At 34.2% G+C, this 283,793-nt stretch overlaps 30 protein-coding genes, 4 long non-coding RNA genes, 3 other non-coding genes and 1 pseudogene across 54 annotated transcripts; 21 read left to right on the forward strand and 17 right to left on the reverse strand.

Moving 5' to 3' along the window:
• Positions 1–5,722: 5,722 nt before the first annotated feature.
• Positions 5,723–8,826, forward strand: LOC102608728 (laccase-7-like). Its single transcript, XM_006481332.4, has 6 exons — positions 5,723–5,929; positions 6,064–6,215; positions 6,766–7,010; positions 7,124–7,252; positions 7,383–8,333; positions 8,464–8,826. The coding sequence occupies exons 1-6, from the start codon at positions 5,837–5,839 to the stop codon at positions 8,592–8,594; spliced, it is 1,701 nt and encodes a 566-aa protein (XP_006481395.1). The 5' UTR covers positions 5,723–5,836; the 3' UTR covers positions 8,595–8,826.
• Positions 8,827–28,178: 19,352 nt separating this feature from the next.
• LOC102627854 (pre-mRNA-processing factor 19-like) lies at positions 28,179–32,556 on the forward strand. 6 transcript variants are annotated; one of them, XM_052443070.1, is made up of 5 exons: positions 28,179–28,487; positions 28,951–28,996; positions 30,414–30,500; positions 31,382–31,468; positions 32,259–32,556. In XM_052443070.1, the coding sequence occupies exons 1-5, from the start codon at positions 28,396–28,398 to the stop codon at positions 32,355–32,357; spliced, it is 411 nt and encodes a 136-aa protein (XP_052299030.1). In that variant the 5' UTR covers positions 28,179–28,395; the 3' UTR covers positions 32,358–32,556. The 6 variants fall into 6 exon arrangements, 5 of the variants coding, with proteins under 5 accessions (XP_052299030.1, XP_052299034.1, XP_052299033.1 ...); XM_052443074.1 differs by having other exon boundaries at positions 31,863–32,555; XM_052443073.1 differs by having other exon boundaries at positions 32,060–32,554.
• A 1,490-nt stretch (positions 32,557–34,046) lies between these two features.
• Positions 34,047–36,077, reverse strand: LOC102628059 (hypothetical protein). The gene is made up of 3 exons (XM_006480868.3): positions 35,846–36,077; positions 35,388–35,714; positions 34,047–34,498 (listed from the first exon to the last, which is right to left on the reverse strand). Exons 1-3 carry the CDS (start codon positions 35,910–35,912, stop codon positions 34,317–34,319), a joined length of 576 nt encoding a protein of 191 aa, XP_006480931.1. The 5' UTR covers positions 35,913–36,077; the 3' UTR covers positions 34,047–34,316.
• Positions 36,078–39,383: 3,306 nt separating this feature from the next.
• On the forward strand, positions 39,384–41,507 carry LOC102628345 (fructose-1,6-bisphosphatase, chloroplastic). The gene is made up of 4 exons (XM_006480869.4): positions 39,384–40,017; positions 40,395–40,619; positions 40,719–41,225; positions 41,311–41,507. Exons 1-4 carry the CDS (start codon positions 39,580–39,582, stop codon positions 41,380–41,382), a joined length of 1,242 nt encoding a protein of 413 aa, XP_006480932.1. The 5' UTR covers positions 39,384–39,579; the 3' UTR covers positions 41,383–41,507.
• A 135-nt stretch (positions 41,508–41,642) lies between these two features.
• Positions 41,643–44,707, reverse strand: LOC102609016 (uncharacterized). 2 transcript variants are annotated; one of them, XM_015531299.3, is made up of 7 exons: positions 44,377–44,707; positions 44,008–44,272; positions 43,272–43,460; positions 42,481–43,150; positions 42,266–42,372; positions 42,126–42,188; positions 41,643–42,013 (listed from the first exon to the last, which is right to left on the reverse strand). In XM_015531299.3, the coding sequence occupies exons 1-7, from the start codon at positions 44,551–44,553 to the stop codon at positions 41,973–41,975; spliced, it is 1,512 nt and encodes a 503-aa protein (XP_015386785.1). In that variant the 5' UTR covers positions 44,554–44,707; the 3' UTR covers positions 41,643–41,972. The 2 variants fall into 2 exon arrangements, with proteins under 2 accessions (XP_015386785.1, XP_024956028.1); XM_025100260.2 differs by lacking the exon at positions 42,126–42,188.
• A 3,159-nt stretch (positions 44,708–47,866) lies between these two features.
• Positions 47,867–50,564, reverse strand: LOC102628641 (laccase-7-like). Its single transcript, XM_006480870.4, has 6 exons — positions 50,277–50,564; positions 49,944–50,095; positions 49,602–49,846; positions 49,367–49,501; positions 48,326–49,279; positions 47,867–48,171 (listed from the first exon to the last, which is right to left on the reverse strand). The coding sequence occupies exons 1-6, from the start codon at positions 50,367–50,369 to the stop codon at positions 48,041–48,043; spliced, it is 1,710 nt and encodes a 569-aa protein (XP_006480933.1). The 5' UTR covers positions 50,370–50,564; the 3' UTR covers positions 47,867–48,040.
• Positions 50,565–58,898: 8,334 nt separating this feature from the next.
• On the forward strand, positions 58,899–61,138 carry LOC102628920 (uncharacterized). The gene is made up of 4 exons (XM_006480871.3): positions 58,899–59,385; positions 59,912–60,090; positions 60,469–60,805; positions 61,010–61,138. Exons 1-4 carry the CDS (start codon positions 58,966–58,968, stop codon positions 61,088–61,090), a joined length of 1,017 nt encoding a protein of 338 aa, XP_006480934.1. The 5' UTR covers positions 58,899–58,965; the 3' UTR covers positions 61,091–61,138.
• A 7,467-nt stretch (positions 61,139–68,605) lies between these two features.
• Positions 68,606–70,142, forward strand: LOC102629186 (L-type lectin-domain containing receptor kinase VIII.2-like). Its single transcript, XM_006480872.4, has one exon. It carries the CDS (start codon positions 68,864–68,866, stop codon positions 69,944–69,946), a length of 1,083 nt encoding a protein of 360 aa, XP_006480935.1. The 5' UTR covers positions 68,606–68,863; the 3' UTR covers positions 69,947–70,142.
• A 1,739-nt stretch (positions 70,143–71,881) lies between these two features.
• On the reverse strand, positions 71,882–73,846 carry LOC102577942 (tubulin beta chain). The gene is made up of 3 exons (XM_006481335.3): positions 73,352–73,846; positions 72,869–73,138; positions 71,882–72,769 (listed from the first exon to the last, which is right to left on the reverse strand). Exons 1-3 carry the CDS (start codon positions 73,743–73,745, stop codon positions 72,096–72,098), a joined length of 1,338 nt encoding a protein of 445 aa, XP_006481398.2. The 5' UTR covers positions 73,746–73,846; the 3' UTR covers positions 71,882–72,095.
• Positions 73,847–74,238: 392 nt separating this feature from the next.
• On the forward strand, positions 74,239–79,737 carry LOC112498573 (uncharacterized). 2 transcript variants are annotated; one of them, XR_008055828.1, is made up of 3 exons: positions 74,239–74,533; positions 75,160–75,197; positions 75,461–76,405. It is a non-coding gene; the product is annotated as an uncharacterized LOC112498573 (long non-coding RNA). The 2 variants fall into 2 exon arrangements; XR_003065878.2 differs by lacking the exon at positions 75,461–76,405 and adding an exon at positions 79,493–79,737 and having other exon boundaries at positions 74,249–74,533.
• LOC112498698 (small nucleolar RNA snoR26) lies at positions 74,442–74,539 on the forward strand. Its single transcript, XR_003066117.1, has one exon. It is a non-coding gene; the product is annotated as a small nucleolar RNA snoR26 (small nucleolar RNA).
• LOC112498699 (small nucleolar RNA snoR27) lies at positions 74,622–74,712 on the forward strand. The gene has a single exon (XR_003066118.1). It is a non-coding gene; the product is annotated as a small nucleolar RNA snoR27 (small nucleolar RNA).
• LOC112498705 (small nucleolar RNA SNORD14) lies at positions 74,818–74,941 on the forward strand. Its single transcript, XR_003066123.1, has one exon. It is a non-coding gene; the product is annotated as a small nucleolar RNA SNORD14 (small nucleolar RNA).
• On the reverse strand, positions 77,801–78,090 carry LOC127903063 (uncharacterized). The gene is made up of 2 exons (XR_008055829.1): positions 77,994–78,090; positions 77,801–77,854 (listed from the first exon to the last, which is right to left on the reverse strand). It is a non-coding gene; the product is annotated as an uncharacterized LOC127903063 (long non-coding RNA).
• Positions 79,738–89,158: 9,421 nt separating the features above from the next.
• Positions 89,159–90,096, forward strand: LOC112498572 (uncharacterized). Its single transcript, XM_025099669.2, has one exon. It carries the CDS (start codon positions 89,356–89,358, stop codon positions 89,956–89,958), a length of 603 nt encoding a protein of 200 aa, XP_024955437.1. The 5' UTR covers positions 89,159–89,355; the 3' UTR covers positions 89,959–90,096.
• A 144-nt stretch (positions 90,097–90,240) lies between these two features.
• On the reverse strand, positions 90,241–91,477 carry LOC102629955 (protein transport protein yos1). The gene is made up of 2 exons (XM_015531271.3): positions 91,309–91,477; positions 90,241–90,761 (listed from the first exon to the last, which is right to left on the reverse strand). Exon 2 carries the CDS (start codon positions 90,755–90,757, stop codon positions 90,524–90,526), a length of 234 nt encoding a protein of 77 aa, XP_015386757.1. The 5' UTR covers positions 90,758–90,761; positions 91,309–91,477; the 3' UTR covers positions 90,241–90,523.
• Positions 91,478–91,639: 162 nt separating this feature from the next.
• Positions 91,640–93,970, forward strand: LOC102630252 (fructokinase-like 1, chloroplastic). Its single transcript, XM_025099668.2, has 2 exons — positions 91,640–92,482; positions 92,894–93,970. Exons 1-2 carry the CDS (start codon positions 91,685–91,687, stop codon positions 93,584–93,586), a joined length of 1,491 nt encoding a protein of 496 aa, XP_024955436.1. The 5' UTR covers positions 91,640–91,684; the 3' UTR covers positions 93,587–93,970.
• Positions 93,971–95,123: 1,153 nt separating this feature from the next.
• LOC102630553 (O-fucosyltransferase 19) lies at positions 95,124–98,946 on the reverse strand. The gene is made up of 8 exons (XM_006480876.4): positions 98,096–98,946; positions 97,338–97,410; positions 97,168–97,238; positions 96,996–97,084; positions 96,766–96,898; positions 96,437–96,669; positions 95,883–96,359; positions 95,124–95,791 (listed from the first exon to the last, which is right to left on the reverse strand). The coding sequence occupies exons 1-8, from the start codon at positions 98,663–98,665 to the stop codon at positions 95,536–95,538; spliced, it is 1,902 nt and encodes a 633-aa protein (XP_006480939.1). The 5' UTR covers positions 98,666–98,946; the 3' UTR covers positions 95,124–95,535.
• Positions 98,947–105,635: 6,689 nt separating this feature from the next.
• LOC102630858 (uncharacterized) lies at positions 105,636–109,026 on the reverse strand. The gene is made up of 7 exons (XM_006480877.4): positions 108,798–109,026; positions 108,494–108,700; positions 108,314–108,389; positions 107,240–107,571; positions 106,882–107,023; positions 106,443–106,568; positions 105,636–106,314 (listed from the first exon to the last, which is right to left on the reverse strand). The coding sequence occupies exons 1-7, from the start codon at positions 108,817–108,819 to the stop codon at positions 105,933–105,935; spliced, it is 1,287 nt and encodes a 428-aa protein (XP_006480940.1). The 5' UTR covers positions 108,820–109,026; the 3' UTR covers positions 105,636–105,932.
• A 2,880-nt stretch (positions 109,027–111,906) lies between these two features.
• LOC102631168 (60S ribosomal protein L35a-1) lies at positions 111,907–113,631 on the forward strand. 2 transcript variants are annotated; one of them, XM_006480878.4, is made up of 4 exons: positions 111,907–112,071; positions 112,155–112,419; positions 112,515–112,557; positions 113,397–113,631. In XM_006480878.4, exons 1-3 carry the CDS (start codon positions 112,040–112,042, stop codon positions 112,554–112,556), a joined length of 339 nt encoding a protein of 112 aa, XP_006480941.1. In that variant the 5' UTR covers positions 111,907–112,039; the 3' UTR covers position 112,557; positions 113,397–113,631. The 2 variants fall into 2 exon arrangements, with proteins under 2 accessions (XP_006480941.1, XP_006480942.1); XM_006480879.4 differs by having other exon boundaries at positions 113,400–113,631.
• Positions 113,632–115,338: 1,707 nt separating this feature from the next.
• On the forward strand, positions 115,339–120,526 carry LOC102606781 (neutral ceramidase 2). The gene is made up of 10 exons (XM_006480881.4): positions 115,339–115,794; positions 116,048–116,411; positions 116,690–116,898; positions 117,159–117,515; positions 117,938–118,202; positions 118,276–118,546; positions 118,625–118,750; positions 119,210–119,273; positions 119,560–119,729; positions 119,910–120,526. The coding sequence occupies exons 2-10, from the start codon at positions 116,098–116,100 to the stop codon at positions 120,459–120,461; spliced, it is 2,328 nt and encodes a 775-aa protein (XP_006480944.1). The 5' UTR covers positions 115,339–115,794; positions 116,048–116,097; the 3' UTR covers positions 120,462–120,526.
• Positions 120,527–120,920: 394 nt separating this feature from the next.
• LOC127903117 (probable sugar phosphate/phosphate translocator At3g11320) lies at positions 120,921–121,636 on the forward strand (annotated as a pseudogene).
• A 1,953-nt stretch (positions 121,637–123,589) lies between these two features.
• Positions 123,590–125,117, forward strand: LOC127902979 (uncharacterized). The gene is made up of 3 exons (XR_008055692.1): positions 123,590–123,723; positions 124,160–124,296; positions 124,378–125,117. It is a non-coding gene; the product is annotated as an uncharacterized LOC127902979 (long non-coding RNA).
• A 5,565-nt stretch (positions 125,118–130,682) lies between these two features.
• Positions 130,683–134,289, forward strand: LOC102607255 (mitochondrial uncoupling protein 1). 2 transcript variants are annotated; one of them, XR_003066025.2, is made up of 10 exons: positions 130,683–131,082; positions 131,519–131,737; positions 131,821–131,899; positions 132,117–132,250; positions 132,339–132,437; positions 132,534–132,638; positions 133,016–133,090; positions 133,295–133,381; positions 133,799–134,001; positions 134,102–134,289. XR_003066025.2 is itself a non-coding variant. In XM_006480882.3 (9 exons), exons 1-9 carry the CDS (start codon positions 130,999–131,001, stop codon positions 133,835–133,837), a joined length of 921 nt encoding a protein of 306 aa, XP_006480945.1. In that variant the 5' UTR covers positions 130,683–130,998; the 3' UTR covers positions 133,838–134,100. The 2 variants fall into 2 exon arrangements, 1 of the variants encoding a protein (XP_006480945.1); XM_006480882.3 differs by lacking the exon at positions 134,102–134,289 and having other exon boundaries at positions 133,799–134,100.
• Positions 134,290–135,128: 839 nt separating this feature from the next.
• Positions 135,129–139,020, forward strand: LOC102607549 (E3 ubiquitin-protein ligase HAKAI homolog). Its single transcript, XM_006480883.3, has 4 exons — positions 135,129–135,338; positions 135,801–136,119; positions 136,673–136,731; positions 137,587–139,020. Exons 2-4 carry the CDS (start codon positions 135,865–135,867, stop codon positions 138,749–138,751), a joined length of 1,479 nt encoding a protein of 492 aa, XP_006480946.1. The 5' UTR covers positions 135,129–135,338; positions 135,801–135,864; the 3' UTR covers positions 138,752–139,020.
• Positions 139,021–139,301: 281 nt separating this feature from the next.
• On the reverse strand, positions 139,302–141,108 carry LOC102607847 (reticulon-like protein B12). The gene is made up of 4 exons (XM_006480884.4): positions 140,909–141,108; positions 140,471–140,651; positions 139,836–140,047; positions 139,302–139,718 (listed from the first exon to the last, which is right to left on the reverse strand). Exons 1-4 carry the CDS (start codon positions 140,976–140,978, stop codon positions 139,549–139,551), a joined length of 633 nt encoding a protein of 210 aa, XP_006480947.1. The 5' UTR covers positions 140,979–141,108; the 3' UTR covers positions 139,302–139,548.
• A 4,488-nt stretch (positions 141,109–145,596) lies between these two features.
• LOC102608142 (ataxin-3 homolog) lies at positions 145,597–149,372 on the reverse strand. The gene is made up of 2 exons (XM_006480885.4): positions 148,786–149,372; positions 145,597–146,392 (listed from the first exon to the last, which is right to left on the reverse strand). Exons 1-2 carry the CDS (start codon positions 149,035–149,037, stop codon positions 145,787–145,789), a joined length of 858 nt encoding a protein of 285 aa, XP_006480948.1. The 5' UTR covers positions 149,038–149,372; the 3' UTR covers positions 145,597–145,786.
• A 3,691-nt stretch (positions 149,373–153,063) lies between these two features.
• LOC127903118 (uncharacterized) lies at positions 153,064–154,459 on the reverse strand. Its single transcript, XM_052443782.1, has 2 exons — positions 153,883–154,459; positions 153,064–153,509 (listed from the first exon to the last, which is right to left on the reverse strand). The coding sequence occupies exons 1-2, from the start codon at positions 154,457–154,459 to the stop codon at positions 153,064–153,066; spliced, it is 1,023 nt and encodes a 340-aa protein (XP_052299742.1).
• Positions 154,460–156,158: 1,699 nt separating this feature from the next.
• Positions 156,159–159,516, reverse strand: LOC102608537 (OVARIAN TUMOR DOMAIN-containing deubiquitinating enzyme 3). Of its 2 annotated transcripts, none has more exons than XM_006480886.4 (8): positions 159,386–159,516; positions 159,156–159,309; positions 158,805–158,892; positions 158,531–158,594; positions 157,926–158,031; positions 157,750–157,804; positions 157,029–157,082; positions 156,159–156,464 (listed from the first exon to the last, which is right to left on the reverse strand). In XM_006480886.4, exons 1-8 carry the CDS (start codon positions 159,402–159,404, stop codon positions 156,321–156,323), a joined length of 684 nt encoding a protein of 227 aa, XP_006480949.1. In that variant the 5' UTR covers positions 159,405–159,516; the 3' UTR covers positions 156,159–156,320. The 2 variants fall into 2 exon arrangements, with proteins under 2 accessions (XP_006480949.1, XP_015386657.1); XM_015531171.3 differs by having other exon boundaries at positions 157,926–158,058.
• Positions 159,517–170,491: 10,975 nt separating this feature from the next.
• Positions 170,492–176,706, forward strand: LOC102608822 (acetyl-coenzyme A carboxylase carboxyl transferase subunit alpha, chloroplastic). The gene is made up of 12 exons (XM_006480887.4): positions 170,492–170,757; positions 170,987–171,392; positions 171,481–171,555; positions 173,084–173,191; positions 173,324–173,484; positions 173,605–173,719; positions 173,803–173,957; positions 174,265–174,316; positions 174,398–174,466; positions 174,768–174,845; positions 174,927–176,100; positions 176,310–176,706. The coding sequence occupies exons 2-11, from the start codon at positions 171,057–171,059 to the stop codon at positions 176,097–176,099; spliced, it is 2,322 nt and encodes a 773-aa protein (XP_006480950.1). The 5' UTR covers positions 170,492–170,757; positions 170,987–171,056; the 3' UTR covers position 176,100; positions 176,310–176,706.
• On the reverse strand, positions 174,273–174,910 carry LOC127902968 (uncharacterized). Its single transcript, XR_008055656.1, has 2 exons — positions 174,766–174,910; positions 174,273–174,464 (listed from the first exon to the last, which is right to left on the reverse strand). It is a non-coding gene; the product is annotated as an uncharacterized LOC127902968 (long non-coding RNA).
• A 611-nt stretch (positions 176,707–177,317) lies between the features above and the next one.
• Positions 177,318–178,464, reverse strand: LOC102609492 (steroid 5-alpha-reductase DET2). The gene has a single exon (XM_006480890.4). The coding sequence runs from the start codon at positions 178,208–178,210 to the stop codon at positions 177,413–177,415; it is 798 nt and encodes a 265-aa protein (XP_006480953.1). The 5' UTR covers positions 178,211–178,464; the 3' UTR covers positions 177,318–177,412.
• Positions 178,465–182,218: 3,754 nt separating this feature from the next.
• On the forward strand, positions 182,219–194,447 carry LOC112498552 (cell division control protein 2 homolog 2-like). 5 transcript variants are annotated; one of them, XM_025099585.2, is made up of 10 exons: positions 190,924–191,021; positions 191,373–191,434; positions 191,591–191,804; positions 191,898–192,015; positions 192,218–192,391; positions 192,716–192,876; positions 192,960–193,047; positions 193,142–193,201; positions 193,565–193,744; positions 194,189–194,447. In XM_025099585.2, exons 2-9 carry the CDS (start codon positions 191,380–191,382, stop codon positions 193,730–193,732), a joined length of 1,038 nt encoding a protein of 345 aa, XP_024955353.1. In that variant the 5' UTR covers positions 190,924–191,021; positions 191,373–191,379; the 3' UTR covers positions 193,733–193,744; positions 194,189–194,447. The 5 variants fall into 5 exon arrangements, with proteins under 5 accessions (XP_024955352.1, XP_052298979.1, XP_024955353.1 ...); XM_025099584.2 differs by lacking the exons at positions 190,924–191,021; positions 191,373–191,434; positions 191,591–191,804; ... (5 more) ...; positions 193,565–193,744; positions 194,189–194,447 and adding exons at positions 182,219–182,496; positions 182,762–182,975; positions 183,107–183,224; ... (4 more) ...; positions 185,467–185,553; positions 185,680–186,529; XM_052443019.1 differs by lacking the exons at positions 190,924–191,021; positions 191,373–191,434 and adding an exon at positions 182,719–182,832 and having other exon boundaries at positions 191,662–191,804.
• A 17,724-nt stretch (positions 194,448–212,171) lies between these two features.
• On the forward strand, positions 212,172–222,202 carry LOC102609768 (uncharacterized). 4 transcript variants are annotated; one of them, XM_006480892.4, is made up of 18 exons: positions 212,172–212,531; positions 212,858–213,103; positions 213,553–213,691; positions 214,324–214,499; positions 214,641–214,724; positions 214,797–214,859; positions 214,965–215,096; positions 215,190–215,390; positions 216,246–216,359; positions 216,625–216,674; positions 217,789–217,951; positions 218,059–218,196; positions 219,399–219,521; positions 219,603–219,701; positions 219,999–220,088; positions 220,166–220,250; positions 221,348–221,475; positions 221,578–222,202. In XM_006480892.4, exons 2-18 carry the CDS (start codon positions 212,978–212,980, stop codon positions 221,719–221,721), a joined length of 2,055 nt encoding a protein of 684 aa, XP_006480955.1. In that variant the 5' UTR covers positions 212,172–212,531; positions 212,858–212,977; the 3' UTR covers positions 221,722–222,202. The 4 variants fall into 4 exon arrangements, with proteins under 4 accessions (XP_006480955.1, XP_006480954.1, XP_006480956.1 ...); XM_006480891.4 differs by having other exon boundaries at positions 212,883–213,103; XM_006480893.4 differs by having other exon boundaries at positions 212,883–213,103; positions 214,324–214,478.
• A 560-nt stretch (positions 222,203–222,762) lies between these two features.
• LOC102610496 (protein DEFECTIVE IN EXINE FORMATION 1) lies at positions 222,763–229,385 on the forward strand. The gene is made up of 13 exons (XM_006480894.4): positions 222,763–223,279; positions 223,373–223,483; positions 223,586–223,668; positions 223,774–223,891; positions 224,006–224,172; positions 224,614–225,152; positions 225,263–225,333; positions 225,584–225,840; positions 226,583–226,764; positions 227,616–227,899; positions 228,009–228,126; positions 228,215–228,397; positions 228,514–229,385. The coding sequence occupies exons 1-13, from the start codon at positions 223,137–223,139 to the stop codon at positions 228,829–228,831; spliced, it is 2,574 nt and encodes an 857-aa protein (XP_006480957.1). The 5' UTR covers positions 222,763–223,136; the 3' UTR covers positions 228,832–229,385.
• Positions 229,386–230,805: 1,420 nt separating this feature from the next.
• On the reverse strand, positions 230,806–231,771 carry LOC102610794 (hypothetical protein). The gene has a single exon (XM_006480895.4). The coding sequence runs from the start codon at positions 231,338–231,340 to the stop codon at positions 231,002–231,004; it is 339 nt and encodes a 112-aa protein (XP_006480958.1). The 5' UTR covers positions 231,341–231,771; the 3' UTR covers positions 230,806–231,001.
• Positions 231,772–232,906: 1,135 nt separating this feature from the next.
• Positions 232,907–237,589, reverse strand: LOC102611096 (probable anion transporter 3, chloroplastic). Its single transcript, XM_006480896.3, has 7 exons — positions 236,866–237,589; positions 235,059–235,285; positions 234,477–234,825; positions 234,344–234,388; positions 234,032–234,178; positions 233,578–233,715; positions 232,907–233,475 (listed from the first exon to the last, which is right to left on the reverse strand). The coding sequence occupies exons 1-7, from the start codon at positions 237,292–237,294 to the stop codon at positions 233,272–233,274; spliced, it is 1,539 nt and encodes a 512-aa protein (XP_006480959.1). The 5' UTR covers positions 237,295–237,589; the 3' UTR covers positions 232,907–233,271.
• An 8,460-nt stretch (positions 237,590–246,049) lies between these two features.
• Positions 246,050–247,399, reverse strand: LOC102611395 (uncharacterized). The gene is made up of 2 exons (XM_006480897.4): positions 247,140–247,399; positions 246,050–246,934 (listed from the first exon to the last, which is right to left on the reverse strand). The coding sequence occupies exons 1-2, from the start codon at positions 247,177–247,179 to the stop codon at positions 246,426–246,428; spliced, it is 549 nt and encodes a 182-aa protein (XP_006480960.1). The 5' UTR covers positions 247,180–247,399; the 3' UTR covers positions 246,050–246,425.
• Positions 247,400–283,793: the final 36,394 nt, after the last annotated feature.

Consider the following 283,793-nt stretch of genomic DNA (forward strand, 5'->3'; position numbering starts at 1 on the left):
CACGATTTATTCTTAAATAAATATGTCTGCTTATGATATATAATTGTTTTGTTTTTGGATTATTGCTAACTGTTGTGTTTTAAGGGCCATATATTTGTTTGTTTTTTCAATTACTAATTAATATCATGATTAATGCAACTTATTTTACATGTGTTATATTTTTGTTTTAAGATTCAAAATTTAACGACGGCTTTATGTTGGAGAGTGGAGCCTCTTAGCAAAAGAAGCCTTGTTAAACTTACAAATTCATCCAACTATTGCAGTTCTCCTTACTTTTGTAGCCAAAATATTGCTGGCAATTTAGCGCACACACTAAAATATTGCATTTGTCCCTAAAAATATCAATAATTGTTTTTAGGTTCTTGTACTATATATTATACTCATGCCATTAGTTTAATTAATGTGATATGTCCATCAAAGCATGATTTTGTATATTAATAAGTCACATGTACCCTTCAATGGTAAACTTGGAACGTTTAAATTATAACATCAAGAATATAATAGAGCATTAGGAGAAAAAAAAAAACATAGAATGCAAGTGATAAAAATGTGAAATATTAGAAACCTAATCGTTCTCCCTATAATTAAATGCATAATATTTTTGCACATTTCTTGAGGAGATGATGAACAAGATTTCTGATACTTTAGAGATTATTCACCAAAAGAGAAGATAATTTTTCATTCAAAAATGATATTTTTAGCTGCTATTTCTTTTGCTTATCTTGAAATCCTATTCGCTCGCAATTAAGAAAGAACATATGAATTTCTATATATTTATATTTTTAATGATAAGATATTTTAACATTTTAATTTTGAATATGGCCATCTGTCAATGAAAGAAGGGTTCTCTTAGGATTTGATAGTTGATAAACGGGAACATAATTAGAAAATAAAATCCTTTTCTACAAAGATGTCATATACAATACAATTAAAGTCCAATACAACTAAAATTCAGTAAAATGTACAATCAATCTAAAATATCAAAATCTAATACAATTAAAGCCCAATGTAATTAATAATAAATTCTCACAATTATTAGGGAGACTCAATCCCTCCACTTAAATTTAAAAGAAGGGGTACCAACTAATCCAACCAAATAACTATTAACTATTTAAAAAATAAGCCTTAACTATATAGGATCCGCTAACTTACGTTGAATGTAAGTTACGGTCAGTCTGTAAAATTTCATCTAGCCCCCTATGCTCTATATTATTTATATTTTATTTATGAATATTATAAATTTTTTGAAATGTAAAATTTCATTTAACCCCTTATACTCAATTTTATTTTATTGAAACCATAGAGTATGAATTCGCCCCCATAATTTTAAATTCTCAAAATAATCTCCATTTAATTAAAAAATATAATTATTTTTAAATAAATTATAATTATAATTATAATTTTATTATAATCATAAATATTTTTTTAAATAGATTATTGTTATTATTAATAACAAGAATAAAAAGCATTATAAATTGTTAATAATAATAATAATAATAATAATAATAATAATAATAATAATAATAATTAATGATTATCTAACTAATAGTAAATGTATTGCTAATGCTACCTTCGACTTTAAATACTCATTATCGGGTTTCAAGAGACCAATGAATGACAATTTCTGTCAAAATTTTAAGCTTGACCCAATAAAAATAATTTTGCATTTAAAAAATAGAAGCAAGAAAAATGTGTTTACATCCTCGAAGGTGTAACAACTTAGCAAAAAGCACTTAAAAATGACCGTTTAATAATGAGATGCCTACGAAACCATTATTTATCAAAGTAACAAAAAATCCTGAAAGTACTTGAAATTAAAAAGTATAGAAATATAAAAGAGTCTCCTACATAAATATAGACTCAGTGTTTATTCCATTTTATTATAATCATAAATATGTTAATTATCATTAATTATTATTATTATTATTACTAACAATTTAATAAAAAAATATTATTAATTATTGTTAGTAGATTAATTAATTATAATATTTTTTATTATCATTATTAATAATAACAATAATCTATTAAAAAAATATTTATGATTATAATAAAATTATAATTATAAATATAATTCATTTAACAATAATTATATTTTTTTAATTAAATGGAGGTTATCTTGAGAATTTAAAATTATGGGGGCGAATTCATACTCCATGGTTTTAATAAAATAAAATTGAGTAGAGGGGATTAAACGAAATTTTATATTTCAAAAAGTTTATAATATTCATGAATAAAGTATAAATAATATAGAGTATAAGGGGCTAGATGAAATTTCACAGGCGGACCGTAACTTACATTCAACGTAAGTTAGGCGGACCCTAACTATATAAGTGTATTAAAAAAATGATTGTGTGTGTGTATATATATATATATATATATATTATCCAAAAATATGATATGCTCAGATTATTGGAAGATCTTCATCCCACCAATGAGCTCTATCATTCATTCTATATTCATTTTTTCTGTTTTGTGAATTACTTAATTTGGTTCTGTAATTCAAGGTGGCGTCAACTCAAGATTAAAGTATTTCGAAACAAGAAGAAAATATTAGATTGTGTGATTATAAATAAATAAAGTCGTTTGTTTCTTAGAAAGCTGAACTTTGTTGCTCACCTAGCTTACGGAATGGGACTTTATTTTAATTGGTTTATGGCCCAGTTTTCAAATAAACTCGTGTAAACTACTTAACATTTCAACATCGGATGTGATAAATAAATCGTTTGTTAATATCCCGTTACGTGCCGCACATTAATTAAATGGTTTACCAATTCTCTGTGACTGAGTGACTTCATAGCTAGCAGATTTTATTCATATGATATGAATATGAACATTTGAAAAGCAAGTGATCTCCATTAGCCCACGCGGCCACGCCCCACAGTAACCAGCCGACCGTTGACCAATTTGTATAGTTTCCGTGCACGTGATCTTATACGATCCTAAAAGGCCTCCTGAACAACTCATTATGAGCTAAAATCAAATCAGAAAATCATCCATATATTGTAAAAATTATTTCTAGTTTAACATGTGAATAATGAAAGTATCATGACCATTATAGTAAGCAATAATGAAAATACGGAAGAAATCCGAAATTATGTGATTGATATTGTTCCTTTTGGTCATACATTTTTCATATACAATTTGAACTTTCTGGCCACCTTGAATATAGAAGAGTGGACGTTTATTTCTTAGCATTTAATTGTATTAGGTTAGGAAGTTTAAATATTGAGGCCAAGAGTCTATTGGATGGGGAGACTTATCCTACAAATATATTTAAGTGATTTTATTTACAAGCCAATATGAAAAACAACTCAACAATCAACTTAGGGGCCAAACCTTATTCTATTTATATGCTTAAGTGACTTTAATTTACAAGTTAATGCGGAAAAAAAATTAGCAATCACACTAGGGATGAAACTCTATCCTACTTATATGCTTAAGCGACTCGTATTTACAAGTCTAACATAGAAAACAACTCAACAATCTCCTAGGAGAAATTACATGTATATATATTTGGCCACTACAACTAAATTAATAAGAACTTTTAGTTATCTTCGTAGCCAAATCAAATCTGCATATATTTCGTTACTGCCCGATTCTCATTAGATCTTACACATGAGGAGTATGTATTAAATTTGATTAACATACTTATCTTCTATCATTGCCTAATACTTTAATTAAGCTTTTGCATCCAACAATTTTCCTAATATAACGAATCAATAACTCATAATAAACTAAAAAATCTATGAAATGAAAACTATGTTTTAATCTAGTGGTTGAGCAGGTGATCAGCGACGGACCACGTGGCTTTAGTTGGGAGAGCTGTGCGATCCACGCGATCCACCTTCACCATATCGCTTCTCATTTTAATATAATTGGATATATGCCAGTTGGGTCATTGGAGTAAGAAATCAGAGTTCCCAGTTCCCACTGGACATACACATTCCATTACTAAGTAAATAATCTTGGACGCTAACGCAAGCGACCGACTTTCATCAATCTGGATAATATATCTGTAGTCGTCAGTATTCACCTAACGAACAATACAAGTTCAAAACGTTTTCTCTTAACCTAATAAAATCATTATTCCTATAATAATAAAAACGATGATAGGTTGAGCTGTGTGGAAAAAAGAACAACAATAATGACCTTGAATAAGACTTTGTTAGCAAATTAAAATAACATAATCATGAAGATATCAAATCACCGAAAGCTTTCATCATAGAAGCAATGGTTTAATTTGCTTGTGAACAGTATTCTTGATTTCTCATGATAATTTTAATTGGTCAAAAGCTGAATGATTAGGTTTGTGATTGGTTCATTTTGCGGGGCCCCGCTCGTAAACTAATGCGGTTGTATACATATCATGCCAGCCCCAAGTTATTTTTTTTTTCTAACGTTTCTTCTAAGAACGTGAGGTAAAGTTAATGATATTAAATTTCAAATGACTTTTCTTTTGGAATAGTAGTGAAGGAACCTTTTGATATTGGACTTGAGTAAAAATTTGGGTGATTGGCTTCTTTAATACATCTGTATAAGATTAAAGATTAATTCATTAACAGGTGATTATCATGGATTTTCAAAAATTTTCTAATTAATTTGACTATAGGTGATTGTAACTAGCTATGTCCTCATCTGATTTTTGGTCAAGAAAAATTGGTCATATACAAATGTTATCCGCGGATTGAGGGGTTTATTATAGGGAGTGGGAGATTAGCATACTTGAACTAATTAAGGTATGATTACAGGATCAATTCAATTTTGACAATGTGGGTCATTATGATAAGTTAAGCTGATCAGAAATGACTTCTATTATAGATTTTCGTTTGCTTAATGTAGACTTTCTAATAGAATTCTGGCACTGCATGCCAACTTGCCACCAAAAAGTAACATCTGCGACTATAAATATAACTATTATTGTGCTAGATGAATTTAGCTATAAATATAACTATTATTGTGATAGATGAATTTAGCTGATACAATTAATTATGGTGCACATTCTTTTACAAAAAGTATATGGACCTATCTCATACTTAAAAGTTGGTTAAAAAATTAAAGAATTATTTCAATCTTATATTCTTAGCCTAAAATCTATTATTAGCCGGCTTGAGATTTGAAAATTTTTTGCCGAAGGATCAACATATATGTGGGTGCGCGACTATGACAAATTAATTATGCAATTTTTTGTAGTTATTTTCTAAGTTGTAGTGAATGAAACTATGGAAATAAGTGAGAAGTAAATTCCAATTCCGCTGTTGTGTTTCCAGGGAAAATTAAAGTAAACGCTTGTAGGAAAACCCCAAAAAAAGAAGTAATTCTGGCATTTGCATCATTTTCGTAATTAAACACTTCAAAAAAAGAGCTTGCTTGCTTTAAGAACCAAATTTTATGACTTTTGTATTATTGATGAAGACTTTGATGGCCAAACCTAAACCGTTAGATAAAGAAACTTCTGCCACCACATTAAATGGGTGCCCTCGAATATTAATCCTTATTAAAAAACCCATATTGTCGCCTTCAATTAACTAAGTTATCACGCAATAACTGAGTCAAATATATACAAGTTTGCCAAGAAGCTAGCCTGTCTATAATTTATTCAATATAGATATAGCAGTTGAAATTTCACATTAGAAAGAAATATTTTATTTAATAAAAATAAATTAAGGGCGCGTCCCTGGAAGAACCATGAGTTGATTCCTTATTTAAAGAGAGCTCGCAAATCTCATTGCATAGGATCACAGAGCCTTCTAATTTCTTCATTTGCATAGCCATAGGCTCCTATATACTTCTCTTCATTCCTTTTGAGCTCTATAGCTAGCATTAATTAATTCAACATATGGCGCATTCTACGCTTTTGCTAGCATGCGCTTTAGTTGTCTTAGCTTCTTCTACATTGGCTTCTGCCGCAATCGTCGAGCACACATTCCATGTATTATTTTCACTTAATTTTTTGTACAGTGAGTGCATGCATGCATGCAACATAAAACAAACACTTATTTTCTATAATACGTGACCAATTTACTCTTGTAGGTTAATAATAACGGTCGTTATTTTTGTCAATAGGTGAAAAACTTGACGATTGGGCGGCTGTGCAGACAGCAAACGATAACGGCAGTTAACGGAAGCCTCCCCGGTCCAACGATACGCGTTCACGAGGGTGACACTCTGATTGTTCATGTTTTCAACAAGTCACCTTATAACCTCACTATCCACTGGTAAATTTAATGAATCTAATCCCTCATTAGATATTAAGCATTAGCAATATTTACATATATTACTCGGTTTTCCAAAGTAGTTTTTGACTTTGAGAATAAATTAATTTAGTAAATTTTTTCATTGCAAATACATTATTAGTTCCAGTTGTTTTCTCATGATCAAGCAACAAAATTGATTATTATTTTTGACTAATTCCGAGCTGATCACGTCTTATGTTTTCCAAATAAAAATTAAATTTCTACTGCAGTTAGTTTTTACTTCAATTTTAATCCAGTAGAGCTCCAACCAAGACTTCAATAATAATCTTGCACATATTTTCTATGAATAAAAGACTAAAAGATGTAATCAATAATAAGCTTTTTTTTTTTCATCCAATACAGAATTAATTAATCAAACATATGTACAATTCATAGAGCCCAACCAAATATTGAACAATTTATACTTATGTTATTATTAGTACCAGTAATTATCGTTATCATATTCATCATCTTCGAATCTTAATTGTTTTATGATGCTTTCATCCGAGCATTAATGAAAATTTCCATGTAGGCATGGAATATTTCAGTTACTAAGCGCCTGGGCAGATGGACCAAGCATGATAACTCAATGTCCAATAACACCTGGAAATAGCTACACTTACAAATTTAGAATCGTCAATCAAGAAGGAACCCTTTGGTGGCATGCTCACTTCTCAATGCTACGTGCCACTGTCCATGGAGCTCTTATCATCCGCCCTAGATCTGGTCACAAGTATCCATTTCCTAAACCCGATAAAGAAGTTCCCATTATACTCGGTATATGCATATATATATAATAATAATTAAATTTTTTTCACTACTATAGGCTTGTACGAGAGCATTGAAATTTAATTTGATGATAACTAATAGACACCTAAACCTAATTGCAGGAGAGTGGTGGAATGCTGATATTATTGATGTTGCAAACCAAGCGCAAGCTACCGGTGGAGGTCCTAATACTTCCGATGCTTACACCATCAATGGAAGGCCTGGAGACCTCTATCCCTGCTCTCAAAATCGTATGTGTGTGTGTGTGTATTACAAACGTTAATTAATTGAAAAGTATCATAAGTTTACGTATTCAAGTTAATTATTAGTAATGTTCCATTCTGTGTTATTAAATAATAACATTAAGTATTTGTTTGTCAGAAACCTACACGCTCGAAGTGGAGAAAGGGAAGACCTATCTCCTACGTATCATCAACGCTGCACTCAATAACCAGCTCTTCTTCAAGATTGCCAATCACAACTTTACAGTTGTCGCCGTTGACGCTTGCTACACCGAGCCCTACGTCACCGACGTGGTCGTGATCGCCCCCGGCCAGACTACGGACGTTTTGCTGAAAGCCGACCAGCCAGTGGGCTCTTATTATATGGCTGCAAGAGCATACGCTAGTGCACCACAAATACCGTTCGATAACACCACCACGAGAGGCATCGTCGTCTATGATGGTGCCACGACGGCTAATCCCCTAATGCCGGTCCTGCCAGCTTTTAACGACAACCCTACGGCTCACAGGTTTTACAGTAATTTGACTGGATTAAAGGATGGACCTCAATGGGTCCCAGTGCCACTTCAGGTGGATGAACCTATGTTCGTTACCGTAGGATTAGGGCTTGATCGTTGTCCAGCAAATGCCACGTGTCAAGGCCTAAACGGGCAAAGAAACTCCGCTAGCATGAACAATCATTCATTCCAGGCGCCGACAAGCTTGTCTTTGCTACAAGCATTCTTCTTCAACGTGGGTGGAATCTTCACTCCCGATTTCCCCGACAACCCTCCGTTAATATTTGACTTCACAAACACTGCCCTCAGCAACGACTCGTCGCTGCTGTTCGCTCCGAAGAGAACGAGCGTCAAGACGTTGAAGTTCAATTCGACGGTGGAGATGATCCTGCAAAACACGGCGCTGGTCGTGCTGGAGAATCACCCCATGCACGTTCATGGCTTTGACTTTCACGTGCTGGCTCAAGGCTTTGGAAATTTTGACGCTGCAAGGGACAGGCAAAAGTTCAATCTTGTCAATCCACAAAGGCGTAACACCATTGCCGTTCCCGTCGGTGGATGGGCCGTTATCCGATTCCGAGCAAACAATCCTGGTAATTTGTTAGGAACTTTTTTGGAAATTTTTATTAAGCACGCATGCGTGAAAATGATGCATCAACTAATGTTTGAATAAGTTTCAAAGTCAACTTATTTGTTTATTTTCTTTGATTTTTTAATTTTCAGGTGTATGGTTCATGCACTGCCATCTGGACGTGCACTTGCCGTGGGGGCTGGCCACGGCTTTTGTTGTTGAAAATGGACCGACTCCGTCGACTAGGTTGCCGCCGCCACCGGCTGATCTTCCCCAGTGTTAGAACTTAATTAATTGTTGCCGGCTTGTTTTCTCAAATCATTGCTTGCGTTCATTGTTAATTTTTTTTAATTATATTTCCGGTTTCATGCGAATTGATTTGTTGTGAATTTGTGATGTAATAAATTAATAATGATGGTAACTAGTGTGTTATTGCTGTCAAGTCGCCTTGACAAGTGTAAAATAATATTGATCGAAACAAAAAATCAATGGTTAGATTGTTATCATCTTAATTATTGATGATGAATAAAAATTGATTGACTCAATTTTTGTTAATCAATTATTATTTTTAAATTATGTTAATTGTATTATTTTTTTTATATTTTAAATACCTGTATAAATTGAGACTCTGTGCTCATGAATTAGTAAAAATAAATTTATTTTCTTTACATTATTTCTGAAGAGTTCTAAAAAATAATGTAACTCAACATGCCTATTCTTCAATCGCGTACTTTTTAACATTGACGAAAGTGGCAACCTCGTTATATTGAAACTGAAAAGGAATTACCTGCCGGCTGGTAGTCTAATCTGAAAATCAGTATATTATAAATTAAGCTAAAATAATAGGTATTAACTAAATCTTTGAATACACGAAATATACAAGAGATCGAAAACATTAAGGACTTGCGATGACTCGTTCAAATTACGCATCATGCAAATAAATGGGAATTGGTCACCGATCTTTTTTAAGTCAAAATAAAATTTAGAAAATTTTAAATATAAAAAAAATAAGATATGTATGTATCAGCTTCATTTGAATCAATTGGAGTCGGCTTAAACTGATTTGATCCAGTTTGGTGACATATAACTTACAAACAAATTCAAATGACATTGGTTACGATGACTGTGCTAGATGTCCCGATGATGAAAATAGAATTTGATGTTTTAATTTGTTAAATAATTAATACGTTTGTTTGATTGTTACCGTCAATTATTACAGTTCGATACCTTCAAATACCATTCCAATATATAGCGATTTGCTCTCATTCTATATTCAAATAATCATACACTATTTCTATTTTATGTGCGAACTAATTGTTAAGATTACTTCTTAATCATTGGATGTGAAATTTGCAGATAGGTTTTTGGCATGCAGAAGAATCGAGGCAGTAATTCCCCCTAACTGGGTGTTTTTGGCGTGCAAAATTAGGGTTGGCAATATGATGTGATGAGATGGATTTACCAATCTCAGTCTTATTCCGCATATGAAAGATAAGAAAAAAAATGTCATTCCCGTCTTTTTAATCTTTTTAGGACAAAAATTTGTCTAAATGTCATCCCGTTAAATATCTCATCTCATTTCATTATCTTAAACAGTCTTAAATGTAGATAAATAAATTTTGACATTTTTTTTTCTGATCATCATAATTCAATATAGCAAAAGTCTTGAATAAATACAAAATAGAATAACCAAATAATAGTTTTATTTTGGATATATGTATATTCGAATACAATTTTATACTAACATTTTTTAATTGTCTGTTTGCTTCGATTGCATATTAATATTAAGACTTACGCTTATGCTTCAAAATCTATACATTTGGACAGTAACCAATTTATATTTTGACCATAAAAAAAAAGAAAAAATTAATTTTAATTGTGGGTTTTGGCTAACACTTCACTTTCTAATTATATTACTTTTATTATTTAATCTTAGCCTTTTGTTTTCAACTTTGAACATCACTTAAGTTAAAATTATAAAATAATTAAAAAATTAGAGTAGTTTTAAAATTATTTTATTAATGGGATATACAAAATATGACGAGATTTTATAATTAATCCACCTCCCGTCCCATAAATAAAAGTAGGACTTATTTTTTATTCTTATTCCATCCCACTTTAATTTAGGATGTAAAAACATGTCCATATCTCATCTCAAACGAAACAAAATCTCGTAGGATCCCATCGCAACAGAAAAAATTGTGACCCAAGAAGGCTACATTGCCTTGCACTGTACTAATTAATGCTGCGTTTACTTTTTGGATTGGAGTGAGAATCCTGAGGAGTGGGAATCCTTGGATTAGGAGTGTGGAATGAGAGTGAGAGTAGGTTGTTTACTTACACTAGAATGGAAGCATGGAATAGAGATCAGAATCCAATTTATGTATTTACTTTGTCTTGGATTGGGAGTAAATAGTTTCAAATTACAATTTTATCCTTATTTAAAGAATTATAGTTTTTAATTACAAAACTAATAAAAAATATATTTAATGAATAATATTTATTTTATTATATTTATAAATTTATTATAATTATTAATATTCTTAATTATGAACAATAAATTATTAATTTTAATATAAAATGAAACCTTATTTTATTTTATTTAATATAATTATATTAAATTTATTATTATATAAAATAATAATATAATATTATTTAGTACAAAATTAATATTTTCGTAGAATAAACTATTTATTATTATTAATATTAAATAAATATAGTACTATTATTTTTAAAATAAATATAATAATATTATATTTATTAATTCTCTATTAATGTAATAGTATTATTTTAAAATAATTTTAACTTAGAATCAATGTAAATTATTATTTAGTTAAATATAATATTATTATTCAAATAAATATTATTTATTTTATTTTATTAATTATAAAATATTAAATTAAATTAAATTAAATTAAAGGGTAAAAAGGGGAGAGGTGGGAGTGGATTCCCACTCCCACCTCCCCCAATGGGAGTCCCACTCCCACTCCCCACTCCAAAAATGAGTGGGGCCCACGGAATGGGATTCCCAATCCGTGGCCATTTTAAGCAAGTAAACGCTGGAGTGGGAGGAATCCATACTCCTCACTCCCACTCCAGCAAGTAAACACAACCTAAGTGTAACCTAGGACATCATTGGTCTTGCTAGGTCTGAATAACTTTTTTTTTTTTTTGAGGAATAATTGGGCCTTGCAATTTTATTGGAAAAAAAGAAATAGAAAAGCAGAGAAAGAAATAGGCCTAGTTGTTGGGGTTGAATAAAATAATTAATATATAAATAAAAATTGAACATTTAATTTTACACAAAATTTTTACTAATAATTTTAACAGAGCATACGATGCAATTGTAGTTATATCGAAATAAAATAAAATAAGAAAATTGACATTTAATTACGTCAATTCTTCTGAAGATTGTGAGTCCACGGTCTCTACCCTCGGCGGGCCATTGGGCTATTATTGCTAAAGTGAACTTGGCTGCTTTTGGTCTAATTAAAGTGGAATTTAACTAGCGACATTCCATCAATTAATTCACTCTGGGAAATTGAATTGGATATATTTGAATAATGTGTGAATGTGCAATAATGGTTAATAGGGCTGCGTGTATTCAGGACAGAAATATAGAAAAACCCAAAAGAGGCCCGAAACAACTTGGGCTTACATCAAGCCCGCCCACTAATCACTTACGCGGACCTGATTTGAAAATTTCTCGAACTCTTTTCGACGCGTACCTTGTTTTTTTCTTATTATTTTTGGAAGGAATACGAAAATTTTTGCAAATCAATCTTTTAAAAGATAAAAGGGGAGGGAAGTTGCAAATCAATCTTTTAACTCTTCATATAATTTATTAAGTAAGAATTTAAATTATAATACGACGTTTCAATAATCTTGTATACATCTTTGTTTTGAACAGAAATTAGGATCATTTTAGATCTCCTATTGATTAGATCTGATTTGAAACTATGACTAAATTTCAATAACTTATTTTTTTAATTAAATACAAATCACAATACTGTATCTTACTTTAAATTATAATATTGCTCATACTTTAGGAAAATTCTTAATGGAGCGGGGTAGCATAAGTAGAATTGATGGGCTAGGAACTAGATATCATTCTAGTATTAAACCAAACTAATGCGATTAGTTTACGTTCCAATCGAAGTATGATTAGATCTCGTTCAAATCCAAACGAATTAATAAGATGTTTCTAATAATGCGTTAAGTGAGATTAGATGACGCTCTAATTCAAACAACTCTAAAAATGAGATTTTGATAAATAATTCCAATGAGAATTAAAGAGGAGTTTTTGAATAATTGAAGCTGAAGTTATGAAAAAAATAACAAAACCTCTCCATTTATAATAGAGTAAACATATTTCCCTAAGTTAACTTTGAAAGGAAAAGTAAATCACAATTAAAATTGAAATAAAGACTAAAATATAAACCACAATAGACTCTAATTAAAATAGAAAATCTTAAAATAATATAAATTCTAGAATTTAAAGTAACGTCCTATATTAATTCTAGAATATATTAGAATTATCACATCAACTCTATAACAAACAAATAATGTTATTTCATGTGTTCATTTATTTTTAAAAAATCAACATGCAAGTGGTAAGTATATTAAATTCAATTATGAAATTCTAAGTGTGCAACCCAAGAGGGGGGGTGGGGGGTGAATTGAGTTTCTAAAACTTAAAGCAAATATACCACACAATAATATAAACTAATGCCTTAATGAAACCAATAACAATAAATTTAACAATGCACAAAATTAAAAGGATAAGGGAAGAGAAATCAAACACAAAATTTGTTACGTGGTTCGGCCAACCATGCCTACGTCCACACCTCCAAGCTCACCGAACTTGAGAATTTCACTATCCCAGCCTCCAAGGTTCAAAAACTTTTACAATTGACATCACATGTGTCACAATCAACCTTTACAACAAGATATTATCCCCAAGATATTATCCCAAATCTCTTAACTCATGTATTTCCCACACGCACACTTTCTCAAATATAAGATTTTCCTCGCACACAATCTATGTGTTTATAGATATATGCCTAAGATCTGATTTAAAGAATGAACGAACAAATTAAAGCTCAAGAAATATTGTATTCTCAATAATATGCTCTTTGATATTTGTTAGATTCACTTTGATTTGGATCTAATGCAGCCTTTTTATAGTTGGAGCTGAAAGCTAGCCGTTATTGACTTTCTGCACAAAGTCGGATCGTCGTTAAGCCTTATCGAATCGTTGTTTTGACTTGAGCAAGTTACCGTTGTGCTATAATTTCAAATTGTCGGATCACCATGTTCTAGATTTCGGATCGCCGTTAGTTTCCAGAAAGTAAATTCCAATTATGTTCGATGTCGATTAGTCGTTATCTCCTAAACAGTTAGCCGTTTGCTACAATGACATTATTTTCTAAAATTATTATTTTGTCCTAAAACTTTCTATAATTATATTATGTCCCAAATCTTCATAAAACTTTACAAATAAGTCAATTTCTAGAGTTTCGAAATAATATTTGTTGATTTCAAAGTTCTCAAAACTTTTTCAATTTAAACCATTAACTTGAAAATAACCAATTTCATAAAATCATTTTTCCATTAAGTATAAAACCTTTATATTATGAAAATAATGATTCATTTAAAATGTATGAAAAATAATTTGAGTTTTTAAAAACTTAATCATTCTTAAATTTGTTTGCTTTCATTAAAATCAACATTATAGATACATAAATATTAACAAACTATACATGTCACGTATAGAATAATTGATTGTATTAACTTTTATGTACCATAGACTTTCTCTTATTATTGTTAGATGGGAAAATATCCACCGTCCACCTATTTTTTACACCCTTTTTCAAAAATACACAATTCCTTCATTTTTTAGCTGGAATCCACCTAAAGTTACATTTTTTTTCACTTTTCCACTTCCGTTTGGAATCCGTTAAGAAAACTAACGGAAACTTAATAAAATGACCATTTTACCCCCAAAACGAAAATTACAATTTCACCTTAAAAAATACCAAAAATAATAAGATTTAATGATGAATATCATTATTGGTACTTTAATGAAGTACAAAAAAATCTTAACTACTAGAGATTATAACTCAATTAATAATAAAATTCTACTTATCTTAAATTCAATTGATGATTTGTGAGATTGGGCTATTTTTAATACTACTGTTATAATTTAGCATTCTAATTACAGATATATTTAAAAAAAAACATGCATTTGATGGTTATGGAATTAATTTATTTATTGACCGATGGGGAAAATAATTAGATTAATCTAATTATTTTTTGTAATTTTTAAGGTGAAATTGTAATTTTCGTTTTGGGGGTAAAATGGTCATTTTTTAAAGTTTCCGTTAGTTTTCTTAACGGATTCCAAACGGAAGTGGAAAAGTGAAAAAAAATGTAACTGTTGGTGGATTCCAGCCAAAAAATGAAGGAATTGTGTATTTTTGAAAAAGGTGTAAAAAATAGGTGGACGGTGGATATTTTCCCTTGTTAGATCAACATGAAGTGCTATATAACTTTGAAAACTCAATAATTTAGTTTTGCTTGACATTTGACAATTATATAAAGAGTGCGGGAACTTGTCATGACTAGCAATAATATTAAGGAAAAAGATAAAGAAACATAATGAAGACAAAAGGAAGAAATAAGAAATTTTTGTTCAGCCCTTACAAAATAACAATTTAGAATTAGAATCAATTTTTAGAAGTTAATTGGACAGACCCCCGATGAATTAGTATCAGAGCATGCTTTATATAGTTAATTCTAATTAGAAGGTCCAATAGTTTATAAAGAGAATGATTTAGAACTTAGCACCTACCATAGTAAAAAGACAACTTTAAATAGATATTATATAGATTGTAATATTGAAGGCAATTTAAACATGACCTATATACAGAAAACTCTCAGTTAAATAGTTTAGTAAATTCAATAGTTAATTTAGGTAGAAATTTGAAATCATAATTAGATAAAATTAATAAAAAATTTATTAAAATTAATAAAAAAATTTAAAATAGTCTTAGATAGTTTAAGAGAAAATAGAGTAGTCTTCAAGAATTTAGAAGAAAAATTAGATTTCATAAAAGATTAAAATATAGTAGAATTAGATAAAATCTCAAGAGTAGAAGAAGGAATAAGAGAAGGAAGATTAAAATTAAAGCAATTAGAAAATACCAAGAATCCAGAAGTAATATTGGCTTCAGAATTAGGAGATTTAATAAGAAGATTTGAAAAAAATTAAAACCAATACATATATAAGAAGCCTTCAACCTAAGAAAACTAAGAGCTATAGAATATTACCAATTGATAAAGGTAAGCAAATAGTCAAAGTAGTAAATTAGAATAAAATTATTTAAAAAGAATAATCAGTAGAAAAAAGGAAGATGACGATGTTAAAATAGAAAGTCTTAAAGAATTAGACGAACAAATAGAAAGGATTGGACAAAATAAATTAGATCTAATCAATCCAAATATAATATATAAAAAGAAAAATTTACTTAGCAAATCTTTATTATATATAAATTATAGTGAAAGATATGTCATATACACATGAAAATGAAATGATAAAGGTAGACTTAATAAATAAGCATTACTACAATCAAATTAAAGATAAAGACCTCAAATAGGCCCATTTAGAATTAGTTGTAATAGAAGTAAAATGATTACATAGAGAAAATTTGGGTGCAAAAGTTTTGATTTGCCTTTATGACAATTGATTTATTAATAAAGAATAAGGACTCTTAGGAAGTATAGAACTAGACATGAATAATAAAGGAGAAATAATATATTTTACCTTAGACTATTTAGTAAAAGCTAATACTTTTTATAAGGATTTAAAACTATGAATAAAAACTAGAGGTTACCAAATGAAGAGAAATGAAGATAATTTATTTATTTGCATAGGATTTATAGGAAGACTTAGTGAAAATAACACAACTAAACAGATAATAAGCATTCGAGGAACTAAATAAATTAAGGATATCCTTGGAAAAATTTTCTTATAAGAGACTAATGCGTGGCTAGACTGGAAATTAGAGAATTTTATAATAAAAACCAATTTTAGTACCCACATATAATATAATTTACCGTGATAGTGATGGTTCAATAGATTTGAGATTTGGGAATTATAATTACCAAGTAAGCACAACCAATAGTCAAGACGATGATCCATAATATAATTTAATAGTTATAGAAGAAAAAATTACATGGAAAGAAATGAATAAAATTCTTGATCCTAAATATGATGAATTAATGTTAAAAATGAGCTATGATCATGCAATATGATATTCAAAAACAAGAATTCATGAAAACGAATGATGTCATCGAAGAAGCCAATAGCAGCATTACCAATCCACCAAAAGGTAATAGAATAAAATTTTGCTAGTCAGCACCAAGAGATACAACATATAACTTAGAAGGAAGATATCTTATTGATAGAGGAAATTATAATGGATAGGATAAAGATTATAAAACTTATGGTAAAACAAAACCTATAAATGGACTAGAACATTGCTAATAGCAAGTCAATCTGGTAGCATACTGAATTTAACAGTTTGGGATCCACAACTATGGCCAGAAGTCATAGATAGATAGGAAACAGATGTAGTCAAAGCTAGGCAAAGCTGAACTCATAGTGATGATATGTGGAAATTTTAAGAAACATTATTAGAAGAAATAGTAGGAAATTAGTACAATACTTATAAAAAAGATTTTGTTGAAAGGGTTTTAGAAAACTAAAGCTTAGGAAGTAATCCATATAATTTTACAAGTCTTATGAGAGAACAGCTAGAGGCAATACTTCTATACAAAATATAGTCTTAACAGACCTTTATTGGCTTCAATTTTCAACTTGGAAATATCTTAGAGAATTTAACAATGATTATGCGTCATTGCTAGTAAAATTGGTAAGTCATTTGATGAAGAATTATGAGATAAATATTTTAGACAATTACTAAGAATTTAAGAAAGGTTTATGAATAGGACCAAGAATAATATTTATCTATAATATAGTTATAGAAAAATGTGTACAAGCTAATATTCAAAGAAGTTCAAAAAGTAGACTTATTTATTTCTGTAAAAAAGTTATTATACTGCACAACAATATAGAGACTAGAAATATAGAAAGAAAAAGCATAAAAAATATTTTAAGCCCCATAAATAGAGTAACAAGAGGAAAATCCTAAGGAAAAGCCAAACATATAAGAAAAGCAAAGAGGATAATAAGTATGTTAAAAAGTCTAACAAGAAGAAATATATTTGTTTCATTTAATACAAAAACTCGCAAATGCTTGTCCAAACAAAAAAAAAAAGGATTGTTTCAAAGACCGTGTCAATCTTTTATATAATTTAGAAGAAGATGTAGTAAGTATAAGTAATTATGACAGTGAAGCCTATAGTATAATTAACAATTATGAAATTTTAAATTAGAAGATTTAAATTTAGACTCTGACTGAAGAATCTATCGATTCTGACGATAAAGATTATATTTTTATAAATATACATCTAGAAGGATTAGAGCTTGTAACAACTAGATGAAAAAGTAGAATGTCAACATGAACTTGTACATAGACAAGGAGTAGCAAGCAATGATAGAGACATAGAGTAGCAAGTCTCATATAAATATTAAATTAGTTCCAACAGATTCTTTGCAAACATTGTAACATTGTCTCAACTAATATTTGCAAAACAAATGGATGGAACTAGATTAAGGTATCATAAATGTATTAGAGATGCATAAATAAGTTTCTACCCAATAAAAATTGCATTTGATGAATATTGGCCCTTACCACAAGTATGGATAAGTCCAATAAATCATAAATTTAAATTCATTTTAGGCTTAAATTTTATGTGTAGTAGTAAAGGAAGCATGTTAATAAATAGTAATTATGTTACATTCTTTAAAAGAATAGTTGTCACCCCAACTAATTTTCGTCTTTCTCATTTTTCACAACATTAGCATGTTCAATCAAAGTTGCATGCAAAGTGTGGTGGAACCAAATCAAAGTTGCATGCAAAGTGTGGTGGAACCAATAGTAGTTATTTTGATTTTGATTTTTCACATGATTTAAAAATAGGAACCAATAGTAATTTCAACTTTTAGCATGACCTAATGATAGAAATTACTAGAGAATTTATAGATAGTTTCTTAAAAGATGTAAAAAGATTGTATATTAATAGAGATGTAGATTTTTATGATTTAGAACTAGAAAATTTTTGCGATCTTAATTTTATATTAAAAAATATAGATGTACAAACTAAAAGGCCTAAATTTAAAAGATCTAAAAATAATATTTAGAAGAAATAATTAGATTAGCAGAAATTATAAAACTTTTAGGAGAAGACCCAATTAAATATTAGGATAGAAACAAATTTAATCCCTATTTAGATATGAAAAATGTAGATTTTACCATTAAAAACGACTAAAAGAGATATAGTCACAAGAATTGAAAGAGTTTAGCATTCAAAAAGTAGAGTTATTAAAGTTAGGAGTAATTAGGCATAGTAATAGCATGTATAGAACTATAGTATTTATGGTTAGAAATCATGTAGAAATTAAAAGAGGAAAATTGTGAATAGTCATAAACTTTAAGTGTTTGAATGATAATACATATAAAGATCAACATAAAATCCTTGATAAAGATCAATTAATTAATTGCATCCAAAATGCAAATATATTTAGTAAGTTTCACTATAAATCAAGAATTTGGCAAATTAAAATGGATGATGATTCTATTCCATAGATTGCTTTCAGCTGCCCTGAAAGACATTTCGAATGGATAATCGTGCCATTTGGATTTAAAAAATACCCCTTCCATTTTTCAACATAAAATGGATCAAATATTTTGAAAGTATAATAAGTTTGTTTTAATGTATATTGATGATAAATTGCTTTTTAGCCATAATTTAGAATATCATTATAATCATTTACTTATAGTTTTTCGCGAGTTTATCAATAACGGACTTATAATTAGTAAGAAGAGAAAGAATTTCTATAAAGAGTACATAGAATTTTTAAGAATGAAAATAGGTAAAGGAAAGATAAAATTACAAAAATATATAGTTAAAAAAATAGATTTTTTAGATAAAATAAAAGATACTAAGAAGTTACAAGTTTTTTAAGGAATATTAAATTATAGTAGAATGTACATAAAAGACCTTAGTAAGATAGTAGGACCTTTGTATGGTAAAACTAAACTAGGAGATAAAAAATTATTTAATTCGTCAGATATATAACTAGTTAAAAAAATAATTTGTAAAGAATTACCAAAATTAACTTCATCATTAGAAATTGAATACAAAGTTATAGAAACAAATGTTAGTGAGAATAGATGGGGAGCAGTATACTCTCTAAACCAAGCAAGTATTATAGTAAAAGTACCGAGAAAGGATTTGAAGATATTCATCAGGACTTTACAAAAAAAACCTAAAATAGTTTGACCAGCTTAGATTACGAGATCTTAGGAGTCACTAATACTTTAAATAGTTTTAAATTATTTCTCAATCGACCTTTCACAGTAAGGACATATTGTGAAGCAATAGTTAGATTTTATAATAAGACTAATTAGAAAAAGCTAAGTAGTAAAATATGGTTAAATTTTGTTAATACCATTGCAGGAAATGGTTATAGGTTAAAATTTGGACACATAAAATGAGTAAATAATAGATTAATTGATAACTTAAGCAGAGAAATTTATTCTAACGTACTTTGTTGTTTTGCATATGGGCGACAAGAGAATGACCTTTGGACTAATTAGTCTACCAAAATTCCCAAAAGGAACTAATTTGCCTTTCAAGCCTTTACTTAGTATTCAGATAGATAAATCATAACAATGCCTTATAGACAACATTTAGAATGAAAAGGATGATAATAGAAAGATCTTAATAGCTTTAAATACATTAACGTCTTATTTTTCAGAAATCCAAAGTAAGCCTTTGGGTAAAAATCTTAGTTTTTACGTGGTTTCTAAAGTATTTACACTAGGAATTTACCATACTTGACCTAAAGTTCTTCAACAACTCACAAATTTTCACAACCTTATTACCAAGGATTTTATGATTTCAAATTAGCCCTTGATACTGTAAAATAGCAAATTGGTTTGAGCTTTTTCATAAACCCATTAGCAAAAAACACAGCTAGCAATATACTATATATCTTTATCTCAACACATATCACCATGTAAAATACACAAAGTAGTAGAGTCATTTCATTTTCCACTAACAATTTGACTTTTTATGATCATTATGAAAAATGATAAAAAAATTTTAAAAATTAAATGGCAGGTGTCGAGATTTGTTAGGACTCACATAAGCAGCTGCAAGTTAAGCAGAACCAAAACTCTTTCCTTCTTTGTGTGATCAAAATATAATGTGTACTATAAATAAATAGGCAGAAAAATAAACCAATAAAATTTAAAGCAAAAATCAATCACAAGAGACACATATGTTTATGTGGAAAACCCAAATTGGGAAAACTATGGGACCATAGTCCAATATAATCTTCCACTATATTAATGGGATTGTAGCATAAACTCTTCTCTAGATAACACTAGAGGCTAATAACATCAAGAATCTAAATATTCTTGGCTTACAGTAACAACCTAATAAATCTCTCTTTATCAAGAGGGTATTTCAAATAACAGCCAACGAGAGTATAAAATAAAAATCAATACAAGTATGATTGTAAAGGGCGATGCTAGAAACTTAGCCTCAAAATTTGGGAGAAAACGAAGTTAATTTCGTCTTTTGATCGTCCAATAAAAGATTGAATCACTATTTCCAAAACGAAAACCTCCACGACCTTTCTCTCTCACCACTTCTTCTGCAATTCGTCTTTTTGCAATAGTGAAACTAGGGCTGCCGCTTTTTTTTAAAGCCAAATTTCATTCACTCCTTTAAGTTTCCTTTAATTGCTTAACTACCCAAACTTATAAAACTTTGGGCTTGAGCCACCTAAATGAGATGGACCCAACATATCTCCCCATCTAGATCATATGAGGGGCACCACTAAGCCCGCTTTTGTATGCAGCTTTTCAACTTTTCCTTGGGCAATGAATTTGTCATCACATCTGATCCTTTCTCCGTTGTGTGTATTTTCTCAAGCTGCAACTATTTCTTCTCAAGCTGCAACTATTTCTTCTCAAGCACGTCTCGTATCCAATGATACCTCACATCAATATATTTGGATTTCGAATGGTATATCGAATTCTTTACCAAGTGAATGGCACTCTGACTGTTGCAGTATACAACGTAGCTCTGCCTACAAAAATGAGCAAATATCCTGATAGAGATTTTTTAAAATTGATATCCTCTGTTATATTTACATCTGTGTATACTTGTAACACATGTTTGTTACCATCAAAACACAAACATGCCTTGAAAGTGCATTTGAGATATATGAAAATCCATTTTACTATTGTTCAGTGCTCTTTGCTTGGATTGGAGAGAAATCAGCTGACTACACCAATAGCATGAGCAATATATGGTCTTGTACAAACCATGGCGTACATCAGACTACCAACTGCTGAAGCATAAGGAACTCCTCTCATCTCTTGCTTTTCTTTTTCATTTGTAAGACAATGCTTCGAACTAAGCTTGAAATGACTCGTAAACGGAGAACAAACAGATTTTGCCTTGCTCATGTTAAATCTTTCAAGAACCCTTTCAACATAAGCTTTTCAAGGTAACCATAACTTCTTAGATTTCCTATTGCGGGAAATCTTCATGCCAAAAATCTGTTTCGCCAGTCCCAAGTCTTTAATTGCAAAAGACTTGCTAGGCTCTCTCTTCAGATTGTCAATCTTACTAATCAATATGTCATCCACATAAAGCAAAAGAATGATAAAATCATTATCACCAAACTTCTTCACAAAAATACAATGGTCGCACATAATCTTGCCGAAACCATGATTTTTCATAAAATAATCAAACTTATTGTAACGCTGCCTTGGTGCATGTTTCATCAAATACAAACTTTTTTTCAACTTGCACACAAGTTTCTCTTTGCCTTTGACATTGAATCATTCAGGTTGCTCCATGTATATTTTCTTCTTCAAGTCACCGCACAAGAAAGTTGTATTTACATTAAGCTGTTCAATCTCTAAATTCAAACTAGCTGCCAATCCCAGAACAACTCGGATAGAAGATATATTCACAATAAGAGAAAATATTTCTTCAAAATCAACGTATTTCTTCTAACCGAAACCCTTCACAACTAATCTAGCTTGTACAGCTGTAATGAGTTATTTTCAATTTTCAGCCTATAAACCCACTTGCTCTTCAGTGTCCTCTTTCCTTAGGAAGCTTTACTAAGTTATAAGTATGATTTTCATTCAAAGATTTCATCTTCTCTTGCATGGCTTTAATCTACTTATTTTTATACTGGTGAAACATGACTTCTTCAAAACATTTTGGCTCTCCTTCATCTGTAAGCATCACATATTCATGTGGAGCATATCTAGTAGAAGGTCATTGTTCTCTAGTGGATCTTCTCAATTCTGACTCAACTGGTGGTGCTGGTAGTTCTGGAGGTGCTTGGTCAACTAGTTGTTAGACCATCATTATTATCCTCTCCAGCTCCTCTATGATTATCATGAACTATAGGTGGAGAAACTGAAGTTGGAATAATAGGAATCTCTAGAGATAACTGAGACTCATCACTCTTCTCTGCATCACCAACTATCTGATCTTCAAAGAACACAATATCTCTACTCTGATCAATTTCCTTGCCATTGGATCTCATTATCTGTACCTAAATTCCTTATATCCATAGCTTAAGAAAATGCATTCGTTAACTTTGTTATCAAGCTTTGATATTTCATCCTTAGAAATGTGAACATATGATCTGCAACCAAACACTCTCAAATATTTATAAGAAACATATTTTCTAATCCAAACTCTCTCAAGTACATCGCCATCTAATAGAGCTGAAAGAGAAATATTAAAAAAGTCAATTGCAGTACACATAGCCTCTACCCAAGAAGATTTAAGAAGCTTGGCATCAGAAAGCATACACTTGATCATTTCTTCAATTGTTTTGTTCATATTTTCTGCAACACGATTTTTCTGCGGGGTTTTTGGTAAACCTTTCTCAAGTCTGATTTCATGGGATCTGCAATGCTGCTTAAATAGTCCTTTGTACTCACCACCATTATCTGTCATGACACATTTTAATTTTTTTCATGTCCCTCTCTCAACACAAGCACTTAATCTTTAGATTTCAAAGCAAAAGTCTATACTTTTCTAGAACAGTCATCAATAAAAATTACAAAATAAAGTGCACTTCTTATTGATTTACTTTGAATCATGCAAACATTAGTGTGAGTCAAATCAAGGATTTGCGATTTTCTATATGGATAAAAGCTTTTAAAATCCACTTTATGTGTCTTTCCAGCTAAGCATGAACGCAAGTCTTGAGGGACATTCCTGCGAAGTTGGGTAAAAATCCTTTTCTGGCAAGAGTTTCTAACATTTTCTCACCAATGTGATCAACTCTTTTGTGCCACGTCTTAATGTCAGAACTTTTTACAATCACATTTACATCTTCTTTCTGGATCTTGGCTTCTATTACATAGAAAATGTTTACTTTCCTCCTCTTAGCTAACACTAGGGAGCCTTTGGTGAGCTTCTATTTTTTTTTACCAAATTGGTTAATATAACCATCGTCATTAAGCTTGCCTATAAAGATCAAATTAAGGTGAATATTTGGTACATGTCTGACATCTTTAAGCAATAACTTGCAGCCAATGTTAGTTTCCAAGCAAATATCTCACATGCTCACAATCTTGGATGCCTCTTCATTTCCCATCCGAATACGACCATAATCACCATTAAATTAGGATATGAAGTAATCATGATGTGCAGTAATATGAAACGAATCACATAAATCAATCACCCAATCACTGTTATGGCAAGTGAAATTTACTGAGCTCTCATTATAAACAATACCTAAATCACCGTCAACTATGGCTGCAGTGTTCTCTTTGTCATTTTTCTAAGCATCACCATTTTCTTTCACCTGTTCTCTTTTCCATAATCTACATTCCCTTTTAATGTGACCCATTTTCTGAAAATGAAAACACGTCATATTTCTCCTCTGGGATTATCATTATTTTGCTAGCGGGAATTTCTAGTTTGGTTTCTCCCCCGCCTTTCTTACTTTTTTGAAACACGTGCATCTGACTCAGAGGGAAATGTTTCAACACTCTTTCTTTTAGATTCGTCATTCTGCAGTCTATCTGTAACCATATCTGAGGTTAATTTCCCATTCAGTACTGAATTATTCACTAACACCACTAATGTCTCTCAATTGTCAGGTAAAGAATTAAGCAACAACAATGTTTCTAACTCGTCATCTAAAATAATTTTCATAGTAGTCAATTGATCAACTAAGCCCTGAAACTCACAAGTGTGTTCAGTTATACTGAACCCCTTCTTGTATTTCAAGATAACAAGCTTTTCATTAAATTGGCTTTATTTTATGATGTCGACTACTTATAAATTGTTACTAATTTCCTCCAAAGTCCTTCGATACACGGTGGTACACACTTTGATCAATTCATGCCCTAATAGTACCCACGATCTTCTGGTTTAATTGAGCTCATTTCTTATCATATAAATCGGTAGGTCTAGCTTCTTTGCCTTCAATGGGCTCATGCAAGTCTTTCATGTACATCAAATCTTCCATCCTAGACTTTCAAATGCCATATTTTTATAATTTTAATTTAATCATGCATGCCGAGGACTCCTCAATCTCAACCACACAAGTAATAAAAAAAATTAAAAAAAAAACATGACGCTCTGATATCACTCTGTTGGGAAAGGGACTCACACAAGCAGCTACAAATTAAGCAAAACCAAAACTCTTTCCCTCTTTGTGTGATCAAAATAGGATGTGTATCACAAATAAATTGGTAGGAAAATAAACAAACAAAATCTAAAGCAAAAATCAACCACAAGAGACACAAATTTTTACTTGAAAAAATCAAAGTAGAGAAAACCACAGGATTGTAGTCCAATATAATCTTCTACTATATTAATGTGATTACAACACAAATTCTTCTTAGATAATACTAGAGGATAACAATATCAAGAATCTAAATATTTTTAACTTACAGTAACAACCTAATAACTATCTCCTTATCAAGAGAGTATCTTAAATAACAGCCAACAAGAGTATAAAATAAAAATCAATGCAAGTAGGATTGTAAAGAGCAATGCTAGGAACTTAGCCTCAAAATTTGGGAGAAAACGAAGTTAATTTCATCTTTTGATCGTCCAATCAAATATTGAAATCATTTAGTCCCAAAACGAAAACCTCTACTGCCTTTCTCTCTCGCCACTTCTTATGCAATTCTTCTTTTTACAATAGTGTAACTAGGGCTGCCACTTGCTTTTTAAAGCCAAATTTTATGGCAATTTTCATTCACCCCCTTCAAGTTTCCTTTAATTTCTTAATTACCCAAACTTATAAACTTTGGGCTTAGGTTGCCCAAATAAGATAATCATATTCATTCTGTCAGAAAATTCTATTGGAACATGCAGGCTATAAATGCCATCTCACCTATAGTATTTCAAGTGTCAGCATTGATATGGAATTATACAAACTAATAGAACTAAAATTTAGAGATAAACCGCTAATATCAACTCTACTAAAATTTAGAGATAAACCGCTAATATAAACTCTATAGTTATTTTTAGATTTTGGTTTTTAATCAAATTTATTTTTCGAGAGCTAAATCAAAAAAATGCATTTGGGAAGAGGTTAAAGTCAACCACGCTTAACCTAATGGCAATGGAAAAATAGTTTGTGGTAGCTTATGTCCAATCAAAAGCACCAAAATGACAATTCAATGAAGAAGTAGACTATGAATTTTAAGCACAACATTTCATTTTCTTCAAGAAATCTAATGTCATTAGGGAACTTGATGACTTGGAAGGCTCAAGCATTCCTTAGACTTGCACTAATAATTCTTTAACTAAGCAGATTAGATATTAGAGAAGCAAAGTAATAGCAAGGGAATTTAAGATTATAGAATTCACTGACCATACAAAACTAATCGTTGAAGACTTTAATCAAAATATATTTTCTCCCCAGAATATACTTGAAGTTCTTTTTTTGTCCAAGACCACAATTAATTAGCTTGTAAATTTTTACCGTGAACAATAAGAAGAAGATATTAAGGCTTACAGAGCTTTTATGGAAGATCTATCAAGCAAAGAAAAAAAAAATGATGGTATAGATTTCTACAACAACTTAGATGATGTTGAGGCCCACAACCTCGATAACATGCTAGAAGCATAACTCTGCAGTGGTCCACTTTTCAATTGTCAACCTCCAATCACTGCTTTTTTCAAAGGACAATTTTAAAAAGGGAAAGCTGCGATGATAATTCTCTCGACACTCTCTTTACTCACATAGAAAGTATAAGATAAGAAAGCAACAAAAGATAAGGATAAATAGCTAGAAATAACTTTATATATAGAAAGAATCACCTCTTTTTTTATCATTGAGAAAGCAATCAAAAATCCGCTCATCAAAAAATCATCTTGTAGCAAACTTCAATCTCGATCTATAAAAGCTCTTAGGCTTTTGTTCAATTTTCTGTTGTATTTTTAGAAGATATTTAATTAAGTAATTTATTCAGCATGTATTGTAGCCAAGTTACTTAATTCTTCTCTAATAGAGAAACCCAATCCTTTATAAGCTTCCATGTGTTTATAAATGAACAAGTTTTGCGTTACAAATAGTTTATTATGAATTAAGTTTCTTTTTATTTGCTCATAATAAATGTTTTCTATTCTTAAAGAATAAAATCAAACTCTAAAGAAAAATCTAGGTTTTAGGAAAACCCAAAACCTTGAAGAAGGACCTCTGAGTGCCCAGTTTTACTCCTAAAGTATCGTTTTAACTGAAGGATAGGCGTCTCAAGGAAGAATGAAGGTTTTATGTTATAATTTCCATGCCCCTAAGAGAAAGAAGTTTTTTTTTCTTTTTTTGAAAAAACTTCAGTTTTAATTGAAAAGTTTGATTTTATACTCTGAACTTCTAGGAAAAAAAAATCTTTAGAAATTGTCAAAAAGAATACTGATTTTCGTTAGTATTTGGGACAAAATAATTTGTTATCTAATTTATTTGATAGAGGTTTATAAAAGAATTGGAGAGTATCTAGAGGGGAAGAACAATTATTATAAGAATTTTAAATTTAGCTTGCATGTCATTAGATAACTATATTTGTTCTACTTTACGAAATTATTTTATTGAAGCATTTAGTGAGTACATCAAAAAATTAATAATTTAGGAAGATTAGCTATAATAGGAAGTTATATAGACTGTAATATTAAACTTAGAATTATTGTCAACAGGAGAATAGAAGTAGCATTGAATCAAGGATATAATATAGGATTAGGAAATACCGATCCAGAATGATTAATGCAGAAGAAACTATTATCAAAAGTATTATAAGCACTCCATCTCTAGCATTATTTACATTCCGCTATTCTCAACTTAATAGATCACTACAAGAAAACTGGCAATAGATGACAACTTATGATAGATTTTGTATATATCATAAAAGCATGGCAGACTCATGATAGAATATGGTTCTATCATGTATTAGTGATGGTTTTGTGATAGAATTATTGTTTATCAAGAATTAATGATATAATCGTGATAGAAATTTGCTCCGTCAAAAAATTATGATAGAATTATGATTTTGATTATATTTGACCAAATTTTAATATATTATTTTATTTTAAAAATCAAACAGTACCATTTTAAAAATTGAAAAAATAAAAACAAAAAGATAAAACGTTACGATTTACTATGAGATAGCTTAAAACACACAACTAATTTTGTCGAAGTCTCGGACATTCTCCTAGTCACTCTCCATTTTGCCTCTCTCTTTCATCATTTGAAACCCTAGAATTAAAATTTCATTCTTAATAGATCATAAAAACTCCACTATTTTGCCATTCAAAATGCCACCATTCTTCCTCCGTTCAAGCCATCACGCTTGCTTGCTCTCTCATTTCACGTTGTTACTCAGTCTTTTCATATGTTCGTCATCTCCACAAGCAGATCTACCACCACCATGAGAATCAATTGGTTTTTTAATTTTTTTTCCTCGACGAATCAATCCATTTCCAGGTAAGGTTGCTGAATTTTTTTTAAATAAAATAAAAATTGACATCGGGTATGTATTAAAACTTGTGAGTTTAGTTTTCTAAATAGCAAAATTTGTTGGGATTTTGGTGTAGAAATTGATTGGGATTGATTTGCATGGTATTGGATTTGTTGTGGAGGGGTAAGGTAATGGTGGCTCGTGGCTGTCATGATGGTTATGGTTTGGCTTTATCTTGAAATTTTCATGTTCAATTATCTTGTGCATTTTACCCGTTCTTGTCTAAGAAATCATGATTTGGAAAATTTTGAATGCCAATTGAAGATTTAACATTTATAATTAGTTTACAATTTCGAAATATTTTTGCACATGTAAGGTGCTTGATCAACAGAGAGTTAGTTGGCAGAGAAAATGGCAGTGGTCTTATGCCTTATGCGGATTCTCTAATTCCCTATGTGTATTTGACTTTATTCACTTGTTTGTTGGCAGAGAAAATGGCAGTTGTCTACCTAATACAAGTAATGTAGAGAAAATAGTATGTTTCTTTCTTTAAAAGCCCGCTACAACAGTGGATCATTGATGGGTTCTGACTCATGAGGCTAGATTTTTGCTTCCTTGTTGAATTGCTGTGATTTAAGTTCTTGATTTGTATTCTCACTCTGTTAGATATCCTCTAATAGATTTGATTTAGATTTTTACTTAACCTGGCTTGGAATTTCATGTCTGATTATGGCTTCTTAGTTTTCCATGTTAACATATATGTTTCCATAATGTTGATTTTGATGATAACAAACAAGATTAAGAATGATTAATCTTTTAAGCTCAAATTATTTTTTATACATTTTAAATAAATCATTATTTTCACATTATAAAGGTTTTATATTTAATGAAAAAATGATTTTATGAAATTAGTTTTTTTCAAGTTTATGGTTTCATTGAAAGAGTTTTGAAAACTTTGAAATCAACAAGTATTGCTTGAAATTTTGAAGGACTTATTTGAAAAGTTTCATAGCATTGTGGGCCATATCATAATTTTAGACAGTTTTGAGATTAACAAAGCATTACTTAGAAATTCTAAAATTTGGACATATTTGTAAAGTTTCATAATGTTTTGGGCCATAGTACAGTTATGGAAAGTTTTGGGGCCAAACAATAATTTTAAAAAATAATTCACTGTAGCAGTTACTGTAGCAAGTGGCTATCCGGATCCTGACAAACGGTAGACCGAATTCGGGTAGAATGTTTCTGGAACTTAAACGGCTAATCGGATTTCACAAGCGACATACCAGATGTTCAGAAATTCAAAATTATGGCTGTAACGGTAACATTAAGCGGCTAACTGAATGTCCATAAACGGTAAGCCGGTTATGACCAAAATGTACATAACGACTAGTTTTTGAGTTCAAGCTATATAAACTCAAAACCAATTCATTTTTTGTAATCTTGGCAAGCAAAAACAAGTGCACACAACATATATTGAGCTTCAATTTCGTAAATCATCATTTATTAAATCATCTTTGTTCTTCAATTTGTATATCCACTCTTAAAGAGAGTTTCATTGTTGTAGTTTTCATTTCTCATCAAATTGTGAGTGTACAAGTGTGAGAAACACTTGGGGTGAAGAGATTAGAGAGATAATCTCTTGTTGTAAAGGTTCATTGACACCTTGAAGTCAATTGTAACGTTTAAAGTCTTGGAAAGACTCGGATAGTGAAATCCTCAAGCCCAGTGTGCTTGGAGGCGTGGACGTAGGCGGGGATTGCCGAACCACGTAAAAATCCTTGAGTTTGCTTTCTCTTCCCTTGCTCATTTATTATTGTGCTTTCAATGAATTTACTGTTTTCGAATTTATTAAGGCATTAGATTGGATTGTTGTGTGGTTTGCTTAGCTTAATTTTTAAAATCCCAATTCACCCCCCCTCTTGGGTTGCCTAGTTAGTATTTCATTCCAGGGTGTCGAAACTATAGATTCTAATTATTTAATTACTCCAGAAAATATTGAAAGGCTGAAGCAGGCAAAAGAAGCCAAAAGGGTCCAGGTATGCTCTTTATCTCTGCTTCTTTGGATAATGGATGAGATAAGTAAATTCTTATTTGTTTATTTGAGTTTTACCTATCTAGTAGATTTTAGGATTTTAGTTGTGACAGAAATCTAGTTTGAGATGTTGTACGGCATACTGCTGCGGACTTAATATTTGATATATAAAGATCATATTTCTGGATTATAAAAGATCTTAACAGCTTGAAAAGATGGAATGTTTCTATTAGTAAGATTTGTTTTGCCAGGCTTTCTTTGGAGGTTAATTATCACCCAGATTTTCATGTGCGCAAGCATAGAACCTGGTTTGAACTTTTAGGGGGTGTTTGGCCCCCCTCGTTAGCACTCGTTGCATTAGCAAGCTTAGGTTATATTCCAATTTAATCAGTATGTAATAAGCTCTAATTTTTATGGTGATCTTTTTCTTTCCATGAAACATATAGTTTTCCATATTTTAGCCCATGTTTTTCATTCATAATATCATATTGTTTTTGTGTTCATTAGGTCTCTTCATTCCATAATAATTTAGAATGTATAACACATATATTTTGTCTTAGAGTTTTGCGCCAATTATTCTTATGCAAGATTTATCTAGTATACTTTACAAGATAGAGCTATTATAAGATTTTTTTTTTTTTTGAGATCCCTTGTTCTGTGCTCTTTTAATTTTTTTCATTTGAAAAGTGAATACTTTTTTTTTATAAACAATGATAATCGTGTAAGCATAATTTAATGTCTTTTATCATTTTTTTAACTGTAATATTGCTAATTTCTTAGCGACACTTCTTCAAATTCATAATTTTAATTGATACTGAATTTTACATTTTAATATGTGATTCTTTATTATATTTCTTGGCAGTTACATTGTTTGTCTAATTGTAGGAATGGGATGGTCTAATGCAATCTAATTTTGCTTTGGAACAACAACAGCATACATCAAGGCAAGAACTAAGTCATGCATTGTACCAGGTAATAGCACTTGAGGCTATGCCTGCTATATTGGACATTTAGTTTATATGATACATATCATCTGTTTGGTTGTATTGATGTACATATTGTATTGTGCTAGCTGAAGTTAATGGAAATATGAGGTTGCTGCTAAATAATTTGATTTTATAGATAATTAGTTTATAGGCTTGTTGTTATCTCTATAAAATGTATTTATCCAGAAAATACGCATTGAGCCTTAGCAAATTTCGTTTTTTCTTCCTCTAATGAAATACACATTTACATTTTATGTCTTCTTCTCTTTGACCATAGTACAAATTGTAATTAAATCATTACTTGAGTAGCTCACTGACCTTAGCATATTGATTTGTCCTCAACATGATGTTTCTTGTCGTGTAATTACTGGACTAAAAAGGAAAAGGATGAAGCATGATCATCACATGTGCAATCTAAAAGACAAATAATGCCTGCAGCATCAATTGCAGTTACATCTTATACTACTCTTAGTAGTGGGAAAATAGGTTCTTTCTCCCTGTAGTTTTAGGTTTACTTTTGTTTTAGCATCCCTCGGATTTACCTTTTACTTATTTATTATCTCATTCGATATCTTAGCCCTTAAGGATGAGGATGTGGCCCTGCTGGATAAAAAATACATGCTGGAATTACTTCTGCCATTATTGCTAAGTTGACAAACCATAATGCAACTCTTTTACAACAGCAGAAAGAGCAGCAGCTACTCTTTATTAATGTGGACGATTTTGGTCATACAAGTTTCATCTGTGACTTTAACCTTGTTTGATGCTGGAATTAGAGTGCTATTGGAAGATGGTATTGGTGCTGGAAGTTTTGCTGGAGTCTTGCTAGAAGTCTTGTTGTTGGAAAATTTTCATTTAGAAGTTTTGTTGGGTAATTTGGCTTGGTGGCTGGAATTTGAATTGCTTTTCTTGGAGTTTAATTGGGATTTAAGTATTGTTTTATATTTTAGTTCTTTTTTATTTGGGATGTCTTATTATGTATTGGTGGTGATGACATTGAATGCTAGATGTATTTGTTCTTAAATTAATTTGTTGGATTGAATGGAGGTTAATTAATATTAATTGCTTTTAGTTTTTTTGACGATATTCATTTTTTATAATTAATTAAATTTGTAATCAAGAATTCACAAATAAATTATAATCATAATATATTTTTTAAAAAAATTAACTTTATGACGGGAAATACCCATCATAACATTTGTCATAAAAAATTTCTACCAAAATTTAATAATAAATTTACAAATGACAATTTAATTTTCCGCCAAAAATAAAAAAAAATGGCGGTAAAATTTCTACCAATAATAAATTTAATTTCCCGCTAATAATAAATTCAAATTTAATTATTTTTTATATTAAAATATTGTGTGACAGATATATGACGGTAAAATACTATTATGAATTTATGACGGAAAATATTCTGTCATAAATTAATGACAGTGACATAGATGACGGATGAACTATCTGTCATGCACCCTTTTTTATGACAATTATTTCCCGTCATCTATTACTTGTTTTCTTGTAGTGGATGTGAGTTAGTAAAAGTATTGGATTATTTTAAAAACAAATATAGAGTAATATGTAAAGGAATCCTAATTACTAGAATCCAAATTCAAGTAGTTAAGAGGTTAATAGAAGAAGTCTAAAATTTATAAGATAAATAAAGAGAACTAAAGAAATAGAAGGTGTTAAAAGAAATAAATAGTTGTCTTTATTCTTTCTTCCGTTTGTTTAGCAGCACTCTAATATTAATGACATCACGGTGATTAAATAATAATGTAATTTAAAAAATATCAATAAGTAACAAGTATCAAAAATAAAAATTCATTAATATATTCAATACATTAATAATTGATCTCGACGTGTTTTCATATGTTAAAAAATTTAAAAAATAAACTTATCATCAAGAATACAAAATAATCTTTTTCTATATGTGCAATAATAATATTACTCAATTATTAATCTCTAATCTAATTTCACAGACGATTTTTCTCAAAATTCATAGTTGAAAATGTATTTTACTATTGTAGTTGTGACAATTAGTAAAATTAATGCTAATGTTATCAATAAATAAATTAATTAATACAATTTATCTTTTTTAGTATTAACTATTTTTCTTGTTAGCCTATCAATCTCTTTCAATTTTAAAAATTTGTTATTAGAACCCACATGTGTAATGTAAACATCAAATTGAATTTTAAGTGTCAGAAGATTCATTGAAGAAAAATCATTTTGATAAACTCAATAAGATAAAATAATTTTTTTTTTATGTGAGGAGAGTTAGCGTGCAACGAATTTCAAAATAATAATTTTTTTGTAGGTTGGAAGTTAAAGATAAATACTTAATATTTCAGTTATTTTTAAATTTTAATAGGTATTTTTATGATAATTGAGATAAATATTAAATTAAATTTATAAATTTTAAAAAGTTAGAGGGGGCTTGAACCCCCACTCCTAACGTGGCACCGCCTATGCCATCACCTATATATGTATATATTAAAGACGTTTATAAACATCCCAAATCCCGCATTTGTGCACATATGCATATTCATGTATGATAATTGATATGTGCGTAAGAAATGAAACTCTTTATTACAAAAAAGATAACCAACAAAATCACTCTGGAAAAGGATAAAATGAATAAAAAGAAAACAATTAAACTCAAATTCACTCTAACTCTCTCAAATTGTTCTGCCAAATAAATAAATATGATTCCTCAATGATATACCACACACCCTTTTAACGAGAATGATTTTGTTGAAACGATGTACACAACGTGACAGCATGCCTATATATATATATATATATATATATGCATTACAGCAGTGGTGCTAAATTTATGCTGGAGACGGAGCTGGAGCACCGATGAAGATTTTTCTTGATTTGGAAAAGCCAACGGGGGAAGAAGCAGGAGCGGTGGCAAGGCTGACGGTGCCGTCACCGCCGGAGCTCAAAAGCTGAAGCATTGAACGGTGAGGGTTGCTGCGGGTAGCCTGGCAAATGTCAGGCAAGTATGCTCCTGCGTGAACCAACACCACGTTCATATTAAGTTACATGCAGCGATCCCATGATCATGTATACAAACAGCGTTATTGCACGTTGACTTTATTAAATTAGAAAAAGAAACTCGTATAAAAGGAATATATATTATAAGCCATGCGACGTGTCATGCAACTTTGTGACAGGAGAAATAATTCTTTGACTGATGGAGAAGAAAAAATGTCTCAAGCAAAGGGTTTATAAGAGAACTCTTTAATTAATGTGTAAACTTAAAGAGAAAACAAAAAGCAAAAGCTAGATGTGGTGTTTGAAGGATATGTTTTATGCTCACAAAAGCTAAATTCTTTCTTTTTTAATATTTAATAAGTCTAAATTCTAGATTTTCCCAAAAGCCGTCTCCCCAAATATCTTTAATTAGTCGGTAAATATAAACAAACCATTTAAAAATCTCTTTCTAGAAGGTGTTTGATTTGTATTTTGACCATACAAATTGTAAGATTCGACGTTATCAAACTCGTCAAATTTCGCTAGAAATTAGAAAATTACATTTTCAATTTCTTTCTTCTTTTTTTTTCCTTCTAAGTCGGTAGTTGAAAAGGTCTTAGAAGAAATTTGATGTATATTGACCATGTAAATTCAAAGATTTGACATTAACTATTTGATATGTCAAATATTTCTAGAACAATTTTGTTTTTTGTTTTTCGGAATGGTAAACTTAAGACATAATTAAACCCAACTACTAATTGTAACCCATGTCACAATTAACATAGTTCATTGATCTTATTATTGCCATCGACCATGAATAGACTTGGCAACCAATAATTTTTTTTCCTCCGTATTTGTAAAATTTGTCCGATTTTAATTGATCATAATGAAAAATGAAGAGTTGATAAAATGAATGTTCATACCTTCACCGGCGGCCAAGTTAAAGTAGAGGTCAACAATGTTAGGGCACTTCTGGTAACAAGCCGGCGAGCAAAGCTTGGAAGCGAATTCAGGCTCAAGGAGAGCGTCCGATGAAATCCCAACGGCGTTCCTATCAACACCACAAGCTTTCACGCATCGATCTGTCTCAATGTAATCCGCCATTTTTTCAACAACAACGTCCGATGTCTTGCACAAAAATTCTAGGCTTCCGTCTTTGGTCGTGTAAGTCTCCAGCAAACACCTCTTCCCAGAAGACGCAATTGAAAATGCACAAACATTCTTTGGCAAAGACTCGCACTCAATCTCAGCTGCAGAACAACGAACCGAAAATTAAAAAGAGAAAAAAGAAAATGTAAATACCCATTTGCCCTCACGCCCTGCACAGGACGTACAACCAAACAATAAAATCATAACATGCATAGATAAATGTAAACATTACCTAGAGCTGCATGGAGAAAGAGGGAGGAGAGGAATAGAACAAATGACAATCTAAGTGAAGAGGCCATGAATGCAATTATTTTTTCTTTTTCTGATTTTAGGGTTTTTGAACAATGAAGATGAAGAAACAATTAAGAAAGTAAATGGGATCTGTGAGAGAGAGTGTTTTGAGGAGTTTGCGGATATATAGAGGAGAGATATGTACCAAGAAAAGGTTCGTGGTTTCTATATATAATGACATGTGGGAACGGCTTAAGGTTTCCTTTTATAAGCTTGCGTATTTGTGTGATTTGTGTGCGTAGAGATGTTAGATGGAATTAAATTAATTAGTAAATGAAGGACGCGTTTGGTGGGTTCATTTACGAATCTCTTGGACTTTTCTGTGGAGCCCATGTTCGATGTTTTTGTTACTTACTATTTTTAAAAACCTTTTTTTTCTTTTTTCTTCTTTTGATTTAGTTTACTATATACTAGTCAAATCTGGGTTGATATATTATATTGTGTTTTCTCATTGACGACTGCTAAAGACGTGTTTGAATGGCTCGCACGTTACTGTATCGAGAAGGTTCTCAACATTTGAATCATATTCTCTTATAATTAACCCGTGTGACAATTATAATTTGAATTATTCAAATTTCAGCATGTAGTACATAACCAAAATAAAGAAAGGAAAAAAAAAACTTAATTTAATGTTGTAAGTACCACATTTCCGCATTGTATTGCTAATATTATTAAACAAGAAGTCAAGAATATCGGTTAATTAATTGGATTATTAAAGTAAGAATTTCAATAAACATCTCTATTTTAGTAATAACTCCTCAATTTGAAGCTGAATTAATTTAATGATCAAATGGACAGAAAAAAAAAAGATTAATCGAAAATTCTTCCAAAATAAAAGAGTTGTTAGGTCGATTATTATTTATTCAATACAAAAATATCATAAAAATTTGGAGAGGTGGTTAAGTTTTTGCGTGGCCTAAGGGAAAGGTGCGCCCCAACGCATGTCGGATGGAATATAGAAAATTAAGCAGAAGCCAACTCATTGACAAAGTGAATCAATTGACCGAAGATTAAGTCACCGCGTCTTTAAAACTGTAAGGTGCCCGTAGGTTTCCTTGTTTGCATCAGAAGTAAATTAAGCTTCGGTCGCAGTTCCACATGTCGAATTGCGTATGTGGTGACAAATCAAAATGCAACAGGAAAGTCCCAACAGTTCGTCCGCAATTTTGGTGGCGGCATTGATTGAAAGAAAAGAAGCTTCTCCGAGTCCTCTCTAGCTTAACTATGCATGTTCTTGCAGTTTCTGTCACGCAACATGACCAAGTCTTCGGTCTCCACCGTGCTAATGTCATCCTTGGTAGTTATTAATTATATATATATATTAATTTTTCGTTCTGACAATCTTAAAGTGCGAAAAAAATTTTAAAAAAAAATTAAAATCGTGAGATTTTAAAGACTTAAAATTTAAAGCGCTTAAACTGCACAGTTTATGTATTTTTCTGAATTTTTTTACACTTAAAAATTTCTGATTGAAACATCTATATATATATATATATATGATTCAATTCAAGATCCTGAATTTATTAAAGTCCGAGAAGGTTATTAAACTCTATAATTTAATAATGTAATGACATTATATTGTTAAACCGTAAAGTTTAATAATTTTTTCAAACTTTAATAAAGTCCAAAATCCTCAACCAGGTCAGCACTCTATGTTACATTAATCTTCTTAGTTAACCATTTGTATTATTAAACTAATTCCTTCAATTAGAGGATTTTTTGGCCATGCCGAGTTCAGGTAACCATAATTTTAAATTGAAACAAAGTTAATAACAATTGTAGAGAAATAATTGACCGCTATACATTTTACAATAGTCTTTTTGCTTACGTAATTGCAATTCATCTGCTTTTACCAGCTGTCTTTGTTCAATTGATATGCCTGAACAAGTACGAAAATTTATGTCCGAGTCAACGACAGATGTTCTAATTAATATTACACACATACGTAAAACATTAATTGGTTTTTTTTTTTTTTAACACGGATAATAACAATCAAAGTTTACTGAGACAACTCTAAAAATCTAAGGGATCAATCTAGATCATCAATGTCTAAAGAATCAACCTAGATCACTTAGAACATTTTTATTACGATACAACCTAGAAATATTCTATTCTTATTGTAAAAACCGTGGACCTCACCAATATTCAAAGTCAAAAAATATATCAACTTCCACAGTCTACCATCACACGATCACATATTTTTTCATATATATAAATATATATGTGAAATAATAAGATATTTCGTACGAAATTATATAGAAAAAGTCACGTCACTTAAGGGTGGGTAAATTCAGAGGGTAATTTTTAAAAACCTCCCTTGAGGTTTGGACTTGTTGCAAGTAGATGGCGAGAATTGATTTATTTGTAAAAAACCCCCTACCGTCAGTTAATTTTAACATTGACCGTTAGTTGACCGTGCAAAGACAATATTACCCTTAACAATAGTTTATAAACGAAAATAACTATAAAAAAAACCAAAATTATTAGCTATTTCACCATCTTTAAATTATTGATATTTTCTTAAAGTTCCTATAAAAAAGATAAAATTAAAAAATCCTCTTTAAATTATTGATATTTTCTTAAAATTCCTACAAGAAAGATAAAATTAAAAATTTAAAAATGAAATTGTCATAATCTTTACCTATGATATTGTAAATTTTTAGAATTGACAAGGATAAAATTGTTAAAAAATAGGGTTTGTGCTTTTCGCGCCAATAATTTTGGTTTTTTTTATAGTTATTTTCGTTTATAAACTATTGTTAAGGGTAATATTGTCTTTGCACGGTCAACTAACGGTCAATGTTAAAATTAACTGACGGTAAGAGGTTTTTTACAAATAAACTAATTCTCGTCATCTACTTGCAACAAACCCAAACCTCAGGGGAAGTTTTTAAAAATTACCCTAAATTCATATTCAGATAAATTTGATCAAATTTTGGATTAATTAGGTTGGAAAAAACATAACTTAAATTCAATCTGAACATATAATCCGATCCGAGATAATTCAAATTGGCTCGGGTCGGATCAAAATTTTGTATTTATATATACTTTGATTTCTTTGAATTTTCCGATCGAATTTGACCCAATCTGATCATAATCTAACCAGCTCAGGTTGGCCAAAATCCAACCAATCGGATTAGACTCTTCATTCGAATCCAATCCGAATCCAAATTTTCTAGATCGAATTGGTCTGGATCAGTTCGGGTCAAGTCATTTGCACACCCCTACCATCACCTTCAACAAAATAAATCTTTTTTATGGGAAACGGAAATTAGGCCGACTCTTGTCAAACTATGGGCTTGGACCATGATGTATTCCTGTAATGGCCCAAAGACATAGTGATCTTTTTGGACTCGATAACAACAAAGCGGGCATATAATTTTTACCAACTCAGGCCACAACTTCATGTGGCGCCACGCATCTTTCCACTTGCAGTTTGTAAATACTCGAGTATCGTTTCTGTTGAACACTCCGCATTACAGAATGAACCATGGTCACAAAATCAAAATCAACTGTGAAAGAGAGATAAGTGGGGCCATCATTAACAGAAATAGGTTGCCAGCCTCACAATCCCATGCTCGGCTTACACAACTCAATCCAATCAGCAACATATTGCTTGTAACAGAGCATAACAATATCATCAGCTAGCAAGAAAGCAGAAAGCAGAGGGCCAAAATGGTTGCAGCAGCAGCGACAGCATCATCACAGCTTCTCTTTTCAAGCTCTCACTCTTTCTCTCGGCTCTCTCCTTACCAAATATGTGTCTTCGACTCCAAAGCACTCGTGTCGTCATGTCCCAGCAACGTTTTGAAGAGAAGACATGTTGGTGTTGCTGCTGGGGTTCGGTGCATGGCTGTTGGGACAACATCGGAGGTTGCAACCAAGAAGAGAAGTTCGTATGAGATTGAAACGCTGACAAACTGGCTGTTGAAGCAAGAACAGTCTGGCGTTATTGATGCTGAGCTCACTATTGTGCTTTCCAGCATTTCAACGGCGTGCAAGCAGATTGCTTCTTTGGTGCAAAGAGCTGGCATTTCCAACTTGACTGGAATTCAGGGTGCTGTCAATGTTCAAGGCGAGGACCAGAAGAAGCTCGACGTCGTTTCAAATGAGGTCAGTAACCACTCGGTCCAAATACTTTTGCAGAATTTTAATCTGCGGCTAAATTACTAACTGTGAACTGTCAAGTTTTGCAGTTTTACTTGATGGGTATTCTTAGAATACATAGTTTTGCAGTTTTCTTTGATGGGCATTCTTAGAATACTTGTGACATGATCAAAATGATTTCATTTAAGTTACTTCAGCTGCTGTACTTCGAAAATGAAGTTGAATCAAAATTTATACAACTGAGTAGTTTGTCTTAATTCATATTGAGTAGTGATCCTGTAATTAGCTTCTTAGGTTCATAGTACGGCGTGATTTGTTAAGCATTACTACTTCAAATGAGCAGAATGCTATCAGATGGAAAGTTGACTGTTTTGCACTTGCAGGTGTTCTCAAACTGTTTGAGATCAAGTGGGCGAACCGGGATTATAGCGTCAGAGGAAGAGGATGTACCAGTGGCGGTAGAAGAGAGCTACTCTGGAAACTATATTGTAGTTTTTGATCCACTTGATGGATCATCCAACATTGATGCTGCAGTGTCTACTGGATCCATCTTTGGCATATACAGCCCAAATGATGAGTGTCTTGCCGATATTGGTGATGATCCTACTGTGAGTTTCATGCTTCTGTCATTTCATTGTAATACTAAACAGAAAAATGAAGTCTGATAGTAAATTACTTCCATTTTTTTCAATTTTGATACATTGCAGCTGGGCAACACTGAACTAAGGTGTGTAGTGAACGTGTGCCAGCCAGGAAGCAACCTTCTTGCTGCAGGCTATTGCATGTATTCAAGCTCTGTAATCTTTGTGATAACTTTAGGCAACGGTGTCTTTGCATTCACCCTGGATCCCATGTATGGAGAATTTGTTTTGACACAAGAGAACATTCAGATACCCAAAACCGGAAAGATCTATGCTTTTAATGAAGGGAACTACCAGCTTTGGGATGACAAGTTGAAGAAGTACATTGACGATCTTAAGGATCCAGGACCCAGCGGCAAGCCCTATTCTGCTAGGTACATTGGTAGCTTGGTTGGTGATTTCCATCGAACTCTGCTCTACGGCGGCATTTATGGCTATCCAAGAGACAAGAAGAGCAAGAATGGAAAGCTGAGGCTCTTGTATGAATGTGCACCAATGAGCTTCATAGTGGAACAAGCAGGAGGCAAAGGATCTGATGGCCATCAAAGAGTACTTGACATTCAACCTACTGAGGTGAAAACAATCTCATAACCATGAGCTTGTGCAATTTTATTAGGTAACTGGTTACTAAGATGCTTTAGTTGCTTTCTTTTGACAGATTCACCAGCGTATTCCACTGTACATTGGAAGCCAGGAGGAAGTGGAGAAATTGGAGAAGTATTTGGCTTAAATCTAATGTAATAGCAAAGAGAATTATTTCATGTTAGTGTCCCAAGAATTACACTAAATTGGAAATATTTCGTGGAAGTTTTGTGTATATTATCCAATTATCAATGTGATACAAATTGAACTTAACTCTTCAACCATCATCAATGTCGCTAAATGAAGAACATTATGAGGATGTATTGTTGGAAAGTGTAATCTAAAGTAAAGGGGAAGCAAATTAATTGTATCAACCTCTTCCCATAACTATGTAAGCTTTTTTCCCTTGTATTTTCAGTCCAAAATTTACTCTACTTCATCCAAGCACAGTGATATAAGAAATTAGCATTTAGAATAATTCTCCACCAATGATACAAGTGGACAAATACAATTTCAGGCACGACTGTACTATGTTCCACCCAAATTTTTCAAAGCAAACCTCCATGGGCATCCTAAAGATGTTAAGCATTGATTAGAAACTTACATGTAACCTAAGAGAAAAATGTATGAGAATGACAGCGGAAACAATGTCAGCCTAGGAGTCATCTCTGCAGTAAGTTCTGTACTGATACCATGTCAGACTATGAGTCGCCTTTATCTTCAAGATTGCTTTCATGCTCAACAATTTTGCTGATCGAAAGAATTCTTGCAGCCTTTTGCTGAAATTACAAATCAGAGGAAGCATAATCAAAGCAATGAAGTGATAAGTTTAGCCCCAGTGACAAAAAGACAAGAAAAGAAAAATTGAAAAGAAAAGGTTGACAAATTTACCAGGACTTAAAATCCTTATACATTTAGTTATGGACTTTACTGAAGTCAGGGTATTATCAGGGCCTGTAAAATAAACCGTTCAATATGATGACAAAATAATGCAATAAATAAAATCATATCCAATAAGTGAGTATAATTACCTTCAGCATTTATATCTTTTCCTGCAACTACTTCTGTTACTGTCGATGAATACTCGGACACAATTTGATCAACCCCCATATTGGCATTCCCCGATTCATGAGATGTTCTACACATATGCAATACAGAATAAATTGTCAGATGTAACTTAGTATGTTGTGAATATAGTAGGGATATATAGAATTTTTCACTATGCAATAGGAGAAAGAAAACACACCCTGAATCATTGTTCATGGAAGCACTCAAAGAAGGCTGGCTAGGACGGCCAATTCCTTCACAATCAAGATCTAAATCAACTAACAGCTCAGAGAAGGAAAAGTTAGGTCCGAGAGCATCTAAATTAGGAAAATCCATGTCAAAAATGTCAGCTTCCTTGTCAGAATCAGATGTTGAAATCTCATTAACAATAGGTGTATCCGAGTTCACGGCCTCATCAGAACCATCAAAATCTAGCCTCCCTTTTACATGATCCCTCTTACTCAGCCTTGTCAAGTTTGTCTTCAATGGCGAGGAAGAGGAAATGCAATGGTTCCTCTCCATTGTGTAGACTGTCATTTGTTTGTATGGGCTCACTGTAACTCTCTCCGATGAAATGACAGTGCAGTTAGTAGGAGTTATCTCTTGAGGAGTACTATTGGCACTTGAATTAGCAACGAAAGAATTTCCCAATGGAGATTTATCTGCTTGAGAGGAAACTGGCTGTGGTGGGGTCTTGGGGCCAGAGGAATTGGTAGGAGTGGGAATTGAACCCTGATTGAACAAACTCTTTGCAACACTGGATCCTTGAATGAGTGATCCATTGGGCGAACGGTTGTGAGGTGATAACTCGACCACAGAGGAAGACTGGGCAGTATCCTGATTAGAGACTTTACTCTTTGATTGTGTTGCTGGATTGAAAAAAAAAATGCAATAACAAACAAGTGTGTTACCATTCCAAAATAGAGATATTTTTAAGTAACAAACGCTACAAGGACATAAATTGAATGCTTGATTTTGGAATAAACTTACCTTTGTTTGACAAATTCTTGGAGGCTATCTTACTGCAAGATTTCTTTGAAGCTGGTGGGGCGGCGTCCAACAGAACCTTTGAACCTGCTCTCTTCCTTGTTAATGGGCAATTTGGAACTGCTGGGCAATTTGACAAATTGGATGGCACGGACATTGGCACAACAGTTGGTGTGTTGTGCACAACATAACCTGTTAAGCAATCACCAATGGATCAGTTTCAAACACATGAATTGTTTTTCACTTATGAACACTACAAAGCGGAAAGAACGTGAATCCATGCATTCCTCTTAATGATCCAACAAGAAACAAGAAAAATCATCATGATGACTCAAAATAGGCCATGAAATTGAAACTTTATCAAGATTAATGCTGCTCACAGCTAAAAAATGCCACAAGCATAACTAACAAAGATATCATCAACACTCACAATAAACTCAAGAATGTCAATCAATACTTGTTTTATAATAAAACCTTAAACACAAGTCAAAGTAATATCCCATAAAACCATTGTTCTGTTGTTGGTTATTTACGGTTTAGATTTTCATTCTTGAGTTTGCCTTCCAAATCAAATGCAAAATTAAGCAATTAGTCATGAAACCAATTAAACAAAGTCAAACCATAATTTCAAATCACGCATAGATATGGAAAAACAACTAGATCTGCACAAATGAAACAAAACCCTCAGAGATTCTAAATAAGTAAAGTTCAATCAAATGTAAAATTGAAAGTTAAGTACCAGGCGAGGATCCACTAGATGGGACAGAATGAGGAACAACAACCGTCGGTTGTGCTGGCCTTGCAACTGGGGCCTGAATCATCGGCGGCGTAGAAGAACTCGCGTTGTAAGCGTTCATAACATCTTGCATACCGTATAACAGCGTCTGGACCCTCAATTTTTCTTGATCCAATCGAGCCCTCTCCTGTTCTAACATCACCTTCTGCTCCTTCAAACATACATACTCATTCAGCATCGCCGCCAGACTCAGCAAACTCTTCGGAGCCTTCGCAGAAAAATAAATAAATAATTAGCCACAAGCCCAATTACACATGCCTTAATCCCCAAATTAAACTATTAATAATAATAATAATAATCCTTCATGGGTACCTCGTGAACAGGAGATTTTGAGATGAGAGAAGAGGCTTCAGTTCTGAAGACGGAGCGAGTCTCCGGGAAGTTGTTATCGGAGAGATAGCGGTCAACGATGAATGCGACTTGCATCGGAGTGACCTTGCCTTTCCCGAAGATATTGTCCGGTTTTTTAGATCTGTTCTGTTTTCCCATTATTGGAAGATGTGATTTTTGTGAAGACAAATGAAACGGAAAATGCAGAATGGATGAGAATTCAAGAAGGAGACGGAGGAGGAGATTGTGAAGAAATAGAAATCGAGATTCAGAATTTGGAGGATGCGCGAAGGGAAAGCGCGGGAGCTTTTGAATATTTTGGAGGAAAAAAACTGATCAAGGGAAGAGGGACTTTATTTATTAATTGCGAGTTTTAGCGGTTGGCTTGGATTTGTTTTTAGCTGCGCGGGAAAATTGATCAAACGTTTTTTAGGCGGTGAAGATTAAGCGGTAAATCTTTATTGATTTTTCTCTTTTTTTTTCATTTATTAATCAAATTTCCTTTACGATATTTACAGTATATTATTATATATGGAATAAATTAAGTTTTAAATACAAGATAATCCGTTGTTTCATTTTATGATCCTAATCTTTAAAGGCTTTTCATAGGGAAATTTTAAATGATGAATTCAAATTAAAATTTATTATCTTCGTAAATTATGTTAACTTTCGAGATTATCACTCTTAGGATATTATCGAATGTGATAATAATTCATTTACGACCAATTTAGTCATATATATATATATATGTATGTATGTATGTATGCACACACACATATATAGGAAAATATAACTTTAATTTATTCAACAGAATTAAATGAATGCAGTCAAAATTTCTGTTGGGAAATAATCCAACCAAACAACAGTTTCGTATCCTTCTAAAATTGACTTAGTTAAAGAGTGAATATTTACATTACAAGATCCAAGAACATGTTGGACGTAAACAGTCTGAGAATCCTTAATCTTGTCATGGATTTATGATATAACTTAAAAAATCTATGTCTTACTACCTTTCATGTTGTTAGTCAAATCAACAACCATTTGGGAATTAGTTTCAATACATATTGAAGCTAAACTGTACTTTTAGCCACTTGTAAGCCCAATTTTCAATTTTTAATTTACGTATGAGTAAAGGTGGCCAATGGGCCAAACGGCACGGGCACGACACGTGTCTGTACAGCACGGTACAGTACGCACGTGACTTGTGCCGAGCTTAGATTTTAGGCACGCGAGCCTTAAAAACACGGCACGATTAGAGATGGGCCAAAACACGACACGCGAAAAAGCACGCAATAAGCACGTTTCATTTTTTAATGAAAGTAAACTTAAAATTTTATAATTTTATAAATAACTTGAAATTGAATCTTTTAATATTTTTTATTGGCTCAAGTTTTTTAAATTTATTTAATTCTTAGTTTCAAAAAATTATAATTGATTTATGTTTATAATTTATTAAATAAATAATTGATATCATGATTTTAATAAATAAAATTATAAATATAATGATTTTATAAATATGTATTAATATTATTATAAACTATAATATATGACTCTACGTAATTCCAAGTTAACAAATAAGTTAACCCTTTAAAAAAATTATTATTATTGCTATTGTTAAGTGCTAAAAAAGAATTCTAATACCATAGAGTCAAACTTAACAACTAATATTACATTCTCTTATTATTATTAATTTATTATTATTGAATATGGATTTGAATTTTGAATTTTTTATTCTATTAAATTAAAATAAAGGCATATGGATAAAAAAAAAATACATAAACTTGAAAAAAATAAAACAACAACTTGGCATACGCTCTTAAAAAAATAAAAACGCTTAGTGGGCTATTTTTCCTAGGCACGGCACGGCACGTGTGCCGGGTTGGCATGGTATGGCACAGCACGAAATGAATAGTGAGCACGGTACGGCACGAGCATGAGCACGCGTGGGCTTTCTTTGATGGGCCTGGGCCGGCACGGCACGGCCCGTTGGCCATCTCTACGTATGAGTAAACATTTATGACCATTTTTGTCTCTCAATTAGGAAAATATAATTTTCATTCATTCAACAGCGTGAATATATTCATGATTTATGTTGAGAAAGAATTCAACTAAACTATAGTTTCCCATCTTTATAAATTTAATTTAGCTATAAACTGGATAATTGCATGACAAGATCTAAGGGCATGTTCAATTTTAACAATATGGAAATCCTAAATCTTGTCCTATGTTTATAATATAATCCAAAAAATTTATGCATTTTTATCCATCTAGTTGTTAATTAATTCGATTAGCCACTATATTTGTGAATTAATTTCAATAATGATTGAAGCTAAGCCTGCAATTTCGGCATCCTGTAAACATTGGTTCATACCTTTTCAACTGCTGCATAAGAGATAAATATTTATGATTGTTTTGGTCTTTCAAATTGTCAATCTTTAACCCAGTGAGATAAAAAATTATTCAAGGAAAATCTCAAATAAAGCCTCGTTGCTAAATAATGAGAAAAATTTACCTATCTAACCACTTTCATAATTTTTTTTTTATGAAAACCAAGCATAAACAAAATTTCTTACCATAATAGTCGCTCATTTTGGACCAAATTACCCTTAACAATCCTGCTGAAAGTTGGTGATCAATTTTGTTGGCAAACAAAACAAATCCGCACATAGGCCTTGATGTCAAAACTCGCCATCACCCAAATCGCTTAATCAGCATCACCAAATCACCTAAATCACCCATCATAGCCCTCAACATCACCATCACAGTCCCCATTGACAACAACGCAAGGACCAACTTCGAATCAAATGTATGGCTCCCTCACACTATCACAATAAGTTTCAATTGATCATGATTGTTGGATTATTATTGATAGACGAGCAACATTGGAATAATTTATTGGCACGAACAATTTAAAATTTTCTTAAAATTAATATTTGTAAAATATGACACATTGAGTTTTTGTTAAAATGCCTCTAAGAATTTTTTTTTCAATTATCCCAATAAATTTGCTGAGTTATGCCCTCAATTCTTGAATACCAAAAGAACTTATTATGGTGAATTTTATACCTATGAAAAATTTTTAACTCTTTTTGAAATCGTATGTTGAACAACTCTCATGGCTGATAGCAAGAGTTGAACATGAACAACTCTTCCCAACTCTCATAAGCGATGGTGGGTGATGATAGCCATCGCAACTTCGCGGGCAATAAAAGCAATCGCCTGGGATAGCGACCATTCTTCGAGAGAGGTGTTTCAAGGATAATTTGCTCCAAAATGAGTTATGTGGCTATTATTGGTAAGAAATTTTATTACATATTTAGTTTCGATAATAATTTTATGAAAGTGACTAGACAGGCAAGTTTGCCACAAATAAGTGGAATTTCAACGAAGATACTTAAAAGAAATACAAAGGAATGATGTACATTAAAAACAAATAACCAAACAATATTATTTCAAAAAAAAAAAAATGAACTTAGCACAACGGAGCTGATACAACAAATTGAGTATTACAACAATTTTTAATTAAAAACTTCAGAAATTTCCAAAACTGCAACAAAACTAATGAAAGTGACCTTAACAATTGCAAAATATTGATGAGATCAAATCAATCACCCGCCACAATGTTTTACTTGATTAATTCTTACTTCTAACACTGGGGAAGATCGGCCGGTGGAGGAGGCAACCTAGTCGCCGGCGTCGGTCCATTTTCAACAACGAAAGCGGTGGCTAGACCCCACGGTAGGTGCACGTCCAGATGGCAATGCACGAGCCAAACACCTGTACAATATATTCACATTATTCGACTCTTCAAAGATCAGTTTGATTGTCACTTTCATACTCATTATATTTATGCATGCTAAAAGCTACAGCTAATATTTAATCAATTAATCTCATAATTTCAAAAAAAAAATGTAACGCAAAATTTAGGAACCTGGGTTGTTGGCTTGGAATCTGATAACAGCCCATCCACCTACTGGCACAGCAATGGTGTTACGCCTTTGTGGGTTCACGAGATTGAACTTTTTGCTGTCTCTTGCAGCGTTATAATTTCCAAATCCTTGAGCCAATACATGAAAGTCAAAGCCATGAATGTGTATGGGATGATTCTCCACGGCGATCAACGCTGTGTTCTGCAGGACGATCTCCACCGTCGAATTGAACTTCAATGTCTTGACACTCGTTAATTTTGGAGCAAACAGCAGTGACGTGTTGTTGCTGACGTTAGGGTTTGTGTAGTCAAATTTGAGTGGGGGGTTGTTGGGGAAATTGGGGGTGTAGATTCCGCCCACGTTGAAGAAAAATGCTTGTAACAAAGACAAACTTGTGGGGAACTGGAATGAGTGATTGTTCATGCTAGCAGAGAATCGCTGCCCGTTTGGACCCTGACACGTGGCGTTTGCTGCACAACGATCAAGTGCTAATCCAACGGTTACAAACATATGTTCATCCACCTGACGAGGCACTGGGACCCATTGAGGTCCATCTGTCAATCCAGTCAAATTACTGTAAAACTTGTGAGCCGTTGGGGTGTCATTGAAAGCTGGCAGGGCCGGCATTAGGGGGTTAGCTGATGACGCGGCACCATCATAGACCACAATCCCTCTGGTGGTAGTGTTATCGAACGGTATCTGGGGCGCGCTAGCATAAGCTCTAGCAGCCATATAATAAGAACCCACTGGCTGGTCGGCTTTTAGCAAAACATCCGTCGTCTGGCCAGGGGCAATGACGACAACGTCAGTGACGTAGGGATCAGTGTAGGAAGCGTCGACGGAGACAACTGTAAACTTGTGATTGGCTATCTTGAAGAAGAGCTGGTTATTGAGTGCAGCATTGATGATACGTAGCAGATATGTCTTCCCTTCCACCACCTTAAGCTTGTATATTTCTGCCAAGATTAAGAACATTTAATGTATTTAACATATGGACACAATAAATGAAATCTTGACGCGTGTATTTTTGTGTGTATACTTACGATTTGGATTTTGAGAGCAGGGATAGAGGTCTCCAGGCTTGCCATTAATAGTGTAAGCATCAGAAATATTAGGAGCTCCACCAGTAATTTGTGCTTGGTTTTCAACATCCACAACATTAGCATTCCACCACTCTCCTGCAATTAGGTTAATTTACGTGTCAAATTATCAATTATCATCAACTTAAATATAAATTATTAATGATTAGTATTACTTTATATGGATATATATACCCACCGAGCAAAATGGGAACTTCTTTGTCGGGTTTAGGGTATGGATACTCGTGACCAGATTTAGGGCGGATGATAAGGGCACCATAGACGGTGGCACGAAGCAATGACACGTGACCATGCCACCAAAGGGTTCCTTCCTGATTGATGACATTAAATTTGTAAGTGTAGCTACGTCCAGGTGTTATTGGACATTGAGTTATCATGTTTGGTCCATCTGCCCAGGGGCTGAGTAACTGAAATATTCCATGCCTACATAAACGATTTTCATTCGAATTAGGCAGGTTAAACAAACAAAATTATATTGCCTAGCACGTAATTAGGATTAAATCAATATATATATAATTACCAGTGAATGGTGATGTTATAAGGTGACTCGTTGAAGACATGAACAACCAGAGTGTCGCCCTCATGAACGCGTATCGTTGGACCAGGGAGGCGTCCGTTAACTGCCGTTATCACCCGCTGCCTGCACAGCCGCCCAATCGTCAAGTTTTTCACCTGATGACAAAATTAACAACCGTTATGATTAGCCTACGAGGGTAACTCACGTGTCATTTGCTTCTACTTATGTATAATAATAACAGATCAAACGTTTGCTGTTTTGTGTTGCATGCATGCACTCACTGCAAAAGTGCATTGTAAATATAAAAGATTCTGAAAAGAGTATAAAGGAGTTTACATGGAACGAGTGCTCCACGATTGCAGCAGAAGCCAATGTGGAAGAAACTATAAGGACTGAAGCAAATGCTAGCAAAAGCATCGAGCGCTCCATATTTGAAAGCAAATATGGTTAGCTACAAAATTAAGCTCAAAAGAATATGAAGAATGTAGAGAAGCTTATACAGATGATTAATAAAGGAATGAGGAAGCTAAGCAGGGATGATACAGGCAAGGAGAATGCGAGCTCTATTTATATAGAAACCACTTGTTCTTCTTCCACGAACATGACCCTAAATTTTTCACATAAAATATATTTCATTCTTCCTATGAATCTCAACTGTTGTATCTACACTTGGATAATATAAAATTGAGCTCCTGGCATAATTGTTTGACTTTGTTGCGTGATATCCTAGTTAACCAATCGATGAGGATTCACTCATTCACATTCACATTCACATTATGGGCACTTAATGAGTTAATTAGAAGATGCTTCGTTATCCAACTGTTTAGATAGGTTTGACCATCAAAGTATACATAAATTATACATTAAGTCTCAATAGATTAAATTTTTAAAATAAAGTAAAGGATAAATTAAAAGATAAAAATTACATATTTCAGTACAATATATTTTATAATCTAATATATTAAAATATGTATTTTTTTTATTTTTCAACTTGTCCCTTAATTAATTTATTAAAATAAGAGATTTTTTTTATTGTAAAATTACTCCTTTTAGATTTTTTAGATTGTGTCTCAACATATGTGTTTTTGTACAATAGAGGTCAATTAATTATTATTGTATATTTATAACACATTTCTTATATCGATTCATCTAATCATTACGCTTACACTCTCTATTCGAGAATTATAAACGATCTATTTTTCTTGGCCACAATAAATGATATTTTTTTTTTCTTCATTTAATTCCTTCTGCCAAATTAATGAATTTTCGTTTGCAATCCATGGTAATTACTAGTTACTTGTTGATAAATCTCGAATCTATGAAGGTTCGTTTAGGGGAACGAATATATTTTAGTGACTAAAAATGTCTTATTCAAGATCGTTATTTTTGTCCAAACAGCTCTCAACCTACCATAAACGTTTTAGTTATATTTTCTATTCTGTAGACAATAATGATTTGATTAGGTTGAGAAAACGTTTTGGAGTTGTACTCTTCGTTATCTGTTAGGTAGATTCTGACTAAATATTAATTTTTTTTTCGCATATAGATGAAAGTTGGTCGCTTGCCTTTGGCTTCCACGATTAGTCATGGAATCTATGCACTCCAATCTTTCTTCAGTGTGTATTGGGCACGTAACATGTTGAGTTTAATGCTATCCAATTAAAACGATCATTTTTTAGTTAATAAAAAATCATTTGGCTCAAAAACTTAAATTGTTACATAATAATTGAGAAAAACTCACGATGCTATAAAACTATTGCTCTTTTTTTCTTGGGTTAAATATCTCACACGATTGAGTATTTAACTTGGGTTAAATATATAAGACTTGGATAACCTTCAACTTTTGAACTAAATTTTAGGTTGGGTTAGGCCTAAAGGCTTTTATATGTGGTATCAGAGCTAAACTTATGTATGAGTGGGCCTACACTATCTTATCACGTGACAATGACCTATATATGGTATCAGAGTTAAACTCATATATGAGTGGGCCCACACTATATTATCACATGATAAGGACTAGTCAAAAGGACCGAGGAGAGTGTTAGGAAAAAATTTCCCACATTAATTGAATATTAAATTTTAAGTATACTTGAACAACCCTCAACTCTTGAACTAACTTTTGAGTTAAGTTAGCCCATAGACTTCACATTAATATTTGGGTCAGACTTCTACATTTATAAGCAAAAAGTTCCACATTAGTATATAGAATAAAATCTAATACATTAGTATTTAGAATAAAATCTAATACGCACCATTATTAGAGGATGAAATTAAAACAGGGAAAAAAATTGGTCGTTGATCAGCTCTGTACTTGAGGGTGGATGAGTTATTTAAACAATCAAACATTAGTCACATAGAATTGGTAAACCACTTAACGGTATATTTATTTTCAGTACCAAACAATTCAGTCATCACATTTGATGTTGATTGATGCACTAGCTTTACATGAGTTCACGAGAGAACCGAGCTACAAAAACAATTATTTATAAAATAAAATAAAATAAAATAGGATGCCCCTTTTGGTCATCTAGCTAGTTGAGAACAAAGTTCAGCTTTATAAGAAACCAACAACGACAATATTTTATAATGCCCCATAATCTATTTTGCTTTTGAGCAGCTCATTGGTGATTGGGTATTGTTTTTCTTCAATGATACTCTTATTAATTCTTCCATTGATCTACCTGTGAACCAAACGAACCAACTTCAAATAATATTGGTAAAAGAAAGATGGAAGTAGTGCGAACGATCTATTAATGGAGCCTATCATTTTCTGTAAAGAAATTTTTTAATTTATTGTGCTTCATATCTATAACGAGTTTTTTTTATTGTTGTTCTGAATGAGCAGTCGGCTTTATTTCTCGACTCAGAACGAATGTGTTTCCTCTTGATCGAGGATTTTCTATTAATTGATGCATTCGACTTCACCTTCCTTGGGAGATAATTGAGCGCGTGCGTTTTAACAGTTCTGGTAGCTAAAATAACGAGAGTCGTATGCCAAATTTATGAATAAATTGAATTGATGCAGGGTGTCAGTAGCGAAATTGATGCAAGTGAATCAATTACGGTACGAGACATAATTAAGGTGCGGTTGTTTTAATTTAAACTTTTGACTTAAAATTTTGACAAAATCTTGGGTCAGTAATTTCGAATAATTCAATGATAGATATTAAATATTTAAAGTAGAATTTAATTATGGTTATTCTTTCACCATTAAATTTTTTAAATCAATGACTCAAGAATTAAGTCAAAATTTTAAGTCAAATTTAAGCTAGAATTACTTAAACCGTTTCAGTTTTGAAAATACCTAAAATAAAACTAAACTCTCTTTGCTTTTATCGCCATAAATATAGCGCGTCAGATTTTATTGATTTTATTGCCAAGTGGTTCGACACTGCCCTCATGATTCTAGTCCCCATAAGAGGACTCAATATTCTCCTTCCCAAATTATGTAATTGGGCGGAAGTAGACATTTCTTCCAATGATTTTGGTGGCGCTAGAAAATAAATCTTTTTTTATATTAGTGAGGGTATAAGTTTAGGCTGTATTGTAATATATTTGATTTAGAGTCGTCACAGCGAATTTTTAATTATAAATATTAGTAGAATTTTGAGGGTGCATTTACTTCTTGAATTGATGAATCATAATTAGAGATGGTAAAATTCGGGTTCGGGTCTGGGTCCCGGTTTAACCATTTCGGTTCTGGACTCGGATGGTAACTTGAAATACCGGACCCGGATATAAACCCAAATATTTTTACTCCGGGTCCGGTCCGAGCTCAACCAAGAAAAATCTGGGTTTCCAGATTCCGAGTTTAGAACCCGGATGCTTGCTAAACAGATACGATTTTCTCTCTCTCTCTGCTGTGAATTCCTCCTTACATCTTTAACCTATTACCAACAACAATGGAAAATAATGCAAAATCAAATAACTAGAAATAAATTCAAAGGCAATAGAGCATACAAAATTCAATTTTCAAACATAATGATGACAAATTAGGCTTTGTGGGGTTAAGCCAAGAAAAGCCGAAAAGGGGAGGAATGGGTTTTGGTCTTCAAAATCATGTATGTTGTTCAAGCCATTGTTCTCATCTCCACTTTTGCTTTCTTCTTACTTTGCCGCGGCTGCACTTCTAATCTCCTTTTCTTCTTCCTTTGCTGTTTGGTTTTTATTTTGTATTCTTTAATTAATTTTTCAATTCTTTCTTCATCGATCTTCTTCACCTCTGATGATGATGAACATAAACACAGCAAAGTAGCGAAGCAATGTTGAGTGGTGACGATGATTTGATGAAGAGAAGGGTTGAACGGAGAGAAAATGGTTTGGCTTGATGATGATTTGATGAAGAGAATGGAGAGAGTGAAAATGTTTGGTAGTGGCGGTGAATTAGGGCAAGGCTAATTTTTTTTATTTTTCAATTTATATTAAATAAAGATGTTCGGGTCTGGGTTCTGAATTTACGGGTTTACCCAAACCTGGAACCGGACCCGGATACATCCGGGTTGATAAAATTCAATCTGAATTTAATTTGTTTCAGTACGGGTTGAACCTAGACCGAATTTTTTGGGTTCGTCCGGGTCCGAGTTAAATTGTCATCCCTAATCATAATGGGTAATCCAAATGATTAATTGTGTTTACTCACTAAAAACAATAAGAAGTGTGAATGAGAATCTCATCCCCATGGGGATGATGGAAATGAAAGTGAAGGAATGGAAGTAGGGATTAAATTGACACCTTTACCCTTAGAGAAAATTAAATATTGTTTTACCTATTATTATTATTATTATTATTAATTGTGGTAATAGCAATAATAACAGCTAGTTTATTTTGAAGATTATAGTATTATACTTAAAATTATAATAAACAAGTATATTTTGTTAACTTATATGTATAATGATTTTAATGATAACAAACAAGTTTTAAATTGATAAGTCTGAAAAATTGTTAATTGGATCATTAAGAAAATCTAAGAAAATGGTGAACCGTTTATTAGAAAATGGAAAACCGATAGCATTCAAGAGAGCAATATTTCGATAACGGTAAATCATTTACGAATAACGGTAATCTGATTGCATTCCAGAGAGCACGTTTCAGATAATGGCAAACTGTTTATTGATAATGGTAAACCGATTGCATTCCAGAGAGCAAATTTCAATTAATGGCAAACTATTTTTTGAGAACAATAAACCGATAATAGTCCAGAGAGCAATCATCTTGCAAACAGTAAACCGTTTATGTAAAACGGATAACCGATATGTTTGGACAGGATTCTGAATCCATAACGGTAATCCGACATCTTGATAACGGCGATTCGTCAATTTGAATTTTGGCACAACGGTCACTTGGTCCATCTATAAAATTGTTCAATCAAATTCAAATAAAAAGACATCCAACCGTTATCATTGAGCCTGCTATTGAGTACACATCTATTATTGAGCTTCAACCCTGATTTTATTTCATTTTATTCTCACATTGAGCTATCATTTGTAATCAAACATATTGTGTGAGAGAAAATTTACTTATAATCTTTATTTTTGAGTGATTATAAATGTTGCGATACACTTGGGTTAAGAGATTGAAAATAATCTCTTGTTGTAAAGGTTTATTGACATCTTGGAAGTCAATTGTAAGAGTAGTTAAAGCCTTGGAGGTTTGCTTAATAAAATCCTCAAGTCCAGTGAGCTTGGAGGCATGGGCGTAGGCACGGTTGGCCGAACCATGTAAAAATCTCGTGTTTTCTGTCTCTCTCTTACCTTACCTTTTTTATTTTTGATTGCACATTTATTTGTTTATTTCGAAATTGATTGCTTTGTTTAAAATTTCATTTAGTTTCTTAATTGATTAAATTTTTAGAAACTCAATTCACCCCCTCTTGGGTTGCCTAGTTAATATTTCATATTTTTCCCTTAAAATGTCTATATATTTTTTATTTACTGTAAAATATATAATTTTAACTAAGGACATTTTGGTAACTTATAACAATCTATTCCGATTACAAGATAAAGTAAACATATTAATGAAAATACAATTCATTCCAATTCCTATAATTAATGTAAACAACTTATTCTGATTTTCATTCCTCATTTCGATTTCAGTCCATTTTAATTGTAACTCATTTTAATTCTGACCTGTTCTTCATGGGAAGCAAATGCACAATTATTGTAATGTTTAAATATTAGTGCTTCGAAAAAAAATTATTGAGAAATAATAAAAATAAAACCCAAACATAGATTTCATCAAATACCAGTAATAAATTCTTAAACATCAAAACATTAAAATGACTTTTGTCTATACCATTATTAGATCTTAATTTGATTTGACTATCAAGAGCTAGGTTATGTTTATGATACTATGTTAGTAAAAGTACTTCACCTAATTAATTTATTAAATAAAAGTTTAAACATCAGCATTTAGAGCTCTTAGGAACGTCGGCGAATCACCAAAGTGACTTTAATTTCAACCCCATTGTTAGGTAATTGAAATTATGGAGAAGTAGATGGTTAAAAATATGAATTAGGATCCTCTATTCAAATCAACTATATTTATCTTTTAAATAGTTCTCTATCATGTGTCTTTTAGTGGTAGTGTAATAATAATAATAATTTTTTAGTCTTCTTGATCTGCTTTTGTAATTCCTGCACTTGGACTGCCAGTTGTTGTTGCTGAGCAATAATTTCTTCCAATGCTTTATTTTGTTCTAAAGTATTGATATTGCTCCAATTGATAGCCTCTTCTATGGGTCCGAATTCTGTTGGATCTGTCTTCTAAATTATTCATTTGATTGCAGCATAATCATCAAATACTCTTCTCAGAGGTTTCTCTCCAGTTTCTAGGACATTGATTACACTAATAAATATGGTTGAACAAGATCTTCGTGGCATGTGTGAGCAAGACATCAGATGCCTTCCTTCAATGACATCTTTCACATGGATGAACTGGCTTGGTTGAACATTGATTACACTAATAAATATGGTTGAACAAGATATTCGTGGCATGTGTGAGCAAGATATCAGATGCCTTCCTTCAATGACATCTTTCACATGGATGAACTGTCCTGGGTTTTTTAAGAAAAGAAATTGATATTATGCCATTTTTTAGCCTGTCAACTTTTAGAACTTCATGGACTTGCAAGGGTTTGTTGTTCTACTCATATTCATTTATCCATTGTGGTGGAAAACCCAGCTGGTTTTGATTGAAAATCTTAGGTTGGATGATTCTTCCTTCACCAACAGTAAATCTGGTGATAGGAAGGTTACTATGGCTCATGGAAAACATGTGGGTTTGAACTTTATAGGTCATTGTATGGTAAACTACAAGGGCTAATTCATTTGGCTTCATGGTAAGTCCATTTTTTTTGGACTAGGACTTTTATGGTTTTTAAGAGAATTGGTTTATGTAAGTTTAGGGTGAAGTTTAGTTCCTCCTGGACAACTACATGCCCCTAATTGAGTCCCACCTCAACTATTGAGATCAAAGCTTTTTCAAAGGTTTGTCATCTTGTATCAAGAATGACGAGAAAACAAGTAACATTTTTCCCTGCAAGAAATAAAAGTTAGATCCCAACTCTGATTGCACGAAGATGCAATCCATTATATCCTTCAACCTTATATTTCTTAATATCTTGTGAAAAGAGAATATGAAGATAAGTTTCTTTGGAGCTGGAGGAAATAAACTGTACAACAACAACTTCAAAACACTTATATACAGACTTGAGTTTTGGCTTACAGAAAGGAACAATAGACTTTATGGAGGAAATAAGGGTATTTACATCATAAAACATGTAGGGATTTAGAGAGGTTTGATGGCTTTTAGGTAGTTTCTTCTTGGGTTTCGAAATGGAAATTTACAATAAGAGAATTGTTAGTTAGAGAAGAAGAAGTAAAAAAAGAGGAGGCTTCCGTACTAGAGGTCTGAAAATAATCTATTCTGGTTGTCCATAGTCCTCAACCGCTCTAACACTGGGTCTTAATATTCAGGATGATACACAGTAGACTTCTCTTACTAGTGATGAGCCCAAACACACACATGGCTCTTCTTGGCCTAATAACATGGTTTCACACCTCTTAAAGAAATCTTTTCTATGTATCTCTTGACCAAATAACCTAGTTTTGAGAACACATGTTTTCTAGTCTTTTATAATGTTTCTAATGTGGAAGATCCGTTTTAACAACAACCACATAGCATACTTTATTATAAAAAGGGTTTTGAAAATTTCTTTTAGGAGTAGTGGCTCTGATACCAAATTAAAATTAAGAAAATATAGAGAATGATTTGATTACAAGAAAAGAGAATACAAGATTTTACCCAATGACTCTTACTATAAATTAAGACTCTAAGACTCGATGATCTAATACACTACTAGGTAGTCCTTTTTATAGGCACCAAGAGAATCTCCTTTTGTTATTTGTATCATTACATCTTATTTTAAAAGAATATATTTTATGACTCATCACTCTTTTATGTTACATCACACAATACATCCTTATCTATAATGAATCTATTTTATAACTCAACACATGTGACTCCACACACTTGTCATTTATTATTATCAACTATTATTATTATTATTATTATTACTACTACTCCTCCTCCTAGTTCCACATATATTCTCACATATTATATTACATAAATGCAAAATTGTTTTTCACTCTATACAACTCAAAGGTATTTCTGATCTTGAGAAACAATCAACTTAAAATGTATTAAAAAATTATTAAAATGTACACAATCAGGCCGTTTTAAACTTTAATTAAGCTAAATGAAAATGTATACAGATTTCAAGGGAAAAAAAAAAAGGAAACAACAGTACAACACCATATCTGTAAAGAAAATAATCCAAAGAAGGTTCTCGCATCAGTAACAAAACGGGCCGGGCCTAACTTGAGCGGGCCCAACAGATATGGGCTCTTGGCATTGTTGTAATTATCCAAAAACCAAAAACGTACGCCGCACCAACGTTACGACGTGTCCTCTTCATCGATGGCACCAACTTGTAACTCTCGGAAAAACTAAAACCATTGGAACGAAAATGAAGCAGGGGCTTCTTCAATGGAGGAGTCCTTGCCACTGCACACATTTTCTTTCTCCCCTCTCTATTCCTTCAGTTTCCATTCATATCTCGAGAACCAAACACGGCCCAATACAACCCATTACCGCCACCGTAGATTCCCAGCAACAGCAGCAGCTGTCGGCCAGAGAAAGAAGGCAGCTAAGAAACGAGCGGAGAGAGCAGAAAGCTGGTTACAGCTGGAGAGAAGAAGTTGAAGAGAGGCTTATAAAGAAGCCCAAAAAGAGATACACTTCTAAGACTGAAGAGATGAATCTTGATACCTTGGCTGACTTGGGTCCCCGATGGTGGATCGTTCGGGTTACCCGGATTCGGTATGAAGAGACTGCCGAACGTCTTGCGCGATCACTGGCTAGGAATTTCCCCGATATTGACTTTAAGGTAACCTTTTTTTTAAAAATGAATTTACAGCAGTTAAAAATGCCTTTTTATTTGTTTATTTTTTAAAAACTTGTTAGCTAGTTTTGGGCATTCACATATATTTTTAGAACTAATGAAGGGCGCCGGCGTTTTTAATAATGTTGAGAGTAGTTGTTGGAGTCCCTATGGACTCAATATTAATCCTCCAATACATTTGGTTTCGGAATTCAATTATTATTGGCGGTATTCGTTAAACCTGTTGGCATGCTATAAAATGTATGGATGAACTATTATGGGTAGAGCTGTGTTGTCATGTAGAATTTCAATTTAATGTGGAGAACTCAAGTCTGAACTTATTTGGAATTTGTTTCGGATGCTTTGTACCTTTTCCATTACCTTGGATATGCTTTTGTGAAAGTTAGAACTTAGAAGAGCTGATGTTCTATGCTAAATAATTAGCGGTCAAGAAAAATGAAATAATTTTTCTTCATCCCCTTTTTTTTCAGGGGTTAAGTCTACTTAATTCCTTTAATTGTTGGGTTTGCAGATGTATGCTCCATCTGTTCAGGTCAAAAAGAAACTAAAAAATGGTTCCTACTCAGATAAACCGAAGCCCATTTTTCCTGGGTGTGTTTTCTTAAGATGTGTGTTGAACAAAGAGAGGCACGACTTCATAAGAGAGTGTGATGGAGTTGGAGGTTTTGTTGGTTCGAAAGTTGGAAATAGGTGAGTATCTATATATATGTATTTTTTCTTGGTCTACTTAGTTTATTTTACTGGAATCATTTGTAGAATTTTATGCCTGGCCATATTGGACTTGTAAGAAGTATGGATGACCACTAAAGGAATTTTAGAAAGGCATTTCAACTGTACAATTGCTGCAATAAAACTTGTTATGGTCGGATTAAGTTCCCTGCAGTGTGTTCTGGTTAATATGCATACAAGTGTAAAATCCTGCATTATGTTCTCTGTTTGCCGGCATTATGGTTTCTTATACTGCCTTGTGTTTGTTGATATTGATTTTTTCCTTTTTTTTTTAGCTTATACCACCGCCAATCATCCTTTTAGCCATTCTAACAGGAACTGTTTTGTTAATGTTTGCAGAATAAAACAGATAAACAAACCTAGACCAGTGTCCGTTGATGATATGGAAGCCATTTTTAAGGAGGCAAAAGAAGCACAGGAACAAGCTGATCAAGCTTTTGTGGAAGAGCAGCAAAGAGAAGGAACCATCAAATCCGAGAATCTCAATGTAGAATCAAATACAGTTACCACTGTTGTTACAGAATCTTTTAGGGATTCCAAGCCAAAAAGTCAATCTGGGAAAGCTTCTGCAAAAGGAAATAAGCTCCCAGCCCCCGGTTCAACTGTTCGAGTTGTATCTGGGACTTTTGCTGAATTTTTAGGGACCCTTAAGAAAGTGAATCGCAAAACTAGAAAGGTGAGCTGTTTCTTTCACATAAATTATTTGATTTACAGAGGATAATTTGATAAATTGTGCCTGGATAGTATTTCAAAAGAGATCTCAAAATTCAACTTGTTGGTTCAAGTGATAAAAAAAATGTCCTTTGATTACACTGGTGTGTTTTGTGCATTTATACTACTCAAACAGCTAGAGATAAACTTTAGAATATGTTTCTTGCAGGCAACTGTTGGATTTACACTGTTTGGAAAGGAGAGCTTAGTAGACATAGATCTCAGTGAAATTGTTCCAGAGACAAACTGATGTAGATAAGTTTTTTCCTCATAGTCAATGTAATGGTGTGTTTATCAATATTGATGTTTACCCTCCAGCTATTAATTCCCCCCCCCCCCCCCCTCCTCTTTTTTTTGAGAATTTTTTTTTTTCCCTTTCACATCCAGAATTAAGCACCATTATATATTTTGTACCCTTCACCATTAGCTGCATGAACAGAAGTAGAATTATGGGATATCTTTGTGAAGGTCATTTCCCAATGCCATTAAAAGAAACCTTTTTAATGCACTTACCGTCCTATAAGTCAAATGTACAAATATAACTGCCTTACCACTCCAATTTGAGTTTATTTATCATTAAAAAGGAATGCAAGTTGCTAACTACACTGAAGGACTATCAACATGTAGCTAAACAGAAAATGATGACGGCTTCGACTTAAAGTTCACAGCACGGTGAATTGAAAGGGGAAACAGTTAAGAGAGATGCATTAAAAAAAATGCCTATTTTGCACGTCAAACATTAACTACTTCAGAAAGAAAGGGAAAGGGATGAGCAAGAAAAGGTTATGGTGAAAGAAAGGAAGGGAAGGAAGCCTGACTAGAACAAGAACGTTTATGCTTACATTCCTTCAGAGTTATGGGTTGAGTTGTCCATTTTTCTTCGCACCAAAAAGTTCTGTCTGAATTGATGATCTCCATATATGTCGATGTGCCAAAAGTTTGTATATCTGTTGGTCTTTGATAGTCATAATCATCTCTAAAAACTAAATTATAGCGCGCATTCACCTTCTTTTACTTTTCCACCGGGGTTCTAGTTGATTCACCCATGTAAATGCTCAAAGATGGTAACTTTGCTCCCATCTGTCATGGATCCTTGTAATGGCATATAGAAATCATCGACAACTCATTTATCAGAATCCCTTTCACTTACCGGTATACTCTCTGTCATCATACATCTCTATTGATACATAATTTAAATTTCCATATTCCATGCACAACAGATTACTGACGTTAGCAAATCATTTAGTCTTGTCTAGCACCAAAGGAAAATATCTAAGGGAAAAAGCTTGTATAAGATAGTGTAGGATTAAGGGTATCGCTGGTTTGAATGGACAAGTATTATTTTATTTTGTTTACCAGGTTTCGACAAACAAGTTTTCAATCAGTGCCTTACTGGCAACCGTTGCAGGTAATGTGATTGATAGTATCCCATCAGTACATTCATTCATGAAATATATGCTTTTGTAGATTGATTAATCACACACCCTCGCACATATGCAAAAGAGAGAGGTACTGTTTTCTTATCACTTCGTCTAAAATTCTACCTCTGCAACAGTGAAGTTGGCAGATTATTATACATCTGCGCCTTGCTATCTGACTGCTAATTGACACTATCCTTAAAAGTTAAAACCAACAATGACGATTTGAGTTGATTTTATGTCTGCTGAGTTCTGCCAAGTAAATTTGCTTTCTAGTTTGTGAACATGCCGTGAACTGGGTTGAGACTTATTCTGAATTTTGTAATTACCAGCTAGTTTCTAACATTTTGTTAGTAAGCACCAACGACTGGAATGAGTGGAAACTTATGAAGCCATCTAATCATTCTTTCAAGAAATAAATCTAAACCTTAATGATTCTTCCAAAAAGTTGAGATGGTCCACAATGCAGCGACCTTTATCTACTAACCTTTCCTATAATATAAGCTAGCTACCTGCCCTTTTCTTCTTCTGCCTTTTGTTGTAGCATAGCCTGGCATTTCCTCTCTCTGCCTAGTAGTGGTCCTTCCATGCTATAAAGCGAAGGTTTTATTAAGCCCTAAGCAATTCAGTGTGCCAGCTCACTATGCAGAAAAGCCTTATTGCCTTCTGCTCTTTTGCTTTCAAATAATTGATGGCTACCTTTCATATATTTTTCTGATGATGAGTAGCTGTCCTTTCTCCAATGCTGTTTGGTCATCGCTGCAAGAAAATCAATCAACACCCGAAATGGACAGAATTCTTTTAACTTTTATCCATTTTTGGTGCAAGATAATCCATCTTCTTCTTCTTCTTCTTTTTTTAAAAAAAATTAAGTCAGATATCTTGCTCATTTACACATCAAAGCCGCATTGGCCGAGCTTTAATCCATTTTAATAGTAATTTAATCCCACGCCAAGAATCATAATTTCAGTTAAAATTCCCATGTGCGAGAACCAAAGCTGAAATGGGTTGAGTGAATCAATGCCACTTTATCACATGAGGCTCTGAGGAAAAGCAAGACTTTCACACAAACCAAAAGGTGAGTGAGTGTTTCAAGCTTCCAATTTTCATGCGAATACATCTGTCATTCTTCGTGCTTTTTTGTTCTAAATTTTGAACGCTTTTTGCATGGAAACAAAGTTTCAAAAAAAAAAAAAAAAGGCACTGTGACTACAATCCATTTTCTCGTCTACAAATAATTTTCGATTTTCGAATTCTTGTGCATTTTAAAAAAAATCATTTTTCCTTTATCTCACTTAGCTTTTGAAGCCTATCGTGAAATTGAATCATATCTTGAATAAAGAAGCCATCCATGATAGCGACCATCTATACACCATAATTCGGCTAATAAGCGTCCCCGCAGTTGCCTACCGAAATTAAACTTCCTCGAGATCTTATCACAACCTATAAAAACTATAGGTATTAATTTATTTAATCGATAAGATAATTAAAAGAAATTCAATAATTATTGGGGCTTCTTAATAAGTAATTGCTCTTAATGTGTTGCTCCAATTCATCCCCACTCAAAGATTCAAATCGGGTTGGACATTTCTGAATTTGGCTAAATTTTTCAAATGATCTTTTACCGGCAAATCGAGTTCAGCCAAATCTGGTTCATTAATTATTATTAATAGATTCGAATCGAACTAGAGTCAAAACAGAATCGATCACGATCCGGTTCGGACAAAATAGCCAACCGTATTTCGAGCCCAAGGCAAGAGGTCATCTTAATTTGAGTCGTCGCTTTAGAACCGGCAAAATTTTGTTTTATAAAATAAATAAATAAATGAATAAATCTGCAAATTTTCAGCCACCAAAGATCTTTAGAGACCCTACCAAAGGTCACGAGTAAGTAAGGGAACATTTAATTCTCGTCATTGATTATGTCCTTAAATTCAAATGCTACATTAACATCACAAGAGGGGTAGGCCAAGGTTGCTCCATCAACCCATAAACTCTGATCGCATTAATTGTAAAAAATAAAAAATAAAAAAGAGGAATCTGCACAAAATCAGTCATCAACGACAATTAATAGAGCGAACCTGCCCGCGAGTACAAACCCAAACAGATCTCCGCACCAGACACCAGTGTCACGGCGAGACAATGGCTTATCGAAGGTTCGTTAAACGGACCACTTGTTTTTTGTTGTTTTTTAAATTAATGCGAAGAGAAGAAGCGAAGACCTATCCGGTAAAAAGACAAAAGCACGCGCACCTTAGTGTTTTCTGACAAGTGCTTTGCTCAAGTAAACGCGCATCAAGAGAGCATCGCACAACCAAACAGAACGCTGACCAATAACATCGGAATCCTTAATGTTCTACGTTTTCTCAAATAAACATATAAATTATTTATTTAATCAAATAGGTCCCGTACTATTACATTTCCACTTTCAATAAGTCAAATATTTTTGGAGCTAATAGTAATTCACCATATCCCGTGAATTTTAAGGGTGCATTTGGCAACGTTTTCTTGACGGATGTTTTTTATTTTCCAGAAATTAAAAATACAAAACATGTTTGGTTAAGCTATTTTTTGATAAACAGTAAAAAAAAATTGAAGAACAAAATATTTCTGTTTTCTAACTTTTGTAAAGGAAACTCAAAAACGTCAAATTGGTGTTCTTAAGTTGCTGGAGAACAACATAAAAAAAGGATGATAAAAAGTTATTCTAAGCCCACCATTCTCATTTATTAAATTATTATTTTATTAATTCTTTATTCAACTTTACTTTCACATTTTCACCTCACCTTTTTTTTTTTTTAGAAAAACAGTTATTTTTATAATTTCACTACCTTATCTTCTTCTTCTTCATTATACCGCTGAATTGGGCATTTTTCTTCTTCCTCATTGTATCAAGTAACAAGATCTAGATGCATTTTTTTTTTGAATTTTGTGGTTTTGTTTATTTTGCATTAAAAATTTGTATAATTGATTGCAAGAGCATTGTGACATGACTCTACACGACTTAATGTGTATGTTAATTTTTATTTGTTATATATTTGAGTTTATGATGTTATTATCATTATTAAACATCCTATAGCTATTTTTTTATTTATTTGTAGGCGACGCCCTTTATGTTGAAAGGAATATATGTAGATATTTAGGCATGTTTTTTATGCAAATATTTTGTGCTCTTTTGTTCTTTATATTTTTTGTTGTAAAATATAATTAGCACAAATGAAATACTTAAATGTCTATAATAAATATAATTGTAGTATGATTTTTTTATTTTGTTATGCTAATTAATTCTACATTTATTATTTTATTTTTCATTTTATTTTAATTTCTTAAACTTAATAAAATATAAGAGGGTTTTCTTAAAATTATTATTGATGTATGAAATTTGATTTCATTTTGATTAAAATTATAATAATAAAAGATAAAATGTATAAATAAATTGAAGAAAATTATTTTATAAAATATTCCATAAATAATTCTATATTTTCAACCAAACGTATTTTTACTGTTTTTTCACATTTTCAGACAAACAACCAAACATATTTTTATTATTTTTATTTTCATATATTGTTTTGAAAACATGCTACCAAACAAATTTTCATTTTAAAAAATATCACATCAAAAACATCATTCTCTTTCTCTAAAATAAGAGCCGAAATCACTAGTTAAAAAAATTACCAAACGCACCCTTATTTTTCTGTCAGGGTAATTTTTAGGGACCTCCCCTGAGGTTTAGTATATTGACAGTTTGATAGAAAATATTCATGTAATTACAGGAACCTCCCCTGACGTTAGTATTCCGTTAAGTAGACCGTCAATTACTGTTGAAATTCCAAAACTGCCCTTGTCTTCTCCCTCACCACGCAGCAAGTCTACCCTTTGTTCTCCCTCACGCAGCAAGTCTACCCTTTGTTCTCCCTCACGCAACAAATCTCGGTTCGTTTCAAGCACTTTGCTCCCTCACTCTCCCTCTCTCTTTCTTTGAAACAAATAAACATAGAGGCAGGAATTACAGGATAAACTTTCCTCAACATCACGAAGGCTGCAATTACAGGACAATGAGCTTCAACTCCCTAACAGTCAACTCATAAACAGTACAATGTCCTACACGAATTTCCTTAACAAGAAGATTACAATAGCTGTCGGAGACAAGGCTATTGCTGCGTGAGGGAGATCAGAGCCGACACTACGTGAGGAGTGCTGAGACTTGCTGGCTGCTGCGTGGTGAGGGAGATCGGAGCCGACACAAGGCGATGAGGAAACTTGGGAAAATTTGAGCAATGCTGGCTGTTGAACAAAGCGAGACGCGTGAGAGAGTTTATTCCATTCATGTGTGTGGCAGTTTTTTAGACCTGCACTCGAGGATCATTCTTGTGATTTCTGGCATTATCTCTTTCTGCCATGGTACTACTGCTTTCCTTTCTAATGCATCGGATAGAATCTTCAAGTTCTCATCTGTAAACTTGTTGAAACTGTTGAGGCAATCGGAGTCTTCTTCTTCTGCCTCGCTCGAAGAAGCTGAATTTGGGCTGGAGTTAGGGTTTGATAAAAGGTCTGGTTTAGGGTGATGGTTGCTTCTGAAGCTGCTTTCATAGCCTTCACATACCCAAAATTGGTGTTCTTTTTGGCAACAGCTGTTTGCACTCCTGTGAAGACACTGAAATGGAGGATGGTGATGATGAAGTACTTATGATAATCTCCCTTTCATCTTCAAATAAAACACCTTGGAATCAGCAGCGGCAGCGGCGGGAACCAATTTCTGGTCCAATAATTTCAAGATCCCGCCACAAATCTCCGTCAACTCGGCCTCGATCTTCGATCTGTACTCCTTAATCACGGAGACATAGTCCTGGTTGCCGCGCGACTCCTCCTCCTGCTTGATGGAGGACACGATGCGCCAGGAGGCGCGGCCTGCATCGATGACGTTTTTGTCAGCCTCGTGGAGAAGGGGCTGCCATTGTTCCGTTCGGATGTGTTTGTTTGAATTTTATTTTTGTTTAAATTTTAAATTTATTTTTACGTATTTACCCTTTATAATAACGTTATACGTATTTTTGTATGAATGTCAAGGGAGGTCCTTGTAATTACATAAATACTTTCTATCTGACTGTCAATACACTAAAGCTCATGGGAGGTCCCTAAAAATTACCCTTTTCTGTCACTTGTTAGTTAGGGACCCATTGGTTACAAATGGACAGAGTGTGTTGTTATTTGAAAAAACGTAAAACGATAAGGATCTAGATGTCAGTTTTTATTGTCTTGGTCTGTATTGAGTGGTGTTTATCGATGCCGAGTTGCCGACCGCGCAAGTTAACACACATCGGTCCCGGAAGAATAAGGGAATCCTCTTGCTTCTTTTTATAACGTGCTGAGATAAAAATAAAATTTTTTAGAGTGAGACAAAGTTGTTGCGCGTGGTGTGCAGTTGCGGCATTAGAGACTAGATAGAGAGCTGTTTTTATGGTAATGTTTAAGAGCGTGCCGACACTTGAGCGTACGATTGTTAACTGTTTGTCAATTGTTTTTGTTTTCGTTTCGGAAGCAAAGCTCACATTTACTTTGACGCGTGATGCCCTTTTGACAACTGTTACTATGGCTAGAGTTCAATGATTTTGCAGTTTCGCCCTCGAGGTTAGGATATTTTTAAATTTATCAATATTATGTATATTTTACCGTTTTAACCTACTTAATGTTTGTCCTAAGAAATATCACCAACTTGAATATGAAATAGTCATATTCACACACAAGCAGGATGAATCACATTAAAAATATATTCCTTTTTATACTTTATATTTTTTTAGTGAGTTTATATAAGAATAATTAGTTGAAGTTTTTCTACTAATTTTTTTAACATATCTACTATAAAAATAATCGAAGAAACCAATAAATATAATAGATGCCAAATACTAAATTAAAGAAATACTTATTTACCATTTTTCATTACTCTTTAAATTACCTAGAATTAACAAAGCATTAAGCTATAGAACTCTAGATGTATTAGGTATTGTAATTTTGATGGGAGATCCCAAAGATTGAATTATATAATCAGAGTATTAGGTATATAAATATAGATCTTAATATTAATATGAACTTTGAACAGCTTTCTCTCACAAAATTAATTTTAACCAAATATTCATATTAATTGATGTCGATGTAATCAATATGCGAGTATGAGTATATGATTGATATGTGTGAATAAGGTAATTTTTATGTGTCACAATTTAGAAATCACAAAACTGCATGGAAAGAAATGTGAATTCACAAAGCATAGAGTGTGCGTGAAAAATTAAACTGAAAAATAGGTGTAAAAGGGCAAAATATGCTTTAAAGTTTAAAATATTCCATACAGTCAGCGACCACTGAGAGAAAGCGAATCAGAAAGTGGCAATAACGAGTAAACGTATTTAATTTTCACAACCTCCAAGCCAAGCCACACCCAACTCCCTCCGATTCTTTACTTTCGTCCTCTGGTTTCTACATTTCTAACCCTGGGAAAAAAAAAGAAAAAAAGATTGACCTACCTACTTTGTATATGGAATCAATTCACAAGACCTAAAATCCCTCACAAAAATACTTAACCCCAGATTCAGCTCATACCCGGTTCAGCAATGGCCACATTCTTCATGTCCAGGTACTTTGCAACACTCACTTTACTCATTTTCCACTTTCAAGTCCTCAACGCAGACCCAAGTTCGTCTTTTTCCTTCAAAAGTTTTGGTAAAGGTTCACACTTGGAGTCCAGCATTGCTTTATATGGGGATGCAAAGGTTGTTAATGGTGGGTCTGTGGTTCAACTCACTGACTCTGTTAGTTCTAGCGCTGGGAGAGTCATGTATAAGAAACCCATCAAGCTTGTTGAAGGTAATACTGGGAATTTGGCTTCTTTTTCGACAAACTTCTCATTTTCAATGTCTAAGGAAAATGGTGATGGTTTAGCTTTTATTATGGTTCCAAGTGGTTTTAATCTTAGTGTGTCTGCTAACACCTCATTTGGGCTCTCTCCGGAAATGGATAAAAGTAAATTTAGAGTTGTTGCTGTTGAGTTTGATACCTTAAGAGATGTTAAGTACGGTGATGTGAATGGGAATCATGTCGGAATTGATGTGGGTAGTCTTGTTTCTGTGAAAGTGAGCAATGTTTCATCTCACAACATTGTGTTGAATAGTGATAAGAAATTGAACTCTTGGATTGATTACGAAGCTAGTTCAAAGAGACTAGAGGTCAGATTGAGTTATCTTGATTCAGCAAAGCCGGTTGATCCACTGCTCTCATACCCAATTGACTTATCCAAATTGTGGAATAATGAGGAAGTGTTTGTGGGCTTAAGCTCTTCGAATAGGAATTCTTCACAGATTTGTAATCTGTATTCATGGAGCTTTAAGCTAAGGCATGTTCCACATTGGATGCATTCACAGCCACTGGATCCAAAGACTTTTGTTAAGAACTTGAAAACACCTCCCCAGCCACCTCCCAAGCGGAGTGACTGCCTGTTGAAAGTGCTTGGTGCGCTGATTTTTGGTACAGCTTGTGGAGCTTTGGGAGCATCAATTGTGTTGTATTTGTGGACCATCTTTGCAAATAAGCGCCCGGTGGTGCCAGTGACTGAGGAGTGTGCTGTGCACCTTGCAGATTTCGAGTATGAGAAGTTCAAAGTATTGGTAGATAAAGCCGTCGAAGATGGCAAAAAGTAGATGAATAGTTGGAACCCAGTTGCTTGTTTTGTGTTGTAAATTCATGTTGTTTTTTGTGCCAGTAGTTCAGGCTTTGTTATGTGGGTTGTAACTGATGATCAAATGTGAAAATGTAATTCTCTATTACATATTGTCTGATGACTATTACATGTTGTCTGATGACGGGATTAATGAAGCATTAACTTTTAATTGAGAATGTGCAACTCTTTATAATACTTGAGGAAGTGCATTTCCTTGAAACTATAATTGCTAGGTCGTGTCAAAAGTTTGATTTTAGCCTCCAATTCATAGGTAATAATCAAATGCATACCGAGCTCTGTTCTGCCTATTTTGACCTGAACTTGCTGCTGATCCTCTGATTCTAGTAACTTAGCTTTGCTGGCATATAGATTGTTTAATCATGGTAATTGGTAAAGAGTGGCCCAAGAAGAGAATGGCTTCATGAATTTTGTCACATTCTTGAGATTAAATGATCACTAGCACGCGTTTGAGCTGCCAATCCTTTTTACTTGGCTGCTGTGTTTTGATGCTTAATGGTGAAGGCAGAATAAAAGTATACAAGCCTTGTGGTATATGAATATGCTGTCCCAGACCTGAAAGTGTTTGAGATTTCTAGAAATTCCAGTTCCTTGACCCTACTCTGATTTTGGATCCATATCCTGTACTGAGTTGAGTGTTTCGCAACTTTTACAACCTGTCATCCTCTACAATCAAGGGATACGTGCAATGTATCCTTTTAACGGAGTTTCTATCTTTGCTTAATGTTACAATCACAGTACGAGAGCCTACGCTGTATTAACCATTCCACACCGTTTCCTGCCACCATCGATTCATATTTTAGAACTTCTCTAAAAAACTCTATTAATTTTACTATTTAAATATATATTTACTTACCTATGTGCTAAAAAATAGAGTGAAAAAATATATTTTTCTTCTGTAAAAGGCTCTTCAAATATAAACAAGTTAATATTATTTTAATCAAATAAATATTTTTTCAAAGGAAAAATAAATGGTAATTAAAACACTTATCTCTCTCTTTAATAAAAAAAAATAAAATATAAATTGAAGAGTGAGAAAACAGCTATACAAAATTGAAGAAAGAAAATTATTTTTTATTTGAAAAATCTTAATTAAAGTGTATTTTGAAGTCTTAAATGCTAATATGATTTTTCAAATAAGATTTTAGTACTTATTTGAAAAACCACACAGATTCTTCAAATAAGTAATTATTTGAAAAACCACATAGATTCTTCAAATAAGTACTTATTTGAAAAAATAAGTATTAAAATCTTATTTGAAGAGCCTTTTAGAGATATTCTTAGTAATGATATCATAGACTCCATCTTTTTTTCTCCTTCTACTGAGTGTGGGTGTTACTAATCAAGGTTCAATTACTTATCAAGGTTCAATCTCATATATTTCATGTATGTACTAATGGGATGGCATATTATGCATGGATCGAAACCTTGTAAGTGGAAACCTAGTACAAGATGACCAATGTGTATTGATGTGTTCCTTTGGTTATCATCCTTTGAAATTTGAATTGTTTCCCATGATTTGATTCTTCACTAATTTTTCACTTAATTGACCTCAGCTTGAATTGAACGAAACAAAATGCCGAACTCATATTTAATCTTCAAACACAAGAATACCAAGATCATCAGGGTTTGGACGGCATTAATTTCAATTCTGATTTTAGGTTAGTTACATTTTCCGTAGTTGTCTTTTTGTAATCTAGTTTTATCCCTTGATAATTAACCATGAAAGTGCTGCAAATTAGCTGGCCAAATAAAGGCGAAATGGAAGCTTGCCCAACATTATTTGGCAAATGTGGCAAAACTCCTAGCAAATCATTTTCTTGGTATCTCAATCATATCCAAGAAACCAAGTAATGCGATTTACCGTAACTAACTCTCTATTGAGAAACAAGTCATATAAACATAATAAGCATTTCATAGAAATTGATTATATGAACTTTTTCTTGCTCAGTTCTCTGCGATGACAAAATGGAAAATGAAAGAACAAAACCAAAAGCTTTTAGATAACATAATTGGCATACCCCTTCTGGATCTATAATTGCCAAAGACTGGCAACCAGAAATTAAAACTTCTAACCAACCATTACCAAATCAGACACAACATGATCAGGTCTACATGTCATGAACTTCCTCTTCTTCATCCTCATAATAATCCTCTTCAGCTGTAGCATCTTGGTACTGCTGATACTCAGAAACCAAATCATTCATATTGCTCTCTGCCTCAGTGAACTCCATCTCATCCATACCTTCGCCGGTGTACCAATGAAGGAAAGCCTTCCTCCTAAACATAGCTGTGAACTGCTCGCTCACACGCCTGAACATCTCCTGAATTGAGGTCGAGTTTCCAATAAATGTTGATGCCATTTTCAGGCCAGTTGGAGGGATATCACAAACAGTTGATTTCACATTATTGGGAATCCATTCCACAAAGTAAGAAGAGTTCTTGTTCTGCACATTGATCATCTGCTCATCAACTTCTTTAGTGCTCATTTTGCCCCTAAACATGGCTGAGGCAGTCAAGTAACGACCATGGCGAGGATCAGCTGCACACATCATATTCTTAGCATCCCACATTTGCTGGGTGAGCTCCGGGACAGTCAAAGATCTATATTGCTGAGAGCCACGGGATGTCAAGGGAGCAAATCCCACCATGAAAAAGTGAAGCCTAGGAAAAGGAATGAGATTAACAGCAAGCTTTCTAAGGTCAGAGTTTAATTGACCAGGGAATCTCAAACAACAGGTAACTCCAGACATTGTAGCAGATATCAAATGATTCAGATCACCAACTGCGCCAACAAAAGAGTTTTAAAATTTAGTTACCACTGAAAACCAACTACAAAAATTAAGCAAAAAGACAAATGATGACAATGAAAGATCCAGCTTACAGCTTGGAGTGCTGAGTTTGAGAGTGCGGAAACAGATGTCGTAAAGGGCTTCATTATCAAGAACCATACACTCATCTGCATTTTCAACTAGCTGATGTACAGAGAGAGTAGCGTTGTAAGGCTCAACAACAGTATCAGAGACCTTAGGAGATGGGAAAACTGAGAAAGTAAGCATCATTCTATCCGGGTATTCCTCTCTTATCTTTGATATCAACAAAGTTCCCATCCCGGAACCTGTCCCTCCTCCCAGAGAATGGCACACCTGAAATCCTGCATTTCATAACCCAATTCAATAATCCCCACGTTTCTCGTACCACGCCCAATAGATTTTACGAATTTAACCAACTAAATCACGCAACATAATATAAAACAATAATAACTATTAATAAACTTTCAGTACTATGTCCTAAATTTAGATTTTAGACATATCGTAACAAATACTTGAAATTCTTGAAATAAATTTTAAAGGTATAAAGAACAAACCCTGCAAGCAATCGCAGTTCTCGGCTTCTTTACGAACAACATCAAGCACAGAGTCAATCAGCTCAGCTCCTTCAGTATAATGCCCCTTCGCCCAGTTGTTTCCGGCGCCGGACTGGCCAAAGACAAAATTGTCGGGCCTAAAAACCTGACCGTACGGACCAGACCTGACGCTATCCATGGTCCCAGGTTCAAGATCCATGAGCACGGCCCTAGGCACGTATCTCCCGCAACTTGCCTCGTTGTAATACACATTAATCCTCTCAAGCTGCAAATCGGTATCCCCTTGATACTTTCCGGTCGGGTCTATACCGTGCTCGGCGCAAACCACTTCCCAGAACTTGGATCCGATTTGGTTCCCGCATTGGCCCCCTTGAATGTGAAGGATTTCACGCATTTTCTTCTTTTGGGGTTTCTTGATTAGCGAGATTTGCAGAGGATATTTTCAGGGGATTCTTCCTTTTTCTTTTTCTTTTTTTAAAGAAGAAAGGGAAATGGGAGAGGCGGGTTATTTATAGAGAGGATTTTAATCTAACGGTTGGATTATTGTGTGGTGATTTCAACGGTGGAGCGGGGATGTGTTCGGGTGGTTTTATTTTGAATCAGTTATTAACTATGGTTGGTTTCAAATTTCAAATTTAGAGTCCAGCTGGATATAACAAAAAACCAAACCGAAAATTATGGAAATTAATTTAAAGTTGTATTGTGTTGGCAGATCCTAATGAAGCCACGTACTTAAAGCCACGTTATGTTGTAATGTATTATTGATTTTTTGATTTAATTAGTTGTTCTATCATGACTCCGTGACTATGATTGTGAAATTGTCATAACTACGTGGGCTTTTTTTTGGGCTGGGCTATGTAATCCAATGGCTTTAAACCCTTTTGTCAAACGGAAGCCCAACCCAAAGACCGAACTCCCCGGCCAAGCGGATCCTTCCAGAGTTGGGGTTAGGGTTTAGTTTCTCTCTCTTATAAATACAAATAACAAGTCTCCAACGGCACGGCCGATTAATCGTAGCTCAGCTGTATTTTCTTTTTCGTCCATCTTTAAGACGTGAGCCTTTTTTTTTTTTTTTTAATTTTGTAAAATGGGGGCATCGGTGATGAGGATGATAAAAATTGTTATCCTTGCACTTTGATTGCTACTGGCGGTGAAGAAAGTAATGGGGAATTTTTCTCTGAGGTGCTCTCCTATTTACTTATCTGCTGCAAGTTCAAATTTTTATATTTTAATCATCAAATTGATTGATTTTGTTTCGTTTTGTTTTGTTTTTGGATCAATGATGTTATTATTATACTGCGTTATCTATCTGCAACTCCCTAAAAGGAATTGAAGATACTCGTTGTTGGCTGAGATCCAAATTTATCAAACTTTTTATGATTTTGTAAATTGGATATAGTTGTGATTTTTGGTTGAAAATGAAGAATTCTTTTTGGGGCAAGAAATTTGTTATTTGTAGTTTATGCGGTCAATGATGACAACTCTAAAGGCTTGTTTCTCAAAACATTCGCAGTGGCCGCCTAAGAGCTTTCGCCTTCGCCGGGCTTGAGAGCTTATGCTGCCTTAATCCTTCCTTGGATGTCTGAGACCTTAATTTGGCACTATTAATCTATTGCTTTTATGTTTTGGGCACTAGAATTTATTAGTTTTATTGACATCGCAGGAATCAGATCTGTAGTTAGAGCTGATTGTACTGGGGATTTTATGTGTTAGAAGTTGTTTGTTTTATTGGTTTACTTTCACTTCCCATGTGTTATTTATTTTCCTTTAACATACCCTGTAAAGCTATTCATTTATGTTTTGTGCAGTGATATTTCCCCACATCTCTGCATTGGGATGCTTCTGGGTAAGTGGCTTTTAGTTGATTATGAATTAATTATGCTTGATCCCATTTGCTAATTGTCTAGTAATATTTTGTTATGATTATTTCTTTTATATGTTAGTAGTTACTTTATTTCTTGTGTTGTAAGTTTTACTAGATTTTGTGGGTATTACAGGCTTATAATAGAAAAGTTCAATTGAGACATAAGATGGATAAGTAAAATAAAATAGTGTTAAAAAGAACACATTTAACAAAATGAAATGTAAATGGTGTTTTCTTTGTGTTAGGTAATATTCATCTATGTTGTATTTGTGGCACCATATTGGAACATGGTCACGGATGGCAATTGGGTCGCTCCATATTGGATATCCATCCAATTGAATTGGATAATATCCTTTCAAAATTTTTCGAACCTGGATATTTTAAAATTATATCCAGAATAATTATTTTTACCCGATATCCATTTAACCCAACACAAGTTTAAAAAATTTTAATTTTATAAAATGATAAATAAAAAATGTGATAAGCAAACAATTGTAAAAATACTAAAAGTAAGAAAACACAAAATTGTCCTCAATTAAAATATTTATTGTCAAATATACCCTCACAACAAAATTATAGAAAAATATTTAAAGTTTTGAAAATTTAGAAAAATTCACCGTTGACATTGTTTCATCACCAGAATCATTACTATTCCAATCTGGCAAGCAAAACTTCATCCAATGTTGATATAGCTTACATAAATCTATTGGAAGCGATTAGCAGCAATCACAAAAAGAATAAAGATACACACGTCGCAAACGTGCGACGGTTGGCCATGTGGTGGCCGTCGCTCTTCTTGATGCGCATCTGCCTCCATCATTTGTTAGTTTCTAAATCAAACACCACTTTTAGATAGATCATTGAATTTTTGATTTGTTGGTTTTGGATGTGTCGACTATGAGTGATTCTCTGGCAGCGGCGTTGGAAGAGATGGTGGCACCTGCGGCGGAATTATGCGGCAGAATTATGCTGTAATTTTTTTTTAAAATTTTTAAAAAATTCGTTAATTAATTTTTTTATTACAATATTTTTATAAAAATAATTTTAATTAGCTTTTAAAATTAATGATTTTAAGAAATAAAAAATAATTATTTTTAATATAAGGCATCATTAATTAACTTTTATTTTATTTATTAACATGTGATATTATTTTTTTAAATTTAGAAATACAAATTTAATGTCTTTGGACATTAATGAATATCTATATTTGTGTGGATAAAATCTATATACATATCTAATTTTTGATATTGGATATGGATATGGACATATCTATGAAATATTGGATATGGACATGGATAAATCCATCATGGATAATAATGGATTTATACGCGGTTGAGCAATATCCATGGATATTTGTTATTCCTAAACATGGATGCAAGGGAAAACAATCTATGTACATGAAACGAGATTGACAAAATATATGGAAATCAAATTCTTACTATTGCGCTCTATTATCACTTGAAGCACGGGTTGGGCAATTTTCAAAATTATGGTAATTGCGACTCTGTAGAATCATAAATGTGGTGGTAAACTAACACAAAAAAGAGAACATTATAATGTACGTGGCTTTATTTAAAGCTTACATTCACGAACAAAGATTGAAAGATAATTTTATTAACAAATGAGAGTTATAAATAAAATTAGGAACTACTCTTAAAATATAATAATTCAATACACCTAAATGTATTTTCTTTATATTCAAGGGAATGCTTTCTCTATAATCTTGAAGAGTTCACTTACAAATGATCTTAACTCATATAATTTGGGATGCTATTGGAATGAAAAATAAGACTTCTATTTATAGAGAAAATTGTTTACATTATTACACTAATTTTAAACAATTTTAACAATTAAATTTGGCAAACCTTAGCAATTTATCTTCAAGTTCAGTGCCTAATTTTGAATGCATGCATGTTTTTTTTTTCATTGCATACACCGATCAATTGACTTTTCAACAATTTTCTATTTCGGTTAGGATTGTCCAAATATGAGTTGAGTATTAATGAATCATTATTTTTAAAGTAATTTTTCATTAAGGATCCAAAAAGTTCTCCATCTTGACTTGGATACTATTAAACTCCTCATAAAATCATCTTCCAAACTTTATTTTCCTTTCTGTTTGAAACTTGTAGGATATTGATTAAATTTAGATAATGTTTAAACTTGATTGCTGTCATCACCTTAGTCAATATATATGTGATATTCTCTACGGTCTTGATTTTGTTGAAGAAGAATCTTCATTTCATCAACAATTTTCCTCACAAAGTGAAATCATACGTTTATATGCTTTGTACGTGTATGATAATCTTAGTTCTATACTAAGTAAATAACACATTGAATGTTGCAATACATGCTAACATATTCTTGGACTAATTTCAAGTTTTTAAGCAAGTTTTGTAATCAAATAGCCTCTTTAATAACTTTTGTAATTGCCATGTGCGCGACCTTTGTGGTCGACAATGCAACTATATACTGTAATGACTTCTAATTGATTGGCGCCCTAGTAAAAGTAAATTCATATTGGATGGTTAAATGTTGTTTGTTTAAATCACTAGCTTAATCAAGATTAACGTTCCCAATATTGCTTCAACGACAAAAGGAAAGAGAAAATGCTTGGTAGTAGGACAGTAGGAGTTCACCTTGATCAAGCATATCATCTTGCTTGAGTAGATTTACGGTATTTTGAATGTATTGCAGAGTCCATTTCATAGTTTGCTAATTTTTTTCAACGACAAAAGGAAAGAGAAAATGCTTGGTAGTAGGACAGTAGGAGTTCACCTTGATCAAGCATATCATCTTGCTTGAGTAGTAAACTAATATTTACAGTATTTTGAATGTATTGCAGAGTCCATTTCATAGTTTGCTATTTTTTTTTAAGTGCGTATACTTGTTTGCTATACTATTGCATGTGAAATGTCAAACCTTGTAGACATCATTGTATACATCAAGCTATTAATTGCATTTGAATATGGAACTTGCAACATGTATTTTAAGATTGTACGTATACCTGCCTTTTATACTAGCTGCATGTAGAAAACATGAAATGAGAAGTGAACAGGTACTTACAGGTTTTGTCGACTTAATCATGCCAAATTATTGTAGTAACTTCCTCAAATATTACTTTTGACTCAAGTTGGCTTTGTTATAACCTTGATCCCTGCATATCTCCATGTTAAGAAATTTTCTTAGTTTTTCCCTAAATATTTCATCTTAAACTCTTGATTGAGTTGTAACTTAAACTTTTCAATCTCATCTTTGCTCTTCAATGTTATTAGAATGTCATTGACATACAAAAGTAAAAATATGAAGAATCTCACTTGTAGCTTGAGAAAATGTATATAATGATCAAATTCATTTCTTGTGTACTTTTCAATTGGTTGGTGTATGCAATGAAAAAATATATATTCAAATTGAAAAATATGTATGCATTCAAAATTAGGCATTGAATTTAAAGACAAATTGCTAAGGTTAGACGTCGAATTTAATTGAAAAAATTGCTCGAAGTTGGTGTAATAGTGCAATCAATTTTTTTTCTATAAATAGAAGTCTTATTTTTCATTTCAATATCATCGCTAATTGTGAGAGTTTAGAGCATTTATAAGTGAGTTCTTCAAGAGTATAAAAAGAGCATTCCCTTGAGTGCTATGATGATCCATTTGGGTGTACTGAGTTATTGAATCTTGAGAGTAATTTGCATTTTTATAACTCGCATTTGTTAGTAAAATTAATTTTTAATCTTTGTCCGTGGATGTAGGCTTTAAGCCGAACCACATAAATTATTGAGTTATCTTTTCTTTACATATGTTTACTATCACATTTATTTTTCTTCAGAAGTCGCAATCATCATAACATTGATAATTGTTCAATTCGTTCATCCATAACAAATGATATTAGAGTGCAGCAATTGGTTTAGAATCGATGGTTTGTATCTGGGATATACGGTACTATTCACGTATATGGTATTATTCACGAATACGATAGAGTTAATAGTTTGTACTCGGGAGTATTAGGAGCCTGCAGTGTGGTTTTATGAATTAGTGCGCGTTAGAATTACCTAAGGAGTTTGGATTTTAAGTTGGACTGTTTTGACTCCTTCAATCTTTTATGAAAACTTTTATGGTGTATTATTTATACAAAGACACATAGGCATTGTTTGTTTGGGTTAAATAATTAAAAAAGGATTATAAAGGTGTCTTCGTCGTCTTCGTAAACAAGTACTACTATGAAGAATGCAAAATGTGAAGTGGGGAAATTGATGATACCAGTAATTTTGGCAGGTAGTAGTGTGAGGTGTTGGATGTTTATGTTTGCAAAAATTAGAGATCGCCCCTAAAGAAAAGTCTAACAAGAGGGATGACAATGAGTGGATAAACACTAATAGATAGGCTTGTGGTACTATTTGCCTATATCTGACTAAATATTAGAAGTATTATCATGAGGGAGACATCAGTGAAAAAATTATAGAAGACATTGGAAGAAAAGTTTTGAAAATAAACTTTATATGGAAAAAAAAATCTATCGATTAATGTATGCATTTGGTATGCTGATGAATGACAATTTGAACTCATTCATCAAGATATTGCGGATTTTCTAAAGTTAGATGAGAAATTTGTAGACGAGTATAAAATATTATTGCTATTGAATTCCATTCCTGATGAATATGACCACCTTACCATCATTTTGCTTTAACAGAAAGATAATGTCACATCCGATGTTGCATGCATTGTGTTGTATAACTTTGAGATTAGAAAAAAAAGGATCACATGGATACAATTGTAGAGGTATTGACAACAAAAGGTATTTCATAAAGCTGCAACCTAGAAAAATGAGCAAGTATAAAAGGACGTCTGCCAAAGATAAATGTGTTTTTGTTGTGAGAAAGGGTATTGAAAAAAGAATAGTCCTAAGTTACAAAAGGACAATGTTATTTTTTTTTTCATGTGTAGCGGAGCATGATAAAGGATTAGATTTTAGTTTGATTGTCATGACATGACGTTGACATGTTACTCATATGAGTGTATTCTAAATTTAGATTGTGCTTATCATATGTATTCTAACATGGGCTGATTTTCTAATTTCAAAGAGTTAGACGGTGGAGTTGATTTTATAAGCAATAATAATGTTTGTATTCAATGCAATTGAAAAATCATGACGACTCAATTTAAATCTTAATGGACATTCATTATGTACAAAGCTTTAAGAAAAATCTCATCTCATTTGGAGTTTTAGAATCCAAAAATCATTGTAAGTGATGGATTCTTAAAGGTAGTAGCTTGTACACTGACGATGTGAAAAACACAAAAATAAATAACTTGTACTATTTTCAAAGGAGTACAGTTATTGGATCAGCATCAATAGGTTTTGGAAAAAGATGTAGATGCAGAAATAATTTTGTTGTCGCATATGTATTTGGAACATGCTAGTGAAAAAAATTTTTGCTGACTTTGGTGAAGCAAAGCTAATTGAAAAATACAAATTCTTGCAAATTGAAATTTTGTGTGAATATTGTGTTCTGGGAAAGCAAGCAAAGAAAAGGTTTGATTTTTGTAATTCACGACATGAAATTTTGGAGTATGTTCATAGTAATAGGTGGGGACCTATCAGAGTGGTTTCTTTGGAAGGCATGCACTATTTTGTTATTTTTATTAATGATTATTTAAGAAAAATGTGGGTGTATTTGATAAAGAGTAAGAATAAATTTTTAGGCACATTTCTAAAATGAAAGAAGATGTCGATATTCAAACTGGTCGAAAAGTTAAAAGTTTAAATAATGGTGGGAAATTATTGAAAGGTCAATTAGCAGGTGCATGCAATGTAAAAAATATATAAAAGAATTATGCATTTAAATTGAAAAATATGCATGCATTCGGAATTTGGCACCGAGCCTTAGCAATTTGGATGTAAATTCAACGCTTAATTTTGATCGCATGCATGTTTTTCAATTTGAATGCATGTTTTTTTTTTCATTGCATGCACTGACCAATTAACTTTTAAACACTTACCATACATGGATTACAAGAGTGATATACATCAATCTTTCAAACATATCTTTATTTATATTATTTATAGTATCATATTGAAAAGGAAATAATTAAGTAGATAAAAGGAAGCTTTATTACTATAGAAGAGAATATAAGATTTCACCCAAAACTCTTATTACAAGGTTGGATACTGGATTTAAGACTATTACTCGATGATCCAGCACACTATTAGGGAGTCCCTTATATAGGCACCAAAGGAATCTCTTTTTACTGTTTACATCATTGCATCTTATCTTAATGAAATCTACTTTATGACTCATCACTTCTTTATGTTACATTACACAATACATTTTTATCACTAAGGAATCTACTTTATAACTCAACACATGTAACTCCACACACTTGTCACTTATTTACAACTCAACACATGTGACTCCACACACTTGTCACTTATTTATTAGTAATTATTCATCATTGCTTTCGCTGGCGCGGTTCACTACTTCTTCTGCCTACTTTGAACTGTTATGTGGATCACTCCATGTAGGGTTTTGCTCATATATGTAATATTATTCCTATTCACCAAATTTCTTGTCGAATAGTTCTTCATCGTCCATTAGTTCAGGTAGGGAAATATTTGGCGGTGGCTGCACTATTTGTTCTGGTTGTGGCCACTCGATGTAGTTTAGTTAGTTATCTGTTCTGGTTATTAAGATTTCATTTTTTAAAGATGGATAGCGATGGTGGGCTTCACTGAATTGTCCCGATTAATAGCCACTCTCTTGTTTTTATTGGATTCTTTAATCAATATTGCACCCTAATAATGATCATTAACATCTATTTGAAGAATGAAGTGTCAATTGTTAGGTATCTTTAATAGTAGAAATGATTGACACTTTAGCTTTAACTTATTTATTGCCTTTGTTACTTTTGCCGACCACAGTGAAAATCCTTGTTTTTAGATGCTTTGAGATCTGACTTGTCAGCTTTGAGAGACCCTGGATGCTGGATATGCTTTGAGATCTTACTCCTTTATTGGATCTACTTTTTAAAGGATAGACATATTATTCTACAGCCATATAATGCAGAAAAAATATATGAATTCTTGACAAATTGTCAAACAAAAAGCAGATCCAGCAATTTTTTAGTATTATCAATTATGTAGCTGATCATATCTAAGATATTTCAAAGCTAACAAGCCAGATCTCAAAGCATCTAAAAAATGGATATTTACTGTGGTCGGCAGAAGAAACAAAGGCAGTAAATAAGTAAAAACTAAAGTGTCAGTCACTTCCACCATTAAAGATACTTGACAATAAACATCTTATTCTTTAAACATATGCTAGTGATCATTATTAGGGTGTAATATTGATTGAAAAATCCAATAGAAACAGGAGTCTCTGGCTATAAAACGAGACAATTTAGTGAAGGCAAACACCATTATCCATCATTAAAGAAAGACGTCTTAACAGTAATCAAAGGCATCAAAAAGTTCGAATTATTTCTTTCTCTCACACAATTTGTAATTGAAATATATTACAAATATCTCCAAGGACTACTCAAGAGAAAAAAAGGAGAAATTTTGGATCCTCTAGCATGGTGGTCCAAATCCCTCCCACGATTCAAGTTTGAGCTGAAGCATATTAAAGAGAATCTAATCTATGGCAGATTAACTTTCCATACCAATAATAGCTTTCTCAATGGCATCAACTAGTAGAAAACTATCAAAAGGGTGACATATGAAGATAATCTCTTTCATATGCAACCTCTCAACCTTTATCTCTTGCTTACCACAGAAAATCAAAGATATAATCTTTGAGAAGGTCATTGATCATTGGAACAACCCTAACAATCTAAATAGCAATGCTTTTCATTAGAGAGCGTGGATGTTAATGAAGATGTAAGAGTTCAGGTATACCATCAGAGGATAAGGATGTCATTGACCATTCGAGTCATTTCCTAAACAAGACTAGATGCACGAAACAGTGTTCAAGATTTGCCCAATGTTCCATTACATAATAGATGAGAATACCAATTGGGGGCATGCTACATATTTTGGCTTTGGCTAAATATGTATTTTGTTGCCATATTGTTTAAGTCTAATCTCATCCGCACCAGTCGGTGATACAACAAAGGCAAATGGTTTGATAGAATGTTTGCCCCAATCTTTGAAGATATTTTTACCCTCAAATTACTCAATGGGTATCATTTGACTTATAGTACTATTGTTATGGTACAATTGAAGGATATTTGGGGAAGAACCAAGCCGTCATTCATCCAAGTTATGGAACATGACCACAAAAATTATGAGACTGACTGTATGTGGCATGGTTGTTTTAGAGTTAGGAAAACTTTGGCAGAAGTTTACGGTACGGAGCCAATGTACAATACTCACAGTCTCATTTCTCCACAGGTCTAATCAACCCCAGATCTATTATCGCTAGGAGATTAAAAATGCTCATATGCATGGAGATAAGGAAACTGAGATTGAAATACGAGAAAGACATCTTGACTGGCTCAACCGACATGGTAGACCACAAGATATTAATCTATGGGAATCTACTCGGATAAAATGCTTAAAAGATCATTTTGCGGAACTAGATAATTGGTTAAACTATGACTAGTGGCCACAATTAAACCATATAGTATAGTGACCACGAAATATTCCCCTACTTGAAGCAATGAGTGATGAAGAACTATTTGACATGAAATTTAGTGAATGGAAAAAAGATTATATCCAAGGGCGAAACCCTCCATGAATTTATCCAAATAACAGTTCAGAATAGGTGGAACCAACAATAGGCCGCACCAGCGAAAGTGATGGTGAATAGTTACCAATAAATAAGCAACTAGTGTGTGGAGTCACATGTGTTGAGTTACATGTGTTGAGTTGTAAAGTAGATTTCTTAGTAATAAGAATGTATTGTGTGATGTAACATAAAAAAATGATGGGTCATAAAGTAGATTCATTTAAGATAAGATGTAATAATGTAAACAATAAAAAGAGATTCCCTTGGTGCTTATAAAAGGGATTCCCTAATAGTATGTTGGATCGTCGAGTAATAGAGTTTTAAGTCCAATATCCAGTCTTGTAATAAGAATCTTGAATGAAATCTTGTATTATCTCTTTATAATAATAAAGCTTTTTTTAGCTCGTTAGTTATCCTAAATTGTGCTTTACGAATTAGGGATTGCCTACATTAGTTGAATGATAACTTTAGAAGTTATTTAAAATTGCTATCCACTAACCCCATGGCATATGATTTAAAGAACACATTTTTGTAGTAAGTTTTGTCATGGTTAGCATTATTGTTACAATTCTCCTTGTATAGTTTAGGATATTGGTCAACTTTTCAAAATTGCAATATGTCTTAACTATTCTCTTAAAGATTATCAATAAATGACAACTAGATCAACTGAGCGAATTACCAACCTTTTTTTTCTTTGTGTGTTTGTATTTATCGTGCTCCAAAACTTTATAAATAGAGGTTGATTGTTATTGACGTGTAATTGTTTAAAGAATTTTATTATTATTAATTAGTTTTCATTAGTATGGTTAAGATGACATCCTATTAATGAAATAAAGGAGTGGATCTATTGGTGAAAATTGGAATTTATTTCATCTTACTGAAAAAACGTTGGAACATAACTTATCTTTTATACTTTTTCCCTTCTTCCTTCATTTCAAATGAATTAAATAACCCTTATTTAAAGAGCTCAAATTAAAACGGTACAAAAATTTAAAGAGGTATTGCAATTTGGCTAAGTTGTCTTTAATTGTCATTTGAAGAATTTGATAGTCTTTATTTAGCACCTTGAAGAAATTAGTGGAGGTTAGCTGGGACAAAACAAAAAAGAATGGTTGCGGAAAGAAGAGGAAAAGGAGAAGCTGAATGAGGAAAAAGAAGGGCAAACGTTTATTTTTTTCAAATTAGAAGCTAGGGCACACATAGGAATGGAAAAGAAGAAAGACAAATTTTGAATTTTAGAGAAACGTGCCTCTAGGGGCGCGCGGCTGGGGAGCCTCTGTGCTCCCACTAAGAACGAGCGAGGGAAATTTTCCAAGTAAGCCCCTTGAAAGAAAATCTAAGATAAGTCCTTAAAAATAAAAATAATATATATAGATATATATATATATATATATATGTAAAAATAAAAATATTAGTAGTCGAGAATAAGGAGATTTTGCCAAAGAATTGGGGGCGGTTGTTGTGCAAATTTTAATGTACTCACAAGCGCACGAATCTATTGTAGTATAGACTAATGGTGACGAGTGTCGATCCCACGAGGAGGTGGATTTTAATTATATATAGAATTAATTTTGTAAATTGGTGGTTGGATTTGTGGTGGAAATGATTTGGAAATATGCTAAAACTTAAATTAAAATGGCGAGAATAAATTCTAAAATTGGTATTGAAATGGCGAGAATAAATTGAAGAGAATTATATTGAAATAACGTACTTGGGTATCTGGATCCGTATCAACATGCATCATGGGCTAAATATTCCTTATTAATGCCAATTAAATCATGAGGGGGGAATCCACACCTCATGAACCACGCTCTAATCAATATGGTGCTAAGGGTTTATCGTGCCAAATAATAATAACCTTGTACTAGAGGGCCGGTGAAACCAAGGCGGTACTAGACAAGATTAGTATTATTTGTCGACGAGAAGTCAAAACATCCACAAAAACTAGAGGGGAAGAGAAAATAAATTTACCAAATTAAGCCCATGACACATGTTAAGACTTCACCTTCAACCCAAGCTTGAAAGAAAATTAGCCACTCATAATTGAACTAGGGGCAAAATGAGAATTTATTAAAATACGAAGAAAATACAAGATGGAGAAGGAATTACAGAAAATAGAGTCCAAAAATGGATTCAGCGATATCAAATTAGGGGGGGGAGGCCCCATTTTTATAGATACATGGAGTAAATTACGGCCATATCGGATTAAAAACAGTTTGGACGCTCAGGATTGCGCCACATCATCAGTCAATAGTCCACGGTTTGACCACGCGGATGAACAGTAACACGGTTTGACTCGGATGAACAGTAACGCGGTTTGGTTGAAAATAATCCTGTGTGATGCATGTACCGTACGCGAGATTTTTCATCCACTAATATGCTGCCACGTCACCATCAACAGTACATAAGAATTTTAGCCCAACAGGATCGTGACACCTCATCAGTCAATGCCACATCATCGGTCAATGCCACGTCATCGATCCGTCTATGTGAACAGTAACGTAGTTAGTACCGTACACGTGAATAGTACCGTACATATGAATAATGTCATTTTTCCTTTTATGCTCCTCCTAAGGTTTTCGACCGTCCTGAGTTCAAAAGTGATGTCCGTTTTGCCGTCTGATCTCTCCTTTATTGTGAAATGACTATAATGCCCCTAAAATACATAAAATACTTAATTAAAATAAAACACATGTAATTAAATCACAAGAAGGTTAAATATATAAAAGTAAGGGTTGTTAGTAAGACTTGAAATGTAAAATGACGGTTTTCTCCTTTATAAATATGCATTTTCTAACACTCAACAGCGGTCCCCATGAGACTGACCCTACTTGGAAGAACTCCCTATATGTTATGCTACCTCAAGCTAAAATTCAAAAGATAACTCATGACTTCAAGAAGTGACAATGGAAGAGAGGATGATATAATGGAAAGGTCTCGAAGAGCTAGTATCAGTTGCCCAAATCAGCTGAGAGTTATAGAAAATGCATCCATGTCTAGACAAGAGGTATTAACGGCATGACACGTGAAGAATATGACTCATGACTTTAAAAACCCTCTAAATGATGAAAATGAAGAAGGAAAGCTAAAGAGGGGAGGAGAAAATAGAAAGATCTCGAATAATCAGTATCAACTATTCAAATCATCTGAGAATAACAGAAAATGTCTCCTACAATATATCTAAGTGGCCATGTGTCGGCATCGGATCATAAAATAGTGATAGGCTCACAAACAACACAAAGTCACATCATTACAACGCAATCCCCACCTACACTGAGTGTACTAGACCACAAAATAGTGACGGTCTTGCCAACATCACCAGGACACGTCATCATAGCACTATTCCTTCCTCTGGGTGACAATCTTCACTAGCAGCGTATCCTCAATTCTAATATGCCCATTTCAAATGAGCCAAGGGAGTTGAGGAGCACCTGATTTTACTAGAAATTATCCAAGTAGTTCGGTTTGTGGTCTCCTTTTCTCAAATCTGAGAAGTGGCCAAATTACCCTTAAAATCGTGCTTGAGGAGGGAACAACCAATAACGGATTGCCAAGTGTTCAAAAGAGTACAAAGATGCCCTCAGTGGCACTCTATCTTAAAAGATTAAGTTAGTCTCGCAAAGAAAGCAAATTTACTCATTTTACAATAATACTCAATTTTTCTTCTATTTTAGGGTTTCTTGGAAGTCTCTCACCACCTTCAACCTTTCACTAACTTGACCGTCGAAGTGTCATCACGGGCCACCTCCAGCATCGCCTCTAATGGCTATTTCTTCTAATTTTATGCTCATCTCAGTTGTCGTTGTCCCTGAAAAATTGTTTCCAAATAACTTAATTTCCATCTTCACTAAAAAACCACTTGTTGCAAAGAAGCTTTGATAGTGTTTTGGGCCAAACCAAAATCGAACCAAAACATTGGCTATTAGTAGTCTTAGTGCTTTTATGTTTTGGTACTGGAATTTATTATTATTATTTTAAATGTTCCATTAATCAAATGTGTAAAATTATGAATTGGTTTAGTTTACTTTTTATTCGACCTAATATGTATTAACCTATGCTTCGGTGTGAGGAAGCTTTTGGCGAAGACTTGAATCGTTCTTTATTTCGTTTAAAATGCTGCACTTGTAATGCCCTATTCGTTTGAGAGATGATAATATTGAATCAATGATCACTAACTGTGTTGTCTACTTGCTACTTCGCAGATAGTTACCAAATCACCATTTGGATCCATTTGCTACTTTATTGATTGTGTGTCAAAATCACCATTTGGATCAATTTGGGAAACTTTATTGTTTATAGGGGTCGTTTTATTCGCTATTTCATGCATTATTTTAAAAAGTTAATGCAATGCAATCCTTCAATTTTTTTTTTTTTCCGTTCCAAACACGTGATAGCATTGTGTTAGTGTTGAATAGTCCTTTAACATAGTACAATCCTTGGGTGGTGCAGTGTTCCAAAACATGCTTAAATTCCATTTAATCATATTCTTATTTGTTTATGTTAATTATTTAATTTAATTGGCTAAAAGCAGCCACCATCCACCAATTCAATTTGTTGCGCTCACCAAAGCGGAAGCATCAGTTCACCCGTCGGCCAAAGGCATGAGCGGCGATAACTAATGATTTTGCTTGTATTTTCTTCATTCTGAAGTTGAGCTGATGGACGAAACTGTAGCCAATGTAGAAGATCTTCCTGTGGTAGATACTTCCAGCAGCCTCCTTCACTCATTTGTATCAGAATTCATATTATGATTGATTATCGCCTGAATCAAATGTGTGAAGCAGATTGGAATGCCATACGCCATGCATTTTCTGATTCCCATCTTTGCCTTGACATTGATTGGACAAAGGGTGTGAAGGTAAAGCTGATATGAGTGTGTGTCCTTAAACTTACCATTTCGTGAAGGACGTGAAGATAATATTTGGTAATTATAATTTTCAAAATTCGTAATATAGTAATTTTGGTAAAATAGTAAAAGTAATTAAGGTTTTCATCAACTTAATATCTTTCTCAGCTTCCAATACACACGCTCACCTAATAATTTACATCAGTAGCTTCTAGGAAACAAATGCAAATGGAGTCGAAGGATCATGGGATCATTGCTTGGTAAATTGGAAACTTTTGACCGTGGGGTGCATGTTTAGCAAGCGAAAATATGGCGGCACCGTTGAGAACGTGGCTTAATAAAATCCACACACGCCAAACCAAGTGGCAAAGCACGACTCCAACAAGTAACATGTCCTAATTTCTTTTCTGTCAAGAGAATAGCCTCGAGACAGAGAGATTGAGCAACAATCCGCATTCAAGAGAAATTTCTTTACGTATAAACACACCTCTTTTAGATAATTTGGTCACCATTATTATCAGGACTTCGCAGCTTCAGCCTTTAGGAACCCAACTCGTTTCATCAACATGGGTATGGTTTTTGGGAAAATCAGCGTTGAAACTCCAAAATATGAAGTGATTCAATCAACCTTCGACTATGAAATCCGCAAATATGCGCCCTCAGTTGTAGCAGAAGTCACATATGACCCGTCAACATTCAAGGGTAACAAGGATGGAGGCTTTTCGGTGTTGGCAAATTACATCGGTGCATTAGGCAATCCGCAGAACACCAAGCCTGAAAAGATTGCCATGACAGCTCCGGTGATAACAAAGTCCTCACCTGAAGGGGAGAAGATTGCCATGACGGCTCCAGTGGTGACAAAGAGTGATGAGAAGAAGATGGTGACAATGCAGTTTGTGTTGCCGGAGAAGTATCAGAAGGCGGAGGAGGCACCGAAGCCAGTGGATGAGAGGGTGGTGATAAGAGAAGAGGGGCAGAGGAAATATGGGGTGGTGAAATTTGGAGGAGTTGCATCAGATGAAGTGGTGGGTGAGAAAGTTGATAAGCTGAAGAAAAGCTTGGAGAAAGATGGGTATAAAGTTATTGGGCAGTTTTTACTGGCTAGGTATAACCCACCTTGGACTTTGCCGCCTTTCAGGACTAATGAGGTTATGATTCCAGTTGAGTGACTGGTTTCTCTGTTTGTAGTTTGATTTTTCTTTTCGCAGTTTATGCAATCATAGGATTCTGCGTAATGCCGATGATGCTTGTTCTTAGATAATATATGCAATTAAGTCAATAATGCAAGTTTTGATGTTTGTGTTCAATTTTAGAGCTCTGTTCATTGACGCATCTGCATCCATGTTCCATTCTATTACTTTGTTCCTTGCAGCACTATACATGCTGCCTAATGCAAATCCTCAATGAAACTAATTAAGGAACAGCATCTAATCCCGATTACCAAATCCATGTTACAGAACATCAGCTCTAATAAATAAAGGAAAAAAAAACTACAATAATGGTTGGATAACCATGTTCATAATATCAAAAAAGTCAAAAAAGAAGAGCAATGAAAGTAAGCAAACACTTTGAAGACTATATTCAGTTTCGTATGCTATGGAGTCATAATTTTGACATAGTTTCCTGATTATACCACACATTTGTTTTGAGGGCACGAGATTTCCTGACAACATCACAATGTACAAAGATCAATGGCCTACCACAGACCTTGATTTTCTTTCATCCTCTTCAACCTCATCCAGAAACCAGTTTCACAATGATAGTGACGAGATTCAAAAGAATAAGCGGCAGTCTCATGAACTGGCATGCATGTATAAGCCCAATGACCTGCCCTTTTAGTGTATTTCTTCCACCTGCTTGCAGTTCTGCCAAAGTCCACCTTCTTGGGGCTAGGAAGCGATCCTCATTTAGAATCGCGAATGCATTAGCCAAAAGCAGAAGGCCTTCCAGAAAAGTCCAGAAACCCATTCTTCTGCATGAAAGGAAGCTGATATCTCAGTTTTGGATAGACACGTTAGCTTAAAATCCAACACACAAGAGGGTCAGGCCAGGTCAGGCCCGCATGACATTAGAACATTTTCAAAACTCCAAGTTTCATTAAGAACAAACTTCTGAATTCGGTACATATGGCAAGTTCGTCAAAGAGTTGTGAAAAAAGGGGAAAAAAATTTCAAATTCTACTCGTTTCCCAAAAACATAAGATAATCAAAAAGCAACATATATGTCCTACTGAGGCTATCAAACTAAATGGACCATGAACTGATATGGTCTGTGAGATTTAAAGCCAAATTGACCCTAAAAAGATTCACAAAACAGTAAATAATGAGCGTATGGATTCAGGCATCAATTTGCAAGCAATCAACAAGTGGGTCAGTGGGTGTGGTTGCAATACTAAAGAATCTTGAATGTAAAGCTTTAATCTGCTGCACAAGCAATATGAATAAGAATTGAACCGACATGAAATTACGACTTGAAAACAAAATCAAACGACAAGATTAAGATCATAGGAAGATGCTCACCAGTAACAAAACTTAACCCAGAAGATGATAATTTCAAAGAAGAAACGGCTTTCCTCTCAACGGAAGAACTCAGAATTAAACCCTTTCTGATTTCATCAAATAGAAAACGACAGCACCAGAGAAGAGAACCTCTTTCTCAAGCAAAGCCGAATGAAGGAAAATGTTCTAATTTTAATTTCAATGCTGTCAGCATTTAGAGAACACTTTTGATCCAACGGTTCAAATTCGTTCATGATGACGCAGCCTGCCAGCTATCAGCCGTTGGATCTAATGACAACTATTGACCCGACTCGACAACCGAGCCCAATAATTACAACCCGATAAAAAATTTTAGAAGCCAAACAAAGAAAGAAACCCCTGGATAAACCCTTTAACTATGGCGACATTTCTTCTTCTTCCTCACCTTCACTACTCTTCTCCACTTCTTATGAACCCTAACGAAACAACGAAATTTTTAAAACCCAAAATCAGATTGAAGCCACATTATTTTTATTTACTAAGCCCACCAAAAGCTTCTACTCTTGATGATAATGACGGCAACAATGGAGCTGTTGAACCGCCGAAACCCTCTCGCCGAGGCCGGAAGAAGAAAGCCACATCAGCTTCTTCGGCTACTGCGACGAAGAAAAAAGCCGGGCGTCCGAAGAAAACTCAAGTCGAGAATGGCTTAATTGAGACCAAAAAAGAAACGAAAGAACTAAGCGACGGCGTATTGGATTACGATGACGACATGGACTTTCCTTTCGATGATCCTCCTCTAATATGCTGCTTTGGAGCCGTACAAAAAGAGTTTGTGCCGACGGTGAGAGTGCACGACAACCAGATGCACCCGGACATCTACTCCACGTGGAAGATGGTCCAGTGGGATCCGCCGGAGTTTGTGAGGGCCCCAGGTGGGCCCCCTTCCAACGTGGCGATATCCCACGTGAGGCTTGGCGGAAGGGCGGCGTTCTTGGGGAAGGTTGGCGCCGATGACTTCGGCGATGAGTTGGTTTTGATGATGAATAAAGAGAGAGTGCAGACACGCGCGGTGAAGTTTGATGAGAATGTTAAGACCGCGTGTACGTATATGAAGATTAAGTTTGAGAATGGGAAGATGATGGCTGAGACGGTGAAAGATTCGGCTGAGGATTCGCTTCGGAGCTCTGAATTGAACGTGCCAGTGCTCAAAGAGGTAAACATTTGACAAATTTATGTCTGAGGTTTGAGGTCACATGAATGAATTGCATTTTGTAGATTGAAAAGATCCAATTTTTTTTTTTTTTTTAATATTGAATGCTCAGTTACAAACGTTATGCCTGCCTTTGGAATATGAAATGCTTAAGGGAATGTTGTTATGGAATAGGATCACTAGTTATTGACTGGTTGGTAAATATTAATGGTGTGATTTCAAATTTAAGCACAAGTACGGCAGTTATGATCTTTTTGTTTTTGTAAATGATCTTTTTGCTCACCTCAAGGGAGGACAATTTGAATGAAATGGTTGAACGGGGTGGAATTAGATGGGCCAAATTGTAAAGCAAGTAATGAAATGAAATTAGTTTGTTGACTGAATGTGTAATTCTTCTTATCTAATCTACTGCAGGCTAAAATTTTCCACTTCAATTCTGAAGTTTTGATGTCACCAACAATGGGTTCAACACTTCTTAAAGCAATTGAATGGTCTAAGAAGTTTGGAGGGCTTATATTTTTTGATTTAAATTTGCCATTGCCTTTGTGGAAATCACGTGTTGAGACCAGGGAACTGATTAAGAAAGCATGGAATGAGGCAGATGTTATTGAGGTGTCAAGGCAAGAGCTGGAATTTCTTTTAGATGAAGAGTGTTATGAGAGGAAAAGAAATTATGTTCCACAATATTATGCGGAAAGTTATGAACAAACTAAGAACCGGCGGGATTATTATCATTATACTCGTGAGGAAATCTCTCCATTGTGGCATGATGGACTTAAATTTTTGTTTGTAACTGACGGAACTCTTCGGATTCATTATTATTCCCCGTCATTTGATGGTGTGGTGGTTGGAACAGAAGATGTGCTGATAACACCTTTCACTTGTGATAGGACTGGTTCTGGTGATGCTGTGGTTGCTGCCATTTTGAGAAAGCTGACGACTTGCCCTGAGATGTTTGAAAATCAAGATGTATTGCAAAGGCAGCTTCGCTTTGCAGTTGCAGCAGGGATCATAGCGCAGTGGACAATTGGTGCGGTCAGAGGTTTTCCTACAGAAAGTGCAACACAAAATCTGAAAGAACAGGTCTATGTACCTTCAATGTGGTAGTTAAGAGTTACAGATATGGATCATGATGATGTAATTCCACAGGCAGATTATGAAAAATTTGTATCCAATTAAGAAGGGGTGGATTTCCTGGATAAAAGGCTGCATCATGTACATTAATCAACTTTGTTGAGATTCAACCTATTCATCTTGAAGTTCCATTTGATTAACGACTCTTTGCTGATATTGTGGGTTTTGTAGCCAAGGGATGAACGAGACACCATTCTTTTTGTAATTGAAATACATCTCTCTCCAATTCTCAATTTCTCCTGTACGTTTTCAATGTATACTTTTAACGGGCAGATTCTTCAGTTGTTCTCCTCATATATTTGTTGCAGAAGTTCTGAAACTCATCTAAATTCATGTCCTCATCTGAATGTTAGTAAAGCCGTTAAGTGTTGTAGCTGTGTGATGTAATCCTTTTCACTTTTTCTAACTTTATTTGCTTTTTTTCTGACATATTACCTTCTGCAGTAATTGAAACCAGGAGCACTCTGAAAGTTTTCTGCTTAATATGAGAATTGATAGTAACTGCCATACGATCCGTAGGTGCTATCTTTAAGGCCTATATACTGGGAAGTTATACGTGGTAAAAGGAAGTGGAGAGAGTGATTGCTGCTACGTCCTGTTTGTGCTTAGGTAGTATGAATAGCAATAAGTTGGGTCAAAACACAAGCATTTCTGGGTTACCAAAGAAGAGAAAAGACGTTTAAAACAGAGGGAGAAGAAAGTGAAAGAGGAAATTGCCTCGGCAAAAATTGACATTTTAGAGTTTGTTAAAACTGGGTCTGACAGCATGCTAATAAAATTACTTTTAAACTCTTGCCTCATGCCCAAAACGTCTTTTTTTAATAATATATTATTGGCAAAACAAGTGTAACAGAGGCTGTATTTAAAAAGAAGTTTTCAAAATTCAACAAAAAAATTTATTGAGTTCTTAATAGTTTTCTCAAAACAAAAACCTATTTTTAAAAACTCTTTTTCCTTAGATAATAACAAGGACTAACATTTTGTTAAAAATTTAAATATAAATTATACTTTCGTTAACTAACTAAACTTCTTAACCCTAAAGATAAATTTAAAAAAAAAAAAAGATTCGCTTTCCGGCTGATATTTTAAAATTTGCTAAAAATTCGCTAAGTCTGTAATGTAAAAGAGACTTTTTATTGCTTTTCTTGTGAGCACAAAGGGTAGCTTTTTCCAGGCCACTGCTTCGGGCCTGTCTGATGGTGATTTTTTGTCACCCGCCAGCTTTGTGGCGCATAAGTGAAAAGCAATTTTCTGCTTTGTTTTCTTTGTTCAATAAGATTCAAATGAAAGTCTCCCATTTAATGTGAACTTAGTCCACACTCAATGCTAATTCTTGTTAGGCCCCTGTCAATTTTGAACGTCAAATTCCAAACAATTATCCGTGTGACTGCGACCGTCATCAATCTCTCACTAGTGTGATGAAATCCTTGCACCTCTGTAATGGAGAAATTGCTTTCATTCCACTGTAGTTCGACAAGTGAGAAGAGATTACAAAGAATCAGAAGGTATCTGGAGAAATCGTGATACTTTCTATTATGTACTGTGTATGATGTTACATTTAAATTTGTAATGAAGCCTAATTTGACGAATGATATTGACAATAAAAGAATAATAAATAAATGGAATACTATGAACTAACAGGAATTCAGTTCTCTGCGCCAGTGTACAGTAATCTGATATTTCCCAGAATTATCCAGGACCATCTCCGCTTTCCTAATTGCAGGAATGGTCCTCTCTAACTAAAACAATAACTCTCAAAACGGGTGAGAGCCTCCATCTCCTTGATCCTTTTGGCAGCTCTTAGAGTCTCTTGACTGAGCAAAATGCAGTTCAATGGCCAAAATTCACACAATCAGCCACCTTATAAGCAGTCGACACAAGTAATCCATGGAATCAGCGAAAAAATCTTGCCTACGAAAACCTTATTTTTTCGATGCAGCTCTTGAACTTAGCCTCTCATCAAGTTTCAGGCCAGCAACCCTCTCCTGAGACCTGTCACAGATACAACCAGGAAAAGGATTTGCATAAAAGTTTTCCTCTAGTCTTGGTGACTCTCCCGGCTGTCTCAAATATGGTCCTCCGAGCCTGTCTGAATGTAAACTCTTAACTTCTGAAGAGAATTCTTCCCAAGATATAGCACCCTCATCTAACTGATCTATCAGTCTAACAATGTTTTGCCTGAAATAAAGATATCATATCAGTTTAATATTTGCAAATAAATACACCCTGCAGTAACAAATAAAAATAAAATCTTTGATAAGTTACTAACTTGTCAGGGTTGATGGACTTTCTAAATCCTTCAAATCTCCTGTGCCCCTGCACTGCCTTGGCCATATTTCCATCATATGTATGAACAAAGACATCACTTTCTAGTGCCACAAGATAATCCAAGGCAGCAAGGCGATTTTGATACGGCTTGAACGGCTCCAACTCTTCTTCGGTCGCTAGAGTGGAATGAGAAAAGACATTTGGAAACTCTTCACGGAAGGCTGCCATGCTACTGCTGCCATAAATCTCCCCTGCAACTATATAGATTGTTGTCGTGGAAGGGTAACCCAAGGCCTTTAGGAACAAGGCTGCTTCTCGGGGAGACATTGGACATCCCCCTTGGAGACGTCGCTTTATGCCGTCTATCTCCTTCTCCTTCCAATGTTTAACATTATACCTCATAACCCTCAGATCCTCAGCCTCTTCAGCAGTAAGATTGTGGCTGCAGCCGGTGAATGCAAGCATGTCTTTCTCATATCTGCAATCAACATTCGACTACTTAGCTTCTTAACTTCATAACTAAGAAAATAATAATAGATGCCACTTTGATAATACCTTAAGTGCAGAGCCACATAGGGCTCACTATTGTTCCTAAGTCGATCAACTAAAATTTTTCCAAGGTCCTCGATATCCTTCGAATAGCGGAGAGCCTCGTAATTGGCTCGGCACCTGAGCCTTTGGATTGAGCCAGCAAGGCCATTATTAGCAAGCCTTGAATCGGTGTGGGAAAACTTTATCACCTTGTGCTTCTTTAACAAAGGGACCATCTCATTTCTGTAGTAACTAGCCTGCAAATGTAGCATCTTAGATACAATTGATAAATAGAGATAAAGCAACAAAATGCCTTGCAATTTGAAAGTTCAGATTATTTAATATTTACACACCTTTGACCAGGAAACAGGAGCCTTTAGTAGGGGCTTCTTCCTTGCGTAACGGGTTGGCAAATACTCGACTATATTGACATCATCTTTTAAAACATTCATGAAATGTCTCCAGTCGAAAATATCTTTGAAATCACTGCAAAAATTTGGGAAATTCATCATTAGAATGGAGGCGTAATATAATGAAGAAGGATCTTCAAGAACGCGAAATGAATTAGAAATGAGAATAATACCTGGGATCGGTCCAAAATGACTCATGATCAAGTAAAGGAAGAACCAGAGTGGCATTCATTATCTTGGCAACAGCCACCATATCACATATCTGAATTTCAATCAATGAAATAAATTAGCATCAAAATATCACAGTATCAAACATGATGAGTTTTGTGAAAGAGCTAAACTTACTCCAGTTCTCATTTGATTCAATCCTCCATTCGCATGAACAACAATATACCCATTAGTCTTCTTATTATTACCTAAAAGAAAGTTCAAATTTGTAAAAATCAGAAATAAATTCTCTCAAGCAAACAAGAAGATGCATATAAACACAACTGAAGAAATGGAACGGCTCATACTTATTTGACTCTTCGGTCGAGCTATGCATTGATAATAGTTATCACTGTTGGGTTTCATCCAAATTTCTGGAGTCTACAAAACAATAAAATAAAAACATAACTAGTTACCATCACATTGCATCACCAACAGTAAAAAGCACAATCAGTAAAAGATCAAAATCTTTTCTATTATAAAATTTTGTGAAACAGTGACAGAAAATTCCAATAAGAAAAGTCAAAGACAACTTTATTTGAAAGTTCACACTCGAAGAATCAACACGGAAAAAGAAAGAAAGCAACACAACGGCCAACTAATCATAAGAAAGCAGCCATAAACAGCGAATTCCGTAGCCACCCCAAATAAAAATCAATGCACCAGTTGCCACCCACCTCCTCTTGTGAGTCAAAATATGAACACAGAATAATTTTAAGCAATATAAAAATTAGAAATTATTATCTCATCCCCATTTCCAAATAATCTTAAATTAAAAAATTAAAAGGGTTTTTAAAAAAAAAAACTCTTTTACGCAATTACTCAGGATGCAGAGTTTTTCCTTCATTTTCTCGGCATCCAAACGGAAAGTAAGCAGAAGGAAAAATTTGTAAACAGATTCAAATAATCACCCAATTTCTTGATTTACTTAAGTTGTAAATAACAACCCACTTGTAGTAAACTGCAGTAAATGTTGAAAAAAAAAAAACCTTTTTACACAGAATGCAACATTCTTAAGTTTCCTTTCAATTGACTAGAGAAGCACCGAAAAAGAAAGTAAACTTACAGAAATCTTCTCCAAAACTCTGATGGGCATGGAGGGTTCTTGTTTATTATCTTCCGCAACAACGCGTTGGGAAAAAGCCCAATCGTCTTTAAACATCCGCGCAAGAACAAGGCCTTTATCCCTGACTCTGCTCTTACTGCTAACGTCAAACCGGTTACTCAAAACCGGAGCCTTAACGAACACCGAAACCACAGCCATGAACATGAGCACGACCATGACCTTACGGACCATGTTCTTCCCCAGACAAGCGTCCGGCAGGAAGGCGCACAGTTTCCTGCGCAGCGCACGATGACACCTGACCCCCTGATGATTGTGGAAATGATCGTGGGGCCCAGAAAAGGAGCCGTTAAAGCTGCTGCTGTTGTTCGCGTTGTTGATGCTGTTGGATTCTTCTTCGTCGGAAATGTAATACGAATAGTCAGAGGGAATATTCGGAAGCTTGTCAACGTGATCTATGAAGTCAGCAATGCGACGTCGTGTTGGTTTTTGGACACTGAGATTGCCTCCCGTTGTTGAGTTGGAGTTGTCGTCGTTGTTGTTGCTGTTGTTCAGGGCGGCACCGGAAGACATATGGCCCAGGACTTATTATACGCGTGAAATGTCACAAAATGGGAAATTTTCTTTTCTTTCCAATTTTATTTTCCGGGAAAGTGAGGGGAAAGAAAAAAAAAAAAGAGAGAGAGAGAGAGAGAGAAAGCGAGGGAAACCGTCAGTTGTGTTGAGTTGTGTCGAAACTCGAAATGCCCCGAAATTGAAGCTTCAAAGGAACGAATGTAACTGCGTATATATGATATGTGACATGTGCTTGCGATCTGCTTTTGGTGTTTGGTGTTTGTGTTTGGGTTGGCTCTTTTTTCTTTTCTATTTATAGTGCGACGCAGTCTCTGCCTCTGACTAACGTTGGAACTTTACTCGGATACTTCTTTCTTTTAACTGTTCTTCTTAATCCAATTTTTTTTTATTAAAAAAAAAATACATAATAAATTTTTTATTTTTTTTTTACTTTTGGGTAGTGTGTTTTGAAAAAAAACTACTCAAACGATTAATTAAATTTATCTGTTCATTATTTTTTTCTTATTACTTTAATTATGCTTGAGATGTCAATCTGTTCATTACTTGTAGGTCATTGCTCCCATAGATTATTCAAGAGTATCGTGTATGCGTGTTTCAAATGCTCATTTTTTTATTGTCAAAAATTAAAAATAATATTGTAATGAAGAGGGCTATTTTTTTTATAAATTGGTCTTAATTCTAAGGCATTTCCACAATTATGCCCTCAATCTTTTTTTAGTTACTATATTCAGTCTCTGTTACCATTGTAAGAGATGAGAGCTTAGAGGCCTAACAAACTAATAAATTGTCCCTTTGATGACAAAACAATATGTATATATATTTGAAACAATATAATTAATGGTCTAAGTATAACGATTCGATTCTGTACAAATGGGTGTAATTTGAAATTTTCTTTTCTTATGTTTTTAGATATTTGGGTAAACATTTGATAATTTAATGCGAACACAAGTTTTATTTTTTTTGGGTTTTATTTTGAACATTTTAGTATAAATTTGTGAAGAAATCATTATCACATCATTTTTTATGTGACTAGACAAAACATTAAAGAAGTTGATGGGATAAACTTGATTTTGTAATCAAAGGAAATTAATAAATGTACCAGAACTCAATTTGCTTCTTTTATAATTAATTGGTAATGGTTTTTTAATTGGTGTAATGAATTTGGTTTGCTTGAGCTGCTATTTTTTTTTTATTTATTTATAAAGTTGTCCAGTTCATCTAAAAAAAAAAATTAATGGATTTGAATTCCAATTCGAATCAGTACCGCCAAACATGCATGAACTTATCAAAGAAGCATTACTGAAAAAAAAAGTCACTCATTTGAAAGTCAAGAATATTTGGTAGTATATTGATTAATTTATTAGATTACAAATTCATTTCTTAGATTACAAATTCAATTACCTTAATTTTGGGCATTTCACAAGGAAAAAGTAAAACTGAAGCATAATGAAAATTAAAATAAAATTTTAATTTTATCATGACCCCATTCAGCTTACCAGTGTATTTTGAGAGTATTTTCAGGGTAGAAAATTAAAAAAAAATAAAATTGAATTTCAACAATAATTGACATACACCTTTTAAGAGCCATTAATCTTTCTATTTTCTTTTGGATGAAGAAACATTTTAAACACACGTTGAGTAATATAATATTATTGGGTTGCTTCACGATATAGAAAAATATTATTCAGTGTATTAAATCCCAGTAAATTATATTTTTTAATTACCTCGAGACATGTAAAGGTAGAGATTCTTAGATTATATTTTTTTTTTTCAAATTGTAATCTTGTGTTGATTTGTCTTTTGAACTCTGCAAACAAGGTCAATTGTGTAAAACTAAATCCAGCCACAATTAGAAGTAACGATAAGTATGACACAAGATGATTCATCTCCAGAAGGAGGAGGTGGAGTGGAGGGGGGGCACTAAAATCTTGAAACTTTAGCTTAAAATGTTGTGTTGAGAGTTTAAGCTTGAGCAACAGAAGCATGTGATTCCAAAATTTTTCCTTATCGTGAAAGAGTAAACAAATATGGTCACATGAAAATGTTTAAAGTGAGGAAACCAACACGATTAGGTTGCTGAGAGGTGAGAAGTAGCGATTCGAGCAAAAGCACTTTTTGCAAGAAAACCGAGCAGTCTTACCCGATACTCCATGAGAATGTAGTTAAGAAATCCCAACTGTCATGCCACACAGCGTAATGAAATTTCTACTGAGATTTGTCTTTTTAACATTAATGGTGGATCTTTATCAATAAGGTTCTTCTAGAGTTAAGTGGTCTTACTAATCTCTTATTATGATGTAAAAGTCAAAGTTTTTAGATATCTATTTGTCGCTCGTTTTGATAGGTCAAGTGATTTAACTGGTATAACGTGCTATATTAGAGTGAAAGTTTTAGACATCTATTCTAAAAGTAGTTGATATACAACCATCTTTTCAAAAAAAATAATAATATAATAATATAGTACACAAATGACATGTATTGATGTATAGTTGAATTAAATAAAAGAAAAATTATCCCTCAATCACCTTAAAAATGTCTATAATAAATAGTCATCGTGAGTTTTTAATAAAATTCTTAAAAACACTTCGAGTTTTAGTTTTATATAACTAACCACTTTTATGTTGACTCTATTAACTACCGTAAAAGAATTTTAAATAAATGATCTTTTTGTTATTAGATTCATTTAAAAAGAATACAATAATATTTTAAAAGGTTTCAGAGTAAAGTAGTGTTTTAATTGTACACCAAAAAATCAAAATTTTATCACGATATGTTCAAATCACGGGAAGATCTCCAACCCTCTTAGAATTCACTTAACATTAAAATCCTTGTTGAGTGATGAGTTCTTATTAAAATAAAAATAAAAATCCAATATTAAATTGAACAATAATTGTCACGTGATTAATTATTTTTGCAATTAAAAAAAAAAAAAAACAAACATCTTATAAATATAGACCAATGGCAAGAGTTCGGTGGTAGCAGTACAGTGGACCGTTCCTCGATCCAACTGTTTTCGTTTGCCGTCGCTTAATCTTTTGACCTCTTCTGCCCGTACGTATCTCTTTCAAATTCTGTCAGAGTACTTTTAGAAAATTGACAATGAAAGGACGCGTGGCATGCTTCTCGAAATCTGCGTCCGTTGTTTTGTCACACCTGACATCTCCAGTAGCCTAATTATTATTTAATTCCTCTTTTATAATTCTCCTAGCCGTTGGATTCTAATCATGCATACACCCCCGCGGGGCGACGATTCCGTGTGTGCACGCCAACATGCACATCACTCGATGAACATTTTGTCGGTTGTGCCGTTGTGCAATCATTGAATGCAAACAGGCGTACGGTTTTATTGGCGTTCGGGGTAGGGAGCAGGAGAATATCGTGAGCTGCAATGCACCGGATCAAACGAGAAGGTGCGGTGCGGCGGTGCCGTGCCAACGATAAGAGAGAGTGATCGATCCATCACACGATGATAATTCAACGCGGAGAGAAAGAGAAGCGAATCTTAGCGGAGTGGAAAGCTGGCACGTTCTCTGTTCTTTTGTTAACTTTGTTAGGCTTGGCGTGTTTTGGTGGGGTCACGGTTTTGAAATTAAAATTAATTTCATACAAAAAATTAAAAATTACTAAAATTACGAAATACATATATAAAAACTAATTACATATAATAAATTAGTTACGCTTAATGTTGACCTTTCTTTCTAATACAAAGGATGTTGTGTTGCGGTCCTTGTATATATGCACATGATAGGTTGATGCTACCTAATAAAGATTATTATGGGAAAATTTTAATTTTAATGTGACTTTTTCCCCCCAAAAAAAAAAATTGTAAGCATTATTCTTGAACAAGTGGCATAAGATGATACGAGGAATGGTCGTGTTAGGCAACAAAAAGAAAATGAAGAGGGTGTTGTTGGTAATGGTTGACATGGGGACCAATAAAGGGAAGACCAAGTCAAGTCAAATTTAGTAATCGATCAATGCTTCATTAGGTGAGATGGAATTTGGAAGAGAGGGCTGTTGTTATTATTATTATTTGAGGTTGCTGATGAAGTACCAATATATATTTCGAGCCTAGTGGGAGTTGATGTCTCCGTTTTCGCTTATACTAATTAAGCTAATATTGGAACTTGACCTAAAGTTGCTCTTTGATTGGTTTTCTGAGAAATTAAAAGAGATGCTGCTTATTGACATCCAACTTCTCATCGTGCCAACCTTTTTCTTATTGTCAAGTCAAGTATATATCCATTTCAGTTTGTTAGGGGGCAAAATAATAAAAAATAAAAGGCTTAATGATGGTACTAAAAACTACTAAGTCCAAAGAGACTAACGTAGATGAGTATTGAATTGATCAAAAAATTAATTAAGACGCAATAAGCTAACCTTAATAGTGAAATTCTTTTAAATTAATACCAATAAGGGCTCAATTTACTCATGTTACTCGTATTTGATACATATGTGGCTACTAAAAAAACTGTGATAATAAAATATAGATGAAAGGGATCAATATAGGGACGTTATTAACTTTTTTAAGCAGAGGTTTGAAAGCTCACAAAATTGTGTGACCCATAATTCTAACTTATACATGATGGTTCTTGAGGTGGGCACTATTCGGCTTAATTTAGTTCAGGCTCAGAACTGAACCAAATCGAAATTAATTAGTTCATGATTTTGTGAATCAAATACAAATCAAGTACTAGAATCAAAATAAATTAAAGGTTTGATTCAATTTTATGTTTGGTTTTGGTTTTGAATTATTTAGTTAGAGTAATTTTATCATGTATATTTAATAAAAAATGGCATAGTAATTATTTACTATTCCTACAACAACAATCTTAAGTCCATAAATCCACAAACAATAAGCAACATATTAAATAATAGTAAAGAAATATAGTACAAATTACAAAAAGAAAAAAAACTTCAAAATTTTATTACCAATGAGCGATCTCCCAATCGTCATTTCTTGATCCTTAAACTTCTACATTCACAATATTTACATTATCTCTCAAAATGAGCTATTAACCAAGTACCAACAATTAAATAAAAGAAAACAAAGTATACGCTATCACATTAATAATCACATATGTCAATATCAGTACTTCAACTGTGTCAGGAATCAAATAACTTCGATATTAAACTAATGCAAGCTAAGGTTTCAATTTTTTATTTTTTATTTTCAATAGATTATATTTTTAGTTTTTTTTTTTTTTAAGTGAACCATTTGATTTGGTCGTTCGAATCAGTTTCAAATCAAAGTAAACAAAAACCAACTGGTTCAAACATTATGAATCATTGGTGTTTTTACTGTCGAAATCAAATTGTCATAATTTACTCATTGAAACCGAATCAAATGCACATCCATAAATGACGTCAAAACTATGTAACTATTAACAAGGGGTCCACGCGTAATTAAGTTTGTGTGGAATGACTTAAACTTGGAGTTGGGATATGATTATTTGAAGTGGCTACAGCACATATCAAACATTCCGTTTCCACCGTCCGTACCAAATTGAGATTTGGCGTGTTCAACAGCCGCAATTGTGAAAACCACTGGCACTAAAAAAAAAATCTTTGTATGCTGGCTGGAACAGCTGGAGCTGCCGGATTTTCGGTTATTAGGTTTAAGGCTCCGTACATATTTTTTGAAATAAAATTTATTTAAATAGAATTTTTATTAATAGAGTTTATATAAATAAATAGTCGAGTTGGTAGTTAAGAATTTGAGCCAGGCTTTTTCTAATCCAGGCCAAGGCCTAACTTATTGAGAATAGACCCAAACTTTTTAGTCCGTCCAAAATTAGACGGACTGGGCTTGGGCCAAGCGTGTGCCTTACATTAATTTTGAAATAAATTTTTAATAAAGTAAAAAATATTTAAAATAATAATAATAATCGAATACATAAAAAATTTAGCAACAAAACATAATAAATCACATATATTAATTTAAAAAATATATTAATTTAATATTTTGAGTTTTTTTAATTCGATATTTCTTTTATAAAATTAAAAAATTCAGACTTCTTAGACCCTTATTCAAACTCAATCTATGCGGATTTCATATTTTTTAGCCTATATTCAAGCCCAATCCATGCAACTGGGCTTTATGGCCGTGGGCGTAAACTAAACACTTCAACTTTTTTGTCAATCCTAATAAATAAAGTTTTTATATAAAATTTAATTGTTTGATTGTCGAAAGATTTTTTTTATTAAAAACCAACTCATGTTTTTTTGTCAATCCTAATAAATAGAGTTTTTACCAAAAAAAATAGTTGTTTGATTGTCGGGAAGAGTTTTTAATTAAAAATTATAAACTTATTTTAATGAGTAAGTTTTTACAGTTATGTTATAAAAGAAATGAAATGAGATTATCAAATAAGTAAAAGATATTTAGAAATTTTAATATTTTAAAACTAAACTTTTCAACCCCTACTCCCAAATTCCTAAAATATGAATTTTTATTATTAGAGACAAAATAACTTATTTAATCTCTAAAAACTCTATCAAAAACATAGCCAAACAACAACAAAAATTTTAATAAGATTTTATGAGATTAAATAAACATTTATAATTATTTAAAAAAACCATATCAATCAGACATTAAGTAACACTCCATTGCTGTCCGAAATTGTCTCTACTGATTCATATTTTCTATTAGATTTCTCAAGTTTAACGTTGCACTGTAACAAGTTTTTAACGAAACCTTGTAACCCGTAATATAGAACCAGCAATGATAGTACGGAATCCCATATTTTTTAATCTCTTTCGATTACTTTTAACACTTTCAGTTATTTATTATATTTTGTTACTGGGATTCTCATACTTATTCAGCCAGCTTATTTGTTCTGGCCCAAACGAAAGAGACAACTTCGGCCCTTTAACTCTCACTTAAATATAAACATGGGATTGAAGAACACCAGACCTTTAATAGAAATAGGAGGAAAGGATAAGAAGGCAAGACAATACCGGAGTGTAGGGGATAAATATAAAAGCAAGTTTCTTATAAACCCATAAGAAATCTAAAGCATGTAAGTATACAAATCTCTGATTGACAGAATTATAACCATCATCATTTAACACAAGAAAGGGAAAGAAAAGCACATCTTGTCGTCCAAACTGACCGAAGCTTGTCGGCATAAGAAAATTACAGCCCCAATCTCTTGGAAGATGAAAAATCAGCAACTTATCGTCACTCATGCAAAGAACTCACAAATTTCAGTTCACATAAATGACAAGACTTCAATCTTGGGAAGATGAGGATCTGAGCAAATTACAATTTTAACCACTCCAAGCAAGGACAGAGGCCCCAGCAAAACCTAGACGGATAGTCCTTTAAGTACACCTCTCTGCTATTACCAATTATATAGAAACTGAAGGATTGACCACGCTGAGTCATGGTGACACGAGTTACTGGAACAACAGAAATAGTATGCCTCTCACATATAATCCTGGCAGTAGGAGGCACATGAGCCCGTTCTGCAATAACTTCAGAAGAGAACTTGTTGAGAAAGAAAGAGTCAGCAAAAAATGCAGGAGAGCATTGGTATGCTTGAGTGTTACACAACTGAACCCCTTTGGCTCTGTGGAAAACCTCATCTGGGACAGAACCTGATCCGCTGGTTGCACTTACTTTTCGGGTTGACAGAGTCTTCCTGTTAACAGAAAAATGATTCCTTTTCCCTAAGTATGTAGTTCAACAGCTTAATGCATGTAGATACCTTCTAAATTCTGTGTTCAACAGGAAGGAATCATTATTTATAAAGACAAGTTGTAAACTCACCATCTAACAATGGCAAAACTGCGTGTCAAAAGAGAACCACTTCCACCACATTTCCTGCATTTTATTAACCCACGAGATCCACAAGTTGCACAAGGAATTGTTCCCTTTCCATTGCATTTCGTACAGCTGCAGAGATAATTAGTAAAGAAAACAGTAGAAGAGAAGATATTAGAGACAGCCACCAAATATAAAGATCCAACGACAGGGAAATCACCATCTAAGAACATATGGTGCTTGTCAGTCAGAAAATTTAAAACCTACATTATCAAGTTGCAGTATTTATCACTGGCTATATGCAACATACAGTAGTTAACAGGTAAATAATTCATGGTTAAAGAAAACTTATTTGTCTAATAAATATGTTGGAGCTTGACATAGGATGACAACACATGCTGTGTGAGATCAGTACAAACAAAAGGATCAATGGGAAAATGCTCACATTGTGTCAGACCCATCTTTATGAGCAATCAAACCCCTTCCATAACAATTGAAGCACTGACTCATCTGCTTTTCCTTATAATATTCAGGCTCTTGATTTGCATTGCAACTAGGACAGACAGCATTTCCTCGTCCTACACAATCTGCAAATTAATGCAATTAAGCAATATCTAAACATGGGAACCAAATAATACTTGTATGGTTTTAATCAGGAAATAGGTCATATTAATAACTGGAGCAATAAAGGAAACTAGAGGAGAAGGACAGTAAAAAATGACATGTAAACAAATATGGACAACTTCATGTCCAAAAAGTATATTATTCATCCCACAAAGAGTCCACAGTTTTGGGAAAATTACCAGGGCATTTCTTGATTGTTTCAGAACGAGGAACTTTTACTCGTGTTTCTTGATGAGGTACAAATAGAACAGGGAATTGTGACCTTAGATCCAATTCCCAAGTCCCTAGTGCAGGCCCATTATCTTTCCCATCAATGTTTCCACCAAGGTAAGGTTCTGTTTCACTTATGGTTTCCCTCTCCTCTATGAATGTCTCAAGAGTTCCAACATAGACATTACAATCTTCAACGGCATGAATCTTCCATGTTCGAGCTGGACGACTTCCCCAACAGCAACGATGACCGACATGATCAATGAGCAACTCCCTTATCTCTACCTCATCCAGTATTTGCCTACATAAAGATCATTTATTTAACCGAAAGGCTCCATTTTGATTTTCTCTTGCCCTCTAAAATTTGTTTCACTGATGTCAGAAGTTTGCAACATAGTGAAATGCTCATCAAGTTCCATAAATAAAAAAGCGCATGAATAGAGACTAAACAATAAAACTTAAAAAAATAGCACGTGGATGTTTTGTTTTCTGAGGGATGAAAATCAAGGCTCAAAAGTTATCATTGAAGCAGATTAGAAACATCCCGTTTTGAAGAAATAAAGTATCCTTGCATTCACTAGGTATCTGGAAGACAGAAAACTAGATAACAGGAAAAATGCTGATTAAAACTCTTAATAACTTCGCGTTGTGGCACAAGAAGAACAATATCATATCAAATCATGATATCCTCCAACAACAAACTACAGCAGCCCTTTTCATTTACAAAGTTTATGCTATATCATAAGTAGGCTTTCTTCTATGTAACTAATTAATACTAAAGTGGAATACAATTTGATTTTTCCCCTTTTGTTTTTTCCTTTTACTGTACGATGGCATCAAATTTTGAACTTTTTCCAAAATTATCAGGATAATATTTCAACAAACAAGGTCCCATAAGGCCAAAATAAGAAAAACAAAAACAAACCAGCTCAAGAACAAGCACAATGTATGCTTAAAATATATCAAACAACAGGCGTATAACCCCAAATGACAAAACAATTGCAACTAATTAAACTGTAATTCAATCCGTCATTAGTCGTTACCCCTGAAATTCATTAGCTTTTGCACGATAATCCCCTCCAAAGTAACCGCCTTGACCTTGGTGCACAATAGCTTGCTCTGCAAGAGACACACGCGTCACTAATGGATGAAAATACGCGGACACAAACAAATAACGAAGCTCATTTTAAAATAAAAATGGAGAGTTTCGATGCACCACGCACGGTGAGGATCGGGCTCAGGAGAACTGATCAAGGGAGCGTGAATGGACGGCGGATAGTGACCAGAGAAACCAGAAGCCGATCGGATTTCTTCAACGCTGAGTTCGGTTCCCGCCAAGGAGGCGGTTGGAATGAAAGAATTTGTTCTTCCCACGTGCTCGTACGAGCTCCATCTTCCGCTGTCTTTCCCTCCCGATTCACTTCTTTTCTCTTCATTATTCAGTGTCAACAAATAAAAAATAATGTCAATTCATGAAAATTCTCAAAAGTTAAAAATTAAAAATGGAATCCGCCGAGTGTAGCTTACCGGAGAGTAGAGGCTGCTCCATATTTGTCCGAGTTCGATGGAGGATTCAGAAAATTAAACGACAATATAATAATGCTGAACGATTTGCTTAGGGATTAAGTTTGCGATGGAGTCAAAATTTTGTCGCACCATCATATGAGAGATTTTGGAGTGGGGTCCACACGTTGCTAATATTTGTATTGTATCATCACTATCATTGCCTCTCTCCTTGTTCTTGTTATAATCCCTTCGTCGTTAATCCAAACCAACGCAGTTTAGTTGTAGCTGAGGTAACTGATCGCGACTTGGTTGAATTAACTGCGATTGTGGAGCTTACGTGGCAGTCTCGTGTTTCGAACTCCGGCCATTTTCATTTTTATCATCTTTTGTTTTGGTTTGGGTTACGCACGTGAACTTGAGCCTGGTTTGAGACCCAATGGGCCTCAGAGGAAAAAGCCTTCCACATCTCTAAGAGGAGCCCAGAGAAGGATGGGTTTTGATAATTCTTTATGTTATCGTTCAAAAAATAAGATAAAATAAAATTACGAACAAAAACAATCTTAATTTTAGTTTTTATAAGAATTAAAAAAAAAAAACTAAAGATTACAATTGTAACCTTCCATATTTTCCTGAAACTATAATGTTTTTTTTTTTGTGATAATTTTGAGAAGGCCTACCGTTAATCATTCGTACTTTTTTTTTTTAATGAATTATAGCATAATTGAAATAATTATTGAATGGCCCTAGGAATTTGACGAGTGATTTTCAAAGTATCTTACTTCTTTGGTTAAACATATAAATTTGAACCCTTAAGAGGCACGACGCTAAAAATTTGATTTGGAATTTACTCACTTCCGTATCTTTTTAATTTTAAAAGGTGTTTAATTAAAAAATTTGAAATAATTAATGAAAAATTAACATATAATTTCTATGTTATAATTCAAATTAAATTGGAAAATTTTATATTAATAACCAATATCAAAATAATCATAACAAGCCGTGTGTTTTTTTTTTTTAAACTAATGACTTAATTGACTTAATTTTAATCAGTTAATGTGGCTTTTCTTTTTATCTGAAATTTGAATAGACTTGAATTTGTCTTAATTCTAAATAGAGCTAAATGTTTGAATCTAAATAATATGTTTGTTTTCTTGTTTGAATTGCTAAAACTAAATATTAAGTTTTTTTTTTTCTAAAAACTAGTATTTTAACATTTGTTCCCTTACAGATTATAAAATGTTAAACAAATAATAAATATCTCAAAGAATATAAATTAAGATAATATATTATCATAACACAAATCATATTCAATTTAATATAACCCTTTAATATTTTATATTAGTATATGTTTATCAATTGTATTATAGTTTATGATGTTTTTATATAAAAAATATTTATAAAAAGATTATGAAGATAAATAATGCTAATTTAAAGAAAATAAAAAGATAAAAATAATAATTGTCTATCACTACATATTATCATAGGTTATAGAAGATGAGTAATAATGCTAATTATTAGATTTTATTTAGGTGAGAATGAAAATTAATTAATTAGATAGGAATATTTTAAAGAATATCTTTTAATAATATCATTGAGTATTTTTAGATTAAACAAACAACTAAAAAAAATAGTTTAATAACTTAATGACTAAAATTTTTTCATTAAGTTGAAAAAACAAACAGACTTACTCACTTAACTAATTAAAATTAAGCAAATTAAGTCATTAAGAAAAAAACAAAAAACAAACCACCCCTAAATTATTAAGTATGTTTGTTTTTTCAACTTAATGAAAAATTTCAATCATTAAGTCACTAAGTTATTAAGGTATTTTTTTTAGTTTTTTACTTAATCTAAAAAGTCTTAATGATATTATTAAAAGATGTTCTCCAAATATCCCTATCAATTGATTAACTTTTATCCTTACCTAAATAAAATTTAATAATTAGCATTACTACTCACCTCTATAGAACTTGTAATAATATATAGTGGTAAACTATTATTATTCTTATCTATTTATTTTCTTCAAAAATTAGCATTATTTATCTTCATAATTCTTTATGAATATTTTTCAGATAAAAACATCATAAACTATAATAAAATTAATTAACATATATAATATTGAAGAGTTGTATTAAATTAAATATGATTTATGTTATGATAATTTATTATCTTATTTATATTACTTAAGACTTTTATTATTTGTTTAACATTTATAATTTGTAAGGGTATAAATATAAAAATATTAGTTTTTAGTTTTTTAAGTTAAAAAAACAACTTAATATTTATTTTTAAGGATTCAGACAAGAAAAATAAATATATGGTTTAGATTCAGACATTCACTTCTATTCAGAATTCAAACCAAATTAACTCTATTCAGATTTAAGATAAAAAAGCAAATGCCGCTGTTAGGATTAAATTTATAAATTACAACACTACCTTCATCTTTGGTTTTTTTATAATTTATTTATTTCTAGTTTCAATAATGCAACAAAAATAATTAATCTTGATATAGTTTACATAAAGAAAAAACTAAATTAGTAAAATGTCATGCAATGGAAAGAAAAAAAATGATTTGTATTTCATTTTTTTTTCGTCTTTTCCTCTCTATTAAGCTAATTTTAGAAATTCAATAACACATGCAAAATAAAAACATGATCTAATGAGTACTAATGTCCACTATATAGTGAATACTTTAATACATATTAAAGTTCTATAACTTTTTATGAATAATATTTAAACTATGAATTAATTAGACAGCGCCACATGATATTAACGCTTACTACAATATAAATTGTAAAATAAAATAATACTTTATTTTTTTCAAAAAAAAGAATTAACTGAACAATACCACGTGACATTACCACTTACTACAAGATGAATTGTAAAACAAAGCAATACTTTATATTTTTCGAAAAGAAGAATTTTTGTAAATATAAGTTATTAACCTTTGGCATTTCCTTTAAAAAGAAAAAAAGAAAAAAATTGGCACTCATCATAATTCTTATGAGGACAAGGCTAGGCTGCAACGTCCTTATGAGTGTCCGAAAGTAGTTTTACTGCATTTCCATTGTTATCCAAGATTGTCCACGTGTACAAAACCTTACATCACCATACATAGGTCACATTATACAATCGCCCACATCGTATAATTTCCCTTTCGGATATAAACACGACTTTTCGCACATCCCCTAAGTCCTCCAACTAGGGTTTCTTCTTTGCAGACTCAGGCGGCAAGCAGGTGGGCAGAGCTTCAATCATAAACAATGGTGAAGGGCAGGCAAGGCGAGCGCGTCAGGTCCGCCACCTCTCTCGAACTTCTGATTCCGTCCAATTAGCTTCTTAAAGCTCAATCACACTTGTTTGTTTTTCTCTTCGCAGACTCTATGTTCGAGGAACAATTCTGGGATACAAAAGGTCAAAATCAAACCAATATCCAAACACATCACTGATTCAGGTCGAGGGAGTGAACACAAAGGAAGAGGTGGCGTGGTACTGCGGCAAGCGTTTGGCTTACATTTACAAGGCCAAGACTAAGAAGAACGGATCCCACTACCGTTGCATTTGGGGAAAAGTTGCCAGATCTCACGGTAACAGCGGCGTCGTTCGCGCCAAGTTCAAGTCCAATCTCCCTCCCAAATCCATGGTACGATAAACTATTTAATTAATTTATTCATTGTTTTTGTGGGGTTTTGATAGGTATATTTGACTGCTGAGCTTTTTTTTTCCCCAATCAAACAGGGAGATAGAGTTAGGGTTTTCATGTATCCCAGCAACATATGAGGTATGTTAACAATGCCTGTTATTCTGCATTTTCTATTTTTCATTTGACTTAACAGATAGGATTGTTGCCTTGATATGTAATTGAATATAGCTGATAATTTGTGTAATTTTCAGGCAAATGGTTCTTTGCTTTTTAGTATGATTTTGATAGCACTAGTGCTTGTTTTTGACGTTGTATCTTATTTGTCGTTTAGGAATATCCATTCTTGTTATGTCTGTGTGCGCACTTACTTAGACTTAGCCTGTCAGCAGCATGTGCGGTGAAATCACAGTAGTATTATGGGCTCAGTTTTCACCGAGTAATGGCATTTATCATCCTTCAGATATTGAAGTTTATGTAATTTTTCTACTGTCTCTATTTGCATGCTTTGACTAGTTAAACCCTTTCAGCAAAGAAAAAATTCTTCCTTTGAGTCTGGGGAAAAGGATAACTTTTTTGTTTGTGAAAAACTGTTCAAAAGAACAACGCTCTCCTATTTTTTTCTGATATTTCTACCTGATTTAATTAATGAATTGGAACGAATCAACGCAATGGATCAATCTTTTTTTAACACGTCTGCTATTAGAAAGCAAGGATTATGAAATGAGGTTTGTTTTTCAAGAAAATTAGAAGTAAATAGAAATCTTTATTTTGAACTTGAGGATTCACATTTAGCGTCTTTGTTTAATTGGCGAAATATGGTTGAGAATTGAAACTGTTTGTTTTCCTTATGTTGATTTGATGGTTAGTATTTGTGGAGGTTTAGCATCCCTGGTCATTGGAGTGCTGATTCTCAGCAATTGAAAGTTTCAGATTTATTGGTTACGTCTGACATTGGTTTTTGTTCTTTTGGCTTGCAGCAGCATGGTTCGAGAAGCTACTCGATCAACAAGTGAAATTTACCTTCTGAATTTGGGATTTATTCGCTTAACATTTATGTTGCAAGATTTTGGAGTTGGGAGTTATACTGGCTAGATGTTTTGGCTTTTGCTACTGTTAGTGTGGATTTTGGAACATTAATTTTAATGTTAATGCTTAGTTTTTTGTTTTGAATTTTTCTTATCATGATATGAAGTTACTTTATCATTTGCCTTCCTTTTGGTGCATCTATAAATGCTGTATGTCTCTAAAACTGCATATTTAATATGTTGGTTTCAATTTTATGGTGTAGAATGGTTCTGTTTTCTTTCGTTTTTATCGAAATGCCAAAATTTGGTATTTCATATAGCTGTAGGGAGATATTGATTTCTGTTTGTTTTTAAAAGAGATTTTTCATGTCTGGTGGGGTTATATCTTAGGAAAGCCAAGAAAAAAAAAGCAGTATATCAACTTGGAAACAGTACCTGTTCTGAATTGTGAGACTATCTTCAAAGTCATATGGTGATATTCAGACTGGAGAAGTTGATCTCTAAATATTGCTATTGGTTTCAGCTTCCCAAGTCCCGGTCTAAATGATTGCCGTGGTGAAATAGAATCACTAACATAATTAATGTGAGCCGGAGTTGAAGTGACTTGTTGGTTTTTCCATTGGCTTCTTTTTTGTCCGACTCTGGTCTTTGTAGGCCAAATGTGGTTTCATGGTTCTAGAGCTTTGAGGCTGTTCTATGGAAGTACGCAAAACAAAATCATTGCCCTTTTGAGCTGTAAAGCAAGTACCACTTTGACTGCTTTTGTAGTTTTCGCATTATATTGGGTCGTACCAAATTACCAAGGTCTTTGTTCAAGCAATGGTACCAGTTCCGGGTTAATCCTTTTTGTGATGTCTTTTGGGTAACCGGTTAAAATATTTGTCAAGAGTGGAAGTATAATAGTAAATACCCAATTTTCTCGGCAGTAAACCAACAATTCACTTATACCTGAAGATTTGCAATTTTAAGTCACATTTACATTGGATGTACAGCAGCAATTTGAACCGTGAACGCCATACCTGGTTTTTTAATTATACGTGGATGAATCAATTTTTGAATGTGCTGCGCCATTGCTAATGCCGAGGTGCCAAGTTTAACGGAGCTTTTACTAATTAGAAATTAGTACGAGCGCAGGATCCAATAGCCTCTTGCGGAACAATTTGTTTACACCTTGATACCTGAGTGCCCCGTCGCAGCGACCCCAGCCACTTAAAAAAATGGATGCTAAATGCTAATTTGTTTTAGCAGTATAAATAATTTTTGTACGTTTTTTCTTTCAATTGTATGGTAAAATAAAAAACCCAGAAATAGCCCACACGCGGCACACGTGGACCATTGTTTTGTGGGAGTGGGACGAAAGTTAGGACCATCACGGCCGGACGATGTGGCAGAACAATCCAAAGTGGAGGCTTGAATTGAATGAATGGGAATGGCTTTGCTGCCATTACTTGAATGGTGCCACTCAACTACCCTCATCACTTCTTTACCAACTCCAATCACGAAACCACATCTCAAAATAATCTGAAAAAGATTTTTTTAAAAAAGAAAAACCAAAGATTTTCATGCTCTTTATTATCATCTAATGGCACACCACCGTCCACTATCATATGATGCCTGGGGACAAGTATGAAATGGATTATGTTAATCCGTTAATGGTCAGGGAGAGCACGTACATGAAATGTAAATAATAATAATAATAATAATAATAATGATAAACAGCATAATATCCGTAACAAATTAGAAGTCAAAATACTGAAAATACCGGCCAAGGCAATACATCCAAAATTCGCGCGTAAACTGGGATTATTTCAAAGAAACGTGCGTGAGACGGCTTCATTTAACTTATAATAATTGTGTTTAGAGATAAAAGGCTTTGTTTCTTTGTACGAGATTTCTAATTGCTGCGCTGTGTAGCTCCCGACGTCAAACGTTCATGTCTTCGTGTTGGTACACATTCCAGGAGCAAGACAATTAGCCATTTAAATAATTTGCTGACCCCACGTCTACGAACCTTTTTTTCTTCCCCTCTATTTTGAGTGCTTTTTCTTTTCACACTATCCGCAGTGTCCGTATATATTCAGACAGGTGACAGCTGACAGCTGACAGCTAATGAAGCTATATGTTCTCAACTCAGTTTAATTTTCACATTCTTGTCTTGTGATTTGGTATCACAAATCTTTACCGCCAAGTAAGTAAAGCTTTCTTCTTCTTCTTCTTTACGATTCTGTTGCTTCGAGTGGGTGGGTACTAGTAGAAGTTTAGTGGATGTACTGCACACATATTCTTATTCTGGGGCGATAGCAAAAGAAATCAACCATATTGCTACTTAAACCAGGCGAGCTATTTTAAAGTTAGTACACTTAACCTTCTTTAAAAGCTATTGTCAGTTTTACAAATGAATTGAACTTGTAGTGGATTTGTTTCCTTACAACTGTGCTGATCTTTTCGTTGATTGGATGGGAAGTTGTTATCAAATCACGTGATCGCGGATTAGGGATATCTCAACATTTTCTCTTTTTCTTTTTTCTTCCTTTCTTGAGAAGTGGCCTTCTTGTTGTTAGTTGAAGTGCTTATGGTGTTTAATTTTGCTCTGATTTAAACAGGATACTTATTGTATGAATTGAGATATTGAGATATATATGCTCAATTTGATATGGAGGGGCAACCTGTGGTCACCTGGCTTTCAGTTTTTCTGTTGCTGTCTATGCAAAATATTGGAGGATCATCATCAGCGTCCAACTATTTGATTGGTCTTGGAAGCTATGACATAACTGGTCCGGCTGCTGATGTAAATATGATGGGATATGCAAGCGCAGAACAGATTGCGTCTGGAGTTCATTTCAGATTGCGGGCTCGTACTTTTATTGTGGCTGAACCTCAGGGAAACCGTGTAGTGTTTGTGAATCTTGATGCCTGCATGGCCTCACAACTTGTTACGATTAAAGTACTTGAGAGACTTAAAGCAAGGTAAAAATAATTGTCTATGACCTTTCAAAACAAAGTATGGGGATGGAATCGTTCATTGTTTTTTGGGAACTTATTTTTGTTGCACTTAAGTACCGACGAAGAAAGTTTTATCATGTTTAACACAAGAATTAGAGTTCCCCTTGTGAATATATGTGTATTCATACTCTTTAATTGATTATTCAGTTCTCATAAAAAAACAAAAACAAAAAAGATTATTCAGTTTGCTTCTGTTTTATCCAGCTGGTTGAACAATTTCATGTTATGCCTTCCTTTGATAGGTATGGTGATCTGTATACAGAGCAAAATGTTGCTATTAGCGGTATTCACACTCATGCTGGACCTGGAGGCTACCTCCAGTATGTTGTTTATATTGTGACATCCCTTGGTTTTGTACGCCAGTCATTTGATGCCCTTGTTGATGGCATCGAGAAATGCATTGTTCAAGCTCATGAGAATCTTCAGCCAGGCTCAATCTACATTAACAAAGGTAAATGTCTCAAAATCATTCCCTTTGCTGAATCGTAGCCTGATCATATCTGATACTGATTTTTGCTTGGATGAAAAACATGCTTATTTTTGGATGTTCCCTTTTAGCATGCGCCCTACTCACTGTTCTACTTCTCATGGCTTTTAGGATTTTGGGCAAGGGTAGATTTTATTTCATTTCGCCATCCACTTTTTTAAAAATATGGGCCTTTTTCATTCTGAGACTTTCTATCCCTTCTAAATTTCCATAATGTTTTACAGGAGAGCTCTTGGATGCTGGTGTGAACCGTAGTCCAAGTTCTTACCTCAATAACCCTGCAGCTGAGAGAAGTAAATATAAGTATGATGTTGATAAAGAAATGACCCTTATAAAGTTTGTAAATGAGGAGTGGGGTCCGATTGGTAGCTTTAACTGGTTTGCAACTCATGGAACTTCTATGAGTCGTACAAATCCATTGATTAGTGGTGACAACAAAGGCGCTGCAGCACGGTTTATGGAGGACTGGTTTGAACAGCGTGGTTCTCACAATGGTTTTAACAGCCCACATTCCAACAACCCTGGAACTGACAGAGTTCCTCGAAGAATTTCAAACTTAGTTCATAATCCTCTTGAAAATGGTAAGTGAATTCCTTTTGTTCAAGTACAACACATGCATATAGATCCACCGGCTTAGTGAAACCAGTTCAAATTTATAACTAAATCAGATTATTATGTACTTGCTTGGGAAGCCAACATGAAGCCTAACTCATTGATAAACTTTAACAGAATCTGAGCTGCCTTAAAATGCAATATATTTTATGTGAAATAGAAATATATTTTATGTGCAAGGGACTAAATAAACTTTTTGGAAGGTTATCCTGTTTGTATATGGTCTTAATAATATTAACTTTGTGTTAAAACATGTGAGTCAATGCAACCAAAAAATATTCTTGTACAATAACAAAAGTAGGTAAGACTTACCCATCTTACATATTGCCTTATATTCCTAAGCAAGCAGGAAATATCTCCATTTTCTGAGTTTGTAGTCAATTTGAACCAGGCAATGAATTGATGAAACTTGCTGCATCATTTGAGCGTTCTGAAGGACGACCAGCAACAAGGTCTTTAAGTGTTGCAAGCAGGGTCAGGAATGCTTTAAAGCGTGCTGACAAACCTCAATTTGTTTCTGCATTCTGTCAATCAAATTGCGGCGATGTAAGCCCAAATGTTCTTGGTGCGTTTTGCATAGACAGTGGACTACCATGTGATTTCAATCACAGCACATGCAATGGGAAAAATGAGTTGTGCTATGGCCGGGGACCAGGGTACTTAACTAGATCAATCCCAGATTTCTGTTCTTCAATTTGTTTTAGCCTAACATTCATGATCTTTTGGCAGTTATCCTGATGAATTTGAGAGTACTTGTATTATTGGTGAACGGCAATTCCGAAAAGCTGTGGAACTGTTTAACACAGCAACGGAGCAGCTGACTGGCAATGTTGGCTACAAACATGCCTATGTTGATTTCTCCAACCTTGAGGTAGGACTTCCTAAAAGGGGTGGCGGCACTGAGGTGGTGAAAACGTGCCCAGCAGCCATGGGTTTTGCTTTTGCTGCAGGAACAACTGACGGACCTGGAGCTTTTGATTTTACGCAAGGAGATGACAAGGTAATTAGAAACTTCAGGTGTATGGTCTGATAATAAAATGTTCTTTTGGATTTTAAACTCCATTAAATGTTCTTTCAGGGTAATCCGTTCTGGAAGCTGGTGAGGAATGTGCTGAAAGCTCCAAGTAAGGAACAGGTCAAGTGTCAGCATCCAAAACCTATTCTGCTTGACACTGGTGAAATGAAGATACCATATGACTGGGCGGTAGGTATTCAATTTAGGTTGCACTTGATATATGTGATGAAGTAGCCACAACTAATTCACTTTATCCATTAGGACTACACATCTTCGCACACTCATATGGAGTAGCCTGCAGTTGAGTGTTATGTTTCAGTGTCCTTATTCAAATAATCACAAGTACCCTGTTTTGCATCATATTTCACATCATGACTGGTGCAAATGCAAGACTAGAATCCATGACAGGGTATGGGCCGTATGGCAGTTCATACTGTCATACATTATAACTCATTGAAAATCTACTTGTTTGTGTTCTTATTTATTTTTCGACGTCCACGCATTGAAATACCTACAACTATTTGTTTGAATTGATAACTTTCCGATGAAATACATATCTAGTGTTATGTTTGCCCTGTCTGGTGGATTGCTGTATCTTTCTTCTTGATATCTAATTCTGGTTGCAATTTTATCTTGATGATCATGCAGCCCTCAATACTTCCAGTTCAAATTCTTCGAATAGGGCAACTTGTCATTCTCAACGTGCCTGGAGGTATTGGAATTTGTTTTGTTTTTGTTTTTTTTTCTCTCATGTTCCTTCAATCATTCACCCGTAAAAGTCAATGGTATTAAGTTGAAGAAACCAAATGTTATTGACTTGTAGGGTCTCAGCTTTTATTATTCAAGTTAGTTGCTTCAGTCTGTAGCTTTTATGTTCCAAATTCTGTTAAATCTTTTCATGGCATGATTCTTTTACACACAGTAGTATATTCTTTTCTCTGTGGTGGTTTTTGAATTCTTCACTAGATCTTCTAATGGTAATCAACTGGTCCTTGCAGAATTCACAACCATGGCTGGTAGGCGTCTCCGTGATGCTATTAAGATGTCGCTCATCTCTGGGGGCGGAGGTCAATTCAACAGCAATGTCCATATCGTCATTGCAGGGCTAACAAACACATATTCACAGTATGTGACCACTTTTGAAGAGTATCAAGTACAGAGATATGAGGTTCGTGTCAATGGTGCCTCATTTTCTATAATGTTGGTGAAAACAATTCTTATATAAAATTTTTACTACATCACCAAAACAGGGAATTTCCCTGTTAATTCATTCACTTTTCTAGATACTACAGAGGGAACATGCAATTTTTTTTTTATTGATCTTTTTGTGACTTGCACTTTATCTCAGGGAGCTTCCACTCTCTACGGTCCACACACTCTGAGTGCCTACATTCAGGAGTTCAAGAAACTAGCGGCAGCTCTCATTATTGGCCAAACTGTTATGCCGGGGCCACCACCCCCGGATCTCCTTGATAAGCAAATTAGCTTATTACCCCCCGTTGTTGTGGATGCAACCCCTCTTGGTGTGAAATTTGGGGATGTTAAAACAGATGTCCCACAGAATTCAACGTTCAAGAGAGGTGACATGGTCGCAGTCACATTCTGGTCTGCCTGTCCAAGGAATGACCTCATGACTGAGGGCACATTTGCACTTGTGGAACTTCTGCAAGGCCAAAATGCATGGGTTCCGGCTTATGATGACGACGACTTTTGCCTCAAGTTTAAGTGGTCTAGGCCTGCAAAACTCAGTCCCCAAAGTCACGCAACTATGGAATGGAAGATCCCAGAATCAGCAGTTTCTGGTGTGTATAGAATAAGGCATTTTGGTGCATCGAAGTCTCTTTTTGGCTCAATCAGCCATTTCACCGGTTCGTCTAGCGCCTTCGTTGTTGCTAACTAGGGAGGCCGCCAAGCTATGTATTCTTCCCATCATTCTTGTTAAGTTATGTAGTATTGACTTTTCTAGCATTGGTTCACAATTCTACCGTTTCCAGAAAGGAAAGCAAACCCCAGAAATAGAATAGAGAAATGAGCGGTTAAAGTGCTGATAATATACAGGAATCGAAATCATACGACATTACACCGTGAAACAAACTGTCAATTGGTAAGTGATTGTTTATCTTATATCATCTCACAGCCACGTGTGAATTGCGCATTTGACATCATCTGTGAGACTGTGACGGAAACTCTGTAAGTGTAACATTAATCATCAGATGAACAATACAAAACCAGCCGTGTGCGTCTTCTTCAACTGTTAACTGAGATGAAAAACGCATCTTTGAATAAACTGTTTTTCAACTGGAAAATTACCCGAAACATATGTACCCGCTGCCGTTTACTTCCACGTTTGAAAAAACAAATGACACCAGACAGCATGCAACAGTCCGATGATTCATTCCCAGGCTTCACTCTCCATCAATCTTGCATGCATAATGCATTTACCTGCCACCCCCGTAACGTAAAACCCTTTACAGCTTTTTCAATTCACATTCTTTTAATTAATTAATCTCGCATCTCTATCCCTAAAACAACACCATGCAATTGCAAGTACCCGAACCCGTTAAGAACCCGATACCATGACCCATAGTCGGGCTCGTCTTCGCATAGTACGGCGCCAACATCGGCGTGCTTTTGTTAAAGGAGTACTTGCTTGCTCAGCAACTACGGGTTCAAGTACCCGGTTCTTTTAACAATGCGTCATATGACTGCGTGCTTGCTTTTGAGCTACGCTGCCGTAGCTGTAATGAAAGTGGCTCCCATGCAGAGAGTAAATTCCCAGAAGCAGTTGCTGAAGATCTGTGTGCTGTCTCTCTTCTCTTCTGTTTCTCCGTGGTTTCTGGGAACGTGTCTCTGAGGTTCCTTCTGGTGTCGTTTAACCAGGCGATTGGCGCCATGACGCCGTTTTTCACCGCGGTTTCTGCTTATTTGATGAGTAACAAGAGGGAGGCTTGGGTTGGTGACGCCACTCTTGCTCCTGCTGTTGCTGGTGTCACCGTGGCTAGGAGGGTAAATTCTTTAATTTGCGATCTTACTTTAGTTTGTTAAGCAAAGAGATTCTAGAGTACCTTGCACGTACTTAATATATACGACGTTTATATGAATTAAAATAACTATGATAATTATTCAAAATAAATAAAAACATACATTTCATAGTGTATGTAGAGTGTGTATATATACATATATTTTCTTTTTCGGTGTATTAAACCATCTAGTATCCAAAGATTACATTGGGCTCCGACTAATCCAGATTCGAGCCGGGTAGAACCATTAGGGCGGTAAAACTCTACTAACAAATATTTAACGCAGCTGCATTCTCAAGTTTCGAACCGAAGATTTTGGTTAAGTTAGAACAACCCCATATCAATTAATCTACACAAATATTTTTTTTTAAAGATCTTGATCTTGTGCCGTGTGTAGAGCTTTTAACAAAACACGAATAGAATTTAGTCTCATGGATTGTTATTCAATATGTGCTAAGTAATTACTTACCGTTAAAAAATACCACAAAAATCCGATCAATAAACAACAATGAGTAAGTGATAACATTAGCCGCTATATGGATGTTTATCGAACAATTTAGTTGGAGCGCTTTAGGCAAAAGCACAACAATGGCAAACATGTATGAGTGATAGTTTTAAATTAATTGGTATCATTTCCTAGATGACGGACAAATTTCAATCAATCTTTTATTATTATTATTATTTTTTTAAGTTTGTGTGCGTAGAAAATTTTGTTGTTTAATTTTATAAATTAGAAATATGTGGAAGATTATTTTGCTTAATTAATTACAGAAAGTGCTGCGGTTTATATTCACAATTTGGATCGATCTCTCAAACGATCTTTGAAAAGATCTAGCATTTCCCAAATTAATCAACTTGTTGATAGCCAACAACAGGATTATACATAATTGTGGTAAAGAATTGGTTGAAATGACATGTATATAACATATCCAGAAGCTCCAGCCTTTAATTAGCTCTGATTCAATATAGATTTGATTAATTTCCCTTTATTTCATATTACATTTTTTTCACCTTTTTGGGTTTAATTGAGAGCCCCAAGTTAGTTTTTCACCGCCCAGATTTCTTCTAAGGTAACTCTAAGCAATCCATATCCTAAATATATGATCTTGAAAAATATTATTTTAACAAAGTAAACTCGTAATACACATATTAAGGAGACAAATGCTCCTATAACATATCTACATACTTAAGAATATTTCAATCCGTTTTGAAAGCTCAAATGCTTGTCTTGCATTCACCAATTGAATGCTTTCAATTTGGGGATTCCAAGCTCTCAAGTGAGAGCTTCTTTTTATAAGCAAAATTTTGCCTAAAAAATTCCAATATTGTGAGCTTAAATAATCAAATAATGGGCTTCTTCATTTGCGGCTCCGATTATTTGACAGCCAAAATTCTTCACTTCTTTTTGCACCCAAAGTACTTTATTTTTTTTTTTTAAATCACTCTTTCAATAATCTCCATCATAATTAAAAAAAATTCACAATTATTATTATAAAGTATTGTCTTTACCAACAGTCGTAATTATCAACATATAAAATTATTATACTCCACTATAAAAAATATACCACTTAAAATTAATACATCTATGCCCTCCATTTTGACCTTATTTTTTACCGTGCACCATTCGAACGGGTTTCATGGTATACTTAAATTATATTGTATACATAAACAATATTGTATACTTGAATAATAGCCCGACACCAAAAGTTAAACAAATGGTTCTGATACCATTATTAGGAAATTGAAATCCTTTCCAAGATCACTCTAAGCAAATACTCGTACAATATATCTACACGTTTAAAAATATTTCACTTCATTTTGAAAGCTTGAATACTTCTTTTGCAATGCTTTCAATTTGGGATGCCAAACTATGAAATGAGAGCTATAAAAAGTTTTGCCGAAAAAATTCCAATACTGTGGGCTTAAACAATCAAATAATGTCGCTTCTTCGTTTGCGCACCGATTATTTGACAGCCAAAATTCTTGACTTCTTTTTGCAGCCAAAATGCTTGACTGCTTTTTTTGTTTCTTTAATCGCGCACTCAACAACTTTCATCTGTTTGGATTTATCATGTGTGTTTCGGCTACAGCTGCCAGGGCATTCAATTCAGTGCATCAGGGAATTTTGCGGTCTTCAGAAGGGTAAGAAATTAATTAATTAAATATCTTCCGTTAAGTTCTCCCACGATCTTATAGAATGACAAAAATAGCTAATCAACTGAACAAAATAATTTTCCAAGGAAAAACTAAACTCAATGAACTTGCTTATGTACATGGCACCAATAGCAGTTCTTTTCTTACTTCCTGCAACTCTGTTGATAAAGAAAAATGTCACTGGGGAAAACAATATCTCTTGCAAGAGAAGACGCTAAAATGGTTTGGTATCTGCTCTTCAATTCTTCACTGGTATATTTTGTAAACTTGACCAACTTTTTGGTCACTAAAAACACAAGCGCGTTGACTCTCCAGGAATGCATCCAAGTCTTCCAGTTCATTTTTTCAGCCCTGTCCAGTGAAATTAGTCATATATGCTATAGCTATATGAAGATGAATGTAAATACTCTGCTTGTTATTACAGGTTTTAGGAAATGCTAGAGGGGTTGTTGCCGTGGTTGTGTCGATCTTGATATTGGAAATCCTGTGTCGATGAATTGGGATGACGGGATATTAACTTACAGTATTTGGGCTTGTTTTGTATAGTGAAGCCAAGAAGAGGTACTAATGAAACTACTTTATGGGATCATAATGCAGGAACACTCATATAACTAATCTTGTTTCCATTTATTTGAATTTCAGTCAAAGCTTCTTGCAACCACTGCTCTAACACAAGCTCCCAGTCGAAGAAGCCTCTGGCCAGTGCCAACTGCCAAGTAGTGGAGAAGACGGATGAAACATTTTGGGCTTTCTACTTCTTGCCTTCAGGCCAATTTGGCAACAATTTTTTTTTTTGGGGGGGGGGGGGGGGGGGGGAATCAGGTTTAATTTCTTGTTCTTTGTCTGATTTCTCAACAATTTACAGTGCCAAGTACATAAAAGTAGTAGACTGTTTTATCACTTCTTTCAGAGATTGTGTCAAAACTGTGCTTGTCTCTTTGTTTATTTGATTAGTCTCTGATCCCTTGTCAAATAATCTTTTTTCCCTTTTGAGTTTTGATTAGTTGCTTATACACTGCAACGTACAATTGTGTGGACTGTTAAGATAGTTCATATTATGGAGTTATAGAATTAACGAGCTAATTAGTTTTTGTTTGTTAGTATTGCTGATGTGTAACTTGCTGAGTCAGCTGGTTAGTTTTAGTTGTTAATAACGGTTTAGTAACTGAGCCTTGATTTTGTTTTTCACATACACAACGCGTGTATACCATTCCAGATTATGTATATATACAACAGTTGTCATCAAGATCAATAATATAACAAATCATTTTTCTCATTTTTGCTCTTCGAATACTCTCAACATTTTCTCTCTGGTTCATACATTTTCTCTGTATCCAAACACACGAACTCTGTTTTTAACTTGGTATCAGAGCTATGATCCAAGCTGCCATGGCTTCTTTAAGCTCAAATCCAAACATTAATCAAACTGTTTCTTCTTTTACCTTCACAAATCCAATCAAATTAGACAGATCAAACTACACAATCTGGAAATCTCAGATCCTTTCTACAATTCGAGCCAATGGACTTGAATCTCTTCTTGATGGAACTAGAAAGTGTCCAAATCAGTTTCACAATCAAGAAGAAGCAAGCTTAAGTTCAGATCGAGTAACTGTAGCTGAGCCACAGGAAAATCCAGAGTTCAATAACTGGAAAAGGCAGGATCAGTTGCTGTTGAGCTGGTTGATGTCATCGATCAGTGTTGAAATTCTCAGTCTAGTGGTAAATTCTAACTCATCTAATGAACTCTGGACTAACATTGAAGAACAATTTGGATCAGAAACAGGTGCTAAGAAAGTACATCTGAAAATGCTACTTAATAATCTCAAAAAAGGATCAATGACAATCACTGAGTATTTTAGCAAACTTAAGGCTGTGAGTGATGAACTTGCTTTGGCTGGAAGTCCTGTAACCAATCTAGATTTTATAACTCATCTGATATGTGGATTAGGACAGCCATATTATCCTGTGGTTGTATACATAGAAGCTAATATGTTGAAAATGTCAGTAAATGAAGCATATTCTATGCTTTTAACTCATGAGGCTAGAATAGAGAGTAATCAACAAAATGCTAATAAAGAAGCTAAGTTGAACTATACTGCCAATATGGCTCAGACTGGACCTAACAAGAAATTTAATGGCAATACTGGAGGTGGTTATGGTAATTGGAACCAAAATGCCAATTGGAATGGAAATAATGGGGGCAGAGGAGGCTACAATAATAATAATGGAGGAGGTTTTGGTAACTGGAATCAAAATGTCAACTGGAATGGGAACAATGGTGGCAGAGGAGGCTATAATAGCAATAATGGAGGAAGAGGTGGTTTTGGCAGAGGTGTTACAGGCCAAGGAAGAGGTAATTGGTCTGATGGTAATCACTGGAATAATGGCAATTTCAACAGGAATTATTCTGGACAAGGAAGAGGTGACTGGAATGACAGTGGCAATGGTGTATTTGGTCAGAATGGTGCCTTTAATGGTAACAAAGGTGCTCAGAATTCTCCTGCTGTCATCTGTCAAATTTGTTTCAAGCCAAGGCACACTGCAGCTGAGTGTAGGAACAGGTTTAACAAAGATTTCACTCCTGCATATCCACCCTCAAACTTCAACCCTTATCAGTCAAACACAAAAGCTGCTTTTCTCACAACTTCAGAGGGTGGCTTAGCTGATCAAGGATGGTACTTGGACAGTGGTGCTACTCACCATCTCACCAACAATCTGCAGAATCTGAATATGGGAATGGAGTATTCAGGTAATCAGCTATTACATGTTGGTAATGGGGAAGGTTTGAATATATCACATATTGGATATGCTTGCTTTCATACATCATGTGACTCACTTTTACACTTAAATGACATCTTATATGTGCCTGCAATAACCAAAAACCTCATTAGTATTTCAACACTTTTGAAAGATAATGACATAACCATTGAGTTTGTTGCCAATCTTTGTTTCATTAAGGACAAGAAGAAGACTGTGCATCTGGCTCAAGGGATTGCTAAAGAAGGATTGTATCAGCTGCTGTCAAAAGATACCTTTCTTTCCAAATCCTGTTCTCTAGCCTATGTACCTAGATCAATGATTTCTGTTATTAGTAATTCAGCTTCTGTTCTGTCAAATAAAGCTGAAAATAAAGCTTGTACTGAATCAGTAAATTCTAAGAGTCATGTAAACATTACCAAATCTGTTGTTTGTGGAAACTTACTGCATCAACGACTTGGTCATCCAAACAAACATGCTTTGAAAAATATTATACCTCATTTGTCTCTTAAGTCTTCTATAACTTTACCTGATTTCTGTGATGCATGTCAGTATGGAAAACTTCATCAGTTATCTTTTTATTCAACTGGAATTAAAACCTCAGTACCCCTGGAGCTTATACATACTGACCTTTGGGGACCATCTCCCATGCCCTCCTTTTTACATGGATATAGATACTACATCAGCTTTGTAGATGATTACACCAGATACTGTTGGATCTTTCCTTTAACTTTCAAATCAGAAGCCTTAGAAACCTTTCAAAACTTCAAAACCTTGGTCGAAAAACAATTTAACCTTTCCATTAAATCTGTACAGTCAGACTGGGGGGGAGAATTTAGAAGCTTTGTAACATTTCTTCAACAAGAAGGGATAAGTTTCAGACATAGTTGCCCTCATACACATCACCAAAATGGGGTAGTAGAAAGGAAGCATAGACACATTGTTGAAACAGGGCTAACATTACTTGCTCAAGCTCAAATGCCTCTTTCTCTTTGGTGGGAATCCTTTCATACAGCATCCTTTCTTGTCAATAGATTACCAACACCTGTCTTGAACAACATCTCTCCATTTGAAAAACTTCATAACAGAAAACCAGACTATCAATTTCTTAAGACCTTTGGTTGTTCTTGTTTCCCTCTGCTCAAGCCTTACAACAAGCATAAACTCAGTTTCCATACCCAAAAATGTCTTATGATAGGTTATAGTCCTATTCACAAGGGTTATAAATGCCTAGATCCTACTGGAAAAGTCTATGTTGCAAGGAATATTCAATTTAATGAGTCTGAGTTTCCATACACTGAGTTGTTTACCTCTCATAAAACTGTCAGCTCATCTTCTAAATTTCCACAGTCTGAAAATCCCTTTGCAGTTCTGAATTATCAGTCCATCTCTCAAGACAGCAGCTCTACATATCCATCTGCAAGCATTCCTGATTCAGGTGCAGGTTCTGATTCTACTGCCCTACACACATCACCTTCTATCTCCTCACACAGTATATCATCCACTCCTCCACCAACAAACACAGAACCCTGCTCAACACATCATCCTTCTACCTCCACTCAAACACAAATCTCTCCTCCTGTTCATAACACTCATTCCATGGTCACAAGATCCAAAGCTGGCATATTCAAGCCTAAATCCTACTTAGCAGTTTCACAAGAGCTTGAACCTACCTCAGTCAAATTAGCTTTGAGTGATCCAAAGTGGAAGCAAGCTATGCAAGCAGAATTTGATGCTTTGCAAGTCAATGAAACCTGGGAGTTAGTTCCTAAAGAAGCAGCACAGAAGATTATTGGTAACAAATGGGTGTTTAGGATCAAGTACAACCCTGATGGCAGTATATCTAAGCATAAAGCTAGGCTTGTTGCAAAGGGCTTTCATCAAACTCCAGGTGTGGACTTCTTTGAAACATACAGTCCAGTTGTTAAGCCATGCACAATCAGAGTCATCTTGAGCCTTGCTGTTATGAATCACTGGCCTATAAGACAACTTGATGTGAATAATGCCTTTCTAAATGGCATTCTCAGTGAAGAGGTGTTTATGTCACAACCAGAGGGATTTCTTCATCCTCAGTTTCCTACTCATGTGTGTAAACTGAAAAAGGCTCTTTATGGACTCAAACAAGCTCCGAGAGCTTGGTATGAAAAGTTGAAGAGCTCAATGTTGCAGTGGGGTTTTCATACTTCCAGATCAGACACTTCCTTATTCATCCAACACACTGAAGGAGAATTGGTTGTAGTTATTATCTATGTTGATGATATATTAGTCACTGGATCACATACCAGATTTGTGGAAAGAATTGTTCATCAGTTAGGAACAGAATATGCCCTCAAAGACCTTGGGGAATTTAACTATTTTCTTGGTCTAGAAGTCACACCATCACTTGAAGGACTTCATCTTTCTCAGACCAAATATATTGGTGATTTACTTAGGAAGGCACAGATGCTGGATAGCAAGGGATGTCAAACACCTATGAGCTCAACTGAGAAGCTAACTAAAGACAAGGGGACACCTTTTGAAAATTCTTCTCTGTATAGGAGCATAGTGGGGTCTCTACAGTATGTCATTTTGACAAGGCCTGAAATAGCCTTTTCTGTTAACAAGCTTAGCCAATTTCTCACAGCTCCTTCTGTGTTTCATTGGCAAGCTTGCAAACGAGTATTAAGATATCTTCAGTTGACAGCAAATTATGGTTTGCAGTTCTATCACACTGGAAAGCTCACATTGACAGCATTCTCAGATGCTGACTGGGGATCAGATTTGGATGACAGGAAATCAATTGGAGGCTATTGTGTTTACTTAGGCAACAATCTCATTTCCTGGTCTTCCAAGAAGCAGCAAATAGTCTCCAGAAGTACAGCAGAATCTGAATATAGAGCTTTGGCCTTGACTACTTCAGAAGTACTTTGGATTACATACTTATTCAAAGAGCTGCAAGTGCAGCTGCTACAGACTCCAGAACTTAAATGTGATAACAAAAGTGCTGAAGCATTGGCAAGCAATCCAAAGTACCACTCAAAAACAAAACATATTGAACTTGATTTGCACTTCATCAGAGAACATGTTGCTAGAAAGGAAGTTGAAATTAACCATGTTCCTAGTTGTGAACAAGTTGCCGATATCCTCACTAAACCATTAGCTGTTGATCAATTTAACTATCTTAGGTCCAAGCTCAATGTTCTTCCCAGACCTTGAGCTTGAAGGGGGCTGTTAAGATAGTTCATATTATGGAGTTATAGAATTAACGAGCTAATTAGTTTTTGTTTGTTAGTATTGCTGATGTGTAACTTGCTGAGTCAGCTGGTTAGTTTTAGTTGTTAATAACGGTTTAGTAACTGAGCCTTGATTTTGTTTTTCACATACACAACGCGTGTATACCATTCCAGATTATGTATATATACAACAGTTGTCATCAAGATCAATAATATAACAAATCATTTTTCTCATTTTTGCTCTTCGAATACTCTCAACATTTTCTCTCTGGTTCATACATTTTCTTTGTATCCAAACACACGAACTCTGTTTTTAACTAAATGCCTAATAATCCCTGTAATCAAATGGTCATTGGAGCTCTTGCTCCATGTTGAAATGACACAATATCTTGTGAATTATCTAATCCTAACAAAAATGGTACTCTGACTCAAATCCCAAATCCACTAACTAATTTACATTCGGCTCGGTCCCTGTGACAGGCAGATGGAACCGGGCATCTTTATGTGCTCTTACACGACCCACTATCATCAATCAAGTGGCCCATTTGGCCATCGATATTCTTGCTCTTGTTAGTTGTATGCTGTAAGGGAAACAAATCATATCATAAATATTATTAAAACATACAACTAAAAGACCAAGATAAGCCGACTCTCTCTCAAATTTGCTTCTGAAAAGACTGAAATGATAAAAGTCACCATGCCAAATATTTGCTGACTGTAAATTGCCTATCTTGTAACTTGTCTCTTAATTGGAGAACTAGTCCAGCATGGTTATCTAAACACAGCACACCTAATTTGCTCAAGTTGACCAATAAGAACACATCAGCATCTAGTCAGCCACTCATAAAATGACATTTTTATCTGACAATCTTTCATCAAAATGTCTCCATCACCCCTAAACGCGGCTGCTCGTGAATAACAGTTGATTTGAATGGGTCTATGTTTTTAACGATTATATCTTCATTCAGACAAAACCTTGATAAGAAGAATTAATTACCGTCTCAGTTATGAGTAAATTATTTGCCAAATTGGCAAGCAATGGCACGACATAAAATGTGCAAAAAGACTGATGATGGCGCATAGCACGAACAGAAAGTGAAAGGGACCCAATTGTGCAACTTCATTAGGATGGTTGCTTTTCCGGAGATTCTCGTACCCAAACACAAAACGAGTCATATTATTTAATTTGCCTTAACCCATTTCTTTTGTCTTTACAAATTTGTTTATCTTAAAAATCTCAGCTTTCCTCTTTGTTTCGCTATAAAGATTACGCTCGTTTCTTTGCCTTAAAAACATGGTGGCCGATTCCAAGGCTAAATCTGACATCTCTTTAGCCGGAACTTTCGCCAGCAGCGCTTTTGCCGCTTGCTTTGCCGAGGTTTGTTGTGATCTCAGATTCTTTTGATGTTTTTGTAATATATCGCATAAATGGGTCAAAAATGTTGTGGGGTACCTTTTATTTGCTTGCAAATTCTTTTCATTTGATCGAATGGTTATCATTATATTTTGGGCTAATTTTGGATTTTGATTTAATTTATGGGTTTCTTGATATTTGAATTCTGTATTAACGCATCAAAGATAAGATTTTGAATGTGATGAATGATTTTTTGTAGCCCGAAATTTTTAGAGATTAAACAAGTTTGACATGTTGTGTAAGATTATATATTGTATAGAGCTGGGAGAAGATGCTATGCTGGTTGATTAACTATGCTATGTGTCATATTCCCTAGCTAAATTGTCATTTCAATTGTTGTATTTTGAGCATATAGGCTTTGAAGTACTTATACATACCAATTTACTTGGTTATGATGTAGATTTGTACTATTCCTTTGGACACTGCTAAAGTTAGGCTTCAGCTGCAAAAGAAACCTGTCGCGGGGGATGGAGTGGCGTTGCCAAAGTACAAGGGTATGTTGGGTACAGTTGCCACCATAGCTAGGGAAGAAGGTATGGTGTCTCTCTGGAAAGGCATTGTTCCAGGATTACATCGTCAATGCTTATTTGGAGGGTTAAGGATTGGATTGTATGAGCCTGTGAGTTTTGAATCTATATCTTTTGTTCACTTGTTACTGTGGAATTTTTGTTCACTTGCTGATATCCCGTGCATGCTTGACAGGTGAAGACACTGTATGTGGGCAAGGACTTTGTTGGAGACGTTCCTTTAAGCAAGAAAATACTTGCAGGACTTACAACTGGTGAGCATAATGGTGGATGATTTGTATTTTGTTTTGCACGTTTGTAGAAGTCTTATCTACTCCTATCAGATTTTATGTCTGATGCAAGTAGATTGATATATATATATATGTGTGTGTGTGTGTGTTTTAATATATCTTTCTCAAGAAATGCTCTAATTCATGCTTGTACCAATTCCTTTGCCTTCTGAATCCTTAAGATGTCTCATCTCCACATCAGGTGCTCTCGGGATCATGATCGCAAATCCAACTGATCTTGTGAAAGTCAGACTTCAAGCTGAAGGAAAATTGCCTCCTGGTGTACCGAGGCGATACAGTGGAGCGTTGAATGCTTATTCCACAATTGTGAAACAGGTTGTACATCTAACCGGGGAGAAAGAGCAATATGGAGGCATAAGTTTAACTATATCCTGTGTTTCTAACTCAGTTTTGCAACTCTTAGGAAGGATTTGCGGCTCTTTGGACTGGAGTTGGACCCAATGTTGCACGAAATGCTATCATAAATGCTGCTGAACTGGCTAGCTATGATCAAGTGAAGCAGGTAAACTCAGTGCATTAGAAGTCATTTTCATTGAACTTCTTTCTTCAGATAGATTTCAACTTTTTATGCAAGCTCTAACTATTTGTTTCAATACAGACAATTTTGAAAATTCCAGGGTTCACAGATAACGTCGTCACTCATCTCCTTTCTGGTCTGGGAGCTGGTTTTGTCGCTGTTTGTATTGGTTCCCCTGTTGATGTGGTATGCTGACTACTTTAACATCTGATTTCTCTCAAATAGATATGCGGTTTAGTAGTTTGGAGTTCCTACTTTTGATTGTGTAGTTAATGCCGTGTAGCATGTACATATTTGTTGTTGCTAAGATTGTAAGGTATTGTAAATTTGTTTCGGCATCTATACTTTTGTAAGCAATATTGTTGGTGGTATACTCTTGAAGTATGCACATATGAGAGAATATTTGGATTGTGACCTGATTTTCGTTTACCTATATTGGAAGTGAATGATTTGGCTGCATCTTTTTATGTGTCCTGGTTTAGTATGCCGCCTTCTCTTAATGTCTTCACATCCTGCTAATTTTTTGGTCTTCTGTATTTTTCTCTAATTTTTCTTGCTTACAGGTTAAGTCGAGGATGATGGGGGATTCTGCTTATAAGAGCACACTGGATTGTTTCATTAAGACTCTGAAGAATGATGTATGCCCATTCTGTAATTTCATTTTACATTTTTTTCTTGTTTTAGGGAGATGATTCATTATCACACTTCCTATTACGAAAATACAACCAGTTCAGTGTTGCACTTTTTTCCTTCATTAACTAATCATCAGTTGATGACATGGTTGAAGGCAGGAAGTCCAAAATAAAAGACATTGAGCTTACAGCGTCTGATGTTTGTTGCAGGGGCCGTTGGCATTTTATAAGGGTTTCCTACCAAACTTTGGACGACTAGGATCTTGGAATGTGATCATGTTTTTAACCTTAGAGCAGGTACAAGCTACATACAACACATGTTTCTCCATTTTTTTTATTTTCCTTCATTTTACCCTTTGTCATCTTTGTCACTTTTACGTCTTAAATCTTAGCCCAATGGTTGAGAAAGATTTAAGAGTCAGTTCACTAGTCCTCAAATTCCCATTTAACAGCTGTGGCAAGCACATGATATCAAATAAAACTCTTACAACTCTGTGGACTTGGGAATTTGTTGTGTTGGCATAAATAAGAACTTACATAATGGTGGTATAATGAGGATTTGGGGACTAGGGTTCCCCAAATCACTTGAATTTCTCTTTTGTATGTGGGCACCTGCATACTGGCCTGCAGGTGTGCACTAGGTTTCTCTTTTCTTCGTGGACAACTTGCTTAACTATTCTCCTGTTTTCTTTTTCTTTTCTTTTTCAATGACAGGCCAAAAAATTTGTCAGAAGCATAGAATCATCATCTTAAGCTTACAGATGAAGATCAATCCTCAGTTTATGAATTTTGCATCGGCAATTGCCATGGAAGTTATTTAGAGATAATAAAGTTTCTGCATGTCATTGTTCTCCTCATTTTAGCAATTCAGATGAGTTAGTGTCGGCAAGAGACAACCAATTGATGATCGAAAAGAGGTTTTAGCAACTCAGAAACATTCAAATAATTGTCATTTTTTTTTCTGGGATTTTTATCCCATTAATAGATTGAAAATGAAATTATTGATTTTCCCTTCAGGTTGCTTGGTATTTCCTTTTCAAGATATAAAGTTCCAACTTTGTTGTGAAGACATGGTTTCACATCCACTGTACATTTTGGTGGAGAAAAATAAGTAATGGATGAATTATTAGCCGTATTCAATTAATAAGTAAATCCTCAAGAGTCAAAATCACTTGGGATTCACTTTGACTCTTTGTTTTTTTTAACTCCATTTATTTTCAATTTTGTGTTATTTGTTACGTTTAATTTCAGTATACTTTCTAATAAGTTAACTATTCTCAAAATATCCCCAGATTATTCTAAACTGCAGCTTAGTCTTAATTATCGTATGTTCAGGGGGCGGGTTTATAATAGTTTGGAAGTATTTTGCGGATAGTTAATTTTATTAGGGAGTAAATCAAAATTAACCGCATTCATTAAGTAAAAGATTTGATAAAAGAAATAAGTTTATTTAAAAAATTAATTAATGAATCAAACTAATAAGTCTATTAAAAAAATTAATTACTTGATCGAAGTAATAAATAACCATGCTAAAATAATTGCAATTTATAACTAGTTCAAAACAGAAATTTCCCTTTTTTTTCAGAAAAAAAGTAAAAGATAATATAGAGGAATGATATTTGGGCAAAAAGTTGTTTTGATTTATATAAATTTTCGTACAACTTTTTGAATAAATATCATTTCTCTGAAATATTAGTCTAATAGATTTTTATTAACTTTCATATTTTCCCTAATATTGTAAATATATATTTAGAAAAAGGCCAGATTTTTTTTGTTTATGATATATAATAGAAAGTTAAAAACTATGTAAAAAATGAAAAATTGATTTAAAATAAAAAAGAGAATTGGAACCTAATAGATTTGTATTTTTCAGAAAAAAATAAAAGAAAACATAGTGAAATATAAATCAAAATTTTTTTTTGCACAAATATCAATTCTCTGAAACATATGTCTAATAGATTTGTATCAACTTTCAGAAAAAGTCCGTTTTTTTTTTAAATTTATGTAATATAATAAAAAGTTGAATATCATATAAAAAATGGGAAATTTGCCTTAGAAAAAAGAAAATTGGAACATAACACTAATGACACAGCCAGTCGGCTGCAATAACAATACGAAGGACGTCGTCGTTTGACGCATCCATCGCCACCGCAAGCAACAAGGCGCTGTCTCTGGCAAAAGAGCGCAGCCCGATTCTGGCCGATATCTCTCGAATGACAAAAATAATCCGCCAACCCGATACTTGCTGTCACTAGTAAGCTTTTCCCTCCAGCAAACAATTAAATTTTTATTCTAATCATTACTATTATTTCTAAATTCATCATTTGCAGCATAATTAGGGCTTTCAAGACTTGCGAACTTTATATCTCTTTTTCTTAAATTCTTTTTTTTAAGGTTGCTTTTACCCTTATGGGTTCATTCATTCACTATTATTAGAGTTTTTTTTTTCTGGGTATTTAACTATTTATTGTTTGGCCGCTCTATATATACAATTTGATCGTCATGAATAATGAGTTTGCAAGCTAATATTTCTATGTTATTGCAGTTTATAGAATTGTCAAAGATTAATATCTTTTTTTTCCATTAAAAAGAAAAGGAATAATGCTTGTGAGTTTGTTTGGATAATCTAGCATTAAACCACCTCAGTTTGTGATTGATAATTAGTATTTTATGATTTGGTCTGATATGTTCTGAAATTAATTAATTTGGTTATTAGGCTTGAGTTTTTTTGGAGGTCAGAGCTTGTTTTACTTAGTGGGATAAAGACGATTAGGTTGAAAATGCTTCAAATTCGGCTTAAAAAGGTTCCATCATCAGAAAGTGGTGGAGCGGTGAAGCCCTTGCCAGTGGAGACTGTGACAGTTGCGTGTCCTGATCATCTTGTTCTGGCTGATCTTCCTGTGGCGAAGGGTATTGGTGCTGCAACTGCTGCTTCTCTTGTCAAGACTGTTGGTCGCAGGTCCCGTCGCCAACTTGGTGAGCGAGTCCATTTTTGTGTTCGATGTGATTACCCAATTGCTATCTACGGGCGCTTGGTATGTTCCAATTATTGTTTCTTGCATCTGTTTGTTTTTGTTTTGGATAGAGTATGGACTATATATTTAACTATTACATAACGTTTGGTTGGACATGTGTTCATTAAAAATGCACTTCTGTTCAAAAGAGGGTAACCGGTAACGGAGCAATGTATTTGATTTTTCTCTATAAAGTCGGCAATGCTTCCTTGATTGTTATGGCCAAATGTCTTCTTCTTGGCTAAATGGTGCGGAATGGAAGGATATTTTAATAAGAAGTGCAATGAGGTGGAGTTTGTTTGTGCATGTTTGAGCATCCATAGGAGATGTAGGAACTTTATGATATACTATTTTTGTTTGTTGATGCTAAGTTGTAATCCATATGTGCGATTGCATATATTGCCTTGCAGAGAGGATGCATTGCTCAAGGTTTTGAAAAAGTGCAAATTTGTTTGCTTTAATTTTATCTTTTGTATGGGCGAGTGGGTCAGCTTAGCTGCCTGAACATCAGCTGCTAGCAATGTTTTAGTATATCTGTGTGGATTTCTGTACACTAACTTTTCTTTACTTGCAGAATCCCTGTGAACATGTGTTCTGTCTTGACTGTGCCAGGAGTGACTCAATGTGCTATCTGTAAGGAGATTTCCAATCTTGAATTCTTAACATAAACTAATGGGCCTGCTGATATTATTACTATGCATCTCTTAGTACCATGTGATGTCTCTGGATACTCTTCCTTTACATGTTTGCTTGTGTAAAGTTCAAATTTAACCTAGAGGTAATCATTCTCCTTGTAGTAAATTCAAATGTAGCCATGCTGATATTATTTCTATACATTAAGTGTCTTTTTGCTTGTTCATGGGGTTCATGGGGTTCAACAATAGCTTTATTTCTGGAAATTTAACTTGCTTTGATTCATGAACTAGTGTACCAGTTGAGTTTAAAGCAAATTGGTTTCCACATGGATCCAGAGCGATACTTCCACTTCAATGAAAAATGAGATTGAGTTCCCGTGTTTTGATTGGCAAACATCTAATTTTTTCCTGCCCATCATTATCTGCATTGCATGTTTACAGGGGAGTTAATAGTAAAGTTCCCTTGGGAATGATATTGTTATTATTGTGTGGTGCATTCCCCTGGGATTTAATCTTGGTTGGTTGAGCTTTAAAACTGAGGATATACTTTAAACAGTAATATGATTTTCTCATATATCTTATCCCAGATCCATTCGTTTGGTTTGTAGTATCTTTATTAACAGCATAAGACTATTTTATTACTGGTTATGTTGTTTTGAAAAGACCTAAATTCTAAGGAACAAATGCTATGGGTGCTTTAAAATAGAAACAAACAAACAAACATGAGGACTGTCAGTTTTTCTTATGGTAAAATTTGTACTATCGTGCATTCTCTCTCCCATCGATCTTCTTTTGTACTGGTTAAATGTTTGAGGAATGCAATTAGCAGTTTCACATGCTTTGTTGATTGCAGTTGTGATGAACGTATTCAGAAGATTCAGACAATCAAATTGATGGAGGGCATCTTCATCTGTGCAGCCCCTCACTGTCTTAAGTCTTTCCTGAAGAAAACTGAATTTGAGGCTCATATTCACGTGAGCCATGCTGACCTTCTACTACAGCCCAATGCAGAGAAAGAAGATAATGAATCAGAAAGTGCCAAACAACCTACGGTTTCAGAATCCTCTGTTCGAGCTCCCCCGAGGCCTGTCTTTTCTCCTGGTCAAAATTCCCAGCTTAATGATCGTGATGACAAAGCTCGTTGGCAGCAACCTAGAGAACAACCTCCACCAAGGGCAGGCCTGCTACCAAAGCAGCCTCCTGTTTTCGGACAACTCCAAAACTACCAATCAGATGCCCAGCCTGACGGCAGCCTTCCTCCAGGCTTTGAGAGGCCTGGTCCTCACAACCGCTTTCAACAGAGCTTTGACATGCAGGGTACCCCTCAACAAGAATCTAGCCAACAGCAAGGGATTTTATCAGAGACCCAATTTCCTGAATACCCTCCTATGCATCCAATGCAACCACCAAATTTTGTTGTGCCCATGAATTCAAACCCCTTGTTGACACCTCCATTTCCTCCTTTTCCAACTGAAGGATCTCAACAGTTTTACAGTGCTCCCTTTGGAATGCCAAGGCCAGATTCAGTGACAGAAGTTGGATCAGAACAAGCATCATTATTGGGTTTCCCACCTGGCCCAGGGGGTGTAAATTTCCCACCCAGTTACTCTCAGCTCTGGAACCCTGGGCCTGGTGGCCCCCCTTTTGAAGTTCCATCAGGGGGTCAAGGAATTGCAGAGGGTTTTGGGAACATGTCAGATTCTCAAGGCAAAGCAGCATTTTATCAAGGCTATGCACAAAATCCAGGAGGTGCACCGATGATAAATCCTCCCCTACCAACAGGCAATAAGGGGATGGAAGCTGTGCAGGGCAGTAGTGGGATGGATCCCCGGGATGGCAAGGGTATATTGACGCCACCAGCCATGTCACTTCCTCCGCCGCCACCAGGACCACCACCACAGTCTCACATGTCACAGCACAAAAGAGGTAAGTACTATTCTGGTGATATGGTCCGTGAGAGTCCGGGATTCGGGTGGCCGCATGAGAATCGTGATGGGTTTGGAAGTAGCCAGGAGTAGGAAATTACAAACTTTTTTGGGCATTCTGGCATGTAATTCTTTTAAACTTCATTGCGTTGATCAATTCAGTTTGACCGATGGGCCATATTTTTGTTTTTGCTCTCAGTTCAGTTTTGATTTGTATATTTAATGATTTAATCTAGTCACTCGGTCTTTAGCCTAGTGGTGAACCACTGCTCTCAAAGTTAAGCATGATTATGAGGGCAGTGGTTTGAATTCTTATGGACTCAACCTTCTTCAATTAAATATAATTATGTGGAGTTAAATGAGAGTGGAGCAGAGACATCCTTAGTCTGTAAGGGTTATTTATCTGGACATTTACTTCGTAGAATTTAATGTAATAATTTAAGTCTTAATTATATATTTGATTGCAAATATCAGTGTAATGATTTGTTGTAATGGCAGTTATAAATATTTGTGTAATACAATAATCTAATGTGTAATCAGTATTAAAAAAATGATTTAATCTAATTAGGGCTAACATACACTGCAAAATTTTTATACAACTTTATAAATTTTGGTCATGTAATTTTTGGCTTTAGAAGACAAATTCACTTGCCAATTGTGTATATTTGGATTTTTCTTAAATTCTATATTTCTCCTGTCAAAATCTCTCACAAAATGTCAAAAAGGATAACAAAAGACACCATTTTTTAATACATACATTCTCCAACTCCCACAACCTGAAGCTCAATAAGAAAACAATCCAATAACGCCCACTCCATTAACACTCCCCACCCCAGCTTCTCCGAAAATAAAAACAAAATATCAGAAAATCATGAAGAAAAAGAGAGGAATTAACTTAGTTTCTGCTTTTCCAAAATCCATTTCCGGACTTTGCTGACAAACTCCTCGTCAATTTTCACATACAGCTGCCGAAGTTTCCGGTAGCCCAATATTGCATATTTATCAATATGATCTTCGTATCTCTCATATAAGGCTGGAAGTGTCAGAACAATAACAAGGCCTGCAGCAGAGGAAAAGTAAACTAAAATTCAGGTTCCAAACTCAGTTCTGGGGGCCAGAGACTTTCTGTAATATTTAGAAGGAAACTAAAGTGATGCAATTGAAACTTGGAACTTACTGGTGTAGCCTAACGTAAGAAAATCTGTCAAGCCACCAACAAAGGAGATCAGCCACAAGTATAGAGCTACTCTGAAGAACAATCTCGAGTTCTTGCCCAGGGCCATGTCCTGAGAAACTGAGAGGAAATCATTTACACGAGTGCGAATCAAAGCTGCAACTTCATTTACCATTTCTTCTGATAGATGCAACTCTGGCAGGGGTGGTGCAGGCCTGTTTGAGAGAGAGTAAAGTATGATGGAGTTGCAATTTTACAACAAATTTGACAAAGGAAAAAGCCAATAATTATGTTTATTCTGGTGGAAGTGATAGTTAAGCATGCATTCTGTAGATTAGAGTATAAAAGAAAATCATTACAGTTCCTCAAGTGAATCATTATCTTAGGCTCGCATATCTATCAATGAATATTTAAGTAGTAGGTCATGGCTCAAAGGTGCCATCCTAACATTGAGATCATTTTTGGTCCAAATACTTTACAACATCAAAGCATGCAAGAGAAGAATGAATATTTAAAAAGCAAAATGCCAACATACTGTTTATAGTACGATTCAACATCTGAATATGCTTTGGAAATTGAAAGGCACAAAAAGAACAGCCAAAAATGCACTTGAAAGCACAAATTTTCCAGCATGTTACCGATTAAGAATTGCAGCAGCTTTGGCCCAAAGAAACAAAATGGCAATGAGGAGTAGTAGAACACTAGAGACAAGCGACAACAAAGTGTAACCAGATCTCTCAAACACCACCCAAGCAGCTAATGTTACCAACAATATTCCCACAGTTACATTTTTTCGCCTCCAAAGAATCACATCTGCAGCTGTTATAAGTTTGAACAAAGATCAACATCAACTCCTGAACCAAACACTCAATCCATCAACTGAAAAAAAATCAAAGATTGTCACTAGACTAAATTCCATCAATTCATATATATCTGTACGCAGATATAATTTGAAAGCTCTTTAACACAGCAACTATCAATGCAAAATCGCACTCACATTCTCTGGAGTGTAATTCATGTTGAAACTGATATAAAAACTTATATCCAACCAAAAGGCATCATCAAATTTTACTTACCAAGACCTCCTCCGAGGATTTCATGAATAGTTCTTTGTCTTTTAAACAATCGATCGGAAGATGAACCCATTTTAGAAGATACTAAAAACAGAATCTTGAATCCAGACCAGATCTCTAAAACCCGTGTAACAAGTAGTTTTGATGATCTCTCAGAAAAGAGAAAAGTAGTAGCTCCTCTTTCTTTTCTTTTTTTTTTTTGATGAATTAGTAGCTCCTCTTAAGCCTTATATTTACAACTTTTTACCCTTTTTTTAAATTTTTGACTTTTATTTTCTGTTTAAAGTCTGTCCCACGAATATAATAAATATGATTATATGTATGACTATTGGAAAATGAAAGGTATGGCTGGCGGAGTCAGATTCCAGCCTAAAAGCGAAATACTACTCATAGCATTAGTCCTTTCCTTTATGCTCTTTTGTTGTAACTACTCATAGCATTAGTCCTTTCCTTTATGCTCTTTTGTTGTTCTTATCAAGGGATGACAAAATTCGGGTCCGGATCTGGGTTTAACCTTCCTGATTCCGGATCCGAATACCATATTTTTTTTTACGGACTTAGATTTTAACCCAGATTTTTTTACTTAGGTTCGGATCCGGGTTCAACTTGGAAAAATCCGAATTTTTGAATTCCGGATTTTGAACCCGGATCAATGAATCAGTATCAATTTCTAAAATTCTAAAAATAAAAAATTAATACATTTTCAAACAATAACACGTTCAAATTCCAGATTGTAAATCATTCATAAACAATACAAATTTCTAAGCAATAAGCCAATAACACATCCACTAATTTAAATCCATAAATTTCAATGTTTCAAATAAAAAATTAAATCACTTCAACGAGCTTGTGAGATGTGACGGTGGCGAACTGCGAACCCGAGGCTGCGACGGACAACGGTGGCGAATCGGATTGTTGTTTGGAGGTGCAAGAACCCGAGGTTGCGACGGTCGTGAACGAACCCGAGAGTACGAGTTGCGACGGAAGACGGTAGCGAGCAGCGAGCCCAAGCTTCTAAGTTCTGACGGTGGCGAATCGCGAAGGCTGTTGGCTGCAAGAAGCTAAGAACCGAAGCTTGACTGCTTGACTGCGAATCGCGAAGGCTGCTGGCAGCAAGAAGCTAAGAACCGAAAGCTGCAAGTTGCGAATTGCGATTAGGGTTTGTTCTTTTAGTTTGTATTTATATTAATCAATAAAATTAATTAAAAAATAATATTAAAATAAAATATCCGGGTCCGAATTGACTTAAACCAGGACCCGTACCCGAATTCATCCGGGTTATTAAAATCCATTCCGAATCCAAATTTTTTTACTCTCCGGTACGGGTTCAACCCGGCCCGAATTATCCGAATTCGTCCGGGTCCGAGTTATTTTGCCATTGCTATTCCATGTTCAACGAATGTTAATTATTATAATATGTTTGGGGGTGTATTACCACGTGACCAACTATGTTCAAACGGAAAAGCAATCTTCGATTCCTATGCAGAGGCCTCAGGACAGATTTTCAATTATGAGAAATCTTCAATATTTTGCAGTGGAAAGCTCTCAGCGGAGCAAATATCAGCCATGAAGAACATTTTTCAATTAAAGATGGTGTCTAAATATGAAAAGTACTTGGGACTACCTTCTATGATTGGAAGAAAAAAGACGAGTTTCTTTAACGAGGTGAAGCCAAAAGTGCTGAGCAAGATCTTAAATTGGCAGCATAAGTTTTTCTCAAGCGGAGGCAAAGAGGTGCTGATAAAGGCTGTAGCCCAGGGCGTTCCGGCTTATGCAATGAGCGTTTTCAAAATCCCATCGACATTATGTGAGGACATTCAGAAAGCAATGGCAAAATTCTGGTGGGGAAATAAAAAAGAAAAGAATGGGATTCATTGGGCAAGGTGGGAGAGAATGAGTCATGCCAAGCATAGAGGAGGATTGGGCTTTAGAGACATCTCCAGCTTTAATCAAGCATTGGTAGCAAAACAAAGTTGGAGAATTATCCAAGATTCGGAATCATTAATGGCAAGAGTTCTCAAAGCAAGATACTTCAAACATGAGGGCTTTCTAAATGCCAAAATAGGTACCAATCCATCCTTTATATGGAGAAGTATCCTATGGGGCAGAAAAATAATCTTAAAAGGCACAAGATGGAGAATTGGTTCTGGGGAAGAAGTTCAAGTTTATAACAGCAATTGGCTGCCAAGACCAACAACCTTCAGACCAATATCACCAAGAACACTTGCTGCAGATACTAAAGTGGCAGACTTGATAGACCCCGAAAGAGAATGGAAGATGGACTTAATTCGACAGCATTTTGTTCAGGACGATGCAGATATCATTCAAAGGATTCCCCTCCCAAGAAGCTCAGCAAGGGACGAGCTTTGTTGGCACTATGATAAGCTTGGGAGATACTCAGTCAAAAGTGGCTACCAGATAGCCTTAAAAGAAAAATTTCAGAATGTCCCAAGTAGCTCAAAACCGAAGCCAAGCCAATGGAATGCCATATGGAAGCTTGATCTCCCTGACAAGTTGAAGATTTTTATGTGGAGGGCTGCAAAAAACTTACTTCCAACAGCAGAAAATCTATGGAAAAGGAAAGTGATACCAAATCCAACATGTCAAAGATGCAATCAGGGAGTGGAAACTAGTTTTCATGCTCTGGTAGAGTGTAAAGCTGCAAAAAAGATTAGGCAACATTCATCGTTAGCAGCAGTGGAGAGGCCATCCTCTCATAGGGGGAGTATGTTGGATGTTTTTCTAGATACATCAAGGCTGCTGAGCAAAAAAGAGGCTGAGCTTCAGATTGCTTATTGGTGGGTTACATGGTATGCACGAAACCACTTCCTCTTCAAGAGGAAGAAGCTGGATCCTTTAATCTCAACTGCAAAAGCGGAAGCAGTGGTAGAAGCTTTCCGAAGATACAAAAAGCCAGAGCACCAACAAAGGGAGAGCACAAAGGCAGAGGGAGCAAAGCAATGGAAACCCCCACCCAAAAACTGGTACAAAGTAAATGTGGATGCTGCAATTGACAATCAAAGACAAAGAGTGGGATTGGCAGTGGTTGTAAGGAATGATAATGGAGACATTGTGGCAGCAGCCATCAAGCTTTCAACTTTCAATGGAGAAGTATCTTTTGCAGAAGCTGAAGCAATTGAATGGGGAATGCAAGTGGCAAGAAGTGCAGGCATAACCTCTGTTATTTTTGAATCTGATTGTCAAGTGGCTGTTGACTTGGCAAACAACAGAAAGGGTAGCAAAACTGAGATCTTTTAGGTGATTTCGGATATCAAAAGCAGGAAAAAAGACTTCCAGGAAGTTAAATTTCAACACATCCCTAGGTCTGGTAATGTTAATGCCCATACCTTGGCTAAGATAGCCTTAAAAGGTGCAGAGTCTGTTGTATGGCTGGGAAATATCCCAGCACAAATTCTGTGTTTATTTTCTTCTTATTAATGAAGTTTTTTCCCTTCTAAAAAAAAAAAACTATGTTCAAACGAGAATTTATCCTTTTCGTAGGTGAGGAGCAATGTGTCGTCTAGGAATAGGAGTCTTCTGCTAGTCGACGAGGAGACCTTTTGCTGGGGCCATGGTATGAGCAGGTTCTCTGTTAATCACCAAGGACATTTTCTGTTGGGGCCAAGGTTGGCAGGCCCAGTCTACGGCAGTTGATAGAACGTGTGCTACTCTCTGAGAATCCAAACACGAAATTCACTCAGCCACAACCACAACGTTCAAGCATCAACTACCGGAGACTAGAGTGAAGTGGCGAACGTGAGCCATGGGGGTCGAATTCTCATGAAGGCTATAAAAGGGGCAACCAAAGAAGATAAAAAGGTTGGACATTAAGACACTCAAAATTAATTTTAAGAAATTGGCATTCTTTTTGAAACCTCCGGAAAATCTAGAGAGATTACAGTGCTTTAGAAATTGTTAAAGAGCAACAGGATCAATGGCAAAGTTTTTCTAAAATAAATCTAGATTACTAATTTGAGCGTCAGATGATTTACACTGGAAAAACCCTCGGCGTGCTCTAACTAGTTTTTGTGAGTTCAGAAGTTTGCTGAGGAAAAGCAGCAAGCCTCGTAGCTTCGCTCGTCTAGAGGGAGCAGCGCAAAGTCATCCCCAATCAAATATAAATTTAAGTGTTGTGGAGAGATTCTAATTGCGAACGAGCAAACGTAAATCCTGTATCAACATAATATATATAATACATACTTTCTATACGCGTATGTCATCGAGATAGTCTTGAATGAAAGAAATTCTAAGAAATAATTCCTCTGCTGTACGTACGTGGGCTGCTTTCGGTTAATCTTTCTATCATTCTTTTCTTATTCTTTTACATTTCCATTTTTCAAGTTAAATTTCGTAGGTGCTTGTTTCTTCACTCAAGGTGGGTATTTTCGTCGATAGGTGATAGTTTTTGGATTCATCGAGGGTATTCTTGGCTTTAACAGAGAGGCACCACAGGGCCGATACCTTTTGGTTTTGGACATTTCAAGGCCAGTGGCCCAGTGCCAGGGTAATTGGCAGTAAAATACCGGCCTTTAATGTAATTCTGCTAAACTTCTTTAAGCAACTCATCGGTTCATACGCTTGTATAATTTTACTAAGGTAGACGTTAACAAGAATAAGATGCAAAAAGTGCCATATAAAGCCGGCATGCAACTTCGAAGCTTTTTCCAGAAATCCATACGCACCTATCCAACAATTGCGAAGCTGAAATGTCATTTCTCAAAGAAGTTTTTGGTAATGTTAGTTTAGATTTTTGACAAAGTACAATAATGAATGTATATAAACAAAAAATGCATTACGTCAAGGATACATATCCAAGTTCACATCTTCTCTGGCATCAATTATTACATACAATTCAACCAGCAGATAAATGTATGAACGGAATTAATCTTCTTGTGCAGTTTTCTCTTTGCTAATTTCTTTTTCATTTTCCAGGGTGCTTGCTGTGGTGCTGCTGGCTTCCGCAGTAGGCTTAGCTGGGGAAGAATCCAACAGACTCGCAGCTATTGCAGCCTTCAAGTCCTCATCTTCCATCTCCAAAAGCCTATCTGCCTCCTCCGCAGAAAGAAATGGATCAGAATGCTGTTGAGTCAATTTGATTCTCTTTGGGCCCTCTCTTGTGTTGCATGATTTGGTAATCCTCTCCGCATCTTCAGGAGAAAGCCACTGCCCATAACCATTGGAAGAATCAGAGGATGAGATGGGGCACTCTTTCGGGAAGTTTCCCCTCACAATGAAAATACTCCAGCCAAAGCCTTTTAGCGAATCCAGATAGGCTGACAGGTAAAACTTTGAGAGGTGCTCTGGGGCTGCATAAAGACTGTCAAAATTATACCATTCTCCATTCACTTTCCTGATACAGAACCAGTGGTCGTGCAAATGACAGATAAATGCATTTTCTAGCTCAGGGTCAATCTGGGCAGGTTCAGCAATTGGGCAGTTAAGGGGAATGACTTGCAGATCCCACACCTCTAAAGCCTTTTGCAGAACCTGAAAAAAGAAATTTCACCAAAAACTATAAGTAGTACAGTTTTATGAATGTTACCGAGCAATGCCCACCTGTGAATGTAGAAAATGTGCTCATGCAGTTTAATAATCCGAAAGATCTGTAACAACACGCAAAATATTCATATTTCTTGTATCATAATTAACTCTGACAGGCAACATGCCAACACCTCCTGAAAATGAATTTTCCAATTACTAGAGACAGACAGAATCAAACAAGATAAATATTGTTCATTTATGTGTAGGTGTCCTAACATGAATTATTATCCATATGTGGTATATAAATACTACTCATTTATTGCTATTTTCCATCATGATATTGTAAAGTTAAGACAGATGTCATGTTTTATATATACCCCAATGGAAAATGACTGTTCAAAAGAGCCTCCGGCTTGGGCTTGAAGGCCTTTTAGATAGGCTACTAGCATGAAGAACGCATCGTTGCTGCTAGTAACTTGATTACCAATTGCATCAGTATAATTAGTGCAAAATCCAATGCACAGATGCATCTATAAGGAGGCACATCTTATCATCATCTATCAGAAAACAGTTATCTCCTAGAAGACAGAGAGGTGCTGCTTAAGTGATGACCATCAGATACAAGTCAAATCGCATATGGGATATTAACTGCCACTTATCATATTAAATCACTTTCCCATAAGAGATTTTGGAACATTACAGCTGATCCCAAAAATTGAGTAATGGAAATGACAGGTTCAAGTCTCAGTTTCTTCCGTTCTTGCCTTCAGGCAACATTATAAAACAAATACCAGCACATTGGACCAATGTCCATCCCTGCAGTCAGTCATGGATGATTAAACAGTGAATGTAGATATCTACACATAAAACAGGCAATATTACCAGTTTACACAAAGCAGCGTGCACTTAACGCATCTATGCATTCCACAGATTAATGTCACTACAAACACAGTTCAATGTGAATTTTAACAAATTAATGACTCCTGGTATGTTTTGAATTGATATGCTAACATGAACTATCAAAAAGCACCACTACAATATTTTACATGAAAAAGTAAGCAACAAATCTGAAATAGCATTGATAATAAATAAGCTCTCATAGTATGGCTACCAAAAAAGAAACAATTAAATAGTATTTATCACTGAATGTTTAAATGACCTTCACAACAAACTCATCAATTCTCCTTTCCTTAGGCTAGATTGGGCAAAGGCTGAGGAAAAAGATTTAAAGTTTGAAAAATAACTTTTCAAAAATTTTGAGTGAATAAAATTGTAGCTTTTATTTTATTTCAGCACGGTTTACATGATCCTTTTAGAAACTAATGTAGCCACTTTTTTCTTCCTAATCTTCTTAACGTTCCAACAAAAGAAAATGAAAATCAGACAAACTCTTCATTTTGTAGGAGGGAAAGTCTAAGTCCTCTTGAGACCACCAACTTCAGATATTACAGTTCCTATTTGTTGGAAAGACATAATAGGAAAGAAAAGGGAAAAAAAATTTATTTACTTCTTTACATAAAAAGGTAGAGATATGTAGGCAACGACTCCAATGTAAAAGATATAATATTTAACTAACATATAACCATTTCTCTTCTCTATCCTTCTTAAGGATATAACTGAACAGTTAAAAAGTTTTTCTGTAAGGAGAAACTACGATAATATTGAGAAGGCAGAAATGCTCTCGTTTATTGAATTGTTGGTTTAGTTATCTATTGGGTTAGTAGTGCTAAGCAACAACTTGGAATAGTCAAGAAACTTATTGCTAGTGTTTGTAGATTGTGTAGAATGTTTGAAGGCATAATAATCATTGGTCATTCAATTAGAATTATCCAACTTTGACTGTTGACCCTATAGTTTCTCAATTCACATGTTGTGATGTTTTAAGAGTAAGCTTCAGAGGATTTTGAATCTCAAGATAAAGGGATTTTTCATAAACTATCCAAATTTGGTAAAATATTTGGATTGACCTTTCAGGTACGTGACCGCATTTGTTTGTTTTACAAATCTGGCGCCTAAAGTAATAGTTCATTTAATTGCTAAGTCTGATAGGAGGATCGTACACGGAAAGTTTTGGGTTAATGATTATAGAACTAATGTTTGCTCATGAATATCACTTACCAAATACTAAAACAATCCTGAATTACTAATTACGAATGCATAGTGTATTTCACACACATACAGTCTTTCTGAAAGTACTAAATCTTTCAATTTTTTTGATCTGGTCACAGTGAGAAAGTGTACTTCTTTTCATTGGAACTTGTTAAACTATAAATATAATTCTGAAAACGTTCTTAAATATACATTTTTTTTGTTATATTTTAATTTCAAGTTTCAATTCATAAAAGAATAGATTATTGCTAATATAAGATTATTAAAAAATTAAAACACATTTAGAGCACCTGGATACTGAAATCGCCGTCGAGAGAGACGTTATGAGACTCCTCGGTGAGGAAATCGCCGGAGGAAGCAGCGGGGACGCGACCTTCGAGCATCACCTGGCGCTCACTACGATCGAGATCCGAAGCCAGCGCCGCCAAATCGAACTCCGAGAAAAACGGACCTTGTAACACCGTGTTCACGCAATGCACCGCGCATAGCTTCGACTCTTGTACCTCGTGGTACAACATCCCTCCGTTGCTCGCCCCTTCCATTAATAAAAAAAACAAACTCTTATGTGCACCAGGTAACAAAACCTAGATTTTTTTTTTTCTATTTGCGATATTATTGTAACGGCGGGTTTCTTAGGAAAGGTTTTTCAGTTTCGAATGTTCGATGGAGAGAAGAGGAAGATGAGGGAAAAGAATTTATAATTTTATTCATTAAATAAATATAAATATATAATCGGTATTTGCTTTGCTTGGCGTGACTTGAAGAAAGTAAGGAGTCATTGAGAACGCGTACTGAGGGTTTCAGACTTGCCAACTTGCAAGCAGTGAAGGAAGCGCTTTTCCTCCATACTGTTTTCCTTTCCGTAAAAATTGGGTGTTTTTTTTTTGGAAGGAACGTAATAAAAGTGCCTTTTAAATTAAAAAAATAAATTAGCTATTTTTTTTCCCTTATAAAACGCTATCCAATTAAAGTAAAAATTGGACAATATAATTATTTTCAAGTAGGAGAATTATTTCTTTATTATTTTTCTTTTATTATATGTATATTTAACTATTATAAAATTTTAACATATATTTTCTATCATTTTTATTTTTAAATTTATATTAATGAACTACTTTGACAATAAAAATAACTATTTTACCCCTATATGAATTAAAAAAAATTTATTCTATAAAATTTTAAAAGATATAAAAATTACAATTATAAGAATACCCCTAAATTCAATAAAATAAATAAATGTTAAAATCTAAGATGATAATTTTTAAATGAAATTATAATTATAAAAAATAACATCTTGTAATTACGATTTTTTGTAATTATAATTTTATTTAATTTTTGTAATTAAATTAAGTGGAGAGAAATTTACAAAAATTAATATGAAGAGAAAAGCTCCCTATAATTATTGTAAGCTTTCCTATAATTAATATTAAGAAGATTTCTTATACAAATTAAATGAAATTATGATTACACAAAATTAACATTATATTTTTTAAATGAAATTATATTTACAATAAATTAACATATTTGATTTAAGATTTATTTATTTTATTAAATTAAAGAATATTTTTAGAATTATAATTTTTATTTTTCAAAATTTTGTAGAACAAAATGATCTTTTAATTCATTTAGGGATAATGTTAAGTAAATACAAGCACCAGGTCGGTCATGCTATTATTTCCACCCCGGCGTGGATCACCTCAGCCTATGGTACGAGCCGAACACAGGGACAAGCATAAACCGACCAGAGGGGAACCCCTGACAAGCATAAACCGACCAGAGGGGAACCCCTGCTAGGGGAATGTACCGACCAGAGGTATACACCGAGCCAATACCTGTCCCCCAGAAAGCGGGAACACGATCCCACAGAACCACGGCCGTTACGCTGTTCCCAGAACACAGAATCGCGGCCGCTATGCTTTTCACAGAACACAGAATTGCGACCGTTACGCTTTTTCCAGAACCGTTGAAGGACACGTAAGTCCCCACGTTTGCGACAATGCAACGGTTAGAGTCCCGTGAGGGGCTGCCACTACCCGAAAAAGGGGGGGATGAAGGGCAAACGGAAAGGTGGGGACAGCGGCTATAAAAGAAAAGGAACTCAACGGAGAAAAGGACAGAAAAACTGAGAGAGGGAAAACGCTGCCAAATTGCAACCAGATCATTTTCTTACAAATTTCAGATAAACTTCTTGAACCCAAATTGATTTGTTTTCCCGTAAACACCTTGAGCTAACTTAGGCATCGGAGGGTTTACGCCGGCAAAACCACCGGTGTCTCTGATCCGTTTTTTGTGAGTGCAGGCTTATTTAGAGAGAGGAGGGCGATTCCAATCTTAGCGAACGAGTAACAGTAGATAACACAAGCGTTGGTGAAAGAATCTGGTCGGCTAAAAGGCGAGCAGATTTCAGCATCAACATTTTGGCGCCGTCTGTGGGGACCTGGATAAAAAGCTACCACCGAATTAGCACTTACCGGAGAGACAGAGAACAAGTAGACATGGATTTGTCAAGGAAGGACGCTTTGAGGGAGGATAACGAATTGAGGGAAACAATCACCCTTCGGGAAATTGCAAATGAAGCTCGAAAGAGGGTGACGCAAGATCGATTGGAACGGAATATTTCAACGAGGAGCAAAATGACGAGCAGATCTGCTTAAACCTAGACTTGCTTGAGGAGAAGAGGGCAGGGGCATCGCAGAAAGTGGCCCAGTGTCAGCAAAGGATGATGCGTTATTACAACAAGAACGTACGCGTGAGACAATTCCGAGCAGGAGATTGGGTACTTAGGAAGGTGAACCAAAACACCAGGGAACCTAACCACGGCGCCCTTGGCCCGAAGTGGGAAGGCCCGTACAGGGTGATACGCGCCACTGGACCAGGAGCTTATAAGTTAGCATACCAGGATAGGCGAGACGTGAAAAGGTCGTGGAACGCCGAGCACTTGAAGAAATATTTCCAGTAAGCAAAATGCTCTACTGAATTCTCGTTCTGACAAGTTATTTCTGTTAAATGCATGATAGCCTGTTGTACATGCATATATTCTATGTTTTTTGTAAGGCATTCAAATTTCAATAAAGATGAATTCAGCATGAAGTCCCTTGGTAGCAAGACCAGTAAAAATATTACTAAGGCAACAAAGTGCCTGTTTCTGCTCGGTCAAACGAAAGACCAGCAGCTAATCTAGTAAGGCAAGAGAGTGCCCGCTTCTGCTTGGTCAAACGAAAGACCAGCAGCTAATCTACTAAAGCGAGTAAGTGCCTGCTTCTGCTCGGTCAAACGAAAGACCAGCAGCTAATCTACTAAGGCAAGAAAATGCCTGGTTCTGCTCGGTCAACGAAGACCAGCAGCTAAATTCTCGAAAGTTTCGCTAAGGCAAGAAAATGCCTGTTTCTGCTCGGTGAACAAAAGACCAGCAGCTAAAGATACGAAAATTCTACGAAGGCAACAAAGTGCCTGCTTCTGCTCGGTCAACAAAGAACCAGCAGCTAATTTTTCGTAAATTTTATTAAGGCAAATAAGTGCCTGCTTCTGCTCGGTCAACAAAGGACCAGCAGCTAATTTTTCGTAAATTTTATTAAGGCAAATAAGTGCCTGCTTCTGCTCGGTCAACAAAGGACCAGCAGCTAATTTTTCGTAAATTTTATTAAGGCAAATGAGTGTCTGCTTCTGCTCGGTCAACGAAAGACCAGCATCTAATTTTTTGAAAAATTTTGCTAAATGCAAGTAAACACCAGACAAGAGATCCAATAGAAAGTATCTGGAAATCTCATAAATGTTCAATTCTTTATCAAACGAATACAACTCAAGAGTTCATACAAAAAAAAGGGGGCCTAAAGATTATGAGAGTCAGCGGCTCCAGCAGCTGAAAGATCAGCGACCTCGGGAGGTAAAGGGTCAGCAATCTCAGGAGGTGGGAGATCAGCATTACCGGGAGGTCCAGGCACGGACCCTTGACCTACTTCGAAAGCACGTCCCCCAATTTCCTCCTCCTGCGCCCTATCCAAAGGAGCCACCACCTGATCCTGCTCACCCTGCTCCTTATCTCCATGGCTGGCCCCAGCCATATACCTCTCCACCCCATATTCCAGCTTGCTCATGTCGAGCTCGGGGTATTCTTCCTTGAGTACAGACATGATACACTTATAGCTGAAAGCAACCCCGGAGTTGTACTCAGCATCCAACCGATCATCCACATCAGCGGATTTGCCTTTCTCTTCAGCCAGCTGGTCACTCAGGGATTTGATCTCTCCCTCAAGGGTGGTCCTCAAAGTATCCCTTTCACTTTGAGCAACTTGAAGGTCAGACTTTAGGCCACCCAACTCGTCCTCAAGATTGGAGGAGGTGGACTCAGCAACCGCAACCTTCTCCGCCAGCTCCAACATCTGCTGATTCAGTTCGGCCAGCTTCTCCTTGGAACGATCAGCAGAGTCAGCTTTCTTCTTCAGCTCCTGATTGTCAGCTTGAAGCTTCCTCTCATGGCGCACAGCCCCGGCCTTGTAACACGAAACCATGGTGGCCAGCCTGAAGGATACTCTCTGAACAGAAGCAGCCAACTCTGAGAGGTCCATACTCTAAATGTCCTTCACCATCTTGGGCCCCACCGATCTTTTGTAATCCTTCTGATACAAGCTCAGGTAGTCGCCTTGTTCCCGAGATGGCAGAGGGGAGGATCGGTCCCCAGACTGGAGGCTGACCTCGGGACTCTTGTCAGAAGTTCTTTCCCCACCACTCTTACGGGGCGGGGGAGGGGGCAGAGCATGAACAGGAGCCTTGGATGGGCCTACGCTGGTTTTCTTCGGAGGAGGAGGTGGGTTGCTGGAGCTGCCTGAAGCTCGACCACGCTTTCTGGTCATAGCACTGAGAATCTTGTTATCCATCCCGGCAGCTATATCCACTAAGCCCGAGCCGACCAGACTTGTTGGTGACAGGAGATCTTGGCAGGTAGACGCGTTCAATAGAGCCGTTTCCACCTGAAGCAAAGGCCGATCTTCAAGCCCCCCAATCAGACCCCACGATTCTGAAATAGCACAAAAGGTTAAAGAACCCAATAAGTAGCAATTTTATCAATAATATAGGCAAAAATGAACGACCTGGGGTGACAAAATTCGTTGGAAGGTAAATATCACCACCCAGCGAGTGAGCTGCTGGACACCAATTCCCCCCAGCAAAGAAGAATTTGTTCTTCCAATTTTTGCATGAGGAGGGGAAGCCGGTGATTGGTTTCCTCTTCGCAGAGCTCGACATGAAATAATACCAGCCTGCTTCCCTCGGGCTACTCCTCAGCTGGTATAGATGCTTCACTTCAACAAGGGAGGGCTCCTCTGATTCACACCTCTTCTACAACACATACATAGCCGAGAGAACCCTCCATCCATTGGGATGTAGCTGACCTGGGGCCAGGTGCATACCACCCAATATCTTAGCAAAATAACGTTGAAGGGGCAGCCGAGCTCCTAATTTGAAGCTCTCCAGGTGCATCGTCATATACCCCCGCGGAGGCCGACTGGGGACGTCACCTTTTCCTGGAACTACCAGGAGAACCTCTGAAGGAATGTCGTAAAGGTTCCTCAGCTTGAACAGATCGGTTTCGGTGGTAGCACAAGCTGTGTAGTCAATAGGGTAAGAATCCGCCTCTGCCCTATGACCAAGATGCCTTCTTTGAGGAGGTCTGCTCGGTCCGGAACTGCTCCCCTCACCATCACCGACTCCTTCAGGAACCCTAACCCCACCATAGCTGTGGTTCTCACCAAAGCCCGAAGCAGGTCCGCCTCTATTACCTACAAACTCTATTTCGGGGGAAGGAAAGACAACTAAGGGGCGTGGATACTCAAGGGTATCCCTCCCATGGGAAGGATCTACACTACTGGAGGGACCTAAGAAGTCGGTGGGTATTGGCACGTTGAGGCCTGAACTCTCCGATTCTTCATCACTCTCATCAGCAATCAACTTTCCTCTCCGATTTGACATATCGGAATCCCAAAAGAAAATAGAGAAAACTCGAGTATATGGACACAAAGAGGGCAACACAGAACCCAATCAACAACAACCAGAGGAGAAGTTAAAAGCAATACCTGGATTGAACTGTCACTGAAGGCGCGGCCGTGATAGAGAAAAAATCCAGCAAGTGGATACTCCAGACACGAGAAGTGTAAGCAAAGTTCAGAGAGGGGGTTAAGTAACGACGGAGAGACGAGTAACAAAACGATGACGATGTGAGTCTAGGGATTTGAAACGAAAAAGGGGAAACGAAGGCATTTAAAGTGATGGAGACGCCAGCTCACTCACCGTACATCGAGGACAGATAACCCGTCGTTTCAAATTTCAAATACGAAGAGTCTGGAGATGCCACGTCACTAACCGTTACAAAAGGCCAGGGTAGATGTAAGCCCAGATATGCAATGGGCACGTGTTCATTTAGGCCCATGCTCAGGTCGGAATCTCCTCAGAAGAAAAATGATATCTCAGATCCGTCCCATTAGACAGAAGACCAGAGGAAAAACCCCAGAATGGATAAGATCCGACTATCAGTTTCTACTCTTGACTCATTTCACTCGCAGGACCAGAAACTGGGGGACTGGTGTTAAGTAAATACAAGCACCAGGTCGGTCATGCTATTATTTCCACCCCGGCGTGGATCACCTCAGCCTATGGTACGAGCCGAACACAGGGACAAGCATAAACCGACCAGAGGGGAACCCCTGACAAGCATAAACCGACCAGAGGGGAACCCCTGTTAGGGGAATGTACCGACCAGAGGTATACACCGAGCCGATACCTGTCCCCCAGAAAGCGGGAACACGATCCCACAGAACCACGGCCGTTACGCTGTTCCCAGAACACAGAATCGCGGCCGTTACGCTTTTCCTAGAACACAGAATCGCGGCCGCTATGCTTTTCACAGAACACAGAATTGCAACCGTTACGCTTTTCCCAGAACCGTTGAAGGACACGTAAGTCCCCACGTTTGCGACAATGCAACGGTTAGAGTCCCGTGAGGGGCTGCCACTACCCGAAAAAGGGGGGGATGAAGGGCAAACGGAAAGGTGGGGACAGCGGCTATAAAAGAAAAGGAACTCAACGGAGAAAAGGACAGAAAAACTGAAAGAGGGAAAACGCTGCCAAATTGCAACCAGATCATTTTCTTACAAATTTCAGATAAACTTCTTAAACCCAAATTGATTTGTTTTCCCGTAAACACCTTGAGCTAACTTAGGCATCGGAGGGTTTACGCCGGCAAAACCACCGGTGTCTCTGATCCGTTTTTTGTGAGCGCAGGCTTATTTAGAGAGAGGAGGGCGATTCCAATTTTAGCGAACGAGTAACAGTAGATAACACAAGCGTTGGTGAAAGAATCTGGTCGGCTAAAAGACGAGCAGATTTCAGCATCAACAGATAAAATGATCATTTTTTAATGTTAAAATAGTTGATTGATACAAATTTAAAAATAAAAATAATATAAAATATATGTCAAAATTTTATAGTGACTAGGCAAACATATAACAAAAAAAAAAAAAAAAAGTGAAGCAAAGATAATTTTCCTTTCAGGTATATACTTTAGTAGTAGGAGTTGTTTGGCGTTTTGGCATTTGGCCATTATTATTATTATAAAAAAGATAACGCCTATGATATAATATAGATGCTTTCAGGTTGGAATGAGATAAAAAGATAGCTAACAGTTTCCAGCTCTGCATCACATAAATTAGAAAAATGCAACATTCTGCATTCAAGTGGTCAAGTATACTAAGAAAAATACTACATTTTTAATGCAAATACAAAATGGGATGATCTTCTCAGTATGGCTCCTTTAGCTTCTGAGCAGGGAAAAATCTCAGAAAAGCAGGTCATAATGGTTTCTACCACTGTACAGAAGCCTCACTACTTTCCTTGGCTTTCCATTTCTTGAGCCTCTTCGAAACTCGGCTCCATACTCTGCAATGGGAATAAAACCAGAGCCCCCTCCACCACCTCTATGCTGCAATGACATAAGAAAACCTATAATTAGACAACCATCAAGATTCAAATGGAATAATTATAAAAAGTAAAGACAAACTAAAATTAGAAAAAGATTATGAAGAATTGATTTTGTTCATTCTGGGGGCGGCAAAGCAATGCATGTTATGAATATAGTCTTATGTTCATAATTCTGAGCATTGAATAGCAATGATAATGGAAGCAAGGGGATCAGCAGCTGAAACAAAGCAAACAGAACTGGACTACTCTTCATTAAACATCGTCCAGAATTCAATGGACCCATAGTCCCATACCCTCTCATAGCCAATATACAATTGGACTTGTTAAAGTTCAACGAACTTTCTTAGTTTCTATACATACAGCTGATTGGATGCACAGAAGGCAATGTAAGGACAATCACAATCATTGTCCATGGAATTTTTTCAGCAGTTGTAAAACTAGTTCTTGTAGTTTAATCAAGACAGTTCATTAAAAGGAAAGCCGAAAGAAAGTCACTGCACATTGACTAGGTCAAGCTGAAATAAGGCAACTAAATCAGCATTCAAAATTTGACCAGTCCCCATACCTCATGCTCCGGTATGTAAACAACGATTGGCTGACTGCACAATTTCGACAACACCTGAGTTAGAATTCATAATGAGTGGTCAGCATTCGATGTTTCACACAGAAGCATCAATATATCATTGCATGCAAATAAACACATTCATATGCAAACAGAGGAAAAGAGATACAAATACATAGTTCATGGCTACAGATTGCTTGTCGTAAGAAATAAATTAAAACTCCAATGGTAGTTTTCTGCCATTCCATTTGAAAAAATAATACCATAACACCTTCTACACATTTGTAAAAATAACAAAAGATGTTCGATGCATCAACATCGGCCAAAAGAGTTATGCATTTCAATAACCAAAGAAATAGACAGAAGCTTATACAAACATGATGAGATGGATTATTGTGCAGTTGGTTGGAAACGTCAATCTTAATCACCCTAAAAGATAAGGCAGTACAAATCATCTCAGAGCTAGAGCACCAACGCTCCATGACCAAAAGAACGAACACTAGTCGTATCCAAGGCTTTAGCTATCCTCAGGAGGGTTGGTTTTAGTCGCCCAACTGCCACCTCTACAAATTCAATCTTGCAAACTCACAAAATTATATACTTCTATATTTTTCTTGAGCAATTACCAAACCAGATGAAAAGTAATTAAAAAAAAGGGTCATCACCACTGATGAAGGGAAGGAAGGGAAGGGAAAAAGCAAATTTGCATTTAACAGGTGCTAACCAGTAGTTCTGACTCTCCTCCCCAAAAGTCAGATCTTCCAATGCGCTGGCAGTAACTGCAGAAAGACGTAAATTAGTATGTTGAACAGATTGAAGAATGACTAGAGGCTAAAGTATACTCCCGAATACAAAGAAATAAAAGAACTTTCAAGATATGTTATAAGATCAAAGACCTACCGTTTTAAGGACTCATCAATAGTAATTGCGATTAATGCTTCTTCATACTGCCGGCGTTCACTACCACTGTCACATATAACCTCCTTTACAGCCATTCGCAAATCATCTGCATTTGTAAAAAACAATGGAAAAGCTATGTACCCAGAACTCGGGGCTGATCAGAACCATTTCTTAGATTTTTTTTTTTAAAAAAAGAGTAGACATAATTATTCGAACAGCTCAAGTTTCTCATTGAATTAAAACAGATTAAAAACTAATCCAAGCAGAAGTCTCCATTCTACGCAAGCCATGCATAAAAGAAAAAGATTGCTAAATTGCCAAAGTTCTTCCTTTCAAGACAACCATTGAATGATATCACCCAAAAAAAAAAAAAAAGAGAGAGAGAACCATTGAATTGAAAACAGAAAAAAAATCTTCATCAATCCCACTCAATTACACAATTTACAAATGAAACATTCCCTAGTTGCCAAATGATGCGCACGCACTAAACACAAAGAATGAAAAATCCATTGAAATGTCATATAAAATGATCAGGTAGGATCATATTAAATAATTATTGATTGACATTCACATCGGAGGAAATAAATAAAAATATCCAAACATACCCGCATCCTCTCTCTCATCCCGTGAGTTAAGAGTGATACCCTTGTTTAAAGCCATCCCTTTGACCTAATTCATCAATTAGGGTTCAGTTCAGAAGGCAACAAAAAATATATCCTTGAGGCAAGGTTTAAGTTCAATTTTTACAAATTACTAAATAACAAACAAAATGTAATTGAAAAAAATAAAAATCAACACAGTAGCTTTGCTCAAATCAATCAGACGAACCATAAATGGAATTTTTATTTACCACCAAAAAGTTAAAAGCAAAAGAGATACCAGTGCTCTAAATAGACAGCGTCCATCCCCAGTAACTCTCTGAACTGAATAACGCTCAACCTTTTTCATCGCTGGCGAGCCACCACCTCTAAAAACCAAAATTTATGGAATATATCATAGATTAAAATTAAGAAAAAGTCTAATTTTCAGAACTAAATTGTAGAACTTTACATACAATCACTTATGACTTTTTTTTTAGTATATCAAATACAACTTAATTTTGAAAATTAGCCAAAACAATTCCAGTTGCATTAAACGAAACCGCTAAATTGCAACAAATGTGGACAAGTTCAAAGTTTATGAGTCATTAGGATTTTTTTTTTCCTTTTAACGAGGAAAAATATAACTCACAGTGGAGGTCCAATTCTTGCGAAGAATAAATTATTGCTGTCTCTGTGGAACGCCGTGGGAAATGTTTGGGAATTTGGATTTGAAATTGAAGCAACAGGCGAAGAGACAAGTTCGAATTTTGCAACTCCAAGTCTCAATTGCTCAAGAATCCCCTCTGCATTAATCATTTGTGTAAAAAAATAGCTACGAAAATAAAAGAAAAAAAAATTCAAGCTTAGGAAGTGAAGTACCAGTTGGATTGTCCGCCATGGAGAAATGCGGGGTGAGGCAGACAGTGAAGTGGAACACTGACAAAGGCAGCCGCCGATAAGACACGCTTACGCAAGTAAAGTGCACCTGTACGGCGTCGTTTAAGCCGAAGCCACACAAGGCAATGAAAAAATATCAGGGTAATTTTTACTTTCCCCCTGAACTTTGTGCATTTTGCACTTAGATGGCCAAGATCAATTTAATAATAGACATTTTACCATCAGTTAATTTTGTGACTAACTGTTAGTTAAATTTAAAAAGACTGAAATACCTTCAGTTGGATTTTTAAGAAATTTCACATCTCATACATTTGACACTAGATTATAACAACTATAATATTACCAGTACACCACTTAAATTTGTGTTATTTATAATTGTATTCAACAAATAAAATGATAATTCTAATCCTAATCATAAGTTACATTAACCAAAATACTCATTTAAAAAGGTCAAAAATTTAAGTCAAGTTAAAAGAAATACTCACCTTTGCAATTTGACCGTTGGATCCTAATGGTCACATTGCCACAAATTTGCCTAGTTAAAGACTTAAATACAGAGCCTTCTTTACAAGCATTCCTACCTCCTCTCAACACTTTGCAAACTCAACTACATTTCTGTCAATCTTTCAATCTCAACAACATGGATTCAGAGGGCTCAAGTGCAGCAACCAACAAGAAGAATAGATATAATAAAGGCAGTGTGAAATGGAGGAGTCAAGTTAATGGAAATCAATGTTAAAGAAAAAGCTAAAATTTAGTAAATAGAAAATGCAAAGTGTAGGTGACTGGTAGTAACACAAAATACAACATATTATCTATTAGATGCCAACAAATTTAGTACATAACAGAACTATACAGATTCAACAACATCAAACTAACTTAAAGAGACTAATCGTTCTATATGAAAACATTTCAAGTTGTCGAAATAACATTTTATCAATTATCTAATTTAAGACAATTGAGGCATATCTTACATTATGCAATTAAAAACAATGATCATTAAGTGTTTTAAACTTCAGTTTTTCAGCTCTATATAACTGTCATTAAGACAAAAAAAAATTGTTTATACTTTCATACATATTTCAGGCCTATTAAAACTCACTTGAAAAAGTACATCATGAATATTACATGGCATAAATCAAATGCATAATCTACCATAACATAAACTGAAACCATATGCTTGCAAAATACCCAAAATGGCACATATTTTATGTTGGAAAAATTTTTCTCGATTTTATACTTCACAGTTCCATACATATTATCAAAGTTGTGTCAATGAACAAAGAATAAAGCTCTCACTTGACATTTACAAACAACTCACAGTACTATCAATACACTCTAAATGGAGCCCAAAAAAAAAAAAAATTTGTTCAAAACTAACCTATTATTAGTTTCAACATAGCGATTTGAGTCTTTTGGGTATCAGTGAAATTCAAAGCGATACATGATGCAGGTTTGGTGTTTCTTCTTCACTTCACACATGTAATAGATACTGTTTTGCTAGAAATGAAGAATTTTTTGGCCTTCTAAACAGAGCTCTCATATGATATGAGCTTCATGAAAGAGAAATGCTTAATTTGAGAGAAAAAAGAGAAAGATCTAAGCTTTGAATTTTTTTACAATTTTTTATTTTTATGAATGTTCACAAGACATGATTTTTTTCATAATGATTTGACAATTCACTATGCTCATGTCAATCAAAATGTGCAAAAGTTATGCTTGTCAAATTAGATTATCAAATTGCCCATAACTAACCATAGGAGAACTACTATTTGTATTCTGTAGGGGGTCTTTACTAGTAATAGGATCTTGGCGATCTAAGTGCAAAAGGCCCAAAGCTCAGGGGAGGAAAGTAAAAATTACCCAAAAATATAATTAGTGTTGGGGCTTTTTAGGTAACGTCTTTCACTTAATGTTTTAACATTTTTCGCTTAATGTTTTTGTTTTCCAATAGCAAAAGGAAAAGGAAATACGTTGGCAACTACCTTTGTAATAGTAAATTGAAATATGGTCGTTTTGAATAATTTGTCAAGAAGAAGTGTCCTTTTATAATGTCGTAATTTTTTTACGGCATCAATAGTGTGAGAAATATATACCGTTAGATCTAATCAACGGTACATATTATTTTTATTAATGAAATTTTTTAATTATTTTAAAATCATGTTAACCGGTTAACAAACCTATTAAATAGGTAATTTTAAATTAAAAATTAAAAAGAAATAGAGATATAGTAAAATAAAATTTCTCTCTTTATCTCTCACGTTTATGTATTTACAATTGGATTCTTTAAGACTATCTATGTTTCCTAATAATTAGATGAAAGAGATTTGATAAGTTGTTCTTAACAAATATTGCGATAAGTTGTTCTTGAATTGATTTTATCGTTTTGGTCGTATTTTCAAACTAGTTTTTTTTTTAATAATGTAATAGTTGTATTTTGATTGTATTGTCAGTTTATTGCCTTGAGTATTTGCAGTCATGGTCTAAAGTTTGTCCTACGCTGCCTAAAATCATTCTTTAATGTGCCTAAAGGCACTAGGCGGCTTAAAGGCTCATGTGGTTCACAGAGATTGTTGGCCATGCAGAAGAAAGTCAAAGGGGAGAGCAACCATGAGGGGAGGTGCACTTAAGGTAAGGTACCGAATCGTACTGAGGCGTGAGGCTTTGCAAACTCTTCCATGATGTTAATTTAACTTAATATTAACAAAAATTTATTGTACACGTTATTTTATCAATTATACTTATTGTAACATTATTTTTGTATCATATGATATTTATTTATTCTTTTTATCCTATTACTATATTTATATTTATTTAGATTGTTTTAGTCAAAAGGTATAATAGTCATTTATGAAATTAAGAGGGTCTATGTGATCATTTATGAAACTAAAGGGATATGTATGATTATTTAAGCAAACCTTAGAGGTGTGGGATGTTTTTTCCTAAATTTAATATTAATTTAAAATAAAAAAATTAATATTTACCTACAACCGGTGAGTTACCTGCAATTTTTTAATTAATTATCTAATTATCCATTATATTAAATGAATGATTCGGATAAAAACTCTTATATCTAAGAGTTCACACTGGTTCCACTATCAATGTTGTAAAAATAGATACAGCGTCATAGAGAAATCTGAAGAACAATTGAAATAAGTTGAAGAAAAGTATGTCATATGTGTGTCAATTGTCTGTCTTGTCTGTGAGTCACATACATATTTTATTTATTTTTCTTACTTATTTTATTAAATCTTATTCCTCTTTATGTGCTCACTATAAAACATTTCATTTGTTGGGGGTTGGGCCGATGATATATAGGTACCCAATCTATAAAACTCAAGTAATTTTCCTTTGCAACTCAACAATTCTTTTACTATCGTTGGATTTCAGTACTTTTGCCTAACACGTCTTAATTGTTCAATTACCACATTTTACCTATTAGAATATAACTTTAATATCGTTTGTGAAATATAAGTGTGCAACCCAAGAGGTGGGGTGAATTGAAATTTTAAAAATTATCCTAGCAAATCCACACAACGAGCAATCCAATGTCTTAATGAAAATGAAAGCAATAAGTTCAATAAAAGCACAATAACTAATGAGTAAGGGAGAAGAGAAACAAACACACGAATTTTTACGTGGTTCGGCAAACCCCGCCTACGTCCACGCCTCCAAGCGATCCAAGCTTGAAGATTTCATTATCCAAGCCTTTCCAAGGCTTCAACATTTTACAATTGACTTCAAGGTGTCAATGAACCTTTACAACAAAGAGATTATCTCTCAATCTCTTCACTCAAGTGTCTCACACACTCAAACTCTTACAATTAAGATGAAGAAATGAAAGTTACAATGAAACTCACTCAATGAGTAGATATTCAAAAATGAAGAACAAGAAATGATTCAATGTTTTGTGTTTTGCAAGTTGAAGGCTCAAGATATCTCGTGTGTTTTTTGTTTTTGCTTGTTGGAGAGCTTGAAAATGAGTTGGATTTGAGTTTTTATAATTTGAGCTCAAAAACTAGCCGTTATGCACATTTTGGTCGTAACCGGATTACCGGTTATGGACATCCGAATAGCCGATTAATGTTACCGTTACAACTACAATTTTGAATTTCTGAACATCCGGTGTGCTGCTTTGTCAAATCCGGATAGCCGCTTATGCTCAGAAGCTTACTGCCCAACAACTAGATTACCGTTTGTCAGGATCTGGTTAGCCGCTTGCTACAGTGAAATATTTTTTAATTTTACAGTTTGACCTCAAAAATTTATAAAACTGTATTATGGCCCAAAACGTTATGAAACTTTACAAAAAGGTCCAATTTCAGAATTTCTAAATATTACTTTGTCAATCTTAAAGCTTTCTGAAATTATGATTTCACCCAAACTATGTGAAATTATAGAATGGCCCAAAAATATTTAAATAGTTTCAAATAGATCCAAATCCGAAATTTAAAACAATATCAAAGGTTTTAAAATACATTCATTTTATTCCAAAACACTTTGATTCCATAACATCATTTTCTTATTATAAAAGCGCAATTCATAAATCTTTGTTTAATCAATACATGTGGTTTGTTATCATCAAAATCAATATTTATAGCCATATAGGCTAACAGTTTGTTCATCGTACTTCTGAATTATTTCATCACCACATTCTGTCTACTAGAGTTTTGGCTCTAATACGACTTGTTTGTTTCACTACCACATCTCAACTAGAGTTGTTTCATTACCATATTCTTGCTACTAAAGTTTAGCTCTAATACCACTTGTTCGTTCCACTTTGTCACCTTGCTCGTTCTACTAAGTTGCTTAATTACCACATTCTTGCTCATTCCACTACCACATCTCGACTATTAGAATCTTTGGCTCTGATACCATTTGTTCGTTCCACTTAGTTACCTTGATCATTCCACTAAGTTGTTCCATTACTATATTCCGACTTGTTCATTCAACCACTACATCTCAGCTACTAGAATCTGATACCACTTATTTAGAGTGCATTTCGGCTTGCTCATTCCACCACCACATCTCGGCTACTAGAATTTTTGGCTTTGATATCGCTTGTTCGTTCTACTTAGTTACCTTGCTCATTCCACTAAGTTGTTCTATTACCACCTTTCCGCTTGCTTATTCCACCAGTACATCTTGACCACTAGAATATGATACTACTTATTTAGGATGTTGGGCCAAGAATTTCTAAGTATCCAATCTAAAAAACTAGTATATTGGTTGGAAGAACTATCATACTTATAAACTCAATTAACTCTCCTTTATTAGTTAATTTAGGACACAACTCAACATTAATGAATATTTTATAATATGTATATTTGATTTTTAGTTATCAATTCTTTATATATCAATATATAGTGATTAAATTAATAATCATAAATTTATGTTACTTGTGTGGCGTAATTTATTTGTGTCATGCATAATGCGGGGTGTGTATACATATTTATATATTATATTTTTAAAGTGATGGTCATTCATATAGACATATGCAAATAATTAGGCATGCGTGGATGCTCAAAGAATTTGCACTTTATTCTTTTAAAGTATTTTTGGGATTCTAAATTAGAATTGCCCACATTTATTAATGCAAACAATAGATAGTTATAGTTTAAATTATACCTGTTCATTTTCATTTAATTTTAATAATAATAGAAAAATTTAGATACAAGCAATATCTATATTTTTTTTTGGGAAATTATCATTTTACTACCAAAGTTACTCTGACATTTCATATCAGTACGGCAGTACCATAGTTTGCCGAAAAGTGCATTTTACTACCAAACGTTTGCGCCATTATCAATTCACTACCATTCCGTTAAGAGAAAGTTAATGTTTAATGGAAATTGAGTTAAAAGTCGATTTTAACCCCAAGAGTTTGGTAGTAAAATGATAATTCCCCTAAAAACTCGGTAGTAAAATGATAATTCCCCTAAAAACTTGATAGTAAAATAATAATTTATTTATCAAATTAACAGACAATTTTACTCTTACAGCTGGAAATGTCTTTGATACCCTTATGACATCAGCAAATTTTTAACGTTCTTAACGAAATGGTAGTGAATTGATAGCAACACAAATGTTTAGTAGTAAAATACACTTTTCGACAAACCATGGTACTGACATGAAATGTCAGAATAACTTTAGTAGTAAAATGATAATATCCTTTTTTTTTGGGAAGCAACAATATTTAATTAAATGATGAATAATTGAAAAATGTGTTTCAACAATATTTATGTTGAATGCTGAATAATTGAAAATTATGTTTCATAACAAAAATCCACCAAACATATTTTCATTGTTCTCAAAAAACAAATAAACACATTTTTATTATTCTTATTTTCATATATTACTTCAAAAACAAACTACCATATGTGTTGCCTTTTTTTTAATAAGAAAGTAAAGCTTTCCATTGAACAAACTTTGAGAATAACAATCTAATTCGAACTAGAAAAATTTCCGGCAATAAAATAGGGTTTTCAAATTATAAAACTACTTTAGTTAGAGAATGGGGTATAGCATTGTCAGAATTTCTTGTTTAAGATATTTCAATTTTGCTACCTTTCATATTTTAAAGTGAGATCCACTATTTTTAGGGTGTGTTTTCTTACTGAAGTGAGAGGGAGGAGTGTAAAGTCCTCCCACTCCAGTGTTTACATGCTTATTTAAGAGTGGGAGTGGAAATCTCACTCTCATCGGGGGAGGTGGGAGTGGGAATCTACTCCCATCTATTCTTTTTTTATGCTTCTTTTTAAATATAATAGAATTATATTTATTAAAATAAGATATTAAATATAATATAGTTATATTTATTTAAATAAAATAATGTTAAATTTATTGAAAAATAATAATATCATATTTATTTGAATAATATATTATGCTATTTAATAATATAACATTTATTTATTTATATTATTTATCTACATTATTTATTTATTAAAAATAATAATTTACATTGATTCTACATTAAAATTACTTAAAAATAATATTATATTTACATGGAATTAATAATATTACTATATAATATCTTTATTTGAAAATATGATATTATTATTATTATTATATTTATTTAATTTTAATGTTTTATATTTATTTAATTTTAATAACTAATAATGATAAATAGTTTATTGTAAGAAATATTAATTTTCTACTATATTATGAATAATAATGTTTCATTTGTGTTGCTCTTGTCAATAATTTTTAGTTTACATAATTAAAATTAATAAAAAATTTGTGATTTACATAATTTAGAATATTAATAATCATTATTAACTTAAATGAATATAAATAATAACGAAATAAATAGTTTATTTTAGAAATACATTTTTTTGTTCACGTTGTAATTAAAAACTATAATTCTTTATATAAAGATAAAATTGTAATGTGAGGCAATCTATATCTATCTATATATATATATAAAGCTATGACTTGAGGAGGTGATGTGGCATCACCATTTTGCTTCTTTGTATATTCTCTATTATCTAATAAATAGAGATTTTTTTTTTAGGTTTGGCTTTTCATCTTCTCATAATTAATTTGATTGTATTTAACTCATTCAATAAATAGTAACTTTATTAATATATATCATTCCTCATCTTTTTATATTTTCTATTATCTAAAATATCTAAAATATTGGTGGATATTCTTTGTACTTTTTTTTCTCTTTCTATTTAAATTCAACAATATGTAATCATTAATAATAATTAATTATAAGTCTTTTGAAACATTTATTTATTTTATTATGCTAGTAATTAAACTTTAGTGGCATAAAATACATGAATTAATTAACATAGGAAGAAAGATTCTTTCATTTTCCCTCAACAATGCTACTAAGACCTAATCTTAATGTCATAATCCCATATTTAATTATACAACCTTTTGTTGAGTGTCTGTTGGCTTCTTCAAAATTTATTATGCTATCAATTAAACTTTAGTGCCTTAAAATACATCACCTAATTAACATAGGAAGAAAGATTCTTTTATCTTCCCTCAACCTCATCTTTTTATATTCTCTATTATCTAAAATATCTAAAATATTATTGGATATTCTTTGTACATATTTCTTCCTCTTTCTATTTAAATCCAACAATATGTAACCATTAATAATAATTAATTATAAGTCTTTTGAAATATTCATTTATTTTATTATGCTAGCAATTAAACTTTAGTGGCTTAAAATACATGAATCTATATATCTATATAAAGTTGAGACTACAAGAGGTGATGTGGTATCACAATTTCTCATCATTTCATATTCTTTATTATCTAATAAATTGGTTGAAATTAAAAAAATAATTACATTACAAAATATTAAAATAGAAAATAATTATTAGATTATAAATGATTACATTTTTTCCTCTTTCTATTTAAATTCAATAATATGTAATCATTAATAATATACAATTATAAGTTTTGAAACATTCATTTATTTTATTATGCAAACAATTAAATTTTAGTAGCTTAAAATACATCAATTAATTAATATAAGAAGGAAGGTTCCTTCATCTTCCCTCAACAATGCTATTGAGCATAATTTTAATATCATAATCTCATATTTAATTATTCAATATTTTGTTTAGTACCTTTTGGCTTCTTCAAACTTCATAAACATTAAATATTTAAGATTTGTGGCATCATTATTTCTCATCTTTTTTATTCTCTATTATCTAATATATTGGTTGAGATTAAAAAATAATTACATTACAAAATATTATATATATATATAAAGTTGGGACTAGAGGAGGTGATATGACATCACTATTTCTCATCTTCTTATATTCTCTATTATCTAATAAATTGGTTGATATTAAAAAATAATTACATTACAAAATATTAAAAATAAAAAATAATTATTAGATTATAAAAGATTACATGTCTCTTCCTCTTTCTATTTAAATTCAATAATATGTAACCATTAATAATAATTAATTATAAATCTTGAAACATTTATCTATTTTATTATGCCAATAATTAAACTTTAGTGGTTTAAATATATCAATTAATTAATATAGGAATGAATGTTCCTTCATCTTCCCTCAACAATACCATTAGGGTCTAATTTTAATGCTACATATAATCTCATATTTAATTATGCAATCTTTTGTTTAATGCCTTTTGGCTTCTTCAAACTCTATAAATATTAATAAGTTAAGATTTGTGGCATTATTATTTCTCATCTTTTTATATTTTCTATTATCTAATATATTAGTTGAGATTAAAAAATAATTACATTACAAAATATTAAAAATAGAAAATAATTAATAGATTACAAAAGATTACATGTCTCTTCCTCTTTCTATTTAAATTCAACAATATGTAACCATTAATAATAAATTAATTATAAATTTTGAAACATTCATTTATTTTATTAAGCCAATAACTAAATTTTAGTAGTTTAAAATACATCAACTAATTAATATAGGAAGGAATGTTCCTTCATCTTCCCTCACCAATGCCATTAGAACCTAATTTGAATGTCATAATCTCATATTTAATTATGCAACTTTTTATTTAGTGTCTTTTGCCTTCTTCAAACTCTATAAATATTAAACATTTAAGATTTGTTATGTTTGGTTTTTTTTTTTATTATTTAACCAACATCCTCTTTAGAAATGTTATTGTGTTTTTATTTTTTTGACTTATTTAAATTTTTAGTATTGTGTGCTTCATGGAATACTCTTTTCTTCGTGAGTTAAATAATGATAAGGGTTAGGCTTTGTAAGATGTGGGAGTCTGTTAATACCAAGAAAAATAGAGAGTTGGTTAGTGTGAACATGATTTTTATTGATGAAAATGTTGTGTACACTTAACTATACACATTAATATATTTTTTTAATGTTAACAAAAAATAATTAACTTTCATAAATAACATTAGTTTTATAAGGCTGCGTCATCTTTAAAAAAAATAATTAATATTTTTTATTAATTTCATCAAGTGCAAAGTAATAAAAAAGAAAATACTAAATTTTTTTTTTAAAACCGCACGAAGTGTAATAATTCAAGGCAAAGTAAGTACATAAATTAAATTTTAATTCTCATTCCATACTTATATTCCAATGTAAGTAAATAATCTACTTCTATTTCTACCCCCACACCCTTAATTCTAAGATAGCTCAAATTTCTATTGTGTCTGATTCAATTACCATTGGCACACATTCTGCTTGTTGAGCACGTTAAATATCAAACAACACAGCTTTAAGCCTTAACCTCCATACGCGCCACAATACCTCACGCAGGTTTTTTCGTCATTTTGTTTTCTGACACAATTTGAGTTTCCGGTGCAAGCGTCGCCATTTCATCAAACCGCCGGCACGTGATTTTATGTTTGTTACTTGTGCGTCGTTGAGTTTTCGTAGTATTTATTCTGATCTACCTTAGCCGACCAAAAAAAAAGAGATACGTGTAGTTAGGAATTGACTCTTTTGTGAGCCAATAAAAACAATCGGCAAGCCACCAAACTTAACCTAACCCCATCTTTTTCTAATTAAAGCCCTCATCACGAAACTCTCCTAATAATTTGGAGATTGGGGGTGAAATTTTAGTAATCACGGTCCATTTCATGTGCACTAGTTCGAAAAGTACTCGATAAAAAATAAAAAAAAAACTGTTTAATAATCAGCAACATTTATAACATATTATATAATTCATGCATAAAGAACAACTCGGGTGAAAGATTCATTCAGCGAATGCAAGAATATTGATTCCACCGAACCTCCTGCTAACAAGAGAATTTGATCACACGGTGTAAAATTGCACCTGCAAATTTGATTAATCAAATCAATTATATTTGACAAATTGAAAATATTGATTAATTAAACCTATTTTTATATGCCCCAAGAGGACATTGTGGCATGGAGTCGAGCCCTATGGGAGGGATCATCGAAACAATCGAGACAATCACACGTGCCAAATCCCAACTTGCACACGTGCCAGCTAATCAGGGTTTAACAGAGAAGCCACGTACTTTCAACGGCCAAACCGAAAAATGCTGGCTCATTATAAAGCAAACGGGGTCGGAGGGTCCCCCAACATCACATAAGAAGTATCGACGACACACAAAAACGCAGCGCATAAAACACACGCACTTTTGATTTTCGAGCACTCGCTCTCTCTCTCTCTCTCTCTCTCTCTCTCGCCCCTTATTTATTTAATTTTAATTTTCTTTTTATTTGACGATCTCTACGATGCTTTGATCCTCTATCCCGTTTGCTTAATAATACTCGTCTTCTCCACTGTCGCCTTCCTCTCTTCATAAAAATTTTACGCCTCCGCGCTCTCTCTCTCTCTCTCTCTCTCTCTCTCTCGCTCTCTTGCTGTCTGAAGATCTCAAATTCTCTGTCACTTTTCTGGTAATTTCCTCGTAATTTGAGTTCATTTTTTTTTTTTATGTCTAAACTTTTGCTCTATCTTGTTTGTTTATCGAGAAAATTGGTGCGGAAGCAATAAGAATATTCTGAATTTGAATTTCTGCTAAATGTCGTGTTGGATTGTAACGGAAATGTGATTACTGAGCTCAACCAAGTTGACTACATCATTTACACTTTTTCTTTAACTGGAAAAATTATTTATTTTTCGCAGATTTGATTTCTTGGAGCTTAATTCAAAAATTGAGCTCTTGCTGAAAGGAATTGAATAGTAGATTTGGAGAATGGCTACGATTTCACATTCTTCGCTTGCATTTACCGGAGCTTCAGCTTCGGATCTTTTTCGGAGCTCCAAAAGCGATGTGAATGGTATGCCTCTGAAAGCCCTAGGGAGGGCCAGATTTGGGAGTAAGAGCAGGGGATTCGCTGTGAGTGCAAAGCTTAGGAAAGTGAAGAAGCACGACTATCCTTGGCCCAAGGACCCCAAGGATGTTGATCCTAATGTGAAAGGCGGAGTACTTACTCATCTTTCACATTTCAAGCCGTTGAAGGAGAAGCCGAAGCCTGTAACTTTGGATTTTGAGAAGCCGCTTGTTGGTCTCTCAAAGAAGATCATGGATGTAATTGCTTTTTTGGTGTTGGTGTTGATGTTAATCGTTGGTTTCACTGAGATTGTTTGGTTTGATTTTATAATTTTGTTGAGTGCAGGTGCGGAAGATGGCAAGTGATACTGGTTTGGACTTCAGTGATCAGATTGTATCATTGGAAAATAAGTATCAACAGGTCAGCTTTTTGCATTAGCTTTTCATTTGTTGTTCATGGATTGTTGGTGAAATTCAAGTTCTGGGGATATCAATTAGTTAAAATAGTCTGGACATAATTAGTGAATGATAAAACACGCCTAGAACTGAGGATAAGGGTTTAAGTGGTTTAGATAGACATGCTCGGGTAGACTTTCCACCACAAACATACATCTTAAGCTTTTAGGTTGGGTGGTGCTCCATTTATATGGAGTTTGGGAAACTGCCTCGCATGTTAGTCGCCACAGCCAAACTATTTGTTTTTCCTCGCCTAAGAGTTTCTGCCATAAGCCTTGATATGTGAAGTCTATAATGGTGGTAACCTGACGCATGGGACCTATGTTTTTTCTTCCTTTGTTGCTTGTCTAGCTAAGTGGCAATAACAATTTATTTGCTTTTTCATTGGCAAGTTATCATTTAATAATGAAGAAGGCAGCCACCAATTTGAGTATATATCTAACTTCTTGGTGTTGTATTTTTCATCAACAATCAAAGGAGTGAATGTCTTTCTTTAGATGCCCTTTCTTTTTGGAAAATAACTTATTGATTGATTCGTAATTTTTCTGATCTAAAAAGGTTTCATAGTCCACTAGCCTTATAGTTCTATATTGATGGCAGCGTCCATTCTTATTGAAGGAATTCTAATTCCTTAACGTTTTCTTAGTGTTCAGTTCACTGTGTGGTTCCTAAGAAAAGTGGGTGGGGAAAGTAGATTTAGACAATATAAAAGCATTTGGATCAGCAAATTCTTATTAGACCTGGATTTATACAAAATGATTAAACCCATACAAAATTGCCCAACGGCTCTAGTTATAAGCCCAATGAGGCCTACCACCTATAGTGGCGTTATTTTCAAAATTTCTATTAATGAGAAATACAATATATACAAAAGAACCTTTTTTCACTGGTCCATGTGCCTCTTTCGGGTTGTGCAATATGTTCGAAGCATACTTAAAGAAATTATGCTCCTACTCTTGTCAATTAAACTTGCTAAAGAAATCAAATATTGATTGCCATGTGGCAAGACGAGTGGCCAAGAGGGAGGACTTATCGCCCATGAGTATTTTGTGATGGAAATCCACCTAGTTTACAACTAAAATCACCGGAACTGACTGAAAAATGCTTACTCTCTGTTCTGTACTTATTAGCTATTAAATTTTATTTTCCATGGAACTGATTGATGCAATTTTTCTATGACCACGCAATCAGGCTGTTCATCAAGATTTAGTTGATATTGGGCCTCGGTCTTCATAAGCCTGGAAATGTTTTTCTTGTTTCCAGCTAAACATGAAAATGTATAATTGATAGACGTTGCACTTTTGCTGCGCAAATAGGGTGAAGGGGATTGAAAAATGCTTCAGTCTTGCTTTTAGGGCTTGAGCTCATAGGTCAGGGTATAATTTGTTTCAAGTGTGTTAAGATCTTGTTGCTCACATACAAACTTGTAGAATCATAGTTCAGATAGTCTCTCTTTCAAATTTCATCTCACAACTTTCCCTTACTGATTGCAGGCTCTAAAGGATTTATACACGCATCTGACCCCTATACAACGTGTGAATATTGCAAGGCATCCCAACAGACCCACTTTCCTCGATCATGTGTTTAACATTACCGAGAAGGTGTGGTAGTCATAGTAACTTTTACTATCAGATTTTGATATAATGTACAACCTCTTTATTGAGGCTCCCAGCTTTTGGATTTACACTGATACGGCCCCTTATTGAATTTCTTCTTTGTTTCCATATTTTCAGTTCGTGGAGCTTCATGGAGATCGAGCAGGGTATGATGATCCTGCTATAGTAACTGGTATAGGAAGCATGGATGGTAGAACGTACATGTTTATGGGTCACCAAAAGGGTAGAAACACGAAAGAGAACATTCAGCGTAACTTTGGGATGCCTACTCCTCATGGGTATGTCCAATAAGAATTTTGTAGTTTATTATCGCTACAAAATGTTGATCAGTTTTTGGAACTGGAATTTCTGTTCTCATTTTGCTAATGGTATTTGATTTTAACTTATTTATTAAACAGTTACCGGAAGGCTCTACGCATGATGTATTATGCAGATCACCATGGGTTTCCTATTGTTACCTTCATTGACACACCTGGGGCATATGCAGACCTAAAATCCGAAGAACTGGGCCAAGTATGTGGATAACACTTGTAAAAATTTGGATGGCTTCCTCACTTTACTGGCGTAACTCATTTTTTTGCTCTAAACACACACAGGGTGAAGCAATTGCTCACAATTTGAGGACCATGTTTGGTCTGAAGGTGCCAATCATTTCCATTGTTATTGGGGAAGGTGGCTCTGGTGGTGCTCTGGCCATTGGCTGTGCTAATAAATTATTGATGCTTGAAAATGCAGTTTTCTATGTTGCCAGGTGATTTAATTTTCTTGGCATTGCTTTTTCTTTTTATAGTCTTAACTGTATTGCACTACTCCTGTAATTCCATTAACATAAAGGAAATGCTTAGACTGTCACATTACTTTTCCATCTTTGGCTTTAAAGATTGACTATGTAGACCCTGGCTTGCCATAATCCAACCAATGGTTATAATATCCTCTGAAGGTTCCATTTCTTATATCACTTTTATATTGGGTTTCTTTTCACTTTCCTTAATATTTCTTTGAATCAATTTAACTTTTGCATCTCTGTTCTCTGATTTCATCTCTTTTTTATGGTGCAGTCCAGAAGCATGCGCGGCTATATTATGGAAGTCTGCCAAAGCTTCTCCAAAGGTTTACGCAGCTCTAATGTTCTTCTTGTTAGTTGGTGAAGATTTATTTATAGCTGACCACTGAAGGCTTTTTCATGTGCAGGCAGCTGAGAAGCTGAAGATTACTGGATCAGAGTTGTGCAAGCTACAAATTGCAGATGGCGTGATCCCTGTAATAATTCTCCCCGTGTTCATGAATTCTATACTTTCGCCCCTTTTAATTTGTCCTTCAATGTTTGTTATTCTGTCCTTTTGGCTGTCTAGATATTCTGGAAACCATGATAAAGGGGACCTTGTACAAACTATGATTTTTAAAAATTTCACTTCTCTGCTTGACATTTTACCATATTGCCATATTCAGTATTTTGTCCCCCTTCTGTGATGCAGTCACAGTGATTCAGATTTTGTATTTTCTTCCAGCACTTGTACAGTATTATCTGTGGCATCTTAAAATATTTTTCTCATCTCCACAGGAGCCACTGGGGGGTGCACATGCTGACCCATCTTGGACTTCACAACAGATAAAAATTGCTATAAATGAATCAATGGATGTGAGTGGCATTGACACTAGTTCTTCTTCAAGAACCAACTCTATCCAATTATATATTTAATGCGAACTTTGGTTCTCACAGGAGCTTGGGAAGATGGACACACAAGAGCTACTAAAGCATCGAAATCTCAAGTTTCGGAAAATTGGTGGGTTCCAAGAAGGGATCCCAATTGATCCCAAGAAAAAAGTTAACATGAAAAAGAAAGAGGGACCTATTGCTAGCAAGACTTCAAAAGAGAAGCTGGAGGATGAAGTTGAAAAATTGAAACAGCAAATCTTGAAAGCAAAGGAGTCATCTACCAAACCGCCAGATGCGGCTCTGAATGTGATGATACAGAAACTGAAAAAAGAGGTAGATCATGAGTTCTCTGAGGCGGCTAAAGCCATGGGCATGCAGGAAAAGTTTGCGACATTGCGGGCTGAATTTTCAAAAGTAAATTCTCGGGACCAGCTCATGGATCCAATTCTAATGGATAAGATTACCAAGCTTAAAAATGAGTTCAACCAAGGGCTGGCATCGGCCCCTAATTATGCAAGCTTGAAGTATAAGCTTGACATGTTGAAGGAGTTCTCTAATGCCAAGAGTCTATCGGACAGCAAAAATAAGGCTGCTAAATTAAAGCAGGAAATCAATAAAAAATTTGAAGAAGTTATGTGTCGGCCTGATATAAAGGAAAAGATGGAAGCAATAAAGGCCAAGCTTCAAGACTCTGGAGCATCCAGCTTCAACGATCTGGATGATGACCTGAAGGAGAAACTTGTGGAGATGAAGAAAGAGATAGAGTCAGAGCTAATTGATGGTCTTGAGTCCCTTGGTTTGGATGTTGAGGTTGTAAAATCTAAAGCTAAAGAGCTTAGTGAGCAGACTTCATTTTCAAACTTTAGGAGTAAGATGGAAAACTTGAATGAAGAAATTAACAAGAAAATTGAAGATGTTATCAATTCATCAGATCTGAAAGATATGATTGAATTGCTGAATTTGGAGATAGCAAAGGCAGGAAAGAAACCCGATGTGAAGTCAAAATGTAAGATTCAGGCTCTAGAGCAACAAATTAAGCAAAGGCTTTCAGAGGCTGTAAATTCCTCTGAATTAAAGGAGAAGCATGAGGAGCTGATGGCAGAGATTTCTGAAGCCACCAAATCTCCAGGAGGATTAGATGGAGGTGTGAACAATGAACATTCAAAGGATGACAGTTCCAAGTATGATGAGTCAAGAGTAGAGATTAATGTGGGTGCAAACCGTAGCTTTGCTTAGTGTAAGTTAAATAAATCTCTTCTCCCTGCATAATTTCTTTGGTTTATAATTTTGAATTCGTTACTTCTGTTTGGAGTGGTTGGATTGTTGTTCTATATTTAATAGGTGGGTCTTCTCAAAATTTTCTCCAAGCCTATAATTAGTGCTGTAAACTCGCATCTTTTGATATATCGATGGTTTGGTTAATTTAAATTTTCTTGAATTCTACAGTATTTATGGTTTTATCAGTGTCACTGGTGAAGATAATACAAAGCAGATGGTGGTGGTCAATCAAGTGCTTAGAGCTGCTTCGAGGCCTTCAGGACAGGTTATACTTCAATCTTGAGCCATAATACCGCCACTGCATGGTCAACTTTGCTTGAGTTTTGCAGCTACGATAACATAAGAGAGTTGCACACCATAAATACTTGTTCTTTTGAACTGTTCCTTAATATTTTGAATTAGGTTCAACTAATTTATCAGTTTCATAGTTGTTTGCTTAATTTATTTTGGTAGAATCTGGTTCTTTTCCTATTGATAGACAAAGAACACTGTATAGATGATGTGAGTGCAAGGGGAAGCTAATAACATGCGTCCAAATATCAAGAATAAACAATTGTCTTTTGCAGATTGGTCATCTATAACTTGTTGCCGCTTATGAGACTTAATTTTTATTGTCATCTGCTTTATTTTTTGTTGGATTTGGCATCTATTTGATTGCAGCCACTTTAGAGAATTAGAGGTTTAATTTTTCGGGATCATGAATCTGTTTCATAACTGAACATAGAATTGAATACACTTGAAAGCTGTTCAAATTTTTGACGTTTTCTTGAAACAAACAAACAGAAGCTGTATGAATGTCTTAAGAGACTTCAACGGAGGATTTCATTTCAATCAGGGATCACTTGATATAAAATGTTGAGCTATTTTATGCTTGGTGGGGCAAGACCTAGGTATGTTGTCTGTTATACTAGTAAGTGGAATTTTTTTGGTTAGCATCTAACTGGGTGAAATGTACATATAAATGATGAAAAGAGTAATGCGGATATGGTGTATAGATCAGAATCTAACAGAGGTGCGTTTAAAGTATCTAACACAGTCATTTACAAGAGATCAGAGGATATTGACTTGATGCGAGATTGCGAGGTGATACCTGTAGTTACTCTGCCGCCACCGAACCGTTTGATAGTCACTAAAGCAGCAAATTAGAAGTAAGAGTAAAAGCTACAAAATCAAGAGTCATGTCGAAGCTCAAACCCATTCTATTCGCCAAACTTTGAACATTACATAATCAATAACAAGATACAACAAAGATCAAAGAAGATACCACAAACTTAATACAAAAATGGGATAACAGCTTTTCTATGCTTAGGATAATCCTCACCAAACTTCTCCAGATACCACTTATGATGCGCAAGTGCCCTGGGTACCAAATTGGCACACGTGTAAAGAAAAAACCCTAAACCTACCCAAGACCATGTCATCACAGCCCAACCAAACCACTCTAAAATCTCACCAAAATAATTTGGGCAACTTACAAGCTCGAACCAGCCACCCCTGGGTACTTTATAACCCCCACCTTGTTTCTTTAGCCCCACCAGAACTTTATCAGACCATATATTCACCCACATTCCGCAGAAGAAAATCACCAAACCAATCAAAAACCGCCACCAAAACAACCGCCCATCGGATTCACCATCATAATCCTTGTAGTGAGAAACCCATCTAGCTTGCAAGAAAGAATTCAAGAGATTAAACCCAAATGCCATTAAGGCTACGGTCACCGGGAAATCGGTTAATTGGGTTTTGTTCCGATGAAGGCGAAGTGGGTAGATGCAAGATCGGTGAAAGTAATGGAAGAGAAAAGGGGAGATCAAAATGAGAGATTTTGGGTTTCTAAAGTTATGACCAAATGGGAAGATTAAGAGAGTGAGCCAAAGGGTGGGGCTTTCCATCAGAAACCAAGCCAACGGTGGTGACATGGTGGGGCCCCACCCCGACCGGTGGTGCTTGCCGTAGGGGGCTTGGAGGAATCTTAGGGATATGAATGTTGGCGGGGCTATGAGGTAGAGTGTGAGGAGGCAGTTGTTGAAGAAAGCTTGATCTGATGATGATGATGATGATGATGCCATTGGAGGAGGAACAAAAGATTTGATTTTTTCAAAGCGAGGGATGGGCCTTCGGCTTTTATCCTGTTGGTGTTGGGGCTGCTTTTATTTGTGAAATAATAATAATTGGCTTTTATGGCCCATAGCCATGAGGTTTTCGGTTTCCACTTTGCAAGAGAGGTCGTTTTTTCAATTCTGTTGCAGAGTTGAGACAATTTTAGATTCAATTTTTCTCTGTGATTAATGCATCATTATATAATTTCAAGACATAATCCTGAACAAGGAGTCCAACTTAGAAAGGATGCCATTAGACATTAGTAATTCAATATTGTTAGGATCTGAATGAGTTGTCGTAATTATTATGTGTGATTCATTTATTAAATTATGAATTTCTTAATTTTTTAAATTAATATTCTGCTATAGACAAATAATACATGCCATGTACATAATAGTGATATAAACTGAAACAATGAAATTTCACAACCTTAAAAAACAACTAGTAAAGAAGCAAACTATCATATGAATATGATTCATAGGGTGGGAATAGAATTTCACTGGTTCCACAAATGAATAAATGATAAGACAAACAACTGAGTCGAGCATTGTTCATTGCATTGTTGGTGGCCTTGCATTGTTCATTGCATGGTGAAAAGAAAATCAAACTTTAAGAAATTAATTATAGACATTAAAAAAAAAACTTAAAACAAAACAAGTGTAGACAAGTAGTTTTATTTGGTTAGCCATTAGAATTCAAATTTTGAGAAAGATAAATTTGCTAAAAAATGAATTTAAACTCTGCCCTTTAATAAAAAAAAGAAACAACGAACTTTATCATCTTACTATAAAGAAGATTACAAGAATTTAGATTCTAGAAGCACTTGTTACTGGCAAAATCTAAAGTATAAACCAGAATTAAGAATTATTTTTTTCACAAATTAATTCGAGAAAATGGAAAACCATGAAGCATATATTGTGAGACCTCTGAGTCGTCCTCTGACTGAATAATAATCTCTGAATCAGGAGCTCTCTCATTTTCCAACTGAGAGTGCTGCTTCTGTGAGCTACAAATTCACAACCATTCTTGACCTTGGCCCTGACTTCTCTCAACTCTCCTAGCTTGATATGATATAAATATAAGAATACAACAGATTAGTTGCATATCGGACATCCCCATGCCTAAAAACCAAAACTTCTCCATCTCTCAATGGTGCAACTGCATGTACTTTCATAAAGTTTGGTTTACATTTTTCTGTAGATTATTGACTCTGCCTCTTGATCCAATTCTGCCCATCAAATCTTCCGAAATCCATACATCAATCTGGGTTTCCGAAACTTTAAGTAGCAATGCAAGTTTTCCTCCCGTCTCTACTAAATCATAGTTGTGCTTACTAGCTTCCCTAAAACATTCATCGAAATGAACCTATTTGATTCAACAAACCAATACAAAACTTGCCTCTCTACGGAAACAGGATCTGTCCAATTGAAGAAAAAAAAAGTACTTTAAAGGGTAGGTCATTCATTGGCACAAATGGCCTTGGAATCCTTTTCCAGCCATTATCAGAACAACCTAAAATGAAAACTTTAAGCCCGCAAGTAGCTGAACTCATATGCACTACTTTATAGTCTTTTGTTTCGAAGGATCAAAACTGAGCGCTATCCCACATTGTTGATGCTGGAAAAGAGAAGGGCATTTAGGGCTTTGTATCCAGGATTTGGTTAGAATATTCGTAAAATACATGCAGCAACCTTTTTTCTTCTGGATCACGGACTAATAACAAACCACTACAACTTGAGTACTTGACCTTATATTTCCCGTTTGCTGCAGATGAAAATTTTTCGGGCTTAAATCAAGTGGCTGTGCCGCCTCATCACCCTCTATCTCAGAATTTTCACTTCCCAAGGGAGTACTTCTTCCCAGCCGAGTAGATGATTTGATATCAGCAATTCAGGTTTGTTGTGCTGGATATTCTGATATATGAAATCGCTGCTGGAGATTAAATTCTGCCACGATTTTCCCCAGTACCTGACCTTGTTGGACAGGTATTTAGCAGGGGTTTTGATTAGAATTTGATAGATGATTTCTTCGGGAAGATCCTGTAGCTGGATATATTTTTCTGACATCTTCAGTGTTCATCTTTGTCTTCGCTTTCTATTTCCAAATTCCAGACACTGGTCCTACAAAGCAGCGATCATTCTAAATAATTTGAACTCCAAAAATAAAATTGAAAATACAAAACAAAACGCACAATCAAGTTATATTCCGAACTGGAGTGGACTTGGGGAAATAGAGAAGTGAAAAGCACTCATCTAAATTCCCACAATGAAAATATTAAGCATAAAACAAAAGGTTAGCTATGAAACAATTTAATCGACTCGAATATGAGTAAAACTAATTTATGTTGTTACTTAATGTCGTAAACATAATGTGTTCTTTTCCTATGAATGATTTTATTGGTCAATGACAAAATGTCTCATTAAGAGTTTATGAAGAGCTTAATGCAAATATTCTGGTGAGTAAAAAGAGATGATTGCGCAAGACAATACAGATATAGAGGAGCCATAGTATCATATCGGTTCAATCATGTGTTAAGCCACTGGTGATGCAATAATCTTGTAATTCTATGTAGTCTTATCATTTAGAACAACATTACAACATTCAAAACAAAGATATTGAATGGTATAATTACAGAATCTAAAACTTCACAAGTTTTAAGATTTCTATTTTCTAGTAGCGATCCTGAAGTGTTTAGTTTAGTAAATATTTGTAACTATGGTTTCAAAATTAAAGTGATTTTATTCCACAATTGTTTGAGGAAAAACTTATATTATCCTTACTATTTTATTAAAATTATTGACGTCAGTAGTTATATTTACCAAATATTATCAACTTTTTGTACTACAGCTCACACAACACCACCTTACCAAATAGAGCCTTAATGCGTTTAAATAACAATAGGTAGCTGAGTAAATTTAAACCTTGATCATCATGTATCCGAATAAACAAAATGACCATTTACTACAAAGAGAATTTGATATCAAAATAATAAGATTATTCATGTAGTTAAAATATAATAGCAAGGATAATAATAATAAGAGCCACATAGTAGCCAATGACCAATAGTTGAATAGAAGACGAATAGACAATGGCGCGGCTATTAATTTGGGTTAAGATTTTCGGCCCCCCCCCCCCCCCCCTTCTCTTAATTCTAAAGGTGTGTTCCACAATCTATATTGCATTGTATTAAATTGTATTATATTAACGTTATACAATTTTTGGTGTGCTAAAATGGTGCATTATAATGCACCACAATACAGCTTCAAAAATTGTTAGGTAAGTAATAAATTATCATGAACAGTATTACAATACTATAAATATTATATTCCAAACAAATCATGAAGTGTATTATATAGTGCAGTCCAAAATCTCCCCCACATTAACTAGAGAAAACAACCACAATAAGACTATGATTTCAATTTTAAATCAGTCTTAATTATGTAGAAATATATATTTAAAAGGAGAAATGAGTACGCTGCGACTTGAATCCACTAGACAAGTCGTTGCGATTTAGAGATGGCAAATTTTTAAAAATATATATATTTATTATATGAAAATTTTTAAAAAGTGAAAAAAAGGTATAAGAAAAATATTTTATTGTTAATCTTTTATTCACACCAAGAATTTTTTTTTAATTTTTAGTACTTAAAATTTTTTTTTAATTACCTTTGATATGATTTATAATAAATATAAACAAAGCTGTATTTAAAAATAAAGTTAATATTGTAAAATTATAATAGCCGGGAGTGTTACTGACTATTCTAAAATAGTGAGAGAGTAAATAGTATATATTATTTTCAATAAGAAAAAACTGACAATCTCAAAAAAAAAAATGCTGAGAAAACTTCGTTACACTTGTTAATTTAACATAGAATTAATACTTGAATAATGATTTCAATATAAGTAAACTATTATACACAAGTACACAACACAATCTTTCTTTTTAGAATTTCGATTAAAGGACATCACATTTTCTTTTAATAAACTGAGACCGTCCCGATCCATGGCTGACGTGGACGGCCGAGATGCAATTGTAAGTTTTGGCGGGAATTTTCTGGTAGGAATAACAGAATGTGCTCACTCACAACAGTTCCATTTTATTTTTTTCTCTCAAAATTAAAGAAAGAAACTGAAACTGCTTCTCAATTCCTTCTAGAGAGACCCAGTGATCGATCAAACACTTTCTCTTTCTCTCACTAAATTGTTCTCTCCTTCAAGCCTCAAAATTCGTTCTACAGACCCACGATCTCTTCAGGTAATTCATTTCTCCTCTATTTAATTACTTTTCAATTTCAATAATTCCTTAATTCTTGTTTTCATTACTAAATTTGTCGACTGTTAAATTGATCATCAGTCATCTTGCGATTTTTTATTTCTTTTCTTGAAGGAAATTCTCAATGCATTAGTTGATCATTGATTCTGTTTTTTCTTTCTTTCTTTGTACACTTTCAGTTTTAAGTAAATTTCATATTTACTTCTTGCCCTTTTCTTTGTTTCTTGTCTCAATATTCTTGGATCAGAACAAATGGAGAAGGTGAAGGATTGGAACTACAAGGTTGTTGAAAAAATAGGACAAGGTGTCTTTGGTGAGGTGTGCAAGTGCCTCAATCGAGAAACTGGCCAGAAAGTAGCTATTAAGATGATTGCCATTCAGAATGAGGCTGACGGTGTCCCTAGCTATCTAATTGCTGGAGTCTCTCTTCTCAAGGAGTTGGAACATGACAATATTGTCAGGTATTTTTTTTTTTTTTGAATGAATGACAATATTGTCAGGTATTAATTCTTGGTAATTCCAGATTTTAATTGATTAGTCATGCTGTCATCAGATTTGTAGGAAGCATTGAGCATTCATAATTTGGATGCAGGTTACTGGATGTTCTGAACGGCAACAGATACTGGTATCTTGTCTTTGAATACCTAGACCTTGATCTGGGTTCCCTCATTAGAAAGCATACGATTACTTCTATTAGGCCCCTTGTAAAAGTAAGCAAGAATTAACTTCATGGTTCATTATGCCCAATGTTATTATTTTGAATCAGTTGCTTTTAAAGTTATAGAAGTCAATTATTCTATCAGAAAGCACTTGAATTTAAATTCTCTATCAAGAACTTTTATTTCGTGCGGTAGTTAGGATGCGCTGAATTTTCGATAGGAACCTTGATACTCATTCTTTTCATCCCTTTACAGACTATTCTGAGTCAAATTCTTGTTGGTTTGGCATACTATCATTCACATAACATACTGCACGGAGACTTGCAACCAAGCAATGTACTGATAGATCTTAAAAGCAAGAAAGTGAAACTTGCAGATTTTGGACTTACTACATCATTTGGAGTTCCTCATATAGAGTATTCTTACAATGTATTAATATTTACCTTTTACTCTTGCCTATCAGCTTCAAGTCTTTCAAGTCTTAGCTCGTCCATAATGTTCTATTTTCATTACTTTGAGAATGACATTTGCGGCATTTAGAATGCGGATATATCTCACTCAAGGTTGTTTTAGAAAATGAATTTTTGCCTTAGCATTATCTAATGAGAACTTTGGCTATAAGCTTTTCTTCTGTTTTTAGTAATGTATTGACTTTACTAGGTAGGTTAAATAAGTTAAAATGTTCATTATATCCCTTACCGAATAGCAGCACCAGATGTGTTTGACTTGCCAATTTGTCTTTTATGCATTCTCTGCAGGAAGTGGAATCCCCATATAAAGCACCTGAGTCTCGAATTTGTTCCTCTGTATACTCGACTCCACATGATGTGTGGGCTGTGGGTTGTATATTCGCGGAGATGGTATCTGGGAAGCCTCTATTCCCTTGTGGAAAGAAGGATCACTTGTCACTCATTGTTAGGTATTTTACACCTTGACAAACCACCTGGTTATGCCTTGCTTTCTTAGTATAATGCTTCTTACATAAAATTTCTGTTATGTAGGCTTTTCGGTAATCCAACCAAAGAAACTTGGCCTGGAGCTAATTATATAAGTGAACTTCTTCATTCACTTCCTCAATGCGAGCCTGCTGTAAGAAACCCTCTTGAATCCTTTGTTTGTTTTGAACTTTGTTTCAAGAAACTTGGAAGATGTGATCAATAATCTTTTCATCTGTTACTGGCAGGATTTGGCTGAAAAAACTCACGGTCTAGAACCATCTGGAGTTGAACTTCTTTCCGTAAGCACCAAATTTTATTTTTCTGGTTGATAAAGCTATTCTGCTTTATGGTGTGGCATTGATATGAGGGATATTTGTGGTTTCATAAGCACCAATAAGCTCTATTATAGGGATACACTTATACTGTACCACTTAAAGAACTTCATTCCTTTACTGTCTACAGGCAATTCTTGTTTAACAACTGACAAAGGATGTGCCTGTTTGAGTATGCCTGTTTGGGTATGCATGGGCATCTATCAAACAGTTACGTCTGAAAATTATTCAACTTAATAATCACAAGATATTCTGTCGCATAACCTAAAGGGCAATGGAATGGTAATTTGACTTTTTCTGACCAAGTTGTGCATTTTCTTACTCATACTTATGTATGTGTTTTCAACAGCAAATGCTCTGCTTGGATCCAGATCACAGAGTCACGGCTAATGATGCACTTCTGCATAGGTACCTCAGAGGTGCTGAGGACCTCAGAATTGCTGAGACTGAGTCGTTTGAATTACCTTCATCCAACAATCATGCTTTATTCAAAAAGTTTCTGAAGGGAGATTTTAAAGTGCCATGCTGGTAGTACTCTTCATTGACCTCCACTCAAGCAAGGACTAGCCCTTTTCCTTGTGCTTATTTGTGCTTCTGAATAAAATGCTGTGACTTGCTGCTAATTTGAAAATAGAAACTTTTAGCACATGCCCATCTATATGTTAAAACAGTACATGTGAACATATGTTGAAGCTGCTTCTATTTTCTCAGTTGTGGCATGCTTTTCCAGATCTGCTAATTGCTGCTTCTATGTTCCAAATTATGTTGTCTTGTTTTGGGTTATTTTCTGGAGCATTTGAAGGTAACAAAAATTTAACAAGTGATTTTGCTCAAGTGAATAAAAAAAATATGGCGAATGTTCCCAATTTGCTTAGAGCCTACGGCATTGGATATTTTTAGTATATAACCGTAAATTTTGACCTTAAATGGCTAGTGATGTATACATGTGAAGAATAACTTTTTATTTATTTATATTTTGACTACTTTTCAGATTAAAATTTCAAATATAATGGTCAAATATAGGTACACCGAAAGTGCTGATACTGTGCCCTCCGGCCTCCCTGCTGCAGTCAGAAATGATCAGAATCAAGATTTTGAAAAGGCATCCAGGTAGATTAGAAAAAAGTAGTAATTATCTTGAGCAAGAGTTTCTTTATCTATTATTTTCTTGGCGTTAACTGTACATTTGTGTTCATATCAAAGTGCTGTGTGTAATCCTTTTCTTTGTTGCTATAGATCTTCTCCTTCTTGCGATCAGGGAGTTTATTCCAGTCAAATGCATGATAAGGTTGAGGATTTTGAACTATTTATGCAGATTCACATTTCTGTAATCATATGTCCTGGAAGTACTTATTCCAGTACTGGAATATTTGCAGTATGAGTACAGGCGTGCAATTGCTAAAACTCGTGGTTCTTTGGTTCATAAGTGTCGTCACTATGAGACTGATCGGATTGTAGCAATTAAGAACATCAACTTTAAAGACCTATCTGAAGGAGTCCCAAGCTCAGTAATAAGAGAAGTCGCACTTTTGAAGAAGTTAGAGCATAAATATATTGTCAGGTGATTGACACTCCCTTCTTGTAGTTTCTGATATTTAAAGACACAAAATGAAGCCACGGTAATCCTTTTCATCGCACTATTAGTAGTTTATCATTTTGAAACTGTTTTGCACCTTTATGCAGTAGTTTGAAATATTGGGGTGACCAGGAGGGGTATCATTCTCAGGTTACCTAGAAACTTTACAAATACAATATCATCATGCTCGGATCATTGCATTCTGAGTTTATAATTGTCTAGTTTCCCTCTCTACTGCAGCCAAGGCAAATTATGTGAATGCTGTTGGTATTTTCTTCTTTGCAGCCTCCTTATACTGCTCGACTATGACTACTTTCCCTGTCATTGCACAATCTCTGCCGACTTTTGTTTTGTTGAATCTGATATGCTTGGATAGTTAGATTACTTTACGGCTAAATGCTTTCTGAATATAGTCTAGGATCAAATTTTATCATATGAAAGATTTATTTTGTTCATATATCCCATCAGCTCTATTAATCATCTCGAACTCGTCTAACCATGATATTTTGTCATTTGAATACTGAAAACCAGGCTACTGGATGTTCAAAGTGATGTGAAGAGTGCAAACCTGGTTTTTGAGTATGTCAACATCACCTTTTACAATGTCATCCAGCACTATCATCCCATAGATTTGCGTTTGATAAAAGTGGGTTGTACTTTGTTGCTTCTTAGATTGTTGTTTTCTTTCTTAAACTTTTAACATTTGTTCTTGTAGTGTTTCACCGCTGCATTAGAACATAGGATACATTCTCTTTCTAAGTTCTTATTTTACTTTTAATTAATCCGATAGCTTTTTTAAATGGAAATTTTCATTTTACTTAGGTACTGAAGCATCTAGTTTTACAAGCAAGTGCATAAAGCGGTTCTTGCTTCATATTTTCTTTAACGTTTACAAAAACATACAAGTGCACGTAGGGGCGTATGAAAATTTAAGACTATGGACCCGTTGATTATCTTTTGGATTTTACCTACTAAAAGGTTAATACATCATCTGTTTGCAGAAGTTCCTTTATTGCATCCTCAGTGGCATATCCTACTGTCATGCTCACAAAATCCTCCATCGAGATTTGACACCCACGAACCTGCTGGTAGATACTAAGAATAAAATAGTAAAGATTGCTGATTTTGGGATGGCCATGGAAGTTGATGCTCCTTTTGACGCACACACTACTGAGGTATCTTGGAAAACTTTGTTTTTCTTTTTTTAGTTTCTGTTGTCTTCCTATGCCTAATTAATAGCTTCAATAATTGTTATCTTGCCATTGGATTTTTCTGTCATGGTAATCAACCATGATGCATTGTTTTAACCCAGAAGTGCTTGATGATGTATAACTATATTTTCAAAATCCAAATCGCTACTTATTAGAAATTGCTGTGCATTCGAAAGTAGAACGTAGTGACGCAAATTGTATGGAGGCCTTCATTGACCCACAGATTAGAGTTAAAAAATGGAAGTGATATTTTTCTGACAAATTAATTTCAAATGTTTACACATTTGCCTTCTCTGTTTTTGTTTGGAACTTTGTGCATTCATTAGCAGACGTTTTACAGCTTATTTATAACACTTGCGTCAGTATGTTACTACAAGGAACTCAAATGAATATTTGCACAATGTACTTCTAGATGACGCATACTGTCAACGATTATGATGCTTTGAGCACATATTTGCAGGTGCTAACTCTGTATTATAGAGCCCCTGAATTCCTCCTTGGCAGGACCAATTACTCTGCTGCAATTGATATGTGGGCCGTGGGCTGTATATTTGCTGAGATGTGAAAGGGAAGCGTCTGTTCGGTGGACTGGTTAAATATGATGTATTGCATGGAATTTTCAGGTGCTATACTTCTTGCTTCATCTATTTATCTTTGTTTAGCTCCTTCTTAACTGCTGTACTAATTGTATTCAGTTTACTCAATGTAGTTACTTTGGCATGCCGGGTGCAGATACCTTGCCGGAGGTGACTTTGATATCTGATCACTACTGGGTAATAAAACTTTCTGAGGCGGTTATGTCGTGTAATGTTTAATAAGATATTTTTTATCATCTTATTTTCTTAGCTCCATTGCAGCGTAAGCCTATTGACAAGCTGAACTTGGCAGAAGAGCTCACCAGGCTTGAACCAGATGGTTTGGATCTTCTTTTTGTAAGTTTAGACCTTCTTTTCACTGAATGTTGTTGCAATGACATGCACTTTTCGGCATGTATTCAAATCTGTTTGAATCAGAAGAACTTTTGCTGCATATATTGATCTGCCTTTAAGCATATAACCTTGGAGTTGACATATGGGTTTTTAGTTTTTGTCCAAATGATTTCATTGTGTACATCATTTTCTATTATTTACTTACGCTTGATCTTTTTTTTTTTTTCTTCTGGGAAAATGAACTGTTTACAGAGAATGCTTTCTCTGAACCCGACCACAAGAATCGCTGCCGAGAGTGCACTTAATCATCCGTACTTCAAGGGCAAGGGCACTCGCACTTCTCCTTTATCATCTCCTGAGCAGTGAAATATTTCTTGTAAAACAAATCATGTATATACTTTCACTTTTTAAACATCTTCAGTGATGGAATCGTTACTCTCATTTTTACAATTCCTTTGCCGACAAGTACGTACCTATTGGATTCTTGTCATGTGTTAGGGTAATAGAAACAGCGTACAGAGAGTACTCATAAACTTTCACCCATATGTCTCCTTAATATCAATATGAATTATTGTCTGCTGTTTAGTCCAGTATCCTCATAAGGAAGCTTGATGATGGAGTAAAACAAACAAGTTCGTTTGTACGTTATACACTCTTTTAAATGTAAAAAAAGCCATCGCTTAAATCATTCAAATTAATTAACTTTATTTACTCGTGCTTTTTTAAGTGTCCATTTGATAAGGTCTATTTAATTATGATAAGTGCTTATTTAATTTCATAAAATATTTTCAAATTTTTTGTTGTTAGTTGTATTTTTAGTAGAGGTTTTAAAGATTAAATAAATTATTTTACGTATACTTGAGCTTTTGCGAGCAAAGGTTTGAAAAGCTTTTCTAAAATGTTAAAATGTCTAAAATATTATTTACTTATTTCATTATCTTATTTCATTCTTTTCATAACATAACTTTAAATAACTTTGACTATTAAGATAATTCTCTATTTCTTAATAAAAGCTCTCATTAACTGTTAAACAACTAATTTTTTTTTTTTTTTTAGTAAAAGTTCAACTTGTAAATATCCTAAATAAGCTCTATTTGAAAAGTTATACAAAATGGAGCCTAAGTATCCTAAGTAAGTATGTTGAAATAATTTCAAAATAATTGATGTCTTATTGTAAAGACATGAAATAATTTCAAAATAATTGATGTCTTATTGTAAAGACATGTCCAACTAATGACACTTTATAAAAGAGATATCTTTTCACTTAAGGATGCATCCTTTCATGGTGGCATGTCATCTGAAAATGCATCATTTTATGGTGGCATGTCATTTGAAGATGCATTCTTTCATAGCGGCATTTCATTTGAAATGACAATGGTCCTGTTTGGACCATTGATTAAAATCAAATTTAAATTCAATGGCCATGAATGAAGGGGTATTAAGAAAAATGACAACTCAAATGGAGTTTTACTAGCATATCTATAAATAGAAGTCATGCTTAGGCTACTTGGACATGGAAATAATGATTCTACACCACTCATTTATCAGCCTAATGGATCTCATCATATAACAACTATTTTTATGCATCAAATATCCAATATACGCTTACTATGAGAACGACATATTGATTTTTAGAAGACTTGTAATATTCAAAAGTATCTAGGTTTGCTTTCATTAATGCACAATGCAGGCAAACAAATAAGTGTTTCGTTGTATCCTAAAGGCATATTTGCTTAAACCATATGCATTACTCAATTGGTGATGATACATAATGTCTTAAGAAAAACAATATTTATAATGTTCCTTAAAATATGCTTTAATTTTTTATAATTTACCTGTAACTATTATTTTATTTATATCTATAGAGTGGTACGCACATTACTTCATAAAACAAATTCCACCATTATTATTGCTATTTTCTACATTTGCCACTTCCCACAAATGTATATCCTCACCAAAGTAAGCATAGTTTTGTAAAGATTTCTTAAATAATTTTGTTATCTTTATTTTACTTTGCATTACAAAAAAAAATAAAATAAAGCATCTAGTCACATCGATCTTATTCCATAATCAATACGCCACAATAATTTCTTATTTATTTTTAAAAAAAAAAACTAAAGCAATTTGTTTTCAAAAAATTTTTCAGTTATATAGTCTAATGACAACTAAATTCCTTCTCTACTCATACGTGCAGATTCAAACTCCTCCACTCAAAAGAAGTCAGCTGAATTAACTATCACCTATGCAATCAATTAATTGCCAAGAAAAATTTGTTTGTTAATTCAACATAGTTAGCGACTTAAGATTGGTAGAAGCATAATTATATTATAAGTAAACTATTAAATGTAATATAATAATATAGCACATTGTTAAAAATAAACCAGAAATAAAGAGAGTATAAAGTATTGAACAATAAACAAAGCGCGGAAGAAATCACTTGTACATAGGCTTCGGATTTTATCGTTAATTTGTTATTGAATGAGTCGAATGAATGCTATTTTACAGGAAGATATTGGGGTGGGATTATTATCCGTAATTATTATAAATTACAAAACTAGATAAATATAATAATTATCTACTCCCGATAAATATGAAGATTTTATATTGTTATTATCCGTGGACATTTATTTACTTACAACAAACAAACGTCGCATGATCATTTAATTGTTGCTGACGTGGACGGCCGAGATGCAATTGTAAGTTTTGGCGGGAAATTTGGGGTATCAGTAACAGAATGTGCACGGCTCGCCCAAATGAGCACGTACGAAAACATCAGTTTCATTTTATTTATTTTTTTCCCTCTCAAAATTATAAGAAAGCCGCTGCTTCTTAATTCTCTTTACAGATCCACGATCTCTTCAGGTAACTAATTTCTCTTTTTTATTATAACTATTATTATTACTTAATTTGTCAAGTGATAATTTGATCACCATTCATATCTGAGCTTGAAAGTTTCATCCACTGATTCCAATAATTTTAATACGATTTCTTAATTCTTTTCTTGAAACAAAATTTTTAATGAATTATTCTCAATGCAATTTAGATGATCATTGATTCTGTTTTCTTTTTCTTTCTCTCTTATGTATTTGAGCATTCTACAGAGGAATTTAATTTGTGAATCATTTCTCTCTATAATTTCAATCTGTGAGTTATTCAGATGGGCTTCCTTTAGTGTTAAGTAAATTGATTACATGTTATATATTCTTGGATCAGAACAAATATGAAAAAGGTGAAGGATTGTTGCTACAAGGTAGTTAAGAAAACAAATGGCTCAGGTACTTTCTCTTTCTCTCAACCAAATTGTTCTCTTCAACTCTCAATTCTCTGCGGATCAACAATCTCAACTAAATTGTACACTTTCATTTTTAAGTAAGTTTCACATTTACTTTTTGCCCTTTTCTTGCTTTCTTGGCTCAATATTTTTGGATCAGAACAAATGGAAAAGGTGAAGGATTGGAACTACAAGGTTGTTGAAAAAATAGGACAAGGAGTCTTTGGTGAGGTGTACAAGTGCCTTAATCTGGAAACTGGCAAGAAAGTAGCTATTAAGATGATTAACATTCAGAATGAGCCTGAAGGTGTCCCTAGCTATCTAATCTCTGGAGTCTCTCTTCTCAAGGAGTTGGAACATGACAATATTGTCAGGTATTAACTCTTGCTGATTACAGATTTTAATTTATTATTCATGCGGTCATCAGATTTGTAGGAACACATTGTACATCGACAATTTTGCTACAGGTTGCTGGATGTTCTGACCAGTGGCAGATATGTGTATCTTGTCTTTGAGTACCTAGACCTGGATCTGGGTTCCTTCATCAGAAAGCATACGGCTACTTCTATTAGGCCCCATATAAAAGTAAGCAACAATTAACTTTCTGGTTCATTACGTCCAATGTTATTATTTTGAATTAGTTGCATTTAAAGTTAGGGAACTCAATTGTTCTATCAGAAAGCTCTCGAATTTAAGTTCTCCATCTAGAACTTTTATTTCATGTTTTAGTTAGGATGCTCTGAATTTTTTACAGAACCTTGATATTCATTCTTTTCTTCCTTTGCAGACTATTCTGAGTCAAATTCTGGTTGGTTTGGCATACTATCATTCACATAACATACTGCACGGAGACTTGCAACCAAGCAATGTACTGATAGATCTTAAAAGCAAGAAAGTGAAACTTGCAGATTTTGGACTTACTACATCATTCGGAGTTCCTCATATAGAGTATTCTTACAATGTATTAATATTTACCTTTTGCTCTCACCTATCAGCTTCAAGTCTTTCAAGTCTTAGCTCGTCCATAATATTATATTTCGATTACTTTGAGAATGACATTTATGGCATTTAGGATGCAGATCTATCTCACTCAAATTTAGAAAATGAATTTTTGCCTTGGCATTATCTAATGAGAACTTTGGCTATAAGCTTTTCTTCTGTTTTTAGCAATGTATTGACTTTACTAGGTAGGTTAAATAAGTTAAAATGTTCATTATATCCCTCACCGAATAGCTGCACCAGATGTGTTCGACTTGCCAATTTGCCTTTAATGCATTATCTGCAGGAGGTGGGATCCCCATATAAAGCACCTGAGTCTCGAATTCGTTCCTCCGTATACTCTACTCCACATGATGTGTGGGCTGTGGGTTGTATATTCGCTGAGATGGTGTCTGGGAATCCTCTATTTCCTTGCGGAAAGAAGGATCACTTGTCACTCATCGTTAGGTATTTTACAGCCTTGACAAACTACCTGGTTTTGCCTTGCTTTCTTAGTATAATGCTTCTTACATAAAATTTCTGTTATATAGTCTTTTCGGGAAACCAACCAAAGAAACTTGGCCTGGAGCTAATTATATAAGTGAACTTCTTCATTCACACCCTCAATGCATGCCTGCAGTAAGAAATCCTCTGGAATCCTTTCTCTGTTTTGAATTTTGTTTCAAGATACTTGGAAGATATGATCAATAATCTTTTCATCTGTTACTGGCAGGATTTGGCTGAACAACTTCTTGGTCTCGGACTAGAACCACCTGGAGTTGAACTTCTTTCCGTAAGCACCAAAATTTTATTTTTCTGGTTGATAAAGCTAATCTGCCTTGTAGTGTGGCTTATATACGAGTGATTTTTGGGGTTTTATAACTAACAATAATCTCTATTATGGGGATACACCTATATTGTGCCAATTAAAGAACATCATTCTTTTACTGTCTACCGACAGTACTTGGTTACCAACTGACAAAGGATGTGCCTGTTTGAGTATGCATGGGCCTCTATCAACAGCCAACTATGAAAATTAGTCATCTTAATAATCACAAGATATTCCGTAGCACAACTTAAAAGGGCAAAGGAATGGTAATTTGACTTCTTCTGACAGTGTTGTGCATTTCTTTACTTATGTTTGTGGTTTCAACAGCAAATGCTCTACTTGGATCCAGATCTCAGAGTTACGGCTAATGGTGCGCTTCTGCATAGGTACCTCAGACATGCTGAGGACATCAGAATTGCTGAGACTGTTCCGTTAAAATTACCTTCATCCAACAAACCGTCCTTCAGTCAAAAAGTTTCTGAAGGGAGATTCTAAAACGCAATCCTGGTAGTATTCTTTGTTGACCTCCATTCAAGCATGGCCTAGCCCTTTTCCAGAGTTTGTTTGTGCTTTCTTAATAAAATGCTGTGACTTGCCTGCTAATTTGCACGTAGAAACTTTTCGCATGTGCCATCTCTATGTTAAAACAGAATATGTGAACATAGTTTGAAGCTGCTTCTATTCTGTGTTCCAAATTATCCTGTCTTCTTTTGGGTTATTTTCTGTAGCATTTGAAGGTAGCAAAAATTTGACAAGTGGTTTTGCTCAAGTGAATAGAACAAAATATGACGAATGTTCCCAATTTCCGTAGAGCTTACGGCACTGCATATTTTTAGTAAATAAAAGTAAATTTTGACCTTAAATGGCTAATGATGTATGTGTCAAGAACAACTTTTTATTTTTTTTTGAATTTTTTCAAAATAACATTTTAAATATAATGGTCAAATATAGGTACACCAAAAGTGCCAATACTGTGCCCTCCAGCCACCCTGCTGTGGTCAGAAAGGTTCAGAAGCGAGATTTTAAAGTGGCATCCTGGTAAATTAGAAAAAAGTTGTATCCCGGTAAATTAGAAAAATGTAGTAATTATCTTGAGGAAGAGTTTCTTTCTCTGTTATTTTCTTGGCACTAGCTGTACATTTGTGTTCATATCGAAGTGCTGTGCGCAACCCTTTGCTTTTTGCCATAAATCTTCTCCTTCTGGTGATCAGAGAGTTTATTCCAGTCAAATGCATGATAAGGTAGAGGATTTTGAACTATATATGCAGTTTCACATTTCCGTAATCATATGTCCTGGATGTACAGATTCCAGTGCTGGAATATTTGCAGCATGAGTGCAAGTGTGTAATCGCTAAAACTTGTGGTGCTGTGGTCCATAAGTGTCGTCACTATGAGACTGATCGGATTGTAGCAATTAAGAACATCAACTTTAAAGCCCCATCTGAAGCAGTCCCAAGCTCAGTAATAAGAGAAGTCGGACTTTTAACGAAGTTAGAGCATAAATATATTGTCAGGTGACTGACACTCTTTGTAGTTTCTGAAATTTAGGGACACAAAATGAAGCCACGACAATATTAATAGTTGATTATTTTGACACCGTTTAGCACCTTAATGCAAGAGTAGTTTGAATTATTGGGTTGACCAGAAGGGGTATCGGTCTCAGATTTACCAAGAAAATTTACAAATACAATATACTCATGCTTGGATCATTGCATTCTGAGTTTATAATTATCTAGTTTCCCTCTCTACTTCAGCCAAGGTAATTTATGTGAATGATTTTGGTATTTTCTGCTTTGGAACCTCCTTATACTGCTTGATTATATCTACTTTCCTGGTCTTTGCATTTTCTTAGAATGCCAGTCCTGAAGTCAACAGGTTTATGGGTGCTCAAAATTGCTGCCGGCTTCGGTATTGTTGAATCTGATATGCTTGGATAATTAGATTATGGCTAAATGCTTTCTGAATATAGTATTGGATAAAATTTATCATATGAAAGATTTATTTTGTTCGTATATCCCATCAGTTGTATTAATTATTTTCAACTTGTTTAACCATGATATGTTGTCATTTGAATACTGAAATCAGGTTATTGGAGTATAAACCTTGTTTTTGAGCATGTTGACGACACCTTACACAATATCATCCAGCGGTGTTATCCCATAGATTTACGTTGGATAAAAGTGGGTTTTACTTTGGTGCTTCTTACATTGTTATGAATTTTCTTTCTTAAACTTTAATATTCATTCCTGTAGTGTTTCATGGCTGCATTAGAAAATAGATGTATTCGCTTTCTAAGTTCTTGTTTTCCTTTTAATAAATCTGATAATTTTTTTTTTAATTTTGAATTAATCATTTTACTCAGATATTAGAAGCAACCACATAAAGTGGTTAAAGCATCATATTTTCTTTAATGCGCACCAGCACATACGTGCGTGTAGATGAAAATTTAAGATGGACCCCTTAATTATCTTTTGGATTTTACAAATTAAAAGGTTAATACACCATCTGTTTGCAGAAGCTCCTTTACTGTGTCCTCAGTGGCATATCCTATTTGCATGCTCACAAAATCCTCCATTGAGATTTGACACCCACGAATCTGCTGGTAGATATTAAGAATAAAATAGTAAAGATTGCTGATTTTGGGATGGCCAAGGAAGTTGATGCTCCTTTTGATACACACACTACTGAGGTGCCCGTGGCATCCTTTGCTTTTATTGTTTCCGTTGTCTTCATAAGCCTAATTATTAGTTTCAATAGTTGTTATCTTGCCATTGGATTTTTCTGTCTTTGTAATCAACCATAATGCATTGTTTTAATCCAGAAGTGCTTGATGATGTATAACTATATTTGCAAAATCCAATTGCAATTTATTGGAAACTGCTGTACATTCGAAAGTAGGACGTTATCATGCGAATCTACGGGTTCAGGTACAGCCCTATTGTGAAACTTCTTATCTAGTTGTGAAAAAAGTGATTTCACATCTTCTTAACCTGAAATGGAAATGTGGAGGTCTTCATTGACCCACAGATTGGAATTAAAAAATGGATGTGATATTTTTCTAACAACTTAAATTCAAATGTTTACATATTAGTAGCCTTCTCTGTTTTTGTTTGGAACTTTGCGCATTCATCAGCAGAATTTTTGCAACATATTTGTAACACTTGTATCAGTATGTTACAATAAGGAACTCGAACGAATACTTGCACATTGTATTTCTAGAGAACACTCACTGTCAAGGATTATGATGCTTTCAGCTCAGGTGGTAGCTCTGAATTATAGAGCCCCTGAACTCATCCTTGGCAGGACCAATTAATCTGCTGCAATTGATATGCGGGCCGTGGGCTGTATATTTGCAGAGATGGTGAAAGTGAAGTGTCTGTTCACTGGAATGGTTAAATATGATGTATTACGTGGAATTTTCAGGCGCTATACTTCTTGCTTCATCTATTTTTCTTTGTTTTAGCTCCTTCTCAACTGCTGTACTAATTGTATTCAGTTTACTCAATGTAGTTACTTTGGCATGCCGGATGCAGATACCTTGCCGGAGGTGGCTCTGTTATCTGATCACTCCTGGGTAATAGAACTTTCAGGGCCGCTTATGTCATGTAATGTTTAATAAGATATTTTATACCTTCTTATTTTCTTATCCCGATTGCAGCGTAAACCTAGTGACGAGCTGAACTTGGCAGAAGAGCTCACCAGGCTTGAACCAGATGGTTTGGATCTTCTTTTTGTAAGTTTAGACCTTCGTTTCACTGAATATTATTGCAATGATATGCACTTTTTAGCAAATTTCAAATTTGTTAGAATGCGAAGAGCTTTTGCTGCATGGCTATGGTATTGATCCTTTAACCATATGGCCTTGGAGCTGACATATGGGTTTAGTTGCTCTAATGATTTCATTGTGTACAACTTTTTCAATTTTTTACCTCATTGCTTCTTTTTACTAGTACTCGGTTCTTTTTTCTTGGAAAATGAACAGTTATGCTTTCTCTGAACCCAACCACAAGAATCACTGCCAAGTGTGCTCTTAATCATCCGTACTTCAGGAATCACGGCCACCCTGCTGCAGTCAAGAACTTTCAGAAGCAAGATTCTAAATTGGCATCCGGGTAGATTAGAAAAAAGTAGTAATTATCTTGGGCAAGGGTTTCTTTCTCTGTTATTTTCTCAATGTTAGTTGTACAACTGTGTTCATATTGGGGTGCTGTGTATAATTCTCTTCTTTGCTGTTATAGATCTTCTCCTTCTAGCGTTCAGGGAGTTTATTCCAGTCAAATTCATGATAGGGTAGAGGAGTTAGAACTATATATGCAGTTTCACATTTCTGCAATCATATATATGTCCTTGAAGGACTGATTTGAGTGATTTGCATCATGAGTATATTCTTGAACTCTATAAAGGATCTGGTGGTGTAGTTCATAAAATGTCTTCAATATGAGACTGACCAGATTGTAGCAATTAAGAACATTGAAGTTAAGGCTCCATCTGAAGGAGTCCAGAGCTCTGCAATGAGAGAAGTCGCACTTTTCAAGAAGTTAGAGCATGAATATATTGTCAGGAGTCTGACATTCCCTACTCGTAGTTTCTGATATTTAGAGGCTCAAAACGAAGCCACGATAATCCTTTTTAACTGATTTTCATTTTAATGCAAGTGGGGTTTGAAATATTGCAGTGACCAAGACTGGTCTCAATCTCAGATTTATTGGGGAAAATTACAAATACAATGTACAGATGCTCAGATCTTTGCATTCTGAGTTTATAATTATCTAGTTGCCCTCTCTTCTGCAGCCAAGCTAAATTGCATGAATGATTTTGGCATTTTCTACTTGCAGCCTCCTTGATCAATATATATCATTGATTCTGATACTGCTCGATTATATCTACTTTCCTATTCATTGCATATTCTTAGAATGCAAGAGATGATGAAGTCCATGAGTTTATGGGTGCACAAAGTATGCCGACTTCTTTTTAGTTGAATCTGATAAGAGGATGTTGGGATAATTAGATTAATTTATGGCTAGTTGCTTTCTGAATATATGTCTTTTAGGATCAAATTTATCATGTGAAAGATTTGTTCTGTTTGTGTATCCCACCGCTTCTAGCTATGTTGTTTTCTTGAACTCATCTAATCATGACATATTGTCGTTTGTATGCTGAAAACCAGGTCACTGGATGTTCAAAGTGATCTGAAGAGGGAAAACCTTGTTTTTGAGTATGTAAACATCAACCTGCACAAATTCATCCAGCAGTATCATCCCATGGATTCACATTTGATAAAAGTGGGTTGTACTTTGGTGCTTCTTATATTGTTATTAAACTGCTTTCCTGAACTTTTAACTTTTGTTCCTTTGCTGTTCTTCTCTTGCTGCATCAGAACATCTGATATTTTCTCTTTCCAAGTTCTTATTTTCCTTTTAAGTAATCCAATAACTTTTAATTTTGAAAATCAATTATTTGACTCAGGTATTGAAGCATCTAGTTTTATGCAGTAAACACATATTTGGTGGTTCTTGTCATATTTTCTCAAACATGTAAAATCACATAGAAGTGCGTGTAGGGTGTATGAAAATTTAAAACTATGGACCTGTTAATTATCTTTTGGATTTTACATATTAAAAGGTCAATACATCATCTGTTTGCAGAAGTTCCTCTATTGTATTCTCAGTGGCATATCCTATTGTCATCCTCGCAAGATCATCCATCGAGATTTGACAACCATGAATCTGCTAGCAGATATTGAGAATAAAACAGTAAAGATTGCTGCTGATTCTGGGATGGCCAAGAAAATTGATGCTCCTTTTGATGCACACACTACTGAGTAGGGGTGTTCAGAATCCAATCCGATCCGCTCAATCCGTCCGATCCGTATAAATCCGATTCGTGGATTGATGGATTGGATATGGATTGAAAATTTAAAAATCCGCAGTCGATGGATTGGATATGGATTTACTTCTGTAAATCTGCAGAAATCTGTGAATCCGCCAAAAATATATATATATATATAATTAAAAAATTATTATAAATTTAATTAAAAAATTATAAATGTGACATTGCATAGTTACTAAGCACTATAACATATCTTAGCAATTACCCAATAATAATAAAAAATAAAAAATAATTAAATAATCAAATATAACTTGTAAAAATTGTAAAATAAAATAAAAGCAAAGTCACACGCACTAGTAAAAGCAAAGTAACATAACGCCAAGTCGCCAACAATTTGCAAACAAAAAACCCTAAACTTTCCCGCCGTTACACACACTAGCAACACTCAATACTGGTTGGATACACTCTCGACACAAATTTAAAGGACATCGGCCGCGCGATTTCGGCGAGAGCAAGCCATCTTCTTTCCCAAGTCCATCGAGCCACTTCACATTCACTGGTTCCAGCTGAACAATTTCACTATCACAACCTTCAAGATCGCCACCTGTACGGCTTCTCCTGGTTCCCATCGTGGATGGCTCCGTAATCACCACTTTTCAATAGGTGCAACAGCCCTGGTGAAGGATCAGACTGTGTTTGGTTTCCGAAACTTCGCCATTTCAATTAATTGTGGCTTTATTTGAACAATTAATTTCGGTGTTATATTAACGTATTATTGTAACTTTATTTGAACAATTAAGCTTGGTGTGTTATATTTTGAAATTTTGAACGTATTATTGTAGCTTTATTTGAATAATTAGTCTCGATGTGTTATATTTTGAAACTTTAAATGTATTATTTTAGCTTTATTTAAACAATTAATTTATTTAAATTTTATTCAATTTTAAATTTAATTGGTAGCAAAATTATTTTTATATTAGATTTTTTTATTTCATTAGTTGGAGAGAACTAAAAATTTTTAATTCGAAAACTAATGCGCAAAATGATGGATTGCATATGGATTGAGTCAAATCTGCATACGATCCGCAGACGTATGGATTGGATATGGATTGAGTCAAATCCGTATCCGATCCGCAGATGTATAGATTGGATTTGGATTGAATTTTATTAATCTGTGGATTGGATTGGATTGAAAAATTATAATCCGCAAAATCATGGATCGGATATGGATTGATATCCAATCCGTAAAATCTGATCCGCGAACACCCCTACTACTGAGGTATCCGTGGCAACCCTTACTTTTATTGTTTCCGCTTTCTTCATATGCCTAATTAGGAGTTTCAATGAGTGTTATCTTGCCATTGGATTTTTCTTTCTTGGTAATCAGCCATAACGCATTGTTTTAACCAAGAAGTGTTTGATTATGGTTTCTTGATTATGTATAACTATATTTTCAAAATCCAAATCGAAGTTTCTTAGAACTGCTGTACATTTTAAAGTAAAAGGTAGCGACTATAGTTGCATGGGGGTCTTCATTGACCCACAGATTAGAGTTACCAAAATATGGAAGTGATATTTTTCCAACTAGAATTCAAAAGTTATCATATTTACTGCCTTTTTTTTTTTTTTTTGGTTTGGATCTTTGGGCCTTAATTGGCACAATTTTTACATGTTCACATTGCTTTTGTCAGTATGTTACAACAATGAACTCAATTGAATGCTTGCACATTATATTTCTCAATGACACTGTCAACGATTATGATACTTTCGGCACGTCTTTGCAGATGGTGATTCTGAGGCACAGAGCCCCCAAAATCCTCTTTGGCAGGACCAATTGCTCTGCTGCAATTGATATGTGGGCCGTTGTATATTTGCTGAGATGGTGAAGGGGAAGTGTCTGTTTGAAGGAAGTGGAAGTGCAACGATTGAATATGATATATTGTCAGGAATTTTTCAGGTGCTATACTTCACTCTTCATCATTTTTTTTGGTGTTTAGCTACTTTTCAACTGCTGTTCTAATTGTATTTATTTTACTCTATGTAGTTATTTTGGCATGCCAGATGCAAATACCTTGCCGGAGGTGACTTCATTATCTGACTCTGATCATTCCTTGGTAATATAAATTTTCTGGGCCTGGTTGTATCATGTAATCTTTTTAATAAGATATTTTATATCATCTTATTTTCTTTTCTCCATTGCAGCTTACACCTATTGAGACGGTGAACTTGGCAGAAGAGCTCACCAGGCTTGATCCTTGGAACTCTTTTTGTGAGTTTCGACCTTCTTTTCACTGAAAATTGCTGCAATGATATGCACTTATCAGCATATTTTCAAATTTGTTTGATTGTGAAGAATTTTTGCTGCATAGCTATAATATTGATCCTTTAAGCATATAGCCGTGAAGCTGACAAATGGGTTTATTAATTGCACAAATGATTTCATTGTGTGCAGCTTTTACAATATTTACCCCCGTTGTTTCTTTTTACTAATGCTCAGTTTGTTTTTTCTTGGAAAATAATCTGTTTGCAGAGAATGATTTCTCTGAATCCGACCACAAGAATCACTGCCAGGAATGCACTTAATCATCCATACTTCAAGGACAGTCACAGTTCTTTATCCTCTCGTCGTTATGAAGCCTTTGGGTTTCCCTAGAAACAAAATATTGCCACAAGCTGTGGCCAGAAGTAAATATACCAAGTATTTATTGTAGAACAAATGTATATGTTCTCATTTTGTAAGCATTTTCGTAAATGCAAAATCATTACTCTCATTTTTACTGTTCTTTTACTGCCAGGTACTATCGGCAGGTATAAAACAATGAATTGCAGCCACCTTATTGGATTCTTGTCATGTGTTGGGGGTATTGTTTAGCCACTTCATTGGACTCTCGTCATGTGTGTGAAATTAATGAAAATAAAACAATACATAGGTGGTACTCAAAAACTTTCCTGCACACTTCTTCTTAATATTTAATATTAATTATTTTATGCAGTTCAGTAACCTCATAAGGCAGCTTGATAATGGAATAAAAGAAAATTAGTGTTTCTAATGTCAAAGAAAGAAAGGTTGGAAAAAAGTAAAATTTATCGAAGGCATTGAAGTTCACTGGTTCAGAATTGGAATGCAAACACCGAGCATCTTCATAAATAGTTTGTATGAATTGCAATAATAAAATTTATAAATTAGCATTGGCTTGTTCAGCAAAAAGGGCAGACAACTGAGTATTCTGGAAGTGCAGAGCAGCCCCGCGATTTATCTGCTGGCAGCTCTTTCTCTATTCCATTTCTCCAACAGATAAGGCTGCTTCTGTAGTGTACAAATCTGCTGCCTTTCCTGATCTTCCTCACATTGGATCTTTTCAACTTCCCTCGCTTCATATCATATAGATAGTAAGCATGCTTAGAAATTTTGTGCTTAAACATGATTACTTGACCATCTTCCATGGCTGTGAGTGCAAATAATTTCGTTAAATCTGGCGGATGCGTGCAGCGTCTAGAAGAATCCATTGTATAGCTTATTGAATCTGCCATCATGCTATGTCTCTTGATCCACTTCTGTTCCTCAAACTCTTCCAGAATCCATGCATCAATTTGAGTATTGGAAACTGGATAAAACAATGCAAGTTTTCCTCCCATCTCCAACAAATCATACCTGTGTTCGCCGAGTTAATTGCAGCAGGTACACCTCCGCAAAAATTATCTCAATACCCTAAAATCTGGATTTGCCAAAATTGTCATCAATACCCTTTAAAAGTTGATAAGAAATTATTAAGTTATCCTCATTTTAAAACATTTCAACTCAACGGACAGCACCTCTCCCCCCTCTACTTAAGCAAACAAACACTCATATCTGCTGCAATTCCCTCCATTACTTTTACTCAAACAAACAAACACTCATCCTCCATTCTCATACATGCTAAATTGAATATCAACCAGCATCACCTCTGCAATTCGCTCACCGGCATCACCTCTACTGAAACAAACATTCGTTCTCCATACATGCTAAATCGAACATCAACACGAGCAAATTGAGCTTGAGAAGGGGAAGCTGCCACAACTAAGAAAGAGAAGCCTAGTTCATCGCTACATAATCGCTGACGAGAGTTGATCCTTTACTGCAAAATGGTCAGAATGTAACTAGTTGAGGCAAGTAATTCCCTGTAATTAGTTTTCTTGTTGATATTCAGGAGAAAAAAAAAACAAAAAGTTAGGGTTTTATATTGAAAAAATAGATTAATTAGTTGCGGGTCTCTCATAATATGTTCAAAAATAAATTTTTAGTTGTTTTGCTGCATGCAAATTGTGAAAAATTAATGGATTGTGCTGATTATAATTTTATCATGTAACACACGATTTGGTCGTGTAAGGTTATGTAAGACTCAAGGTTGTGTATTACACGACCTTCATGTATTGCACGATTATACGACCTTCATGTATTACACAATTACACGACCTTCAATTCCAGATTAAAGAGTAAAAAGTTCATCATCTCTCCAGGTGTGTTCTGTAATTTAATTTTTTATTTCTTGTTAATAGAATATACACATTACATTTAGTTTAATTAGGCTCACAATAAATTGGGAATGTCATTACTTAGAGAGATCCTTAATTTTCAATTATAAGTCATGGTATGTCTAGTTATGAGTGGAAACACTTTAATTTGGTCACTGCAAATGGTGTTCTTATGTGTATAACATTGCATTAATTTCCTATAGTTGATATTTTTTTTCTTAATTGATTTCATGGATTAATTATATGCAGGCATTCCTCATGTATGCTTGGGCAGAGGAAGAAAGCACTTTGAAGATCAAAAAAAGCTTTTTAAATGGCTATAATATGTTTAATTCCGATGTTCATTAGTGTATCCTATTCAAATATTGAAAAATTTGTGCATTGATAACTTTGTTTATTTATACTAATTAATCTAATCATTTCTCAAACTGTCGGATGTGCAAATGTAGTTTTTTTTTTTTGCAATTTATGAACACACAATTTGGTGTCGTAAAATGTCAACGAAAATTATTAAAAAAAAGAAGTGAAATTAAATTGGAATCTAAAAAAATTCCACATCATCATTGGTTTGAATTGTAACTGGTGGCATATGATCAGATGTCTTAAACATGAATTTTATTGTGATTTTGAATTCTGAAGTATCTATATCAATAATTTGAGTTATCTTTCCACCAATTCGGCATATGTTATCAATCGTGGTATCATTATCCCTTTAGCCTTGGAACCTTTGAACTCATACTTGTCATTTTACTCAATCTATTCACCATTGAAGAGAATAGACACACGTACCAAAATCATATCTGATGATACAATAAAAACAATAACATCAAATTTCATATACAAGTAACTACATGACCTACACGACTACATTACTTACATGACTTACACGGCCTACATAACTATATTACTTACATGAACTACACGACCTACACGGCTATATTTCTTACACGACCTACATGACTAATTACATGACGTACACGGTATCAAAAGCAATGCATGACATGAAACATTTTCACCATAAATAAATTATATTGTTGAAAAAAACAATTAAACGACCTACATTGCATATATTTCTACATATAAAAAAAATGGTGAAAATAAAACATTATAATGTGAGGAAAATTTTTAAATTTTCCTAAAAATTAAAAAACTTAAAACCCAACAACATTAACGTACCTTATTGGGTTGTTCAATGAGTAATACACCTCATTTCAGTTAAAGAAAGAGTGGGTGTTAAATAAATGAATATATAATTGTATTTGTGTAAGAAGTTATGAGAGATTTTGAGAGAATTTTGGCAGCAAGAAGAGATTTGGGTGAAAGAAATATGAAGACAATGAAGTTGAGTGAATTTGATGCATTCATTAAGGGCATTTCAGACTTTACTCACATTTATTAGGGTATCCATGAAAATAAAAAATGAAAGGGGTATTTAAATAATTTTAAAACTATTAAAATGTATTTAATTAAAAACCCCGTGTTCGCCACTATCCTGAAGATTAATCCTCCTCCATTTCTCATCACTGACATTCATACCTACAATGTATCTGTTTGATTCAACATTCCAATATAAAAATTGCCCATTTATTGACACAACGTTTGTCCATCGAAATGTTTGAGGATTGAAAGGTCGCTTCAGTGGTTCATTAGATGGTCCCGGAATCCGTTTCCATTTTTCTTTAGACCAATCTAAGTTGAATATCTCAAGCCCAAAACGATCATCATACATATGCATTACTTTGTACTCATTTGTAGAAGGATCAAAAGCAAGGGCAATTCCACAGCCGGTGTGTGTGTATGGACAAAGAGAGGAGCACAATGGGAAAGCTACGGAGTCCTTGGTGACTAAATTTACAACATGTGGGACCCAATCATTGGGGTGCAGTATAGTTAAACCATTACAACTCGACAGAATTATTCCATTTCTGGAAAATGGTGCAATTTTCAAGTTGAGATCATCCGTCTCCAATACTTGCACTCTCGAAGAATATTGGTCTACCACGAGCACTCGAGACTGGCTTTGCAGCATATTGTTGTGGACCGCCCAAGTTACTAGTCCAATTGCCCATCATTTTGGGCTAGAGAGCCCAAGACAAGGCTAAGAGTGCTAGCTCGGCCCGATTTCGGAAACTTCTAGAAAACTCTAGTACATTTGAGCTTGTAAATATCTAAAATACTTTACACATTTCCAGCACATGTAATTATCTAGATAGTTGGTAGAATTCTCTAAAATCTTTAAAGTTTTGCAAGCCTCCCCCATAAATAGGACATGACATTTAGCATTTGAGCAATAAGCTTAGAGCAAGCAACTCAAACGCTCTTATAAGCTCTCTTGTAATCTTACATTTGAGTAATACAATTTTCTTCATTCGGCTTCATTGCTCTCTTCTCTCTAACTCTTTGAAAACCTCAAGGCTTAGCTAGTCGAGAAGCTCAAGGCTTACTTAGCAACATTCGGTAAAGTTGTCTAAGTGCCGCACAGGTTCGTTGCTCAAAACACTCATTCCGTGACAATATGCTGGGATATGAAGTAGCTGCAAGTGACTATTTGCTGCCACTTTTTGCACACGCGCCTGACATTCCAAGCATCTTCAGCTGGGAGTTTGGCAAGAATCTGAAAGATAAAATGTTCCGGAAGATCTAGCTGGTGTGTTTCTTCTACAACATTCTCTGTCTGGGGATTCCTTGTATTGGTATGGAATTTTGTTTCACATATTTGTTTCTCTGGAAGTTGCACATTTTTGCCTCGCTTCTTCTCAATTGCAGTTAGAATCTGAAAGATATTTGCTTTAAGGAAACCCATCAGGGTATTTTGTACGTTCCCCATCTTTTGTCTTGATATTATACGTACGTGCTCACCAATTGCACTACCCGTCCGAGAAAAGCAACCAAGATTTATTCTACCAATCGAAGAAAGGATGAGTGACTGGTAAACACCATCAGGTTTTTGCCCAAAGGCAGTTTCAAACATACCCCAAGTTTTTTTAACAATTGTACATAGATTACACACAAGTTCATCCTACAGAGTCCTAAAATTAAAGGAATCAACATAAACACATGGTTAATATCTATTTCACCAAAACTTTTATTTTTTTTTTCAATTAAAATTGACCCTTGTGAGTCAATTTTCTGTTCTAAACGCAGAACGTAATTCATAGAAAAAGATACTAATCATGTCAAATATTCATCACAGCACTTTTTTATTATTATTAATCTTTATTAAACCGATTAAACTCTACGAAAATAAATACAAGAGTAAGTAGAAGAAGCCATACCCGGCGTAAGCTTGCAAGCCAAGTATAACACGAATTGACAGCGGGGCCTGAAAGTTGGAAGAGTCAGATTTTGTTTTTATATATTAGGACACAGTAAGAGTTCTTGCCCTTTTCTAAATCAAACAAGTATTGGCATTACACGTGTGTATAGCTACAAACCCTATCCTTCTTAGGAAAGGAAAACTTCCGTAAGTAGCCAGGTGGGGGAACCAGCGGGGCAGCAGAAAATTATTTTTTTAATTTCAAGTGAGAAATTATTTTTTTTGTAATAAAAAATTATATTTATTCCCACCGTCTTTAACTAATATAAGAAATAATTTTGAAAAATCCGGCAAACTGATATCATGGCTTATTAGACTGCTTGAATGGTTTATTGAGTCTGCCTTTATGCTGTGTCTCTTGATCCGCTACAAATAATTTATCAACCATTCAACCTAACATGCACTTTAACCCCATGCAATCAAATTCCACCACATCATCAGTCCAAAAGTAAACTAGTTTCCTGGTATTTATTACATTTCCTTTTCAATATTTTTATTATAAACAAATTCTATGGTATAAAATTTGATAAATTCTAAAAAAAAAATTGAAATTAAAAACATGTTAAAAGTATAAAATTTAAATCTTTAATCTGATTGGTGATTTTACCTAAACATGCTTGAAAAGAATATATATTTCACCTAAATTAAGTGGAGGATGACTGAGAGACATGAGGGAATGGTTTCCTCCCACTAAATATGAAATTCTATTCACACGTTTTTCTTAATTTTTTCCCCTTTAAATGAGTATAAATATAAGTCCAAATAATGCTCATTATCAGCAAAAAAAACAGCATGACTGACCAACAAAATAATAATGATTAGTAATTAGAAAAAACATTAAAGTGGAGAGTACCAACAAACTAAACTTTGGCTTCGTTGCTTGGTATCTTTAGGGAAAATAAAATATATTATTTTTATAAAAAAAAGAAGGAAGTTCACGTGACTAATATTAAGAATAGAGAACCGTGCTTTAACTAACCGGAGAGGATCCATGTCCTCCAAATCTCCAGTGATGGTACAACACTTTTGGAATCTTTCGGCTCGCTTCGTGTGTTCTCGTCGTTATTCCGGTTTTGTGTAAAGCGTGGGACTCTCCATTATTGCCTTTTCGGCGAGTCACGCTACCTTGGCTTCCAGTTTCCTTCCGCCTTTGCTTTTGTGGCGACAGACGAGTGGCGATGGCGTTACCGTCGTACAATGTGTGACTGGAGTCAATCGAATTGACACCATCGCCTATCTATCTACCTACTGTTTGTGCTTTTGTCGCTTTTGCGGTTCCTTCTTCACTCGGCTGACCGACCCCACTCTCTAATCACGTGTGCTTGTTTTTCTGATTCAATCAAGTTTTCTTTTCACTTTCTGATATTATTACTTATTTTTTAATATCTTATTTTTATTTTTATTATTATCCTTTACAATAACAATTTTTCTCCTAATGTTTCCGTTTGTTTATTTTACCATCAACCATTAATAACTTTATTAATAAATTACTGATGTCGCAAAGAGTATTTTAAGAATTTCAATATATTCAATATTTTAAAATTTTCATAATGTGTAATGTTTATAATTTTATTAATTAATAATTTTAGATATATAAAATAATCAATGGATAAAATTATTATTTATTTGTATATAATTCATTTTGTATTTTTATAATTTAGAAGATTAGATTACACTTACATAATTTAGGGTAAAATAGACTTTTACTATTTTTTTGTTAAAAATTCTATTAACTTTAACGATTTGGTGGTGAAATATAAAAAAACTAAAGTGTTAAGTAAAAAAACAATTATTAGAAAACTTTAATAATTAAGTGATATTTCATAAACTATTAGATAGCTAAATGATAGTATTCTTTTTTTCTTTTTTTCTTTTCTATTGTGCTGAAGTGTTTGATAAATACTTATTATTGTGATTTATAAGTTAAAATTAATTTTTAGACAGTAAAATGATAGTAGTCTTTTTTCTTCTTTTTTTTTGCACTAAAGTGTTTGATAAATACTCATTATTGTCATTTATAAGTTAAAATTAATTTTATCTCACACTTATATAATGGGAAAAGCTATAATATTTTTTTTATCAAATTTATTTTTTAAAAGAAATATTTACCGATAACCTTTTATTTCATGGTTACTGCTTTGTTTATAATAACTTAAGGCTCAATTTAGTATAACTTTTATAGTATAGCTGTGTCTAGCTTTACAAGTAAGATTTAAAAAAAAATTGATTGTTTGATTGTTATATGAGATTGTTAAAAATTGTAAAATTATTTTAATAGACAAGTTTTAAAGCCATGTTATGAAATTGATGAAAAAAAAATGTAAAATAAATATTGGGCATTTTAAACAATTTAACCTTTCAAATAAGTTCTCTAATCTCTCTACTTGTAAAAGCTTAAAGTTTAAGATTTTTCTATTAGAGGTAAAATAGTTTATTTAATTCTCAAAATCTCTACTTAAAATAAAAATAAACAATTACAAAAAATAAAATAAACACTTATGATTTTTGATAAGCTATATCAAGTAAACAATAAAATCATAATTCCCAAATTTCAAACAAAGCACTAGGCTTTCAAAATAATTCCTACTATCATAGTACGGTCCGTGGTAGTCATAGTAATAGTAATAGAAGCAGTAATAATAATAATAATAATAATAATAATTAGTAAAGGCACCATAAAAGTATTTAGGTAAAGACTTATGATTAGGGACCCGCCAGTAACTAACCAATTTGATATGAATATAATATTATTCTCTTAAATGTAAAAGTATTTAACTTTCATGGATAAATCTGTTATTGGTCGATTGATATTAGAAATTGCAGTCACCATCTTATAACGAACTAATGAAAGTATTTTGTGTGTTTGGTAAAATGTGCGTTTGGTAAAATATGCATTTGATTGTGAATCTTTTTAAAATGTTATTTGTCAAAAAAGAAACAATTTTTAAGAAATACTAAGGTCATGTCTGGTTTGAAGAAAATGGAAGAGAGGAAAAGAGTAAAATGGAGAGAAAGGGAGAAGAGTAGTGAAATTAGATTTTATTATTTGGTTTGATATAACATTTGATAAGAAAATGAATTATAATTTTTTTTCTTTAGATAAATTTATCCTTTACTTTAAATATTAAACTATTTATATTAGTAATAATATATATATAATAAAATGGCGGTCTAATGGCCGGCAACTTTCTGACAAAGGTCCGGTGCTTTTCCGGTAAAGTCCACATGGAGGTCCGGCGATGATTTGGTGACGTTCGGCGAAAGTCCGTTGACGTCTGACGATAGTCTGTCAACTTTCCGACAACGGCAGTGGTTCGGCGACTCTCCAGACCAGGTCTATTTATAATGTTAAATCAATAAAATAAAATTATAAATAATTATTATTAATGGCATTAAACAAGTTAAAAAGTTAAAGGGTAATTTGGAAACTTTAGTTTCTAACATAAGAGAAATTTAAATTCTTCATTACTTGGTGTGGAATTCAAATTCTACATTATGATGGATATTAAATTTTAATGGAAATTAAATTCTTATATATTTTGTCAAACCAAACAATAGAAATAAAAAGAAAATTTAAATTACTTTCCTCTCTTCCATTCTCTCTTCTCAACCAAACACCACCTAAGGGTCTTTAAAAATAAGTAAACGTCAAATAACCAAACATTTTTTTAATTAAGCATATTATAATTCGATAGTTGATATTGTCAAGCACTCTTCAATTAATCTCAACTTCAAGATAATTTACGAGATTTTAAAAAATCACATCGCATATCGTGTTACCAACTGTAAAGTGGGTGAATTTTTTTTTTTTTGAACGCAAGTGGGCGAAATTACCTAACAAATTAATCATATACATTTTATTTATCAAGGTTATTGTAATTTTTATTAAATTATCAAATCTTTCATTATAGTTCATATGTAATTTTTTTTACTATTGGCCTAACACTAATTTAATCATCTTTTCACCTATGTGAGTAGAGTTCAAACCAAATAATAAGTTTGTACTTATAATACTTTTTTAAATTGTATAATAAGTTTCGTTAATAGTTTAATTCAAGTATTAATTCATAATGCTCGCCAACTCTCTCTCAAGATCTGTTAAAAGTTTCGATGTATATTCATAAAACAATTAAACAAAAGAATGAATAATGTTGGGAATTTAAATATGGGGGATTGCCACTTTCCCCCTATAGTAATCAACATATACCATTTACTCCCCTATTGTTTTCATAATGGCCAAAAAATCCTATGACAACATAAGTTTACAATATTACCGTTATTTTTAGCTATTCTTTTATTTACATTTATTATAAATTAAATAAATTACATGAATAGAAACTAAATAAAAAAATTAAGTATTAAAAATAAGAAATATATGTTTTGATATGAGCAAAAAAATTAATAATAATTTTTTTTCTTGTAATTATTTATTTTGTGAACATTTTCTTGTAATAAACATTTTTTAATATTTTAAAATTAAATGTAAAAAGTATAGGTAAAATATTTTATTATTTATCTTATAATAAATTTTTATTTGTCATTTAAGTTTTCTTATAATAATTTTTTTATCATTTTATAATAATTTTCTTATACATTTTTTATAAGAAAAATTTCACAAAATAAATAAGTACAAGAAAAAAAATCTATTATTAATTTTTTTGCTCATATCAAAACATATATTTCTTATTTTTAATGTTTAATTTTTTATTTAATTTTTATTCACGTGATTTATTTAATTTATACTAAATATAAATAAAAGAGTAGTTGAAAATAAGGGTAATAATGTAAACTTATGTTGTCAGGGGATTTTTGGCCATTATAAAAGCAGTAAAGGAAAAAATGGTATATGTTGATTACCATAGGGGGGAAAGTGGCAACCTCCCTTTAAATATTTAATTTTTAATTTGTAACTTAATTAATGTGGCATCCATTCATTGGAGAATACAATAATAATTTAATTAGATTATAAAATTAATCATCTAATAGATGAGCTACACATGTAATTAATATCCATCATTATAAAAGAATAAATATAACCCACTTATTTACCCTTTGAGTAATCTCTATAAAAAATTGTCTATTTTGTTAGAAAATCTGAAAATATGTTTATTAAAAATAAAATTAAAACTCAAGAGTCTTTTTCAAGTCAATTATTAAATGACCATAATGTCCTCGTAATTTGGCCTTTTTAAGATTTAAGATATCATCACCGCGCCGTGGGTAATTTCCCATTTATAAATAACACGGAGTTATATTTATTAACTGACCTCCGTTCCCCTTTCATTAAACAAATTACAAATCACAAATCGTGAAATTGCCTCCTGTTCTCTCTCGTGCTCTCTCTCTCTCTCCCTCTCTCTCTCCCTCCCCCTCTCTCGTGACATGGATTAATCAATTCACTTTTACTACTCTCTCTCTCTCGCTCTCTTTCTCTCTCTAGGGTTTCGAAAGAGAACTTTCAGTTTCGATAATTGAAAGTGTCTGCAAAAGAAAAAAAGTTTTAAAATTCGTAAAAATCGTTTTAAAAGTTTTAGTTTCGCTCGTAATTACTTGATCGCGAGAATCCTCAATTTCTCGCCGGTTCAAGAGTCGGCTTCTATCTGCTGCATCGCAGTGCACTGTTGTTCATTCGACTGGGTGAGTTGGTAGTCTTTTATTATTTGTTAGGTTTTGGCTCTTCGTATTTGTTTCCTTTAAAAATGATGCGTTTTGTTACTTAATTAATTAGAATTTTTTGGTTAATTAGGGTTGTAGGCGTTGATTTAGTTAAAATGATAATAGTGTTTGTGAACGCATGAGAAATCGAGACGAGTGAATTTTGAATTTTTCCTAAAATTGTTTTGGATGTTTTGTTGAAAAGTAAAGTTATTGGTCGAATCAAGAATTGTACTGAGTTTGGTCGATGGTTTTATGACTTTGTGCTTTTAATTGATGTAAATAAGTCTGTTTTTGTTGCTCACTAGGATTTAAATTGTGCTCTGGGCACAGGTGGGTACGAGTTCAAACTTTTACTGATATTGTGAAGGTAGCCTTATGGGCGTTTGAGACTTTCATGTCGGTGAATGATACTGAGTGGATGTTGAATGATTGGTGCCATGGATTTAAATGCTTCACCGTTACCTGAAGAAGATGAGGATACTTTTGAAGGACATATAGAAGAATATGCTGCACAAGAACGAATAGAATCTGGAGCTGAGATTTTGCGCAGGGTACTTCTATCTTTCTCTTTTATTTATTTATTTATTTTTTCTCTTTAATATATTATTCATTTTGTCCTCTGATATACTATACATGATAGCTAGAGGGATTTCAAACTGTCCTTGATCTTTCAGTAAATTATACAAGTTGTGTGAAACTTGCTAGATTTTGATCCCTTGCGGGTTTGGCATAATGCCTCGAATGCCAGTTCAAGTGATCTGTTTAGGGTGGTCAATATGTAGGTGATTTCTGTTATTATGTGCAAGGTTTAAGATGACCATTTGGTCTCTGTATCCATCTCTCTTCTTCTTCTTCCATTTTCCCCCCTCTTTAGGTGAGAGAAGGAAGATGACTATCTGTTATTGAGCGAAGTTATTAGTTACCATTTTTCGTTTCCGTAGTTTTCTACTCTTTTTGTTGATGTCTGTTCACGGTTAGAGATTTTGTTTGCTTGTGTCAGGAGCGTGAAGAAAGAAGAAGGCGTTTGAAAAGAGATCGACCTGATGACAGACCTGTGCATGCATATCAGCCGGCCATGCATGATCAATATTATCAAAATAAAAACTACAAGTCCTATGACAGAAATAAGCTCCCCCCTGGTACTTTTCTATTTACTGAGTCAGGTTCTAGTTTATGTCATTTTTATGTTGTCTCTATCAGCAATTAATTTCTGTATCTTGTATGTCCCATTACAATAATTTGAACTCCTTTTAAAAGAGTTATCTTGATTGTTTTAAGAGTTTACTGGTTCTATTTGGCTGAGTGGTGAGATACTGCAGGGATCTTGCTCCCCTCTCACCAATTTGGGTTTGGTAAATATGTTTCATCAGAATATAAGTGGGGAAAGATATATCCCTAAAATAGAAATATAAATTTGTATTGTGCTGTAAAAGAAGTGATCTAGGTTGGTCTTGGTTGACCCTTGATTGTAAATGTCATTAGATTGTAACACATAAAAAAAAGAAGGGGAGATTATACAGGTTTTTGTTTAGTAGGATTCAATTTGACCATCATTTTTTTACATTTTCCGGTCAGGCTACTTTATTATTTTGGAGAGTCATGAAATAAATGAGGAACTTAATACCTTATAAGACCCTTAATTGAGGGATCGAGTGACTGGTCCATGGTATTAACTTTTCCTAATATTCTTTATGGAGAGAGTGTAATTTTAATTACAGATTTATATTCTTGATTTTTTCTAGGTTCAAATCATTTTGTTCTTCCCTTGTAGGTTGGTTGGACTGCCCTCCATTTGGTCAAGAAATTGGTGGTTGTATAATCCCTTCAAAGGTTCCGCTTAGTGAATTCTTCAATGATTGTATTCCTCCTGGAAAAAGATACTCGTTTAAACAAGTTATTCACCAGCTAAGAGTTTTGGGAAGAAAGGTAAATGAAGTCAATAAAAATGTGAGAAAGCTCTTTTCTGCCTTGAAACATCAGCATTTTTTTTCTCTGTGGTATGCTATAAATGCATCTAATCATGATCGTGCACCTTTTGGCTGGACAACTGGTTTATGAGAATTATCTTCCTGTTTCTCTTTCTCCCAGCTTGGTTTGGTGATTGATTTGACAAATACAACACGTTATTACCCAACATCAGATTTGAAGAAAGAGGGCATTAAGCATGTTAAGGTGAGTATCCTTCTTTTCTCTTTATGGTGATTGAACAATTCCATATTTTGAAACTTTTTATTTGTGTTCTAGATTCAATGCAAGGGCCGAGATGCTGTACCTGATAATGCTTCTGTAAATAACTTCGTATATGAGGTTTGTTCTTTACCTTTTCTATGCTGCGTCAGTTTAGCACATTGAATTTGCTGTGTTCAGCAGGCTAAAGCTTCTTATGATGCTTTATGTAACCAATTTTTCCAGGTTACCCAGTTCCTGTCACGACAGAAACACTCAAAGAAGTATATTCTTGTTCACTGTACACATGGACATAATCGAACAGGATACATGATTGTTCACTTTCTTATGCGTTCACAGTCAATGTCTGTTGCTCAGGTTAGTTTTGTGATTGTTGTTTAGAGTTTTTCAAATAGTTTCAATTAACAAGTCGTATTAAAATCTGGTTCCTTTGATTTGGCTGGTGTGCAGGCAATAAAAAAGTTTGCTGAAGTACGCCCACCTGGAATCTACAAGAATGACTATATAGAGGCTCTGTACACTTTTTATCATGAGAAGAGGCTTGATTCGACCCCTTGTCCTTCAACTCCAGAGTGGAAAAGAGAACTTGATCTCAATGGTGAAGCTGTACCAGATGATGATGATGACGGAGTTCCAGCTGCTGCTTTGCATGTATGCATACTCTAAGAATATACTTGAGTTTAAATAATTGTCACTTCATTTTTTGGCTACAATAATAGTGTTGATGCAGATCTCTCGATATGTGTGCTTTTGTCCCTAAATACTTGAGTTTAAATAATTGTCACTACATTTATTGGCTACAATAATAGTGTTGATGCAGATTACTTATGTGTGCTTTGTCCCTAAATGTCATTGGAATTATTTCGTATACAAGCTTTGGCTTTTACTTATGACACAATATCACTTCAAATATAGCATATTAAGTTTCCCTAAATTTAGCCACTGTACTCCTCCCTTTGAAGCTACAATCACAAAATGATGAATGTCATCACTGGTTGAAATAGTGAAGATATATAATTTGGCACAATTTAATTTTCCTATCAGATCTATGCTAACAGTGTTGTACGTGGTAGGTGTATGTGTTGTTAATATTTCTATGTTATTTGCCTTTATTGAACTTCCTTTTTCTTCCTCAATTGATGGGAATTCCATTTCTCTTCCATATTTTTTGTTTTGTTTATCACTTCTCAGTGCCGCTTGTCTTCAATGAAATAACTGTGATTGAAATTGTTTTGTGCCCCTCCCCTTGTTCCTTTTTGTGTTAATAGAGACTAAAGGGAAATCAATATAAACTATTTTGTTCTGTGCATTTATTGCACTATGGATATTATCTTGTTAATATTTTTCATGTTGTTGGGGTACTATCAGCCAATTAATCATATGGGACAAAAGGCTTGATGATTAAGTTTTCAATAAATCAATAGAAGTTAGTGCTTTTTTTTTTAAAATTATTTTTCATGTTTGTCAAATGCTTTTAATGATATGTCTTGATTCTTATTATTTCAGGAGAATAATGAGGTAACTATGACAAATGATGATGTTTTGGGGGATGAAATACCTAATGACCAACAAGATGCCTTTCGGCACTTCTGTTACCAGACACTTAAGTTGAATTTTGGGGTAAATTTATACTTTAAATGTGTATACCTGCTGTGATTTGTATGCGTCTTTACATTATTCAAGTGTAGAAGGTTTTAAAGAAGAAATGATTATTCAAATATGCTCCAAGAAAGGGGCATCTGTATAACACTAGAGTATTAACCAAAGAATGGATCACAACTCTTTTTATTTCTTGAAACATTATGTCTATGCTGTATGCTTGTTATGCATTTGGTAGCTATCTGATTTAACTCAAGGTTTACCTGGTTCATTTCTTGCAATCCAGGGAAGAGGGAATATGCAATTTCCAGGGTCACATCCAGTTTCTCTCAACAGGTCCAACTTCTGAATCTTGTTTACTCTAATTAGGTTGCACATTTTCTCTGGGACATCTAAACAGCTGTTCAGATCATTAGAATTGTTGCAGCAAGTTTTATTATCAAAAGAAGAAAAAAGAAAAAAGAAAAAAGGATAAGGAGAACTGTGGGGTGGCTGGGTTGGCAGTGAGGAGTTGGAATATAGTTGTCCTCCTTTCAGCATGCTATTCTATGGAATGTATTAAGCTTATTGGACTTTTAAGAGTGTTCAAAATCCCGTTTTTCCTGATATCATTGTCAAAAAAGGGACTGTCTTGTTCTGTTCAAGTAAAAATAGTCTGTACTAATGGAGTTCTTAATAAACTGCCTCATTTTCTGATTAGTCTCGATTTTTCAAAGTTGCCGCTAGGTCAGGGCAGGAAATAATTTATTTTATTCAATGTTAGTATTAAGGGAAAAAAGGTAAAAAGTAATGCTTAGTAGGGTAGATTCTGGCCATTTCAAAATGTACCCTCCCCTGGATAATAAAGATAGATCTTGGTAGATGATGTTGAGCAAAACTTTATGTCAGACAATATTGGAGATATCTTTCTCCAAAATTTTCCCTGTTTCTTGTGTGCATCATTTTAACAAGGAATATATGATAGGGTGGAGATTTAGAACGAATCCCGAATAGACAGATATTGGCTGGATCGAACATCTGATGTAAATTCCAACTTCACTAACCTTGAGTGAAAAGTGAATATAGTATGAGTGGAATGGAGCCTTTGGATGTGTTTTTGTTGAATTGGATTTCAAGGATTTTTGTGCTTGAGATCCATAGAAGTCGAAAAAAATGTTTCCAATCCTACTCAAATGGATGCTGTTCATATAATTATGCCATCCAATCAGATTCTGGGAGCTAATTTCGTATGATGTGATAATATTTTTCTATCTTCCAAATGCAGAGTAGTTGGAAGAGCATGAGAGCTATTTTTTTTTTTTTTTGTCTCTGTGTGTGTGTTTTTTTTGGTGACGACATAATTTAGTATTTCCATATGCAAGGGAATTGTTTGAAATTTTTGTTCTGAATAACTTTCTTGTTTTTGGTTGCAATCTCTGAATTTTAACTTTTTAACTTCTAATGCATGCAGTGACAACTTACAACTATTACGGCAACGTTATTACTATGCCACGTGGAAAGCTGATGGGACTCGATACATGATGCTTATAACCATGGATGGATGTTATTTGATTGATAGGTGTTTCAATTTTCGAAGGGTCCAGATGAGGTTTCCTTGCAGAAACTCAAATGAAGTATGTAGTTGAATCTCGGCTTGCAGAAAGGTTCTTGGTATTGAAACCCAATTTTGTATAAAATTGGAATAATGACTGTTAATTTGTCATATTTGTTTTGCTTGTAGGGTTTGGGTGAGAAAACTCATCACTTCACATTGCTGGATGGGGAGATGATTATTGACAAATTGCCAGACTCACGAAGGCAGGAGAGAAGATACCTTATCTATGATATGATGGCAATTAACCAAGCGTCTGTCATTGAGGTTGGATTTGGGATAAACCTGTGATAAATTATTTTATGTTCTTTAATTCATGTCATTATTATAATTATATCACTGCAGCAATTGAATTAGTTGTATTGTGACTATATGTTGGTAGTTAGATACTTTGCCATATGTCGGTCAAGCACCAATGTGTCCATAAGCCACTGACAAAAGAGTTTTACCTTGAAAAAATTTACTTTATCCATATTGGATGTTGCTTATCTAACTTTCTGTGCAACATATTTAGCATTAGTAGTCCCTATAGATGAGTTTTCCTCAACTTCTTAGGTGTTATGCCATGTATGGTCAAACCTGATCTAAAAATGTTAGATTTTGAGGTTTCTGAATATAGTTTATTTGAGAAAGCCCGAAACAGCTTCTCCCAAGTACACATTGAAGTAGTCCTCTGTTAGAAAAGTTGACTTGAGCATATGAAGATTTATAATTTATGAAAAGGATGTATGATTAAAAAAGTTCCTTGTTGCTTTGATTTACATGTGTTTAATGGAAAACATTGTAGCATGCTCTTTTTGGCTGAGATATGGAGCCAATATGTGCTACTGGTGATGCTTTCAAATCAGGCAAATGAACTGGGGGAGTTCAATGAAACCGGCTTATTTTGGGGAAAAAGTGGTTTAGAAACTGCAATTATATTTTTCTTGTTCAAACTAGCTTAATAGGGTTGTTAATAATGTATATTAAATGCTGATAATATCTCATTGTGATCGCAATCTATTTACAAAATTTATTAAGAGGTTGATGGCTCCACTAACAAATCAAATATATGAGAATATGTAGGGAGGAATCAGGTTCCTAAATAATTTTACTGCTGTAATTCATATTGTTAATGACAAAAAAAACATATAGAATGTGGTTGATGTTTTTCGCTGGATTGTAAGAGGGATTAACAGTACATGCATAATAACTTACGTTTGCTTCTGGTATTCATCGACTCCTAGAGGATGTGGTAATTGTGTTCTGTGAATTCTAAAATAGCACATCAATATTTACATTTCCTTTGTATTGTACGAAAAAATTGTTTGGACTGTTATTTTACTGTTAGATTCATATGTGGATGTGTTTAAGGTGTTCCTTTTAGTAGTATTCCGTGTACTTGTCTTTATTTCTTTGGTTTGTCACAAAGATATAAATAATTAATAGTTTGTACTAACAATAAAGTCTGGTTATCAAATGTGGGCCAGCGGCCTTTCTATGAACGGTGGAAGATGCTTGAGAAAGAAGTCATTGAACCACGGAATTATGAGCGCCACAATATTTACCAGAGTAGGAACCCTTACTACAGATATGATCTGGAACCATTTAGGGTATGTATTGAGAAGCATCATTCCTCCTGCCTTTCCTTCCCCAACTGCTTTTGGTTATTGATTGTTTAAATAATTTATCAGGTTAGGAGGAAAGATTTTTGGTTGCTCTCCACTGTTAACAAGCTGTTAAAGGAGTTTATTCCAAAGCTTTCGCATGATGCTGATGGTCTTGTTTTCCAGGTAATTGAGGATCATAAACTACATTTGCAAAGTGTAATTTAACAACATTTTTTGATGGTTTTATTAGCACAATATAGGCCTCTGATTCTGCTTCTTCCACCCAAGAAATTTTTACACTGCACTGTGTTTTCCTTGTGCTGTGAAATCGATTATTTAATTGCATTTTAGTGACTATTCTTTAAAAATTTGCCACTTTTAAGTGAAGTTAAGAGAGTTTTTTTTTGGGAGGAAAAAAGTGAAGCTGAGAGTTAAATGTTAGGTTGTAAAATGTGATTATTAGTGATTACTATGTGGCAGGGCTGGGATGATCCTTACGTTCCTCGAACACATGAAGGCCTTTTGAAGTGGAAATATGCTAGAATGAACTCGGTTGACTTTCTATTTGAGGTAATGCTATTATATTTACTTCGAGTATGAAAAACTCCTCAACATCTGATTCTAATATAGAAGGTATATGCTGACAGGTGACTGATGATGATCGACAGCTACTTTATGTATTTGAACGTGGAAAGAAGAAGCTGATGGAAGGGAGTTCAGTTGAATTTACAGGTTCATTTTCCTCACAGCTAACTAGTTTTTTGAAGCAAACCCATGCCCGTCGGATTATTATTTTGGATGCCAAAATTTGTCTTCTATATTCGGAGTCCCAGCCATGACGCCTATAATGGCATAAAGCCAAAGATGGATCCACTTGTGATGTTAAATGGAGCTCCTATTCAATTTTAACTGCATACATAAATAGTTTTATCTTTTTTTCTCCCCCTATTTCCAAATTTTTTTTTGGGGAGTATTTCTGGGTGTTATGGTGGTAAATTCTATGCTTGTTGGGCTTGCTGGTGTACATTGGCCTTATCATGTTCTCGTATTGCTTAGCTGTTGCCCATGATATTATGGAATAAAGATGAATCATGATTGTATATTTGGCTGGTTATGGATATGCTTTTGCTGGATTTCTACTTCATGGTTGCCCTGCTTACTATGTGGGGTAAAGAAGTCCTGAAATGGCATTTCTCAGTTGTGCAAGTTTTGTTGGGACTTCATTCTGCTGCTATGTTTGACATGTGGCACCAGATTGGTCAGGAATTGATTTTTTGTCTATTGGATTTTCCTAGTAGAATTTTTTCAACATTTTTATTTTGTAGTACTTGCATTTGCATGCAATATGATGGCATTTTCTGCTTATGATGACGATCAGCAATCTAGAGTCCTGTCTGTCTCTGCCATGTGGCAAATATCTTCAATTGGAGGAATTCATATCCTGCAGAGGTTTAATTGCTTATCATGGAAAAATAAATAAATATATAAACAAAAGCTTGTCATTTGGCTTGGTCTGATTATCTTTCAAAATGCCAATAGTAGTTGGAGTATCCGTGTATTAAGTTGCTGTCTGTCCTGGATGTTATGAAAGTAGGTCAATTGCAGTTTGATAGTCATAGAGATTTCGTCTGTTTGTGTGGCATACAGATTGTCATCATCTTCCAAATTCTGGTAGACACAGACAATTTCAACCTTGGGATTGCAATTATATTATGTCCATTTTCATGTGTCTTTTACATCATGGTTCAGTACTTTGTTTACATGCCTATGATAATTGTTCATTCGTTATCCCTTGTTTTGAAATGGCTAAGGCTTGAAAATACTTGCAGATAGAGAACCGTCTTTTTACTCGGGAAAGATTATTGAGTGTACTTGGGATCCAGACGTACAGTTATGGAAATGTATGCGGATCAGGACTGATAAATCAACCCCGAATGATATCAATACCTACAGAAAGGTCCATCTCTTCACCTATTCTGTCATATATAACTCTATTCTTTTTTTAATTATTTAGCCTTAGTGGAATAATAAAAGGTGCTTTTTACTTGTGAAAACACAGGTGATGCGAAGCATAAGGGACAACATCACTGAGGAGGTCTTGTTGAACGAGATACAGGAGATCATTCGCCTGCCAATGTATGCTGATAGAATTCGAAATGACAGCAAAGCACACTTACATACAAGTTCAGCACGAAGGAGGTGATGGGATAAGAAGTGTTGAGTCCTGGATTACCGACATACTTTCCAGGATTACCTTAGTAGAAGAGCCCAAAGACTAAAGTGGGACTATGGAGTACCCTTTCTGATGCATGCCTGCATTTGCTATTGCAGGTTTTGGTTGGTTGAAAAAAGCTGGGGCATTTACATCGTCTACCTAGGGGTCAATGAGATATTTAGATATTTTGTAATTAGACAGTCTTTTTTTCTTTTTTTTTTTCTCATATTGTAATGTGTGCTAAGCTGGTGACTTGTATGATCCAGTGGGGTACACTTGAATAGTTATCATATCAGAATTATTTTCCTGATAGTTGTCCAAAATCAAGAGAAATAGGATTAGGATCTCAGTATGTATATTATTAGTGTTTATTTCTGCCCCTTTTATCCTATTCTAATTTAGTGACTGCTAAGTTGGTTTTAAGAGGTAGTCATATTTTTTTCTTTTAAATAAATTTCTATTATGTGGATTTGCTTTTCCTCATTTCTGTGGATATTACTCAGGTATGTATGTGTTAGCTGAAAAGACATACTAGTTGTAGCTCTTAATTCCCTTATCTATTCTTCTCCGAGCAACCGGATTTTAGGGGGAAAAAAGGAAGGAAACAAATTGTATTTTTGGAGAAGGCTAGTATTAGGTATTGCAAGTGTGGTTAAGTTAAAAATTTGTTGATGACTTTATGTATCGATAAATTTATCGAATCTGAATCATTAGGAAGTTGGTGACGGACAATTTGTGCGCCCGTGATAGTATCTAAAGACGTGCGCCTGGTCTGAGCATTCCCGGTTCTTCGGTATCGGAAAACATTCTTGGATGAGCTCTGAATTTTATGCTCAACTAATTAATAACGAATGGGGGATAGCATTAATCATTTTTATATTTAAACGCAAAAATTCAGTAATTGATTAAATTCGAAAATTGCATTAATTTAGTTAATTAGCCTTTTTTTTTAATTGTCTTAATAATTTTTATTATGGTATTTTTAATTGTTAACACAGAGCAAATGCTACAAAAACGCTCTTAAAAAATATTTTGCAGTCGCGACAAGATTGGATTAGTCTTGGCTTTATTCCTGTCGCCGGTCGCGGGATCGAGCGCTGGTGAGTAGTGACGCATTAGTGCTCAAAACCCTCAATAACAATTTGCAATAGAAAACAAAACCCTAATTTTCCAAGTTCCCAATTCCAACTGTCATCAATGTCGTTGAATTCCCCAATTTCAATACTTGTACATCCATCTTCTTCATATCGCCTTCACAAAGAGATCAATTAAATATATTTTTGACCAACAGATCTTCGGTGCCGTCTTTAGTCACTTCCAATTACAATAAAATCACCACATATTTCAAACCCAAATAAATTCAAATTAAAATTTTAGTTGTTAGCAATTTTCAAGGGTAACATATGAAATCCTCAACAACGTCAGCGAACTGTGTTCTTTTAATTTGTTTTTTGCTCTTCAATTCCGCTCGTGGCGGTGACAACTCCGAGCAAAATAAATTTCGCCAGCGAGAGGCTACCGACGATCAGCTTGGTTTGCCTCAAATGTGAGTTCATAAATTTTTAATTTCTTTTTTTTTTTGGGATTTATTTGTGAAATTGCGAATTTATGATTTTGTTTTTGTTTTTGTATTTGTTAGAGATGAGGATGCGTTGGTGAATACGCAGTGCCCTAAAAATTTAGAGCTTAGATGGCAAACTGAAGTCAGCTCTAGCATCTACGCCACTCCTTTGATTGCTGACATCAACAGGTATTAAAATGAACTGCATCCGTAACCTAATCAGCTGATTATGGAATGATTTTGTATTGTTTTCAGTTTGGCTTTTTTTTATCTGCTAAATTTTTATTTTAGTGATGGGAAGCTTGATATAGTGGTTCCTTCGTTTTTGCACTACCTAGAGGTTCTAGAAGGTTCTGATGGCGACAAAATGCCGGGTATAATTCCTTTTTATGTTCTTTTCTGCTTGTATACGTTGCTTTTGCACCTGCAGTAAAATAAAATGTAATCCTTATAACAACCGGTTGCCGTAATGTTGTTAGGTTGGCCTGCTTTTCATCAATCATCTGTGCATTCTAGCCCTCTCTTATATGACATTGATAAAGATGGTGTTAGAGAAATCGCACTAGCTACTTATAATGGTGAAGTTCTATTTTTTAGGTAATTCTATCTTTTTGGTATGGTAATTGAGATTATTTTGTATGTTGATTAATGTGGTTCTCAGTTGCCAAGATGCTCAGACTTATACCAATTAAATTTATATTTACTGTTTAGGGTGTCGGGATACATGATGACGGATAAATTGGAGATACCTCGTAGGAAAGTTCGTAAAGATTGGTATGTGGGTTTGCATTCTGATCCAGTGGATCGCTCACATCCAGATGTCCATGACGATCTAATTGTTCAGGAGTCAGAGGCTGCTCGTATGAAATCAATGCTTGGTAAGTTACTTCTAATTGTTCAATTTGGAGTTGTTCTTGGTACTTTCTGGCACATTGTAACGTTATGTTCTTCTACTTGTTAACTAAAGCAAATTCACAATCAGCCTGAGTTTATCGTATTTCTTGATGTGTTTTTGAGATCGCTCGCTGCTTGATTGTTCCTTGCAATATAGTTTCTGGCATACTAGAAAATACTATGATATGGATCCCCCCCCCCCCCCCCCTCCTCTTTTCCCTTCAGATTTTGTATAAGTAGCGATTTGGATCTGTTTCCACCTCTTTGAGTCCTATGTTGTTAATTATGAGCTGATTTTATTTATGTAAATTATTTTTTCTGGACCTAGTGTTCTTATCTTCATAATCAGTCTTGATTTCTTCTATGGAATTTTTTACTTGAAAGAGGGTTGATTCTAACTTGGCTTATGTTGGTAATTATTGTAGAAACGAAGAAGAGTACCCCTGAAACAAATGCAACAGTGACGACATCAACAGAAAGTAATCCTGCTCCAGCAACTGTATCTAATCCGGATGTAAAGAAAGTGAATGAGAGTCTGGTAAATGTATCTAATCCTAGTGAAGAAAGGAAAGTGAATGAAAGTCACACAGAAATGAACATTAAGCTTCCCATGAGTGTGGATAATTCTTCCACGACTACTGTATCAGGTGGAACTAATAGTTCAGAGAATGGAACTAACACTGGGAGACGTCTTCTGGAAGATAACAACTCAAAAGGGTCACAGGAAGGCAATGATAAAGAGGATGTTCCCGTTGCAACTGCGGAAAATGATCAAGCATTGGATGAAAATGCAGATTCATCTTTTGAGTTATTCCGTGACACTGATGAGCTGGCTGATGAGTATAATTATGACTATGATGATTATGTGGATGATGCCATGTGGGGAGATGAGGAATGGACTGAAGAACAACATGAGAAAATAGAGGATTATGTGAATGTTGACTCTCATATATTGAGCACTCCTGTGAGTGATCTTCAGTAAATACAAGGCTGTTTTAATGTCTGAACACCTTGACAGATGAAGCTGAGATATTATTTTGGCACTGATGAAATATAGTTTTCTCATTTACACAGGTCATAGCGGACATTGATAATGATGGTGTCTCAGAAATGATTATTGCTGTTTCTTACTTCTTTGATCACGAGTAAGTTTTATTTATGGCTTTTCAAAACTTTCTATTCCAGTTTCCTGTTTTCTTAAATATTAAAATTCAGATTACAATTTGAAAGTTATCCATTTCTTGTGAACTGGAGATATACCATTGTATCTCAAATTAGAAATCAGTCATCATCATACACTCATGTTACCTTTTGCACTTAAGTTTGCTAGCTCAAAGCATTCCTGGTGCTTTATATGAACCGATCTGAAATTTTAGACACCTTATGAGTTGGCAGGTACTATGACAACCCGGAGCATTTGAAGGAGCTGGGTGGTATTGATATAGGGAAATATGTTGCTGGTGCCATTGTTGTTTTCAATCTTGATACAAAGCAAGTTAAGTGGACTACAGATCTAGATTTAAGTACAGATAATGCAAGTTTCCGTGCATATATATATTCTTCTCCAACTGTCGTGGATTTGGATGGTGATGGCAATCTTGACATACTTGTTGGGACCTCTTTTGGGTTGTTTTATGTCTTGGATCATCATGGTAATGTCCTAAGATTGGTTATTATTGTTTATTTTTTCTGAAAATGTCTGTTTGGAACATATTTTAATATATTTTTCCTACCTGGGCACGTCGGTAACTAATTTGAATTGTACCATAATCTAGTAAGTGTGGAAATTGCTAAAACCTTTGAAACTGTAGGAATTGACGGTGACAACTTTCAAGATGACATCCAGTTTGGATATTGATCCCTGTTCTCATCCTTTCCCTAAAGGATATTAGTTTGATGTTAAATGCCTTTGCATATGTGTCATATCTCGCAAAGAAGTTAAGTCATTGCCAGCACATTGTACACTTTCTTCAAGGGTGACTGTGAGTGGTGACTTTAAATGATTACACTTTACTCTATTTGGGACCTCTATTTCATATTGTAGAGACATTTCTGGTTTCTCACTAAAATATTATGCTTGTGTATTTGTCAATTTCCTTTGAGCTTCAATGTCTGGTCAATCTTTTGTTCAATTGATTTGCACAAAATTTAAGAGGATCAATCAAAACGGCTATCATGACATATCTAAAAATTATGCTTTGAAGGTCTGTTAAAGAAAAAACAGCTACAATGATGGGGGATCTAATGATGCATGTTTTCATTAATTAAAGGTGTTTATGCCAGGATCAAAGTTTTAATTTTTTTCGTTCTTGTTCGAACTAATTTTTAATGTATCAGCAACTTAGTGTCAATATCAGTTAGTATCTGAGAAATTAATTGTTTCTTTATTGCTAGGCAAAATTAGAGAAAAGTTTCCTCTGGAACTGGCAGAAATTCAAGGTGCTGTAGTTGCAGCTGATATCAATGATGATGGAAAAATTGAACTAGTGACCACTGACACACATGGAAATGTTGCTGCATGGACTGCAGAAGGAAAGGGAATATGGGAGCAGCATCTGAAGAGTCTTGTTACACAGGTTTGTTGCTGTGTCAATCACCTTACGGTGGAATGATTTATATTAAAAGCCAAATTGTTACCACAGGTGCATGGGGCAGATTCTTGTTTGTGTGCCTCAATTTTACTGAGATCTAATGATTTTTTCCAAGTACCAACTGTAATTGTCTACTTAAGACTATATTGATGCGAATATGGCATAATGGCTTGTGGACTATTCCTGTAGAAAATGTACCTTATGTACATGTCTGCCAAAGAATTTGTGTAGGTGTTTAATACAGCGTTTTATAGCTTAAAAATGATAACTGTTTATGAAGCTGTTTTAGGCTTTTGTCTTTGCATAAGATTAAGAAATTATTACAATGGCAAAGAGAGTAGCATTCAGTAAACGGAATAGTTACATTGATAAAGAGAATAGCATAACTAAACACTGTCAATATTGAAGTTTGTATTCTTTGTATTGAAATGTTTCGGTGCTTATTTTTTAAAATTAGTTTTGTAATTGTCTGAAAATGACGGTTTTAATCCTCTTTGTCTATATCATTAGTTGTTATCAGAAAGTGGTAACTGTTGATTTTTTTTTAAAAAAAGCATTTCTTACTCCCAAAATAACAACAAATACAAGTGTCTTTTTTGCCCTTAAAAAATTGCTGGACCAGTGTTATCATTCACTATTGTATAAGATTGTATTAGTTGGTCGTACGGCTAACTAAGTGATTTTTTTTTGCTGTTTATTTATCTGGTGACTCGGTAGAAATATGATTCTGCATGGTCATTTCCTTTGAGGGACACTTGAGTTATGATTGTTACTCTCATCTTGGAAAGCTGTAAAATTGTGTAAAGATACAGTTATCTGACACATCTTGTTATCAGGGTCCCTCAATAGGTGATGTTGATGGGGATGGCCATTCTGATGTTGTGGTTCCAACACTATCGGGGAACATTTACGTTCTTAGTGGCAAGGATGGCAGTAAAGTCCGTCCTTATCCTTATAGAACTCATGGAAGGGTGATGAATCAAGTTCTTCTTGTTGATTTAACTAAACGCGGGGAGAAAAGCAAGGGACTCACAATTGTTACAACATCTTTTGATGGCTATTTGTACCTTATAGATGGCCCAACATCATGTGCTGATGTAGTCGACATTGGCGAAACTTCGTAAGTATTATCTTGTTCAGTGCCATAAATCTTTTTTCCCCAGCCTCCAAACACATCTACTCTCTTCTTCTTCCAAAATTTGACTTAAATGTGAGTCTCCTCATGACAGATATAGCATGGTCTTAGCTGACAATGTTGACGGTGGAGATGATCTTGATCTTATTGTTACCACAATGAACGGCAATGTTTTTTGCTTCTCAACTCCTGCTCCACACCATCCCCTCAAGGCAGGATAAATTTGAACCTTGGTTTGTAGAATATTCATTATAGATTTATCGAGCAATCTATATATTATTTGCATGTTATTGTTTCCAGGCATGGAGATCAATTAACCAAGGAAGAAACAATGTTGCAATCCGTTACAACCGTGCAGGAATCTATGTCACACATCCATCAAGAGCTTTCCGTGATGAGGAAGGCAGAAACTTCTGGGTGGAGATTGAGATTGTAGATGAATATAGATTCCCATCTGGGTCCCAAGCTCCATATAATGTCACTGTAAGTTGCTTTTAGAGTTTTAGTCCATCAAACTGTTGTTTCCCACAGCTATTCAGATCCTAAGTCCAGATTTCAATCTCCTGAAAGCAATTTTAATATTTTGTTCAAACTTGCAGACAACATTGTTGGTCCCCGGCAATTACCAAGGTGAGAGGAGGATTAAGCAAAGCCAAATCTTTGCACGTCGTGGAAAATATAGAATCAAATTGCCGACAGTCGGGGTAAGGACGACAGGGACTGTTTTGGTGGAGATGGTTGACAAGAACGGACTTTATTTCTCAGACGAATTCTCGCTTACATTCCATATGTATTACTATAAACTACTAAAGTGGCTCCTAGTCCTCCCGATGCTCGGGATGTTTGGTGTGCTTGTCATCCTTCGTCCACAGGAAGCCATGCCTTTGCCATCATTTTCACGGAACACAGACCTGTGATGAGATCATCCTGTATTAGACCTGACATGCCAATGCTGTCAAGACCTGAACCGATATTTCCACCTTAATGAAGGTTAGATTGAGGTACCAACGGATTGAAAATCAGATCCTCTAGTGACATTTTCTCCGGAAAAGCAATCGTGTGATAGACTGTCTAGGAAGCACTGGCTCAATAGGATTGATTTTTGGACCAAGAAAGTCGGGACTTGTAACATAGATAAATTTGAGTCCTCTAAATTCATTTCATAGTTTCAGTGATTGTCAAAAGAGGAAATATATATTTTTGTCAATTATTAGAAAGCCATTAAACATGTCTCCCACAGGGCCAATACTTTTACAAACTTTGCTTTTCCAGTGTCTTTTTCTCTCTACGCAATATTTATTGGTAATGATACTTGCAGCTTTTCTCAGAAACTGTAACTGATTTTCATCTTTCTTTCTTGGTTGTTCGGAGTTATTGCTAGAAACGAACCTTTTATTATGAGAACCCTTAAACCCTTTGTAATTGTGATTGGAAATTGGAATCCTAACGCATCCTGGATAAATTTAATTCAGGTTTCTGTTTCATGAGCTTAAATGCTCTCTGCTATGTTTGATAGTTTTATGTCACCTGCTCTTATGTCACATGCTGCTTTTCCAAAGTAAAACGTCAAATATAACAATGCCGAACGTCAACGTTATTATCTTTTATAGCTTAGTGACATAGTTTTGGGCAATCAATTCGTGAAAAATGCAACTACTACTTTTCAAGGTGGGATCCGACAAATAACTTGCCAGAAAAACAACGTTCATGGGCATTCATCAGTTTCAGAAACTTCTCTGGGAAAACTCATTTCAAAATTTGGCCGCAAACTTCTAATTACAAAGAAAATACTTACCAGTCCATCAAGACCAAAGTTCATACTAATGGAACAACTAACAGAGAGAGATTCATGTTTCTTGGGGGTAAAAAAAGTTGTAGTCTCTATGTAATTCTCACTAAACTGACAATAAAGAGCTTTTGTGCCTCTAAATCAGCATATGAATTATACCTTGCCCAAGAACCATTCACATTTCTTCACCCAAAAGGCATTCTTAAAATGCAACCAAATGTTATACTATGACTTCAACTTGGTAGGAGCTGCTATGAATTACTGCAACAGCGGACAAAATTCAAGTGTGCCACAAAAGTCTGAATGCTTACACCACTAACCCTGACAAAATCACCATGTACACTCAAGTGTCTACAACCGCCAATCTGGAATATTTTTCTTTAGTTGATACTTGATAGCATAACACCAATCAGACACTCAATAGCAAGAATCCTTGTAGATAGTCTCCAAATTTTCAGGCCTAAACAGCCTTGCTTAAGTAGCAGTTTAAGTCTTGAGGTGCTGCAAATCATAGAACATTGTTCTATCTAGACCATACAGAATGGCAAAAGCAAATTTGTATTTCCTGATGCTATAGCAAGGAATATGCTTTGTTGAAAAGAGGTGAGTGCACTAGATATATTCCCTCAGGCTTATAGGTATCATTTAGAAGATAAGGTAAACAAACATTATGGAGTTCTATGATAGCAAATAATAAGCATGTAAACATGTAATGCAACTCTGAAAAAACTAAATTTAGCATTTCTGGACCAAAGCAGGTGATAATTCAACCATGCAAATCTTCACCGGTTTGCACCTTATTCCTGATTTATTGACTGTATCCAACAATCAATGTTTTTTTTTTGTCAAACAAAGTTCATTTCTTGGCCAAACAAGCAATCAAATCTACAACTGACACCATTTATAAATGAAAAAGCTCTCAGTAAAATCATTCTCTCTACAGGACACTGCACGAAAATCAACATTGCATTCACTAGATATAAGTACCTCTGAAAACTGATGAAATTAATATGATATTTGCATTCTTGCCCCGAGAAGGGGCAGAAAATTCTAGAAAAACTGAAGATTCAACAACAAAGCCAATATCATCCAACGCATAAACCACTTTGAAACCCGTTGTGAATTTATTCAAGTGATGAATCATGTTTGATTTCAAGCGAACATATTTACACATAAGAAAACGAGAAACAAAGTTAACATTTGACATCAACAACGGGTTCAATTTGAATCGGAAGCATCCTAAAAGCATATCAAAGTGTATCCTGTATCATGAACAGTCAGAGAAGCTTACAATATGATCAAAAGACCTGCAAAACAGGCCTCTTGCCAAGCCTCTTGATCTCTCTATCCATTTTCCCAGTAAGCATCAATCCAAACATCTTGAAATCACATAAAACCGACCAAAATGGATGCCCAAAAGTTGCAGGAACATTTCCTTCAACAAAAAAATGGCTATACCATGCAAACCCGTAACCAAAGATTGGCACAAAAACCAAAAAGCACCAACTAAAAAATACAGATAATAGCAAAAAGAAAATACTTATGAGTGTGCCCACAAAGTGCCATCGCCTAGTAGAAGGTTTTGAGTGTTGGTTCACATAGAAAGCCCAAAATTCATCCAAACTCCTGAAATTCATAGCTTATAATACAAGCACTGCAAAATAAACCCAATTAAAAAGTTTTGATTTTTTTGAAAACCCTAGCCAAAAGTTTTGATTTTGAGGTTTTCTAGACAGCCCTGGTGGAAAAAGAAAATAAAAAATTCTATCTGGGTTTGTTTTGACTGGCAAAATAGACCGATGGGTTTAAGCCTGTGACTCAAAAAATAAAAAGGAGTGAAATTCTGAAATTTTCATCTGGGTTTGACTGTAATTTTGTGGCAAGAAAATTTGTGAACTGAATTATCAGTCTTCACCTAATGTAGGGAGTTGATAGGTTTTGATGTAATCTTAAATCTAACAGATCAAACACAACAAGATGAGTTGTGTTTTGTTTGAAGGGTGGATAGTTGCTGTCTCTGTGAAGAACAAATCAAAGTAGGCTTTGTGTCTCTCATGCAATGGTTACATAGACACATCATATGAGATGTTTGGTGTTTTCAAAAATCTGCTCCATTTTAATATTATATGCAATTTGTTACCCAACCCCTTTTTTTTTTTAAAAGAGTTGTCATTTGTTGAAATTTTTGAAGTTCGTTAATCGTTATCTTGATCATCTGAACAGAAATGGTATGATTGGGGCATAGCAGCAAGCCTTAATCTTTGTTTGTTTATTTTGTTTCATTTGTCTTCCTATATAAGCTTAAAGCTTTGAAGCCATATGCAGTGGCGGAATACTATTTTCGCAACAATTTTTTTTTAATAAAAAATGATTTCTTTGAGTTTTTAGTTTATTAGAAACTCAATAATGAGTTTGATTTGTTTGTGATATAAAAATACACGTGAAATAATTATCCATTTTCTTGAACCTATATTCTTTTTTTTTTTTTTTTTGAAACTGTTTAAGCATTAGGTTACTGTATTACACAAAGATATATACAACTGCTCTGACAGCAAGTCATTACACTGATATTTATAATCAAATATATATACATGAGACTTATATTATTATATTTTTATTCTATGAAGTACATGCCCATCCAAATACCCCTCACGGAGGAGGGATGTCTCTACTCCACAGAGATATATACAACTGCTATGACAGCAGGTCATTACACTAATATTTACAATTAGATATATATACATGAGACTTATATTATTATATTTTTATTCTATGAAGAACATGCCCATCCAAATACCCCTCACGGAGGAGGGATATCTCTACTCCACTCGCATTTCGCAAGGGAGAAAGACGCTATAAGAAATCTCCACACAATTACTTTAATTGAGGGAGGTTGAGTCCTTGGGGACTCGAACCATTACCCTCATAGTCATGTTTAACTTTGAGGACAATGGTCCACCACTGGACTACAAGTCCAAGTGGCCTTGAACCTATATTCAACACAAAAAAGATTAAGATTTTCTTCTTATTTTTTATTTTCTCTTCTTGTCTCCCCTTGTCTTTATAATTTAAGGAAACAAATTGACTTAATTATAAATAAAGTGAAAAAAAATTGACTTTATCTCAATCTTATCCCAACACAAAAAACTTATTATGTGTAGAGTTTTGCAATTCCTAACATTAGAAGTGTTGCGCTGCAAAGATTGCTTCAATCAGAAATAAATTTTTAATTGAATTAAACAAAAAAAATATAGAAGCACGTTTATTAGTTTTTACAATTTCATACGAGATCGCACACCTCCTAATTTCTTCTTCAATTTTATATTCTAAAGGATAGACCGGGAGTGTGCCTTAAAAAAAAAAATAAATCGCTTACATACAGGGCAATTTGCCTGGTGCATAATCAATTAAAGAAAAAAAAAACAAAAATAAACTGTACACGATCAAGTTTTACTTCCATCCATAATTATGCCCAAGAAACAGGCTCCGAATTTTAACTACTTGAATCAGCTTAGTTCATCCTTTTTCTTCAGCTGAATCATGACTCGAAACAGTTTGTGCATTGGTTCTAGAAGACTCGTTCTCCCGTAGAGTACAGGTTCCAAAAGATGGTTGTAACAAAATAAAGTCCTGCAGTGACTGTGAGGAATGCTTGGAATGATCCAAGCCATTGTACAAAATAACCTGTTCCTATTGTGCTGATTATTGCAGCTAATGTTCCTGCTGAATTTGCAATGCCGTGGAGAAATCCTGCGCAATCTGGAGCGATTTCCTGATTAAAGAATCCGAAGAAGACATTAAATTGGAGGGGAAAATAATTTAACATCGGCTGTGCAACTTTATGGTATTGTAGTGACTGGACTGTTAAACTTACTTGAATATTGAGGAGATATCCCGCTTGGCTGAAAGAGCTTAAGCTTAGAGCTATTGTTATTAGTACAGCAGCAACTGCTGGGGATTTAGCATAATTCAAGCACAGCAGTGACACCCCAGGTCCAATGAAACCTATGGACTGTTAAATTCATGATTATGTGTTAGTGCTCAGATTATGAAGAAGAGATTCCTAATGTCAATAAACAATTTAGAAACAATGGTAACCACGCAGAATTGAGATGCAATTTCTCTTCATTTACGGCTCTTGAGCCACACATTTATTATAATTCACAATATGATTGCGGTTTTCTTTTGGCCTTCCTGATATCACTTAATGGAGGGCATTCAGTTCTATTCAATACTGGTTGTATGTTATATAACTGAATGCTATGGATTTTAATTTTATCCGGCATGTTGCTTCAATACTATTATGATTTTGATAGAGGAATTATTACCTGCATTATCTTTCGAACTAATGTCAAAGAGTACCCTGCCTTGATTAAGGAATCTGATGCTTTACCAGCCATGTAGCCAGAAACTGCCATTGTCCCCCATGGTACAGCACTAAACCAAGCTGCTTGCTTCAAATTCACATTGAACACCTATATTTACCAGAAGAGAAAATCACAGATGATCAATATGACATATAAGTATAAGATTGTAGAAAAGTCTCATCTAAAACATGAGCATTCCATATAGAGGGCAATTCTTAGATTACATCACATAGAAGACAGGAATTTATCCAAATTGAGAAAATTGTGACTTACAGTATTGAAATATATAGGCATCCATGATAGAAGAACAAAGTATCCCTGCGAATTGCAGCATGTTCAAAAGTGTCAATGCGAACCCTAATTCATTTAGCAATGCAAATGAGACATCATGGCGAAGAAAACTCACCCAATTGTTAGTTATATTGGCTATGATAACTGTCCAGCTTGGTAATTTAGATAATAAATGTTGCAGAGATGGAGGGTTCCCTTTCTTGGCCACAGAATCTGATTTTCCAGCTTGGATTAACCGCAGCTCTGATTTGCTGACAAAAGGGCTGTTGCAAGGATCGTTCGTGACTTTAGATGTCCATGTTGACAACCACAGCAGCCCCAGAGACGAGAAAAGAATGAAGGGACCAGAAATCCCAATTGTTGATAACATAATTGGAGTAAGAAGTAAGCCTACGACATTGCCAAGATGAAATCCACCCATACAGATTCCAATTGCACTTGCTCTTTCATGGCTTGGAAACCACCTAACCAAAGATACAGAATCAACATAGTTTTCAGTTAATTCGAAAATCAGCTTGTCGTGTCCTACACAACTGAAACTCATCTTTAAACTTTGAGTAGCTAAGCCAAACATGACATGAAGACATATATTATCGAAGGGTCCTGTTGATATGTGTCCTTCAAGATATAAGTGAAGGGAGATTATGACTCTGCATGATGTATCAAATAGAATTTAATAAGGCTTAAGGAATAATACCTTGATGTGAGGGTGCTCATGGCCGGCATAGCCACGCCTTCAGCCAGTCCAAAAAAGGCGCGTACGGCAAGGAGGCTGGCTGTGGAGTGGGTGGCAGCCCAGGGAGTGAGAAGTGTAGACAAAGACCATAAGGCCACACCCCAAGCCAGCACTTTCTTCCCTCCATATTTATCCACCAGGGCTCCTCCTATCACTGATGAGAATATGTACCCCCATAGAAATGATGACTGTCAACACAAATTTAACATTTCAACCGTATTAGAATTGGCACAAACACAACCAGAGAAGCTCCAAATCATATCTAAATTAACCATATTTGAATTAATATAATTTCTAATCAAATATTTATATGGCTAGTCCATTCATAGGGGCAAACTAGTTTAGTTGATAAAATCTCGTGCTGTGTAAGATTAACTCTGCTCATATGTGGGAACAGAATTCAGTTCACGGCTACTTATTATAATTATTATTTTTAAAAATAATCATAATTATTATTATTTTTTTTAAAAAAAGAAACCCAATATGAGTTAGTGCTATTAGAAGACAACTTGGATGACAGCGCCATTTGACCGAAATCTACTCTCAATAAAGAAGAGGTGATAAGGACGAATTTAGGAGGTAAAAAATGTCTAATTCAATTTATTTTTTTTGGCGAGTTACTTAATTTAATTACACAATTGTTATTTTGCCTCCGTAGTGCCAACTGTAATTTACCCTGTTCATTAGCTTGAACAAACTGGAAGAAAAAGAAAGGGGGGGTGGGGGGGGGGGGGGATTGAATTCAAGCCTAATAGATGTAGAATTTTTGTGGTGACAAGTTGCCAACTTCATTAACACAAACGCTAGGATGGGATGGGACCTGGTTGGCGAACCCTTTCCGTGTTTCTGCTTCTTGGTTTCAAGCAAAACAAATACATCATCTGGCCCACTAATATTAATATCTCTCCTCCTTCCTTCGAACATCGGCCCATTTAATAAATAGGGCGCCAGGTTTGGCGAAGTGGCAACAGCCCTTTTGGTTCGTCACTTCAAACGCTTTACCATTATTAATGTTTGAAAGTAAATTTAGTCAATCAATTTTTTTTTTTTTAATTCAAATGCGTTTAGTGTGAGGCAGTGTACTGTACGTTATTATATCGTAATATATTACATTAAGGTGTGTTAAAATATAATAATATTATGTATATTTAATAAGTTTATGATACCGTTTATATTAAATTAATACTTTTATTTATTTTTAGAAAATAAATAAACCTTTCAGCTAGCTGCAACCGTTAGGCCACCACCGTTTATCCAAGCGCCGGCCAACAGATATAAGAGACGATACCTTTCATTTTCTCACCAACTCACATTGCTTTTCTCTTTCCTTTTGTTTTCACACGATAAACAAATCCCACCTTTTACTACAGTCCAAATAATCTAATTTCTAAGTCAAATATCTTTTTTTTTTCCCCTCTTTTTTAAGGAAAAGTTTGTTTTTGTTTTTTTTTTTCCTTTAGCATTTAATATTGGAGAAGTTGGTTCACATGCCCTAGTCATCAGTCTTTTCCATTTTCGATATGACGTTTTGTATACATGACCCAAATTTATAAGCTATTCCTAAAATCCAAAAGTTAATAGTAGTAGTACAATAAAAATATGGCAATTGTTAATTAGATGATGCAATATAATCGTTTAATTTTTGTTATCACGTTCTTCGATTAATTATGTAAAAATAAAATATTTATGATTACCAAGATGGATTTAAGATAGTGTCATATATTTTATGATTACAAAGATGGAGTGGAGAAGGGGCCAAGGGATTTACCTGAACGATGCCGAGGAAAGAGCTGGACCAACCAAATTTAGCGGCGAGAGGGACAACAGCAACGGACATGACAACTCTGTCAGCATTGCACAGGCACATGACGCACGCCAACAAAGCCACCACCTTGTATCTCTCTCCCACCAATATCGTTTCTCTTGATTCCCCTCCTCCTATCAGGATCCCTCTCTCTATCCCTTCTGCCGTACACTTTATAACGCTGCTGCGGCTGCTGCCTCTCTGCTGCTGCCTCCTTCCTAGCTTGTATGAGAATGATAAACTTTGCTGTGATCCCCATTTGATGGGCTTTACGAGGAGATTCCTAGTCTTGAATGCTCCCCCCAGACGGGTTCTCTTCAGATTTGGTAAATTCGACTGAGAGCTGAAGAAACACGATGGGTTTGACGAATGCAGCAGAGATTTAGCCGCCATTTATAATAATACCGGCAGAGCTCTAGAGAGAGAGAGCGAGAGAGAGAGAGGAGAATATAAATAGATTGAGTTTTGTTTCAGGAGGTTTTCTTTAAATAATAAGTAATGGACTTTTATTTTTATTTTTATTTTTATTATTTTTTTAGAGCAATAATGGACTTTTATTGTTGGTGAGCATGAGAAAACTCAGTTGAAGGCCTTTATTAATGAAGTGAAAGCGTTTAAAATATGCCAAAGAGATTTGGTGTTGGTGAGGAGCAGGAATTGACTCCGCACGGCAGTAGCCAGGATTGAATGGTGGGTTGGTTGGTGACGACTACTGAGCGAGTCTCGAGTGACTCGAAGGCTCCTCCTTAAAATGCTCCTACAAGGGTAGTTTCGTCATTCGCTACCCTAAACATTCCGACGTGGCGACACGTATTGCATATAACCTACTCACCTACCCTCTCTTTGAACTGTTAACTCACTATTGTCCTCCAACAACCCCCGGGGTGTTTATATTTTTGTACATATTAAAGTCGTATAATAAATGATTACTTGAATAAAAGTATCACATAATTTACATAATAATATGTCTTTATTATTTTATATATTTGTTTAACCAATTAGATTGTATAAATGTTAGTTGTTAAAAATAATTTAATACAAAAATTTATAGCTGTGAACTTGTATATATATTAAGGGGTGTTTATATTTATTTAATGACTTGATATATTTGACTCAATTGAAATAATTCAGTCTCATTTTTCAAACTAATGATAATTTTGAGTGATTTTGACTGAACCGATTTTTTTTTCTTGACTTTATGATATGACGTCTTAATGATATCATTAATTTATTTTCTCAAAATTATCCTACCTAATTAATTTATCTTCATCCAAGTCCAAATTAAAACCTAACATATATTTGATATTTCATTCTGTTAAGAAACGGTATATAGATTTTGTTGGATTTTCTGCATCTCAACTTCACTCGTAATTTGAATATTTATAATGATGATTTTAACTTTAGTAGCCCTAGTATTCCGCTTTTAATCTTTATATTTTGTTCTAATTTAAATTGTTTGTCTTATAATTTTTTAAAAGTACTTTTCATAATTCATATGCAACATTATAAACTACAATAACATTCATGTTTTAAATAGGGGTTTAAAAAGTTACTTTGGCCTTGCCCACCCCTCAAACTTCAAAAAACATCACTAGATAAATGATTTAATATGTTTGTTTGAAAAAAAAAAAAGTTATTCATTTAACCCATATTTTTCATTTTTTCTAAAAAGGTAGAAGAGTGAGCAAAACTATTTTAGTATGATTTGAATTCAGATAGTCAGTTAAAGTAGGCCAAGCCTTAAATAAATATTCAAAATAAAATATGTCACTCAAATTTAGATAAATATTTAAGTCTATTTAAATTACGTGTGGAATTACATTCAAGAGAGTATTGTGGGCAATTGACCCTCTCAATAATAATTTTTAATATTAATTTTTGGGAAAAATTATCTTTAGTATGGGAAATTTTATAAAAAAATTTGATATTGTGGTCAATTTTATGAATTCTTATTTTTTATTATAATATTACCCCTGTGAATCAATTTTCTAAACCCACCCCTGATTTAGATATTATATGAATTTATATTTTAGTTAAAAAAACTAACGCCATCTAAGATTTTCTTCCAAAGTTTAAAAAGTTAAGATATTAAAAATGTGATACTAATGTATAGGTCTAAAAAAAGTAACATGTTTAATTTCTTTTTAAAGTAAGGATAGCTCTTTTTATTTGTGTCAAATGGTAGGAAAGACTTGTATTAAGATTCTCTCATGATCTGATAATGTTCTGAGCAAACCACTCAATTTCTGATTGGTTGTTAATAAATAAAAAATAAATAATAAATAAATAAATTTTACCCATACGCTACCGCTAAAAGACACATGGTAGAAGATCTTTAAAAATTCAGTAAAGCTCAGATCATGAGAGGATTTTGTTCCAAAAGGCTTAATCTAATGATAATGTGGATAATTTTTCTTATATTAAGTTATTCTAGCATTGCATTTTGTGGTTTTATACTTTTATTTGTTGGTTTACCGATCATGTCTTGCGCCGCCAGATTTGGATGATTTGTAAGTCAAACAAGGATTGTGATTCTTTTTTTTTTTTTTAATTATGAATGTAATATTTATTTTAAAAATCTCACTCGATGTTTGAATTTTGAAGGGTTGAATTGAATATGACTTATTATGTATTTTCGAAATTCAACTGCGGATGATCTATTGTAAATAATAATAATAATAATAATAATAATAATAATAATAATAATAATCTGAAAGGAAATTAATTATATTTAATTTAATTTAAGATTTAAGTATTTTTTAATTCAATAACTTATTTTTATGAAATGAGATTATTTGTACTATAAAAATACATTGAGTATCCATATTTTTTATGAAATTTTATATTACTGACTACTGATTGTTTAATTTAAAGAAAAAAATTAAAAGAAAGATGCTACAGATTTAAATGTATTAATTGTGTGTAATTGGGTGAGTCTCACTTAAGACTTTAATTTCAACATTTTGTCTCCGAATGATAGTAATTTTCAGATCATTAATTAAGAATAGAGAAATTTCAGTAATTCATTGACTGAATTAATTAGGATCTTCTCTTTCTATCATTGAGGTTGGGAAGAAATTTTAGAATACATCTGAGGTACCATGCCAGCCATATAATAAGCAAATAATGCCATGACATGTGTGTATTTATTTTAAAAAACCATCATGCAAGTGATGGTTGTATTAAATTCAATTACAGATGTCATGCATGCACAATTGGTTGTAATACATCTTAGGAATTCTAGAATTTCTCGAGGTTGAGGCTTCGTGTTTGTCCATTTATTCATTAATACGAAAATTTATTTATTTGTTAATTTTTTCATTTCAGATTTTTGTGCTTGAACTCATGAAGATCAGCGGGTGAGAGTATTGCCAGATGCCAGTCAATTCATTATGCAAGAATCAAGATTTGTTAATAAATGAGAGAATGAGCTACGTTCATAGAACTTGAATAGGATTTAATTTTTTTTTTTTTAATAATGCTATTCGTCAAAAAAATTATATTCCAAATGACTAATGAGATATTAACATATTAATTGTTTGACTTTGGAATCTCTCAGTGATTTTCATATCAGATATTGTATGACTTTGGGGTCTCTTTGTGATTTTCATATCAGAGATCTTTGCTTCCGAGATAGGAAACCCCTTAGGGCAGCTAACAAGAACTTTGATCTACATCAGTATCTTTATTCTTTAATAGCAACTATTTACTCAGAGATTGTTTATTTATTTATTTCGAGTTATGGATGGAAACTGATCTATCCCCTTGTCAGACATGGAGGATCCCTAAAGATGGCGCCATAGACAGAGCATATTCTGATCTGATAGTAAAGGCAAACTTTCTTTATATTTATTCAAAAACTAGACTCAAAGGGCACTGCCCATTGCAACACACGCTTAATTGGATCCCTTTCACAGACACACAAGGAATCCTACAACAAGAATACATTACAATCATCACACTGTATTACTTACCTCTCTGGAGGTAATGTTATTAACAAGACATTGACATTAATTATCACGCCACACACACACACACACACACACACACACACACACACACACATCTTAGGATATTTTAATTCATCAAATACAAGTTCCAATACCGTTGACCATCAAAATTACTAGACTCCGTACTAACATCTCCACTGTAAGCATCGACATTTAAAAGATTAATCTCCAAAAGAAGACAACCTCCATCACTACCCACACGACTATGATCCGTTTTGAATTGGTTAAATGGAACCATAGTTCTAACGCCATGAGTATTACCACCTATGGGAGGCGGAAAAAAAATTCCATTACTAGAACCGGATGCAACAACGTCAAACAAGTCTCCGGTCTCCATAAAATTTGATCTCGAGTGCGGTAAATACTCTCTCCAGTTTTACTCTTTAACTCCGCGAGCAAATACGACGGCCCATGAAATGTGGAGAGCCCAACTCCGACCGAACAAACCAAAATCCAACCGATCGTAGCACTCCAATTGTTCATGATCTGCATGGCATATAAAAACGTAATCTGATTTGAAATTTCTCAATTGGCGATGACCAGACACCTTTACCGCCATATCTCGCTAGCTTCTGAATTTTTTCCCCCCCTTTTTTCTCTCTACGTACACTCTCTATTCGAACAAGACATTCTTCTTCCCACGTATTTATACAGTAAGGAACCCGAATACAAACAAATCCAGAACGGTTGGGGGAACTGGAGTGCAAACAAATGAATAGCGGTTGTGACTTTGTCCGATCAGAGGCTGCTTTTTCTGAGTCAGACGACACGAGTATGCATTAGGTGAGTCAATGCCTCAACCACCAAAAACTGATAAGTAGAGATAAAACCCCGGGTCGGGTCCAGGTATTGCCATGACCGGACCCTGCCCGGATGCAACCGGTCCGGGTCCGGGTCCGGGCCGGATTTTAATTCGGGTACCCGAATTTTATATTTTTTAATATTTTATGTGTATATATTTTTTATTTTTTAGTAATTTTATAAGTTTTAAATTTATTTCAATAAAAATTGATATGAAAATATAAACTTTAAGTGTTTAAAACTTTATATATGTATAATAAATGAGTTAAATAAATATAAAATATTTAAAATAATATGTATTTTATAATTTTTTTAAATAAAATCCGGGTTCCGGGTTTATCAAGTGATGTCCAAGACCGACCCGGCTTCATACCCGGACCGGGTAATACCCGGCCCGCAACGCCTGGGTACGGTCCGGGTCCGGACCGGACGGGTATTTTTGCCACCTCTACTGATAAGTTAATAATTTCAACATGGTTATTCTATTTTATTAGTTATTTTAACTTCATTAAATGGACCCGGACCGTACCCGGTATTTTTGCCACCTCTACTGATAAGTTAATAATTTCAACATGGTTATTCTATTTTATTAGTTATTTTAACTTCATTAAATGTAGTCCAATAATCTAATGTATACACCGATTACAGAATATTACTCTATAAAGTCTACGAGTTAATCCAGTTTGCACAAGAAAGCCAGCCTTAATGAATATAATATTCAAATTGAACCCAACAATTAAACTTTTTTTTTTCTTTTAAAGGTAAGGGGGGTAGGCAAGCTCAAATATAATTTTTATCTTCTTACCACCTTCAAGAATCGAACCCAGATTTTGGTAGAGGCTACAACTACATTGCAACCAATCCAATCACGCCTTTGGGGGCAACTGAACAATTAAACTTGTTTATGTCGCAATCAATTTTTAGGTAAGGGCATACTTCACGGTGAGCGCATTGAGGTGAGCCTGTCTCATGGAATATTTTCTCTAGCTTGTGTGGTGGAGCTTTTAGGAGCCATCTTGGTGCTTTTTTGGGAAATTGTGGACTATTTTTGTGTTAATCAACATCATATATTGCAGAGGCTGTTGTGGCAATTACAGCTATGGAGTTAGGTGAGCAGCGTGGCTGAAATTTCTATCCCTCAAGAGTGATTCCATGTTGGTATTTCATTTGTTTGCTAATTCGGAATTAAAGACTCATTGGTGGGTCGAAAACAGGTGTCTTATTTGTCTAAATGTGGTCAAGTCAATACAATATCGGTTCTCTCATACATTTATTAAGGGTACTGCCAGTGGCGGATCCAGAAATTAAAATGAGAGGGGGGCTTAGCTTAAAAAAATTTATTTAACTTAGAAATGAGGGGGGCTTAGCTCAAAAAAATTTATTTAACTTAGATTTTTTTAATGTTCACTTGAATACATATTAAGTTTTATAAACTCAAATTTTATTACTTTTTTAAATTTTAAATAATAATAGTAATAAATTATTATTTTTAAATGTAAAAAAATATTATTTTTCGAAGTAATATTTTAAATGCGTGAAATTATCATTTTCCGAAGTAGTTTCCACAAAATATTTTAAAAAAATAAAATAATGGAGCTAATGGGATTTGAACTAAGGTTTTAAAACCATTAAATAACACTCTTACCATTGAACTACAAGTCTTTTAATATATAAAAAATATGTCCAAATTTTTTTATCTAACTCTTTCAGAAGGGCTTATAGTATATTTAAAAGAAAACTTAATGGCCCAGGGGGGTTGAAGCCCCTCCTGGGCCTTAATTGGGTCAGCCCATGGGTACTGTGCTTGACGATCATATGGCTAATTGGGCTATGGGTCATTCAATTAACTCTGTCGATGTGTACTTGGTGTTGGTGGTAACATCCTCTTGCTTCTACACAAGTCTTTCTCTCCAAAATGCGAATGGTTTCACTTGCACATATTTGCATGAATGTTCCGAGAAACTTTTTTTTTTAATTTTTATTTTATAAATAAACCTCAGCTAATGAAGCAATTTTATTTAAGATAAATAATATTATACTCCTACTTAGGGGAGACAGTGAGTTTTATCTTTAAAAACAGTTAGAAAGTTACAACAGTAAAAGAAAAATAAAAAGATAGATAGTGAAATAAGAAAAAAGCAAAAAAAAAATAATAATTTAAGAGAAACGGTAATTATGAACTCCATTAACATCATTAGAAAGAAATCTAAAGATCTCATTTAGTAAATTATCCCACCAAATATAAACAGAACACTCTAATCCTAGGTTCGCCAAACAATCTGCTACATAATTAACTTTATGAAAATAGTGACTAATTCTAAAGTCCATCTAACTAAGGAGAAGACAATAATTTAACTAATGGTTTTATAAAGTTCAACGAGACTAAAGTGGCTTATTGTTTAAAAAATATAATCACAAAGTTAAAAATTTTTAGCATAATAGGCTGTATGATTTCACTTGCACATAGAATTACATCCTCTTGCTTCTGTACAAGTTTTTCTCCAAAATGCGAATGGTTTCACTTGCACATATTTGCATGAATGTTCAGAGAATTTCTTTTTTAAAAAATAAACCTCAGCCGCTAAAGCAACTTTATTGAAGATAAATAATAATATATTCCTACTTAGAGCGGTATAATGAGTCTTATCTCTCAAAATAGTTAGAAAGTTACAACAATAAAAAAAATGAAAAGATAGACAGTGAAATAAGCAAAAAGTAGAAAGAACAATTTCAAGAAAAACGGTAACTAGGAATTCCATTAATTATTAGAAAGAAATTTAGAAATATCATATGGTAGATTATTCCACCAAGTGTCAGTAGAGTACTCTAATCTTAGGTTTGCCAAACAAGCTGCTATATAATTAAGGTCACGAAAATAGTGATTAATTCTAAAGTCCATCTGGCTAAAGAAGGTGACAATAATTCAACTGACAATTTTATAAAGTTCAAGTAGGTTGAAGTGACTTATTGTTTAAAAAATGTACAATCAACATAAAATTACATTCTAGCAAAAAGTTCAAAAATCTTAGCATAATAGGCTGTATTATCTCTTAAAGGAATGGAATAACTCCCCAAGAAAGTATCCGCTAGAATCTCGAAAAAAGCCACCTGCAGCAGCCCACCTGGGCTTCCTTTTGATAAACCATTGAAATTAGCTTTTGCACAATTCATTTGGGGAGGTTTGCTAATTTCACAATTCATTTCGGGAGGTTTCCAATTAAGAATAAGGACTTTCAGGGTCCGACCCATAGAAAAGTCCTACAAGAGAGGCCATTATGTCTCTATCTCGATCATTAAAAACATAACCAAGAAATGTTCAGAGAAGCTTAATTATAGGATTTATTCATATATTTTTTTTATAATGCTACTCATCCAAAAAATTAAATTCGAAATGAGATGTCAGAAAATGTTTTGCCTCCAAGATAATAAATGCCGTCCCTGGCTAATAAGAACTCGACCTTAATTTAGGTTATCTTTATCTTTAATACACATTAATTACTCATAAATTTAGTGGGTTACGCATGATAATTGGTATTTTCCCCTTTTTTAATATGGAAGATCCCTCAAGAGGGCGACATAGAACAAAAATATAGTCCGAATATATTAGAGAGCTGAGGATGTCTCTAGCACGTATGAGTGGAGACCCTCAACTTTTGATTAGTCCAGACTAATTTATAAATTTATCATAAATATTTGTGTGAATTCTCTGAACATTCTTGGAAATATGTGCAAGTGAAACCATTCGCATTTTGGAGAAAAACTTGTACAAAAGCAAGAGGATGTAATTCTATGTGCAAGTGAAATCATACAGCCTATTAACAAAGTGTTGGCTCCACTAGCAATGTAGTCCCCTTAAGTAGCTTGACTGGGTTTGTTCCTCAGTTCGAGTCGCAGGGAAGTCACATTTGTTGGGAGAACTTGTGCCTCCTGATTTGAGTGAGGATTACTAGTCTAGGTTGTGGTACAAGCTTAAAGGTGTCTCCCACAGTTGGGGCCCTCTCCAGGATACCTCGTGGTCAAAATAAAAAAAAAAGAAGTAAAAAATTAAGGGTTTAAGCCCCGCTCTCGTATGAAGTCACCACTTTGGCCAGCATTTTATCCCTTACGGGCAGACCCGGTGCGGGCATGAATTAGTCTGAATTGTGGTACGGGATTAAATGTGTCTCCCACAGTTGGGGCCCACTTAGGACCACCTTGTGGTTCAGACAAAAATAAAAAAATAAAAAAAGGTATGAAAAATTCTTTTTCAATTTTATTGATGTTGGTTACAAATCTTAAATTCTGTGCGTTTCTCATGGGATGCAAAATTCATTATTACTGCTGGAACAGGTAGACAACGTCATGTAAATTCATTATATATTTACACGACATTATCTTTGTACATAATATGCAGACATTTCCTTGAAAACAAAATAAAAGCCCTATTATGTATATGAAAAATTATAAGAACTTGAAGGGAAACCCGGTCTACATGTTTTCCAGATTTGTAAAAGCAAACTTCTTTACTTATTCAAGGGGCTCTGCCCCTTACAACGGCAGACTTGAATCCCTTTTATAGGCACACTAAGGAATCTTATGTACAATACTTATTACAACATACTAGAATCCCTTTTATTGGCGTACTAATGAGGGTTTCTACGAGATCTAGAGGTAATCTCATCATTGTTATTACTATAATTCAATACATTGACACATTACCTTATCTTACAAAATTCAATTTAAATATAAGTTCCAATACAGCTGACCATCAAAATCCCATGAATTAGTAAGAGCATCTTCGCTATTGTGTGCATCTAAAAGATTAATCTCCAAAACAAGACAACCTCCATGAGACCCCACACGTTTATCAGTTTTCAATTGGTTCAATTGAACCGTAGTTCTAACGCCATGAATGGCAGGTTTTTTAGGACCTTTTCCGTCAACAAAATATAAAATTCCATTAGTAGAACCAGATGCCACAACATCAAGCGAGTCTCCGGATCCTATAATATTTGATTTTGGATCAGGTAAGTAAGCTCTCCAATTATTCTCTTTTGCTCTGGGAATAAATGCGATGGCCCAAGAAACATTAGGAACCCAACTCCGGCCGAACAAACCGAAATCCAACCGATCGTAGCTCTTCAATTCATCAGGACTTGCATAACGTATAAAAACGTAATCTGATTTAAAACCTGTCAGTTTGCGGTGACCAGATATCTTCACCGGAGTAGACTCCATATCTCCTGAAATTTTATTGAAAAACATATCTCAGGCTTCAGACAAAGCAAGCTAATTAACCAGAATAAAATTCTTTGCCCAGTGGTTTCGAATCTGGGGGAGATAGGGGACTAAAAATTAAATTATAAGGCATACCCAACTGATAAAACTCTCGATCTTTAAAAAAAAAGATAATTGTTAAAGCTAAATTGCTATATAAAGAACACTTACTTGTGTTACCAGACGCCTTTACCGGAAAACACGGTGCCATTTCTTCTGTAGTTTAATAATAAATAAGCTCTCAGAGCCTATAACGACTGAATGGTCTCAAATAAGTTTATTTGACTAGATTTTTGAGTTCAAATCGATCCCTAATTTAATAATAGATAACTCTCAGCCGTTTGGACCTGACTTACTAGAAGGGTTTATACTTTATACGAAGAGAGAGAGAAAGCTGACTTGCTAGAGTACTTGCAATCTCTCTCTATTTTCCTGCCTTCTAAGTAAACATTTTCACATCTATTTATATGAGGAGGACCTGTTCATACTGCCACTGTAGCACATAGAGTAATAATACTGTTTATTATACGATGTTATCATTTAAACATTTTTCACTTTAGAAATATGTATTGTAGGTGCATCAATGCCTGATGCGAAATACAACCGCCTTAAACACGGCATGTGTTACTCTTTCACTTGAAAACAGCTCTTTACTAAAATTTGTTTTCGATCATTTGTTTCTATCGTGCGAATCTGATTTTCCAACACCATCCGAGTTTCAAAATCCTTTGCTTTGCGTTACACTTGCTTCCTTCAGAAGTTTTTCATTGTACACTATATTCATCTCATAGCTACTTTGAATGTAAAATATTTTTTTGGATTTTAATTCGCAAATATCATTGGTTTAATTGGAGATTACAAAGTTAATAAATAGCAATTCTATTGCTATGCTTTATACTCACACATACAAGTCAATTCAATTTCATTTATCGTGCTCAGATTCTTATTGCTCTGAATATATCTCAATATATATTTTGTATGGTTGGGGATACTTCCACTCCACTATTTTTGCAAATCCACCTTATTTCTAGAAAATAATTATAATGATTCCACAATATTTTAAAAGAATATAAATTAATAAAAGTTTTATATAGTTAATTAATTAAATCATTCTATTAATTTTTTTCTTAAGTTTCTCTGACCATCGTTGATCATAAATTTTAATAGAAGTTAATTTGCTAATTTATTATTATGATATAAAATGACCAATTCTCCCAATAAACATGAATTATTGTATCTAATAATTTAGGTTTTTAATTATGTGACTTATAATCTTGTATTTTTAAATGAAATCTAATTATTGTTTTCACTACCCTTACTTATAAATGACATAAATTTGATATCCAATAATTTACATAAATATTGTATAATAAAGATACTAAGTTACTTTAATTAAAGTTTAATAAGTTTACTAATAAAGTAGTATTAGAAACAATAAATTCGGTATAAAATTAGGAAAATACTAAAGATAAAGTAAATTTTTTGGTAATTTTACTTTATAAGGGTAAAATAGTCCATTTAAACTATGCGAAAGCAATCTCTATAATCAAACATAATAAAAAAAAATCTAAGTTACAAAAAAGTAAATTAAGATATGTTTAATTAATTAATTCTCCAAAATTCTTTTTTATTTGAAACTTTTTAAAAATAATGTGTACTTTTGTAATTATTTTCTAAAAAATGTGATGGGTTTACAAAAAGTATGGGGTGGAGATATCATCACCCATTATATCCCTCTTTATTAAATATAGACACATTGTTTAGCCATGTGACTTAATAAAGTTATTTTTGAATGCATTATAAAATTGTATTGTTCGATAGTCATTAAAATCTAACATTATTAAAACGCACGGTTTAAAATCATGTTCACATGAAAAAAATGAAGGTGCCTTAGATGCCACTAACAGACAAAAAAAAAAAAAAGATTTTGTACACCAACAGATAGAAAAATACAAATTTTTATATATTAAAATCTGTGTTTTTTTTTGTATTTTAATGTGTAAAGCGAAGATACTCTCACTAGTGAATATGTATGTGTATGTATGTATGTATCTCTGTGTGTGTGTAAAATATTCCCTATGTTTTAATTTAAGTACCTATTTAGTTCTTATATTTTAAAAAATACCTCAAGATACCCTACTATTAAATATATTACAATCTTACCCTTACTTTTCTTTACTTTTAGAATAATATCCTTACAACAATATTTCTAACATGAATTTCTATTTTAAAAAAATTAATTAGCAAATTAACCAATAATTACTTATTACCAAATTAAGAAATAAATACCAGAATGAAACAAATAGTATTTTTCATAACTTACAACAATCTTGCTAATTATTATTTATAAATAGATTAATATCAACCAATTTAAAGCAATTTTTAATATCCTTGCAACAATCATTTTGATAATTTTTTTTGCAACTAATTTTATTTTATTTTTAAAGCTAATTTGATATATTTTTATTTTCTCCCATAGTAACCAATGTATTCTTTATATATAAACACATGTATGGAGCGCCTTTATCTGCAGTGAAACAATTGAATAAAAATGTCCTTTTAATTCTAAAATCAGCCTCTTTTCCTTCTAGATGCCTCTGGTTTTTAGATAAGATTATTATTCTTTTACAAAGATCCCTTGTCTTCCATGATGTTGCTGAAACCACTAGTGCTTAAGGGCCAATTTGGTAATGCTGTAACTTTTAAAATAATTATTGTTAACCATAATGTATAAATAATCAGCAATAAAGAGAATTAGCTAAACGTTTAATAAAATTTACTTTTAAAAAATACTGTGAGTTTTAAAAACATTTTTATGTATTTAGTAAATCTTATTATTAAACTACAGTAAACTACAGTAACCTTTTTTATTTTGTTATCTCAATATAATTGGAAATAATAATAATAATCTCTTTAAAATTAATGATTTTATTTCCTAATTAATAATGATAATGTTGGGTTTTATGATGTGTATAACAATACATATGGAATTGTATTAAGTATAAAAGTAATTTTCAAGATCAAATTTTGAAACACTATTCCTTTATTTTTTAAAATCTGCTGTAGACTAAGGTGATTTTGTCAAAAGTCATTTCTAATAAAATTTACTAAGGGTCCGTTTGGGATTGCTTTTGGAGGCTTAAAAATGATTTTGAAAATCTAAAAGCTAATTTTAGTGGTTGGTAAAAACAAATCAAAATCACTTTTGTCAAAATCATCAATTCCTACAGTTAATTTTGAAAAACATGGAATGAGTAGCTTTTACATTCTGATTTTGAGAATCAATTTTTTCATTTTATACAATTTCATAAATATCCTTAAAATCATTACCAAAACCCAAAATTATCCTTATTCAAATTGGAAACAAAATCAATATTTTAATGAATTTTTATTATAATTCATCAATATAAATGTATTAATATCAATTTGTTGATCGAATTATTGTTAAATTTGTTTCATTATATTATAAATTTAATTATCAATTGTTTTAAGACAAAAAAAATCAATATATTATAAATTTTATTTTTAGTTAAAATTATTATAATACACAATTAGAAATATTGTATGTACATATTTTTATATATATAAGTAAATTTTATCCTACACTATGTGCATTTTAGTCGTTTATTTTTATCAGCAATTTAACAGTAAAATTTACCAAATACTTAACTGATTCTATTCACAGCTGATTATTTCTACAACACAGCTAATAACAATTATTTTAAAAGGGACAACAGTCCCAAACTGGTGCTAAACACCAAAATTAACTTTAACTTTTTAAAATCATTTTTGAGACTCCCGAAAAGCAATCCCAAATGGGCCTTAAATACAAGATAAATTTTCATCACCTATGGATAGGTGATTGGTGTGTTAGTAGTAAATTCGGGAATAAATGTTTTTCTTATTAAATGATATGCTTAATTCGGAAGGGATTTTGCAATTAAGTTTTAGCATATTTTTGGTTATCATAAATGAGAGGAGGGTAGATAAATAAAAATGAGAGAGGGGAAGAGAAAATTAGAGAAAGAGACGGTCAATCTCAATTTCATTCTTTGGTTTGACTTGAAATTCATCTCTTTCCCCTTTATTTCTTTATTTCCTCTTTTCATCTCCTCTCATATCCTTTTATTTCTTCAAATTAGACACGCCATAAGTGAGATACAAAAAAATCATCAGTTAGCTTGTTGTATATTGTATAATATTAATTAGAAAATTCCATTGGGTTCTTGTGACTTGGGTTGTAGAAGTTTTGATTATTTAGTTACTCCTAATCATCATTTCATAAAGGGTAAAAGCTCGTTTGGTCCCTATAGTTTGAGGTTAGTATCCATTTAATCCATGTATTTTTAAAAGTACATCAAAACATTATTGTCATTAAATGATTGACACCTCTATTGTTACTTTTGTTCCTTTTGACTTGCTTTTATAATATTATCCTCTTATAATAATGTTTCTTTTTTGGACGTCAATAAAAAAAATGAATTAATAATTTAACTGCAAAAGTAAAATAGCAACAAAAAGAATATATATTAATTTTTGTAGAACATTCTTTTGAGGAGTTAGTAAATTATTTTTTTTATTAATGTCCTAAAAAATTGGACGTTTATGTAAAAAAAACATTATCGTAAGGAAGTAATATCGTAAAAGTAAACAAAAATGAATAAAAAGTAACAACATGGGAGTCGGTAGTTTAATGGTAGTGATATCTTAGGATATTTTAAAAAATATAGGATTAAACGGACAATAACCTCAAAATACATGGATTAAATAAGTTTTTACCCTTTTATAATATTAATTAGCAAATTCCCTTAAATTGTTGTGACTTGGGTTATAGGAGTTTTGATTATTTAATTACTCCAGTTCATCAGTTGTGTACTCATTGGATAAGAAGATAAATTTGTTCGATATTGTTGCTAGATAATATATTAGATCATTCAAGCAAGACAAAGACATTGCAGATCCAATTCAAGGCAGATTTGGGATTGCTTTTAAGAGGTTCAAAAATGATTTTAAAAATCCAAAAGTCAATTTTTGTGTTTCGTAGAGTAGATTTTGAAAAGTTGGGAAGAAATAGCTTTTCAAAATTTAATTTTGAGAATCCGTTTTATGTTTAATACAATTCCATATATATCCTCACATATATTACGAAAATTTAAAATTTTCTAATATAAAGTTATTAAATATAAAGAAATTATTATCATTACCAATTATGTTAAGCCACCAAAAAAGTTATTTTAGTTATCAATTATTATATATACGCAGTAAACATAAATTATATATACGTGTTTTCAAATTATAAATAAATTTATTCAACGTTATGTCTATTGTAGTTATTTTTTATTCTTGCATCACTTTTAAAAGTACGATTACTTTTAAAACTCGCATTAATTTTAAAAACAAAATTTATAAAATGTTTAACTGATTCTCTTCACAATTGATTATTTATATAATATAATTAACAACAATTATTTTAAAAAGTACAACATTATCAAATTGGCCTTAAAGTGACTATATTAATAACAAAGAATTAAGTATTAATTTCATTTCTATTTTTCAACCCTTAATTATGTTCGATTTCTTACTCTTGGCACTCTTAAGTTAATCATCTTAATCTTCCTGTCTTTAACTCATTATTGTATCTAAACCTTTTTCTTTCTTTCTTTATTTTTTTTTTCAAATGTATTAGTATTTCACAAAACCATAAAAAGTGTTGAACTAATTTTACATCAACAAGTGAAGGAGTTACTTAATGTGCCCTACCCTTGATAAGTATACATAACACTAGAAAGAAAGCCAAAATAACTACAATGTAGATCCTTTTTGGTATTAAGATATTGTAACTTTTACGTCATAATTGTTGAAAATAATTATAATTATAAAATAAAAATTACTAATTATGTAGTAAATATAACTTTTTAATAAATTTTTTAACAAAAATAATAAAAATATAATAAGTTTTTATCATACAAGTATGAGATCAAATTATTTTAGCTTTCAAGTTAAAGTAATAAGTGTTTACTGAAAACTTAATTTAGTGCTATACCTTTTAAGCTACAACTACTATTTCTCAATACCAAATATAGTTATTCTTTGAGAATATGGCAAATAACAAAAACTAATTCTAGACTCAATCGAGATCATATGGGATACTCCGTCTAAAGGAGTTTACAACATAACTCATATCCAGTATATGATATAATTCAATTAATTTGAGTACAAGTTCCAATAGACTTGACCATCAAAAGTAAATTCAGTTCCCAGAAGATTTCCACCATCTCTTGGGTCTGTAAGATTAATCTGTAACACAAGAGAACCTCCAGACAGCACACGCCTGTCGACTTTCAAATCGTCCAGTCGAACCATAGTTCTAACGCCGTGAACAGCAGTCTCATAACCACCGTGTTTATCAAGACGCCTGTAATTTCCACCGGTAGAACCAGATGCAACAACATCACGCAAAGCTCCAGTGCTCGTAACATTTAATTTCGAAGCTGGTAAATAATCTCTCCAATTACTCTCTAATACCCCCGGAACAAATACGACGGCCCGAGTAATAGTAGGAGCCCAACTCCGACCAAACAAACCGAAATCCATCAGACAGTAGCTCTTCAATTCTTCAGCACATGCATAACGCATAAAAACATAATCTGATTTAAAATTTATTAATTTTCCATTACCAGACACCTTCATCGGAACATATGGCACCATATCTCTTGCAATTTTAGTAAACAATTAATTACATATATAACTGTTCCTCCCTTTCTCTCTCTTTAAGGTAAGGCTTTAAGGCGAACCGTATGGTGGCTGGAAAGAAAGACGACCTCACCTTCTCGTAGATGGTGTCAGTGAGAGCAACTTTAATACTCCCCGTTGACGTTGATCTGCCCTCAATCAAAGAAGCTGCAGTTCGACCTCCTAAGCTGTCTCTTTCTAATGCACCAGGAAGTAAGCGGCAAGGGCTGGGAATAGAAGGGCTTTTTATGCACGACCTGAACTATAAACCTATTTTCCATGATTTCTCCTATAAGCTCTCAGCCCTGCTTCTTTGTCAGTAAGGCTGCTTTACGAATTACCATTATCTATTTTAGGTGCATCAATGCCTGATGTGAAACGCCATTACCTCAAACACGGCACGTGTTACTCTCTTACTTTAAACGATTCTTCACTAAAATTTGTTTTGGATCATTTGTTCCTGTCATGCGAATCTCATTCTCGACCACTTTACAAGTGGTTGGCATCCATTGCTTTGCTTTAAACTTGCTTCTTAAAGATTTTTTTTTTTTTTTTTGGTACAAAATGGACCTAGTTAAAAACTAGGCAACAACCATACGCGGGTATGCAGAGCCAGATACATCATGCAACAGTCACCCTTCAGTTCCGGTTGGAGGAGTTGGAAAAACATGGATCCCAAGAGGAAAAAGGAGAGCTTGGTTGGTGAGGCAATCAGCTGCAAAATTAGTTTCTCGATAGCTATGCGACAAAGATACCTGCCAATCCTTGTTAAGTAGTCTTTTAATTCCCTGAATAAGAGAGGATAAGCATTGGGATGACTGTTATTTGTGGCTAGGATCTCAGTGGTGTGCCGATTGTCAACTTCAACTTGTAGTTGTCGAATCCCAATATTCCAAGCAAGTTGCAAACCTTGAAATAGACCCCAAAGCTCCGCCCGAGTAACAGTGAAATGGCCAATATTCATACCAAAACCAAGAACCCATTCTCCGCAATAATTTCTAATGAGGCCACCTGCACTGGCATGTCCTGAAATCTTTCTAGCACCATCTGTATTTAATTTTTAAAAAGGCCAAGGTAGGGGGGGGGGGGGTCCATTTTAACCATTTGATGATCCTTTCATGGGCTGGTCTAATGATATTCTCCATGGAAGAATTAATTTCATCCGCACGGTGCATGATGTCAAGCACAATATTTGCAACACTGATGTTAGCAATATTGCGAATGAATTGATTTCTCCAATACCAAATCCTCCACAAAACAACACCAAAAATACAAGGCCATTTTTCATCTCTCTTAATCAATCCCATGTTCTTAAGATTGTAGTAGATCCAACTCTTCAAGTCCAAATAAAAAAAAATTATTCCATAAATTACTAGGAACCAATTTAAGCCACACCTGTCAAGCAATAACACAATCCCTCAACACATGAATGGTATCTTCAAGGTAGGGGCCGCAACTACAGCAAGTAGCATCCACAGTAATGTGCCTTCGATGAAGATCAGACTTTGTTTTCAGCCTATTGCTTATGGCGAGCCAAATAAAGGTTCTGATGCTTTGAGGTCCATTCCATTTCCATGCCAAATTCCACAAAGAGTTATCGGCCATATTATTGGACTGGTGCAAGGAGAGGTACGCATATTTTGCCGTGAAATACCCTGTATTAGAGTAAGCCCAGTAACATTGATCCTCACCACTATTGGCACAAGGAGCTTTAACTGCAGTAATCTTTAGAATTATGTGATTGGGTAGCAAATGAACAAATAATTGCCAATTCCAGTTGCCATTGTTATCTGAAAAATCAGCCACGCACAAATTAATTAGCTTATTAGGGATCAGGTTCAGGGCATATGATTGTAAGTTATCAACCTCCCTGAGCCATAAATCCCACCAGAATTTCACTCTTTTTCCATCCTTAAGGGCCCATCGAGTTCTCTTCAAAACATGATCCCAAACCTTCCCCACAGTAAGCCACAAGTATGACTGGATCCTCGTTTGTAAGTTATCAAGAAGACAAGTAGTATCAATCTGTACTTAGAAGCCAAAACCTGAACCTAAAAATTATTAGGAGAGTTGACCAGGCCCCACCCAATTTTCATCAGCAAAGCCATATTCGTATGAGATAAATTTTTAAGACTAAGGCCCCCACACAATTTGGGTTACCATAGAGTGTCCTACCAGATGAGATTCAATTTTCTTTTTTCTTCATTTCCACTCCAAATAAAATGCTTACAGGTTTGATCAATTTTGGTAAGAACCGAAGCTGGAATTTTTGTTGATTGCATGGCATAAATGGGGAGAGCTTGAATAATTGATTGTGTCAAAGTGATTTTGCTCGCTAGAGAGAGATGCTTGGCATTCCAGCCTGATAAACACGGCTGCACTTTATCTAGAATCTCTTGATAAGTTGCCTTGGTAACTCGGGAGTGAAGGATGGGCATACCAAGGAATTTACCAAGGTTCTTTGTTACTAAAAACCTGAGCATATTCTTTATCTCTTAGATTATGTCCGTCTGAACATTTCGAGAGAAGAAAATTTGGGTTTTGCTTTATTCACCTTTTCTCCAGAGTTAAAGCAAAAGGTATCAACGACTTTATTAATCACATAAGCTTGGTCAATGGAAGCCTCTGCAAGAAGAAGAAGATCATCAGTAAAAAATAAATGAGTAATAGAAATGCCTCCATGTGTAAGCCTGATTGGTTTCCAACGCCCATTCCGAACTGTCTGATTGATTCTGTGACTGAACCTCTCGATGCACTTGACAAAAATATAAGGGGATAAAGGGTCCTCTTATTTGATTTCTCTAGATGGGATAAAACTTTCCGTGATCTCACTATTCCACAAAAGTTGCATCGAAACTGTGATAATACACTCCATTATAATACGAATCAAGTCTCTCAGTAACCCAATCACGTTCAGGGTCTCGTGAATAAAATCTCAGCTCAAACGATCATACACCTTTTCCAAATCAACCTTGATAGCCATCTGACCAGTTTTACCCCTTTTGTTCTTCATGTAGTGGATGATTTCCTGGGCAACAATAACGTTTTCAATTATATGCCTACCAGGGAACAAAACTCGCCCGAGCAGGGCCAATGAGTTGTGGCAGAATGGTTTTGAGACGATTAGCCACTAGTTTAGTTATAGTCTTGTAAACCACTGTGCAAAGACTAATAGGTCTAAGGTAGCGTTTACATTTTGAATTGGAGTGAGAATCCTACGATTGGGAGTGTGGAGTGGCAGGGGGAGTATGTTTTTTATTTACACTGAAATAGAAACATGAAATGGAGATCAGAATCCAATTTATGTGTTTACTTTGTCTTGGATTGGGACTAAATAGTTTCAAATTACAATTTTATCCTTATTTAAAGAATTGTAGTTTTTAATTATAAAGTTAATAAAAATATATTTGATGAATAAATATTTATTTTATTATATTTGTAAATTTATAATAATTATTAATATTTTTAATTAGGTACATCAAATTGTTTTTTATTAATTTTAATCTTAATTATGTAAATTAAAAATTATTGATAAGGGGAACATAAATGAAACATTTTTACTATTAACATAATACAAAATTAATATTTTCTTAGAATAAACTATTTATTATTATTAATTATTAATATTAAATAAATATAATACTATTATTTTTAGATAAATATAATAATATTATATTTTAAATAAAGATAGTATATAGTAATATTATTAATCCTCTATTAATGTAATAATATTATTTTAAAGTAATCTTAACTTAGAATCAAACCAAATTATTATTTAGTTAAATATAATTATATTATTTAAATTTAATATAATTATATTAAATTTAAATATAGTAATATTAAATTTAAAAATTATATAAAATAATAATATTATTTAGTACAAAATTAATATTTTCTTAGAATAAACTATTTATTATTATTAATTATTAATATTAAATAAATATAATACTATTATTTTTAAATAAATATAATAATATTATATTTTCAAATAAATATAGTATATAATAATATTATTAATTCTCTATTAATATAATAATATTAATTTTAAGTAATTTTAACTTAGAATCAATACAAATTATTATTTAGTTAAATATAATAATGCTATTTAAATAAATATTATATTATTTATTTTATTTTATTAAATATAATTATATTAAATTTAATAAAAAGAGGATAAAAAAAAGAAGATCCACTCCCACTCCCCACTCTAAAAATAAGTGGGGCCCATGGAGTGAGATTTTTAATCCTCCCTTAAAATGTACAAGTAAACACTGAAGTGTGAAGAATCCACACTTCTTACTCTCACTCCAAAAAGTAAACTCAACATAAATAACTTGAGAGAATCCAAATTATTGGTCTTCGGTATCAGCACAAGAAGAGTTTGATTTAACTCCTTGGGCAATTGTTTTCCCGAAAAAAAATCTTTAATAAGTTGACAAACTGAGGACCCCACCACATGCCATTGAGTCTAGAAGAAGATGGCGTGAAGACCATCTACTCCCGGGGCTTTCATTGGGCTCACGCTAAAGACTGTATCTCTGATCTTTGCATCATCAACAATTCTGCTCAGATTGTTAAGAGCACAATTATCAATTAAAGGGAAATCAAGAGTAAAAGGATATTGGACATCAACACCTCCCTCTTTCGTTAACAAATTGCAAAAATAAGAAACTGCATGGGATTTAATATCAGCTTCATCATGGATCCACTGCCCCACGTTGTTTTTGATCATGCCAACTCTATTTCTTCTGCGTCTCTCGATAGATTTTTGATGGAAAAAAGCTTTGTTCCTCTTGAGTTGAAACTTTTTCAAGTTCTCTCTTTAACTTAGTTTCTAACTTAATTAAACTTCTAGAATGACGCTTCTTAAGAAATCATTGGATTCCACATATTCTAGCCAGCAACTCCTTTTTCTTTTTAAAAATATTGCCAAAAATGTCTTTATTCCAGTTTCCCATTTTGTTGATAAAATCGTCAGCAACATTAAAGAATTTTTCATTGTACACTATAGTTCATCTCATTGCTAGTTTGAATAGAAAAATATGTTAATGGATTTTAATTAGGCAAGTATCATTGGTTTAATTGGAGGCGATTTAATTGGAGGCTGTAAAGTTCATAAATAGCCATTGTATGTTGTTCGCCTTTGCATCCACGTAGTCCAATGAATTTAATTTCATTTCTCGTGCTCAGATTCTCATATATTGCCCTGAGCCCCTCAATATATCTCAATATATTTACATTTATATCTTGTATATATGTGTTGAACTGTATTGATAGTATCTTTTTTTCACGTACCTTTACAGTAGAACTGAAATATCAAGTACCATGGAGGAAAATTATATCAACTTAATATTGCAAATACTGGTTCCTATACTAACTTCTTTGACTCGACAACTCTTAACTACTTTCTTGACTAAATTCAACAAAGACAAAATAGCAATTTTAAATAGAAGACACATTTCAATTCCTCCCTCTAGAACGACATTGTGCTTAAGGCTAAATTCTGAAAATTGAATTTCAGGGATTCAATCACAGTGGCAATGAAATTTCAGGAGTCTTGTCGATAATTCCATCTCTTTATCAGCATCACTATCATTGAAGGGGTTTGAATCATGAATAATTTTTTGCACAGATATCTAGGACTAAATTTTCATTACATTTGGAACACAATCCTTTATTTATTCTCTTATCTATCTCTTCTATGGTTAATCTTTTGACTGGCACCAATGCTGAACCATTTGGAGCTTCAGAATGCTTGGAAGAAAATTTATTGACTTTTGAGAGAGATCACGAGCTTCATACAATCTGGCTAACCTACTTGAACATTAGCTTGAACAGAACCTTGAAGCCCAGTCACACAACAACTAACTTGTGTGCTTGAGTAAGGTGCCCTACTTTTGATAATAGCTTCTCGTACCGGCTTTTATATTATGAACAGTTCCCAACTGTTGTAACTTAGTCAAATCTCCAGATAAACCTTGAAAGAGGGTGGGACCAAATGAAGCATGAAATGCATCCCAATATTTATCCCATTTCATATCTCCCCTCTCATTTGTAAGTGTTTGGTACTATAATTGTGCTTCCCACTCTAGGTGGAAAGATGCAAATGCAACACGATCTTGTTCTAAGGTATGATTAAAATCAAAGAATTATTCCACTTAACATACCCAACTTGTTGCATCATCCTTACCTTGGAAACATGGAAATTTAGTTTGATAGTTCTAGCTTGATAAGGCTGTGGCAATCCACATGGATGAACTTCATTGGAATGAGTGCCCTGTTCTTCTTGTTGAAGGAGTGGAGCCACATGCATTTTTCCAAAATTTATTGTTGGCTAGTGGACAAAGAGCCCACTTCGTTCTCTAGCTTCTCAACTCTGGATTTTGATAGAAAAGTGAAATGAAGTTGTTTGGTTACTAAGAAGATGGACTGAAAGTTCTGGAAAAGTTTCTTAACAAACTTTATTTTTTATTTTGCTTAACTAACGATTACAGTACAACAACTATTTATATATTGCACAATTATGATTACATCATTTAACTAATCTAAAAGTTAATTGTAATTAAGCTAACTAATCTTCAGTTCAATGCACAGTGTGCTTGTAACAAACTTTAACTAATCTGCTGAGCTGTCAGCTGAGCTGGCACTGCTAACACGATTGCTCTGTATTTTCTTCATCTTAGCGTTCACCTTCTTCTGTTCAGCATAGTGAGCTGCTCTAACAGCCCCCCTCAAACTCAGAGGACAAAGATGGACGTTGAGTTTGGATCTCAAGTAATTAAACATTACAAATGAGAGAGGCTTAGTCATTATGTTTGCAATATGTTCTTCACTTGGTACATAGTGTATGTTTAACTCGCCAGCAAGAACCTTATTCCTAATAAAGTGCCTATCAATTTCGATATACTTTGTTCTTGAATAGTACACAGGGTTATTTGCCAATTCAGTGGCACTAACATTGTCACACCATATGGTTGGCTTTTCTGTGCAACTTATTCCCAACTCAGAAAATAAAGATTGCAACCAAGTTAGCTCTGCACTTGCTGATGCCAAGGCTTTATATTCACTCTTTGCACTTGATCTGGTTATCACTGATTGTTTCTTAGAAGACCAAGATATCAAATTGCTGCATAAATAAATGCAATAAGCACCAACTGATTTCCTATCATCTAAGTCACATGCTCAGTCCGCATAAGTGAAATCAGTGAGTGTTCGGCTTCCTTCTCTGAAGAACTTCAAGCCATAATCTTGAGTTGCCTTTAGGTATCTTAGGATTCTCTTGCATGCCATTATATGTTGTAGTGTTGGTGCAGCTACATATTGGCTGAGCTTGTTTGCAGCAAAAGCAATCTTAGGTCTGGTAAGTATCAGGTACTGCATTCCTCCAACTATGCTCCTATAATGAGTTGGATCTTCAAGATAGTATCCAAGTTCTCCTTGAACTATCTTTTGCAATTTAGTGCCAGTACTCATGGGAGTATCAATGTCTTTACATTCAACTATTTTAACCTTCGATAATAAGTCTCTGATATAATTTCTCTATGACAAGTACACACAATTTACATCATATAATACCTCAATTCCAAGAAAATAAGATAACACTCCCAGATCTTTTAAAGCAAAGGTTTTACTGAATTCAGTTATGAAACTTTCCAGTTCTGCAGTGTTTGGACCTGTCATCAGTATGTCATCAACATATATAAGAACTATGATCATAAATGCCTTATTTCTCATAACAAACAATGAGGTACCAGAATTAGTATTAATGAAACCTCAGCTCATTAAACACCCTTTAAGCTTATCATACCAGGCTCTAGGGGCTTGTTTGAGTCTATATAGAGACTTATTTAGTTTGCATACAAATCAGATCTCTGAGCATCAATAAAGCCATTAGGTTGAGACATGAATACTTCTTCTGTTAATTCTCCATTAAAATAGGCATTGTTGACATCCACTTGATTTATTCTCCACTGATTCATCACTGTTAGGCTGAGTATTACTCTAACTATAGTTAACTTCACAACTGGACTAACTGTCTCAAAATAGTTAACCCTTGCCACTTGTTGAAAATCCTTTGCAACAAGTTTAGCTTTGTACGTAGCTACACTTCCATCTATATTATACTTGATTCTATACACTCATTTATTCCCAACCACATGTTGATCAACTTGTTTTGGAACCAAGGTCCATGTATTATTCTTAATTAAGACATCATATTCCTCTTTCATAGCTTGTAGCCACTTTGAATCATTCAATGCCTCTTGCATAGTGTCTGGTTCCTTATGAGTAAGCACAGTAGTATAAATTTTGGGCTTAAAGATTCCTGCTTTACTTCTGGTTATCATCTGGTGTGTATTTGGTTATGAATATGGATCGAAAGAAGTATTGCCAAAATGATGATTTTGTATAGGTAAAGAGTGATGTGTAGGCTTTGGAATATGTTGTATGGGTTCAGCAGTTATTGGACATGTATGAGGGGTTGACATATTATTTATAACAGCTTGTTGTGAATTCTGATAAGTTGCTGTCTGTTCTGGATGATCTGAGTGACTTGAACTGTTATTTCCAGATCTTACAAAGTCAAGATTATCAGTGCTGTTATTTTGAAATCCTGGTATGACAAGTGTTGGTTAATTTTTTTAAGCAATTATTATCAATGCCAATGTGCAAGTATACACAACAAGTAATAAAGTGATAAGTATTCAAGATTGTTTCCACATGGATTGATGTTACTTAAAATGCTATAGCATTCACAATAACGCAACTCAACTTGCAACCAAAACAAACAATTGTCGAATAATTTCTATCGTAATTAATAATTGAAAGAAGAACTAAGTAAGATAATACTTTACTGAAATAAACTAAGTTAAATGTGTCTAAGATTCAATTGAGAATATAGTAGTTGAATGATCAAACTCTCCTAATGGGGTGACTGTTATTTGCCAAATTAGCACCAGTTGTTACAATAAGTGTTGCAGCACTGGGCAAAATAAATTTGCATCCTCAGCTATCGCATGTTGAAAGTCTCATACATTCAAATATACTAACAATGACCAGTTGCTCATATATTTATAGTACAACATTATAATCTTTAATCTCTCTACCATACAAGGTGAACACCTATTTCTAAAGTGTCACAAATCTTAACTTCAAGTATTGCCCTTATGGGATTCAAGATAACCTAATTCAGGAAACTCGACTTAAGAACAAGTAATACTCTAATAATACCGCTAAGACATGTCCTTTTGCTGCTCTATCTTAACTGAAACCATTAAATGGGTGGTCAACTGAAATAACAGTTATATTTATAAAAACTACTAGAGTATAATGCTACAACAATACCACAACAACACATAAGAACAGTCAAGAACCCATTGGATTGTTTGTCACTCAACTACAAGTAAATTTAGTTTATAATCTGAATGAGAAAAGTAAACATAAATATACTGATCACGGAATACATCCAAACAATTAAAGGAAAAAAGATAATATAAGTTGAGCATGGTAAAAGACTAATGATCCTGCACGGTTCTTCAATGATGCCGAACAACACTCCTAAATCTCGATATTCTTCTCATTCTTCTTGCCTTTGTAATTATTTTGATGATAATTCCTTTCCGCCCTTCTATGTGGTGCATGCCTCTTTTTTATATTGCAAATTAGGTTAAAACTAAAACCCATGAGCGTGCATGTGTTTAAATTAGGAAATATGCAGAACGCGATTTTATGGCTAACTCGCGCCTAAGTTCTCTCCCGCAATGCTCCCCGATTGCTACAACACTGGTTGCTCTAACATCCGCAACACCACTGCATTGCTCCCGATTGTGCTTTTCTTCTTTTATGGCCGTCTTCTTCCCTTTTCTTGCTCATTGAATGTCTCAACATCCCTTCATGAATTAAGACTTTCTAAGAACCTATAATTATGCATCTGTTTTTAGCACAAATTACTATGATTTAAGCAAAACTTATTAATACTCAACTAAAATGAATGTTTAAGCAAAATGTAATAAAAACACCTTATTTGTTCTCTAAATGATCTTGATTCAAGTCTAGAATTTATGTAATAACTCTCATTTCCTAGAGTTATCAACAGGCAAGGAAGAGATATGATAGATTTGTTGTGGTGTAAGGGAATTAGAAGTCTGATGATTAGATTTTGTGTGACTATGAAAAACAGATTCAGTGGCATAAGGAAAAATTAATTCATTAAAGATAACATGTCTTGGCACATAGACTCGACCTGAAAAGTGTAAACATTTATAACCCTTATGTGAAGGACTATAGCCAATGAATATACACTTACTAGAATGGTAGGCAAATTTGTGTTTGTTGTAATCTCTCAAGTAAGGATAACAAGTGTTGTGCAAATTTTAATGTACTCGCAAGCGCACGAATCTATTGTAGTATAGACTAATGGTGACGAGTGTCGATCCCACGAGGAGGTGGATTTTAATTATGTGTAGAATTAATTTTGTAAATGAGTGGTTGGATTTATGGTGGAAGTGATTTGGAATATGCCAAAACTTAAATTAAAATGGCGAGAATAAATTCTAAAATTGGAATTGCAATGGAGAGAATAAATTGTAGAGAAAATCTATTAAATTGACATACTTGGGTATCTGGATCCGTATCAACATGCATCATGGGCTAAATAATCCGTATTAATACCAATTAAATCATAAGGGGGGAATCCACACCTCATGAACCACGCTCTAATCAATATGGTGCTAAGGGTTTATCGTGCCAAATAATAATAACCTTGTACTAGAGGGCCGGTGAAACCAAGGCGGTACTAGACAAGATTACTATTATTTGTCGATGAGAAGTCAAAACATCCACAAAAACTAGAGGGGAAGAGAAAATAAATTTACCAAATAAAGCCCATGACACATGTTGAGACTTCACCTTCAACCCAAACTTGAAAGAAAATTAGCCACTCATAATTGAACTAGGGGCAAAATGGGAATTTATTAAAATACGAAGAAAATACAAGATGGAGAGGGAATTACAGAAAATGGATCCCAAAAATGGATTCAGAGATATCAAATTAGGGGGGAGAGGTCCCCTTTTTATAGATACATGGAGTAAATCATGGCCATCGGATTAAAAACAGTTTGGACGCTCAGGATTGCGCCACATCATCAGTCAACAGTGCACGGTTTGACCACGCGGATGAACAGTAACACGGTTTGACCCGACTTTGAACAGTAACGCGGTTTGACCTGAATGAACAGTAACGCGGTTTGGTTGAAAATAATCCTGTGTGATGCATGCACCGTATGCGAGATTTTTCGTCCACTGATATGTTGCCACGTCACCATCAACAGTATATAAGAATTTTAGTCCAACAGGATCGTGACACCTCATCAGTCAATGCCACGTCATCGGTCCGTCTATGTGAACAGTGTCGTGAACAGTAACGTATACAGTACCCTACACGTGAATAGTACCGTACATGTGAACAGTGCCATTTTTCCTTTTATGCTCCTCTTAAGGTTTTCGACCGTCCTGAGTTCAAAAGTGATGTCCGTTTTGCCATCTGATTTCTCGTTTATTGTGAAATGACTATGATGCCCCTAAAATACATAAAATACTTAATTAAAATAAAACATATGTAATTAAATCACAAGAAGGTTAAATACATAAGAGTAAGGGTTGTTAGTAAGACTTGAAATGTAAAATGACGGTTTTCTCCTTTATAAATATGCATTTTCTAACACTCAACACACCCCCCAACCAGCTTATTGCTAGTCCCTAGCAAATGAAGCGAAAATAAAATTCAAATTCAAAATGATTTTTTTTTTTAAATTTAGAAACACTCGTGTTTATTCAATCAGATTAATAATAGCAATCAAATAAAAGTATAAGCATTATCTCCAGTCTAAAGTAACATCACACCCACATCAACCATCCACATGAATCAGCCCAGTAGACTTTGTTATAGCTACTTTCAAGAATGACATGTCAAACCCCAAAATCTCACTGGAAGTAGTGACACTCTCACAAAGAAATTAAACCCAATAAAAATAGTCACTCCAATGAATGGTAATTGAGAGAAAATAATGAAGAAGTGATATCACATGCTCTCACCAAGATGAAATAAATATGCCCTCAGCTTAAAAATAATACGATCTCAAGTCAAATAAAAACTGTTAGTCAACCCAATTTATTTATTTATTTTTTATATGCACCACTACATCTTTTTAGCCCATATAACTAGCTTCTACTTTAGATTATAGTTCCCTAAAATCAGGAAGGACTTTTATTAGGATGTAACGTAGGCTAGGGACATGGTTAACAAAGAAAGGAAATAAGGAAAACAAAGTGTATGTTTGAGAAAAATGCAGAGAATTTTTTTTTTTTGCAAGTTGCAAGGTAGATTTCACCTATTATTGTTATTTTTATTCTTTTTGAAACAACAACTTTTGTTTTGTTGTTTTTTTTTTGCTTTTTTTTTTGGTATAACTTCACTGAACAACATAATTATTTACATTTTCTCAAACATAAATAGGTGATGGAACTTATAAGATATCGGGTAATACTCTAAATCGGAGTGGGTCAAGATGATAAGTTGACAAAGAAAATGTTTTTTTTTTTTAAAGGCTCAAAAGGGTTAACTATGGATATTTAATAAAATGGATGGCTAGAAAGGCTCAAACGGATCAAAGATGGCCTTTCCATCGTCTTTTAGGGCTCTAAATAACCTTCCATATCTACTAGTTAGATGGGCCTCCAAATGTAGCAACACACTTTTTTTTTCTTTTTTTTATTTTTATTAAGGGTTAACTCAAAAGAAATCTAGAGATCGTGTATACAATAATAAACTGTTAAGCTGTATAAAGAATGGGCAAAAGGGTTACTCTCCAAGAAAAATGATAGGCTCAAAAACTCACTTGGTACTTATTATGACATGTTCATTCCTTCAAGCAACTCATATATGTCTCCGACATCAACATGTAGAGTAGCAAACATAATGTAACATCACTTAAGACCAAAGATAATACAAATACTAAAATTTAAAATTAATCATGTCACCCAATGTTAAAACAAATCACACAAATTTTTTTTTTAAACAACATTCTACCCCCCAACCTATTCTAAACATGAAAGGAAAATATGCATGCAGAAATGTGAAAATGATGCATAAAAACTAATTAGAAAAGTTACACATAAAATGATAGAAAACGAAAATGATTTTTTATTTTTTTTAAAGAAGATGCGTTTCTAGAGAAACTACACTCCATATTCAGCCATCTTCGACTCAAAAGTTGGGAAATGTATATTTATAGAGGAGAAATTAAAAAGAAGAAAAATAAACATAAACACATAATAAAGAAAAAGAAAATGTCTGAATTTTTTTTAAAGTTTTTTTTTAATTTTTTTTTTAAACGATGAAGATGCGTTTCTAGAGTCACTACACTCCATATTCAGCCATCTTCAACACAAAAAGTTAGCGACAGTTAGTTTCTACAATAAAAAATTAGTAAAAACTTAATCAAAATTCCACAATTGTCGACTATTCCCTCCCCCCAACCAGAACGAAACATTGTCCTCAATGTTTGAAATGAAAGAAGTAGAGTTTAGAAGACATCACCTGGGTGGTGCAACACAGAAGAAAATATTTACAGGCGGAGAGTTAAATCTAATTTGTACTTCTTACTGCGGCTACTGTTACCATCATTATGTGGATGCTCCAACACAAAGGTCCAGGGGTCTGGCTTCGGTTTATAAGCTTGTAACAGATCAAGTAGCTCATTAGCAGTGTGAGCACAAATAAAAAGTTTTTTCACATTAGAAGGAATGAAATAGTTTTTTATTGCATGGTTAAGAAATGCGATAAAGCCATTATAAAAGTTATTGACATTTAACAAACCGATGGGTTTCTGGTGGATGTGCAGATGGGCCCAAGATGCTAGTGTGATAAGTGCCTCTAGTGTTACAAGATCTCTTGGAAGGAAAATAAAAGCATCAGCATGATTAAGCATTTCAGTTATTCTTTCTTGCATACCTGAGACGACTAACTCTTCTCCAGTTGATGAGTCAGACGAACTGCCCAATGGTTTTAAGACTCTTGGGATGATGCCTAACACTTGACTTCCTCTGATAAAAGCTGCTTCTGAGACCATTTTTGATAACCCTCGGTTACCTCCTCCATACACCAAGTGTAATTTTCTCGCTGCTATGCTTCGACCAAGATCTATAGCTGCCTCAACGAACTCTTTATGTTTGCCATAGGTAAATCCAGAAAGCACACAAATGTTCTTGAATTGTCTATTGGGAGTAGCTGCCATTGTGATACTTCTCAAAAAACAATTTGTGAGTGCTTGACAAAAAAAATCACATTTAAGAGTCTTGGTGACAATGGGTCACAGTTGTGTATGAGGTAACATGTCAGTGTCAAATAACGCGTAAAGCACGTGGCTCGCGAGTAAAAAAGAAAACAGTAATAAGAAAAAAGCAAACAGTAATAAAATTATTAAAGACAATAATGCACACAATAAAACAAAAATAACAGTAAAGTAAAAGGATATTTACAGGTAGTTGCGACTGTGGCTCACATCTTCCTCTGGTTTTACGTCCAGAAACGGCTTGAACGCCCTCTATGGGTCGAGGATAGGCTTCCTATCCAGTTTTCTTATAAACTGGCAAACAAGGTCGTTTATAGTCAGATTCCCGAGACTATATCGTGCATGCTCTTTCTGGAATAATGGCCATAACTGGAGAATCGCTCCTTGCACATATCCACTGGGATGCGTTTCAAGAGACAAAAGGATTTCATCCAATGACTCCTTATTCAAGCCATCCCTAATGAATTGAATCTTATCTTCCCTGTTATCAGACATCATTCCTAAAGAACATGGGTTTTTATTGCAACTCATTCTGGCACACTTATGACAAGCAACAGAAATTCTTCGAGCTCGTCGTTTTCTTGCATAATTTCCTTTACCACAACCAGGCATGTATGCAATAAATTTTGGAGGTAACTCACCTGCCGATCGTACTTTAGCCTCGATTAACCAACGGATGTCAGCAGGTATGTTATTCCTCATGAGTAATCGCATGCGTTCGGACCGAGCTTTATAGATCGTAAGGAGGGCATTCTGAGGAAGTGAAGGGAATCGCTTGTGAAGTTTCGCTAGAATCTCGTTTCTGTCCATACCTTCGCCTCAGAATATCAGTTATTATGGGAAACTGAAGTAACCGACTTGATTGTCACGGAGTACCGTTATCCGCCACTTCACCGGGGTAACAAACTAAAGCACACAAACAGAAAAACAAATTAAAACACACAAAGAAAATTAAAATCGTCCTCTTATTGAATTTACCTCAAGCTCCAACTGGATGTCGTAAACACTTCTCTCAATGTCTCTGAGTTGGCTTTCTAAACCCTCAACATATGCTACTAACTCTGGTGGTTGTAGAGCCCAAATGCGATGTATTTTACAAAATTGAATCTGCCTTTTGAGATGAGTTTTGACACGTTGAAGTGGTTTAAGAATGTTCAGGAGGAACGGTTTAAGTAAGGTACTCATGATTAAAAACGATAAAAGAAAACTTAATAGTTAAACAAACACACGTATGCAAAAATAATTTCAATTAGCAGAAGAATAATATAAATAAAAAAAAATCAAATCAACGAAAAGAAAAAAAAATCAATTTAAATTTGGTGGGTCACTCAAATTTACTTCGGTGTCTTCTCCATGTGGTTGGTATTCTAGATATGACTTTAATCTTTGACCATTAACTTTAAACGTGACACCGTTCTTTGGGTCCTTAATTTCAATTGCCCCATGTGGAAAAACAGTATGAACAATAAATGGGCCAGACCAACGAGAGCGTAACTTACCTGGGAATAGGTGCAAGCGAGAATTGAATAAAAGCACTTTTTGACCTGGAGTGAACGATTTTCTCATAACGTGCTTGTCATGGAAGACTTTCATTCGTTGCTTGTAAATCTTGGCATTTTCGTATGCATCATTGCGAATTTCTTCAAGTTCTGCCAGTTGTAATCTTCTTTCTGAGCTAGCTTGCTACATGTCAAAGTTGAATTTCTTGATGGCCCAATACGCACGATGCTCAAGTTCCACAGGTAGGTGGCAAGCTTTTCCATACGCTAGCCTGTAGGGTGACATCCCAATCGGGGTCTTGAAAGCCGTTCTATATGCCCATAAGGCATCATCAAGTCTTAATGACCAATCTTTTCTGTCCGGCCTCACCGGCTTTTCTAATATGTGCTTTATTTATCGATTGGAGATCTCAACTTGGCCACTGGTTTGCGGATGATACGGGGTCGCCACTTTGTGTGTGATTGAATACTTTGTCAAAAGAGCTTTGAATGCTTTGTTACAAAAGTGGGCACCACCATCACTGATTATTGCTCGAGGGAATCCAAAGCGCGAAACAATGTTGCTTTTCAAAAATCCTATCACCACCTTGTGATCATTGGTTCTACATGGAATTGCTTCTACCCATTTCGATACGTAGTCAACACCAACCAATATGTATTGATGGCCAAAAGAAGGGGGAAAGGGTCCCATGAAGTCGATACCTCATACATAAAAAATCTCAACCACTAAAATTGGATTTAATGGCATCATGTTCCTTCGCGTAATGCTCCCCATTCGTTGACACCTATCACATGAAGAACAGAAAGTGTAAGCGTCTCGAAATATAGATGGCCAATAGAAACCACATTGTAAAACTTTAGTCGCTGTTTTCTTAGCACTGAAATGGCCTCCACAAGCTTGTTCATGGCAGAATGAAAGAATATTCTGAATTTCATTTTCTGGGACACATCATCTAACAATTTGGTCTGCACAATACTTGAACAAATAAGGGTCATCCCAAAAGAAATTCTTTATCTCTGCAAAGAATTTAGCCTTATCTGGCTTGGTCCAATGCTCTGGAAGTTTACCTGTAACAGGATAATTAACTATATCAGCATTCCAAGGTAATACTTCCACACTCATTAATTGTTCATCTGGAAATGACTCATTCAATATTAATGGCTCTGTAATTGTGTCAAAATGGAGACGAGAGAGGTGGTCCGCCACAACATTTTCTATCCCTTTCTTATCTTTGAATTTCAAGTCAAATTCCTGCAAAAGTAACACCCAACGAATTAGTCTGGCTTTTGCATATTTCTTTGTAAGAAGATATTTAAGAGCAGCATGATCCGTGAATATAATTATTTTACAACCAATGAGATATGATCGAAATTTCTCTAATGCAAACACTATTGCTAGCATTTCTTTTTCAGTAGTTGAATAGTTCAACTGTGCATCATTTAATGTCATACTAGCATAGTAAATAACGTGGGGAATTCGATCAACTCTTTGTCCTAATACTGCTCCTACTGCATAATCAGATGCATCACACATTAGCTCAAATGGTAAGCTCCAGTTTGGGGCCTGAATGATGGGTGATGATGTCAACAACTGTTTTAATTTTTCAAACGCCATAAGACATGAATCATTAAAGATAAAAGGTACATCCTTAGCAAGTAAATTGCATAAGGGTCTAGAAACTTTGCTAAAATCTTTAATGAAACGTCTATAGAAACCAGCATGCCCAAGGAAAGATCGTACTTCTCTGACTGTTTTGGGTGGAGGAAGATTAGAAATGAGATCCACCTTGGCTTTGTCAACCTCAATACCTTTGCTCGAAATGATGTGACCGAGAATAATACCTTGTTTTACCATAAAATGGCACTTCTCTCAATTCAAGACTAAGTTCTTCTCGGTACATCTCTGCAGAACTAGTGTTAGATGATGTAAGCATTGATCAAATGAATCACCAAAGACAGAAAAGTCATCCATAAAGACTTTAAGAAATCGTTCAACCATATCAGAAAAAATGCTCAACATGCATCGTTGAAATGTAGCAGGTGCATTACATAATCCAAATGGCATTCTCTTATATGCAAATGTGCCAAAAGGGCAAGTGAAAGTAGTTTTCTCTTGATCTTTTGGTGCTATGGGAATCTGATTATATCCTGAGTAGCTATCTAGAAAGCAATAAAATTCATGGCCTGCTAATCTATCAAGCATTTGATCGATAAATGGTAAAGGAAAATGGTCTTTACGTGTGACAGAATTCAACTTCCTATAATCAATGCATACACGCCATCCTGTAGTCACTCTAGTGGGTATCAATTCATTATCAGCACTGGTAACTACTGTGACTCCTGACTTTTTAGGGACAACTTGTACAGGACTGACCCATGAACTATCAGAAATGGGGTAAATGATACCAGCATCTAATAGCTTAAGGACTTCTGTTCTAACAACTTCTTTCATATTAGGATTTAATCGACGTTGCATTTCCCTAGTAGTTTTAGCATTTTCATCAAGGTGAATGTAATGCATGCAGTCTATTGGGTTTATACCTTTCATGTATGCTATGGTCCATCCTAATGCCCCTTTGTGCTCTTTCAAAACATCTAACAACTTACCTTTTTGTTCGTCATTGAGGGATGATGAGATGATTACCGGCAGAGTGCTTTCTTCTCCCAAAAACGCATATTCCAAAGTGTTGGGCAATGGTTTGAGCTCGAGTTTCGGTGGTGATTCTGATGATGGAATGAGTTGCTTCTCTGATGGTGCTAGTTGCTCAACTCTTGACTTCCATTTATTAGTGTCCATAGATGGTGCTGAGTCAAGTAGGGCGTTGACCTCATCGACTGATCTGTCAATATCAAAATCAGAACCAAAGTGAGTTAAACATGTTTGCAAAGGATCATCACTAAGGTTTGAAACAAAAGTGTCATCAACTAATGCTTCTATTAAATCCACATCAACAATTCCATCATCTGCACTGTGAGGTTGTTTGACAATGTTGAAGATGTTCAGCTCCATAGTCATGTTGCCGAAAGACAACTGCATATTTCCAGTCCTGCATTGAATGTGAGCATCCGCAGTTGCCAAGAAAGGTCGGCCTAGGATAATGGGGATGTGCTTCCTTGAATCCTGTATTGGTTGAGTGTCAATTACAATGAAATCAACAGGAAAATAAAACTTGTCTACCTGGATAAGCACGTCCTCCACAATACCACGAGGTATTTTCGTGGACCGATCTGCAAGTTGTAACACCACTGGAGTTGGGTGTAATTCTCCCAGTCCAAGTTTCACGAATACAGAGTAAGGCAAAAGATTTACACTAGCTCCTAAATCCAACAAAGCATTCTCAATTGTGTGGTTCCCTATACTACATGAGATAGTGGGGGAGCCTGGGTCTTTGCATTTTAAAGGAATTTTATATTGGAGTATAGAACTAACGTTTTCTGTTAAAAATGCCTTCTTTTGAACATGCATATTTCTCTTTTTAGTACAAAGGTCTTTAAGAAACTTGGCATAAGATGGAACTTGTTTAATAGCATCAAGCAAAGGGATGTTAATACTTACCTGTTTGAAGATTTCAAGAATCTCACCTGTGGATTTTCCCTTCTTGCCTTTCGCTAACCTCTGAGGAAATGGAGCTTTCGGAATGTATTCTCGTGGGTTGGTTTCTTCTTTCTCCTCCGGTGATGATTCCTCAACATTCACAGGTACAATTTGATTTTCTTTTGTCACCGGCATCTCCACTTTGTTGTCGATTTCTTTTCCTTTTCGCAAGGTCATTACTGCTTTGACTTTTCCATGCTGCTGTGGTGAACTGGGAAACTTACCTTTCTCAACGGTCATTGCCAAGGTCTGAACTGAAGAAGCAAGTTGTCCCACCATCTTCTCGAGGCTTGAAACTGATTGAGCTTGTGAGTTGAAGCCTGCTCTCAACTCATTTCGTAGTCCATCAATGGTGCGGTTCTGTTGCTCAATCGTGGAGTGAGTAAGATTCTTAAGATTTTGGAATGAATCTTCCCATGGTCTGGGCTGAGAGTAATTCTGGTTCTGATTGTATGGTCTAAATGGTGGCTGAGAGGCTTGAGGATTTTGTGGAATTGGTGGAGCTGGAGCTGCTGGTCCATTCTGTTGGAATCCTTGAGACCATGAAAAATTGGGGTGGTCTCTCCATCCAGGGTTATATGTGTTGGAGTATGGGTTGTAATTCGATGGTTTTCTCATTACACCTATGGCATTGGCTTGATCTGAGTATGAGTCATGGTCATGTGACTCTGTTGATTTAGCAGTCGATAATGATGCTATTTGTCGAGAGAGACCTTCAATTATCGCTTTGACTTCTTTAATTTCTGAACTTGATTCGCCAATGTGAACCTCATTTACTCCCTTAATTCTTCTAGTATTCCTGAGTGATCGACTCCGTTGTTGGGAATTATCCGCTTGTCGCTGGAAGAATTCCCAAATCTCTGATGCACTTTTTGACATTAGCTCTCCTCCACTTGTTGCCATTAGCCATTCTTGCACATTCGACAATAATCCCTCCAAAAAGTATTGGCATTGGTGCCATTTCTCGTACCCAAAATGTGGACACTTCAAGAGTAGCCCATTGAATCGCTCCCATGTTTCGAAAAATTGCTCGTCCTCTCTCTGTGTAAACTCCGAAATTTCCCTGCGAATAGCATTGGTTTTATGCACTGGGAAATATTTATTCAAAAATTTAGTTACCATTTGTTCCTATGATGAAATGCTATTGGCAGGCAATGTATTAAGCCATGAATGAGCTCTATCCTTTAAAGAAAATGGGAATAATCTGAGTTTAACATCATTGTCTGAAAAATTTTCATATTTAAAAGTTTGACAAATGGCATGAAAATCATTCAGATGATTATATGGGTCCTCATTTTCTCAGCCATAGAATGTGGGGAGACAATTTAGCACACTAGGTTTTAGTTCAAAACTTCTAGCAGCTACATTTGGGTATCTTATGCATGATGTGCTCAAATTAGCTAAGAGACTAAAATAGTCCTTAAATGGCCTCTCTTGTGGTGCTTGTAAATCCATTCCAAATTTATTTTTAATGTGCTTTTGTGTGCGAAGTGTTTTCTCAAGCTCAAGGCCTATAGGTTCAAGATTAGGTAATAATGAACTACGACCATGCATGCAAGACAAATAAAATAAAAATAAAGATGGGAATAAAACAAATAAAAATAAAGAAGATGGAGAAATTACGATACTAACCTTATTGCGCTATTACAACCTTTCTATAAAAATACACAAAAATAAATACGTGAAATAAATTAACTAAAAATTAAATTAATAAAATAAACAAAAAAATTACAAAGAAAAATAAATTGAAAATTAAATTACAGAATTTTAAAGATGAGAAAAAATAAATAAATAAAATTCTTAGCTCAAAATGTAAATTCACTCTTTTTTTCTTTTTTTTTAATAAAAAAAAATTACAAGAAGAAAATTAAAAGAAATTATTCACAAAAATTAATTCTATGAATTAAAATTACTTATCTCCCTGGCAACGGCGCCAAAAACTTGTTGTGTAAATTTTAATGTACTCGCAAGCGCACGAATCTATTGTAGTATAGACTAATGGTGACGAGTGTCGATCCCACGAGGAGGTGGATTTTAATTATGTGTAGAATTAATTTTGTAAATGAGTGGTTGGATTTATGGTGGAAGTGATTTGGAATATGCCAAAACTTAAATTAAAATGGCGAGAATAAATTCTAAAATTGGAATTGCAATGGAGAGAATAAATTGTAGAGAAAATCTATTAAATTGACATACTTGGGTATCTGGATCCGTATCAACATGCATCATGGGCTAAATAATCCGTATTAATACCAATTAAATCATAAGGGGGGAATCCACACCTCATGAACCACGCTCTAATCAATATGGTGCTAAGGGTTTATCGTGCCAAATAATAATAACCTTGTACTAGAGGGCCGGTGAAACCAAGGCGGTACTAGACAAGATTACTATTATTTGTCGATGAGAAGTCAAAACATCCACAAAAACTAGAGGGGAAGAGAAAATAAATTTACCAAATAAAGCCCATGACACATGTTGAGACTTCACCTTCAACCCAAGCTTGAAAGAAAATTAGCCACTCATAATTGAACTAGGGGCAAAATGGGAATTTATTAAAATACGAAGAAAATACAAGATGGAGAGGGAATTACAGAAAATGGATCCCAAAAATGGATTCAGAGATATCAAATTAGGGGGGAGAGGTCCCCTTTTTATAGATACATGGAGTAAATCATGGCCATCGGATTAAAAACAGTTTGGACGCTCAGGATTGCGCCACATCATCAGTCAACAGTGCACGGTTTGACCACGCGGATGAACAGTAACACGGTTTGACCCGACTTTGAACAGTAACGCGGTTTGACCCGGATGAACAGTAACGCGGTTTGGTTGAAAATAATCCTGTGTGATGCATGCACCGTATGTGAGATTTTTCGTCCACTGATATGTTGCCACGTCACCATCAACAGTCTATAAGAATTTTAGTCCAACAGGATCGTGACACCTCATCAGTCAATACCACGTCATCGGTCCGTCTATGTGAACAGTGTCGTGAACAGTAACTTATACAGTACCGTACACGTGAATAGTACCGTACATGTGAACAGTGCCATTTTTCCTTTTATGCTCCTTCTAAGGTTTTCGACCGTCCTGAGTTCAAAAGTGATGTCAGTTTTGCCATCTGATTTCTCATTTATTGTGAAATGACTATGATGCCCCTAAAATACATAAAATACTTAATTAAAATAAAACATATGTAATTAAATCACAAGAAGGTTAAATACATAAAAGTAAGGGTTGTTAGTAAGACTTGAAATGTAAAATGACGGTTTTCTCCTTTATAAATATGCATTTTCTAACACTCAACAACAAGCACAACCAAAGCATCTGAGAAAATCATAATCAAGTTTGTGTTTGAATATCTTTTCATATAAGGTTAAAAGTTTCAAAACAGGAGATGGTAATCTATTGATGTGATATACAGCAATGTGAAATGCATCCCACCAGAACTTAAAGGGAAGTTGAGCTTGAGTTAAGAGAGTCAGACCTAATTCAATAATATGCCTATGCTTTCTCTCAACTAACCTATTTTGATGATGAGTATAAGGGCAAGGATGTCTAAAAATAATACCAGATTGGTTTAAGAACTCAGTGAATGGTCTATACTCTCCCCCCAGTCAGATTGCATCATCTTAATGGTTGTGCTAAACTGATTTTCAACCTACAATTTAAAAATCTTAAAGACCTCTAATTCCTTTGACTTTAACTTCAAAGGATAGATCCATGTATACCTGCTAAAATCATCTACAAAACTTATATAATACTGATAACCACCTCTAGAAACAATAGGAGAAGAACCCCATAAATCTCAATGTATAAGTTCTAGGACTTTTGAGGTTTTGGTTTCAGTGATTGGAAAGTGAAGTTTATGAGTTTTGCCCATTTGACAGGCTTCACAGATATGCTGATGCATTTGCTTTATTTGATATGCAGGTAAATGATTAGATTTTGTTGTCTTGAGTATATGTGTTAGCACTTAATGATTGGGATGACCAAACCTTCTATGAAGTAAAATGACTTTATTGACTAAAGTTTTACAAGATGAATCATTAGTTTGATTACATGATTTTTGAGATACTGTAACAACTCTAGAGGGAACAACAGAATTGAAATAACAACAAGAGAGCATAGACAAAGGTTTATTGAAACACATATGGGAAAGAAAAGATGAATGTGATAACTGAGAAGATGATGATGATTTCAATAATAGCCTGTATAACCCTTTCTCAGCAAGGCCCTGCAGAAGTACTTGTCCCCTCAGAGAATCATTCACAAAACAAACATTACCAAGAAATTCAACAGACAAATTGTTATCAGTGGTAAGCTTTGAGATACTTAACAAATTTTTGGAAATGGAAGGAACCAACAAAATATTTTTAAGTGCTATAGGGGAGTGTTTGTGTTTAGAATTGGAACTTTTAAAGAGAAAGAATGCATCACCAACATGTGTTATAGGCAAACCTTGTCCATTTCCAATAATGAGCTGATCTACTCCAGTAAATTGATCTCTAACATGCATATTAGCCATGTTGTTAATGATGTGGTGTGTAGCTCCACTATCAAGATACCATCCTTCATCAGTTGGTCCTTCAAAGTTTGCAATATAGGCTGCTCCAGGTGCAGAGTAAACATCATATGAGTGGTGATTTACTGAGGAATTCATATTAGGTGGATGATAGCCATGATAACTAGGATACTCCGTAGCAAATGAGTCTTCAAATTGTGAAACAAAACCAATTTGTGCCTCAAAATTAGCCATATAAGCAGACTTATGTCCTCTGTCCCTTCCAAATTGTCTAGGTTGAAGAACATAGTTATCAAAGTGTCTGTACCAACAAACATCAGCTGCATGTCCAGCTTTATGACAAATTTGATAGATAAGCACATTATCATCAGATCCATTTCCATTAGACATTGAAGTTGAACCATGAATCATATTGAAATTATGCCTATTGTGAAGCATTGGTCTATAAGCATATGCATTCATTTGTTGTCCTCTGCCACCAGCATTACCAGTATAACCTCCAATTGAAAATCTTTTTGAATATGTGTTGAAAAACATTCCTCTTCCTCCATTTTGATTCCTATTACTAGCATTGAATTGTCCCTGATATCCACTATAACCACCTATCCTATTATATCCTCTAATATGAGAGTAGTTTAGCATTCACCATTCCATAGTTTGTATTAAATAGGTCCTTAGTATTCGGATTTTTTTTCCAGTCTTGCCTCATTATGTTAAGAGTAATGCATAAGCATCATCATATGACATTCTATTAGCAGTAATTATTGAAGCAAGATCTAGAAATCCAGGTCTTAGGCTATTCAAAATTTACATTAACAAATATTTCTCAGAAACATGACTACCAGCACAAGCAAGCTTATCAGCAACAACTTTTACTTTTAAACAGTACTCCTCAACAAACGTATTCTCTTTTCTAAGGACATTCATTTCATATTGCAATTGCATAACTTTAGCTTCAGATTGTACTCCAAACTGTTTTTAAATTGATCTCCATGCTTGAAATGAATTTTCGCAATTAAGAACAATATTTAAGATACTTTCACTTATGGAGGATAAAATCCAGCCAAGCAAGGTTTGATCCTGAGCTCGCCAATTGATGTAAGGTGGATTCTCGATTCTTTATACTGATCCATCAACTACTGTATTAGAAATGTATTGTTCTGGTATGATTTGATTTCCAGAAATAAAATCTTCAAGATGATTTCCTCTTAGTGTAGTAAGAACTTGCTTTCGCCAAATCATGAAATTTGATCGATCCAATTTGACTGGAGTGCTAAATGAAAAAGAAATATATGATGATTGATTTGATGTTGTGCTACTGGAACTAGCCATTAGAGTGGCTCTAATACCATGATAGAAAAGTGAAATGAAGCTGTTTGGTTACTAAGAAAATGGACTGAAAGTTCTGGAAAATTTTCTTATCAAACTTTATTTCTTATTTTGCTTAACTAACTATTACAGTATAGCAGCTATTTATATACTGCACAATTATGATTGCATCATTTAACTAATCTAAAAGCTAATTGTAATTAAGCTAACTAATCTTCAGTACAATGCACAGTGTGCTTGTAACAAACTTTAACTAATCTGCTGAGCTGGCACTGCTAACACTCTTGCTCTGTATTTTCTTCATTTTAGCTTTCGCCTTCTTCTGTTTAGCATAGTGAGTTGCTCTAACAGATTCCATTCCCTAGCTCTGAATGCCACTGTGGTATGTATCGAGTGGCGTTTCCTTACCCTTCAAGAGATTTAAAACTGAAATAGTAAAGAAAGACAGAGAAAAGAAAATTCCATATAAATAAGTCTCAGGAGAATCTGCAGGATAGGAAACCATTTGCTTCATTCAACAAAATTCCTTGAATCTTAACAGGCACCATGTGCCACCAAACCATAATTTTGTGATCCAATTCAATTACATTTGACCAAGCTAAAGTTTAAAACCAAATCCATGGAAGACTCACGAATTTGTGTAGAGAATGGAAAATATTTCTAATCTAAAAATATGTAATGGTGGTGAAAATATCTAAAACTAGAAATCTATTAAATGGTTAAAGATATTGGTAAAATGTGGTTGTTAAGCTTTTATAATTTTATATTTGTGTGGTTTGTATTACTTTTAAGATACTGTAAATACTACTAAACTCTTTGTTATAGCCATCAAGTGAAGAGTAAAGAATTAGTAGAGAGAAAGAAGAGTGAGCCGTGAGTATTGTAGTGTCTCTTTTGTAAAAATGTAATAAAGTCCTTTAGTGTAGCAAAATTCTTCTGTTGCCTCAATAGTTTTAGTTTTGAGCAGTCTAGTCCTTCTCAGTTTTCAACAATTGGTATCAGAACGTTGTTTGTCGTGACCATTGTAGCAGTGCTGCTGAAAGTTAACAACAGTCAAGGACTATTGTGGAGAAGTTATAAGAGTACAACAAGGACAATCGAGCATTGTTTGATAGAGCTTCATTGAACCGTGAAGAGTTTGAATCTTTGGAAATTCTTTGGTGAAGATCGACTATGCTTGGCATTGTCAAAGTCTTACAAACACGATGGTAATTGATAACTCAATGAAATGAGAGTTTTCATGATATTTTTAAATTTAAATCAATATTACTCAAAGAGTTAATAATGTGTTTTTGTGGCATTTTGGTTATATTTTACATAAGTATCTATTTAAGTTTAATTTTAATAAATTGATTTTGTTTTAAATCACTTAGTGCTCTGATTATATGTATGATTGTAGGTGACCAAAAAGCCCAAGTTTTATAGGTGGAATGCTGCTGCAATAGATTTGTAGAAATGAAAAAAGAACTTGACTGTAGATGAAATAAAACAAGTCTCGAACAGAAAAGTTACTGTAGCAATCCTACAGTAACTGCAGACAAGATTTCGCGCGTATTAACTAAAAAATTGCTATCCGAGATTTCCAAAAATAGGAGACATGTAGCCACACACTTTTGGTTGCCTTAATTCCAAGATATAAAAAGAGCATACATCAAGAAAAGAAAGGAGAGTCGTCACTTAAGAAAAATAATAGAGAAAACAAAAAGAAAACAGAGAAAAAAATGAGACTTGAGGGCTACAGTAGAGGATTCCGGAGAAAAATGAGAGATTGCAAGATCAAGCAGAACTTAATTCCTCACCTTTATTTCTCGTTTTCCTTTATCTATGGGAATGTATTGATGGCTATGGCTAAACTTATTTTTGTTACTATTTTATAGCAAATCATGAGCTAAACTTTGTTGTGGTTGAATATTAAACAAGCTTAATGGTTATTTGACTGATATATGTGTGTTTCTCTAGATTTACTACAACATTTTGTCTTGATTTTATTTATTACAATTTCCTATTTCGACTGACCATCCATTTAGTTGATACTAACTAAGAAGGAGGCTAAAAAAAATTTGACTTAGTGGAACAAAATAAGACAATACATGGTTTTAGATTGGGTTTCCTAACTTGAGTTAATCTCGATTTGAATAGGGTCATGCTTAATCTAAGATAAGTAAAGAACTAGACATAATGATTCACCTTGTAGGGCAATTAGAATCTTAAATGCAAAATGTTATATCTAATGTTAGAGTAACAATTTGTTATTGTTAAGTTGCATTTATATATAAGATATCCAACAGGTGACAACTAGGGATGCATGAGAGATTCTGCCCGGTGTTGTAGTAGATGTTGTAGCAACAGAATCTTAATTGGAAAAATATTCAAAACTATTAAGTGAGTTTAATCACTCAACAACTCATTTCCCATTGATTATATCTTAGAGTTTAACTTAAGATTTTTATTATTGCATTTTATATTGCATTTTTTTATTTAGATACTTTATTAGTTCATTAATCATTTTATTTTAAATCAAACTGAAATTGCACTGTTGAAATTGCTAAAGTACATCCTACAACATCAATCCATGTGGAGACGATATGAAATACTAATCATTATATTACTTGTTGTGTATACTTGCACATTAATACTTATAGCAATAAGCATACCACCAACAATGACCTTCAAGTAGTTGGAGGAGTCAAAATGCTCAATAACAAAAATTTCAATGCATAGACAACATTGATAGAGTCTACTTATAAGGCCAAGACCTTTGAGAGATCATTTGCCGTAACCAATGTGAAACCACTAACTGATGATGGCTGCTTCGAAGAAGTGGAACATTAAATCTGAGAGGCCATGTTTGCCATCAAGAGTACAATTGAAGAAGAGATGTTATAACACATAAAAAGAAGCTAAAATGCCTAAGGGAACTTAGGACACTTTTGCAGCGATTTTTTCTAAAAAAGAATAATACATGGCTACAAGTTCTAGAGAATGAGCTACTGTCAATTTCAAAACGAAACATGACAATTGATGAGTACTTCAATAAGCTAAAGTCCCTATGCTGTGAAATTTCTAAATTAGATCCTACTACTACAATTTCTGGATCTGGAATGAAGAGAATTATTGTCCATGATGTGAGGCCTGAGTTTAGGAGCTTTGTTTTGGCTATCTAAGGTTAGTGTTGTATGCTTTCTAAGGTTATTGGTGTCAATGTATAAGCGTACACAACAAGTAATATAATGATAAGTATTCAAGATTGTCTCCACATGGATTGTTGTTATAGAAATTTCTACAACAATTTTATCAGTGCAATTTCTATTCTAAATTAGAATTAAAAAAATTATGAAACTAATGAAATAATTAAAATACAAATGCGATAAGAAAAATGCAATAAAGTAAATTGTCACAGCGAACACAATAATGCAACCTATGGGAATTGAGTAATTGTGTGATTAAATTCACTCAATGGTTTTGACTATTTTTCTAATTTTTTGATCGGTTGCTATAACATCTGCTACAGTACTGGGCAAAACCCTTATGTATCATCAGTTATCGCTTGTTAGATGTCTTATATCTTAATGTAACTTAATAGTGATCAATTGTTATGCTAACATAAGATATAACATTATACGTTTTAGATTCTAATTACCCTACAAGGTGAATTCATATGTTTAGTTCATCACTAATTCTAAATTAAGTATGACTCTTTTCAAATCAAGCTAAACCCAACTCAGGAAACCCAATCTAAAACTAAGTATTGGTTTGATATGTTCTACTAAGACATGCCTTTTTTAGGCTCTTTCTTAGCTAATATCACTAAATGGATGGTCACTAAAATAATGATTTAAAATAAGTATTATCAAAACAATGTGTTATAGCAAACATACAGCAACACAGAATATCAGTCAATTAACCATCAAGTTTGTTTATCACTCAACTAAAAATAAATTTAGTTTATAATTTGTGATAAAACAAAATCTAGAATAGTTTCAGCCATCAAATAAATCATCATAACAAGATAAAACTAGAGAACAAGAATAAAATTTGAAATCTACTCGTCCTTATGAATCCGTTTGATGTTCTTCTTGAATCCTTTGTTGTGATCCTCAATTCTCTCTCTCGATCTTTTTGTTTTCTTTTGTGTTATTTCTCTATTCTTTTTCTCTAATGACGGCTCCCTCTTCTTTTTCTTTACTTGTATGCCTTTTTTTATCGCTTAAAATTAGGGCAACCAGAAGTCTAGGGCGTGCATCTTCTAGTTTGGGAAACTCTAGATCGAAATCTTCAAAGTATCTTGCGCAAAATCTTCTTTATTAATGCTCAACTATTGCTACAGCAACAATGCTTCAGCATCTATATTGTTACAGACTTGTTTCAATTATTTTCTAACTAAGTTTTTTCCTTATCTTTACAAGCTTATTGCAGTAGCATTCCTTCCTTGAAATTTCAGTTTCTAGTCACCTACAATTATGCATATGATTTAAGCACACAATTTATTCTAAATCAAAGAAAACTTATTAAAAGTAAACTAAAATGTATGTTCATTCAAAACATTATTAAAATGCAATAAAAACATGTCATTTACTCTCTAAGTAATTATTATTTAAGTCTAAAAGTGCTATGATAACTTACATTTCATAGAGTTATCAGTTGGCCAACTCAACCAACTATTGTGGAATTTGAAATTAGCTTACTGGCAAGAAGTAATTGGCAAACAAATGAGTGGGGCCTCAGTAAAAAATGAGGAGGGAAATAGTTTTCACTGATAATAAGGTATATTCATTTAGATGACATAGTGATTGT

This window comes from Citrus sinensis, chromosome 6 (genome assembly GCF_022201045.2).
Source record: "Citrus sinensis cultivar Valencia sweet orange chromosome 6, DVS_A1.0, whole genome shotgun sequence".
Taxonomy (NCBI): Eukaryota; Viridiplantae; Streptophyta; class Magnoliopsida; order Sapindales; family Rutaceae; genus Citrus; species Citrus sinensis.

Excerpts from the sequence above, each read along its gene's own strand:
- LOC102608728 (XM_006481332.4), top strand. The coding sequence starts at position 5,837 with ATGGCGCATTCTACGCTTTTGCTAGCATGCGCTTTAGTTGTCTTAGCT. Across the intron at positions 7,011-7,123 it reads AGAAGTTCCCATTATACTCG|GAGAGTGGTGGAATGCTGAT; the intron begins GTATATGCATAT and ends ACCTAATTGCAG. Across the intron at positions 8,334-8,463 it reads ATTCCGAGCAAACAATCCTG|GTGTATGGTTCATGCACTGC; the intron begins GTAATTTGTTAG and ends TTTAATTTTCAG.
- LOC102627854 (XM_052443070.1), top strand. The coding sequence starts at position 28,396 with ATGTTCGTCATCTCCACAAGCAGATCTACCACCACCATGAGAATCAAT. Across the intron at positions 28,488-28,950 it reads ACGAATCAATCCATTTCCAG|AGAAAATGGCAGTTGTCTAC; the intron begins GTAAGGTTGCTG and ends GTTTGTTGGCAG. Across the intron at positions 28,997-30,413 it reads CAAGTAATGTAGAGAAAATA|GGTGTCGAAACTATAGATTC; the intron begins GTATGTTTCTTT and ends ATTTCATTCCAG.
- LOC102628059 (XM_006480868.3), bottom strand. The coding sequence starts at position 35,912 with ATGGCCTCTTCACTTAGATTGTCATTTGTTCTATTCCTCTCCTCCCTC. Across the intron at positions 35,715-35,845 it reads CTTTCTCCATGCAGCTCTAG|CTGAGATTGAGTGCGAGTCT; the intron begins GTAATGTTTACA and ends GTTGTTCTGCAG. Across the intron at positions 34,499-35,387 it reads TAACTTGGCCGCCGGTGAAG|GAGCATACTTGCCTGACATT; the intron begins GTATGAACATTC and ends TGGTTCACGCAG.
- LOC102628345 (XM_006480869.4), top strand. The coding sequence starts at position 39,580 with ATGGTTGCAGCAGCAGCGACAGCATCATCACAGCTTCTCTTTTCAAGC. Across the intron at positions 40,018-40,394 it reads TCGACGTCGTTTCAAATGAG|GTGTTCTCAAACTGTTTGAG; the intron begins GTCAGTAACCAC and ends TTGCACTTGCAG. Across the intron at positions 41,226-41,310 it reads TTGACATTCAACCTACTGAG|ATTCACCAGCGTATTCCACT; the intron begins GTGAAAACAATC and ends TTCTTTTGACAG.
- LOC102609016 (XM_015531299.3), bottom strand. The coding sequence starts at position 44,553 with ATGGGAAAACAGAACAGATCTAAAAAACCGGACAATATCTTCGGGAAA. Across the intron at positions 44,273-44,376 it reads CAAAATCTCCTGTTCACGAG|GCTCCGAAGAGTTTGCTGAG; the intron begins GTACCCATGAAG and ends TTTTCTGCGAAG. Across the intron at positions 42,014-42,125 it reads TATAAGGATTTTAAGTCCTG|CAAAAGGCTGCAAGAATTCT; the intron begins GTAAATTTGTCA and ends TTGTAATTTCAG.
- LOC102628641 (XM_006480870.4), bottom strand. The coding sequence starts at position 50,369 with ATGGAGCGCTCGATGCTTTTGCTAGCATTTGCTTCAGTCCTTATAGTT. Across the intron at positions 50,096-50,276 it reads TCGTGGAGCACTCGTTCCAT|GTGAAAAACTTGACGATTGG; the intron begins GTAAACTCCTTT and ends TTTTGTCATCAG. Across the intron at positions 48,172-48,325 it reads ATTCCAAGCCAACAACCCAG|GTGTTTGGCTCGTGCATTGC; the intron begins GTTCCTAAATTT and ends TATATTGTACAG.
- LOC102628920 (XM_006480871.3), top strand. The coding sequence starts at position 58,966 with ATGAAGCAGGGGCTTCTTCAATGGAGGAGTCCTTGCCACTGCACACAT. Across the intron at positions 59,386-59,911 it reads TCCCCGATATTGACTTTAAG|ATGTATGCTCCATCTGTTCA; the intron begins GTAACCTTTTTT and ends TTGGGTTTGCAG. Across the intron at positions 60,806-61,009 it reads TGAATCGCAAAACTAGAAAG|GCAACTGTTGGATTTACACT; the intron begins GTGAGCTGTTTC and ends TGTTTCTTGCAG.
- LOC102629186 (XM_006480872.4), top strand. The coding sequence starts at position 68,864 with ATGGCCACATTCTTCATGTCCAGGTACTTTGCAACACTCACTTTACTC.
- LOC102577942 (XM_006481335.3), bottom strand. The coding sequence starts at position 73,745 with ATGCGTGAAATCCTTCACATTCAAGGGGGCCAATGCGGGAACCAAATC. Across the intron at positions 73,139-73,351 it reads GAACTGCGATTGCTTGCAGG|GATTTCAGGTGTGCCATTCT; the intron begins GTTTGTTCTTTA and ends TATGAAATGCAG. Across the intron at positions 72,770-72,868 it reads CAAACTCAGCACTCCAAGCT|TTGGTGATCTGAATCATTTG; the intron begins GTAAGCTGGATC and ends TTGTTGGCGCAG.
- LOC112498572 (XM_025099669.2), top strand. The coding sequence starts at position 89,356 with ATGGGTATGGTTTTTGGGAAAATCAGCGTTGAAACTCCAAAATATGAA.
- LOC102629955 (XM_015531271.3), bottom strand. The coding sequence starts at position 90,757 with ATGGGTTTCTGGACTTTTCTGGAAGGCCTTCTGCTTTTGGCTAATGCA.
- LOC102630252 (XM_025099668.2), top strand. The coding sequence starts at position 91,685 with ATGGCGACATTTCTTCTTCTTCCTCACCTTCACTACTCTTCTCCACTT. Across the intron at positions 92,483-92,893 it reads ACGTGCCAGTGCTCAAAGAG|GCTAAAATTTTCCACTTCAA; the intron begins GTAAACATTTGA and ends AATCTACTGCAG.
- LOC102630553 (XM_006480876.4), bottom strand. The coding sequence starts at position 98,665 with ATGTCTTCCGGTGCCGCCCTGAACAACAGCAACAACAACGACGACAAC. Across the intron at positions 96,899-96,995 it reads TCATTTTGGACCGATCCCAG|TGATTTCAAAGATATTTTCG; the intron begins GTATTATTCTCA and ends AAATTTTTGCAG. Across the intron at positions 96,360-96,436 it reads TATGTGGCTCTGCACTTAAG|ATATGAGAAAGACATGCTTG; the intron begins GTATTATCAAAG and ends TGTTGATTGCAG.
- LOC102630858 (XM_006480877.4), bottom strand. The coding sequence starts at position 108,819 with ATGGAGCAGCCTCTACTCTCCG. Across the intron at positions 108,701-108,797 it reads GGAGCAGCCTCTACTCTCCG|AGAAAAGAAGTGAATCGGGA; the intron begins GTAAGCTACACT and ends TGAATAATGAAG. Across the intron at positions 107,572-108,313 it reads AAAGCTAATGAATTTCAGGG|GCAAATACTGGATGAGGTAG; the intron begins GTAACGACTAAT and ends ATCTTTATGTAG.
- LOC102631168 (XM_006480878.4), top strand. The coding sequence starts at position 112,040 with ATGGTGAAGGGCAGGCAAGGCGAGCGCGTCAG. Across the intron at positions 112,072-112,154 it reads AGGCAAGGCGAGCGCGTCAG|ACTCTATGTTCGAGGAACAA; the intron begins GTCCGCCACCTC and ends TTCTCTTCGCAG. Across the intron at positions 112,420-112,514 it reads ATCTCCCTCCCAAATCCATG|GGAGATAGAGTTAGGGTTTT; the intron begins GTACGATAAACT and ends CCAATCAAACAG.
- LOC102606781 (XM_006480881.4), top strand. The coding sequence starts at position 116,098 with ATGGAGGGGCAACCTGTGGTCACCTGGCTTTCAGTTTTTCTGTTGCTG. Across the intron at positions 117,516-117,937 it reads TCATAATCCTCTTGAAAATG|GCAATGAATTGATGAAACTT; the intron begins GTAAGTGAATTC and ends AATTTGAACCAG. Across the intron at positions 119,730-119,909 it reads ATCAAGTACAGAGATATGAG|GGAGCTTCCACTCTCTACGG; the intron begins GTTCGTGTCAAT and ends ACTTTATCTCAG.
- LOC102607255 (XM_006480882.3), top strand. The coding sequence starts at position 130,999 with ATGGTGGCCGATTCCAAGGCTAAATCTGACATCTCTTTAGCCGGAACT. Across the intron at positions 131,900-132,116 it reads ACTTGCAGGACTTACAACTG|GTGCTCTCGGGATCATGATC; the intron begins GTGAGCATAATG and ends TCTCCACATCAG. Across the intron at positions 132,639-133,015 it reads TTGGTTCCCCTGTTGATGTG|GTTAAGTCGAGGATGATGGG; the intron begins GTATGCTGACTA and ends TCTTGCTTACAG.
- LOC102607549 (XM_006480883.3), top strand. The coding sequence starts at position 135,865 with ATGCTTCAAATTCGGCTTAAAAAGGTTCCATCATCAGAAAGTGGTGGA. Across the intron at positions 136,120-136,672 it reads TTGCTATCTACGGGCGCTTG|AATCCCTGTGAACATGTGTT; the intron begins GTATGTTCCAAT and ends CTTTACTTGCAG. Across the intron at positions 136,732-137,586 it reads AGTGACTCAATGTGCTATCT|TTGTGATGAACGTATTCAGA; the intron begins GTAAGGAGATTT and ends TGTTGATTGCAG.
- LOC102607847 (XM_006480884.4), bottom strand. The coding sequence starts at position 140,978 with ATGGGTTCATCTTCCGATCGATTGTTTAAAAGACAAAGAACTATTCAT. Across the intron at positions 140,652-140,908 it reads AATCCTCGGAGGAGGTCTTG|CTGCAGATGTGATTCTTTGG; the intron begins GTAAGTAAAATT and ends AACTTATAACAG. Across the intron at positions 139,719-139,835 it reads TCTTACGTTAGGCTACACCA|GCCTTGTTATTGTTCTGACA; the intron begins GTAAGTTCCAAG and ends CCTCTGCTGCAG.
- LOC102608142 (XM_006480885.4), bottom strand. The coding sequence starts at position 149,037 with ATGGAAGGGGCGAGCAACGGAGGGATGTTGTACCACGAGGTACAAGAG. Across the intron at positions 146,393-148,785 it reads ACGGCGATTTCAGTATCCAG|GTTCTGCAAAAGGCTTTAGA; the intron begins GTGCTCTAAATG and ends TTCTTTTTTCAG.
- LOC127903118 (XM_052443782.1), bottom strand. The coding sequence starts at position 154,459 with ATGTCAAATCGGAGAGGAAAGTTGATTGCTGATGAGAGTGATGAAGAA. Across the intron at positions 153,510-153,882 it reads TGGTATGCACCTGGCCCCAG|AATCGTGGGGTCTGATTGGG; the intron begins GTCAGCTACATC and ends GTGCTATTTCAG.
- LOC102608537 (XM_015531171.3), bottom strand. Across the intron at positions 158,595-158,804 it reads GCTGTCTATTTAGAGCACTG|GTCAAAGGGATGGCTTTAAA; the intron begins GTATCTCTTTTG and ends TTGATGAATTAG. Across the intron at positions 158,059-158,530 it reads GGATGAGAGAGAGGATGCGG|CTTTTCCATTGTTTTTTACA; the intron begins GTATGTTTGGAT and ends CTGGGTACATAG.
- LOC102608822 (XM_006480887.4), top strand. The coding sequence starts at position 171,057 with ATGGCTACGATTTCACATTCTTCGCTTGCATTTACCGGAGCTTCAGCT. Across the intron at positions 173,720-173,802 it reads AATCCGAAGAACTGGGCCAA|GGTGAAGCAATTGCTCACAA; the intron begins GTATGTGGATAA and ends AAACACACACAG. Across the intron at positions 174,317-174,397 it reads CTGCCAAAGCTTCTCCAAAG|GCAGCTGAGAAGCTGAAGAT; the intron begins GTTTACGCAGCT and ends TTTCATGTGCAG.
- LOC102609492 (XM_006480890.4), bottom strand. The coding sequence starts at position 178,210 with ATGGCATCATCATCATCATCATCATCAGATCAAGCTTTCTTCAACAAC.
- LOC112498552 (XM_025099584.2), top strand. The coding sequence starts at position 182,767 with ATGGAGAAGGTGAAGGATTGGAACTACAAGGTTGTTGAAAAAATAGGA. Across the intron at positions 183,225-183,931 it reads CTATTAGGCCCCTTGTAAAA|GAAGTGGAATCCCCATATAA; the intron begins GTAAGCAAGAAT and ends CATTCTCTGCAG. Across the intron at positions 184,093-184,174 it reads CACTTGTCACTCATTGTTAG|GCTTTTCGGTAATCCAACCA; the intron begins GTATTTTACACC and ends TCTGTTATGTAG.
- LOC102609768 (XM_006480892.4), top strand. The coding sequence starts at position 212,978 with ATGATTGGTGCCATGGATTTAAATGCTTCACCGTTACCTGAAGAAGAT. Across the intron at positions 213,692-214,323 it reads CAGAAATAAGCTCCCCCCTG|GTTGGTTGGACTGCCCTCCA; the intron begins GTACTTTTCTAT and ends CTTCCCTTGTAG. Across the intron at positions 216,360-216,624 it reads CACTTAAGTTGAATTTTGGG|GGAAGAGGGAATATGCAATT; the intron begins GTAAATTTATAC and ends CTTGCAATCCAG.
- LOC102610496 (XM_006480894.4), top strand. The coding sequence starts at position 223,137 with ATGAAATCCTCAACAACGTCAGCGAACTGTGTTCTTTTAATTTGTTTT. Across the intron at positions 223,669-223,773 it reads TGATGGCGACAAAATGCCGG|GTTGGCCTGCTTTTCATCAA; the intron begins GTATAATTCCTT and ends TAATGTTGTTAG. Across the intron at positions 225,334-225,583 it reads TCTTACTTCTTTGATCACGA|GTACTATGACAACCCGGAGC; the intron begins GTAAGTTTTATT and ends ATGAGTTGGCAG.
- LOC102610794 (XM_006480895.4), bottom strand. The coding sequence starts at position 231,340 with ATGAATTTCAGGAGTTTGGATGAATTTTGGGCTTTCTATGTGAACCAA.
- LOC102611096 (XM_006480896.3), bottom strand. The coding sequence starts at position 237,294 with ATGGCGGCTAAATCTCTGCTGCATTCGTCAAACCCATCGTGTTTCTTC. Across the intron at positions 234,179-234,343 it reads TGCCTATATATTTCAATACT|GTGTTCAATGTGAATTTGAA; the intron begins GTAAGTCACAAT and ends TGGTAAATATAG. Across the intron at positions 233,476-233,577 it reads GATATCTCCTCAATATTCAA|GAAATCGCTCCAGATTGCGC; the intron begins GTAAGTTTAACA and ends TTCTTTAATCAG.
- LOC102611395 (XM_006480897.4), bottom strand. The coding sequence starts at position 247,179 with ATGGCACCGTGTTTTCCGGTAAAGGCGTCTGGTAACACAA. Across the intron at positions 246,935-247,139 it reads AAAGGCGTCTGGTAACACAA|GAGATATGGAGTCTACTCCG; the intron begins GTAAGTGTTCTT and ends ATAAAATTTCAG.